General features: G+C 40.3%; 6 protein-coding genes across 11 annotated transcripts; 3 read left to right on the top strand and 3 right to left on the bottom strand.

Moving 5' to 3' along the window:
* Positions 1–226: 226 nt before the first annotated feature.
* On the bottom strand, positions 227–15,388 carry dusp22a (dual specificity phosphatase 22a). Its single transcript, XM_041985378.1, has 7 exons — positions 15,091–15,388; positions 10,455–10,488; positions 7,845–7,927; positions 7,358–7,407; positions 4,546–4,620; positions 4,113–4,284; positions 227–1,577 (listed from the first exon to the last, which is right to left on the bottom strand). Exons 1-7 carry the CDS (start codon positions 15,109–15,111, stop codon positions 1,389–1,391), a joined length of 624 nt encoding a protein of 207 aa, XP_041841312.1. The 5' UTR covers positions 15,112–15,388; the 3' UTR covers positions 227–1,388.
* A 2,053-nt stretch (positions 15,389–17,441) lies between these two features.
* On the bottom strand, positions 17,442–20,652 carry LOC121639790. 2 transcript variants are annotated; one of them, XM_041985294.1, is made up of 5 exons: positions 20,574–20,652; positions 19,738–19,814; positions 18,164–18,328; positions 17,889–18,020; positions 17,442–17,754 (listed from the first exon to the last, which is right to left on the bottom strand). In XM_041985294.1, exons 2-5 carry the CDS (start codon positions 19,811–19,813, stop codon positions 17,618–17,620), a joined length of 510 nt encoding a protein of 169 aa, XP_041841228.1. In that variant the 5' UTR covers position 19,814; positions 20,574–20,652; the 3' UTR covers positions 17,442–17,617. The 2 variants fall into 2 exon arrangements, with proteins under 2 accessions (XP_041841228.1, XP_041841236.1); XM_041985302.1 differs by having other exon boundaries at positions 20,578–20,635.
* Positions 20,653–20,713: 61 nt separating this feature from the next.
* emc8 (ER membrane protein complex subunit 8) lies at positions 20,714–24,380 on the top strand. The gene is made up of 5 exons (XM_041985280.1): positions 20,714–21,215; positions 22,217–22,293; positions 22,394–22,463; positions 22,777–22,871; positions 22,998–24,380. The coding sequence occupies exons 1-5, from the start codon at positions 21,003–21,005 to the stop codon at positions 23,155–23,157; spliced, it is 615 nt and encodes a 204-aa protein (XP_041841214.1). The 5' UTR covers positions 20,714–21,002; the 3' UTR covers positions 23,158–24,380.
* An 11,167-nt stretch (positions 24,381–35,547) lies between these two features.
* On the top strand, positions 35,548–39,503 carry LOC121639775 (G2/M phase-specific E3 ubiquitin-protein ligase-like). The gene is made up of 10 exons (XM_041985267.1): positions 35,548–35,595; positions 35,973–36,136; positions 36,258–36,455; positions 36,548–36,634; positions 36,740–36,838; positions 37,113–37,267; positions 37,980–38,108; positions 38,383–38,523; positions 38,690–38,804; positions 38,905–39,503. Exons 1-10 carry the CDS (start codon positions 35,567–35,569, stop codon positions 39,120–39,122), a joined length of 1,335 nt encoding a protein of 444 aa, XP_041841201.1. The 5' UTR covers positions 35,548–35,566; the 3' UTR covers positions 39,123–39,503.
* Positions 39,504–44,589: 5,086 nt separating this feature from the next.
* Positions 44,590–48,827, top strand: gins2 (GINS complex subunit 2). The gene is made up of 5 exons (XM_041985033.1): positions 44,590–44,749; positions 44,954–45,068; positions 46,649–46,748; positions 46,835–46,961; positions 47,168–48,827. Exons 1-5 carry the CDS (start codon positions 44,660–44,662, stop codon positions 47,294–47,296), a joined length of 561 nt encoding a protein of 186 aa, XP_041840967.1. The 5' UTR covers positions 44,590–44,659; the 3' UTR covers positions 47,297–48,827.
* Positions 48,373–214,499, bottom strand: gse1b (Gse1 coiled-coil protein b). 5 transcript variants are annotated; one of them, XM_041984980.1, is made up of 17 exons: positions 212,800–214,499; positions 168,089–168,227; positions 72,560–72,757; positions 65,953–66,161; positions 61,094–61,260; positions 60,598–60,798; positions 58,951–59,118; positions 58,483–58,847; positions 57,499–57,829; positions 55,460–56,103; positions 55,215–55,327; positions 54,839–55,103; positions 53,680–53,793; positions 53,148–53,522; positions 52,471–52,809; positions 51,970–52,073; positions 48,373–51,284 (listed from the first exon to the last, which is right to left on the bottom strand). In XM_041984980.1, the coding sequence occupies exons 1-17, from the start codon at positions 214,453–214,455 to the stop codon at positions 51,144–51,146; spliced, it is 5,529 nt and encodes a 1,842-aa protein (XP_041840914.1). In that variant the 5' UTR covers positions 214,456–214,499; the 3' UTR covers positions 48,373–51,143. The 5 variants fall into 5 exon arrangements, with proteins under 5 accessions (XP_041840914.1, XP_041840922.1, XP_041840942.1 ...); XM_041984988.1 differs by lacking the exons at positions 168,089–168,227; positions 212,800–214,499 and adding an exon at positions 112,486–113,110; XM_041985008.1 differs by lacking the exons at positions 168,089–168,227; positions 212,800–214,499 and adding an exon at positions 89,059–89,302.
* Between the last annotated feature and the right edge of the window lie 22,711 nt (positions 214,500–237,210).

A 237,210-nucleotide genomic window follows, 5' to 3' on the forward strand; every position in this document is an offset into this window, starting at 1 on the left:
ATGAGCCTGTCAAGAGTTGTAGGAGCTTAATAAAGATTTGAATATGTTTGAGGTTTCTAAAAAAAGTGTGCAATATCTGAGTTCAGCCTACAGCAGAATGTGTCTCATATTAATATAATGAATAACTATCCAAATACATTGTAGCAGTAATGACTCAGATAAATTTGGCATCCTTCTCCACCTTTAGCATGACACATCAGTTTCACATATAAGCAGAGACAATCCATAGTGTTGATAGTGCTGATTTATTTGTATTTACATTTTTTGTCAATAAATGCTTTGAATTATAAAACAAAGATAACAACCATAAATACTCAAAGCACAATCATATAACAAAACTTAAAACTATTTAATAAAAATCTGCTTTGTCATAATAAAAATGATAAATCAGAGCTTCAGTAAAATCAGGAAGACTTTAGCATTTGGATTTTAGAGTAATTACATCTAAAGCCCCAGTCATAGTTGATACAGCTTTCCATTTCAGTTGTTTCACTTAAAGGAACATTTTGCCAGTTTAGAGCTTACTTGTTACTCAGCTGTTCGTCTTGAATGTTCATTTCTCTATGAGCAACTCAGGCAGCCCAATTGCAAATGTCATCATTTGCCTTATCTAATGGCTGACAAATTACAAATAACTTTATTGCTGTGTTCTTTGTCATTGTAACAAGGCAACCAAACATTTTTTACCAGCCAGTTTATAATCAAGACATTAAGTTCTACAGTGGATTTCGGTTACCAGAATTTGGTACAGTAAAATGTGTACAAAGCTGGGAATCATATGGAAAGATCCATCAATGAGACAAAGACACTCCTGTACATAAAATTTCAGTAGTCTTTTATATATCTGACAAGTGAGCAGTAGCTCCTACAGTGAGATGTATACAATGCTGTCAAGCGAACAAACATAACCTGACGAGCTGCATGTTTCATTATAGTTTCATTTTAAGAGTTTAACAAGTGGCACATGGACAACAACTTCAAAATGTGGTTGAAGAGTTGTGGATTTCATCTACTACCAGTGAACATTAAGATTTTTTTTTCATTTAATTCACTGAAGGCAAAATGTTCAATTAAGATAGAAATAAATAGTCATATCTTTAAGGCTACACAGCTGAACAAGTCCACAAAAAACATGTTACACACGAGGTGTGGCTAAGGTGTGGGGCAGTTTATAGTAAGGCATATTTCAGCACCAAACCCCTGTTGTGACTGTAGTGTTAGTGGCAGGTACTGGTAATAAAAAATAAAGTATGTAGCACACACTTTATTAATTAATTTATTCTTTTTAGAGCCGTTCAAAGAGCTTAATGTTGGAAATGGCTTGGGGTTCATTTGGAAATGACAGCTCCAAATACCACTGTGGACAACCTTGGCCAGAAAGCCATGTTTTAACTGCTGCCTTCAGGATGATCAGTGCTGGACGGCAGACCAGAGACTCCCATTTCCTGATTTATCCAGCGCCTGTCGGGTCCTCTCTGACTTTCCTGTTGTTCTGTGTACTGTCTCAGCAGGGAACCCACCTGCTCTTGGTCATTGAATGGACTTGGACGGAAACTGGACTGTAACCATGATCGATACTGGGGACATAAAGTTAAACAAAAATCCTCTTTAACCATGTTAAACATTGTTTATGTAATAGACATAAAACTGTTAATACAATTTTATAATAATACAATTCTGACTACACATTTTTAGCAAACAGTGCAATATGTATTTGGACTTTGACCATTTTTAAACGATCTCACGACTGGCATTATTAAAAAACAAAACAGTCCATAGATCTCTTTTGTTACTTTATACCATATTTACTTTCAGTTAAAAAAATTTGTCACACCCAACTAGCAATTCGTGACAAAGCCAGACAGTAAGTGAGAGAAAATGTATTTTCTCCACTTCATTTTGAGATACAGGTGTTACAGGTCAATTTTCAGTCTGTTTTCTTGGTTTGAGTCCACATATGCAGCTTTAAAAACATGGCTCTTATTTATGACAGCATACTTGGCTCAAAATCGTGTGTTCAAAGCATTAAAGTTGGGATATTATTTAATTTAGTTAACTAATTTATTTAATCTACTTTAACATGTTGAAGTCTTTGGGGTTAGAGAATTTTTGCTTTCAATTTTAAAGTAAAGAGATCTAAGATTTCTACTACTGTAACTTAGCTGTGCCCTTTGAGACCAGAAGTGAGCTGACGGCAGAAAGTAATGGCCTTGTGCTACACTACTGTAGTTTGCCTGAATTCCTGAAAGTTACTGTAATTTGATATTTATTGGAATGTGGGATTTAGTGGAATGTTTGAGTGCATTTAGATCATGTGCAGCAGAATTTCTTTTACAAAAGGAGACATTTGTGAAAGTGAGGAGCTGCAATCTCTAAAATGATATCAAGGAATTATTCCCTTGTTTTGTGCAATATCCTATTCATTCTAGAATAAAATGAAGTGAAAGTCAATCTGAAAGTAATACATTCATCATACTAAAATTAGTATTTTCTTATTCATCCTAAAACTCAAACAGCACCGAACTGACTCATAACATGAACACACTGGTAAAAATATGAACTGAAAAACTTGAAATAAGTGTAGAGATAAGATCGATAAAACTGAGAGCAAAATCTTGAATGATGCCTGCTCTCGACTGTCACTGTGTCATCTAGAAAAAGATTGCATGTCCTGCTAGAAGCCACAAAGTATTGTAAGTAAGGTAGACTAGGTACACAGGCTTAAAATATAATAATAAAAAAAACTCTACAGGCTTTACAGTCAGATAAAGTTCTGTTAATGCTGGTTTACCTGAGGTAAGCAGGTTTGTGCATATATAACAGTTTTAAGAGTGAAAGCAGATGAACAGGAACAGTTTATCTCCATCAAAATCAGCAAAGAGACTCTTATAAAATCATAAAAATATACAACATTAAAAATAATGTTTATTATTATGATGATTTATTTATTTATTTAAACAAATTCTATCATACAAGGGCTGCAATCCTGCAGCTTTTTTATGTCTCCCTGCTCCAACATACCTGACTCAAATTAATGAGTCATTGTACAGAACTTGATAGGCTGTTGGATGCATTTAATTTGAGTCAGGTGTGTTGTAGAAGAGAGACAATGAAAACCTGCAGGACTGTGGCCCTCGTAGGACTGCACTGAGTACCCCTGGACAGGTCTTGGTTTCCACCTTTTGGTGGATATTTCCTTAATGTCCACCAACTATATTTTTCTTCTTTCCCCCTAAATTTGTTTAAAACAGGTTGCAATGATGCAGTGCAGTCTAAAAAAATGTTGTTTAAATGCTTTGAGAGTAAATGGTGATAAGAATTACTGTTGTCTTCTGATTCTTTACTTTCTGTATGAGACTCATATGGGAAAATCACAACTACAGAAAACACATTTCCCCTTATTTCCCTAAAATCAGTGCAAAGCCTACAAACAATGAGCATTTTTTTCAGTCATGTTGCAAGAAGCTGACAGTAATGATTAACACGTGATGAGCAGCACCCAAGCTAATGCAATCCAAGCAAACCCCCTGCAGTTCCCCTTCTCTACTTAACTATCGCTTGATTGGACCAGCATCAATATCATGGAATCGCACACCAAGTGCCTTCAAAAACCAAACTCATTCAAATTATGCAACACTTTAGAGGCTGTGAACAAACAGCTGTCATATACAGACATTAATAGGAGAATGTACTTTTATTTGCTTGAAATAAAGCACATCAATCAATCAGTAAAACGCAGCTCATCTTAAGGCCATAAAATGTGATAGACAATGTTTGCTGATTGGTCACAAAAACAACAACACAATTTTTGGAACACTGCAATATGCATGCATGAGATGGCAGATCAACAGTTGACAAGTTAACCACAGGCTGCATGTGCATGGTGATGGTCGTATGTGTCACATCCTGTAAGCGTCTGTGTATGGGGCTTCAACTTACTAGCAACACTCATATTTAAAGAATAAGAATACATCAAGCATGTTGCTAAAGGGAAAAAAACACGCAGTTAAAAAAAAAAAAAAACTTAAAACAGCTTTTAACTTTAGGGTACAAGATTCAGGCTGTAAAAGTGAACTGGAGTTCTGTTCTCCAGTCAACATTCACTTGTTTACCTCTGAGACTTGTGTAGTCTGATATTCCTGCAGCTGTTGCTGGAAGCCATAGTTTGGCCCAACGAAAGAGCGGACAGCCTTAACGGCAGATAGACACTCCTCCCAGCTGTAGTGTGTGACTGTCATTAGGTAGGCCACCACCATGGTAGTGCTGCGGGATACACCTGCAAGGCTGCAGCAAACCAAAAAGGGCATTTTGTCATTTTTGGCATTTGGTCACTTTGGTTATTGTTAATTGCCAACTCTGTTGTATTTCCTGCTGGTACAAGCTAAACAAAGGGAACAAAAACTGAAACTGCACTCTAAGGGATTGTCTACTGGTTTATTGACAAAGCTTCTTTTTTTTTTTTTTGTAATATATGTTCTGAAAAACTGATCCATCATCAGAGAAGAGAGAGATGCCAGGATACAGATGTTAAAGCATAAAACCTACCAGTGAACTAGACAAGCTCCACCATTCAGGCGACATTCATGGATGAAACCGATACACTCTTTGAAATGCTGTAATCTAAAAAGGAAAAATAAATACACAATTTCTAACATCTGAAATAAAGGAAACAAGTTTGTAACATGCAGTTAATGAAAAAAAATGTCTTGAATTAAGAGCAACATTTACACAGTTGTGCTGCTTTAAAGAAGGTAGATTTTTGGAAAATCTACCTTACTCTTACTGAGCGAGGAAGTAAAGCTAATAATGAGATACACATTATAGGATATGAGAAAGGACACCTTGAACTGAAACTCCTGTGTGGAGGCCCTGACACTGTTTCAGATATGTTTTGATGTTTTGATTTTAATTGCAGAAACTACACTGAGGTTATTCTAAAATACCCTGAGAGGTTTTAGAAAGGGGGTTTAGTTTTAATTAATTGTAGTAATTTCTTAGAAACCACTGAAGGAGTTGTAACTTTTCTTTTAACTATTTCAAGCTGTCATGTGAGGAAAATGTTGGGTCCGCTCAAACAGAGTCTGTGGTAGACCAGAGCACAGACAGTAGGGGCAGACAAGGGAAGTAACAGTCGTCGTTTTTGTCTATCTGCAAAATTACGACAGTTTCCAGCTTTTATCTGTTCTGTTTATAAATGATCATGTGAGTAATTTTATTTTAAAATACAACCAGAAGCATCTGTCCAATGGCAACAAGCAACATAATGCAGCTGCTTGTTGAGTAAGATCATAGAAATGCTCCTAATGGGACTTTTGCTTGGGTAAAAATCTTGGTAGAAAACAGCACAGTGAAGTGAAAAATGCTCCTCAGATATCCTACCTACTTGCAATCAGGAAACACTGATAGTGTTTTGCATAATCAACAAGTGCATGGCTGATAACACTGTCTTCTAAGGAACAGAGGCTGGTTTCTCAATAGCACACTGAGTAACAGACTGGAGGTTAAAATAAACCGACTGTCACTTTTCTTTTTTCCTCCTTCCTGAGATCCAAACTCCTCTTTAAAAGATGTCTCCTCAGCACTTTGTTTTGTCTTCCTAGCCGAGGTTTCCGTAAATCTTGTTTAATATGCAAAAAAAAAAAAAAAAAAAGAACTTGTGACAAAGATTTGAGGTTTCATCTGAATGAGAATGGAGACTAATGCTGAAAACAAACAAGCTGCGAAGCTATTGTAGATGTAGAGATTTTTCTACTGTGGGCCAAAAAAAAAAAAAAAAAAAAAAAGCATGAACGTTCTAACTTGCTGGACAAAGAGACAGCTTGTGTGAATGCATCTCATTTTGGAAATGCTGATGCAAATGAGTTCACACCTTCATGTTCAATGCATACAGTGGATTAAAATCAAAACATACTTTTCGTGAGAATGTTTACAAAAGACAAAAGAAAAAGCTGGGTTTTTAAAAATATCATCAGCATAAAGGATTACAACATTTAAGGCTATTAAAATGAAAGCTTCACCTGTGAGCTTGTGTATGTTTATGTGAGTTAGTGTTTTTTCCCCTTCATTCAGTCTTTAATGTGATACATTACAAAACCTACAAACTGTAACTTTCTTTTAGGCTTATAGAAATTAATCTGACCCCTTTATATTGACTGAATTCCTAAGTACAATTACAAATTTATATATTTATTTCTTTTTGGGTGGAAACTTAAACCAGTAGTGCTCTTCCAAAACACAAAACCGTGTGACAAAGAAAGTTCTCACCATGTACCATACACATGGGAGGCGCTATCAGGTCTCACAATAGGGGCCCCTAGATGATGGTGAGCGTGGTGGGGCGACAGTTGGCCTCACCGTACCGTAAGTCAGTCAGACTAGTGATTGTGACAGAGGGGGTTTATTAAATCCCTGGGTGGTCGAAGCACAGGCCAGATGTCACTGGGAGGTTTCCTTCCTGTGCTGCCTGAGGGAAGGACGCTTGATTGCGACAGTGGAGGTCAGACATCCCCAGCCCAACCCGATGAGCAACATCCAACTAACCACTACAGCTAAATTCTCCTTAAATTACATTTCAACCAGCTCCATTTTCTCTACAAACTAAAGCAAACAGAGTTCACTTTAAAACCATGGATAACTTAACAACCAAAATGATGAAAGATTTACAATTAACTCAGAGACCCCCAATTGAGATGTATAAATTATTTCTAGGAGTCAACAAAATGGCTTCATGTTAACTACCAGCAGGAAGCTTAACAGGAATGATACAGTGGATTGGAATTTTAAGCAGATTCTCCAGAAATCCCACCTCAAGTTTTGGGAAAGTAACCTGTCTCTCCAACACAAATATAGGTTTCATAGTGAAACAAACAAAACTTCCCACTGATGTTCAAATTGCAGCTTGAGACAGATGCTTCTGTGTATGTGTGTGAGTGTGTGTTTTTCCTCAGCTAACTCAGGGAATTCAGTTAAGACTTCAAGTGTATGGTGCTGAATGAGGTAACAGACAAAAATATAATGTGTTGTGTTAGTAGTTGTTGCCAGGGTGGAAAAATGGACTCTTTCAACTCTGTCTCCCTCCTGATGATCAATGACACTTTGGACACGTGATTTCCCTCTCAGAAAAATCCCACAAAATAAAACCCTACTGTCAAAGTTTAATTCTGCAGGATCTATGTAATTTTATTTGTCTGCATTATGAGACCAATTTAACCGATTAAATATTTAGATAAACTTGTCACTTTGATCTAAAAAATGAATGCTTCGATTATAGATGCTTGAAGTTTTTAATTAACCAAGGTACTGTTAGCAGTAAAGGACTCAAAAGAAATTATTTGTAAAATTATATTTGTATACTCACAGGTTCTCGCTGGAAGCATCATTTGCTTGAATACAAAGGTAAGTCATGTCCTGTAAAACATGGATAAAACACTGAACAGCTGAAGGAAAAAAAAGACTGAACCATGCATAGGTGAACAAATCTAGCAACATTATATCATGTTTAATGCTGTTTTACAACTCTGTGTACTGCAATCACTACATCTTGTAAATCACAACCCATTTTCCACCCAGATTTCTTGTAAGAAATGTGCAGTAACAGTCATTGTCAATGTCAGACATTATTTGTTCTAAACCCATGTCTAAAAGACTGTCTTCCATACATCCCAATCACAAAATCTCTTCTTGCTTCAACTATAACTTAGCAGCACCATCTCCTGGCTGACAGGACTAATTATATTATTAAACAGGCACAATGAAACAAAAATTTCCACAGGAAGCACTGGTTAGTCATGAAAAAACATCACAAAGCATCCAGAAACACCAACCATCCTGATTTCTCTACTCACCTCAAATACTGGCTTTGCATTGTTGTACACAGAGAGGATGTGGGTGATGCCATTTTTAGACAAACTGTCTCTGTTTTCTGAATCTGTGACAAGAGATTAAACATATCTCATATAAATGCTGAATGTGATTTTTACAAAAGCTTGATCAATATCATTTAGGAGTTTATTCACCCATATAAGCCGATCACATGTTTGAGAACATCTAGAAAATATTCTGTCAAGAAATGTAGAAACTTCACCGTAAGCTGAGTTTGTGAAATAAGCTGCTCAAAAAAAAATAAAAAAAATAAAGGGAACACTAAAATAACATCCTAGATCTGAATGAACGAAATATTCTTATTAAACCCACTGTGCTGACAACAAAATCACACAAAAATTATCAATGCAAATCAAATTTATTAACCCATGGAGGACTGGATTTGGAGTCACACTCAAAATTAAAGTGGAAAAACACACTACAAGCTGATCCAACTTTGATGTAATGTCCTTAAAACAAGTCAAAATGAGGCTCAGTAGTGTGTGTGGCCTCCACGTGCCTGTATGACCTCCCTACAACGCTTGGACATGCTCCTGATGAGGTGGCGGATGGTCTCATGAGGGCTCTCCTCCCAGACCTGGACTAAAGCATCTGCCAACTCCTGGACAGTCTGTGGTGCAACGTGGTGTTGGTGGATGGAGCGAGACATGATGTCCCAGATGTGCTCAATTGGATTCAGGTCTGGGGAACAGGCGGGCCAGTCCATAGCATCAATACCTTCGTCTTGCAAGAACTGCTGATAACACTCCAGCCACATGAGGTCTAAGACTGTCTTTCATTAGAAGGAACCCAGGGCCAACCGCACCAGCATATGGTCTCACAAGGAGTCTGAGGATCTTATCTTGGTACCTAATGGCAGTCAGGCTACTTCTGGCGAGCACATGGAGGGCTGTGCAGCCCCCCAAAGAAATGCCACCCCACACCATTACGGACCCACTGCCAAACCGGCCATGCTGTGGGATGTTGCAGGCAGCAGAGCGTTCTCCACGGCGTCTCCAGACTCTATCACGTCTGTCACATGTGCTTAGTGTGAACCTGCTTTCATCTGTGAAGAGCACAGGGCGCCAGTGGTAAAGTTACCAATCTTGGTGCTCTTTGGCAAATGCCAAATGTCATGCACAGTGTTGGGCTGTAAGCAGAACCCCTCCTGTGGACATCGGGCCCTCATGGAGTCTGTTTCTGACCGTTTGAGCAGACACTTGCACCTTTGTGGCCTGGCAGTGCTCCTTCTGTTCCTCCTTGCACAAAGGAGGAGGTAGTGGTCCTGCTGCTGGGTTGTTGCCCTCCTACGGCCTCCTCCACGTCCTCCAATGTACTGGCCTGTCTCCTGGTAGCGCCTCCATGCTCTGGACACTACGCTGACAGACACAGCAAACCTTCTTGCCACAGCTCGCATTGATGTGCCATCCTGGATGAGCTGCACTACCTGAGCCACTTGTGTGGGTTGTAGACTCCGTCTCATGCTACCACTAGAGTGAAAGCACCGCCAGCATTCAAAAGTGACCAAAACATCAGCCAGAAAGCATAGGAACTGAGAAGAGGTCTGTGGTCACCACCTGCAGAACCACTTCTTTATTGGGGGTGTCTTGCCAATTGCCTATCATTTCCACCTGTTGTTTATTCCACTTGCACAACAGCATGTGAAATTGATTGTCAATCAGCGTTGCTTCCTACGTGGACAGTTTGATCACAGAAGTGTGATTGACTTGGAGTTACATTGTGTTGTTTAAGTGTACATTGCTGTAAAGGTATTAAGAATTATATGATGGTTATTATGAATAAAAACTAACACAATGCATGCAAATTCTTAACATCAAAGGATGGATACTGTATTTGTGCTGGTTAGACTAAGTTGAACAAACTTTACAAGCCAACAATTTTGACCAGTTAATAACAAATGCTGTGGGTCTGAGAGCTGGCAACTATCCTACAACATAATTTGGCACATCCACATCCACTTGCTCCTGTCACTTGGACTAATTTTAGCTGTTGTACTTGTGCCATCATGTGGAACCATCATTAAGGCAGCTAAAGTTAGAACACTGCACATGCCGTGTTAACTGCGAGGAGGCTGCGTACCACTGAAGAAAGTGTCACCCTCATGACTACAAATTCTTGCTTCAAGTACACAAGCAACACTTTCTGGTTTTTAATGATTTGTTATTGAATAACTCACACTTTTTCAATCTAAGTTTGACAAACAATACATTCAGCTGCAGTATATGATGCTTCTACACACATGCTCTATGTGTGTGTTATATATAAAAAGACATCATACGGCCATTCAGAATGCAGTTTATTTATGCTTATATTTGAACAATAGTGTGTTTTGAATTATTGACCATGTAGAAGTTAAAACAAATGGACTAAATGGATGGATGTGCATTACATTGAAATGCATATAAAATTGAACATAAAACACCTAGTCCTAGAATATACATTGCACTTCTATACTAATTTTCTCATTCCTTCATGATGGCCTTATACTTTAGCGACTGAAAGTCTAACTTGTCCGGTCTATACTGTCAGTATTTCATCTAAAGCATTAAATCAAAACACCATGGTTGCCTTACCTCTTATGTTCCCAAGGTAGAGTCCATTAACAACCTGTGAAGCAACAGACATAGACATTTTGTGTTATACTTTCATTACAAATTAGCTACAAGAGCGCCACCTGAAAAGAGCAAATGTTCCAGGTCAAGCCAGGTTGGATTTAAGGCTTAAGGCTTAAGAACCATGTAAACACAAGAGACAGCCATACAAGGTCGGAAGCATCGATGCATGATTATCAAGACAAAGTGATGAGTGGCAAGTGGCTGCTGAGTGCTACTGAACAACTTTGGTACCATGAGCACAAATCATATTACCCCGTACATTTTATTGATATCTGATCACATATACTGTGTAACAGGGATGTATGTTCAAGGTGAAAAGGTAAAAAAGTACTAAATGAATGGTTGAAACAGAACGTTTTCACTGTAAGCCTTGGCAGTGTTGATCTTCTGTGAGTCAAGTCAAAGTTTATTTAAAGTTTATTTAATTTAAACATTTAAAAACAACAACTGTTGACCAAAGTGCTTCAAGCTCAATGAGTATATAAAAAAACTTTATCTCTTGACAGCAATAAATATTAGCATAAATATAATTTTTTAAAAAACAACATTCTTACATATCAAAAACCATGATATACTTCTCAACCAGGACCAAAATCCAGCAAGAACATTTTTTTTTTTCCAAAGTATTAAAATGATTAAGAGCCTGATGTAAAAAGACAGACCTTTCCAGAGAGTAGGAGCCACACATGAAAAGGCTCCAGCGACTCTAACGTTTAGCCTTTATCTAAAACATTCAAAAGTAACTGATTCAGACCTTATAAAAACAAGTCATAAAATGTTTTAACTTGATCCTGTAATGGACTGGAAGCCAGTGTAAAGAGGTCAGCACAGGTGATCATGTCTCTTCTTTTCTGTTAAAAGGTGGGCTGCTGCATTTTGTACAGCCTGCAGGCGACAAAGTGACGACAATTCAATACCAGCACATAAAATAATTAAAATAATCTAATAAGAAATCAAACTTAAGAGTTTTAAATCAAGTAGAACAATGAATAACTCTCTCAAAGTCATGGAAAGGGATTTAGCTCTTCATCTTACTGAAGCCTTGAATTAAATAAGCTTACTGAACTCATCAGAAAGTACTGAAATTAAGCAAATTAAATGAAGTTTGCATCCAACATGGAGAACAAAAAAGTACATATATGTAGACCACATGAAGGGCAAATAAAAATACTACAGCAGTGGCACTATAAAGTACAATATGTACACTAAAAAACATGGTTAGAATAAATATATTGCACTCTTAAGTCTATCTCTCTTTCTTAGCTAATTTCTTCCATTCATTTCCACATATATTTTTTCATTGGCTTACTTATTTCTTTACCTATTAATCTATTTTTTTCTAAATGGCATTCCATAGAATGGAGCGTCACAATATAATAATTTAATCATTTGGTCCATCATTATTGAGTAGAAATGGTACGATTATTTATTTTACAATTAGGCCTGTTGCAATAATAAATTTTGCTGTGCATAAATTTTCTCAGAAATTATTGCGATAAGCGAAAACATTGCGCAAAGCCGTCATGTGGTCATTTTGAGACCATTTTCAACTAATATAATCATAATGCCATAATAATGCAAATACACACTTTCAAAGATCAATAAACGTTAATTTCTAAAGAACATTGTACACTGCAACTGGAAGAAATTTTAAATAAAACAAAAACAATAAATAGAATGGACTCTCAGTCTCATTAACAATGAATGAAAACCACACACAACCAAAAACAATAAGTCTCTGTTCTGTAAACAAAACTGCCCTTCAGAAAGTATATAAAAAAATATTAAACATGGGCTCAGACAGGGAAAACCAGTAAAAATGCCAGTTAGTACCATTTCATAAAAAAAAACAAAAAAAAAAAAAACTAGGGAAAAAATATACTGCGCATCGGTGCTGTTTGTGAAGCTGAAATATCTCCCCTCATCGCTGCGTGTCAGTGAGTGAACCGTGCGCTGCTGCGACGCGACACTGCACTGCGCTTTTTTCACATATGCAGGGACACTGGCCCAAAAGTAATGCGGCCCACTGGGAATCCTCTCAAACCTCTCGATTAGCCAGCATTGTTCTTAATGTGTATAAGCGTAAGAAATCAAAGGTTTAGTAAAAGTGCGTGAGAAGCCACTCAAATGCGCAGTAGAGCTTGTTGCGAAAATAGTGGACTGGTCCAAACCACCGTAATGAGTGGTCCCTGCCACTAGGGGGCGGCTACATCAGTGGTCCGGACCGCCGTAATGAGTGGTCCCTGCCACGAGGAGACATTTAAATCAGTGATAGCTATAAAGTACACATTTCATATACCAATATAAGAAAGGCTAATTTTATTATTATTTTTCTTTTTTTAAAAAACATTTTTTAAGGAAGAACAAAATTCATCATACATAAAAAAGACATTTGGTAAAATAATATGAAAAATGAGTCATTGGTAGGTACCATTAAAATTAATTTGTTAAAAGCTCTTTTTTTGTTTGTTTTTTTGTGAGATGACAGTATAATAATAGTAAAAGTGACAGTATAATAATAACAGCGTATGACTGTAGCGGCAATGGTATATGCTAATAATAATAATAATAATAATAATATACACATATATTTTTTTCCTATATATTTAGCATGTTCAACGATTGCAAAGGTACATAACTGCAATGTGATGGGTAAGTGCAAAAAGTGACAGAAAGAATTAGACCAAGTCTGTAATAGTAAACAGTTGTGACAGAAGTAGAGGAGCTGCAAAGTCTGATTGCAGAAGGTAGGAATGAAGACTGAGCTTTATAACTGAGAAAAGTTTAGAATCTGCTGTTTGATGTGTCGATCATAATTATGGAATATCTTAGATTTAAACAATGTAGTAATGAATTTAAAAAAATAAAGTCCTCTGACTGCAATTTTTTTTAAACTTGGTTTCAGAAGAGAGTATTGCAAACCATTGTGTAAGACAATAAGCAGGGGTACAGGAATGGTTTGCAAACCTTAATGAATTCTATTTTAGGAAAATAAAAAATAAATTTAGTGGAAAAAGTTTGATAAAATATTTATGTCCAGAAAGTCCATTACAAAGACAATGCCTTTTTCATATCAATTCTGTTTAAATATTGACTTCCTATTAATGGTTATCACTCTATTATTCCGTAAAGTGGAAGCATGGGGAAAAGGTTGTGTGAAAATTTGTAAATATAAATAAATAAATAAATACCTTTAAACAAATTAATTTTAATGGTACCTGCAATGACTCAAAATCTAATTCTCTAATACTTCATTTTTCATATTTTACCAAATGTCTTTTTTATTTATGATGAATTTTCTTCTTCCATAAAAAAATGTAAAAATAAAATAACAATAATAATAATAATAATAAAATTTCCCTTTCTTATATTGGCATCTGAAACGTACAGTATGTAGCTACCGCTGATTTAAATGTCTCATAGTGGCAGGGACCACTCATGACAGTGGTCCGGACCATGGTCTGGACCAGACCACTATTTTGGCAACAACCCCCTCTCCAAATGCGCAAGTCTCACGGCCAATGTGTGAGATTTAGTAGCCCTGTAAAACAAATGCAGCATACCGGCTCGCACAGGTTAAGTGGTTCACCACTGGTGCTGCCTTAGCGGGACACTATGGCAGAGGGTTTTCCCTCCAGACTTACCAGCCTGTAAAGCTGGACATAAAAAGTTGCAGGGAAGGGAGGACATGCATCCAATAAGTTTCACCTGGATAACCAGCACTTGTTTATGCTACAGTAAAAATAAATGCACAATAGTTTGGACAAATGATACTAATTAATCTAACATGACAGTGAAGTGAAATGTTATTGTGTAATTTGTTATTTTGTAATTATGTACGACTCAGGTTGGTCTTACAGTGCAATGTGACCAGTTAACTGGACTTTACATTATACAAATGAAAAAATGAAACTTTTATCACAAGGGGAGAATATTCAGCTGTAGTATGACTACTTAGTTACCTTACTTTGTTTTTTTTAAGGGGGGGGGGGGGGGGGGGGGGTTCAAAGACAGAAATAAGTCAAACTAATAGACATATAGGAAGTGTTAAGGTGATTTTACACTGTGTTGATAAATTGATTTACGCACAATCATGATAATCGTAAAACCGTGATTATTTCTTTTAGAATAATCGTTCAAAGAAGATCTGTAATGGTGACATCCCTATCAGTGAGCATGGTCAAAGCACCAACCAGCACACACCATGTCTTGCTTTTGAGCCTTCCACCCAGGTTGCCAAAAGAAAATTCAAAGTATGCCTAATAACTTGCATTTCGGAGAGACGGATAACTTGGACACAAACGGGCATCATTTTTAGCAACTTCCAGACAATTCATATAATTCTGAAGTATCCCGAGTCCAAGTTATCCGCTGCAATAAATCTCATAAATAAATGGACAATCCAACCTGTAATTTATAGCCTGCTTCTGCCCACCATCTCTACAGTCTGGCGGAGGACAAAACATCTGACGTAACCGACAAACATTGAGTACTTGTAGCGAAGGCGTTTCCCAGACACACATTGTAAAGTTTGACCACAAAAAAACCCCAAACAGCAAAATGTCTTGGGGGGGAAGACAAGCGCTAAACCTACCTTATTCATTCCATTCCCCATGGTGACTGAACCAGTCTGCGGGCAGCTACCCTACTTTATTATAAGCAGCTACGATACGTAAACATGGATTTTGAGCCAAAAACACGAGCCTGGACTAAGTGAACTTCAGTTCTAACATAAAGCAGCTACTGGCCGTTTGTATATCTGCTTTCTGCTAAACAGCATTGTTAGATGCGGTTGTAGATGTGAAAAGAGTTGCATTTGTTTCAGCCTTGACCTCGTCTCTGTTCCAGCAATAGTCACGCTGTATCGTCTTCCGGATTGTTTTGACGTGAAACAACAGCAGCTGTGGGTTCATCCGGTAAGTGACGTCAAAGCGTGACGTAGTTAACTCTCTGCACTCTGCCCCACCTTCAGTGGTGGGTTTTCTATAATAACTGGGTCAACAATGATATTCTTTTAATTTCTGAGCTACTTAATAAAAATGGTAACATTTATACCTACCTACACAGAATTCCTTAAAAAATTTGGAATACCAATTCCAGTGCGAGAGTACTGTATAGTAATTGATGCTATACCAGATGCTTACTAATGTGAAGGACAAAAAACGTTATAATAACTACCTTAGACATATGATTTACTTGCCCCGTTGCATTTTTTCTGGAACGCTATCTTCAAAGACATTAATTGGAGACAAATGTGGTGTGATAATGATACATTTTTTGCACAAATAAAATCAAAGAAATACATTTTAAAATAATTCACCTAATTTATCCTACAAACCAAGTATTAAAAAGATAGAGAAATGAGATCCTGGTATTTTATACCTTTTGTAACTCATGCCCAGAAAATGTCATGTACTTGTTTTTTGATTGCGTCTATGTCAGGTTTTTCTGGATTAACATTGAACTTTTATGTTATGACTTATTTGGTACAACTATAATTATAACTGAGAAAGTCATTTTATTTTTCTATGATAAGACTGAGATTGGAAAGGACTATATATTTATTCTGAACTTTTTTATTTTCTATACTAAATATCATATACATAAATGTAAGTGGTCACGTACAATTCCCAATACTCAACACTTTAAGAATGATCTGAAATGATACTTTGAGCATTTAACAAATCCAAAGGCCATCCAGACTTTGGTCATTTATAATAAACTGAAAGCCTCTCTGTACTATGTTTAACTGTTGTACCAGCTATGTTTTGCAATGAGCAATGTTTGAATTTTCTTCTCTTTCATACAATTGACCTTATTGCAGTCTTTTGTATTTGATTTTTGTTATGTGTATCTATGTTCATTAAAAATTCAATAAAAATGTTAAAAAAGAAAAAACCTTCAGTGGTGGGTGTGGGACATTTTCGACCAGGAAAATGGTAGGAAATAAAAATTAAACCTTTTTTTCTTAAAAAAAAAAAAAATGAACTGATTATTGCAATTAAAGTGCTAGTGTAATGTAAAAATTAAACGATTTATCAAATAAAACAGCCAACAATACATCATGAACAATTGTTTACTTTGACGATCCTGCATCGTATGGCTTTAATCTCTGCTGCAGAAACACTTATAATTCATTGATAATAAGAACGAAAAAAAAAAGCCAAAACACCAGTTTTATGTTTCTTGGTGGTTCCGACAGTTCATAAAATTTCAACAGTTTAAATAAACAAATATTATTACCCATATATTACATTATGATCAAGTACTTAGTAGTGTTGATTTATATCATCAAATAAAAGTATATGTCATGCTATACGAAAATGGACATCTGAGGTTTACCCAGTTAAAGGGCAGTTTATACTAATTATCTGTTTAAATTTGATCGTCTATTCTTGAGTGGCACTAGGAGGCCAGTCAGACTTGGCTAATGCCTCCTCAGGCTATGCCCACGACCATACCAGGAAAGGGTCAAATACTCCTACTTTCTACGGGGATCCCATTAGCCATTAACAAAATGTCACAACTTGTCTACCAAGAACTACCATGTAGATTACTCAAGTTACACGTTATACTATTGACTAAGTTCCATTTAAGCAATTTTCAAATGTTAGCTCAGGTTTTTCTTAGCTCTCCCAAATTCCTGGTCACAGTGTTTTATCCCATGCACCCGTGACATTGGATGTGACCAGCCAAACTGACCTGTTTCAGTTCTTTGTTTTTCAATCTTGAGTTATTCTTAGAGGTGATCTAAATGAAAAAAATAGTACTTTCATTAAAACTAACAATTCTATACTATTGTTAGAGATTGTATATACATGTGCATTCACATAGAGGTTAGGCACCAGTTCACATCCAGAAAAACGGTACTATATTATCCATCTATCATGCATTCCGACTCCAACAAAAGAAGTTCATGTGAGAAAAACATTGAATGAGCTTTAATTGGTTTAACAATTTTTATTCGTCTTTTTATTTTACACAAGGGCCTTAGGAGGAAGTAGACTTCCAAAATGCAGACAGGTAATGTGGACATATGATAAATACAGTAATTTAATTTTATTGTATCTTTGAGATGGATGCGCCTTAATCAAGTAGGTGCTGTGGTTTTCTGGGTCGGTTTACTTTTTCCACTGCTTATTCTCGTAGTCCCAGTTGGATGAGAAGCCCTCAACTGGGTTGATTCTCATGTCCAGCATCCGCTGCAGCTCCTTCTGCTTGTACTCTTCATCAAATGTATGTGGGACAGGTCCATACACTGCAAAAGTATACAATGTGTTAGGACATTATCCTAAATAACTGCATGGAAAATTGCAGAACAATGCTTTCTTCTCTGAAACTGTATGTGGTAAACTGTGGCCGCTGCAGATCAAGTATTGTTTCCATATTTACCAAAATGCCTCTGCCAAAGGACAACAAGGCCAGTAAAACCAATGAAGAACAAAACCCCTCCAACCACAGACTTCCACTCTGCTGATCCTTGGCTCATTTCGGCAAAGCTCTGTTTGAAGCTGATGCGGTACACTGAACAAAGAAGATGCAGTTCTCATTAAAGGCTTTTAAGTTTAACAGAGGAGAATAGGGCAATGTAATGTGTATATTATTATATTTCAAAGTAGTAAAATTACTTTGACCAACAAACAACATGTAATGTCATTAAGTCTTACATGCAATCTTCTCATCATTAGAGAGTGCAGCCCAGGAGCCCTTCTCCTTCTCTTTCAGAGCTTTCTGCTCTGCAGTCAGGGTCTGTACAAAGGTCACATCTGGGAGAGGGTTTTCCCGCCTGTCAAAGTAGGCAGGGAGGGTGTAGTCCTCCACCTTAGCAACGCCTGCAGAAGAGGAAAAAGTCTTATTATGAGAATCTTGCATCTAATGCCTTGAATCCTGACAATCTTATCTTGAAATCTTATTTTCTATGACAAAAAATGATATATAAGTACTAAGACTGCAGCGTGAGAAAGCAATATACCAGCTATTGTGACAATCTGAATACGTAAAATGTGATTAAAGGATTGAAAGAAATAAGAACTGTGACAGATTCAAGAAATTAGTAAAGCATTTTGCCATGAAAAATACCAGAAAACCCCTCCCATTTCAACTGATTCATCCCCTCTCCATGATATGTACAACAATATACAAGATTCAGCATGCATATTGATATTTCCACAACCTAAAATACAAGTCATCACTGATCAACAGGTGCCTGGTACTTATTTTTACAAATAAAATGCAAATTCCAAACTGTAATTTTCAAAACGGTACAGATCCTCTTTCATGTACTGGCACAAGAAACTTTGCTCATGGAAATTACCAATTAGCACTCAGTTTCCTGATGGCAGGAGGTTTATGGTGTTACAGCTCTATTTACAGAGTCAGAGTAAATAAAAAGGGGTTATTTTTAAACTTTTTTGTGCTTCATAAGCTTTTCAACCAAGTGAAATAACCTTGAAGAAGTCAAAAACTAATGTAAGAGGGACAAATGAATGCTCATTTTTTTTTTATCTCTTTAAGCAGTAGATACACTGGTTCATCATTTATGAAAGGAGAAACCACCATGACATAACTCCTGACAGCAACATTTTAAGCAATGTACCATCTAACTCATCACATACGAACCACTTTGTATGAATAGAAACTTTAAATTATGCAATCACAATTGGGGTTGATGTTAATAATTAAATTAATATACTTTATTGATCCCCTGAGGAAAATTATAAGCAATAACTCTCAATGTTATAATTTCAAAAATAGCCTACATTTAACTTGTTGCTAGCTGAAACAGATAATACTTTCAACAGGTTATCCATAATTATTCAGACAGATAGTAAAAACTGTACTAGATCTGTTATCCAAAAACAGGTTTATGGTCCATGCTCTGAACTGCTCCCGTATAGTCGTTTTTGTCCCACTGACCTTTTCCTTTTTCTAATCAGGTCAAGGAAGGATAAGGAAAAGATGAACAAGTTTTTTTTTTTTGTAACTATTAAATCTCACCAAGAATGCAAATACAGGTAAAATGTTCTTTCCCATATTCTTATTACAGGGTGGAAATGTGTTATGGTAAAAATCTGTGTTTGCCACTGCAAGTCAACATAAGGAATGGTTAATTTTAATAGAAAAACTATAGCACAGAAAATCACTGACACATTCTGCAAAGATTTCAACTCTACAAGCCCCACTCGCCCAAGAAGGTCAAGTTAATTTTACTTCATGGCGCAACCTATATATTAATACTTACCATGCCCTCCACGTACACAGACAGATGTGGAAATGGCACGTTTGCCAATAAGGCTAAGGACTCTTGTGGCCAGCATTCTGTGGGGAACATCACCGGAGAAATTAATCATTAAACATCAACACAGATATTGACAGATTTACATGTCTATTTTAAGCCTTATTTTATCCTACAATTTATAGCATTTGTATAAACAAACAACTCGTTTTCATCAATGGACCATATATTTAGGGAAATCAGAATAAGCTAGAAATATTGTGTATAAGATTTAAAGTAAATAATAACAATGTATCAGTACAAGTGGGGGGAAAACATGGGTCTTTCGTTTTCTTAGAATATTCAGTCACTCGAGGACTTATTAAACTATCTGTATACATGAGGGTCGTCATTTTATTGAGACAGTGCGTCCAAACGCTCAGCGTTCACCATAAGCATAAGCTAATGTTAGCATTAGCTGCAAACACAAGGTCACAGCGCCCGGAGAAAAATAATCACAGTAATACTAGTTTCTCTGACACAATACTGTTTTGAACTGGATTTCCACAAAGTGTTACACTATTCATGCAAGATCTTGGTTATCAACACAAACAATTGGCACATGCTCATCATCCCCTTTGCAAATCTGATGCCCAGATGCTAACAAGAGCTACCCGGAAAATTAGCATGTCCTAGCTGCGCGCCGCTCTGACAAAGTGCCCGTCTCCATTCGTTATCATATTTTTTTGTTTGTATTATTTTGTAATAGGGATAATACACAGACTGTCCCAATGCACAAAAATGGTCAATAGTGGTACATCTATATAAGATATGAAAGATATAGTTGATTTAAGATATACGACCTACTGTTTCTTCCTTGCTCCCGTCTGCTGACGATCCGAAGGGAAGTGGATGTCTGAACGGAAAAACGTAAAGTCCGCACGGAAGATTATCTTGTTTTACGACATTTCTTTTCTAGTTTACGGCACCACCGGTGCTACAGAAACGAGTGCAAGGTGGAAGTAAGATTAGCCTTATTTGCTTGCCACCGAGCCATTCGTTTGACGAAAAGAAAAACTGCTGTGATTTCCAATAATTATATAGATTACATGTACTCGTCAGATGCCATAGCGGTGATCTCATATTCTGGTAGAAAGGTGATTGCTGAAGTAGATATATACTTTTCTTTGGGCATGATAGGTAACGATAGCTAACGGTAGAACTCTTCATTTTGTAACTAGCTACTCAGCTACTTTGGCAGGACTTGTCCTTCCAGCAGTTTTCTAATAAACATGCCCATTCAACTTACAAGTCAGGCTTATTGTAAAATGCTTTTACATGCTGCCAAATACCCCCACTATGCCGTGAACGGGTTGCTGGTAGCAGAAAAAACGAAGGAAAGGAAGAAAGACAGTCACAATGACCCTGTCTTGTGCGTGGACTGTGTGCCTCTTTTTCACGGTACGCTTGCTCTGGCACCAATGCTAGAAGTAGCTTTGACGCTGGTAAGTTCTCAAGTAAAATTTTAAGTATACCCGATTTAAACTGTTCTAACAACTCTGCATTGACTTAATATTAGGTGTTTAAAAATCTTGTATTACATTAACCGTTTTACCCTTTTCACTAATTGCCAACCACTTGCGTATTCTAGCTCATGACATGGATTTGCTTAAAATAAAACGGTTTTTTTTTCTCAGCCTCACTAGCTTCTCATATTTCATTGGAATATTTTGAGCATTATAGTTTTTTAAATGTGTAGAGCACTGCTGTTCACTGGATACAACGATAGGTGTGAAGATGTTCATAACTCATTCACTTAATGTTAATAGACCAATGAAACAGTCTATTATGACAGTTACATTGGACATACCTGACAAATCTAAGGTAATCCAGTACAGCAGCTGTGCCATAAATTCTACTCTATGAAGTTTATATTTCCAGATTTTGGTAACACACACACACACACACACAAAGTATTATGTGATTTTTAAAGTTTACACCCTAGTTACAACAACAAATTATTCAGGTTTGGGTATATGAAACTCATACTACTGCGAATCTAGTGACAAGAAAGAACGTATAAAGTAGTTAGCCAGTTACATTAGTAACATTAACGCTACTACCTAGAAGAACTGCAAACTTAATTCAGTTTAGTTTCACAAGCAAACCTAAATAAAAGTTATATTTATACATTTGAAACTATATGGACATTTTTCACATATATTGTGTGACTAGAAATTCTATGAAATGAACTCTCACATTTTAGCAGGTTAGCACAGAAAAACCTTATCAGGTATAAGACATAAAATTGACTTCATTGCAAAGAAATAGACTTTAATAGCAACCGTAATTACAGTTCCAAAGGTATGATCAAATTAAACCCATAGTTTGCTGATACAGTTTTTACTGTCTCTTTTTATGTCTCCAGTCTACAATGAAGTTGATCTGACTTGAACTGTCATTCTGTTCTTACATGTTGGCTTCCTGACACCTGCTGCCTTCTCAGATTGACACTTGGTGTAAAGAAAATAACTATATTATTGCTGGATATTATCAAGCTAATGAACGCACAAAGGATTCAAGGTATCTAAATGGACAGAGCCACCCTGTTGTTTCAGGATAAAGTATCCAATAATAAGCTATTTGGTTGCATCTCATTATTGGTCCTCTGTCTCCTTTGCAGACCCAACCAAGTAGCAGAAAAAGTGGCAGCCAGGATTTCAGAGAACTTCAGTGAAGCAGCAATTGTTATGGTAACACTAAGTGATTCAGACTGGTCTTATTGTTTAAAGTCAAATGGCAGTGTTTATATGTTTTTGTTGGATTTGTTGAAGATTAGAGATGGTGCTAAATCACATGTTCATACCCAGAGGAAATTAACCCATTATCTAAAAGATACAGCATGACATTAAATCTGCCAGGTCAGCAGTGCTGTAACTTTACAGAATGGTTGGTTTGACAGATGTAATATTTCATAAAACATGCAAAACAGTAGTAATGACTTCCACTAGTTTTTTTTTTTTTTTTTTAAAAACTCTTGTCATTTTCTGTGGTTTATTCCAACAGGTGGATAACAGTAGACTAACAATGAGCTGTTTTGAGCCTATTGTGCTCATCTATGATCATCACGAAAACAAGTGGAAAAACAGGGAAGTAACTACGTAAGTGTCTTGGAGTAAATGTGCAAAGCTTCGAGCATATAACTCTGTTTAATCATTACCTTAATATGTAACAAAAACAAAGAAAATCCTGCAGATAATGCACTGATGCAGAAGTTTGTCTTGCAGTGATTATTTTGAGGACTGGAGCGAAGCACAGAAGATCACGTCTGCTCTGCTGGAGGGAAGATCCTATGAGAACCTGTTTGACTTTGACAATCATTTGGATGATCTAAGGAACGACTGGACCAATCCAGTGATAAACAAGTCCGTCCTGGATCTGTGCTAAGACCTTTAGTCTTGGCCTTTAGACCCACACACACAATATTGCTGCCATTTCAGCATGCATGATGCTACTTAGCAAGTAGCACATAGTCTATGTTTCAGTAAAAAGCCTCCTGCACTAACGGGACCTGCAGGCACCAGATGTGCACTATGGCCCATGTCCGCCTTTACAAGGTGATATTGCCGTAGAGAAGGTGGTTATGTTTTTTAATCAAACTCCCCTCTTATGTACAAAAAGTTAAGTTCTGGAGTATTTGATCAATATATTTCTCTTAAATACAGCCATACAGAGATCAAGTACTAAATGATTTAAAAATGTAGGTGATATGTGTGATGCTGGAGTGTGATATAAATATATAGAAATCTGTTCCTTATTAAATTTCTAGTTTGTGTTAAGGCTTGAAACAAAATTCACGCGTAATTGTAATCTGACGTTGCAAAAACCGTCCTGCTCTTACTACATGAACATTCAAATAAAACAACAATAAACTGACGTTTTTACTGTTGGACTCAACTTGATCCTTTAGCTGCACCAGCAACTACAAAGGGATGACTGACTTGAGAACTTTGACCTTCCATGAGACGTTTCTCTTATTGTTACTAGTAAACCACCTAGTGTCATTCTTGATGATATGCATGGCTGCTAATTGGTTCTTGATGTATTTTGCGGATGATTTGTTCAAATGTCTAGACTAAATCAGATCACAGGAATGCGTGAATTTTGTTTTGAGTTGGAAATTTTCAAACTCGTAGCAAAGATGTAATTTTACTTATCAACCTTCTAAATAATAATTTTTTAAAGAGAAGGGTTAATGCAATTTAATAATTGTGAGCTTATGAGGTTAGAATTAATCTGTTAGAGCGAACTAAACGTGAACATTTTTTACACATTTTATCAACTGAATGTACAATGACAATGATTTCTTAAAGGATGGAAGTCCTCACCAGACCGATTTAGTCTTTTGCTAATTTATTTTGCTGTGTGTCTTATTCAGCTGCTGTGACTGAAAAGATTGAAGGCGGTCACTGAGCTGTTCCAGGGCTGTAGCGTACTGATTGAGTTTTGTATGTTTTAAGTTTCGTAAGGTTTGTGTTAACGTCTGTTACTGTATCAGGAGCACATGTGTCAGGGTCATGTGCTACGGCTAACAGGTAGAATAATGAATTTGACAGACGTTTTGTATGTCAGTTTGCAAGACAGAATTTCTAATAAAATGTTTAACATTGTGAAATGGAGTTGCAGAAAAAAATCTGTCAATAGGAAATTGCATTACTTTTCCCAAACTAAAGTAATTGTCAATATTATTGGACATTTAAACACTGAAATAATGAGTTTCTTTCCACTTTTTCCTCTTTTATATTAGTATGAAAGTTATATATGCACCAGAGAATTTATTAGGTACACCTTGCTAGTACTGGATTGGGCTTCCTTTTGCCCTCAGATGGTATTAAGTCTTAGTGGCATGAAATCAACAGTCCTGGAAACCTTGACATCTAAACCTCCCTGCAGATTTATCACCTGCACATCCACAATGAGAATTTCCCATTGCACAATGTCCCAAAGGTGCTCTGTTGCTCTAATGGAAGTACTTAGAGACACTCTAGATGGTGCATGAGAAAATAAAAAAAATTGTGTCAATTTAAGATTTAGAATAATCCTTTATATATGAAATGACAGTATATGTAAGTTTATAAACTAAAACGTATAGTTATATAAATAAAACTCAGGTCACTGCTGTACCAAGATTTTTTGAAACTCTGGCACATGCCAAATGACATCACCTGTCAATCATACATTAACTTTAAACAGTGGATTCATTGAAGGCAGCAGAGATGTTGTTGGAAAGTGATGTAACTTCCTGCCTGAAGCTGTTGTCCTGACAGATGGTGCTGGACAGAAACACAGCTGAAAAACTAAAATCTGTTTCTTTCATGGCACCGTTTGCTGCAGGATAGGTTGAATTTTTAACACATTGTTGAACAAGTTCAGGAAAACTTGGAGACTCATTTTCACTCTAGTTGGATGAATCCACAGATGTGAGCGGGAATACACAACTTGTTGCTTTTTTTGTTTATGTTGATATTTTTTTAACATGTCCTGTTTTGCAAAAATTTGAAGGGAAAAACAGCTGGAGAGCTCTTTAATGTCATTGACATTTTTTCATGAAAATGGTTTGAGCTTTTAGTGATGAGAAAAAGTTTACAGTGGATTTAGTGATGGATTATCCACATTCAACATGTTTGAAACAGATATTTTCTGTTTCTTCAGTTATAAATTTGAACAAAACAGGCACTGGTGGTACAGCATTGTGTTTACCTCTTTTTCCTAACAAAAAACAAAACAAAACCTTTGCACTGGTTAGGGAGCACTTGGCTGAAAAATAATTCCACAAGTCTGAGAACCATTTCACTATTGGATTGAGATCAGGTACAATGAACTCAGTGCCTTGGTAAAAAAAAAAAAAACAGTTTGAAGATGAATTGAGCTTTCAGACACAGTGCATTATCCAGCTGGAAGTAGCCAAGTAAGTAAGTAAATGTTTATTTATATAGCATCTTTCAAGATAAAAATCTCAAAGTGCTTAACAATAAAACAGAACAAAATAAGACAGAAAAACAGAAGATTGTACACTGATCACAGAGTGATGGACACGTTCAGCAACAGTTCTCCGGTAATATGTGGCATTTAAAACGATGCTCATGTGGTGCTAAGAGGCCCAAAGTGTGCCAAGAAAATATCTCCCCCACACTAATACACCACCACTGCCTGCCTGAGGCGTTGATGCAAGGCAGGATGGATCCATGCTTTCATATTGTTTATGCCAAATTCTGACGCTACCATTTGAATGTGGCAGCAGAAATGGCATTTAGTTGTAACAAGTAGTTATTTGAGTAACTGGTCTATTTATCAACTCATGCCAGTCTGCCCATTCTCATCGACCTCTCATTTTTGGTCCAGACTGCTGCCATTAACTGGATATTTTCTCTTTTTGAGACTATTCTCTGTAAACCCTAGAGCTGGTTATGTGTGAAAACCCCAGTAAATCCACTGTTTCTGAAATATTAGACTAGCCTGTCTGGTAACAACTATACCACATTCAAAGTCCCTGAAATCCAATTTCTTCCTCATTTTGATGCTGAGTTTGACCTTCAGCAAACATGTATCTACATGTATTGAGTTGCTGCCACGTCATTAGCTTATTAGTTATTTCTTATAAGCAGTAATTGAACAGGTGTACCTGATAAAGTATCCAGTGAGTACATATGTCTTAGTTTTATGAGGCATAAAAGAGAGTTTTAAAGAAATCCTTGGAAGTCAGGATTCTGTTAAATGTGTGAGAAAAACATGATGTTGAAAACTATATTCCCAATTTTGATATAGCAGTAGCTTCTAAAAAGTAGGACATACTTATGTCTTGCCTCTAAGAGTCTTGTTTTGGAGCAAAATGAAATTTTCTTGACATTTCCTCTGCCCGTCACCACAATGTAGTGGAACAGGGACGTGACTGAAGTGAAGACTCAGCTTTAACACAAAGGGACAAGCAAAAGCATCACTGCAGCATAACATTTGGGGGAGTCATCCCTTCCTGTACGCAGGCGAAGAAGTCAACGGACAAAAAAGAAAAACATGGACATCACCAAATGCTTTTTCATTCTGTGAGACGTGCCTTCAGTTGTTCCTTGTGGCCTGTCTGCCTTCACATTTGTCTTTAAAAATGTGCCCTTTTTTCTCTGTAATTTCTGTTCCCATATTGTAATAGTTTAAGTTGTTCACAATGTTGATATGTGACAAATGATACCATAAGTTTATCACCAACTTTTACATGCTATTGTAATTTTACTAATTATCCATCCATCCATCCATCCATTCTCTTCCGCTTATCCGGAGTCGGGTCGCGGGGGCAGCTGCCTAAGCAGGGAAACCCAGACTTCCCTCTCCCCGGCCACATTCACCAGCTCATCCGAAGGGATCCCGAGGCGTTCCCAGGCCAGCCGAGAGATGTAGTCTGTCCAGCGTGTCCTGGGTCTGCCCCGGGGCCTCCTTCCGGTGGGACGTGCCCGGAACACCTCACCAGGGAGGCGTCCAGGAGGCATCCTAACCAGATGCCCGAGCCACCTCATCTGGCTCCTCTCGATGTGGAGGAGAAGCGGCTCTACTCTGAGCCCCTCCCGGATCACCGAGCTTCTCACCCTATCTCTAAGGGAGAGCCCGGCCACCCTGCGGAGGAAACTCATTTCGGCCGCTTGTATTCGAGATCTCGTTCTTTCGGTCATTACCCACAGCTCATGACCATAGGTGAGGGTAGGAACGTAGATCGACCGGTAAATCGAGAGCTTTGCCTTTCGGCTCAGCTCTCTCTTCACCACGACAGACCGATGCAGAGCCCGCATCACTGCGGACGCCGCACCGATCCGCCTGTCGATCTCTCGCTCCATCCTTCCCTCACTCGTGAACAAGACCCCGAGATATGTAAACTCCTCCACTTGGGGCAGGACCCCATCGCAGACCCGGAGAGAGCACTCCACCCTTTTCCGGCTGAGGACCATGGTCTCGGATTTGGAGGTGCTGATTCTCATCCCAGCCGCTTCACACTCGGCTGCGAATCGCTCCAGTGCGAGCTGAAGATCACGTCCCGATGAAGCCAACAGAACCACGTCATCTGCAAAGAGCAGAGACCCAATCCTGAGGCCACCGAACCGGATCCCCTCGACACCTCGGCTGCGCCTAGAAATTCTATCCATAAAAGTTATGAACAGAATCGGTGACAAAGGACAGCCTTGGCGGAGTCCAACCCGCACTGGAAACGATTCTGATTTACTGCCGGCAATGCGGACCAAGCTCTGACACCGGTCGTACAGGGACCGGACAGCTCTTACAAGCGAGTCCGGCACTCCATACTCCCGGAGTACCCCCCACAGGAGTCCCCGGGGAACACGGTCAAATGCCTTCTCCAAATCCACAAAACACATGTAGATTGGTTGGGCAAACTCCCACGCCCCCTCGAGGACCCCAAAGAGGGTGTAGAGCTGGTCCACTGTTCCACGACCGGGACGAAAACCACACTGCTCCTCCTCAATTCGAGGTTCGACTATCCGACGGACCCTCCTCTGCAGCACCCCTGAATAGACCTTACCGGGGAGGCTGAGGAGTGTGATCCCCCTGTAGTTGGAGCACACCCTCCGGTCCCCCTTTTTGAAGAGGGGTACCACCACCCCAGTCTGCCAGTCCAGGGGGACTGCCCCCGATGTCCACGCGATGCCGCAGAGGCGTGTCAACCAAGACAGCCCTACGGAATCCAGAGCCTTAAGGAACTCTGGGCGGACCTCATCCACCCCCGGGGCCTTGCCACCAAGGAGATTTTTAACCACCTCAGCGACCTCAGCCCCAGAGATAGGCGAGCCAGCACCAGCTACCCCAGACTCTGCTTCCTCATCAGAAGACGTGTTGGTGGGATTGAGGAGGTCTTCGAAGTATTCCCTCCACCGCCTCACAACGTCTCGAGTCGAGGTCAGCAGCCCCCCATCCCCACTGTACACAGTGTTGACGGAGCACTGCTTTCCCCTCCTGAGCCGCCGGATGGTGGACCAGAATCTCCTCGAAGCCGTCCGGAAGTCATTCTCCATGGCCTCTCCAAACTCCTCCCACGCCCGAGCTTTTGCCTTAGCGACCGCCGAAGCTGCGCTCCGCTTAGCCCGCCGATACTCATCAGCTGCCTCTGGAGTCCCACAGGCCAAAAAGGCCCGATAGGACTCCTTCTTCAGCTTGAAGGCATCCCTTACTGTCGGTGTCCACCAACGAGTTCGGGGGTTACCGCCACGACAGGCACCGACGACCTTACGGCCACAGCTGCGGCTGGCCGCCTCGACAATAGAGGCACGGAACACAGTCCATTCAGACTCAATGTCCCCCGCCTCACCCGGGACTTGGTTGAAGCTCTGCCGGAGATGGGAGTTGAAACTCCTTCTGACAGGGGACTCTGCCAGACGTTCCCAGCAGACCCTCACAACACGCTTGGGCCTGCCAGGCCTGACCGGCATCCTCCCCCACCATCTGAGCCAACTCACCACCAGGTGGTGATCAGTTGACAGCTCCGCCCCTCTCTTCACCCGAGTGTCCAGGACATGCGGCCGCAAGTCCGACGACACGACTACAAAGTCGATCATCGAACTGCGGCCTAGAGTGTCCTGGTGCCAAGTGCACATGTGGACACTCTTATGTCTGAACAAGGTGTTCGTTATGGACAATCCATGACGAGCACAGAAGTCCAACAACAAAACACCACTCGGATTCAGATCAGGGGGGCCGTTCCTCCCAATCACGCCCCTCCAGGTCTCGCTGTCATTGCCCACGTGAGCATTGAAGTCCCCCAGCAGAACGAGGGAGTCCCCAGAAGGAGTGCTCTCCAACACCCCCCCCAAGGACTCCAAAAAGGGTGGGTACTCTGAACTGCTATTTGGTGCATAGGCACAAACAACAGTCAGGACCCGTCCCCCCACCCGAAGGCGGAGGGAGGCTACCCTTTCGTCCACCGGGGTAAACCCCAACGTACAGGCGCCAAGTTGGGGGGCAATGAGCAGGCCTACACCTGCTCGGCGCCTCTCACCGGGAGCAACTCCAGAATGGAAGAGGGTCCAGCCCCTCTCGAGGGCAGTTGTTCCAGAGCCCAAGCTATGCGTCGAGGTGAGTCCAACTATATCTAGCCGGAACCGCTCAACCTCGCGCACCAGCTCAGGCTCCTTACCCGCCAGAGAGGTGACATTCCACGTCCCTAGAGCTAGCTTTTGCAGCCGAGGATCAGACCGCCAGGGTCCCCTCCTCTGGCAGCCGCCCAGCTCACAATGCACCCGACCCCTATGGCCCCTCCCGTAGGTGGTGAGCCCACGGGAGGAGAGGCCCATGTCTCCCTTTCGGGCTGAGCCCGACCGGGCCCCATGGGCAAAGGCCCGGCCACCAGGCGCTCGCCTCCGTGCCCCACCTCCAGGCCTGGCTCCAGAGGGGGGGCCCCGGTGACCCACGTCCGGGCAAGGGAAACCTTGGTCCTTGTTTTTTCATCATCATAAGGGTTTTGTGAGCCACACTTAGTCTGGTCCCTCCCCTAGACACCTGTTTGCCATGGGTGACCCTACCAGGGGCATACGCCCCCGACAACATAGCTGCTAGGATCGTCAGGACACACAAACTCCTCCACCACGATAAGGTGGTGGCTCATGGAGTGTTATCAGTGTTTTGTTTTTTTGTCAACAGCAGGATATAAACTGCCTGATATATTTAGAGAGTGTCTTGTACTTTTAGGTAAAGCAATTTCTTTTATTTATTTTTTTATTTAATTAATTTTAGTGTAGCAACTTCAATAAAGGATATTCAATCACTGCACAATATATGGCCTGATATGGTAAACCTAGATAAATGGTGTCATTTCAAACAGGGGACCTGCACAGATCTAATTTGATGGTTTGATAATAAATTTTCTTTTGATTTGAAAAAGACCAAGTTCATAGTGTTTACTAACAGAAAACAGGAGGAAATTTTCCTTTCTATAGATGGAGTGAATATTGAAAGAGTGCATGTATTTAGGTTTCTGGGTGTACAACTAACATGGAAAATTATATAGCATACATAAAATCAAAGGTAGCCAAAATATTTGTATTTTGAATAAGTTTAAGTATGTTCTAGGACAAGGAGAATGTTGTGTAATGAACTGGTTTTACTGGCTTTTACTTATTGTTTTGTGGTGTGGGACAACACTTATAAGAGTAGTATCACCCCCTTTTTTCTGTGACAGAAAAAAAAAACCTGTGAATAATTTAGTAAGGTTATAGAAAACATACCAAAAGACTTATTTAGTCCAATTTATGGAAAATAAGGGACTTGGTTGAATTTCAGACTTTAATAAAAATGTATGAAGCAAAGAATAAATATTTACAAGAACATTTACTGAACTTGTTCGACTTAGAAGACGAGAAGGGGGCAAGTGTTTGACGTTTTCCTTTTCATTTGTGGTGTACAAAAGAAAAATAATCGAAAGACTTTAACAAATGTAATCATGTAAACCACGAAATAAATAAATAAATAGATAAATAAATATCTGTAGTGAAACAACGTGTTTCTAAATAAGCAGTTTTGGTTTTATGGATAATTTTATACCATAAATATACACGTAGATGTCGCCTCAGACGCTGCTGTCCATAGGAACGATGAGTCAACGCGGCCGCCATCTTGGGCCGGGATAAGCCGCGTCCACTTACTGCATTAGTCAACCGAGACAGATTTCTACAAACGATTAAAATCACCATAACTCGCTGAATTTTCAACCGTCGGTTTGGTTTATTAGAAAAGACACACATATTTATATTAGAACAGATCATTATTTATTATTAATATTATTTTTATTTTATATCATACACTTACACATACTCAGACACACCCACATGCAAACTGAATTTTTCTACAATCCTCAGAGAAATAATAATGGTGATACTGATATATGGAGTTATATTTATAAAATGAATAATATTAATTATATAAATAAATAAATAAATAAATAAAGAATTGAGTTTAAAAAAAAAAAACACTTAAAAACAAACACCCATTAAAAAAAAAAAAAAAAAAAAAGGCCTAAATTAAACATTTAAGCAAATAAGCCCAAAATGAAATACCTCAGTTAGTTACATCTGTTCCTCTTGTCATGTTGATACAAAATAAAGAACCCACATTTACCTCTGATGTGACAAGCCCAACAAGTAATGAACCTGATAAATGTACCAAAGAACACAACACTAATATAAACAGACGTTTTTTAACCAGTCAAATAGAAAATAAAATAAACATAGAATTCAAGACCAGAGAAATTTGTAAGAGTAAGTACTGATGGGTTCATTCAAAAGGAACCATTTCTAATAGAAATTTTATAATCATTTAGATGGGACTCCGCTGTGTTAGTGAAATATTAAGATTACATTAGAAATTGTCATGACACCACCTTTGCAAAGATGGTCAGGAAAATTAAAAATGGATGGTATCACTCCTTCATTTAAACCAGTTGACTGTCCAGTCCTGTCAAAGTCCTCTGGTTTAAAATGAGGTTTCTCAGTTCTTCTGTAGCTACAGGTCAGCAGTTAAAGTTCGTGTTAGCGCCATGAAACTGATTTAATAGATAACGTTGAAATGACCTACTTAGCACAATTATATGAAGTGGGTGATTGCCACTTAAATCATCTTACTGTAATTATGGTCTTACTAACAAAAACTTTTTTTTTTTATTTTCTTGTCCTGACATAAGCTGGTTTCATTTCTGTTAGCTCAAGAAATAGGCCTACGTCAAATTCAACAAGTTCATAACAGTTAAATAATATAAAAACTTCTTACTTGTGAAATATTATCCCTTGTTTCTTGGTTTTGGTGTTTCTTTCACAGGCGCATTCGTATGCCGCACAAAAATCTGGCATTTTGGTTTCTGATGCACAGTCTGACACAGTACGACTGATCTGACCGGGTCTGAAACCCCGGCCCAAGATGGCGGCTGTGTTGACGTGCCTGACAAGCCCGAATAGTATGGAAAGCCGTTTTATTCAAAATTAAATAAATAGAAAAATAACTAAATTATTGAATATATATATATATATATATATATATATATATATATATATATATATATATATATATATATAAATAAATAAATAAATAAATATATATAAATAAATATATATATATATATATATATATAAATAAATAAATATATAAAAATAAATATATATATATATATATATATATATATATATATATATATATATATATATATATATATATATATATATATATATATATATACATATATATATAGGACACTTTTATTTTGGAGTAATTTTTGGGAGCAACATATAGTGCAGCACCACATTGTGCTGCGCCTATTTCGTGCTTCTGTTTTATTTCGGATCCTTATATTCAAATGAAGGGGCGGGGCTTCTAGACGTGGGCTGAGTAGGGGCAGAGTAGGGGTGCTGAACTTCAGCCAATCCCCATGAGGGAAAGGTTAATCTAAAAAAATAAACGAATAAAAAAAAAAGAAAACTTCTGCAAAAGCACTGAAGAAGTAGAAATTGGCGCACTTTTTCGTCGGACAGACTGCTGTCCGAAGTCCACGTTTAGAATATGTCTGATTCTAAAAGTATATCAGACTTATTGAGAGAGGCTGCCAACCGCCTTGATGGAATGGCAGGCCGGCAGCCACTTCGTCCAGATGCCGAATCGACCACACAAATTCTGAGAAGCCCAGTCCAAGGTATGTATACATGGATGGTTTGAACAGTCCACTAGAGACAGAATCTAGCTAAACTTTTGATTGTTACACAGCCCGGTTGTTTTATACAATGTGAAATTCAATTAGTTTCACATTACGTTGTATGTATCCGAGGATGTTTACACTCTTCAAATGAACTTTCTGTTATCTGTCCCTACCTCCTTGTTACCTGTTTAGTTTCGGTTAAATTTAGTTTGGTCAGAATATTTCTATTTGGTAAAGAATCCTAAAGGTAGAGATAGGAAGACATAAACGGACCTCGGTGAAATTTTACTGAGTTTATGCACTTTGCAAATTTAATCCTACTTCATGCATGAGGTTGCCAAGTAGGGGACTTTTGTTGTTGTAGTTTTTGTTGTTGCTGCTGCTTTTTGTCTTATAACAGAAGCCTGTACTACGAAGTTTTTGTTTTATCGAGGTAACGAGGTAACTTCAGGGTTAACTCTGGGTTTTCTTGGTTAACTTCTTACCAAGTTGTATTACAGCGAATTATCTGGCTAGGGTGGATGGGTGGGTGGATGGATGGATGGATGGAAGGGTGGGTGGAATGATGAATGGATGGGTGGATGGATGGGTGATGGATCGATCACCTAAAATGAATAAAAGGAAGGAACTGAGGAAGTTTTGCCTGACAAATCTATGCTGTAACTCAGTGTTCAGATTACTGTTCATTTATGTTGTCCAATAAATTAATATTATATAAACTCCTGCAGTTAAGCATCAACATAGTCAGATATGTTCTGTCAGCATTCTTTCCTGGCTTTTGTTACAGCAACAGTGTTGCTTTTAGCCTGGATGATGTATTAAATTCTTCATTTTTTATGAAGAATAATTATCTGCTGCTCTGTGGTTAAGTATCTGCTCTGCAGGGTTTCTTCATGTTTGGGATTTGTCAGACGTGTGCACTGATCAAGTTGAGAAAACCCTAGGTTGGATTATTGAATTAATAACCAGCTTTGTAGTACCGCTTATTCAGAACCCAAATGTCTGAATAATTCAACCAGGTAACAGAGAGATATCTGGTGTATGTTAATAATGCTTTGTAGTACAGGCCTCTGATCAAATGAACATGATCTTGATAAATTATATGTGTGTGTAGCTGTGTGCTAATTTTGAACTTATAATGGGTGTTGTGAATCTTTGTTATTAAGGATTATAAATTTGTAACCTATTAAAAAATATATGAATGCAAATACAGAGGGTTTATTGATGTGGTTATCCTTCCTAACAGCTTTTATAATTGTGTTCTTTGTTTTCTATATTTAAAGCTGAAGTGGCAAGACTATTTGCACCATACAGGCCTAGACCTGCAAGGACTCCATTGAGATCACTTTCTTCAGGACCTACTGCAAAAAGGTTGTGTCGTACTATGTATACACACAGTTTTTTTTGCTTAAGTGACCACATCGGGGAAACAGTTCCAGCAAATAACGTTAAATTGGAACTAACAGCTGCTGGATTAGGAGAAAAACAGATCTCATTTCAAGGTAATAATATGCTAAACATGTTAATTATTATGTTGAACCATGATTATACAGAACTATTTTTTGTTTGATACATGTTAGCCTTTGTTTAGAATTCAGTCATAATAAATAATCGGTAACAATACTAGTTATTTTCTTCTATTTTTTTTGTCCCATTTCTATTTTATATGTAGAAATTGATGATGCATCCCCAAACTTCAGAGCCAGAATTGAAGATGCTTTTCCTCAGTTAAAAGAGACAGGAGGCTTTGAACTACTCAGGATCTCAGGAAACACCCGTAGCCGAAACCTAACCTTAATCCCATGCCCAGATGAGGGTTATACAGTGCGATATTTGGCCAGCCCTGGGACTGGCATTGGACGTGCAGTGATTTACATCAGGCCATTGCAGAAAAGCATTGTTATTCAAACTGTAAGTAATTCATTGGACAGTTGAAATGTTTCAAGAAAAAAATCATGAGCCATTAGTCATTTGTATTTGCTGCAAAGCATTTGTGTAATTCCACAGTTAAAGTTTAATTTTAGTGTTTGCTATTTATGTATCAATATTATGTAGACTCCAACATCACTGCAGCACCAGGGACCTCTGACAAGATGCTTAACCTGTGACAAGGATTTCCCCTTAAATCATATGCGAGATCACATGGGTAGTTGCCCAAGGTATGTCTATGCGCACAACCCTTATGCAATACATAATGTAGCATATTTATACGCTTCATAATTGCAACAATAATATGTAATGCCAGATTAGGTTCTCCCAGCTTGTGCTAGCCTGTTTTTAAACCGGTAATTATGTAATGTGGTAAGATTTCACAATAATATTTGTTCATTGTAAATTTAATCTTTTTAAAGACGCTAGACACAACAATTTCAGCTTGTGTTCTGCGCTTCAAAAAATCCCTGAGTTTATATGAAAGGAATGAGTGCTCTTACTACTTAGAGTTCACTTCGGTCATTTATAGTAGGTTAAATGTTATACAAACATCAAAGAGTTTGTTCTTTGAGATGATGTATCAAATTTGTGAACCCTCTTTCAGCTTACCCTCAGTTGCTGCATCACCCTGTGTTGACATGCAACGTAGGGGTGAACTAAATACCCCAAGCAGGTCTGAGGAGCCATCCTGTAGCTTCAGTGAAGTCAGGACAGAAGAAACACCTTTCACTAGTAGAGAAGAGGGGAATGGGACAGTATTTCACTCAGGTGAAGAATTTGACTACCTACCAGGGAAGATCATTAGCTGACATTAGCTAAGTTGTGAATGATTATGTGTGTTTTAGCATTTTCATCCAGGTCACTCATTTAATTTTTATATTTTTTATAGACTGGAGGTCTGAAGTAGATCCAGACAAAGCTGCACAGCTGTACAAGTCCAAATTACTCTCTGAACATGACAAGAAAAAGCCACTCTTGCTTAGAATGGACTTGCAAGATTCATTTGAAGACCAGGAAGGATCTTTAATATCCTTCTACAAGGCTTCAAAGATTGAGTGGGCTAGCCCTCTCAGCTGCAAATTAGAAGGTAATGCTATAATGTCAGAGTGATGGGTGTAGGGGGAAGAAAAGAAACATTTCACATACAGTTTAATCAAAACACATATGTTGTACCTATAGGGGATGTTGCTGTTGGAGAAGGAGTCAACAGGTTCTTCCTCTCAAAAGCAATGAGCCTTCTGCAGTTTGGATTGCACATGAATTTTGGTATGTTGCATTTGAGACTTATATTTGGGTGTGTGATTGACACCTGTTTAAAGAGGTTGCATTTGCCTTGTTTTTAACTGTGAAATCCTGGTTAAATGTGTGCAGGGGGCACCAAGATTACAAGACTTTTTGAGGGAGAAGCAGACCATTTAACTCCATCAACTGCACAGTTCCTTCTTGACAGTGACATGTTTCTTGTGGCAGGTATATAGGAGCGCTTGCTCTGCTCTTTTTAAGTGTTCTTGTTTTAAAATTGCATTAATCACTTTATTTTAGGGAATATTTTAAGTAGTCATGTTTTAAGCTTTGAATGCATCTGACTGGATTTAGTCAATTCATAATGGAATCAGCTACAGCATCTTACATACATACATACTTTCTTCCTTTTAACTTTTACATACATACTTTGTTCATGTCAGCATATTGGAACATATATAAAATAATTTATCCATTTTATTAATGCCCTTTTTTGTTTTAGGAAGAATGATTGGCCATTCATTCCTACATGGTGGCCCATCTTTTGCTGGTCTAAGTCCTGCAATAGTTCATGTCTTGTGTGGGGGATCACCAGAAACTTCAACAATCCACACTGAGGATTGCCCTGATATTGACATTCGTTCCATTATCCAGTCGGTAAGGAATTTAATTTGATTTACTTAATAAGAATGAATGTAAAAAATTAATGTACTCTGAAGTTGTAATACAGTAATTGGGGAATTTCTTCTAACTCTATATTTGAATCAGGAAATATATCTGATTAATCAGACTACAGGACAGGTTTCCAATTATTTTATACACATATATTTTATAAGTCACATTACTGACAAGTAACTTAAATTGAGCTGCAATTAAAAGACACTCTAACAAACCGCAAGGCAATTTGCATTGTTGCTTTTAAAAATGACATTAGTAAGTCTGTCCAAACATTTCCCATACTTATTTGAGTCAGTTCTGGATCGCAGGAGTATTGGAAATACTACAGCTGTATCCTTCATAAGAAATCATTATAAGCACTGATCTTGTATAACTATTGTTTTGAGCAGGAATAATCTCACATTATTTGTTAGTGAAAATGAATAAGCCTTGCAGTAAACACATTGGGGTTTTTCATTGTATTTTGTAGAGGGTTTTATTATTGTCCTTTATTTTGACAAATTTGTTTAAATTTCTTCTTTTGTACAACTCACTAGAGGAGGACTAGCAGTAATATTGCATTTTCTATCACAGACTATTATGAGATATAATATTACAGACTTAACGTCGTAAAACACACACAAAAAAACATTACTAAAGATCTCAACTGAGACCAAAGTGAGTCAGCTGTACTTAAACTCTGCTCTTCTAGCTGGAAGGAACTGCTGAGTTGACACCAGAGGAAAAGAAAGCTGTGCATGACCTCGCCCTGTCCTGGGACCTACCTGATGTCACTGAAGGCAACCGGAAGTGGTTGCATGAGCGGCTGTTATTCCATGCTGTGAGTAACAGTGTTTGCTGTATTTCTTTTTTTTCTTTTTAATAATATTGTTAATGTGTGTATGTTTTACAAAGTCCTATGCTTAAATGTTAGCAAGGTTTCCTTTGTTAGTCTGCACGTTATGTTTTGCAACACATATCTTCAGCACAATCTTACTTAATGTGATGGCTAAGGATTTATTTATTATATTGACACATGTGTACTCTTAATGTAGAGAAGTCTGAGGAGGCATATCTTCAACTGACAACCATTTTCTGTCTTTTATTGATTGAAGGTGATTTCAAGGACAGGCCGACAGGTGAAGCAGCTCAGGAAAGGTCTGAAAGACACCATGATTTGGGAACTTCTGAAGGAGAGAGCAGACATTGTTCCAAAGATTTTTCCAAGGAATTCAGAAGCTGCTCTCAATTCTCATGTAAATATGAAATTTTTTATGAACTGAAAAGAGCAATACTTAACTCATGGTGTTTTTTGTATATTGTTTTAATAGGTCTTGAAGACAAGAACATACCAACTTTGTGCCATGTTCTTTATATACACGAAGATGCACTAAAAGATAATGATAGCAACTTGTTTTGCAGTCAGTCATAGAAAGAATTTTGTGGCCTGTCATGGAGGATGATGAAGATGAGGAGGAATGCTCCTTAGATGATAAATGCAGAGTTGCTGGATATCTGAGGAACTTCATTGAAAATGGTACTTATGTACTGGCCAAACCATGGGTTTGTTTTCATTTGTTACCTGGAATGTAAAAGAAGACAGCTGCCTAAAACAGTTTCTATTCATCATTCCACAGCAACTTGCACACAGCTCAAAGCACTCCTCAAGTTTTGGACAGGATGGGAACTACTACCCAGTGAACTCACCCTGGAAATTGTCAACAGTGATTTACCAAAATCTTCAACATGCTTTGAAACACTTCGTCTTCCAGCACACTACCACGACTACCAAGTTTTTGTAACCGACTTGCAGGCTTGTCTCAACACTACTGATACAGGCTTCGGTCTTGTCTAGAATTTATTGGAGACACAGGGTTCCTGTTTTTTTTTTTTTTTTTTTTGCCAAAGATGGATTGTTCCTTATATCAGTTACACTACATTTGAAAGAGTTGCAGATTTTGTTGCACATGTTTTCTGAGAAGTAAAAGTCAGTTTTTACTGGAGTTTTGCAGCTCTTACTCTTGCCTGCAGGGCCCAAAGTTCTCACTGTTTTGTCCGACTGATAAAATTGAACCAAAGCTGTTATGTACATATCAGAGATGTAAATTAAAACTTTTGTTATGTACATCGATAAGATTTAACCACAGATGTTTGTATTAATAAAAACAAAGTACAACTTTAAAAGCAATTTCATTTAATTGAAATGATCTATAATGGGTGGGTACATGTTTTTAAATGAAGAGGTCATGAGATCAACCACGAGAAATGCAACACTGATAACTGATGATAATTTACAGGATTTTAGCCATATATCCAAATTTTCTAAAAGAAAAGTAATCTTCACAGTGACAATGGAAATAGCCCTCTTACTACCAATATGCCAGTATAAATAAAAAGAACTTAAAATTGACAGTGACAATTTTAAAAATGTGAATGAACTGTCAGGCACATGCCAAAAAAAAAAAGCTTCTGCAAAAGAACTAAAGTTGCTCTTCCTGTTTTGTCAGAATACATTATGCTTGACTCAAAGCTCTGAGGCTCTGAACCGTCTCCATATAAACTCCCAGCACTTGACTCAAAGGAACGCCAGGGTGGGGCAGGGCTGCAAGGTCTTGGGGACTCAATGGGCGCTGGAGTTGGACGTCAGGAACACTGACACTGGAAGTGCAGGGAATATGTGGTCCTTCCCAGTCAACACCATAATCCTCATCAACCTGAAATACAGAAAGAATAAAACTGGCAGGTATATAGAAATTCGCACAGGGCGACTAATTCAATAATATTATTTTACCTCTGAGGAATCTTGTCCCTCCTTGTCATTTAATAACCACAACTGCATAGGTGTGCGGTGGCTTGCTGTTCTTAGTCCATGATGGTTCCATGCCTACTTAAAACACTGAAGGCTGTGCTGAATATGTGACATGAAGCATCTGTGTAGGGCATACAGGTCAATCTCATCATCTGGATTTAGAACTCCATCAGCTTCCATCTGGATAAAGATGTTGTAGTAGAGATCAAGGACATTCTCATACACATCTCTCCAAAGGCGCTCGATTCTGTAAAGCTGCTTTAGACACTGTTCAGTCAATAGGATGGAAATGTTTTATGTCCTCACAAATTATGTCGAACAGACTGAAGAGGACAGACCTGAGACAGCACGATGAACACTGATACATGAAAACCAATCAGACATGAAAGATTGTTATTAAAGGCAACAGCAAATTCAAACTGTTGGAATGGTTAGTATCCCAAAGTAAAAATGGCCATGTGTTCAATTTTCAGCATTCTCAACTTTGCCTACCTCTGGTTATGAACACTCCTTCCAGTTATATGAGAATTCCTGTTCTCCCCACGAGTTTGGACCATGAATTGAGCTACCATCACATTTTCACCCCCCTTGTCAGATCTGTTTAATGAAAAACATGAATATTACTATAAAAAGCTGCATCTTTCTAGCATTAAATACACTAGTCACAAAGGTTAGGGGATATTCAGCTGAATGTCACAATCAAACTTAAAATCCACTTTATCCTTCAAAAGTTAACTTATTCTAAACCTTTAAAATCAACATGTTCAACCGCTCATTATTTAAGTATTTATTAGACATTCAACAGTTCTCTAAAAAGATAATTAGTCATAAAAATATAAGAAAGAAGGGTGTGAACCATGAATCGACCACTAAATGTTAATTTATAGTTTGAATTAAAATTTTCTCTTCATCACCCTGTTCCCATTAGACATCATCAGACCAAGACAACACCTAACACATGACAAGTTACGATGACTTGACATGACACATGATAAGTTACAGTTTAACCACAATTATTGTCAGCTTTATTTCAATAAACTGTTTGAAATGAAGGAATTACCATCAAATGATTGAACTTAAATCTCCTACATTCAAGATATAATATCAGTAGAGCCTTAACTTTTTTACATTTTCTAGAAATTTCACCTGAAAATTGATCATCCCTGACTTTTAGTAAGTGGTGCATGTAAGGATATATGAATTACAAACTACCCACAATTATAGATGTTATCATATTAGTTGTATACGTTATCTTAGAAAAATTGCAGAACAGCACATACCTAACTCGAGATGGAACACCATATTGGCTAACGGCAGATAAGAAGCTGTCAAGAACAGTCGAAGCTCTATTGTTTGTGGCACCACCAAGGTAAACTATTAGCCTGGAGAATACATCCACTCCACCATGGACAACTATCCTCCATCTGTTAAAAAAAGACATAATATATGAATAGGGCTAATATTTTGCACACAAAAATAGCCCCATGTCCAAAAACAACATGAAAAAGAGCCCATGATGCATATGTCCCCATGTCCACTTTGTGTAGACCTCACTCACAATAAAACTTCATAGAATTTATAGAATCCAACCCTCCATTTTCTGTACCGCTTAGTCCAATGCTGGACTTTTATCATATGAGACGTTAGGACAACTGGTCTGTAGTTCTCTGGTTCAGATGGTTGGGATTTTTCAGGTACTGGGACAAGGCAGGATATTTTCCACAGCACAGGAACTATTTACTGATTCAGGCTGGTGTTGAAAAGGTTCTTAAGAATCCACCATAGTAGTTCTAAGCAGGCTTTCTGAGCCCTCGGACTGACACCATCTCTGCCTGCATCCTGGAGACATCTCAGGAGACAGACCAGCTAGAGATGGAGGCGGTCTCAGTAGATGGTAGGGGGATGAGTTTGTGTTAAGGTCCATGACTGAGCTGCAGGGTGAGATAATGGTGTGACTGGAAAGTCTGTGATCTTCTTCATAACTTCTTCATGAGGAGTGGTTTTCAGTTGCCTGCAGATTTTTTCCATTTACCATTTAAAAGGATCCTCTGGTCATTCAACAGAGGCTTAGAGAGAACTGCAGTCCTAACAATTGAACATACAATTTTGTAGGCCACCATGTTACTACATTATAATACACCATTCAGTACCAAAATCAGAGGTAAAAATTTTTTACCTTATTAGCTTGTGATTCCCATCTATATGCCACAGACTGTTGGGAGCAGGAACATTGTACTGACGCCGCCTTGCAGTCTGGATGGTTAATCGTCGCATCAAGATCGCTTCTGGATCAACTCTCCGCATTGATGCCCTTAATCGATGCCCTGTTAGATTTTGCAATTGCAGACAATACTACTGAGGTAAGATGCAACATGTACTGTGTTATAAAAAAAAAGTGTAAAGGCTACTAGTGTATATAACTTCTTAAACTGACAGCAGCAACAGGTACAATTTGTAGAGATATATACATAAACTGACAAACTAATTTCCTATTTATTTTGGTTAGCTGAGATTTACTATATAAAATTCATTCTTACTTTGAATGTGTATGCCCCTGGATCGGACATGTCCTAGCATGATTTTGTAGCCAGCGTTTGGATGAGCACGCTGGATGCCCATCACCAAAGCATCCAAATCATCATTTGTAATTGGAGAGTATAAGTCTGACCTCCTGTTAGAAATAAATTACTATTAGAAATACATAAAATATATATCAACCATTACAAGCAACAACAAATGTTAGCTAAATTTTACTGGAACTTAAAACAAGCAAGTGTTCTGCTTTCTTTTTTACTTCCATTTCATTATGTTGTCAGACTCACTTCATCCCTAATTTTGATCTCACTTCTCTGATCAATAGTCTTATAAAAGTAAAAACAATTATCAATTTTCAATATATAGTTTTAGTAATAAATAATTTTAATTTATTATAGTAAATAAATAAATATTAGTTTAAGTTTTAGACAGAATAAATGGGAAATGCTGCAGGTGCTGAGAAAATTACAATGCCAACACTGCACTCAGCTTCCCATTCCTCACCTTCTTCTGTCATTCTCCCAGCAGGGTGAATTTACACACCACGCTTTCTCCCCATCTCCACCTAATCCTACTGCTGAAGAAGTCCTTACTAGATCTCCAGAAGTTATAATTGTAAAGCAAGACACTTTGTTCAGTATTTTAGACTGATCTCAATAGGCAGTTTCTGAAAGCAGCTGTAACAGTTGTTTTAGTATTACGAAGGAAAATATATTAGACTTTAAGTTTTCTTGTTTCTTACCGTAACCCCTCTTCAGACAGTCTCCTCTGTATTGTGCTGGATGACACACCAAACCGATGAGCAATTTCATGGGTTGACAAACCGGCCATCGCAAATGTAGTGAGCACAGAAATTGGTATATCCAAAGGCGGGCGCCCCGCTCCCGCGCTTGGTGTTTGGACTTCTTGTACACTTACTCGGTGCTCAATTTCTCTTAATCTATCTATTAGTTCTTCATCGATGTCAATGTCTTGAAGTGCACTTATACGGCCCAGTGTCTCGACAAAGTTCTCAATCGCGGCCAAAACACAATCTGATGACAAAGCACGCTCCTCAATATCGTCAGCAAAGGACAGCATATTGTCTCTCAGTTCTCTAAAGTAATCCATATTGTCCGCTTACACAGCCGTCCTGACCTCTGAACCCAGTTGATTCAGGACCTGACAGTTGATTGGACCAGATGGGGCTCTACTCTGATTGGTGAATACGGTTGGAGGACTCTGACTCCAGGTGGCGGATCAGAAATCACTTTCCACAAGTAGGCACTCTGACCACACCAGCGTCACTCAACAAACTCTGCCCATGTGCCCCGCCCCTTCATTTGAATATAAGGATCCGAAATAAAACAGAAGCACGAAATAGGCGCAGCACAATGTGGTGCTGCACTATATGTTGCTCCCAAAAATTACTCCAAAATAAAAGTGTCCTATATATATATATATATATATATATATATATATAAATAAATATATATATATAAATAAATATATATAAATAAATAAATATATATATATATATATTTATTTATTCATTTATATATATATATATATATATATATATATATATATTCAATAATTTAGTTATTTTTCTATTTATTTAATTTTGAATAAAACGGCTTTCCATAGAATGCGACATCTAGTGTATATGATTTTATACGACACATACCTTAACTCACAATCCCTCCTCTTTGTAGCTAAATGCTTCCATCTAGTGGCGCTTAGCTGCCATTGCCGCTACGGTCGCATGGCGCACAATTGGACAGGGAAAAAAATAACTTATGGTATCGTCAACTTCGTCATTATCAGCAGCCCACCGCCCGACAATTAAGGTTCAAACTGCAATTTCTGTCATGGTTGAGATGCACCATATCAGGAGATGAAAACGGTGATGGTCAAATAAGCGGGCACGAGGCGTTAGGCTACATGGCGCTGACGTTGGGGCATCATACTTCCTGTTGATGACGTTGCTGGCCGCTCCTTGGTTTATTGTAGGTTTATACAATCGGCAGCGCGGGAACAGTTCGCAGCGTGTTGGTTTAGTTAGAAACATGGATCCTTCAGAAGTCGAGTTCCTTGCCGAGAAAGAGTTAGTGAAGATAATACCAAATTTCAGCCTGGATAAAATCTATTTGATTGGGGTAAGTGTTTGTTAAACACTTGGATCTATACTCGGAAACAATAACGTAGACCTCACTAACAAAGAGGTTTGCATATCTCATATCGTACATTTATATGTGGATTAGTTGACTGAAGCCCGCATGCGATGCAGAAGCTTTCATACTAGATTAATAAATGTGTGTCTATGCTTGTGTTTGAGCTGAAATGTTTGTTTCTGTCCTCAGGGAGACTTGGGTCCCTTCAACCCTGGACTGCCTATTGACGTTCCGGTGTGGCTGGCTCTAAACTTAAAACAGAGACAGAAATGTAGAATAGTTCCCCCTGAGTGGATGGATATCGGTAATGTTTATTCGTGTTCTGACTGATTTTATTTAATGTGTCTGAAATAATCCAACTCTGTATTAAATTGTTAATTTATTTCAGTGGAGATTTAGGTCCTTTGCCGAAAGTGCTCTATTATTAGTTAAGGTCCTGTGTGGAAATTCCAGTTACATTGCCCACATATTTTTGCAGCAAATTATTTAGTGTTCAAGTAAAAGTGCTGCTTTGGTTCCTAAATATATCTCCAAAAAATCACTCAATGTTATGAATGCTGAAGAACATCTGTGTAAGCAGCTTTTAAATATTTTGTCATTTAGATTTAGTGCTGGTTTGAATTGTTTTATATAAATTTTACTGTACAAAAACAACCCAAATTAAAAAAATAAAAAAAAAATCAGACACTTAAATATAAATTTAAAACAGAATGCAATGATTGGCAAATCTCATAAACCCATATTTTATTTCCAATGAAACATAGACAACATACAAGAAGTTGAAACGCAGACATTTTACCATTTCATGGCAAATATTAGCTAATTTTTTTATTTGATGGCAGCCACACATCTTTAAAAACAAGCTGCAACAGGTGCAACAAAAAGCTGGAAAAGTAATGTTTACATATCAAAAACAACTGAAGGAACATTTGAAAACTAACTGGGCTGGTGCGACAGTGGCTCAGGTGCTCCCCCAGTCTTCTATCCTCATGTCCTTGGGCAAGACACTTCACCCTCCTTGCCTCCAGTGTTGGCATCGCAGGTGAATGAATGTGTATGGATGTTTCGCTGGTCGGAGAGGACGGTGGTGCGCATTGACTGCCACGTTTTTAGTCTGCCCCCAGCTTAACATCCCCCAAGTATGCATGAGGAGCGGATGAATAATGGAGCGGTTTGAATGCCGTCAACAATAAAGCGCAATATAAATCTCACCCACTATTATTATAACTGGCAACAGGTCAGTAACATGACTGGATATAAAAGGAGAATTTCAGAGAGGCAGAGCCTCTCTGATGTAAAGATGGTCACCAGTGATTCACCAATCTTCAAGTAAATTCATTTAAGAATTGAGTCATTTCAGAATAATGTTCCTCAGTGTAAAATTGTGAAGACTTTGAAGATCCCATCATCCATAGTGTATAATGTCAAAAGATTCAGCAAATCGGGAGGAATCTCTGTGTTTGTACTATAAATATACAGATAATATACCAGATAAGTCTGACTGCTTTACAGATTATCAGTCGAGAGGAAATAATCAAAAATAAACTTCTGGTTTTGATGACATTTTTGTTGATTAAATTGAATTTTGTTATATTTCTTCCTGCTTTTATTATCTGCTGAAATGGGAAAAAATGAGTAAGATTACTATCAAGTAAAGGAGATAGTAATTCACAATCATCTGAGTATGACCCTGACTACAAGATGCTTTTCAAGATGCTTACAGATGTCTTACTTTAAATAAGAGATGATTTATGGTAAAAATAGTATTAAAGATGGCTATTCATTTAAACTTATTTAAGCAATTCCTTAATATTAGCTGCTGAAACAGGTAACTTCTGTCAGAAAAGTTTTAATATTGCTATTGTTTTTATTCTCTTTATGCAGAGAAACTGGAGGAGATGAGAGAGCTTGAGAGACAAGAGGATACCTTTACATCTGTTCCCAGTCCTTATTACATGGAGCTGACCAAGCTGTTACTGAACCAGTGAGTCAGAAAAATAGAAATATGGCATTCTATTCTACACTTCGTGCTCGTGGTGCCCTACTTTATGTGACTATTTATGTTTGTAGTGCGTCTGACAACATTCCTAAAGCAGATGAGATCCGCACGCTGGTCAAGGACATCTGGGACACTCGGATCGCCAAACTCCGCCTGTCTGCTGACAGTTTCATCAGTCAGCAGGAGGCTCATGCCAAGGTAAGCTGGATCACAGAGAATCATAATCTGTCCTCATAGGTTAGGATAATTTGCTGACAATGTTAATAAACTTGGGTATTTTTATGCTCATGTATGGCCTTATGAATCCCGATGACCTGCTTACAGCCAAGCGTCACATTGTCAGATTGTTATGTCTTCTTGACTTGGTTTTGAAAGCTGAGCTTGGCCCCTGTCTCATTCTGCAGCTGGACAACCTTACTCTGATGGAGATCAACACCATACGAGCGTTCCTTCTCGATTCTCTCAACTGCATGTACAAACTGCGCTCCAATCTGCAGCCTGGCTCCAGTAAGGGGCAGTTCATGGATTACTGATCCCAAACATCATGGCCTGTTGAACTGATTGGGACCTAGCCTGAAGAAAGCCTTGGGTCAGTCATACTATGGTTTCTGCTTGCCAGTCAAGCCTTGTATTACTGGAAAGACTATGTATCTGCAATTTGTGATAAGTGCATATTTAATTGAATTGAAATGGTATTTTTTTAAGTACATGACTAAATAATTGTGTGCATGTGTATGTATTAATATATCTGGTGTGTATTTTCCTTACATTTTTAATGTCTAATTGTATGTATCTTTTTTTTGTTGTTTGTTCATGTATAAACTTAGCACAAAGAAATGAGGAAATGTGTGTTTGGTTGATTATTTGTCCCTTTTAATAACTGGTGTCGCATTATACATTAGAAATTGAGGGACCTTAACCCACTGTTAACTGTTCCTGAGTGTCATAATAAGGTGTGACACTACTCCTTGTGCAACTAGAATGGGTAAAATGCAGAGCAACAATTTCCCAGTGGGCATGAATACATAACACATTATTATAACTTGTAAAAATCAAGCTTCTGTGGAATGGGCAACACAGCTAAATGTGTGGGTAGTGCCCCAGAAAAATGTGCCAAAATCTCCTTCAATATTCTCCTGTTGGTATTCACTCGTGCTTTGATTAGATGCCAGTCACACATCTGCGGTAGCACATACCTGGCAGCACTTGAATCTCAAAACAGGAGTGAATACAGTACCAACAGGAAAGTGATTTGGGTCACTACCCAGACATTTAGCTGTTGCTCAATCTACAAATGCACAATTCTTACAAGTTATACCTCATTGTTAAGGTTACTAATTAAGCTTTCCAGCTATGTATTATACAGTACTGCTTGGTATTATTTATAGGAAGAAATAATCCAAACACAGTTCCTTAAATTTCTTTTGCTATGTTTATCACTGATCTTCACCGGAGGTGTTTTGCAGGTTAACTTTCTTAATACCTTAACTAGCAAAGAAAAGCCACATAACGGAAATATAAAATGGTATTTTCATCTTAATATAGATATGTTGGATACATTTCCACTTAAGACTTTTACAGATCTTAAGACAAAAAAGTAATCCTCAAGTTAAGATAAGACATACTTTATTTAAGTTGCCCATCATACCAGCACCCACAAACAAAGTTTGATATTTAACATTTTTGAAGTATTTTATTCTCTTTTTTATCTGAAATCACAGCCATATATTCATAAATACCTAATTACTACATTCAACAAAGAATATATTACATTACAATGAATTCAAACAAGTACATTTTAAAAACAGGATTTCACAGCATCTAGACATCCTCCACTGAGTAACGGGGCTATTGCATGGGCGTGCGTGGGTTGGAGACACAGGGAGGCTGAGTAAGAGGCTTCTCTTACTGCACCTTCCTCCCCAGCTAATTGGCAGCTTACCTAAGCATGCATGCTCCCTCATTTACTGACAGGCTGCACTGTTGGCTCTTGACTGCTGTGTAAAAAGAGAAGTACACTCTGTATTCCTCTGATCTGGCTTAGGCCTCATTGATAAAATAAAATAAAAAATAAAAAAAAAAGGCTTTATGATTAAACTGATTTTTTTTTAAAGATGTGTTTAAACAAATTTAGCGTCATCTTGACTTGCACATGTTTGAAAGGTGTGACACAGACAGCAGACACTTGAATGTAAAATGTAAAGTCCCTGATCACTGATGTTGGGTGTAAAATGCCCATCATGTGGACTGCAACTCCTTCACATGCTCCCAAATTCTTGAGGCACTTGTCAGTGAAATAGTGTATGCGTGGGGTAGTTGTGCTTCATTCTTTAATAGAAATGGACTTTTTAGTACAAGTTTTAGTTTCTTTTTTATATTTTGAGTTATTGAAATCTTCACTTGTAACCATCAAACATTGCCATAACTTTAAAACTTCAATGAGTCGCTTCAGGGGTCTCACAGTACACATCTAACACCTCAAGTTAAGACATCATAAGTTAGATGCAAGAAGTTTGGCATAATTCTTGCCAGATTTAAGGACAGCGCTGGAAAAAAGGGATGCAGGCAGATAGAGGAAACACTTTTGATTCTGTGTTGATCACAAGATGCCCAAATGAAATCTTTAGAAATTTCTAATATGTTGGCAATTTTGGAGTGTAGGGGCACATAAATGATCCCTTCCACTGTGGAAGATGGCCATTCTTGATTGAATGTTTGGCTACCCAATTCCAACTCTAATCAAAGTGAAGAGTCTAAAATGCTACTGCTGTTTTTTTCTTTTTTAAAGTTTTGGCACTATGTCCTTTAATGGCTGCTGATAAGGGCTTGATCTTGTAAGGTGTAACATTAGGCCAACCGTCATATTGTGACTATAACATTAGGTAATGAATTACAAAGTAAAAATGAAGGTCTAATGATAAGGTAAAGCATCGTGAACCAGTTTAATCTGCTTTAGGAGACTCTTCATGTCTTCATATAATAAGTCATGTGATCAACATAAAAATACATATATACTATATGTTGCTGTGGATCTGGTTTCAGCATGTGGGTATCAAGCTAACTAGTCATGCCAGCAGCAGTGAAGCAGAGCAGGAGAGTTATTAAAGAAAGACATGTTACTGTAAAGCAGTGGCCACTGCAACACACCTGACCCAAATCATTAACAGGCTGGTGCAGAAGTTGACAACAAGTTGTTGGAGAACCTTTTCATTTGAATCAGGTATGTTGTACCAGGAAAACCCTAAACCTGCAGGATGGTTGATGTAGAGGCCTGAAGTTGGTGACCACTGCTGTAAAGGAAGGAGGCTGAGAGGACAGGAGCCATGTCTCAGAGCCTCTGAGTCAGCTTTGCTGAACTCAGAGGCCAGGTGAGGTGACTGTGGCTGGGTCTCAGCTGCACAGTGCCAGGACAGAATAAGAGCAGGAGTTCATCCTGCTTTCTTTCATTCTGTTAAATGTCTCAAAATGAGCTGTTCTGGCCAGCAGCAGTACAAACACTAAAAGCAAGGCTTTCTTTTCCAACCCCAAAAACAAAAAAGCATAGAACATATAAAAATGGCAGGCTTTTTTTCTTTTAAAAGAACAATGATTAAAGTAATAAAAACATACAAAATTCTTTTAAGTCTTCATATTATATACAATACAAGGCTGAAGCACCCTTTAAAATTCTTATTTTCAAACTTTCTATTTAGAAATAAAACATTTCCTTAATTCTTTCCAAAAATGTGCATTTTCTAGGTTCTTCCCTAATTAGAACAGTTCTTTGCTGTAACACAGTACCACCAGGTAGTTCTTCAGCTTCAATTCTTAAGTGCATTTCCAGTTCAAAAGCTCACATGGCCGCTGTGATTTAAAAAGAAAAAAAGAAGAAAAAAAAAAACAACAACAACAACAAAAAAAAGAACTAAACAAAAAATAAATCAGTCCCAACTGACCAGAAGCCGTCGTTTGGAGCTTTGGAGCTTTCAAGTCTTCTGACAACACCCCTCCAGGGGTAGCTGCTCCCTCATTGGCAGGATTGTCCATGTAGCTGTGGCTGTGAGGGATGCAGGGACTGAACCGAGCAGCAGGAGCTGAAGAGTGTAAAAAGCGGGTGACTGAGTGTTGATCTTCTGGTTCTCCTGCTCCAGCTCTTGCTGATCTCATGATGGCTACATTGGCACGTGTTAGTGGCTTGTGGTGCAATCCCTGGCAAGCCACAACCTAAAGACTAAGTGTCCTTCACTGAATGGTTTCCAATCCATTCACTCTCATCTGATCTAGCCAGCCATGTTCACCTCTATGGAGCCATGAGAACTAGGCTGCGAAAAATAAACTCTGGTTCTCAGTCTGAAAGGAAGGCAGCTGGGGCCTGGGGGTCATCAGATCAGCATGTCTGGGTCACCTTGGAGGGTAGCCTTTGTAATGGCCACTTCTTGACCAGTGTGTCTGTGGCAGTGTCAAACACTTCCTGAAGTGCTCCAGCTCTGCTTGTAGCTTCTCCCTTTCCACAGCTAGCTTCTGTCTCTGGGACATCAGCTCCTATGAAAAAAAGAAAATAACAATAATAAGCATAAGAGAAAGAAAAAAAGAGGATGTTTCGAATCCAGTCATTAGCATCTTAAAATCTATGTAGCATTTCTGATGCAAGAAAGTTATTTGTTCAATGATAAGATCCCTTAGAACAAAGGGAGGCGGCATCCTTACCTTTCGAGATGTAAGGATGCAGCCTTACATCTCGCCTTTGTTCTGTTTGTGGAACCATCATGAGTTGGTGTAACATTTCGTATGTGCACATTATCATACTGGATAATGTTTGTATGCATCTTACATAAAGAATCTGACCTGCAAGGATGCAGCTGCCCTCATACATACACATAATCTTCATGCAGTATAGTGCCAACTAAACTCTAGAATGGATGTCAAACCGCTGTCCTAGTGGCCACTGTCCTGCATATTTAAGTTGTTTCCTGGCTCCAACTCACCAGATTCAAACCAAAAGGATCCGACAGCTTTTAGTCAACTTCTGCACAATGATCCATTAATTTCAGTCAGGTGCGTTGAAGCAGAGAAACATGTATAACCTGAAGTACAGCGGCTCTTGAGTACCGGAATTTGACACCCCTACTTGGAACTTTGTGGGTATGCCCTGAGTACTTGGCCTCAACTTCTACTCATCTTCTAACATGGCTTTCTGTTTGCTCGTGTGCATGTGTGTGTGTCTTACCCCCATGCTATGAGATAGTTGCTCAGCAGTCAGACTGAGGCTGTAGTTCTGAGCTTCTAGTCTTCGACACTGGCTCTGCAACACTTGTCTCTCCAAACTTTGCTCTGTGACAATACAGGAAAGGTGAAAGTAGAGAAGGGAAAATTAAAGGACAGATATTATTTTTTGCTAGAAATTGTTTTCTATCAAGTGGCAGTTCACAATGACCTTTGAGCAAAATCCAGACCATCACCTCAGATAACATCAACAAACATCTAAAATGCACAAATAAGTGTCATAAAATGTGTGCTGCCCTCTAGTGATGAGAAAATGCTATAACACCTCTCTTCTAAAAAGAATTAATGGAACCATTAATTTATGAAATGATATAATTATTTCAGGGTGATGAAACTGGAAAGAGCATACACTGTTAAACACTGTCTAAACATGTGCTATATAAAACATAAAAAATAGAGTTTTGACATTTTCTAGCAGCAGTATGCCTTTCATGTGCCTTCTTACCTTCAATATATTCCTGATAAGCTTCAAAGATAGATTCAATTCCCTGCCACTTGGAAACTGGAGCCTCCTCTTCCTCCTCATCATCTTCCTCCTCAGAGTCTTCTGGACCAGACAAGTCCTCCCTCATCCCTGAGGCCTCCTTGTGGAGGGGTGCTGAAAAGTGCTGCCCGTTGGGCTGAGGGTGAGAGTGTGAAAGTGGGCGGGAAAATGATGGTGCGTTCGAGTGAGACTGTGAATGCGGCCGTGGCGGTCGGCCGGGGGTGCTTTGAAGCTCGGGAATGTTATAGTGAACGGAGGACTCCTGGATGTGGGATGACTCCGACACCCCTGTGGCTCCTCCTAAAGAACATAGAAGTCACACACACGCAAAGAATAAATGCCAATTCATTCATTTTAGTCAACGTTTATATTTTAGTTCTATGTAAATTTCCAGTTTGACCATTTCCAGTTCAAAATTCCCACATTTTCTAGTTTCTGCAACAGTGAGAATTTGATGACTATTTTTCATGTGTGGTCCCTGTTCTATAAAACTGTAACTAGAATACATGGCTGCATCTGCAACTCAGATAATAAGTAATAAGTAATTTGAGACATTCTGTCTTCAAAATGGTCAATCAACTGATTACAAAGCATAATAAAAATTCTAAAAATATAATATTAATCCTCAGTGCCATTACCTTTATGTTTCTGCAAGGCCTTCTGAGTGGACTGAAGTACAGATTCATGGAACTGCTGAGCAAATTCCTCTGGTGTGAAGCTGTCCCAGGCTTTTGTGCGTCCATTGACACTGTGAAGCCCCTCTTTAGCCTGCAGGGGGAGCTGGGGCCGCAAGCTGTTGAGCAGGCTGGAGCTCCTCTTTGAGATCGGTCCCTCACTGGGCCCCCGGGCCTTGTCTGGGTAGACAGCTGGAGAAGGGGGTGCCTTTGGTCTTAATGTGTCTCCAAGGGGTTTTGGACAGCCATTGGGGGATGCTGGGCAATGTGAGGTGGGGCTATGTGGTCGAACATTGTGGTGGTCTTCTGATTCAGTGGAAGGCTGGGCAAATGTTGGATCTGCAATCATTTGAACATATGTCAGTCATGATGGGGTCGAGATCAACATTAGTACTGCTGTATCCCTGCAGTTGACAGTGATGTTACTTTCCTCCATCACTTCCCAGCTACTATTTAAATACATTATCTAACAACAATAAAAATGCACATGTCTTACCAGAGGCCTGTGCTGGGGGGCTCTTACACAGCGGATGAGGTGCATGTCTGATGGTATCCAAGGTTACACTCTTTTCTTTAATGGCTTGAAGCAGCTCGACCACCTTTTCATTGTCTAAAATAGAAAAACACAGTTAATTTAATCTCTAATTCCTAAGAACCCTAATTCTGTTAGTCTCTCATTAACTCCCTCATAAGTAGTTATTTTATGCTGTGTGTGCGAATAGAAGTCAAATATGGCCTGACAATGTAGGAGGTTGTATATCACCATCTGCTGGCTGTAAAATGTAAATCCAAATCCTAAACTCACAATCCAGACATTATGGGCATGTTTTTTTAAGGTCAGCTTAAGCTTGTCAAGATATTTTTGACACACCTTTATGGATTGTTTAAAGGTTAAGATCTGGTTAGAGTTAAATTTGGGGGAAAAAAACTGAGGACAGATGACTAGCAAGGGACTCATAAATATATGTCAAATGTGTACAAATGGCTCAGACATTCTAACTAGGTCTATGTAAGGCATAACACTGTGCATACATAATGTAATATGTTCTGCATTCAATATAGGGGGTATGAGGTTGACATGGTCATTTTCTAACCCCCTTATAATGTCCTTTGAGGCTCCAGTCAGCATGTTTATGAGATTTTAGTGCAAGTAAAGCTGGCAGAGCTCAACTGAAGTGAAGCATCAGCAAGCTTTAGAACCAAGAATGATGACTCTTTTTTTCAAGATCGAAATTAGATTGTGGTTTTTACTTTGCTAAAATAAGTAGTGAAAGAGGAAAGAAGATAGAAGTATTAGATGGAGATATTTGCATGCCATGTTAAGGGCATTGCGTCAGTTCTGTCATAAATTAGTTTTTTATTTGCTTATGCAGCACACAGATGGTAGCCCTGTTGCCTTAAGATAATGTTCAGATATTTATGCGTGCCATTATTGAAGAAAAAAATCTAATGTTCTCCCACGATACACCAGTTCTTAACTTGAACAATAAGGGGCCACAAATTCATCATAAAGTCTAGAAATCATTGCTGTACACTTTAGTCTTTCACTATTTAGTTTAGATTAATATTTTTGAAATACTTAACCATAAACATTTACCAGAGTGGTTTATATTAGTTATTCAGTGGAGTAACTGTTCCACAGATTGATCACATACCTCTTCTCTGCTGTATGGTGACATGGGACAGTCTAAACATGTTGAGGAATCGCTTCTTATCCTCCAGCTCTGGTGCTCGGTCCATCTCCTCCGGGGTGAAACGAGTGATGAGCTGAGAAGGCGGGGGAGTGCGTTTTGATTGTGAGGCAGGTGGGGAAGGACTACGCTCCCTGAGCAGCCTCCTCCTCTTCCTTCTCTTCTGCTGCACAATCTCATCACGCCGGCTCACCGTGGTCAGGGCAAATACCCTAAGGAAGTCCAATTTCTGTATAGAGATGGAAATTATCATCTTACTGTAGTGTGTTTATCTTGATTAATTATATTTTTTTCAATTATATGAAAGCCCAAAGAACGCATGTTCTGGCTGGTATTTTACCTCTGTGGAGTCATCCAGTTTGAGTGGGGGCTGCTCTGCCACTCTCCTGAGATGGGCCCTTACCTCTTCCTCATCACTCTCATCATATGAGTCATCCAGCTCATAATAGTAACCTGTAGAAATCACAGAAATTACTCCTGACACACTACCTTAAAACCCTTTGGTAAAGATGACAGTTATATTAAAAAGAAGTGGTTATTATTCTTTAAAGGAGGCAAGTGCAGCTTAACATATGCAGTGACTACCTTTCTCTCTGGCCTCCCTTCTCCTCTTTTCTTCCAGGTCCAGCTTACTGACAGGCCTTCGATGCTGCTGTAGAAACTCATCGTAAATCAGCATTGTGTCCGGAACCATCCCCAGTGTGGTTACCTGACCCATCACTGGCCCAGAAACCATTCCAAGCCCTTGTCCATGTCTACTCGACCCCGAGTGTCCCTGAAAGCTCTTGAGTCCAGAATTGCTTTTAATGGTTCCCTCCATTTCATACTGGCTTGACAGAGACAGTGATGCCCTCTGCTGGCTCAAGAAGGACTGGGTGGATTTCTCTAGATCAGCAAGAAAGGTGCTGGGCTCTGTCAGGCCTGGGGGGCCTCTCAGTGGGGGATATTTTTCCATTGCTCCCACATCTCTCCTGCGGGTTCCATCTTCATATTTAGAGGGTCCAGGGGACAGATGACTGAGCTCATAATGGCCCATCCCTGAGGGCTCATGGTTACGTCTGGACTCTGAGGCTGTTTCTATAAGAGATGCAGGATTCCACAAGGTTGTGGGAGGCGGAGGGGGATGTTCACGTGGTGGCTGTGGAGGTTTGGGTGAGATGAGAGGTGGAGGAGCGCCTAAGTGAGGGTGATGTTCCCGGCTTCCTGGTTCATGGTGATTTGGTATAGATCTGCAGAGATAGAATCAAACAGAAATTGTTAATCTGTTAGGTGCACAGTATAATACAAATATATTTTTCTAAATTTCAGAAAAAATGTTTCCTAATCACATATATTGTACAGACACGCAACAGTGTTCATATGCCACGCCTTATTTCTTTCACCCGTGTTTGTGTGCCTGTGCACAGCAGTGTTATCAAGCCCAGGCAGAGTAGCCCAGAGCAGTGAGGATGTGGCCAAGGCACACACTGTCCTCCAGATACACAGGCCTCTTTTTGATCTTTAAGGCCTTTGTAGTGTGGCATACACGAACACACAAACACACTCACACCCACATAGAAGACAGTTGTATACTGAGGAAGAGACCACAAGAAATGTTCTGATGACAGGCTGTCAGAGAATAAAAGACTGACACAAAGACGATAAGAAGAGCAGGGGATTTTAAAAAGGAAAGAAAGGGGAATGCTATTTAATAACCACAATAGACAAATGTATCTAAGGGCAGAAAGAGAGGAAAATGCCATGGTGTTTGATTAGAAATAGTAACGGTGAAGAGGATGGAAAGGCAGATGGCTGATGGACACTTTCTCAAGAGAATATCCAAATAAAACCTGGCAGTAGTGCACACTGCATGACCAGTCAAATTATCTCTGCCTCCTGTTTGCATTGCATTTGTGTATGTGTGTGAATGGCTAAATGTGTGTCTTATCTGCAATCTGCAGCCTGCGAGCTGTGATTATGCGATTATACTGTAGGGTTACTGATAGCACATGTTTGTGTATCACTCCTGTCCTACCAGCATTAACCACAACCTCACTTCTGAATCACAAACAACACAAACACAGGCACTGTAATGACAGAAGGTAGGTACGGAGGTTTATGCTGTGCATGGCTGAGAGGATTAGTGGAGAATTAGCCTTTGTGTATCTTAGTAGTCCCACTCGCTGCCTGTTTGAAACCCCTACCCATTTCCACTCATGAAACAGCAGTCATCAGGATCCAGCTTTGCAACCTCAATAAACATCTCAGCGTATCTGCCTGGTTCCCTACATGTCAGGACTGGAATGTGGCTTGGACAGAAATAGAGAAGATGAGATGCTTCTGACAGGGTTTATCGTTTTTTGCCAGTTCTGCCTGAAAACAAACTTCTAAAGCCTGCCAGCCTCTGAGGCTTCAAAACACAGCAACAACTGTCCCAAATCAGGCAAGCAGAGAGAATCCCATAACCCCCAGATAATGTATGTGCTGAAAGCATGCATGTATTCTGCTGTCACAAACCCTGTTATCTCCATCAGATAACAAAACTCTACAATTTCTAAATACGATCAAAATAAATACTGCCATGAAAGATGTGCATTTGAAATTTCTGGGCTGGATTGCATTTACTTTTAAAAGTGTTGTCTCACCTGTGTGACTCTGTCCTGTGATCTGGTGTTTCAGCTGGTCGGCCCAAGTCCAGATGCTGCTCCAGAACCTGCTGGCGGAATTCAGACACCTGGTACTGGCGATCCTCTTTCTCCTGCCGCAGCTTGCGTTGCCGCGCCAACCATCTCTCCTCCTCATTGGTCCTCTGAGCGATCAGAGAGGCTGGGAGCCCTGTGCCAACAGTGCTGGGCCCCATGTAGAGGCCATGGCCTGAGATTAGACCAGAAACCGGATGATGTGTTTGAACCATTGAAGAGTGGATTCCAGGTGGGACAGGTTTGGGAGCTGGAAGGGCGGGCTCTTTGGTTTTGTCTATAGAGAAAGAGAGAGAAGGCAGAGTAAATACTTGGTTTCAAGCTAAAGCTAGATATTGTTCTTTCACTTGTTTAATTAAGAAAAAAAAATAAATAACAGAACAAAAGTCTTCAAGTGACTGATTTTTTTATTTTTCTTTTGTTTTTACTTATTTATTTTATTATGGTTATACGGCCATTGTTGCCGCTGTTATACTTATTTATACCGCTTAACTGAATACAGTAACAAATGTTAGCCAAACTTGGTTCAAGGCTATGAAGTTCACACAAAGAACAAATAAATTCTGCAGTTATAAGTTTATGTTGTTGTAACAGCTTGTAATCAAACAGATGAGTATCCTTTGGCAGACTGCAAGCCAATATTTAACATAGTGCTGACTGGATCCTTTAGCCTCTTTGGGCTAATCATATAATATATCTCCTTGATTGGAAGAAAAATAAATGTCACTGCATCCTTCTAACTATGGTTCTGTCTGACCAACAGCCCAGAACTCATATTATTAGAGTTATTAAAAATGAAAATAATCTAAACCGAGTCACTGATTAAGGGGGAGATGGTTACAACTCTACTTAATGTATTTATAGGGGCAAGTGCTGATAAGCAATATGAATGTAGCTGTCGGAGGCTATATGGGATGCAGGGACACATACCAGCCCGATTAGGGGTTAGTCTTTCAGGCTTAGTTCGTTCCTCCTGTCCCCTCATGGCGTGGAGCTCAGCCAGATAGTGGTTTTCCATGGCCTTGGATGCCTGCAGCTCCTTCTCCCTCAGTGCCCTCTCCTTCTGCCTCTCCAGCTCCTTCTCTCTCTCTCTCTCCTTCTCTCGTTCTCTCTCGCGTTCCCGTTCCCGTTCCCTCTCACGCTCTCTCTCAAGCTCCTTCTCTCTTTCTCTTTCACGCTCCCGTTCTCTCTCCCGCTCCTTCTCCCTCTCTGCCTCACGCTCCCTCTCTTTTTCCCGCTCCCGTTCTCGCTCACGCTCCCTCTCACGCTGCCGCAGCTCATCCTCCAGATGGAGCCTGAAAAAAGCCAAGTGGGCAAAGAAATGAAAGGAGATATCAGTGACATTAGAAAGGACAACAGTGCACCATTGCACTAGCTATATGCTACAAGGCACTTTACCTCTCAGACTGCAGTGCTGATAGCGAAGCGTGTGTGAAGTCTCCAGGGTAGCGAACCCCTGGTAGGTGCATATGAACAGCAGGGGGATGGATGGGGGGTAAAGCTCCCCCTGTTGGCAGTGGATAGAAAGGTGACCTCAAAGCAGAGAGGCAGAACGGGTCATCCATCCTGAGATACAAGGATTACAAGAAAGAAAAAAAAGAAAAAGAGAAAGTCAGTCTCCCCATGTGACAGTGCAGCGCTTACTTTCATTAACCTGTGTGCCACCATTTCCTAAAGAAGCGACATCATGGGGTCCTCCATCTTTCAAGGATGCAGCAGTGTCTGTTAGCTAACCTCAATCACCATAAAGCAGTTGCAGGAGACGGTGTTGTATGCTGATGAAAAACTGGGCATTTCTGTGTTTGTGTGACATCCACTACCCAAATGCTCATTAAATCCATTACAGTGCAGTATGCATGATGGGTGCTGCAGTCCTAAGATCTTGCTTTGTTCACAGACCAGCGGCATACAGCCTCTGTGATAGCCCAAAGCAAGCAGGGGCTTTCTCAATACACACACAAAAACACACCACTGCTCATGCATAGCATAACTGAAATGTATTCATTCCCACGATTCCATGCAAATTTTCTAAGGGAAAGAATACTAAAGTCCATTTTTTTCTCTAAAGAAAATCTGCAAAACCCAGTAAGTTTTAAATCAGAATCTATATAAACAAGTCAGCAGGCCTTCAGATTTCCAAGAATCTCTCATGAACCAGGTTCAAACATACAGAGCTAAAAGCAAAAACAAGTGTGGTTCTCCTTTTCTTATTCCATCCTTGGCCATAACCAAATTTGGGTAAAAATATGAAGTACCGAGAGGAGGTTAGGCAAACAAAAGAGCATCATTACTGCACCTCTTACAGATATAAACGGCATTACAACAGCCTTTGGCAATAAACAGTGATGTGTTATCCATTTTTAATGGGACTCTTAAAAGTATTTTGACATTGCTGACCCATATATTTTCAAACACAGGATTCATAAAGCAATGATACTGCGTATGCCGATCACTTAGGACTCTGAACCTCTGAACTTGCTGCAAAAAGGTCCTGCACCAAAGTTCTTAATGCCATTTTTTTTTTTTTTTTTTTTTGTTTTCTTAATTTAAACCTTGTCACCTTATATTTTGGAGAACTTCCTGATTTATTGCTCTGCTTTTTGTTTAGTTAGGATCCAGCAGGGCCGGTGTGGTGGTTAGCACCGCAGCCTCACAGCAAGTTCGAGCCTTGGCTGTATGCATGAGTTTTCTCTGGGTACTCGGGCTTGTCACTCTAAATCCTCCCTAGGAATGAATGAGTGTGAGTTGTCTAGTGTTGGCCTTGCAATGGACTGGCAACCTGTCCAGGGTGTACCCTGCCTCTTGCTTGCTTGCTGGGATAGGCTTCAGCTTCCCTGCGACCCTTAATTGAATGAAAATTAAAGATATCCTTTGTCTACTCAACATAAACATCAGTGAAATGTTTTACTTCGGGGAGCTTCAATTCAAGGTCTCTTACACACAAATGCATTTACCAAGTATAAAACAAATAAATGCACTAATTTTGCACAATTTGCACTCTGAGGAAATCAGCGCAAAGTCAACAAAACAAAATGTGAGAACTACCTGTATGGTGTGAAGGAGGGGTGTGGCAGGTAGCTGGGGTGGTAGTATGCAGCTGCAGCTGCTGCTGTAGCAGGGTCCAGGCCCAAGGGCAAAGACGGCATCCTGAGGGCATCCTCAGTTGTGGGATAAGGCCGAAAACCCCGGAGGTACTCCTCTGGTACAGGACCAGGAGGCACTGTGTTGGGCAACTGTCTGGGCAGGCTGAAGTTAAAAGAAAAATAGAGGAAAAAAGAGAAATAATATGGTTAGTGTGACTTTTTTGTGTGTCAATTTTGTATATATTTCCTTTAAATATATTGAAATCATTTCTCAACACTAATAGCAGCAGAATGAATGGGTGCTGCTGTTGCTTATTTCAGTTTATTTAATATACACCTGAATTATTAATCATAACAACAATTCACATTTTTCAAATTTTTTATAAAGCAAAAAAAAAAAAAAAACCAAGCAAAAAAAAAAAAAAAAAAACAATATTTAAAATTTTCGTTTGACTCACTTAAGTGGCTGAAAACGTGAATCTTGCATGACAGCACCAGGGGTGAGACCAAAGGCATAGGGGTTTCCCAGGAGGTGAGCAGGAACTGAGGGGCCACCTTTCTCCTGGGAGAGGGTCCCCTCTGCACCCAGACGTTCCCTGCTGGCCCCACGAGGCCCCGAGTCAGCCTAAAGAGAGATACAGCGGGAGAGTCTTAGTCATTGTTTGTGAGAACCTGTGACCGTTATGGTTGTCACTGCTCATGGAGCAAATCCCTTGAGGAGGAGGAGATGAGGGGGAGGAAAAGAATAGGTCTGTTTGTGGTGGGGCAGTCTCCTCACCCTCTACATATCTTTGGCACATTTCTATAATTTCTCACACACACCATTTCTTTGTAGAAATGGAAAGCTTAAAATTTCTCTAGAGGAAATTATGTGGTTAAATGAAGTAGGGGGTAGACAGTGTTGAAAAACAGCCCTGCCGTTTTTTTCTCTAACTGTTAGTAAGAGGTGGCATCCGTATGATCGATGAGGACGTGGTAATGGCAGACAACAGCAGTGCTTCTTGAAATGATGACTTTGATCTTTGCAAAAGTGTGTGTGCACCGGTGATTGTGCGCACATGTCTTACATAAAGCAACATCTACAGGGAAGACAACAAAGTCCAAAAAGCAACATCCCTCTGTCTATGTTTCTGTTTCTTCCCTCTTTTCTTTCACCTCCCTCCCTTTGGCAGCAAGCCTGGTCTCACTTAGCCAATCCCACAACAAACACACACAGACACTCAGCAGGCACATACACGGTTTCAAAGCTAAAAAAGACATCCTGCTGTGGGAGTGGGAGCGCATTTTCTGAAGCTTTAGTTTTTCTCTGCAATTGCAGAGCTGAAAATTTTACAATCCTTGTAAGCTCTACAAAGAAATTGTTTTTAGAGGGATGCACAGTCAAGGAGGATTTTTCATGGGAAAGGTGGAACATTTATCTCATACCTTGCAAAACCAGACTTGATGTTGGCAAGAGAACAACTAGAAAGAGAAAAGGGGAAGATAGAAAAGAGATGAAGCCATAAAGACAGTGAGCAAGAGAAGAAGGCAGTTTTTGCCTCAGTAAATTAACCTCACAGCTCCCTGGGAATAAAAAGAGACCTTACAGCAATACTGCCCTCTCTCTCAGTGCCTCTGATAAAACAAATCCCATTTACTGAGCCATTACTTCTACGTCCTGTTCCACAACCACTGACCCAGGCTGACACTGATGCACCAACATCCAAACTTAAATGCCTCTAATGTTCAGACTCCTCATATCACCCTTTGTTTAAACCCCTCTCCACACTTTCCACTAGTCTAATGTTACAGTTTGCACCTTGTGGTTTGTTGCGCTTCACTAAACACTTTAGCACTTTATTCCCTCAAAGCACCAATCCTTACAGACACCCCCACCCCATCCCAATCCTTTCAAAGCTTTATGAGCACAGGGAGATGGTGGATGTTCCCCAGTGGCTCTGGTAGCCAATTGTAAAGGAGGTTCATATATATAGAAATAACTCAGTATCAAATGGCAGTTTTGAAATATTTAAAATGCATTTTTTCTTGCTCTTTACCTGTTTTTTTCACAAATGTCTACTTCCTCTGTGTGGCATAATTTCTTTACATGTATAGGATCATTTTGTCTTTATGATTGTTTTATAATTTCTGTCTCAGTCTCATATTTTCTAATGTTTCCTTCATAAGAGGAACAGTGAACCAGGTCAAACAACAGTGCTTTTAAAGGGTTTTGGGGGAACCTGATAATGAAAATGGTTGATATACCAAAGTCTCCTGTGTTATGTGGTTAAGTTTAACCATTTTAACAAGCTAGTTGATGATGTTGTAGCCTTTGCCCCATTTTAGTGTACTCCTGAAAAGTGTCTGAATTTTAAGAAGGATAAAAGAGAGCCAAACAACATTTTTAAACTATGTCATTACTTATCCATGTCAGTCCAAATGTATAAATGGCTTCACAGCTTCAGGCAGGAAGACAAACATATTCCATTTCTTTTCTTAATCCACAGTTTGCATATTATATTTAACACTTACTTCATAGTATTGTAAAGACAAATTGCTGCAGAACTAATAGTGAGCAATGCCACCAAATGTAAAGTAAAAACAGGAGTAGCTGCTTTTTTTTCAAACTGTGCATTTATCAATAGATCTAATCACCACAATGACTGGAAATATTCATTAGTTTTCATCATGTTGATGCAGCTATGCCTTTTGCAGTTATACTTATGCACTTTGCTTTAGTGTATTTCTTAAGATAAACTGAATAACATGAACTGAAGTAACAATTTCATCAAGTAACACCCCAATAAGCACCTTCTATGACATGCAAACATGAGAAGCTGCTTAGTAATTAAGATCTGCTATAACATTTTAGTAAGTTCTGAATGCAGGCAATTAGGTATTTATCTGACAATCAATGGTTTATTTAAAGAGGTTAAATCTGTATTTAATATCCTGTGCCATAAACAAATGTGTCCGTCACAGAGGTACAGTTTTACAGTGGCTGTGACGCAATTATTGTAAATTGGTGCAATTCCCAGACACAGATTACCACTGAAATTGAATCAACTGTTCCTTTCCTATGAAATTCACAGAAATTCTATCAAGTGGAGATGGAACAACAATAATAGTGTTGTTGATGCAAATTTACCACTGACAGTTTGACTTTTTTTTTGGCTTCAACAACTTACATGGTTCCTGAAAGCCAGCAAATTCATGTGAGATGATTCATAAAAAAAGGCTCTTAAAACTTTGTTCAAACCACATAGCTACATGACTATGTATATATTTTTTTTTTATTCCTGGATTTAGTCTTTAGTTAACACCTGTGCATAAACGTAAAAGTGCACACCTACAAAAGAATTTGCAAAGGTGCAGTTGCACACATTCAACCTGATATCCCATTTTGACTAGCCAAAAACACACTCTGTTTACCAGCAGCCTGCCAAACAGTACACATCACACAACACATATACAAGCACTCAAACTCAAAGACACATCCATTAACAGCCATCTTCTTCTGTGTGAGTCAGGCCCCTGTAACCCTCTGTGAGGGTGGGAGACCCCGTACATTGTAGAGTGCTCGTTTACGCCTCTCAGATGGAGCCATGAATCCAAATTGCCAATTATAAAGCAATTACATTCAGCAGCGGGAGCAGACTCCTGCAGTTATTAAAGCAAAATGCCAACAAACCAAGCCCTCCTCCCTTCACTGCTTGGCCTATCACCCCCACCTCTGAAAGCCAGACTCATATCTCAGCCAGGGGGACACTCGAATACCCCTCTAACACAGAGAAAGGAGTACATATGCTTTTGTACACACCGACTAGTTTTTCCTGCATACTTTACAGGAGTTCCAGGGAACTAACTGCTGCCTCTGTATGCAGCAACTTCCTCCTTAGCACCATAAATTCTTACTTTAAAAAGGAACATTTTAATTGTGCATTTGTATGTGTCCTTTATTCTCCTCAGATTCTCTCCAAGGCTGCAATACAAATGGGGGGAGGGGGTGCCATGATGCCAGCTTTCATGACACATCTCCCCTGCTGTCCCCCTCAACCTCTAACCCCTCATTCCAACCTCTTGTCACTATCACCTCCCTTAACCTTCTCATTCTTTGGCAGGGTGGCTCTGAACTGCTTGTGGGGGCACCATGAACCTAGTGACCTGACCTTTTTTTCAGTTTGAGCTTGACCTCTTAGATACACACACACGCACACACAGCCAACATGCAAAAGGCATTCAAACAAGTGTACATACAGAGAACTAGTAAGACTGCATGAAGGAAGAAGCAGCGGGAGCTTCTGCTGCGTTAATTTTCCTTCTCTCTAAAACTGCTCTGCTGAAGAAAAAAAGAAGAAAAAAAAGATGATGTCACTGTGAGAGATCCTCCATCTCTCCTACCCCTCCCAGCTCTTACTGACCCTTGAACTGCAGAGAGGTCATTTTGTAAAAGCAGTAGCAACAGAGGGTGAGGGTCAGGGGTGCTTCCAGGAGAGAAAACAATGGCCTGAATGCTACCACATATTGCCGTCTGACTGACCTCCTCACCCACCCTTCACTATCCCCCTTTTGTCCGTCTCCAGGGAACCGTCAAAGTGTCTTGGAGAGTTTCCGCATGTTGCCGAGTGCTGTTCATAACCATGCACTTGGCCTCAACCATTAGCCCTGAGCTGAGATAAGAAGGCTTAAAGCAAGGCCGTAATCCATAATCCACTCCTTATCAAAGCAAGCAGCTCTCCCTCTTTCTCTCTCACACACTACAAAACCAAGAGTAGGTGTCAGGTTGATGAGGTAGAGGATGCATTTGACTGCTTAGGTGAAAGGGTAGAGACTGGAGGTGAAGTTGGTGAAGATTTTAGGATATATAAGACCAGGACTTGGAACGGACTTATTCATAGGCCAAGTGGGAGAGGCCCTTGAGAGGGACAGATGTATGCTGCCGTTGAGACTGTCACCTCAATGTCCCAGTGGCAGCTGGTATTGTTTAACGCATGGAGTCACTGAGTGGGCAGGCGGGGGAAACATTCGTAGACCTTCCAGCTATGTCACATGTACATAAATGAAGAAAACAATGCCACACTATGTGTTGCAGGTCAGCAACAAAATCCATTAATCCCTAAAGAGTCCATATGGATCTACATTTGTGCAAGGAGGCAAGATGAGGGATGACAAGATCTGGGTGCTGCTTTAAGAGTCTGAATAATGACAGGAATGGAAAAACAGGAAGAATATTCAGCAGAAAAGCATGGGACTACAGAAATGTCAGCTCAAAGAAATAATAGGAAGGAAGAATGCAGAATAAAGGTCAGCGTGAGTGGGTGTTTAAATGCAATTTTACCTGGCGACCTTCGCTCCTCCACAGGCCGTTGCTAGTTTTTGTTGGAGCAATGGTGACTACAGGTGGAGTGTTTGGCACACTGTGGCCTCCTGGTGGAACCAAGACAGGTCCAGGACCAAGGGGACCCCTCTTGGGTGTACTGACTGGAGAGCTGTGGTTGGTGGCCGGGGAGGATACTGGAGATGACTCACTACTGATGGAGGATGCAGCTGGAGAAAGAGACAAATAGCACAAGTACACAGTCAAAAAAAGTCCATATAAGAGTAGATGACAATACTCTGTGTTTTTCTCTAATAACAGAAGGTAAATGTGACAGCATTAATAGTCTAGCTCCTTTACATGGGGGTTTAAGAACGATAATCCTAACAAATAATGTCCTCACATACACACCAAGCCAGATGGATGGCCTTAGGGTCCTATTATAAAGTGACAGTGATAAGGATGAGCAGCCCTGTGAAAGTCACACAGCCTTGACACGACAGACACACACACACCATAAGAATACACTGCTTGAATATGAACAGTATTACTGTATGTATATGAAGTGCTCACAACTACACACTGGACTCCCCCCTGCCTCCACTACTCATACACACTCACAGCAGGTGGTGAAAAGCTGGCCCAATGACATTCTCTGCTGGGCTGTAGCTGTGCCACATTAACAAAGCCCTCCAGGGAAACCCTGTAGCGCAGGGTCATGGTCTGGTCACATGCCTCACTTTCAACACATCCCGCTTTCTCTCTCTCTAGCTCCAAAGCTCTCATATGATCTGCTCACGTTCACATACTTATATCTGCAATTTTATCTTGCTAACTGTAACAACCTAAACCCGCCAACCATTCTCTCAACTATAGCCACTACTTCTTACTTAGCATTGTTTTCTTTCATTCAACCCCCCTCCCCCTTTTCCTGTGTTTTACATGTGTGCTGTCTGTTTCCTCTCAGACCCTTTCTTTTTCTGCAAACCTCCACCTTCTCTTGACAGTACAGTGTGCTGCATATAACCTGCTCTCAGAGCAAGCACAGCATTAAACTGGGTCACAACCCTCTCAATGGAGCAGACGCTCTGGTGCTGCAAAAAGACAGTGAGATATGTGTGGTTGTGTGCGAGTGTGGAGGTAGTTATGCATCAACATGCTTATAGAGAGGCATGTTAAAAAAAATATAAAGAAGTCAGCTGAAACCTCAGGCCACTTTCATGTCTGCTTCCTCTCCAATTATCACCATCAGAAAACAAAAACCACATATCTCTATTCAACTGCCATTTTTTCACCCTGCTGTGGTTTCCATGGAAACATGACCTAACAGAAAACATCAGCTTATAGTAGGTGTGGTCAGGACATTTAATGATTTTAAACTCTTCCTCCTGACTAATAACAGTAAATAATGGAAAGAATCAATAATGGCAGTGAGGTGATGTCTATATTAAAAATCTGTGTGAGTGGTGGTGGACCTGGCAGGAGGTAAAATGAAAAAGATGTGTGAAGAAGAGATGGTGAAGATACATGTAAGGTGAGACATTACAATGAAAAATTATGAGAAATGGGAAGTGATTAGTTTAAAAAAAATGCAGTCACTAAGTGCAAAAGAGGTGTGAGTGGAGCACCCAGAGAGGGAATAAAAAAGAAAGCAGAGATAAAGGGGTGCAGATGGGTGAGTGGTGGATGGGGGTGGGGAGGGGACAGTCATATCTTGTCTGCACAATGGCAATTAGTGGCCTAATCCCCCCTCCCTCACCTAGGAGAGCCATTACTCTCCCCTTCAAGACTAGGCCAATCAATAGCAGCCCACTCAGCCTGGGGAACAGAGCTACACTTAATACAGCTCTAGTGTCACAGCCTATTCACTCATCTCTCTCACACACAAACACACACACACCAACAACATGCATGCATACACAAGGGTGGGGGACCAAAGCAGGAGGGTGAGAGAAGGTGGTGGTGGTGTCTGTGTAGCAAGGGGGTAATCACACTGCTAAGCAACAGAACTGTACTCTATCCATTCCTCACCCCCATCTCCTCCTCCTCTTCCATGTAAAGGCAGAGCAGACCAGAGAAGAGGCAGGGCAGACTAAATAATTAAGAGAGCACGAAGAGAAGCAGGTGAGGGTCGGAAGGAAATAAAAGAGATAAAAGCCATCTACCAAAGGCTTTATTCTCTCCTTGCAGTTTGAAGAATCTGTGTAAGCTTATAAGAATCATTTATCAAAGGGCATATATAATACACACATAGAGTGAGAGGGGAAAAAACAAACATCTATTAGTTCTCCATCACTCTCTCCTCCTCCTTTCTAATAACACCCCATGTTCAAATACAGTGCCTACCAACCAGACGTAGATTTGTTAGACTTAGACACACTAAGAAATTAACTGAATAAAGCCAATAATGACTTCGTTTTGTTTGGTTTTAACCCCCCGCCACACAAACCTTTTCATCAAGCTGCCATGTGATAGGAGACAAATCATATATACAAGCCATGTGACTGTCACCAGGCTGGTGTCATCACTGCCATATGCTCCTCCTCTTCCATCTATACAGAGAGAAGATGGCCACACATGCTGGGCCTGCAGGGAGCTAGAAAGGCAGAGGAGGAGGAACGATGGTCCCCAGGGTCTAAAACAGGCTCATCAGCTCTCAACCTGCACTTCATTAGAACCACTGATGGTGACTTGCTTGGTATGTTGAGGTGCGTTGTGTGATGATGGGGTTGGGAGAGGATGCAGGGAGAGAAAAGAGGGACAGAGGAGGTAGAGACAGAAGGAAAAGAGCAACAAAGACAGAGAGAAAAAATAAGAATCCTGTCTCAGTCCCAAGCTGTGTGTGATTAATGTGAAGCTCCTTTCTCCATCGCCTCCTCTATTACCAGTCCCACTCTCCCAGACTGCCTCCACACTTGGTCGCTCAAGCTAAGCCACACACACACACACACACACACCCAACCAACAGCAGTAATATACAAACCAAACAAAGCTGTGGTCAGAGGCTGAGGCCAAGTGTCCTTGCACAGGCCATACCTTTTACTTCTGCCCCTGACCCAATGAAAAAGCAAAGGAGCTGCCACAGGTCTTTTCTGGATCCTTTAACCCCCCCAAATCTCAACGAAAAGTAGCACCACAAAAACATGTTGTAATGTTTCCATATGGCCCCTCCCACTCTTCTGCCATCACCATCACCTCCGTCGAAACAGCCAAGGATATGTCTTACCCTGCTAGGCAGAGGATGCTCTCCTCCTCCCCAGCAACATGCCCACCCCATCTCTCCTCCTCCTCCCTCCCAGCATGCATTACAACAACATCAGCACTTAATTAAACAGTCCATTTCACACCTGGTGTGCATAGCAGTGCCCAGCCAGCCCTGCATCCATATGCCACCCCACCAGCACAAGCCTCAACACGTGCACTCTAGTACACAAACACACTGATGCACACACCTGCTACTACAGTCTTGGCCATGCACTGACAACACAACACAAAGCTTGTAATCTGCATCACTGAGTTGGGGGAGGGGAGAGGCGCACGCACGCACACACAGTGTGTGATGCTGTGCCAGCGAGAAAAAGGAAGACGGTACAAGATGGCGGGTGGAAATGAGAGGAGTAATTCTGTATGCTTTCTGCTGACTGTACAAACAGTATATGAAACTTAAATACAGCATCACTTCTGATCAGAGTCAGGAGAGGTGTAAAGTTGGTGTGAACAAAAAGACAGAAGGAAAGGGAAGCAAATGAGCTTGTTTGTGAATGTTTCAGGGACAGTCACAGCCTGAAGGGTTTTGCCTTTGAGAAACACTCACAGAAACACACACACTCACACAAACACATACACCGTGCACAGCAAGACTGTGTGAGCTCCAGGCAGGCTCCAGATGGTGAGGTCAGAGACACACTGTCCTGCTGTCCCAGCATGCTCTGGGCTCCCAGAAACAAGGGAAGCCTCTGGCCACACACACTCACACATTCTTAGTTTTCACAAATCTACTAATTACTTCCTACTCTTATTTAATCCAGTCAGTTCATTTAATCTATCCCAAATACCTTTATTGTCCCTTCTTTCATTCTCTCACCAGGTAGTGTATTACAGTCAGTGGGAACAGACTAGGAGAGTGAGATGAAACAACTAAGATCATTAAACCCACATCTGCCTAATTAATCAGATATCAGCAGGTCTGCCTTTTTTGAGTCTGTGTGGGTTTGCTTGCACATGAGAGTGCACACTGGATGAGTGTGTGTCCTTTATGCTGCTCCGATGCTCATTATCCATCACCTCCCCTCTTCAGCGCAGCACTCAGTACACAGAGCTATTCATTATACTTGCCACAGACAAGTGACAATGTATGTGTCTGTGTGTATGTGTGTGGGTGTGTGGGTGTGTATATAAACAGCAGCCATGCTCAGGGTCTTATATCAGTTCAGCAGCTGGTGGCAGTGATACTAGTACTCAAAGCTAACTAATTCCTCAAGGCCTTAGGACATGAGTCATGGCATCTCGTATATACTCCCCTTTTCACCTAGAGGCATAACCCATAGGCTGAGAAAGAGGGGTTGAGTCAAAAGGTAATGAAAGGACAACAGGCTGCAGCATGCAAAGAAATCATAAGGCTTATAGTGTTGCAAAGACAACTGTTTGTATGTCTGGAGGAGTTTGGGTGTGAGTGTGTGTATTGCCTATAAATACAGGGTTTGCAGACTTGAGCTCCAGGGGCCTAATGAGTCTCTGCCCACCCTGAAGCCAGCGCTCCTTACACGGACAATTGCACCTTACTGCGCACCCAATGGCTGACTCACCAACATATTGCTACCTACTCCAACCAGACTAAGAGTCAGCATGCTTCAAAAATAACAAAGTGACTTGTCTTCGCTGTCAATGAAAAAAAGGAGGCAGTGCTTTATCAGGCAGGATTTGCTGTGTGTAAGACAAAGACTGATTGGGGCTCTGATTGGACAGACTGTGAATCATAAAAACCTTTTTTACAAACTTATAACAATCTAACTTTGTTAGAAAAAACTAAAACTCTAAAGCGATAAGGCAGGGAGAAGCAACAGAGATAAGATGGAAAAATGTAAATGAAAAAGGTGAGTTCATACCAAACTTAAAATGCAGGACTGAACTTCAGTGGTAAATTTTTGTGTTTGACAGAGCGAAAAGAAGAAGAAAAAAAAAACAGCCAGAAGGTGATAGGGCTGACATGCAGGGCTGAAGGAGTGGAGAAAGATAAAGGGGAGAAGGGGGCTGAGGAGATGTTGGGTCTGAGCCCTCCCTCAAAGACGATAATAAATCATCTGCAGGGTTCTGGGTCCCAGACTGCTGTGGGTTGGAGAGCAAGGTATCTAGGGACAGCAAGAAAGGAGGGGGACCATCTGATTTAAGAGCACGAACAAGGGTGGTGGTGATGTGGGGAGGGGTGGCTGGGCCTCTCTGGAGCCAAAATCATCTCACTGAGGCTCTCTATAAATCACTCTACAGATTTATAAACTTGGGCACGTAAGTTTAAAAAAAAAAGTAACCTGATCTACATGTATATTAGAGATTATTTTTACATGTGCTAAACATACAGGCAGCAATAAAGAAGCCAGAAACTCCCTGCTCCCTATAAACCTGGACCAAAACATTTACACTGAATACCCCATAAGGTCAAAATAAAAATGGCAGCCACTTGGCTCCTACGTTATATTTACACATCTACTGGACAGAGCTCTGAAAGTTGGAATTTACATTGAATGTTTCATGCATACAACCACTGACATGGAGGTATACTGTATATCAGGAAATTAAAGAGTCATGATCAGCACATCTATGGGCTCACATACAGTATGTCAAATGGGCCAACTAGTGTTGTTCTCTGTCGTGCCAGGATCTTCAGGGTCACAAACTAATTAAATCGTGCAGCAGTATCACTTAATTGCAATTTTAACTTTGCATAGCCATACATAATTGCTTTGAATTATATATGAGCGCACTGTATAATAATAATAATAATAATAATAATGGATTAGATTTATATAGCACTTTTCAAGGCGCCCAAAAAGCTTTACATTGTGTCCATTATTCATTCACTCCTCACTTATACCTGGTGATGGTAAGCTACTTGTGTGGCCACAGCTGCCCTGGGGTAGACTGATGAAAACGTGGGAGCCAATCCCCGCCTACGGCCTCTCCGACCATCACCAAACATTCATTCACATTCATACACCAGCGATGTCAACACTGGAGGCAAGGAGGGTTAAGTGTTATGCCCAAGGACATGAGAGATGACTGGGGGAGTGGGAATCAAACCGCCAACTTTCCAGTTATTGGACGACCTGCTCTACCGCCCAAGCCACTGCCGCTTTATATGTACATAAACCACCCAAACAGCCTCCAAGAGGAGCAAAATTAGGATAACTTGTAATTTTATGAAATTTGAAAAAACAAAAATCATTTTAAAAAATTTCATCAACAGCAAAACTACAACAGGAACCGACAAAGCAACCTCGACCAGACACCAGTTTGAAAAAGCCAAAACGTGCCACTCTTATTTCAATAATAAACACTTTCTTTTTAATGTACTTTAGAATACAGACCAGAAATCAACCCTGCAAAATATGTCGCGTTCAAATTTAAACTTTACCTCGAGGTTCTTCGGCCTGTTTTGCCAGTTTACGGAGGGCTGCAGCAAATCCAGAGTGAGCTGACTGGGCAGCTGGGCTTCCATTTGCTACGATGGAGCCGTTGAGAGGAGACGGATTGAGGGGGCTGACCGTCGCCGTGGTACGTGTCGCCGTGGAGATCATTCCTAACGATGGTGACTTTGGCTCATGGCTCATGCCTAGAAATAGACAAAAAGAGAGGAGACTGGATAAGTATGAATAATCAATACAACTACCATCAAAGAAAGAGCAAAGAAGAGCTTGAGTCACAAGGACTTCTCTCAATAAAAAAAATGCCTCCACTCCAAACACAAACGCCTATTCCTATATTTGGAATATAAATGAAAAGAAAACAAAACAACATGGACAAACATATGCGAATAGCATAAGGCACTTGGCTGTTTCCTTTGACATAGGGCAGAGGGCGATGGTAGTATCTGTTTGTGACAGCTCGGGAGGATGGGGATTGGTGGTCATATGGTTAAGGGTCAGAGGTGGGAGGTTAGAAGGGCAGGTCATTCTTCCTTTGCTCAAAGAACCTCAGTAGCATACATGTCTGGAAGAAGTCCATTGTCACAGATTACACAACAACTCTGGTTAGCATGCTCCAACACCACCATGGTAGCTTTATTGCTCTGTGGCAACATGTTATAGTGCCAAATATGTTGGCAAATTCACAACCAGTTATGTACTCCTTGTTAAAATGTTGCAAATTAGAAACTCAACAGATCCCTCACACAACCATCATTTAAGAAAAAGTGTTGTACTTTTATGTTGCCGAGGAGATGCTTTTAAGAGCATCCTCTAATAAACGACACAAAGACGGATGTTTCAACAACACAAGCAAAGTCACATTCCTGAATTTATATGATTTCCAAAAAAGATTGTTAAATGTAATTCTGAAACATACAGAAGCTATGTGGTGGGTGAAGGGGGAAGAAGGGGTGAGGAGGGCTGAGATGGCTGTCCCTTTCCCTCATGTGAATGTGTGTGTGTTGTAAAGTGAACCATGCTGACAGCTCCTCGTCAGTGGAATCCCTAAATGCCAGAGCGAAGTCTGATAGCCCTATGTGCTCAAGCAAAACGCACACACATGCAAACACACAGAAAATAGGGGTGGCTAGGAGGACAGGGTAACTTCAGACTATTACAGTTTGTGTGTGTGCAGAAATATTAACATTAAAACACACAGATACACAGAGTCATATTCAAAATCCTCATTAAATTATCATGCGCAGTGCACTTCAAGCTAATACCATGACACCCTGCAATGAGAGTGGCTTAGTACCAGTATATCTACACCACAATTGGATAAGTAAGAGTTATATCTGGGTTTACCCCAGAGGCAGAGGGGGCTATAAAAAGATCAAGTTCCCTCCTGAGAAGAAAGCAGAAGTGCAGCACCGTTGTGCGTGTGTGTGAGTGGACACACACCGTGGCAAGTCAGGCATGAGAGAGTGAATAGCATTCCCAACACCTCTCGAGTTGTCCTGCCTGTAACCTCCCAGTTACCCAGTGCACTTTGAATGAACCCAGCAAACAATTAATAATGAAGTCAACAATGACTACTGTCTGAACAGTTAACACAGCAGCATAGGCTGACGGGCAAGCAAACAAGAGGACAAGTCCCATCCAAGTCCAATAACGGGACTTTCTCAAGACAATAGAGTACTGCTCCTCTCTCTCTCTTTCGAGAGAAAGAGAAAAAAGTCAGACATGGAAGTTATAAACAGTTTTGTGAAAGTAACCCACCACAGAGAGAGAACAACCTATATATTTTAAGACTGATAGACCACACATATGAAGCCACAGTAACACATGCGAGTTTCACAGTGAAAGCAGACAGACATCATGACAATACACACATCCAAATACCTGGCAGTGGTTTATGAATCTCGTTGATTAAAATGATAACCAAAGCTCCTTACTGCACAAAGAAGTGAAGCTGCCTGGATCCCCCATGGCTGCATCTTCACACTGAGCCCATCCCAGCACACACTGGCAGCGACCAACAGGACACACACCATCTTCCTGCACTCCTTGCTCACGCTCTCCGACTATCTATCTGCTCTTGTCCATCCACCCGCTCCCTGCCTCCGTGCCTGCCTTCCTGCCTCTCACACAGCAGCTCACAAAGACCGTTTAGAGCTTATCTAACAAAGCAACACACCACACATGCTGCCTATCTCTCCCCTCCTTGCTCTAGCTCTCTCTCTAAGTGAGAAAACAGAAATTCTTAGGCTAGCAGCTGCTGCGATGTCACATGACCTCATCCCCGCTTTCCCTCCCTCCTCACGCTCTCCCTCACTCCTCCTCCTCCCCTCTCAACCTATAATTCCTCAGCCATTTGTAGATAACAGACACAGGCATGCATGCTCTGCCAAGGCGAACTGGAGGAGGGGGAGGGGAGAAGAGAGAAGAGGAGGAACAGGGGAGGGTGCTCAGTCGGTCACCACATCTGACCCCATTGCTGGGGAGCATTGCACAGCGTTTGTGTGCATGCGTATATGCATATGTATGGATGGGTGGATGCAGGTGGACAACATTGAGAAAAAACACCGAAAGTTAAGAGAGAAAAGGACATGTCTTGACTTGTGTCAAGCACAACAGCTTCAGATAAGAAACCTTCATGTCTGAATGTCTCTGTTTTACACACATAATTGTTTATACTCAACTTAAAATTCTCATTTAAATGAAAACACCACCACGCCCCCAGCAAAAGAGATCTATTCTTTCTAAGAAAACTTTTACCATTTCACACAAACAAGGAAGTCATAACAAAAACTTGGACATGCAAGCTAACTAACACACACACACACACACACACACCCACACACACACACACACACACTCACTGCATTTACAAGAAGCTATCAGGGTGGAGGAGATTTATGCGTAATAGTAGCTGAGGGTGGAGGGCTCAGGAAAAGGGTAAAAGCGTGGGTTAGACTTCCCCTCCGTCAGTCCTGCTGTCATTGCAGGGGTGTAAGTGAGTTGTTTCTTTAGTCATTTCCTTCTTCCGCCACTTGCTACTTTTCTCAGAACAGTGAAGGAGAGTATGTGTGAGAGCAATCACAGGGAGAGACAGTATTTCCAAGGTAAAGCCAGACAGCTATCAGCATTGTGCCACAACACACCTTTTCAAAAAGTTCCTCTGTTTTTGTAAAGCACACTCTTCAATGTTGTAGTTTTTTTTTCTTCCACCCTTTTTCTGTCTTACATCATGAAAAAAGGCTCCAATTTGGTTTTAGAGACAAAAATTGTACTAATGTCATCTATCTAAAGAAACTTGCAATAAGCAGCCAAATGACCACAAAATGGTAAGATAGACTCGGGGTCCTGTTGACTAACAAAGCTTCCTCCCTAAAATTTTGCTTGTTTAATCTCAGTCACCTAGTAGTTAGAAGGAACAGAGGGATAACCATGGGGTAAACAATTTTCCTGGTTCAGATCTAGTTTTATTATTCCCCCGCTCCCCATCTCTCTCTGTTTTCATTTCCTTACAACTCTCCATGGTCTTATGTCCAATGGAGGCCAAAAGAATTCCAAAAATGCAAACAGGGAAATGTAGCTTTATAAGAATCAATCGCAAATGGTTGACAGCACTTACAGAAGGAGGATGCACAGTAGCATTTTTCCAATTAGCCCCTTGAATAAGTGTGGCATGAATAAATAACTGGTATGTCAATGCACCTAAAATTACAAACCTTGCATTACAAGATTTAACAGAAAATCAAAGATAGTGTTAGAGGTTTGTAAGTGAACATGGTGTAAGAAATGAGAATAATCTCTCATCCCTGTTTTAAAATCTATTTCAAAAGTGGAAAAACAGAGTCTGAAAGTGTAGACAGTAAGTGATGACAAATAGTGCAATATAAGCAGCCCAAGCTGAGTAATCTCTTAAGAATTTCCAGATAAGTGAGGCCGACTTTACGTCTCAAGATCACTTGTTTCAACACACTTGCTTAGTATTTTAGGAAGGCTGTGCTCCTCAAACATCCAGCAGATGGCCCTGTCTCACAGTTAATCAGGGAGTCCACTATCAAGAAAACGGCATATGTCCCAGTGATACACAAAAGAGAAACAGATATAATGATACTTTTGTGGATTAAGAGAATGACAAAGGCCACATCCCCAAGCAGGGTTAAGAACCTTAATGCACAGCTGTTAGGAGATCTAAATGAATTAGATATTTTAGGATTGCAGCAAAATTGTTCCGTTTGGTTGACTACTCGATGGCTAATCACAAGCCTGTTACACACCAGGTTTCCTAATGCAAATAACTCTTTCAATTCTGCAACGCCCTAAGGAAAAACAAAACCAGGTCCTAAAAAAATAGATTACAAAAAACAACATGTAAATATGAGCCGCCCATACACACACAAGCTTGCTTGCACACACACATACACACACACACACACGCACACACAACAGATTGACTGCTAAATGGCATACAGTAAACATACAGTTTTAACACCCAGCTGGGAGAAAAGCCGATCACTAACTCGCATAGTCAAACACACACAGTTACACCCTTTGGCTGGTTGGAATGCAGATTACTCTCTCACACATAAACACACACACTTGCACACCAAGTAAATCCTCTTGGCTCCTGCATGCTCTGGCCAGTGGAGAGATAATGCAGTGGCAGCTCTAGTGAGTGGTTAATCTTTAACCAGGAAGGGATTTGCCTATCAGCTTGTTCAAACTAGTGGTGCAGTGCTGCTGGCCCATCTACCTGATCCAGTCACCAAGATGACTTGACCATGTCCAGAGCAGCCGGGGCTAAAACAGTATCACCTACAGCTGCTGTGTATCTGTGTCCACACATGAAAGATAGAGTCTTAAAACAGAACACTGTTGTTAAAAGATGGTAGTCCTACTTAGAAAAAGAGCCAAACCGGTAAGCGTCTGCCCTCGAATGAACAATAAAAATGTCTTGGCTATAAACTGGTTGGTTCTTTTGGCATTTCTGTAGGATTGTTGTTTTGTTCCACTCTTAAATTCTTGTAATTACTTACAATGTAAATTGTAATTACAGCATGATCACTACTTTCTGATCATATTCACTGTACTATAACAGATACATTTTCAAATACAAAAAACATGCTTTTTTTCACACTTTCAAAACTTATTTTTTCTGTTTGTAAGAGGGAGGGGTCAGTGGCTCATTTTCAAAACTGCAGTGATGGAAAGTAAACAAGAATAAATTTGTTTAGAACCTCGAGGTAGCATCCATTTACTACAGCCTCAACGTGTTAAGCAAGATTTCTTATCATGCCATTCTGGGAATTCTCATTCCTCAGATTATGAACTTTTATCACAAGTGCTATGCACATAATTAAAGGATATTGGCATCTCTCAGTGGACAATAATTTTTTTTAACCCGAAGCTAGACGTCTAACTATCCTCCCTGCTAAAATATTTTGGAGTAAGTGGCCCAGGCCTCGACAATGGAGGGGAGGTTTAGATTAAGCTTGATGAGTGAATGTACTCATGTTTGGTTGCAGACAGTGAGATAAATAGAATGGCAAAAGTGTATGTAAAACATTCAGCATAAAGGAATCTTGAGACTAAAGACACAGAAATAAACAAATAATGGTGCCTACAATATAATTGAAGCAGCAATGTGGATGAAACCATCCAAGCAAAACAGGACACAACATGGGCCACTTCACAGCCACGCCACAGCCTAATTTACCTAAAAATGACAACCAACTAACTGAATAACAGCAGAAAAACAGAACTTTGTGGTTGACAAAAATGGAAACCTTAAATTTTTAAATAAAACTTGTGTAATGTACACTTAAACAGCTTTAGATGTTTGGAGGGAAAAAAGCCAGCAGAAACCAAGTTATGGCCATTTTATTTCAACTACTGATGTCATATAAATGATTTAAATAAATGTTATTGTTTTTTTCTATTCAATCTCTACATGAATATTTGGAACAACATAACTATAGTAGTAGGCTGTGGCAAATGTCAATGAAATATAAACATTTTCATTTGTTCCGTGCAGCTCTTTTTAAATGAGTGAATGAAAGTGAAAATGATTATGCTAAATTAACGTCATCAGCTCTAATAATAGACATAAAACAATTATGTAATGATTCTGACAGGTTCTTGGGAGACAATCTGAAGAGTGGATTTGAATGCTCATACACATGAATACCAGGGTTTGGATGTCAACTGTTTGCAATGGTCTCATTCTTAAACACACATGATTATACACACACACACACAGTATACAGGGGCACAGCAGGATAAACCTGCTCTGGTAGTTCCAGCTTTGTTTGACTTCTGAGATGAGATGTCAAAGCAATCTACCCTCAGGCACTATACAACAGATGCATATTAGTACGTTGTGTGTTTGCACAGGCAGGAACACCTTTGATTACCATCTTCTTTCCTCCAAACCAAAGACAAAACCCTAATATCAGAGAAGTCCTGTAACAGCAGTGCCTTGGCTGCAGAGAAGCCATATCAAAAGGCGACAATTCCACAGGAGAATAAGAGAAGAAGAAAAGGTAGACGAAGGCACTTAGAGAAAGGTGGCAGTGCATGTGTGGGGGGTATGAGCAAGAGATCAATCGAGAGGAGAGAAAAAGAGTATTACCAGCTGTCATTATACAGCAGGCCAACAGCGAAGCACAGAGTATATCTCCCTCTGACCTGGCTTACACTGTCCTGAACACACAAACATGTCTTTGTGCAACCAGAGAGCAGTCTTCTTGTCTTCTGCCTTATGTGGCTTCAAATGATATGCATGAGTATGAGTGTGCATGTTTGTGCACATCTTATTATTCATCCCTCACCTCCTACTTCTCTTCCTCTCACCTCCACCCCCAACCTGCCTGACAGCAGTTTGCAACAAAAACAGAGAGATTTCAATAGACCAGCCAGGATCCATCTCGCTCTCCTCACCTTTTTTTTTCTTCCCCAATTCTCCAACGCTCACACAGACAGCTTCAGAGAAAAGTATGTCTTGAGGGCAGGCACGAGCTGAGATGACTTTCTCTCCTGTCTCCCTCCCTGTATCCAACTCACCCACCCCGACAGTGCCATTTCCTCTGTCTGTTAATTACATATCAGCTGTGGTACGGCTTGCTGAGGTTGTGGTTGTGTGGGTGCGTGTGTGTTTGCATGTCATCTGGGGAGTGTGTAGTTGTGTTCTCTGAGACACCAGCGTGGGCGTATGACAGAACAGTCTGGTTACGCTTCACAACGCTGCTTAGAGAATGTGAACACACATGAAGAGGCACACATTCAGCCACACAAACACACATAAGAGCCTCCTGTCTGTGTCTCTGGCTCTTTGTGGTCCATGCCCTCTGGTGTCAATCTGCTGCCTGTCCCCGCCACAGCCTCCTTTCTGAGTGGGATACAGTGTTGCCACTCCCCTGATGAGAGGCACAGCATCAACTCAGGTCCAGCTGTTTGACCGAAAACGCAGGCAGGGAGTCAGCTCTGACTCACTGCCAACATTGCCACCATCACCATGTCCTGTCAAGTCTCTCTTTTAATCACCCTCACCTGCTACAGACAGACAAAGAGGAGGTGGCAGTGTGGCTCTCTCCAGAAAAGGAGGGTAATGTCACAGATGTTTCCGATCATGCACACACAAACTCAACAAAGGAAGACCTGTCATGGATCTTATTGTGGTTATGCACCTGTGGTGTTCTTCAGTTCACGTTATGCCACATAAACAATACATGCACACGCAGAAATTCTCTCAAATACACAGAAAGCCCACATGCTACACAGACATGGATAAACTGTATTGTTCTGCACTTTAGTTCCCTTAATGCCTGGGGACCTCGCTACATATGACATATTTTGGTCTTTACCTTTCAACTTTATCACCCTTTCTTTCCTTTACCCCTCCCACAAAAAGAGATTCCTCAGGAGATGTTTTTGTTGGCTCCCCTATACACACTTCTCACTTTATCCCATCCCTTTACTCTCTTCTTTTTCTCTGTGATGTATTCTGCTAGGTTGTAGTTGCCTAATTAGCACTGCAAGTGCTCTGCATGGGCCCTAACTCCCAAGTGGACCCACCACACACACAAACAGGCATGTTCGCAGCCCCACTTGACTTTCCATTGCAGGGTCCAGTTATTGAGAGTTACCCTATTATAATCTTGTAATTGGTATAATTGGTGTGTGTTCCTATTTGCACACTTGTGTGTGTGTGTGTGTGTGTCCGAGAGAGTGCACATGATTTGATGAGTGAATCTTTTTTTTTCTGGGTGAGGAAACTCACTGTGACCACACACAGAGAAATAATGGTTTCAATTCTGTACCCAAAGGTACAGTACTCAGAAAAGTACACTGTAAGGTATGAAAATTAGCCTTCAGGTAATTATTATAAGCTTTCAAATAATTCTAAAGCTATAAAATCATCACTGGCATCTTAGGGGACACAACTGTGCCTTTAATAGGCTTAATGTGTAGGGAAATAAGCTACATTGTGAATATATTGATGTGGGTGAAACAGTGAAGTACTGGTATGTACTTCCACCTTGAATCTCTGCTGTTGTACTTTTGTCTGGGGTTTGCCTTCTCCCTTTGCCGACATTGATTTTCTCTGAAAACTCCAGCTTCCTCCTAAAGTCTAAACATGCATGTCAGAGTAACTAAAATGACTGTTGATGTGATGACTGTTTCCAGAGAATACATTTCTCTTAGAGAACATTGGTGTTGGCCAATATTAGCTTCAAAATTAAATATTGGATATCGGCCATTCCACTAATATAATTAAATGATAAAATAACAGACGCTGGAATTAGGTGTGTAAACATCTGTATTGGTTATTGGCTAAAGGAGTTGTAAAATATCTGCATATCAGACATTGGCCAAAAATTGAATATCCTGCATCCCCAGTTTTTCTACCAGAATATCGAGGTATTTTTGGCCATGAGGGGTGTATAATAGTTATTTAAAAGTTACAAACATGACAGGAAAAAAATGTACTAATTTATAAACTGCAATGTCTCCTGCAAGGTTCAGCTGGAGTGACATAGCTTATATACTGTTTTTTGGGACCATTCCTCAGCTTGATTTCTCAGTGTGAATAACCAAATATCTCATTGAGTAGACTTAAAAACAATAAATTAATTACTTAGTCATTACTTAATCTTTAGTGATGTGAGATCCTGTCTTTAATTTCTTGCAAATCATTTGCCAAGATGTAAATACAAACATCATATGATGCATTTTAAGAAATTTGGAAAAATTATAGGAGATGACTCTCCTATAACCTCACAGAACATTTAAAAGTTCGGCTCTCATCTAAAACACTATTACAATCTGAAGTCATAGAATAGCACCAATTACATTTTACAAAAGTGGTAGACCAGCAGCTCTTGAAGATCTTAAAATGAGTAACAGGTTCTGTATCTCTCTTCAAGTCTGCTTCTCCGAACTGGGAGTGGGCCACCTGCACACTCTTGTAGCAAGTAAAATCAGACTAGCCAAATCATATTTGTTTAATAAATTATTAAAGTTAGCAAAAATAAAATATAAACCACAGTGATATGCAAATGTGATATGGCAACACCTCAGAGTGATATACCATACTGTTTTTGCTTAATATGTGTGCAACTGTGTGTTAGCTGCATCTTGTAGTGTTTTCTTTAATTATTTATGTATCTCATAAGAAGAATATTTTCTATATTTTTGAGAGTGCATTGCTTAAATTCTTCTTAATAGCATATAATCACCCCTCTATTTCTTTCTTTTTTGCACTCAAATTGCATTATTATTGTCCAACCCAGTGAAACTTTTGATTCAAAACCAAAATTCTACAATTTACGTCATTACAAAGAACACATCAGACTGATCTATCTAGCCCTCACCATTTACAATACAAGATATCGCACAGTTTCACAAGCTCATAGTAGGGATGCTTTTTTTTGTCAACTTTATGATTAGTGTATCTACAAAGAAGTTTGAAGCTGAAAACCATTCTGATCACCATTTCAGTAAATTAATGAGGAAAACTGGTGGAAATATTATTCCGTTGGGCATATAAAATAAGATAGTGGAACTGGTGACTGCCATTTTTTGTTCAACTAAACAAAGAATTAATCAAAAGAAAGTGCTTATTAAAGAATAATGAAAAATACCTGTTAGATGCCATCAGGCGTACAAAATACAGCATCTCATTTAATTTCCACTTGCAGGTGTTCAAAAGCTTTATTCAGGCTTTTGTGGAAGCCATGTCAATTATTTATTTCAGAATATGACCATAGCGCATTCTTTTGTTTGTTTTTTTTTTAAACAAGTTCACTGAATTATTGCACCAATTACCAGCACTGACATTTCAGTCAGTGCCAGCGCAAAGGGGAAAACCATATAGCTGATGTGAAACTGAGATAAGAGGCAACACATAAGGATGATGTGAAACAAAGGTATAAACAGGAATTTCTTAAACAGTATGTTCTTTAGTTATGCAAACACCAGCCACTTAAAACAAGCTTAGCTAGCAACTAGCTCCTCTATGAAAGCACAATTAGCACAGCAACTGTTACCCCCACCGACACAGGCATGAAGCTCTGTCCATGTCCAATGTCTGTCATCCAATCATTTGGCCACAAAGCCTACCTCACTTCTTCAGACACATCTTAACTTCCTCTCATATACAAGGAGTTGTGCTAACAGACAGACACAATATGACAGTCAGCTGATGCAGCAGATACCCAAGGAAGAGAAAGAAAAACAGAGGAAACAAGAGAGGCAAACAGACATGTTGAAGAGAGATGGAAGCAGACACAGATAGAGGCAAAAAGAGAGATGATGATGTGATAGCAGAAGAAAAGGGCTTTGTTGATGAGTGGCCCCTAGTACAATGCTAGGTTATACTGCAAGAGTGTGACTGGAGGAAGCACAAAAGCAAGACAGATAGACACACTATAAAATTCATACACACACACAAACATACACACAAATAAAAGCTTAATAAAAGAAGCAGTATTTGGTGAGGGTAATAGTCAAGTATGGCCAGTACTGAGTGTGTGTATGATGCTCTTATCTGCTGCTCTCATATTGCCTGTGTTGTGTTTATTTGGCCAGTGCTTATCAGGCTGTGGGGTATCACAACGAAAGCAGCAAAAATGAGCTACACAAACATACACACAAAATCTAAAGTTATTTAAGAGGTGCTTTGGTCTGGTCAATGTAGAAGGACTGACTTGTGTCAGTGGAAATGTTTTCCTGCTTCAGCTCCCCTCAGGCAATTTAATCCAAGCTGTGGCCAGAGAACACAAAGTTAACATTGTGAAAAAGTTGCCGGTGATTACTTCACTGCTGAGCACTGTGCTCCACTGTCTAAATGAAATCACACTGGATACAAAGGCTGCATGACTCCACAGTTAAGGGAATGGCTCTTGAAACATGGGGCTCAAGCACAGCACAGGAGCAGTGTGACTGCCTAACTCAGCTGGCAACTATCATGACTCATGGCAATGGCACAGAGGGGCAATGTTCAGCAAATGGAATGCAGAAAATATGTGATAAGAACAAATGGTGGACACAACAATGCAAAGATATAATTGAGCCAAGTCAAAGTAAACAAAAAAAAGTCACATAAGCTAAAACATCCTGTTAACATCAGCTTGTAACAACCATACACGCCCAAGTCTAAAGTTACAAGATATGAGATTGGGCAAGAAGACGAAGAAGGTGTGCATCTACAGCAGATTCACTGAAACCTCCTGGTTAACCTTCTTGCAAGTTATCATCTCTTATTGTTTTTCTTTATCTTTAAGTGTGATATGATGAGCATGAGACAGTGTTAAAGCTGTGTTATGAGGTAGATTATGTAATGGTAACCTTCATTACAAGAATTTGAGTTTAGAGAAACTTATTCAAACTCTTTTTTTTCACAGCAGCAGCAGCAGGTGTAAAAACTAACTGACATATCTATACAGTTTTAATGCACTTTTATCAAAGATCTGCCCTTGTTTACATTCCCCGTGGCCTCCTTTATCTTAATCATCAAGCCACTGCTCAGTAAAATTTAGTGGGTTTTTTTTTGTTTGTTTTTTTTGTTTTTTTTTTTAGATGCAGGTTGATGAAGAGCAGGTATAGCTTGCTTGTGTGCACATTGAGTCAATACATCAAGTGATTAAGCAGCTTAATCAGTAAAATATGGGGCAAGAAGTGTTAAGCAGGGGAACAAAAGTCAGCAGTGAACGGATGTGCTAGGTTGTTTGACACATTACTTCTTTTTCTACCTGGGGGAACTGACTGTCTGCCTGGTTATCTTCTCCTCAGATAAATACTTTATGACCCATTTGTTCAGCTGTCTTCCCTGGTCATCACATTTACAACTCACATTTAGTACCACTTCTTTTTTTAAAAAACACTCAGTAGGGGATTCTTAGACATACAAAAAAAGTCAAACACACCACCTCACACCCTCCCACAGGGAGGAGCCATCAACCAGAACTTAACACCACAAAGTCAACGACATGCCCGGAGAGAGTCCTAGCTGGGGAGACAGAAGAACAGAGATCAAGAGGGAGAAAAATACAGAGGGAGACAGAGGAGAAGAAACATGGCAGAGAGGATGGACGCATGCTGGCCGAGGAAAACCCTCATTTCCTAAACATCCTGCAGTGGTTTCTCTTCCAACACAAAACCAGACCACACAGAAACCCTGGCCTGGCACACAAAGAGAGCGGTGTCTGCTCCCACATTTTCATACCACCTCAGGACATTGTTGTAATGCTAGTCAAAGTGGAGCCTCACCCAGTCAAACACATCCCATTCTCTCTAACTATGTAAACCCATGCAAAGGTCCCTCTACAGTCTGTGCTATTCAAAGCTATCAATGTGGGCTGTTGATAAGAAAATGCAAAGTGGGTCACCTTTAACTCCAGGCTCCTTGTGTAAACAGTTCAGGGAGCTGCTTGGGACTCTCCTAATCACTCTCTAAACAGAGCCAGGTGCTGTTGCCACAGACAAACTGTCACCAACACTCTGCTCAACACAGCTGCTGTCTAGCCCCCAGACACTTGCAGCACTGCAGGCTACCGCAGCATGACAAACAGCACAACGACACCTGAAAACATGCCAACCTAGTAAAAGTAGCATTGCATTATTAAGGTTCAAGAACCTTTAAACAGAAAAATTCTGCTTCTCAGAACAAGATTTGCTTAAGTATTCTCACACACTCTTCAGAAGCTGAACCGTCATACATAAGTAAGCTGTGACGAGTGACAATAATTCTAACTAAAGCCAGCTAACTTAATTCTGCTAAGGAGGTTCACGTTTTTCAGTTTAGCAGATAAAGGGAAGGCAATATGATGATCTTATCTTATGATCTGCTTTCCAAGGAATTACATTATAAAATAATAACAGTGCTGTCCGAACCTTACTACTTGCCCTGCACTAAGCAAAAGCATGATTGGCTGTGACTTAATAAGGATGATGATCACCGTATACATTATGCGTCTTGGATACTGCATTGTGGATGATGACCAGCTCTGTGCAGACCAACATCCAGAGCCTTTAAAGCAGCAGGGACATGAATCACTGCTGCTGGTCATCAGAATAAAATCAAAGGGAAAACAGCATCCAGAGATCGGTGAGTTAGTCTGTCAGCCCTGGGTTACAGTGATAGGTTTTATAGCCAAGTAGCCATATGCACAAATAAACACATTAAATCACACAGTTCAACTAGATCTGTCAGGAGGATTGCGATTCATGGATCATGGATATATCCCAAAACACCATCATACGATCTGTAGGCAAAATCATCCACCCCCCAATATGAGTTCAAACATTTTATCATGAAATGCAGAAGATGCCTTGTAAAATGTTTAAAGCGTAGAAAAGCTCTGTTTGTGCCAAGGCATGAAGAGAAAACGTTATCAACAAATGTTTGCTGTCTTAAGCTAGATCAATGGATGTCTTTAGGGAACTACTAAACCACACAGAGATGTTGTATTATGGTTCACAATAAGCTTAAAAATGACTTCTGCATGGAACTAATGCTATCGCATCAAACAATCCAGGACACAGTCAGAACAGTCTGCACCGTACAGCAAGAAAATGAGCTAAAACTGTAACATGTCAATCTCCCTAACTTTTTACAATTGCCATACTGTCAGTGTAGCTTTTTTAAAGCTACTCAACATTGACTCTGAAATGGCTCACAATTAATTGGCAGCAACTTTATAATAAACCTTGAAGAATATATAATCCAAACTGCATCACCCAGCTATCAGCTGGGATATGTTTGACAAAAAGACATTGCATTTTAAATGATCCTTTACCATCTCTGACAGCAGCTTACCAACATGATCAGTAGTCAACACAATTTATGCTACATTGAGAAATTTCGCTGATTTTCAAGGCTTTCAAGAGTTTGCATTTGATTTAAGCTAGCAGACTCAAAACTAAAACCTTTAGTTCAAAATCAAAGCTCACTATTTGCAATCATAAATAAAATACCATATGGACATAAATGAAAATAACAGACTAGATAAACAGGTATCTAAGCAATTGTCTCCAATTGACTGGCAGGTTATGTAAGAAGAAACTCCAAATTAAGGGTAGAAACTGATATTCTCACAGAACAACAGTGATAGCAGAACAACCTGTGATAGCAGTATAAATTTAAAAAAGAAAAAAAATGCCAAGTTGAGTGTGTTTTAATGTGGGGGATTTCCTGTGTGAAACAAAAATTTGTGCAATAGTGATGCTGACTACCATCAGGGGCAGAGGTGCTAACTGAAGCCTCACACAAACCTCATCTAAAGATATACCAACTAAACACTCAGACAGCTCACGTATCCACTGTGGTTTCATTTGGATCAAAGCCTTAACCAAATTCACACTATTACTGCTGGGTTCAACATGAGTTGATCAACAGAGCACAGTTGACCATGAGAAGTTCTAAAATACTGAAGTTCTGTATAATCCAGAAAAAGAAAAACCAGAAAAAACAAACAACAAAGATAAAATAACACAGTTGTCTCCAGCGATTTGACCTCACAATTTCCATGGTGAGATTATTAACTAATTGTTACAAACATGCTAAATAACTTAACTTTTATTTTATTTTTTTTAACCAAGTGGTAAAACCTCACCACTACATACTGTGTCTGTCACAACCAAAATTAACTGTTATTGTCCTCCACAAATGAAGGTGTCCCTTCATTATTCTTAATGGCCTTGTGTGTTTTATTGTGCCTGGCCCAGCCATGAGCCATTTTTTTGCTCATGTGTAAACAAAAACAAAAAACAAAACACAACAACAACAACATGTTATCAATTTAAGTTGTGATAAAAAAATAATGGATACATACACTACACACACACAAAACGACAGCACGTGAAATACAGATAGTACCATTACATACAGAATGAATGGATGAATAAATAACAGAAGGCTTTTGCAGTTATGGCTAACCTTATCAGCAATAGCTAAAACACACAACAAGGCTCCTTCTGGCTGCAGATAAACTCAACCCGCTCCACAGTGTGCTCGGTAAAGCCTGTTGCTTCAGGGCTGTGTTTTTAACCCGGGTGTGTGATAAACAGCGTGCATATTATATACATATATATATATATATATATATATATATATATATATATATGTGTGTGTGTGTGTGTGTGTGTGTGTGTGTGTGTGTGTGTGTGTGTGTTCACTACAGAAGCAGCTGTCGTACGCGCCTGCGGTTCAAAAGAAGTGAAGGAGCGCGTGGGAAGTGATTCAACACGTCCACCTGCCGCGCGCACGCGCGTGCACACACGTAGTTACAAGGGGTCAAATCCTGCACCCCAAGCACCAAATGGTCAAAATGTGTCACTCTAGCAGTCAGTCACAGTTATACAGAGGAAATGCCCCCTTTCGTCCTCTCAGGCAGCAAAGCAGACCAGACAATAATTTAAAGGAGCCAGTCTGACTGGAGACTACCAAGAAAGCCAACAATACAGTTTTTATAAAGCGAAAGGTCTACAGTGAGTGTAACAAGCTTAATGCTGAAGCCCTCGGGGCTGTGCTTGATATAATAATCACAACAGTGCCCTGGTAACAACATAACAAGAAGTTAATTAGAGGGGGTGGGGGTCGTCAGATATTACTATTTCTTCTTCTTTTTCTCTTGCAGACCTTAGGGCTGTTTTGTTTCTTAAATACGACTAGCCTATATAAAAAACCTTTAGCAATGCAATAGGTAAAATACTTTACAGAATGAACGCACAACAGGCCACCTGAACGTATCGGAGCGATTCTCTTTCTGTGGCACTGAATTCTCTTTCGCGTCTCTTTCACACATTAGCGCGCGCGCACACACGTGAAGAGACAAGGGCTCGGCACCGACCTTCAAAAAAAAACAAAAAAAAAAAACGTTTCCTCGACATAGTAATGACTTCCTCAACACAACCCCGCCGTATGCTCGCTCGTTTACACAAACAACCTCCGGGTTTGAAAACAAGCCTAACTACAGATTTACACAGAAGCACTCACCGCAAACAAGTATGGGTTATTCCGCCACTGTTCATAAATGAGTAAATTTCTCCCTCTGTTAGCAGCGAGAGCTCGGATCCATCCTTCCGTCGAGAACAGAGACTGCACTTTTGTTATCGCGCAGGAAGCTCCGACGCCTAGCGAGGCCACAGGGACGGAGAACAGCAGAGCGCCGTGGAGAGGAGGAGAGAGGCGGCCGGCTGCTGGAAGCCGGGAGGTGGAGCTTCCTTTCCGGCGGGGGCTGGACAGACACGCAGAAAAGACAGAGCAGTCGGTGGAGAGGCGGGGGGTTAAAGCACCTGCTCCCTCCCCGTCACGCCTCCAGTCCATAGGGCTCACCCCGCTTTGTCATCCATAGTGAAAAAAAGTCCCTCCATCCCCAACCAGGAAAGAAAAAGTCACTTCCTGTTCTTTGAAATACACCACAAACAAATCTGAGTGTTTATTCATCAAGTTAGTTAATTATGACAAATGACAGGATAAGGAAATAATTAATTCTTTGCAATCTGCAAACACCATGAATAATTTAAAAGAACATCTGTGATGTTTTATTGCTTTTTACTGACATTTGTTTTTGTTTCAGCATATTTGATATTTCCTTGTTTCAGGATGGAATGACAGTTAAAAGCAGATCTAAACTGAGAAGCAATAATGCAATCCCTGATCTGTGGTCAGTTTGAATGATTCGGTTTGAAGTGAATAGCCTAAATATTTTTTATTAAGTTTTTTTTTTCCTCAGTAGATTTTTTTTTCTTTTAAAGGCATCTAGTAAAATACAAATAAAATAACAAAAGACCAGGGTCACTTTTTCACAAAGAAAAAAAAATTCTGCTGGATTATTTCTGTAAACAAAAGTGTTGTTGTTCTCAGTGATTTCTTATATACAGCCTGTGGTTTAAATTTATCTTCCAGTATGTAATTGCATTTCCCCAATAATACACCCAAACAAACAGTATACCTATTATTCTTAGATCAATAGCACGTGATAGTACAGCTGACTACAATGGCCATGTGACCTAAGTTAATGGCTAAATAACAAATGCTTCATATTTGGATTGATGTTAAAGTTTGCTCATGTTTCGAAATAATCAAAAGATATTTTGGATTAAGTCTGCTTTGTGTTGCTTGTTCCCAACTGTTTGTGATCTTGCAGTATGTAGTGGGTTAAAAAAAAAAAAAAAGAGAAAGAGTAGTTCCAGCAAGTGTCCACTAGGGGACAGCCAACCATAAAAAGCACACAAGCCTCTACCTCTGTCTGGCCTATCAATGATTTTACTGTGCATTAGATACCAGCGACTGCACAGGCTGTAAAATCAAAGTCACACTTTTAAGCAGTAAAGACAGGATGTTCTTTAAATGCCAAGGATGAAAATAAGGATTAAGACGGTACTGACTGGGGAGGAAGTGGGAAGAGGTCCTTTGTAGCTCTAATTGTGCTGTAAATTGCTAATTGGATGCATTGGATCAAACACAAGCTTAATTGTGTATTGTGCATGTCTCCTTCTATATCCTACTGTTATGGAATGACAGCATCAGCAGAGCAGATAACAGCCTCCAGCTCCTAGAATGATCTCAGCTTAACTCTCTCTGTGTTTGTGTGTGCGTACATATTCGTAAACCATGTGTCCTGTCTTTCATTCAAGTGATAGTATATCCCTCACCTCTGCTTGACCTGTAAAAGAGAGCAGGTAGAAAAACTATCCTGAATAATAATGCAGCACTGAGACCTCAGTCTTTGATGTGCCTGCTGTCTGTACACATGGCAGCTCTGTAAAATCTAAAGGAAACCCTCCTTCTGTTTAATTACTCAGAGAATCAGCAATTTTATGGTCTTTTTATAAGTAATCACTAATGAGCTATTAGTCTTCAGTCTTTTCTGGTGATTAGCAATTTGAGTAAGGAATTAGTAGAAAACATAAATATGTTTTTTTCTGTATAATCAGCACTAGATCCCTTAGCGTGACTGCATTAATCATTTTAGGAGGATATAACCCTCTAATATATCAACTAATACGTTTTTAAGACATCCTCGGCCTATTAGTTGCTAATTCTTATTTTAGTCAGGAACAAATCTATTAGAGAGACTTAGATTTTCATTGGGATGTGCAGTGCAGTTTCATATTTTTCAAATAGCACAATTTTGCATCAGTACATGTTTGGATATTCTGTTTTAATTGTACCATTTTCCTACTCATTGCATATAACTACAGAGAACTAGCATTTAGCACGGACAGTAATTAACATTTTACCAAAATAGTTTGACAACAGCTTAAAAATGCTTGCTCCATTTAAACTCAGAGTGGATAAACATTTGTGTTGCCGTCGACAGTTTCCAGCACAGACACATACTTTCAAAAATACACATTTGAACTGTGAATCTCCCACAATGAGCTTTAATTACTATTCCTCCTCTCAGCTGCAGGTGTAGTGCTGTTTAACTGCAAGAGTCTGCAAGGTATTCCTCTTCGCCTCCTCCTGTTCTCTTTCACCAGCTTTTCTTCTCAACCTCCTCCACCCCCCTCCTTTGATATTAAACGTCCCCTGTTCCTACTATCCCTCATTGATTTGACTGCTTGCCATTTCACATACAGCACTCCTAACGCTGCTTCTACCTCCTCTTTTTCTCGGCAGTCTTTGCTTCTCTCTGCACTGCCTCCCCTATTCTTTTCTCCCAAGCTCTCTCGCTGTCTCTCAGCAGTGGACCTGGCCTTAGGCATCGTTAGCTTAATTTAATAAAGGGGCTTAAGCTTTTGAGAGGCTTTTGAAGGATCTGACTGCTGTTACATTCATTACAATCTATCAGCCACAAGAGACACAGTCTTGTTGCATGACTGAGAAAGGAAGCAAATGTGCATGTCTGTCTGTGAGTGCATATGTATGTGCATTGGGGAAATTGTATTACTAATGGTTTTAATTATTAGAGTGAAGATGGAATGACATACCTTGTGAACTCAGAACTCACACCTGCTTTACCTGGTTAAATGGAGTGTTTTGCAGGATTTGCTGCACAGTGTGCATATGTGTGTCCAGTTTGTGTAAGCCTGCGCGCAAGTTGGTTATAGGAAGTGATGTATGGTGGAAGAATTAGCCTACACTACAAATGTGTGAATGCTTTCTTCTCCTAAGTCATATAAAAAGAAATGGCTCCTCACCTTTTTTTTGAGCTTGCACAGTCCCTCCAAAAACAAACGGCGCAAGCTGCACCCACCTCCTTCCGTGCCTCCATTATGCTAACGACAAGTGACAGCTTTTACAGCCTTCCCCATAGAGGAGACACACTCACAGTGGACAGGCAAGAGAAGGCTTCAGCTACCCCTGTGGACATTTTGATTTTTACTCTGAGATTACTATCCAGGCTATCCTAGGTTTGCTTCCTACTGTCAATGCCCAAACAAAACCTAGGCAAACCAGAAATCTAAGCATGCTGAAAAATTGCACAAGAATTGAATAAGAATTGACTTTTGCGTATATCTGTGCATGTGTGTACTTATGTGCATGTGTGAAGGCTAGAGGGCATTTGTAATATCTCAGACTTTCATGTTCCATATTCTTCCCATACAGCAAGATATTAAATTAAGAGAGGTGAAAGAGGTAATTAACATGCAGATCAGGTGCCATGCAGAAGATAGAAGAGCCTCTGCTCAAAGTGACATCAAGAAAACCACAGAGATGGATAAAAAGAGAGTAAGAAAAAGGGAGAAATATGGCCTTCTCTGTAATTTACTTCACTAGATGACCGGTGTTAACCACACAACTGAGCACAGCTGTGATACACAGATGCATAATGAAGAAAAGAAGGATAGAACTGCAGCTGATTACTTAAATTATGATGTGACAATTATTTTTTGGATGAGTGATTGATTACCCGTATAACAGTTAAAAATTGGAAAATAGATATCAGTTATTCTGAGTGAAAATTAATTAATTGGGCAGTTGCTTTAGCTCTAATTAATTTCTCAATGAAAGAGCTATATAAAACAATCTCTACTTATTAAAATATATTTAGAGATAGAAACAACACATACTTATTCACCAGATTTAATATATATACATATATATATATTCCATGTAAACACTCTAAATCTAAAAATCCTTCTTTTGGACAATTTCCTAAGTAAACTTTATAAATAATCTCTCCAGTGCAACTGGTGATAGAATTAGCTGTTATTTTATTTTATTTTGTTTTTTGCTGTTGCTGCTGTTTTATTTTTGCTTACCTTACTTAACCTCTCACCCAGATAACCAAATACCACCAGACACATTCTGACCAACAGCCTTACATGAGCAACCCCAAGCCACTTTTAATTGCTACTGCAATTAGAAATGCAGTGCATGGCTTGTTTGTAGGCTGTCTGTATGTGCTTAGGATGACTTTGAGTAGATTAGATGAAGATTGCAAGTAATCTCTCTCATATTTACATTACATGGCAGTTAAAATGCTGCTTATCTGCCTCTCGGCACCTTAAAATGCAAACACATGCATTAACATATGCTGTGGTTCTGCAGGCTTACTGTTAAACCAGGTCAAGGGCCGCAGAAGAAAACAGGGGAATACAACCAAAGGATAAATTAAGACATATGGAAGCGACATGGATTACAACAGGAAAAGAGAGGAGGTGTGTGGGGTAAGGATGCATGGCTATATTCCTTCCTGCTACAGTCCTACCATGTGGATGTCTGTGTATGTGTGAGCAAGCAACAGGGGAGTGTGCTGAAGCCTATTAACAGACGTAGAGGTAATAGGCAGGGGGAGCCAGGATGTGTCTGAGCCACTGACCTGCCCATTAGCTCTCTCCAGTTCGCTAAGCCCTCACATCGATCACCCAGCCACACATCATTGATCTGGAAAACCAGGCACGAGCACACTACTCAGACATACCCTCTGTCTCTCACACCTCTGGGTTGTTGTGCATGTTTGTATTGTAGCTGCACAACTACTTGGTTGCTCTTGTGTGTTTAATCTTTAGGCCCCAGAATCTAAGTGGACACTTACATTCACAGACACCTTCCATGAGACATACAAAAAGGCACAGGAACGTGAAAGCCTGTTATATGATCCTTCCCATTATTCAAATGTATTCCACCTTTCCAACCCTCTGCTGTGACATAATTAACAATGTACACTGCTCTATTAGCCATGCTGGCATAAGCTAATTGTTAGCTGTCATTGTGAATGTTGCACACATTGGCCACACAAACATAGACAAGCCTGAAATGGATATATATTCTTGTGCAGACATATTCAGTTCTTATTGGATGATACCTGGATACAGATTCTACTCTAATTGCAATGGCCATTAGTTAAGAACAAAATCTTTATGGGCGATACGTCTGCTGCTAATTAGATCAAATTGCTCTCACTTCACTGTTATTGTAGAGATGAAGCCTCACTGCCTGTTTGCTTCAATAGAGCAGGACAGGGCACCAGAATATTTTATTTAATGTGCTGACAAAAAAGAGAGCAAAAGAAGAACAAGAGGAGTGAAGGCAAAATTAGAGGTTACAAAAATGACTGTTATACTGTGATGTTAAGAGCAGAGGGGAATAGGAGGTGTGAGTGCTCAGAGAGCGAGAGAGAGGGAGGATGGAAATTGGTGGGAGGATCTAGATAGTAACCAGAGAAAAGGAAAGCGGTGTGAACATTACAGACGGAGATGTGTCAGGCAGTAGCAGATATGCCAAGGATAAAAAAAACAAAAAAAAAAACACATACAGGATAAGTTTACATGAGTTTTAATTCCCATTTTAAAAAATAACTTAAATAAAAAATAAATTAACACCTCTTTTAAAAATATTAAAAATGACCTAATTCTGAATGAAAATGACCATTCCGAATTTACCTTAAATCCGAAATATGTTGATGGTTTGTTCTGATTTTAAATCCAAATTGAATAATTCCTCTATTGTTCATTCCAATTTAAATTAGTTTCAGTCGTTCTGCACATGCTCACTCCCTTCTCCTGTCGCCATGACGGTACGCTACCTCCCTTCTCCTCCATGAAGTGAAGTAGTATGCTAATGTTAAGATGCTGCTTCAAAACCATAACCAAAATCAGAGCGAAAATCATTCTTATTATGTGCACTTCCATGTTGTAGCTGAAAAGAAAAGAAGTAGGAACTGGAGTTTGTTCGCCCCCACCCACCCAGTTCAATCAGAACCCTTCCCAATTCCCAGATTTTAAGCAGAATTGAATAAAGGCAATTAAACGTTTTTTCCACGTTAACCCCAGTTCGGACTTATTATTTCCACATAAACACAAAGGAGAATACTTTAATTCTGAATTATTTCATTCTGGAAAAATTAATTCTGAATTAAAAACATTGTTTAACTGTGGCCACAGACAGCAAAGAAATTTGTGTCTGAGCAATTTTGTACACACAAAAATTCTGCATCTGTAAATTTAGCTGCAGCAATCACTGGTGCTACAATAGCAGACAAATTACGTAGATGAATGAACTCTGAGCTCAGAAACAGTTTTTGTAAACAAAAACTTTGAGGTGTAAAGTAAGCTATGACTACTTTTGTTTTACATTGGAAAGCAATTCAACATAACAACAACTAATGACCCGGTTGAATGAAACAGAGGAGGGGGATGCAATGAAAAACCACAAGGACAACCTTTGTTTAACTACTAAATCTGTTTCTTGAATGAAAACCTAATTAATAAAACCCCTAGATATTTTTCATTGTCCCCACACTCTTACATAGATTCACTCCCCTTTCCTTTCTCCCACTCCCACATATCCACAGATGGCGCAGGGATGATGATAGCCAAACCAATTATTTATCTAATTACGACTTATCATTTAAAAGCACCAGCAGTTGTTAGGTTTTCAAGTAGGTCTGATAAAGCCACGTTACATAAATTTAAACAATATCTTTGTGCATGAAGTGGAGCTAACAGAAACATGTCCACTAAAATATTCCTAATAAAAACAGTGTTAAGTACCGTTTCCCATCATTTATTGGCAGATATGTCCACAAATGTACAGTAGGCCATGATATACAGAGCAGTAATGTACAGGAAATGAAAGGGAGGTGGAGAGAGAGAGAGATGTAGCAGAAGCCATGGTGAGTTCAAGCCCATGCTAATAGGGTAATTGCATTGATTTCCATTTAGCTGCACTCTCTGATGTTATTTACAGCGTTTAGCCCTGCAAACAAGGCCCTACTCTCCTCTCCCAGTTTGCTTTTAACCAGCCGTGACACTCCGTCAGCCCCTTTTTCCTTTACCCTCTGCTGCTCTTCACCCCTTTCACAACTGCCAAAACAGCCAAATACATTATTAGGCCATTAATAGCAGTCATGCTTACACCACTCCTCCCTCTCCCCTCCTCATTCATTCCAGCGTTGCATTTCCTCCCTCCCTCTACTCTTTTCAGGCCTGCTGGCACAGGCACTGAGCTGCTTTTAAGTGGCTCTTCTATCCGTCCAGTCTGAGATGTGACTGTGAATGGTGGGGTGAGCGGTCAGAAAGGCCCCTTCCTGTAAAGTGTCACAAATGTCAAGGCTTTACAAGTGTCAACTTCAAATTGTGAATTTCAGTCAAGGTGTATTAGACATGTAAAGGAGTTTCCATTTCAGATCCAAAATTTTGTGGCAATGAGAAATATGTGGTAACTGCAGGAGATGTAGCTCACAGTTTGGGGTATTATACATTCCTGGTAAAAGTTAACTGGTAGTAAAGATACAGAACATATCAAAGAAGTCACTTTATAGTTTTAAAACAACATTCCTGTGAAAACTAGAGTTCTTGTCTTCATCGGCTTCTCTATGGCACAATACATATAAGATGTAAACATGATAAAGGTAGTGATGCTATAAACAGTTGGAAGGATTAAATTCAGTCAGCCTGAATTTAATCTGTCAGCTGTTTGTCTTCTGTTCCCTCTCTACCTCTCGTGTAGCAATAGCAATAGAAAAAATTAGAAAAAAGGAGAGTGAGTATGAGAATGAGTGTAAAAGTGATTAGCATGCAGCAGACGGTGTGTTGTATTAGTTCTATATTAATGTGGCGATCACGTCCGGGACACAGACAGAGAGCATTAAGCTCATCATCACTCTTCTGCACACATCAAGGACTCATCCAAGACCCACAACCTACCACACAAGCAACAGGAGATGTGGAAGGTATCGATGGATCACTTTTTTTAGCCACTGATTTGTGTGCAGTTATAGTGAGGCAGAACAGGAGGCTGATACATAATGAGGAGCACAATATCTGTCAGAGTATTTCACCAGGTGGAACTTACAGACAGGTGACAAATTATAGGAGAGACTTAAATAAATGAGGGGTGCAGATGCTTCCACATAGGTGAACTATATGGTAAAATTAAGCAATTAATTTCCCCATATGTTCTCTGATGGTGATTCTGATTTTTAATTGAACATGGCAAGAAAAAAAAACATGAGTGAAACTGTTAAAGCACAGATGACAGGAGCTTCAGACACTTTGGGTAGTACTTAAATAGGACTCCTGACTTCAGTGGCATCTGTATTTTGGTCTACAGGAAAGATTTCAGTAAAAATGGTTGCAGTTTTTTGTGTGATATTTACAGTAGAGAAATAATACAGGAGAAGCTTTTATTCAGATGACTGAAAAATGCTAATACAGGGTTTGATCAGACTGAGTCAATGCAAAAGTTAAAGAGCGACATTATAGTAGGCTTGAAGTGCATAAACCCTTCATTACAGAGATGAATGCACATTTGAGAGTCAAGTGGTGCAAACCCCATCTGCATTTGTCTATTGAGAGGTGGAAAAAAAGAGATAGGTCAGATGAGTCATCCCTCTGACATATCTCAGAGTACATGTACAATGCAGATGGAGAAAATGGTACAGAGCAGATTCTTGACCCCTACAGTAAGGGGATCTGGTAGCTCTGTTTAGCTCTCCAGGGCATTTTTCTGGGTCTATTTGCCCCATTAAAAGAAATGATTACTGAAAATCAAGTGAAAGTTGCTATGCAGTGATCACTTATATTTTTTCCATTTTGATGGTAGTTGTTGCCTCCAGGGTGACAATGACCCCCGTCCATAGGTCACAGTATGTCACTGAATGGTTTTGTGAAAATGAAAACTAAATTAAACACCCAACAAAGATTTTGGGTTGAGATTAAGAAACAACAAATGAGATATAAATTTTGAAGAATGGTGATCAATACCTCTCTGAGGGATCCATGGCCAAGAATCAGATTTAAGGTGCCTTAGAGCTATTCCAGTTACAGTTGTTGGATCAAAAGCTCCCTGAGACACTTTGTTTTTGTCACCCATCTGTATGTATTCTGTGTTGTATTTGTGAACAGTATCCTTACATGTGATTCACTTCCTTAACATCCGAGGACTGTGTGGGCAGCATAGCAGCTTGGCACTGGCACCACAGAGGCACTTGTATGAAAGTGTGTGTGTTACACATACATATAAATGTAACATATGTTATTTGAGTTTCTCCAAAAGGTGCTGCAGTACTGTGGCTTACTATGCCCACACACTTTGTCAGCACCCTTTTCTGTGGGATTCAAACCTTTAAATGTAGCAGTGCCAGCACAGTAAGGAAGCTCAAAAGTAAGGGATAATCCACTGAAGGTACAATTTGTAGGTTTTATCTAGTTTAAGTGGTTCTCACTATTAAATGCCCTTTCTCAGTCTTTTAAATAGGTGATGGTCAAAAACAGTTAGGAAAAACATGGCAAAGTTTTCTTTTAGGCTTGTTTCATTTATTTCCTATTTCTGTTCACAGTATTTATCTTATCCAACTCTCATTTTATTGGATATTGAATGCTAATATTCAGTGAACAGGACACCTTTTATATCTGCAGGCTCCTTTCCTTCCCCTTCCATCTTGCCTTTGAGACACTGAATTTACTTGGCTGATTAAGAAGACAACCACACAGTAGGCCACAATGATATCAGTCCCTTATTATAAACAGATACAAGGACTAAGTTGTATCCGCTATCATAATGTCCCACTGCAGTAAGACTTGCTTTGGAGGTGTCTTACAAGAAAACACAGGCGTGGTGTCTCTAAATCACTGCAAATACAAATAAAGATCATAATACTTTACTCTTGGTGTAGGTATGTATTTCCCACTGCCCCCCCCCCCATCACTTTCTTTCTCCCTGGGGGCTCAGACAGCAGTAGCTAGAATGGTACTGTAAGGCGATAAGGGAGGCTAAGGCGCTTCTATCCCTGCAGAACACACACACTCAGAAGGATAAGCTTTGGACTAGTCGGATCCTTGATGCACACAAACATGAAGAAGCAGACGTTACAAAGCAGAAGCTCATCTCACTGCTAAGCAAGCTGGGGGAAGGAGGGAGGGAGGATGAGGAGAGAATGAAAGGATTTAGTCTTCATCTGAGGATGAACATGCCATCTCCTCCTCCCTGTTAGAACAGATTCCCTTGCTTCGCTTTGCCTCTAATTGCCAATTCAGCCCACTTTTCAGCTCTGTCAGCCTGCCCTGAAAACACCCTCTTTCTTTGGACAACTGGTTTACTGATGACTGATACATGAAGTGTTCGGTAACACTTTACATTCCAAAGCTATACAAGCTATGACTATGGTCACTGGAAACCCATTCCTTAAGCCAAGCAAATGCTTCACACTCCTCTGACACACTCTCTACATGCAGATGGTGTGTGTTTAAGCATAGGGGGGGGGGGGGGGGGTTCCTTGCATGTGTGTCTGTGATATACATGTAAACTACGTGAGCACTCGGCATCTCACCTAGGGGACAAGAAATTAACAAGCAAATTTCTCTGCGTTCATTCTCGTTTTGCTGATAACAAGACCATCTGCTCCACACGGAAAAGAAAAAAAGAGAAGCAGGTTGTGCTGCAGTCACAGCCCCTCTCTCTTTCTTCTCTATACTCCCCATCCTCACTCTCTCCAACACTCTGAGGGGCAGTGATAACACCTCAAGGCCATAGTGTCGCTGCCAGCCTTTAAAACACTTCGTCTTCTTCTGTCTTGCTCGCTGTGGTGCTCTTGATGAAGGAGAAAAGGCTGATCACAGGGAGACATGGTAGCCTGAACGCTTGAATCACTGTCCTTCACCATTCACTTAGGCAAAGACTCTCAATTAATCTAATTACAAGCATTTAAAAACTGCCAAATAGATGAAAACTTTGGCATTCTGAAATGTTTATCCAACAGTCCAACATTTTATCTGAGCTCTAATGACTAAATACTGTTATATCCTCTTCCTATTTTCTGCCAGGAGAGCAACAAAAGGGGCTTTTGGCCCAGCAGAGAGTTTCTTCGGTTTCTTATCATGTATTTTGACCCCCCCAAAAAAGGTTGTTTCAAAATGCCATGTGCTAAAAAAAAAAAAAATAAATTATATATTTTCCCCCTTTGTTTCTGTGTCACATTCATCTTTGGTATAATTCACACTATTCACATTTTTACATAGCTGATGCATCCATCGTTATCTGATGTCTTTACATACATATATATATATATATATATATATATATATATAGTGTATCAGGATACAGATGGGCTCCACTGGGCTGTTACCAACCCTTTGTGACAGCAGCTTAACGAGAGCACTGCCTTGTGGCTCCTGCATCTGTGTCAGTGTTGAGACGCCAAAACAGAGACGCTGATTAGTAAAAGCTTGAATTTATTTTTCAAAAATAACTGACACATGGATGTTCACTTCAGCATTTTATTTCCCTTATTACTGTCTTCTGACATCTGTTTTGACAGAAAGTATCACCTTTCTACTATGCAGGAGTTTCTGCACTTTTTAGTGTTTGTTTGTAGCCAATAATGACAGATAGAAGAAGTGAAAGGAAAAGTCAGATCTAATTAGCAGCTAGTTAGCAGCAACACTGTTGAGTCCAATTAGGGGGTGTGTTGTAGTGTAAGAAGTGGGGAGTATAAATACTACAGTGTTTATCAAGACTGATTATTTGTTCTGCTACCAGGAGACACATTTAGTACATCGACTGCTAGGCTTCGATAAACAGGTAGGTTGAGAGGCAAGTGTTTATTTTTGACGGAGGGCTAGCTAAATGCAAGTGTGAATGAGTATCTGTGTATGTTAAGTCTCTTGCTAGTTTCAGTGATTGAAGACTAAGTTAGACTTTGTATTAACTTTTATACACCTGTGTGCTCAGATGCATCTCCGTTGTTAGAGGTTATGCAATTGATACACTTAGACTCCTCATTAACATCCTAAATCTTCAGAGACAATTTCCAGCAGCCCAAAGCTTGGCTCCACTGCACAAACCCACCACAATTCTCTCCCTCTTTCTCTGCTCCCTCCCTTTCTCCTGGCAGTGTCTCCCTCTGCCGGCAGGTGCACGCTCCGGTGGCAGCCAAAGTGCCAACCTGCCCTCCATATGCCCACCTCCGCAGTGCCAGCTTATTCTTGCCACTCCCCACCAAGATTCAGCTGGCCGGCCCTCCCGAAAGCTGTTCCCACTCCCCAACGCTCATCCACCCTCACACCCACCTCTAGCCTAACCTCATCCTTCTCATGCCAGCTCTCTTGCACAGTGTGGTGAAAGCGCTCTTGGCAGCCCGCCCACATACACTTGTTTTATCTCTCTGTACGCTCCATCCCGCCCCCTTTAGCCCTTTTCTCACCTTATACTCTTCGTTTCTATGACCTTCATCTGCTCTTCTCCTCATCACTAAGCATCCCTCAGTTGTCGAGCCCTTCTCTGAAACCTTCCTTGACATGATGCCGAGAGACTGGAGCGGGCACACTCAGAGCCAGGAGCCAGGCCACATCAATCAGCACAGGAGAGCAGGACGACTGCATGTCAGATCGATGCATCATCCTTCAACTGGTTGTACTCTGGGATTTATAGGGAAACCCGCTCCCGGACGAATGGTGGAGGCCGAGTTTTACTGCTAGCCAGTTTCTCTCTGCATAAATGCATGGTGTAGGAAGTGGGGAAGTGTGTTTATGTGTCTACTCACTTGGAACTGCCAATGCAACCTTGTCTAACCTCTTATCTCGTTCAGTATTCCCTAAGGATGTGAAACCACAAATACACTCTCTGACACTAAGCAACTAAATAAACACAAGCAAACACTACAAGCACAGGACCTGATATTTATCACCAAACCCTCTGCCCCCATTTTGTTGATATTTTAAAGAGGCAGGTGTAATTTCTTAAGCACATATTGTTCAAGAGCACGGACAAACAAAACTGCAGTGAATGAGATTTATGCCCAGCCGCCGTGCTATTTATTTTGCGGTCACTGTAAAGGCTTCCATAAACACAGAGTGATGGAGCCATAATCCTGAGCCCTCTACTCATTACTCCTCCTCCTCCTGAGGAAGTCATCTGACCAGCCCAGAGCCATCTATTCAGGTCACAAGCATCATATACCATCCATCACACAGTCTCTCCCCATCCCTCTGTTTTACACTCACTCACAAATTTAGAGTCCGACACTAATTCTAATAGGAAGTTAGACCCAGTCACTTGCCTTGTGCAAAGCTGCCGTCTAAGAATGACAGACACCAAAGAAAAGTGAGTAAGAGGAGATATGGATGGGGCATGGGGTGATGGAGAAAGGTAGAAAGAGAAAAGAGAGCGAGAAGGAGAAAAGAAGACCTTGCCTTGAGTCATCTCCTGTCGTTAACAGGATGTGATGAGCTCTCGCCATTCTCTTAATCTGTCTCCCATGATTCAATTCCATTTCCTGTGGGCCAGGAGCCTGGCAGCTCGGCACCAATCAAGCACACAAACAAGAACACTCACGCAACTCAAACGTCAGCATCTATAGCAAATAAAGTGGAAGACAGGGGTTATTCATTCATTACACCACCAAATTCCTCCTCCTGGTAACATAATGGGGTCATTGGCTGTTCTTTCTTAACCCTTCCAATACACACACATTGTGGCACAGCTTCATCTAAAAACACTGCAGCTCCTCCCTGCCTCCTCCTCTGGGCCCTGTAGACTGACTGAAGGAGCTGAGAGGGACTGCTGACATCCCACATGGATGATTATCATATGACACTAGCCAAGAGGCTGCAAACACAAAAAGCTGGTCGGAGATACTCATCAACGAGGGAGGTGAGCGCACACTATGTCATAAACTGCATAAAGAGATTGGAGCTTAATCTCTGAGGAAGAAGGAAAAACCCTTGCATATGGAACAAAGAGGATGGCAGGTTATTGAAAAAGAAAAATTGCATCTTTTTAATTTCTTGTTTAAAGTGAGGGCCTTCTTTGATTGCTGAGCTCTGAAATTTCATTGGTCAATGATTCAGAAGCTAAGAGTTTAAAAGGCCTGCCCTTTTGCACCCCAAGAAATGATAAACACAAATACACACTCTTTCGAGATTCAGAGCTGAAAAAAGCTAAAAGAAATAAAAACAAAAAACAAAAGAAACACTTGCTCCTATTACTCTCTCACTGGGAGAGAGGTACAGCGCTCAGTTTTCCCCACCTCTACATCATAAATCTTAGCCCTTAAACACTCCTAATTACTTTAGGAAGTTAGAGAGGATTACCAGTGCTTCTTATTCTAATCTCATTTATCTCCTTTTTGTACTTGTTTCACCACCGACCGTTCATTTATGGTACACTTAAAAAGGGAACAGAGCATTCAATATCATTGGCATTTGTCAGTTTTCAAGTGTACGCATATTTAAGAGGCTGCATGCTGAGGTGAGGGTGTTTATTAAAGCTGCTAGGTGTGACGACTCAACTGCTTGGCCTGCTCCAGCCAGCAGGTGCTCTGCCAGGAAGACAGTGAATAAAATGTAACTGAACATCTGATACCCAGCAGAAAAACGGTCATCTGGTAATAGTTAATACCATATCTGTGTGTGTGTGAGATGCAGGACAAAACACATCTTCTGCTCATTCTCATGTGGTTTTCTGATTTACTTTGTACAGATTAGAGGAAAAAAAAAACCTGCAATAAAAATGTGCCACACAAAATCACTTAAATTTTTAATTTAAATTTTATTTATTTACAAAAATATTTCTAGGGAAAGTGTTTGCTAGATGCACATGAAGTATAACCCACTCTATGGAGACGCATTAAACTCAAAAAGAATAAAGACAATTTTGTTTTGGCAAAATATTGGATTGGACCATTTTCTCCTCACTTGTGATTCATCTTTTTTTATGGGACAGTTAATATGATTATTTTGCCTGTTACAAGATACAATGATACTTTATCTTCAAGCAAAAAAAAATATCTTTGAACAAGGCACATGTGTTAAACTATTATTACAGCTTTGTATTTTAAATAAAATTTAGGTTTCAGGTTTTTTATGACATACATATTGAAATATCCACATGTCTTTGAGGTTTAGAGTAAATATAAGGGTGATAGTAATGCCTCTTGTTCCCCCCAGACAGTTTTTTTTTCTGCACATTTGTCCCATTAGGTAGGTCAATATATACTAACTAGTTTCATAGCATTTTAGGTTTTTTTAGTAACTGCATTTTACATATGGAATATATTAAATTGTGAAAAAAAGAGAGTGGTGTTTTTATCATTTTTGAATCGAAGCATCCCAAGAAATATATTTGAAATAAAAATTCTGACTCCTAATGTGAGTTTTGGTAACTAAATTATTGAAAAGATTGCAAAAAATCTGAATAATGTCTGTGGTTAAAGTGTATGCTGCAAATTATTACACTATTGACGTAATGCATACAATGTAGTCAGCTAATAATCCATTTTTAATGTTTTTTTTTATTAATTGTCCTAAATGCATGGATAAATGGCAGTGGATCAGACTACGGCCTCTGCCTATCTGGAGCAATAGCCTGTTCAGCCTGTATATATCATGCTGTGAACACAACTCTAATCTCCTGAAGTTAACCACTACCTCCTAATGCTTTTCTTTATGCTTCCCTCTAATAAATCTTTAAATTTGTTTTCTTTTTTCTATCACAAACAAAATAAATTCCCCAGCCATTGTTCTCCCTTAGCATCCCTTATTTCATGACCACATTATAACAAATCAATTAGACAAATGGCCTTCATGCTTTCAGTATCTATTCTCAATATACTGCAGTAATGTAGGTGGTCAAAGGGTAGGGAACTTACATGCCAGTGACTGCTTTCTAATGTCTGACCACAACTCATCTGAGAGCTCATAAGTGAAAACGAATACTACAAAATGTGCGAGTAAGTCTGGTCTGTAATGATGTGTATCCAGTGTCTAAGTATGTGTGTGAACCCAGTGCCATCAGATGCAGGAAGGGGTTTAATTAGAATTCTCTGTAGTCTAATTTGATTAGTGGAAGCAAAGGAAGATGAAGGCAATTACAGCTCTGCTATTTCTGTGACTGGAGTAGTGTTTCAGGAAAGAGGTGACAACATACACACACATACACATTCAGCCGTGAAATGCATTGCTTTCACATTCCACACTGGGGGTCATATCAGCTCACAGTGACTCAAACCCAAAGAGCAGAGGTGAGTGTCCGTCATAGTAGCTGAGTGTTTGACGAGCACTTGGAGTGTGACATACAAGACCTGCTAAGTGATATCCCTGCATACTGACAGCTGTAAAGAAACAATTTACCAGTCCACTGCTGCTTCTGTATGTCTGTGTTTGTGTGTGTGTGTGTGTGTGTGTGTGTGTGTGTGTGTGTGTGTGTGTGTGTGTGTTTGTGTGCTGTCCACAACCGCAGAGAAGCAGAACAAACAAACCCACATACAACACAATGCATTACGCAAACTGCATTGCGTCTCCCTGGTGCAAAACTGACAAGACTACAACAAGGAGCATAAAGACAGGAGGAGAAATGACTGCAGTCCATAAATCATAATCCCTTCTGTGATTTAGTGAAGCCCCCATTACTCCCCCCCCCCACACCTGTTATCACACTGGATGTCTACTAGAACAAAAAAGTGGACATGTGTCCAATGTTCAGTGTAGGATAAGGAAATGTCCTATCTATCTATCTATCTATCTATCTATCTATCTATCTATCTATCTATCTATCTATCTATCTATCTATCTATCTATCTATCTATCTATCTATCTATCTCTCTCTCTCTCTCTCTCTCTCTCTCTCTCTCTCTCTCTCTCTCTCTCTCTCTCTATATATATATATATATATATATATATATATATATATATTGAGGTATCTAAGCATAGCATTTGTATGGTACACACTTAAGTCTTTACCATATAAGGTTCTCTGTCCCACAGACTGGATTGACACAAGAACATGCATTCCATGCAAATGAGCATCCTATAGGCAAACTCTATGATTGGAGGACACAGGACTGAGGAATTTTCTTTGTTTAAACCCTATATAAGACAGAACGACACATCAGGTCTTTAGGTCTTCGTTCCGGCTTTGGGACCTCCAGATTTTGCTGCAGAAATCTGTTTTGATGTCTGAACTTTTGTAATAAACTTCTTTTTATTATTCAAGTCCGCGTCCAGAGACGTTTTTGCCTGAAAGCCAATTTTTCCACATCTCCTGATCAAGATACATCAATATATATATATATATATATATATATATATATATATTCTAGAATGAAGTTGGAAAACTTGTTTTCTGCAACTAATGTTGCCCATCTGGTGCTTCACAGCACCATAACCAAAGGACACCTTGTACACACATCTGAGACACCCCTAGTTATGACAAAATGGAAGTATTTGGTACCCTGGGCTAAAAAAATGCCTTAAATAAAGGTAAATGAGTGCATGTCAAACTATATCTTAAAGTATCACACATTTGGTTTGCCTTTCATAGAAGAAGAATTGGGAACTGCTAAACTTCCCATTTATTTGATAAATCATGAAAAATACTTTGTAAAGGCACTGTTTTGAAGATAAATATTCAATAAATGTTCCTTATTAAACTTATTTATACAAGTATGCGTGTATTAGTGGAGCTCCAACGACACAGTTCCAGGCGGTGACTCGTATCCACACTGAAGCAGAGGCCACAGGTGTGGAGGGTCAGGGTTTAACAGCCCTCGGTTTATGAGGAGACTAACAGGGCAGCCGGTGAGATGCGCCACCGGCGACCTTTACAGCCGTGACCAGGGCGGTGCCACCTGCGGACTGGCGTGGAACAGATGCCACACTGTGGATGGGTCATAGCTTTTATAGGAAGGGCAGAATGAGGGAGAGTAAGTGGAAGAGAGAAAGGCTGAGGGAGCCAGTAGTCTATCATTGTGACTGCTTTACTGCTGCTACTGCCATCTAATGACAGAGCTGTCAGAGCACATGGAGCGGGAGGGATAGAGGGATGGCAGGACTGTGAAGCAGAGGGGGAGTAAAACAGATAAATGGATACAATGATAGAGTGAAGTGAGGGATAAAAGCAGAGGAAAGGATGTAGAGAGATGGGTGACACTTGAGTAGATGCTAGCATAGAGAGAGTAAGATATAGAAGGGAGATTTGTAGGAATTGATCCGAGGAGATGGTCTCAGTTAGAAATAGAGAGAAGGAAGGATATCATACTTAATTGGATATAATGATTTCACTGCTGCACAGATAATCTTCTAACACGGTATGGATTCTTCTGCCGGTTTTATCAATGAGAATTCTCCTGTGGCTAATGTTACCAGCATGAGGTGGTTCTGCACTTACACACACCAAATGCACAATGCTCGGATTTACCCCCAAATCGTCTGAACAACTTTATGAGGACAAATGAGGACTCAGTAATCATGAGTGATTAGTCCACACTCTGATCCATGGTTTAACACCCAGCATGGCTCACACACATATTGATTATCCTGTGCGAGTGTGTCTGAGAGAGAGGAGAAAGGTGTTTTATCTTGTCAGTTCTCCAGGAATTGATTTTAAAACAGAATCAGGGAGGTACCACAATGATCACATTGGCTCAGGTGCAGATTTGAATGCGTCCATCTGGCCCTTTTTAAAGATTATGACACTTTTAAGGGGATATTATATAATCTTCCTTATTTTGTATCAGAAGCTCACATTAAAGTGGGCAAAATTAAAAAATAAAGTAATCCTATGTTAAAGTAATGTCTGTGTGCCAAATGCTCAAGCCATGGATTGTTCTGGAGACTTGGCTTCCAACTGCTAATCCTACTTTTTCACCAATTCGATGTCAACACCTTAGAGTTTCGTTTTACTATCTCAGGAAAAGCGTGTGCACAGAATCATACAATGGTCTTGATGATAAAACGCATAAAAAATACTTCTCATTGACAATCACTAAATGAAAGAATAAATCTAATGTTATGTATCAAAATGAGCAGACAAGGAGTCAATAAACAGAAATGTCCTGCTGCAGTGTTTAACGTTTATTTTAAGAAATAAAAAAAGAAAAAAATACACACACACACACACACACACACACACACACACACACACACACACACACACACACATATATATATATATATATATATATATATATATATATATAGAGTATATATATATATATAGAGAGAGAGAGAGAGTGCAAAATTCCTCTAAGTCTAAAACTGTGACACTACATGTAAGGCCAATGGAAGATAAATACATGCAAAGCTTAGCCAGTAGTGTCCCAGAATAGAAATATAAAGCTGGAAATGAGCATAAGTTTCCTCAAAGTAAATGCGAGTTCAGAAATTAGGTTATCCATACATCATACATTTCAATCTGTTTTATGTCCAGTTCTGATCTGACAAGTGGACTGGAATACAAAGTGGCTGTCTGAATGAATTTGTCAACTTCAACAGATTTTAAACAGAATCTGACAGGATTAGCTCTCAACACTAGAACCTTGTCAGTCTGTGGCTTGTCATAACACAACTCCAACAATTCTTGCTCTTTAACCTTGCTCCCCTCTTCTACTGTTTGCCTCTATGGAATGTAGTTTCAAGAGAAAAAAAGAAAAGACCCTTTTGTTCATCCCTTTTTCTCAGCCCCACCCCCTTTGTCTCTCTCACTACTCTACCAAGTTAAGATGCTGTTAGGGGAAAAGGACCTACAACTTAAACTGATCCAGGTTTATAGTGGATATGGGGAAGAATGAGTAGATTTTTTCATAATATAGGAAAGCAGAATAAATGTATAGGAAGAAGAATAGAAATATGAGCAGTACAAAAGTGAGGCGGAGGCATACTGAGAAAGAGTGACCATGACCCATCCTCCATTTTGAAGTGGTTGCTCTCTGGCTCTGCTTTACCTCAGCTGAGATGTAAATGCAACCCAAGTTCAAGTGCTTCTTCTCTAAACCTTTATCTCTATGCCTTTTGCTGTTATTCTGTCTTAATACAGTTCTTTCTCCACAATGTCTGCTTTCTTTCCATCAAAACCACCCCCAACCCTTTTCTCTTTATCTAACCCAACCTTTTTTGTTGTCAAATAATCATGGAGAACTAGCATGTGTCTGACATGGTCTCCAAGGCAACGGCGGTTAAGACGGGAAGGCAGGCAGGGGCTCATTCAGTGGCTGAATGAAAGGAGGGGGAAGAGAAGAAGCAACCCACGGTGCTGGGCACGCACACACACAGACACGCACAAACCCACACCAACAAAACTAGCTTTGGCCTCTGTCACAACGAAGACCCTCTCTCTGTGTCTCTAATCTGTGTGGCCCTCCTGCTGCAGGCTAGGTTGGTGTGGGAGGTTTAGTGATCACAAATGGCAGCTAGTACACACACACACACACACACACACACACACACACACACACACACACACACACACACACACACACACACACACACACACACACACACACATATATATATAAGTGAAGAGTGGGTAAAAGGTCACAGGTACCATAAGGCATATGAGGGTAAAGAAAGAAAAGGGAGGAGGAGGAAAATGACTGGATGGCGAATAAGTTGGTGAGAAGAAGTCCTGAGGAAACATAATGGGAAGCTGAGGAGATAAATAGGTAACAGCCATTATCTGAATTTTTTTTCTCTAAAATCTGTCTTGATTTAGTCTCACCATTCCTTCTTAGTGTCTCCCAAATTTAGTTATTATTTCACTTTCTCCAGTTTCTTGTTAAGTCCTACATTACTCCAAATAATTCAGAATGCATTGCCTCAAGTCTAAAGAGTGCACGGGTCAGAAGCTTTGACAAATGCAGAAAGAAAAACAAAACAAAACAAAAAAAACACACTATGTTGAATCCTTTGTCCCTCCCTGTAACCCCTGATGCAAGCACCTTTGTGTGCCTCTTTCGGTCTTTCTTTCTCACACAGCAGGCTCTCAGTGGCCTTTACCAGCAAATATCCATTTCAAAACCCTCCTGAAAAAGAAAGGTGGGCAAACAAGACTCAGTACATGCTAAAGAAAGAGTAAAGAATTTGAGATGGTAGCAGATTTAAAGAAAAGCTGTTATTGACAGAATATGACATAATCTTATTTGTAAATGCTTACATATGGAGGATTTTTTGTTGCTCTATTCATAGATGCGAAATGTGGCAAAACTACAATGTGAAGTCTCTCCACATAGAAAAGTAATCTTTTACCAGTTGCCAAATGCTGCAAAGAAGTTATTATAGGTATGGCAGATAAATCACGTGGTTTGGCTATTTGATTAGTTGTTGCATCACTTGCAGGTCAAACTTGTAACATATGTTAAACTTAAGACACAAAACAAATTTTTATAAAAAAGTAGACAGGCCAGTATAACACTGTTAATATTTGGCCAGAGCTGAGGTCCATGAGTAAAATTTACTTTATGCATTTGTTGTCAGCTCACATCTTTAATCTCATGAACAATTAGAAAGGCATTCTGACTACACAGTCATCCATCAAGGCTGATGTCCCATCTCACAGTCTTATAAGACTGCTGGGACTGGAGCGCTGTCTTGTAAGGACAACTCTTTCATTACCTCTATTTACAAACACTGATAGCTGGTGAACTTTAGTTTTATTTGGCTAAAAAAAAAAAAAAAAAAAAAAAAAAAGCACATGCACACACGTTTTGTGCTGACTTTATTAAAGTAAATAAATTATATTACTTTTCTTTATTTTGTCTTTTTGTTATGTAGTAATATATAATGGATTTTCTGAGTCACTATATTTATAATAAAGTTGTGTTTAAGTTTTTAAAAGTCTTTATTTTGTATACAGTGTTCCAATATGACTAACACTTGGTTGTGACGATTGGCAATAGACCAAGATATGATTATAGAGACTCATTCTACACTTTGAGTATAGAAACACTATGCTGAGGTTAGAATTCAGGGTCTATGCAAACAAAATACAGCTGCAGAGCAAGTAGAAATATAATATGGAGTCTAAACAAAGTGACATGTGACATCTACTTCACATTCTCTTTAAATAAGTAACCTAGATCAGAACCATGGGTTCCTACTGTGTTCATGAAAATCAGCACTTAGGTTTTTTTATTTGGATTTTGTTGGTAGGTTTTGCACAACAGAATGGTTTGAAAGAAAGAAAGAAAGAAAGAAAGAAAGAAAGAAAGAAAGAAAGAAGATGGAAAAGTAAAGCCTGCCTGTTAACAGGGTGGTTATCTGGCAGGGAGAGGGTCTATTAAAAGAGGCTCTGGGGGAATGACATAGCAATGAAAGCACACATTGGATGATCACCATAGTGCAGGTATAGGTAAAGGTAACACAATTAAACAGGAACTGAATTCCATTGAATTAAAATATTAATCTCTTGGGTCAAAAATTAAAAAAACAAACAAACAAAAAAAAACAGAGCTGTGTTGATAGTGGATATGTTAATTCAAGAATGTGCAAGACTTTATATGCATTTAAGGAGAAGGCTAGATACAAATGCACATATTAAATATTATAGTACCACGAGCCAAAGATCAAGGTGCAGAAAAATAAAATTCTTCTCATTCTTATGTTCATTTCTCTGTCATTATCCTATTCTTCCGTAGTCTGTCATTCTCCTTCCAACTCTCACCACCCTCTCTTGGCTGTCCTCTCCACATTCAGTGCCCAGTGAGCCGTGAAACGCACTTAAGCGCCGACCGGCGGTAACCTCATGCCGCCTCGGCGCTCACTCTTTTCTCACACACACACACACACAAAACCACAAACATGCACATGTGTGGATCTATTGACACAAAGACAAACAAATATGCACACAATGGAGATATACCACACATACAAATTCATACATTTGCCCTTCTCCTCTACTCGCTGTGCGGTTGTGTTGAATAAAACATACACAGCCACTTAGTGTCCTTTTTACCTGCTGACTTCCATGCTGGTAAAAGGCTGAGAGGTTGGATATACAGAGCGAGAGGTGCTGTCATACAGCATTACAAGTACCGGATCTCAGGTTAAAACCTCAGGACCATCAGCACAAAGAAGAGTGTCTCCTTAGATGCCCCCCACAACTATCCCTACACCTCTAAGTGCACTTTCTTATGACATGCCAACACACAGAAAGATACACAGGTGCACATACACCACTGCAAATTTACTAAATAACATATGGCATAAAAACACCCAAACAAGTACATTTTCACTTCACACACAATCAACATTAGCTTACCTGGCAAGTAGTAAAGTGGTGCTTTTAGTCCAAACATGGTTACCATTTAAGTGTCATGAAGGAAGAGAGACTTGTTTCAAATGTGCAGACAGCAATCCTGTCCTGGATGACTGAGACAGGGAGGGACTGCGCCCTCGCAACCACCCAGAAACGAAGCTCTGTGTGTGGTGAGGCTTGGTTGGGACTCAGCCTGTCATCTCTGCTCTCTGGTCCTCGCTAACCAAGCGTGAGGCTGGGACCGCCCAGCCAGCTAGGACACACACACATATACAGACCCTCAGACAGTCACACAGATACGCGCAGACAGAGTGGTGCAAGGGTCAACCCCTGAGCACGCCCCCTATCTTGACCCCCTCGCTTTTGGCTCAGATCCCCTGGGCAAAAGGTCACACACTTGCTGTCCGTTTCTAAGTGGCAGCAGGAAGCTTGCTTTCTGTACCTTTTTCTTCCAAGAACCCACACTAGCACACACCCAGAGAGTCGGGATAACCAGAGAAAAGATGTAAAAGCTAGCAGGTCCAGTGCCTGGAGGAGGTGAAAAAGGAAGGAGGGAGAATAAACCCGGACTGGGTAAATCCTGCAGACAAGAGCAGCAACTGATTCCTGGGACTGTCTTTTATCCCTCAGTCCAAGAAAGATGATCAGACGAGAGGCAGCTCTGCTTCCTCCTCTACCACTGCCACTATCTCTCTTTTGCTTTCTTGCTCTCTGATTTTCTCACCCTCCCATTTCTTTCTCTCTCTCTCTCTCTCTCTCTCTCTCTCTCTCTCTCTCGCTGCCGATAGAGAGAAGGAGTTGGAGGAATGGAGGAGAGGAGGAGGGCAGAATGAACTCCCTCCAGGCAACAGCACAGCCAGAAAGCGAGAAACGGTGTGTGTGTGTGTGCATGTTTGTGTGTGTGTGTGTGTGTGTGTGTGTGAGTGTGTGTGTGAGGGGGGTGGTGGTGTCTGAGCAAAAAGAGAGAGAATAGGCAGCGGTACAGATGAGAAGGAAATACCAGCCAGTGCTGATGCTTCACCCGAGGAGGAGAGTGGCCATAGTTCAATTTGGAGTCAGGGTGACAGCTGATTGCACAGCCCCAGTGACAGCGAGAGGCCAACGACTATCAAGGGAGCATCTGTTCACACAGAATCAGACAGTAGGAAAGCATCGACCAATCACGAGTGCAGAGAGAGTGCTGTGGGTCTTCAAGGGCAGCTCACAATAGAACAGCTACGTGTTTGGAGGAGGAAAATATAAAAGATCCCCCGCCTTCATTCTCCTCTCTGAAAATGAGAGTCCTCGTCTCTGTCTGCGAGTGTGTGGGTGCACTTGTGTGTCCGTCTAGGAAACTTGGCTTGTGCAGGCTAGTACACAGACTGCTCACCATGCTGCTCCGACAGCCGACGATCCCCCCTTTCTGTCTTTCTCTCTCTTGATACACACACGAATAAACACACAAGAATCCTGTGTTAAGCTGCCGCCTGCTCTGCACACAAACCTGACTGAGATGGTGGCAGCAAGGGTGAGAAGTTAACTATCTGCTGGGAAGCATCCATGCCCCACCACAAAAATAGCAGGAGTAGTCTAAAGAGAGAGAGAATGAAAGAAAGGGATAAATGATGGGGAAATAGTCTTGCAGGACAGAGCACCCTGTGGACTGACTTGCTCTCTAAGCCATTCTATGAAACTCCATGGGGGAGAAAGACTGGGGAGATTGGCAGGAGTTTAGTGAGGAAGTAGAGGGAGGTGCTCTGAGGGGGTCCTATGCCTCCAGGAAAACTCAGAGGACAAGAAAAAAAGATGCATCCACAAGCACAACAAGCACAGTGAGAGTGAGTGGGAGTATGGTAGGCACGCTCATGGGCAAATGGGGCAAATGATCACTAATAGGGACTGATGACTGAAGGAGCAGACAGAAGGAGAGAGCAAATGTGGAAGACAAAAGGGGGGGGGGGGGGGGGGGGGGGGGGTTCAGATATCGAGATATGGATGAAAACAGGGAAGAGGGGGGGTTCTTTTGGGAACAAAGCCCTTTTTACTAATACAAAGAAATCAGTAAATGTTTAATAAAGAGAAATTGCTAACAGTGTGTAGGTGTGCATGCTACATCATAAAGACAGATAAAGTGAAACAGCTCAGCATATTCACATTTATCTTCACACTATTGCGTACAGCTGAATGTGTGCAAACAGCCCACATTATCATTGCTGAAAGGCATGTGCGTGCTTCTGTGCTGTTTTGCACAGGTGTGTGCGTGAGGTGTTGAAGTGTCTTGCACCTTGGGAGACAGGTTGGGAGGTGACGTGTCTCCCTGAGGCGCAACACCAACAAGTCTGATGACACATTGACAGACACAGACAGGCAGACACCCAAAAATGCAACATCCAGCTTCTGCAAGGTGGACAAGATTCAGAAAGAAAACTGGAAAAGGACAAGAAGATTCTGTTGTTTTCAGCATATTAAAACTCCACTGCATGGTCTCATGAATTTAAATAAAATAAATAAAATATTGATAGCAGCCATCCCTCTGAAGAAAGCAAGTTACTCAAAAGAAAACTGAATACGATTATTGTTGCAATTATATATTTTTGTCAAATTTCTTTTTAGATGATTGTATTTGGAGGTAAGATCCTAAGTGTAGCAGCCTTTGCATCGCAGCAGCTATTAAAACTACTTCAAATACTACTCTTGCTTCATAATAGGTCCATGATTGCACATTGTAATAACTGATTTGTCTGCTTATTCCAAAGACGTGCCTGTAAAACACATGAATTTTTGTATTAGCTGAGTGCACAGAGATTTAAGTGTATTGTATATTTTAAAAAGCCACAGATTACTCCTTTAAACTGAAACCATGAGTGATACACAGCACATTTAAAAATTAAAAAGTAATGAAAAAGAATAATCTGTTTTTTTTTTATTCTGCTGCTCATTAAGGGACAGGAAATGCAGAAGAATAGCTATTGTCCTCTTTCTTAAGGTATGTAATGAGTCACATTTGACAAGTGCACTGCAGAAAAAAGGAACACACACTTGCGCTCATGTACGAACAGACACACTCTCTGAAAGGGTATAAAAGCTCCTTGGGGACCGAGGCAATGTGCGCAACTGAAAACACTGTGATCAAGAAGTAACAGGGGGAGAGGAAGAAGAGAAGAACAGAATAAGTAAAAAGGGGGCGTTAATACAAAGGAGGAAAACAGGGGGAGGGAGGTACGACACAGTCAGCTGACAGAGATGGGAGGTAATGACAGAAAGGGGAAAGAAAGCATGAAAGCACGCACAAACCTGTCATGCCAATTTCCTCCCAACCTGTACTACTGTCTTCTCTGCACACTCAAGAAAAAGAGCATCACTTTCAAGCATTTTGTGTGTGCATAACTGTGAAAGCAAGCTTGTGGAGGGGGTTTGAAATTATGCCTTTTTCCACAGCAGAGGAAGCAATAGTACGACATCACTATAGTCTTTCCCTACAACACACACAAAACCAGTACACTCTTTTAAGATGGCTTCAAAAGCGTGTGTGGGATTCTCAGAGGGTATAACCGAAAAAAAAAAATGTTATGTACAGACCACATTGCAAGGGTTCATTCCCAAAATCAAATATCTAAAAATACCTTCACTTCATGATTATGCAGACAGTTTATAAGTCATACTATTGTATCATGACCCAGAATAATACACACATATTGTTCAGAGAGATCATCCAACTTACTCAGACTCAGCAAGCAGAAGTCAAAAAGATAACCTTTAGCTTGTAACTGATGAGAGTATGAGAGCTTTTATTTAAAAAAAAAGAAAAAAAGGGGGCTGGACCTCCAAGCTTTTGCATGTATCAAATGAGATAAAAAAAAAATAAAATCTCGTCACCCTTCACTCACCCCTATTTGCTCAGGCCTGCACCCACACCCCCACTACACACTCCCATTTAGCCTGACCTCTCACTGGTGATTAGAGGCCTGTGAAGTGTGTGAGCATGTGCGCGCCTGTGTGTATCGGTTTTTGTGTGCGAGATGCTTCTCTCCGTATGCTAATCACAGCCTTGCACTGAGAATTAATTTGCAAATGTGTCATTACCCATCAGGCTCAGCAGCAATAACCCTGCAATTACACAACTCTCGCTTGGCCAGCTGAGCACCACACTCGCATGCAGGCGAATGGAGGAGCGCACAGCCGCTCACACACACACTATTTCTTCAAGACTCAACAACAACAAAAAAGCTCTGATATGAAGATGCTAGATTTTGAAAATATTACATGCTGCTGCTTTGCAGTCAAGAGAAAAAACACAACTCTTTTTATCCCAGTGATTGTCAGCGTGTTTACAGTCTAATCATATCTCCTCACCTTCATGTCAACAGGACAGCAACCAAGGTCAGCTGCGCACTTTCACTCACTTCTGTTTCTAAGCAACATTATCCGGGAGTGTGGCCTCGCTAAGAACTTCAACAGCATCTCACAGAGCCTTTAGATTACAGATAAAGCAACTGAGCAATGTGCATGTGTGTGCAAGAGTTTAAGCACTTACCTGTGAAGAGAGGTGTCAGGATAAGAAGTGTGTAGCAGCCATAAGGAGGCAAAGCGTTGACATGAAAAAAAAAACACAAACACACACACACACACACCCACCCACAAAGCCATGAGTGATTGTATACTATCTTTTTTTATTTTGTGCTTTGCTACATAGTCAGAACATATCTTGTAGATGTTTTCAGATGTGTGACAAATATTGTAAGTAATCAAAGATTCAGGAAAAATCACAAACCCATGTTTCTATTTAAGGTTGGGGAGGCTAGTTGAATAAATTGGTGACAGTGAAAGTAATCAGAGACAAGTAAATTGACCTTTGTGTTATTCCATCACTGTAGGACAAATGTAGTGTGCATGCCAGGCCTCTAGTGGGCTGTGAAACTTTGCAACAACATTCACAGATGTGCTCCACGTCCTCGTAAGACCAGAAAACACAGCAACTGAGTTGTTGCGTGCCAACCGCTTGTTATCTGGCACATGGAATCTCTGTATCTTTGCTGAAGGTATAAATACTCAAAAAACCAGAAACAGGTTTTTCTTCAACAGGTTGAATAAATTAAAAAGATGCAGCAGCACAAACATGACCCAGAAGCCCACCATTGTTGTTGTGCTTTTCATGGCGTCATCGTCTTAAAAGATTCTAGTTCCACTTTAAGAAAATTTCACTCTGGAGGCCATTGTGAAATCTTTGCGGTTTTATCCACCAAAACCCTGTTACAGTGTGAACAAGAAGCCAGAACGCAACAAAACCTTTGAGTTTTACTGTCTTAGTATTGGGATGTAAAGAGGGTCTAAATTCTTGATTTGCCAGCATTCTGTTTTGGCTTCCAACCCTTTATGACACGATACACTGCTGGTGCAGGACAGGACTCATCCTGTTTTTTTAACAGGAACTGTACTTTTCTACTTTCCTACCCTTTTGTGATTCCTCAATTTATGTTTTTCCCCTCTATTGTTTTATTTTCTTTCAATCCCAAATAATCAGGGTTAGATTTAGAGTCATTGTACATGGTTAGGATTTTTATATTACAAAACACATGGTTAGACTATTTTAAATCACTATGGCATGCACATTTTGATATATTTACGTTGTGATTATCATTCTATCACATGAATCATGCCCAAGAGAAAACAACATCTAAATGCCACCTTTCCATCTGACAAGTTACAACCACAAATTTTGGAGATGTGGACAGAATAATGGACACACATGGAATCACATGCAAGAAAAGCATCAGTAGTTGTTCCTTAAATATTCAAAGTACTGACCCTTACATCTTACCATTAGAAAATCAGAATTAGCTCAGAAGTCATGAACCAAAACAACATTTTCAGATCATCTCTGTTTCATAGCTGACACCAAAGGAGGGTGATGGTAAAGCTTAAAGCTTCCTTAGTCATTGGATATAAACAACTTGCTCTTAAAGTCAACTTCATACATCAGATGGCTTAATATGGTCACCGCTCAATCACACATCTCTGTATCTACTACCTGAAACTAACACACAGTGGCACACACTCATCTAAAGCATGTCACACACCTGTCACAAATACTCCTTAACACTTCACACACACATCTCCGATGTTGTCGCCCAGCGCAGTCACACCTAGTGTGACAAAGAAGGGGTGTAAATACACACATGTAATGTGTGTGGCTTTTGCTTCGCTGTGAGCTTAACAGGCTTGACCTTGAAATCAAAGTCCAACAACAGTTGAGATTTAATCTGAGTACAGTTTATTTAAGGAAAGAACATGAAAACATCTGAAGACAACCCAACATGACGAAGAAACCAGAAACCCAAAAGAGAAAGAGGAAAAAAGAATTATGGTTTAAAGAAGAAGGGACAAGAGGAAAATAGTGAGGAAAAACACTCAAGTCTCAAATTTCCAGTTAAATTTGCTGGAGATCTTGCTGGCAACACTGCAAAGCCAAGTCTATTTTAACGATTTATCTTGGCTAACGAGAGCAGATCATCCCTCGAGTAACTGCACATTCCCAGCAAAGACAACAGAGGTCTGAGAAGTTCTTGTCAAAGTATAGGATTATACAAGTGCCCCGAGCCAGCAATGTCTGACTGACTGACACACAGCACATCTGGTTTGATCTCTGCTCAGTGGAATTTGCATTAAGAGTGTAGCTAGACACAATGCTACTGATGTTGCTCCAGATAAATATAAATGACCACACTGATACAGATATTAAGTACATAAACGTTCACTCAATGTACAAACATGCACAGTTTGCAGTTAAGACTAGTGAAGCTTACACAATATATAGCTAATGTGTGTAAACCTAATCAGTTCTTGTTAACGTTTGGCTTTCTTGTTACATGTATGATGTTTGGTTAAATGGACATTAGTGTCATGCCCCACCAGAGAACTAATGTTTTGAACTACAACTTCAGTAGGGTTTTTTTTTTTCTTTGTTTATGTTTTGCTTATTTAGGTTTAAGACCTAAATGAGTACAAATAACCCATATCTGAGTAGAAGCCACGATAAAAGCTGGTAACATTCTTTAAAATACTAAGGACATGAGCTGCAGTGTTTTCTTATCTCCTTTAGCATAGAAAACAATGGAGCATCCTTGATGAAAGAATATCTGTTCCACAATTCCTTGTGCTTGCACTTTTTACAGCAACATTTTATTATTTTCATCCGATTGCACAAACTGCAATTTGTGGAAAAATGTGAGGACAGGAGGGTGAGTGTGAGCTGCCTTTGACAACAATATCTTTCGTGTTTCTACATTTTTTTCAATCTTTTTTAACCTGCCAACCTCAATAATGAAGTAATATGTTATACTTTGTTATACATTTTTTAATATGTTTTAGCCTCTGTGTAACAGCTCAATGAGTTTGGATTAGACAAAATATCTAAAGCCATTTTTGTAGAATAATTATTGAACATCTGCCGTTTCCATGCTGCAGACTCGCTTCACAGCTTAGTGTAAGTGGGGTTGGATTCTCATTGCAGTGTACTTGTGTTTTTTTTTTTAAGTCCTTCTAATTTCTCCAATCATCTTTCCTGAACCTCATGATGTCTTCAACATAGTCTGGTAAAAGAGCTTAAGAGAAGAGGAGGTCATCTTTTTTGCCTGTTCGACCAAAAGTGAGTATCTAAGGGATACTATAGGTAGTGGTAATATTGTTCCATGGCTAAAGACGACCTTCAGGAGCCTACTGCCATTTGTTTTTCTTTTAAACTCACATTTTAATATTCACAAATCCAGCCTGCATGTCTAATGCTGATCAAAATCCTGTCACTCTTGATTTAAAGTGGAGTCCACTGTGGCTGACACTCATACAAACTCACAAACACAAGAAGACGAAGAAGGCAGGTGGGGGATAGAGCTGGCCAGTTCTGACAAACTGATGTGCTGTCCTCCCACAATGCCTTGTGGCACACCTGCTTTCTAGTACAGACAACAGAAGCATTCCTGTTCTCAGCTGAGGGAATGCATCGCCCCGCACAGCTCTGCTCTGATTAAGCTCTTTGTTGTCACTCAACTCTCTTACCTGCATCCTCCAACTATTCATCTGTCTCCACATCAAACATGTCAGATCTACAGCCTCTCAGCAAGTCCCATTGTTTTTAGACAGCAGAGCAGGGAACCAGATACAAGGTAGCGAACCGAAGAGGAACGAAGTAGGGGATCTTAAACAGCTCATTTGATTAACAAATATGTGTACACAAGTAAGCCTCATGTTCTTCCATCTAATGTGTGCGTGCACATAGGGTGTATGTCACTGTGTCTGTTCAGCTGCCCAGGGGCAGGTGTAAGATATGCAAACACAGTTTAAAAAACAATGGGTGAAAAAGCAGCAGGAGAATCCTGCCTCATAACATGCTAAAGAGAAGCTAACAATGGGCTAGGCATGCAGGCACACACGTGTTCATGTGCATAAAGAAGAATGGCACACATGTTTCAATATACTTCATTTAATATTTAATCGTATGCATGCATGCACACGAAGCTGCACCCACACACACACACACAAACAAACACACACAGATAGCTGTTGGCAGTGTGTTTTTCGCCTGACTTGTGCTCTCCTGTGACATTTCTTCATTGGCTTGTTTGTCTCAATTATGCCAGTTTATTGGACAGAGATGGTTAACCCATTAACTTACACACAGGGAGGAGGAGAGGAGCGTGAAAGAGAGAAAGCTAGCAGGATTATAGTTTGACCTGCCTTAGGCGAGTTGTGAATCATACAACTGTATGAGGCCACTAACACGGGCCTGGCTGGATGCCAAGCAAACACACAAATTGTACATGTGTGCAGGAGGTTGAGAGCAGCTGAAGGGCCAGCGGAGCACCAGCACCTCGGGGCCTGTTGCAGGGCCTGAACTGACCTTCACCACTCACCAATGTGTGTGCAGATTTAACATACTATCCTGCTGCAAGGTTGCAGCTTTGTGTGTGTATTGTACAATTGGGAAGTGCATCATTAGATGTGCCAACATGTGTGCCTGTAATGTTTGTATGTTGGAAAACGGTGTGTGTGTATACAGAGGCTGCCTTGCCCTGTGTCAGACCTCTGCTGTGCTCGGTAAGTGAGGCGTGCTAATACTGCGTGTGCTCAGGTTTCACGCATCAGCACACAGTCGAAGAGACTTACCCGAGGTCACAGACTGTCGAACCCTCCTCCCCTTAACCCCCTTCCTCCTTTGACTCAATCCTTCCTTTTTTCTCTCTAAATACTTTACCTTTAGCCAAGCTTCAGCAGTCCTTTTTTTTACTTCCCCCTCCCTCTTTCCCACTTTGCTATTAGTCCTCCCTTCCTTCTGCCTCTCCTCCCTCCTCTTCCTCCCCAGAGGATTCCATCATGCTCAGTCTTTTAGTATCTTTCATGTCTTTTACCTGTCAACAGGGGAGAGAATGTGCGAGCAGCTCCCCAACAAAGAAAAAACACCCTTCTGTCATCTCAGAAAATGCTGCAGTGTGGAGGGGGCAGGGAGGGAGATCGACAGGGGGACAGAGGGAGGCAGATAACACAGGAAGCACAATAAAAAGGGAAATGTTGAGCGATGGGAATAGAAAACATGTGGCAAAGGGAATCAAGCTTTTTTAATATATGTGCATCTGTGTAGTTCCTGAGCGATTGAGTTGTTTCTTTATATGGCACAATGTCTTGAACACACGTTCTTCCAAAAATCTCATACAGCTGGAGACAACACACCCTACTTGTAGACCACCTCTGCTCAACGGGTCCTGTTTTAATGACAAAGAGCGACTCATGTATGAAGTACCAAACTTGCACACACATATGTCAAAGAACACAGAAAAATATTCACGCATGACCTCTTCAGCTTCACACAGCTGTAGTTTGTGAATCCGTTCAGCGCTATCACACTCCACAACAGCACCAGCAGCACACATTCGTGCGGGATAAAACTATAAGTCGTACAATCCAATAGGCCCCTCTCTCAATCTGTGACTGTCTCTCCATCCCATACCTTCTGTGTGTGTGTGTGTGTGTGTATAAGTGAGTGAATCCTTTTCTAGTATTAATCTGCTTGCACAGTCCCCGTCCTCAGTGTTGCCCCCATCTTCGTATTATTCTGGGATTAGCTTGGGTGTTAGCCTAGCTGCAGCCCACAGCCTGAGCTGGAGAGGCAGCCATCTTAGAACAATGCCTATTGATGAAACACTAAGAAGCTTGATTGGATTAATCATCTCTAGTTCTTCTTAGTTTTTTCTCTCTTCTCTAGCAGTCCCTCTTTGTTTTCATTTGTCCTCTGTTTCTTTTTTGTACTCTTGCCTTTCCCTTCTTCTCTTCAAAGCTCAATAACACAGATTTCACAGTTTCTCCCAAGCGATGAGTTGATGCCGTTAACGCCCCCTTGCTGGATAACGAGCGCAAATAACAGGCTGCCAGTTTACGAGGGCACTCCAAGGTAAAAAGTAAACATCTAATTAAGATGAGAATCAAACAGCTTCCAACCGTTTCTGTATGGTTGTACATTGTACATTACAGTTTTTAAGTGGCAGGCCTCTTATTGATGAGTGCAGAAACACTGCCTCCTGCCTGATTATAATTACAACAAAGAATATAATTAAAAGCAAAAGGTTGAGTGGAAAACTGTCTTATTTATGGAGGTTTTGTCTTCCTTTTCCGGCCTAAAACAAGTGAAGAAGAGCAGACTACATGTGCAGTATATGACAGCAGCACAGAAAGAGAGAAATTGGGATGAATCCCTGCAGATTTGGCCTTTGTTTAGCTGGGGCATTCTACCAAGTGGCAGTCGCTAGCCTGGGCGGCCTTTGGCCTGCTGTCCCCACCAATCACATTCCAGTCCCAACTACGCCAGCGTGGACCCACAGCAACCCTCCAGTCTGGTGCCAAACACCCGTGCTCGCACGTGCGCGCACACACACACACACACACACACACACACACACACACCACCACCAACCACAGCTCAAGCAAACACTGCAGCCAACTCCATTTTCAAACATGGATAACAACTGAATTAACACTCTGTGATCCTCTGCCAAAGCAGAAGGATGCTCCTTTATACATCCAAACACACACTTCCACGCACATTTACGCAAACAAGTGCACACATCCTCAAACACAAACACAAGGGGATGTTTGGGCGGAGTTATCCGTGTTTAGATTTTAAATGCCCCTTATGTGCATCTGTACCACTCTGTGGCATATCTCTGCTGCTGCGAAGATAAAAGCAAATTACTGTCTCATGTTGGTGTTGTTAGTGTTAAAGCTGTTTGGTTGGTGCATGGCACTGTCTTTTGATGCTCCAATGTTTGGGATGCAGAATCTGAAAATGAGGACAATTTAGGCTAGCATTGGCTAAGGTCGGGCGAATGAAGGAAGGCAAGGGAGAGCCTGCCTGTAAAAGCAGGTGGGACATCACCTGTTCTCTGACGTGAGACCCAAATTATTCAATCTAAATGCAGCTATTAAAATAACAAAGACATTCAGCCATTTTTGTGCTCTTCTACTCATCTTGACTCTCCAGATCTTACCCATCCCGTTATTTTGTTCAGAGGCAAAAAAAACAACGAAACAGAACAAACAAAAAAAAAAACAAACAAACAAAATAAAACAACAACAACAAAAAAAAACTGTCTACAAACCTCCAATCATAAATCACAGTTCCTATCTCACCATTACCACCTTAACTCCGCCTTTCTCCCTCTCCCTTCCTATTATCTTCTTAAAACTGGCCTTTACAGCAAATATTGCCCAAAATGTACAAAAACGACGAGAAAATGTGGACTTATTCTTATTTTTGGACATTCCAAAATGTCACAGTTACGGGTATTTAGGGATGTTTTATCTGCTGAAAATCACAGTAGGGAGAAAGATGGCAAGTGGCTAAAAAAGGGGAGAGAGGCAATCACTTGACATTTTAGCTATTCATTCTACAGAGTAAAGACCTCTACCAGGATGAGGGAAAAAGGCCTTCCAAGAATCCCTCCTCTCGTTTTCCTCTCCATCTTTTTCCACAGATTAATCTGTCCAGCAGCCTTATAAATCTCTGTGCTCGCTGTGTTGAAGTACTGTGCGCGGGTCATTTATGTACGACAGAAAAAGGAGATAAATCTTGCTAAACCTCTTGAGGAGTCTCAGTACAGAAAAAAGTCCAAATTGGGCTAAACACATTTCTTTGATCAGTGAAAGGCCAAACCTGAACTCCTGCAACATTACATTCAGCCACAGCATGAAGACTAACGTTTAAAAAATGAATTTGAACTGCAGGTTTACATTACACAGTGAACATGCTTTGGTGGTTGTGTTGCTTGTTAGCGTGTCATGGTCGTTTGCAACTAAGGTCAAAACTCTTCTGCTTTACTGAAAGACTGGAGGAGAGGGGGAGGAAGGGATCAAGGGACACTAAAATGGGGGCCGAGGTGGATTTGAAGGGTTCTGCTGTAACCATGGTGCTGCTGAGCTTGGTCACCGTGGGAACAGACCCTCTGCAAAGCATTTTTGTAATAGAGGGGAGGAGGGCTGCTCCCCTAGGTCCTCCTCTTCACAGTTCAGAGAAAAGAAATCTGTATTTTATCACTTCAAGAGCTAATACTCAAGTCATTTGCAATTAAAAGAATATAAGACCTTGTACAATGCTGCATGTTAAATCTTTGTAGATTATTTTACAGTATTACTGTTGTAATTTATTCTAGAATATTTAGATGATAACAAGAACCAAATTTCCTAAGTTTGTTTATTAATTTTATTTTGAATGTCAACCTTTTCACCATGTACAAAATGCTCTTTAGAGCAACATGCTCACACATCTTGGCATTCATTCAATAACTTATCCAACATTAACCAGTGTGTACAATACTCCCTTCCAGGAACTGATTAACACTACAACCCACGAGATGGAAACGCATCTATTTCACATTTTTCTGGCAGTGTCTCCAAAGTGTGTGCAAATCCTTCTTGACAGTTAGGTGGAAACAGCTTGTGTGTCATAGCAGGAACCTCTCCTGTTGGTTAAAGATGATGATCAGAGTCCTACAAAGATTTTTTTTTTCTTTTTGCTGAAAATGGAACTGATGAAGTAGAGCCTTTGCTGTTATAGGATTGTATTATTGCAAAATTTGCTTCATCAGTCTCGCTGAATATATTAACCATTCTCAGTGAGCACTAACTGGGATTTTAACGAAGATCCCTACTTGATAGATGGTTGATATTCAGTCTGAACATCTTAGGCTTTTCAGGCTTTTTCCAACCAGTTGACATAATGGTTACAACATCAAATTCTCGCCAAACAGTTATTTTATTATTTTGCAATATGTTCTTTTTGTGGGTTTGAAGAAAAATCACTTTGATTAGATAGACTGGGTGATGAGATGTGGTCTACATAAAGATGTAATGTCAGAGTGTTTGATGTTTCATGAGGAAAGTAGTTTAGTAGTAGTTTAAACCTAACCCAAAAATAAATAAATAATAAAAAAAATAAGTCAGCGTTAATCCAACAAGAAGCTTAGAGGACATAACAATCGGAGCATTTGCTTCCATCAATGTACCATCAAAAACTGTGGTCTCTGCTGTAAAATCACCAAAGTTTTTTGTCAAGTCCTGAGGTCACAAATCAAAGCAATACACCAGCTACATGTAGTAAAACTGCAATTCTGCATCATTATCCAAAGCACCTAATCACTGCTGTGAAGAGTCATAAATAAATTAATGATTAATTCTGTTGTCTAAACCTTAAGAAGAAGTTTTGGTGCCTAAATCAAACGAAAGTGTAAATCAAAACAAACGAAACAGTAAAGATTATTTCCACGTAGGTCTTAACATTGTGTTTCTCACTTCAAAATGCTGTGACCTGCCATCATCCCCATTTAACCTCCTCACAAGGACAACGATGTCTGTTCATACATAAACACATCATTGGAGTGACATTGGAGTCTTTGGTGCCGTTGGCATCTAACATTGCCACAGCCACTGTGTCACAACACAGATGCCAAAAGACACTTTGTGCATCTCTCAAATATGCCGAGGGGTCCTGAAACGATGACAGTTTTTGAAGCCGTGGGATGACACTAGCTTGATAATGTGCACATGCAAATGCTCAGAAGTTAGGTTCAGATAAAAACTGGCAGTTAAAAGGGCTCCAGTTTGCAAAGTCCTCTTTTTCCTTATCCAGTAAATTATGCTTTAAGGTTGAACATTTAATCCCCATTTTCAAACGATTGTTAGAAAAAGTCCACTTTTTTAACCAAACTGTCACTAGGATTTAAGTCCTGATCTGCACACATGTGCGTCCCTGTTGTCCCAACAGCATTACCATCCCAAACATGGCCCCACTGTGAATGGAAACGGCATGATTTAGAAGGTATTTGTTCCGTGTATACAGGATAAGCTGTACTTGAGTGTGCATGTGTATGTGTGTATGATTAATTTCTTCTCCTTGTCAGTAAACAAACCACCTGGATTTGTCAGAAGCAGGCAGCTGCACTTATAGCAGTGGCTGGTGCATCAGGATTTACAGGACTCTTCAACGATCACACTCTCAATTAGATCTACAGAATAGTTTTAGTGTGTGTGTGTGGTTGTGTCTGCAGTTTTAGTGTGGAGGGAGTGATAATACCCACAGTAAAGAAGGGTAAAATGTAGGGGCTATGAGTAAGTGCTGCAACATTTCGATTTCCCCTCTTGCCATGATGTCACTGAATTTATTACTGACTCTTGCTTGAGACTATACTAGCTGTAAATCAGACACACACACACACAAACACTGTGAGACACACACACTTTGCTGTCTGTTTGTGTCAGACTTGAGGAACAGAAAGAAAGAGGTACTGTGATGAAGGGGAAACAAACAGAGCATGGAGACGAATGACGAATGGCTCCACTCATTCAATGAGCTTGTCTGAGATGATGGTACACTTGGGCAATATGTCCCCTGGTCTCATACTCCAGCTTCACGTCTCCTGTGCAACGACAGATAACCACCACTATGGCACCTCGATGCACCGATAGTACCACTGCAGACCAGCGGCAGAAGGATGATGTGGACGCTGATAGGTGGACTGTTACACACCAGCAGTAGTAGAGATGTGAGTTGTGGGCTGACACAACTACTGGTGACTCCCACTGTGTGAGGAATGGAGATAATAGAGGAGGACCCTCTCAAAGCTGAGCAGGGAGTGGCGGCAGGGGGGCTGGAGATGACCAGAAGGGAGAGTAATTGCCTCACCACACTCAAGGTGCTTGAAATGATCTGTGACCTGTTCCAAGTGTGTGTGCTTGAAGGGAGGCATGAGAGACATATTGTGCAAAAAAAGATATGGAGCAAGAGAGAGAAATGAGTGTTGCAAATACCCATTTCCTGCCGCTGCGGGGTCATGCGTGAGCCAGGAAGTGTGGGATAGAGTAGAAGGTGGAAATAACAGAGGGATAATCTTGTCTGAGCTCCAGTGAAAAAGGCAGGGGGCTTGTTATGAGAAAATGAAAGGGGAAAGGTGGAGGAAAGGAGAGCCAAGGGCCATTAGAGACACCTCAGCCACACGTAACGGCAGGTAGTGCAGAGAAAGGTTCAAGTAGCTGCAGCTGAGGTGAAAGAGGAGGCAGAGGTTATATGTTGCCCTGGCTAAATAAATAAACAAAGAAATAAACAACAAAGTTACACATGCAATCTAAATGTCTTACATGACATTTGTCACACATGCATACCTGAACACCAATATATGTTCAATTCATGGTTCTGCTGTGAACCCTTTGCTGCAGCCAACACTGTAGTCTAACATGCACCTGCTCAAAAATGCCATTACAAGGCACAGCACTCAGAAATAAATGTTAACAGTAGCAGAGGCTGCTTGCGTAGGCTGCAGTGTAAGTTCGTGCATTGATCAGGGGCATGAATCCTAGTTTGCCATCACCACATGTTCTTAATGTCTGTCTATGGTTCTACAATTTCAGGCAGAGAATGAAACAATAAAAGGGTATACACACTATAAAAAGGGTATAAAGAGAGAGATGGCAAAGAAACTATATTATTTTCCCACTCTTATTATTAATTTTCTTTTGTCTCTTTTTGCCTCTCATCTCGTCCCTGCCCTCACTGCCACAAACAGACTAATCAGAAGTTATCTACTGGCCTACATGGTCTCAGACATTTTCTTTCTATTTCTTTCCTAATGCTTCCCCTGTTCAATCTCATTATACTTCAGTGACTTCATGCTTCACTTCTACTACTATTATCCAATGCATTTACTAAGCTAATTAGTGGGGCACGAGGTTGAGTACTACACATTACAAAAAGCTACTTCTTTGCCACTTGCACATGCAGTAACTGCATTGGGAAAATAAGATAGAGATATAACAAGAGGAAATAGAGTGACAGCAAGGATGTGTGCTGATTCAGTAGCTCCAAACAAGTTTGCACATTACAATTATTAGTAGTATTAATTGCATTGACCAGATTGCAATACTTCTTTTTGTTGGTAAAACCAATGCACGAGCTTTGACATGTCTTGAGCAAAAGAATCCAGTTGCCAACCCTTCACTTAACACAGATAAGCAAACCTGAAGTGAATAAATCAGTGATTAAGTGGAAACAGGCACCTTCAGACTTCAGCAAAGACAACGATCACATAATATTAGTGTATGTCATTATTGCACAAGCTGAATCTAATTGAAATGAAACTCTACCATTCAGATTCAAATCAGCCTTTGTTATCTACTCCTTGTATAAAAAATGTAGCAATCACTAAATCACCATAATGAATTTGCTAAAGAACATGAAAGTTTAGGTGCTCTGTTACATAAAATCTCATAGAAGGCTTTTCAGGACATAGTTTATGTACAGCAGTGTTTAACCAAAAGAGTAAGCTGCATCAGGCTCTTTTCCTACCTCCCTGCTGGCTCAAAAAGTGAAAGTTCCTAAGTTATATGTGCTTCACTGCTGGGTCCATCCAGAGTAAATGTAGAGGATATGAAGCTTTAAACGGAATATACCAGACATACAAAGAGAATCAGAGAAAGGCCAGCAGGAAAACAAATGTAGTGAAGCTGCAGGAAAGCAAAAACCAAGGCTCTTATTAAGAGGATGTGCTGAGTAAAATGTCACCTTATTATCAGAGCAGAGAGGCTAGCCACACTTTCTCCCTGCTATCACAGAAATATGATACACTGCACAAAATGCATGGATCAGTCAGCATGAGGGCATTTCTTTTGGCAAGAATCATTTCCACTGATGACGGGATATCTTTTCTACAACTTTATTTCCCATTTTATAAAGCAGATTTGCACTTTCTTTTAAACAACAAAGCATATCTATCAAAAAATCATTGTAAAGTCATTTGATTCAAGTAGTGTTTGTTCCAACTGTGATAAATGGGAAATTTATTGCGCAACTCTTAGAGCTTGACAGTTTTATGTCAAATGACTTGCTATAATAAAAAGATTTGCTGTTATTCCAGTCTCTATTCCACTCTCAGAATCTTCTTCCATTAAAGAAACAAGCATGTGATAGCACAATAGCCTAAACAAGTCAATGTATGAAGACCATCAAACATATGAAAAGTGTCGAGAAAGAAAAGGTTCAGACAGTCGTCTCACCCAATATCTAAAGCTTTTCTACAGAAACCCTCTGAAGATGGTGGCCTGGGTCTGCCAGTCTTCAGACACTACTATTGGCCAACTAATAACAGAGGTCTCACCATCTGGAAGTTCAAACATGCTGAGATGGAGGAGATGGTTGCAGTCGGAAGCTGCCACTGTGGAAAAGTCCTCACTTCCAGCCCTCTTGTTGTCAAGCTCTACTTCAATACCCAAAAGACATCAACATAGCTTTACCTTAAAGAACTATTTATAGACCCATAACCAAACAAAACAGCCTGTCAGACTCCTATTTGTCAAAACCCAAAACTATATATTCAACCTTGGCCAACAGGGTGCAGTATTTATTGTCTGGAAGGAGAAAGGGATCAGACCTCTTTTAGATCTGATCATTTTGCATAATTTACACTGCTCAGTTCCAGGCACAGCCTCCCTAATTCACATTTCTTTTAACTTCAAGTCAGACACTGTGTTAGGGAGTGGTGCCCACATCTTGACTCCTCCACCATATACAACCTTTTTGAGAACCTTTTGCTTTGCGCAGTTCCAGGTGGATCTCGTCTAAATTTGTTGAATGTTTTACTGCTTTGGTGTCTTCTGATTTCATCAGGGAAGCTTGGAGTGGAGATTAGAACTCTTAAGTGCCTGAGAACCTCTGGAAAAAGGCACTATCCCAAATTCACCATTCTGTCAGCTCTTGCCTCAGGTTAATTCAGCACAAGGTTCTACGCTGACTGCATTACGCTAAAAAAAGCTACACAAAATCTTTCCATCTGTGTCCACTAATTGAGATAGGTGCCACACTGCAGATAGCTCAGTAGCAGATCTATTTTGGTTCTGTCCCTCATTACACAGCTTCTGGTCCGCAATTTTTAAATGTTTTTCTTAATACATATAGTATAGATATGTAGCCCAACAGCAACCTGACCATCTTTGGATGCTCTCTACAGGCCCCCAAGCTGCCGCAGCACACATAAACAGTTCTATAGTTACGAATGGTGGTGGCTAAAAATCTTTTTCTTCTGAACTGGAGCGCTAAAACTCCACCTTCCTTTGGACATTGGCTCATGGAAATGCTATATACTATTCAGTTAGACTGGCTATGTCTCTGCACACCTGGCTTACAGAGAAGATTTGAGACTGTTCAGACATCCTTTCTAGCACATTACCACATTACCTGACCTGTGTTGTGGTCTGGATCAACCGGGCCCCTGGTGGAGGGGGTCTGGATCAAGCTTATTCACGAGTGTAATTCTGCCTTTTGCTCACCTGTAAATACTGTGTTAAATTATAACCGTCTTTATTTCTGTGGTAGTCTGGAAACCTGAGCAATTTTTTTTATCTTTATTTTCAAATTTTTTTATTTTAGTTTATTATTCTAGATATTTTTTACTTTTATTTATTGTCAATCTCTTTAATTTATTTAGCCATTTCTTCCTCTTTTATTTCCCTTCTGGTCACTCTTGTCTTTTTGTTTGTTCATTTAAAATAGAAAATTAGAATACTATGAAATAAGAAAAGGTTAAAAAATTAAAGTCTATCCATTAAAGTCTAGAAGTGAAATGACAGACTTGTTTGCAGAAATATTAACTCTAAGCAATTAACCCAGCAGACTTTCTATGATGAAGTGGCTTAGAAAATGACCATTAACCACATCAACATGCCACCTTTTGAAAAGTTACACAAACACTTTAATCCAAGCAGCTTTAATTTTTTTTTCAAATGTAAGAAAAACTAAGTATTTCAATTTTTGTGTCAGCTGAAAATAGTTATAGAAATAAACTGGTGCATGCTGCAAGCATCTGTGACTATATGATGCCTGTGTTTGTTACTTATACTCAGCACTAAACTTGCAGTGTCACTTTTTGCATTTCACATCTCTATTCTTAAATCTGTCCTTGCCGTATTTTCATCACCACATTTTTTTGCGGCCAGTTTTGACATTTGCAATTTCAAAGAAATGAAATTGCTATTAAATACTATATTACAGACAAAAGAGAGAACAATCTGAGAAACTAAGACAGCTCTTTATATACAACCATTAGCTATGGATCCCAGCTGTCAGTTGATCTCCACTTCTGCTTAATGCATCTCATTTTCTGCTTCCTAATTCCATCGCCTTCCTTCCTTTGTTATATTCCTTCTCAGTGTAAGCCAGACTAAAACACTAGCCTGATATTAACAATTTTGCTCTCTTTATTTATACTCAGTTTGGACATGCTCATGCACTAACTACATGGGATTCTTCATTTTGTTATGACTCTTGCTGTGGACACATTTGAATGGTCAAACCAGACACAGAAAATAATGAACAAGTGGCTGTGACAAATTCTGTTTGCAGGCTGCCGCCACACCGGCTGAGCCTTGATATTGCTCTGCCTTTGTGATTGTGTGTTTGTTTGTATGCAGTCAAAGTACATCCAAGTATACACAACAAGCAATATTAGCTGTGAGACCACTAAGCAATATGGATCAGGTATTACATACATAGTATATTAGTGCTTGAACGTATCTAACAATCCAAAGACAGAACTGTTGATGGGTTTCTTATTTATCTAACTCTAAATTAAATAAGTGCAATGACATGAAATAGCACATAAAAAATGAACCAATAATTTTGAGGACTTCGATGGACAGGTGACCTGTCCAGGATGTACCCTGCCTTTCACCTGCAACTTGTTGGGATTGGCTCCTGCTTCCTCACGACCCTGAATTGGACTAAGCGGTAAAGAAAATGAATGAATGAATAAAAATTTTGAGAAAACCATATGTAAACAATAGGCCACTTTGGGATTGTTTTTTTGTTTTTTGATTGTTTTGTTTTGTTTTCAGGAAGAACTAGCAGCAAGATTTGAACTTTAATTTGTCTAAGAGTCAAATTGTAATTATTTTATAACCATAAATGTTTCCACAAATGAACATAATTAAAATGGAAATTAAGATAATTCAACAGCATAGCAAAGAAGACAGATTTTTGTTTTCTTTCACTATCCCTTATTCATTGATTTTTCAGACATGATTTATCTTAGCCAAGTCTCTCTTCATTGTTTTGTATCTATATATTTTTTGTAACAGTATTAAAGATCCAGATTATATTAATTTAATGTCACATCAGTGTAAAGCTGATGAGTCACAGTAGGTCTCTGGTGTACCATTACTCTCAACCTCTTACTCCTTCCTACTGCATTACTGTCTGCTAACTCACTTGAGCAGTTGATCTTTGTCTCTTTCTCTCTCGTTCACACACAAACACAGATACTCAGAACACATCCAGGAGCCATATGGCTGCTGGTGGTGCTGCTGCGGGAGCTTCGCCAGGAAAGGTTATTGATGTTTGCTCTCACAAAGCCAAGGTCTAGGCCATGAATCGCAAACTCCAGCCTCCACTGGCCCCAGACATTACCAGCCTCAGATAAGACATGAAGGATTGCCTGCATTACAAGAAAACAGCCTTGCTGTATCACACTCTCAAAGCCATTCTCACTGCTACCCCCTATCAGCACACATATACATGTGCACAAAGTTTCGGACAGATTTTTTCATGCATCAAACATGTGTTTGTGTTGACTTCATGAGAAAGTTGTGTAATATAGGCAAGGAAGCAGAAAGCAGCTGAAGATCAGATGCAAGTAATAGGATCTTAGAGATAAAGAGAATAAAAACTGATGTTTGCATCTAATGTAAGCATCAATTAAAACTCAAAGATTTGAAAGTCATGGGGAGAAATGAGACCTAAAAGAATCTGTATGATTCAGGATTGGAGCTAAAAAAATTTGATCAGGTGTTAGTTGTAAATAGACCATTCCATTTTGTATAATTGTTTTCTAAACATATGAAACTACATTTTCCAGACTGTTTTCCGACGTTAAGTTGAGTGTTTGACTGTGATACGTGGCAACATACGTGGTAAATGACAGAGTTCCCTGCTGATGAAATATATGAGTAACAGTCCAATTCAAATTAAATCGTAGTGTGAGGTTATTCAAAAGGCCAGCACAACGCATGGCCACACATCACCATCAAGTAAGCCATTCTTTCAGCCTTTGCCCCATGTTGATCTAAGGGTCAGAGGTCCTGCTCCAGTGACAGTCTGTGGACTCCTGCACAGACCCTTTAGGTCAGTTCAAAGGTCAAGCTGCCACCTCTAAAGCCACTAGACATGTGGTCTAAAGCAATCCATTAATATCTACAACCCTGGATAACAACAGGCTTTAATGGCATCTGACCTTTCACCTGGCTGGCATGGAAACCCTGCCCTGTACCTGAACCATGAGCAACATGGTACTCCAAACAGAGATAGAGCAATAGGTCACTGCAGCCTGTGGATGGATCTCATTTCTATGCAGTTTCTAGGGATTTGATTTTTTGGAACGGCTACAGATGGAGCTAAGCAACCAATGCATCAGAGCTGTCAAGTTCCAAATCAGAAAGGAGGTGACAGGAAAACGCAAGGCCAGAGTGAGACGCAAACTTGCATTTTGCACTAGGTGCATCAATCTGGGCTGTCAGTCTGTTTTTTTTTTTTTTTTTTTTTAAACAGTAACAGACAATGAGGTGCCTCTCGCTCCCCCGATTGTTCATGTTGATTAAATTTTCATGCATTACCACACCTTTGACCCTGAGAAGATTGTTTGCACTTTTCTTGCCATGTGTTTGTGTGAGTTCAACTCTGATTTTAACCATAATGGGCAGAGGTGCCATCTAAGAGAAAGAAAGCACATGGATAAATAGACCCTGCCCCCTTTGCGCCTATAGACAAAGACATAGACACACACACAAACTCTCACTTGCTCACATGATCTTGATCATCAGTGCCAAGCTCCTTCATTATTTAGTCAGAGCCACTCTTTGCGGTTTCTAAATTATTGAACAAGTGTATGTTCAAACAATCCTTCGCTGAAAGATAGTACAAGGGTTTTTCGGAAAACCCACTACACCCTCGCAGAACAGCGGTGAAATTCTTGTCTTTAACTGTTCCATTTTTCTGCTATCTTTATATCTCCTCCTGATCTTTTAAGCAGGAGACAGCAAGAGAAATTAGGAAGCTCTGGGTTAGGCAACTAATGTGCCACATACAGTGTTTCAATAACAGATTTGCTAAAAAGAACAGAGATGAGCCATTTTTCTCCCCCCACTCTCTCCTCTTGGCATCCTTCAGGCTCAGAGAGGCAAACATACATTCAAAAGGACAGAGACACCAATTCAGGATGCAGATGGACAGGCAGACAGACAGATGGACGAAAGGGAAAGACAGACAGACTTCCACTGGCTCTTGGACATAGCAGCAACCAGACTAGGCCATGACTGTCCCACAGTCTGACTGCCTTTACAACACAAACCTCTTCCTGTAGAACTGGAGTCAGAGGGACCGAGTAGCTCCCTGCTCCTCCTGACCCCACCTCCTACCAGACTGCAATCCCCCAATAAACCTCACACCTCATATACAAGACTCACATGCACACACCACACCCCCGCGCCATGGAGAAGGCCCTCCCTGCAGGAGCGCGGTGATTCTTCCAGGGACCAGACAGGTGGTAGGAGCAGAGCGGGCACGCGAATGCCAGCCCACTGCCAAGGGCTCTGAGCCAGTTGGCTCATAGTTAACAGGCGCACTCCTTCAATGTAGAGCACAGTGCACACATGATGATAACAGGCCTGCACACATGCCTGGCTCCATGTACTTGTGAGGACCTTTCAACACAGCATGTTAAACCCTTGTCTAAACTTCACTTAAATATCTATGTGCGTAAAAAACAAACAAATATATATATATATATATATATATATATATATATGATTTAAAACAGTGAAGAAATTTGTTTTATGCACTTCAGGTCAAGTGTTATGTATTAATATTTTTTCTGCTTTAAATGTATCAGCAAAATCACCTTTTTTCTAATCCTGGCTGAATCAGCCGGGCTATCCCTCGATTCAAAGTTGCAGTGCAGAGCTGCACAAAACTACATTTTTTTAAAATTGCAATTTCAAAAGGATTGTGATAAGCTACTGCTAAGATAGGCTGTGAATATCTTTTTAAAGTTTAAGCTTATCAAGGTCATATAGTCTGAAGGAGAATAATCTGCACGAGTTGGAAAATGATTATGAGTATTTTTACTTTTTCTGAACACAATCTAGTGCTACCTTCATTGTCCTCTTGTGACTTGACATTCACATAGAACTATAAATTGCTACAGGAGAAAAGAACACAATGAATGCATTTATAATCAGCAGATTTGGTACTGTAGAACTACATGAACCATCTAAAAATATATATTTTTTCCTTTTAACTAAAATCCCTGTAATTCTTTTTTCAAAGTTAGATGTCATTTTCAATAGTTCATCGTGGATTGTTTTAACCTCAAATACTGCAGTCTCATCAATAAAACCATGCTTTTTTATTTATTGATTTATTTTTTCAACCATGACAACTATACATATGAACTGATTTTTAAAATGTCTGATCCAAAATCCTGTTTTCTTCAGGACTTAAATTTTACAAAGCACATTATTCCAAATCAGTTGTCTGGTGGCTCAAATCGCACCCCATACAGAGACGTGCATACCCTCTCACACATGTCACTGGCAGATTTTTCTGCATGTGCGCTCATCACCATATGCCAACTAAGAGTGGCCTGATGTCTCCCACAACAGACTATCTCTGTATTCCACACCCACACTGTGCCACCTCAGTGATTGGAGATATATGTTCTTATGCGTCACAAATCATTGTTGTATACACATATTTACAGATAGAGCCATTCTGCACCTCTGAAGCTCCTCTTAAGGTAGTAAAAATGTCTCCTTTACAGTCAGTGTTTTGCTAACTCTAACGTTGTGTCTTGTAAACTTCGTACTAGACATCTTAGATGAATTTGCATGTACGCATTTTTATGTATGAGTCTGAGTAGACTCTAGTCATGAAAAGTCTCATTCCAAAAGTGTTTAATTATAAACCAAATTGTCTATTCAACTCAAACTGACAAGAGCCATTTTCCTCTCCTCCCTCTGAATACATTATACTTTGATAAAGAGAATGTTCTTCCTGTTTGAAAGCAAGCGCATAAAGTGTCATAATACCATTCCTCACCAATGATAGATCTGACAGGACATCTACAGGTTTCTTGAGATGGAGGGAGCATGTTTTGTAGCTTTACTAATTCATACACCACTTCCATGTTGATACACAGAAGCAGAGTAGGGAATCCGGCATGGCATATTCAGTAAAACATGGCCGCAACAGACAGTGTTCTTACAGAGTGGAAATATGTGCTTCTATGGACAGCCAGGAATCCAAGCTTACAGAGAGACGGACATCCAAACAACCTGGAATATAGCTTGTATATTAGTGCTATTTAATAAACCATCACTGCTTGCTATTAAGTAACTTTACCCTCACAAGGTTTGCTTTTGTCCAGAGGTTAAAGAATAAAGGAGCACCTAAGTTAAACAAGAGAAACACATGTAGGTTTATAGTATGCAGGCAAAGCATCTAGGCTGCATTTCTTACATATATGCATGCACACACACACACACACACACACACACACATCCTTCAATATGTCGCCGTATGCCAGCAGGCGAGGGGCGGGGAGGATAACGGTTACAAAACTAACACTGCTAAAAGGCTTCTATTCTCTCCTGTTTCAGTCAGGAGTCTCTTTTTACTTCACACTAAGTCTTTGCTCTGTAAAACACACCCTTCCCCTCTCTCCTGGCCCCCACTCCCCTATCCTTTTCCCTATTCCACTTTTGAGAGATGTCCTGTCTCGGGCCAGCAGAATTGTGGCCGACCTTTAACCCTTGCTCGCTAATTACTGCACCATGGCGACACTTCAAGTACCTTGTCGCCCCTCAGTACCACAAAAAGTGAACACATTTGCACATACAAAGAAACACACACTTGTAAGACCTACATTCCAAAGTGCATCAGCAATGAGACAGCACACACACACACACACACACACACACACACACACACACACACACACACACACACACACACACATACAAAGATGCAAAGCATGCAGAAAGCACTCACATACACCTATAGCTACACACACACACATACTTTTCCATTTGCTTGCTCTACGAAGTCATTTAATTGAGGCCTCTTTTCAATCTTGAATGGCAGTGATCCCTTTGACCCTGCTATTACAATAGAGAGCCCACTTCCACCACCCTCCCCTCTTCCTCATCACTTCTACTTAACCACCAAGTCCCCCTCTTCTTCCTTCACTTTTCTCATTCCTTCTTCTCACATTTGTTTACAGAACACAGAAAGGATAATACAAACACAAATGTCTTTTTCCCTTTTCAATCTGCCAGCTAACAGTTCTTCCTCTCCTTCTTGGCCCAGCATAATTTCTTCCCCTCCTTGTGAGGAGCCAGACATCTTGACACCTCTGGTTTCAGCCTCCTGCCCTTGGCTGTGCTCTAAGCCCAGAATAAAAATAATATTTTGAATGTTGTTTTTGCTTATAATATAGTGTGCTTTTAAAGCCACTTCCATTGGAATTAGAAATATTGCAGGGTTGGATAAGTTATGTAAGGTCTTCAGTAAATTACCCCTGTCAAACCTACTTCTTCATTAAAGACTAGTGAGGGCAGCAGCAAAGGCAGTTAGATTTGTGGCAGCAGAGTAGAAAAGGGTATGAAAGGGTATGAAATGATTATGACAAATCTGGCAGGATGAGAGGGGTATTTTTTTCAGTTCTTGCTAGTTTTAATGAATATTATCAGTGCTTTCATACACTTCATGATATTATGGTCAGTCAATTTTCCTATAAAAGCCTGTGTGAGCTATCAAACTGTCTTAACAACAAAGAATCAACCAAGATTCCAGTAACAGATGCTAGAGTTTCAGGTTATTTAAGAAGGGTTTAGGCTTAGAAGAGCAGTTTCTGCAAGGTTACATAATAGTTTGACCTTTAAACTTTGAATCATGGCCAGAACCAATGGGTTTAAAATAGGAAACAGGAAAACAACAGGAAATGAGGACAGAAAACATGATGTCTAAACTTCATGTATATTTATTGGTCCAAGGGTAAGTAGGATGGCAAATGTTCATGGGCCCAAGAGAAACTGGACTGAGGTCACATGTGTTATTGTGTGCATGTGTGTGTGTGTGCGTGTGTGTGTGTGTATAAGTGCTATCAGTGTCTAACAGGTGGAAGATTCTGGCTGCTCTTCTCTAAAACAGTTTGGGAAAAAAATTAGATTTCCTCTCCGAAGAGAGGCAGAGAAATACTGCAGCCTGTTTGCAGAGCTGCAGACACAATTATACAGAAGAGAAGCGAAGCTGATGTGTGTGTGTGCAATGCAAGGGTGGAGGCGTTAATGGGGGATAAGTGCAGTGGCCCTGAGGTGCAAAATACAACAACAAAACAAATAAGAAAATAATTAAATACACAAAGAAAAATGCCAGAAGATTGCAACACAAAACCAGATTTAACAAAAGAAAAGCAAAATGTAAATCACAAAAACTTCAGAAAACAAACCAAAAAATTTAAACACTATAGGAAAAACAAATAGAAATGAACAAAACATATTTATCAAAGCAAAACATTAAAAAAACATGACATTTAGAGAAAAATATAAAGAGGAAAAGGGGATATCTTACAGAGAAGCAAAATTATGTTCAGAGTAATGCTGGTGGAGAGAGATGATGAGGCTGGGACTGAATTTGACTCAAAGCAACGTTCTTTCTGATCAGTTATGGATGTTACACACTCCCTTGCTCCTCCTCTCTTTCTGTCAGCCTCTCAGTCTCTCACACACACATCCAGGCAGGCATGTTAAGATGGGAATTCCTCTCGACACTCTGCACTCTTGTGTGCGGGAGACAGAGCATCCATTATGTATGCCTCACACACACCATCTCTTTACATGGGTCAGTGCCACATGCACACCTCCACACATACACTCTGGTGCACACACACAACACACAAAAGCAAACAGGAATTTAGGCATGCATACAGAAAGTGGCCCACACACCTAAGCCTTTTGTGGCTGCAAGGGATGCTGCATCGAGGGCTAAAACCACTTCTTTATCTACCTGCTTCTCAACATACAAACACACCTTGCTCTCAGACATTGTGTTTGTTTCATAACTGTGGTACCCAATGACTGTGCTAACATGTTGGCCCTTCTCCTTTTCATTTTCAGATAAAGAGACATGAGGGAGGGAGAGAGTGTGTGATCTAAAAGATAAGGAGGTTAACATGGAGGTAGGAAGGGTGAAGTCATGCTTCCACTGAAAAATAAATGATTGTTGAGTGATTCATCCTTAAAGATCTGGAGGAAATAAAAGACAGGGCAAAGCAAGAGGAAAAAAAGTCTCAGACCTCATTTCTCTTTTACTACATCTCCACCCATCCTCGCTTTTTATCCTTGTCTCCTTCTGCCTGTAATAACTGGGTATATTGCTCTCACCCTCCTCTCTTTCATCTTTGTTTGAGCATATCTGTCCTCTCCGAGCCTATATCCTGTGTTATCCATTCTTCTTTTTCTTATCTTTGCAAATTCGTGTAGTGCTGCTGCTCTCTTCATGTGTTTCACATCTCTCCACTGTCTCTCCTCCGCTCAGTTTGACCTCACCTCTATCTCAGTGTTATTCAATGTCCTCTTTCTCCTTTCTATTGTGCTGACGACAGAGCCAAGAGAGGCATGCTATGTGTATATGTGTAGGTTTTGAAGTGTGTGTGTATGTGTGTGTGTGTTGCAGCTCTGACCCTCTAATCAGTGTGAGGAGAAACAGAGGAGGACTTGTGCTGCCCAGCGGGGTCAGAGGGCGTGTAGAGTCAGCCATTACCCTGTTTCACTGAGACACACACACACACACAATTCCTGGGCGCCATGCCCAGTGAGGCATCTGCCTCTGAACAGACAATCTTGTGTAAAAAATCCCAACAAAAAAGACATACACGCACACACACACACACACACACACACACACACACACACACACACACACACACACACACACACACACACACACACACACACACACACACACGCACACACACACACACACACACACACAAACCTGCACATAGGAACAGATAGGACACACTGAGGCACTCTCTATCTGTGTGCTGTTTGACTGCTTCAACCCCAGGTCTCCTTATCAACTGTGTCTCATCTATCACAGCCGTACAGACACAACTCTCACTCTCTACACACTCACATGTACACACATCTCACAGGAGGCCATGTCAGTTTGTGTTGACATGGCTCCAGTGTCTTCAGCTGATTGCTTTGGTGTACAGGGTAAAGACGCTCTGTAAATAACATCCAGTGTGACCCATTCACTTGTGAAAGAATCATCTATCGTGCAGGTATATGTACAAACTCACACACCTCAACCCTGTAATGTAGATTGGATGTTTTTTTGTTTTTTCCTTAGAGGATTAGATTCGGTTGATGAGAAATTATTTCAATTTTTTTAAGTATGATCTTAAGTTTTGAAAGCATTTACTGAAGCTGAATTTCCTTTTCTTCAGAGGTTCATCCCGAAATCAGCATGCTGCTCTTATGAGACATGAGAGTAAAGCATATTGTGACATGCAATGAGCTAGCAGCAGGAGAATAATAACAGTTATGGAGTTATCGTTACTATCGTCATTGTGCAACCACATGCATTCTCATCACCCATATGTTCATGCTAGAAATATAGTCTATGCCTTTGTCTCCTGTTTTATCCTTTTATCACTTCCGTCCTCTGATCTGCATGGCTTTCCTTCTTCTCTACCTCTCCCCTCTTACCAACTCCCCCTCCCTCAAAATTATTCTCCTTTCCTGCTCCGTGTGGCAGTCCCACACTGTTCCCTACAGACTAAAAGAAAGGCCAGCTTAACATTGTAGCAGCTTGGCAACCATACACTAAAGGAGGGGGGTGGAAAAAAAGCCCTGTGTTTTCCCTTGAGCCTCTTCTTCCCTCCATCTCTGACCCCTCATTTCTCTACCCTCTCTCTATCTCTGTGATTCTCTCCTCTAAGCTGGTTGATGGCGGTGAGGTCGGGGACCCTGGCTGAGTGGGACTCATTACAGACTCCCTTCATTTCCATTCTGAGTGGGGCCTGCAGAGAGAGTGCACACGGGGGCATCGAGGTGCACTCGCACAGGGAACAGGGCGAACACATTGAGCAAGACACCACTTATGAAGAGTGACGGCTAACAGAAACAGCCTTTAATACCCCCACAGAGGAATAAGAAGACAAGGAAGAGGAGGGAAAAGGGAGGAGGAGACTAGCATGCTAACCACTGAGGAAAGGAATAAGACGTGGAGAGACGGCAGGGTGAGAAAGTGCAAAGCAAGAAAAGAGTAGGACAAGGCAGAGAGCAGGGCAAGCTGTGGGGCTGACACAACAAGAAGGCTTATTTAATAAACATGAGCTGGAGCCCAGTGCAATCGAGTGCTACAACGGAAAGCTTATGCAGATGAGAGCCGACCTAATGACTAAATGGAGTGGATGAAGAAAAGAAAAGAAAAGAAAAGAGAGGAGGGAGAGATTAAAAAGGAATGGAAGGCTGAGGCGAGGGAATAGTGTTTAAGTGTCTGTGATAGAGTGTAAACAGAGGAGTTTTTCTGCTGTGTGAAAAAAGACTTTGTTAAACACAGAGAAGGAGGAGAAATGAAGAGGAGAACAGCTTTGCCCATCATACAGCTGTGCAGGTTAACACCACAAAATCTAGAGTGTAATGAGGAAACAGCTTGTAAGGCTTTGTGTAACTTCATCAGTAGAATAGATGTTTACATCTAAAGCAAATCCAGGGGCCTGTTTCAGAAAGCAAGTTATGTTGAAACTCTGAGTATGTTAACCTTGAGTTGGGGGAAACTTTGGGTTAGATGACGTCACAGCAAGATTTGTACTTTGCATTGCAATATTTTCTTTTGTAAATGGGACTTTTCTTTATAACTTGGGGAACACACAACATTTTAGAAAGATAATGGTGTGTCTAGTCACGAGGAAAGTCCTCACGCATGTTTGAAATCATAATTCCATAAATGTGCGTTGGGGAAACTACTTTCGGGCTTTCTGGATTCCAGCAGACGGTGTCTTCTCACCATCCTCTTCATCCTCCTGTAATTAGGGAGATCAATGTGCTTCGGTATATTTATTTTGTTTTCATATGGTAGTATATAAACTACCATATGTAGCTAAATCTGAGTATTGTTGTTTTTTTTTAATTGGATTGAATGAGTTGAAACAGAATTTGTTGGGGTTTCAATGACTAAATATAGAAATAGCCACTGAATATTTAATTTGTATATCAACCAGTGTGAAATAAAAATAAATAAAAGTCCAATCCTGTTCTAGTACTATACATTATCTTTCTAAAACTAATCTTTCAGTGGCCTACGTGTATGTTTTTCTCCAGTGGGACTGAATCTAAATAAAATATTTGAGTTCATCCACCTATATTTTAACCCACATGCTACAGTTTTAATGAAGATACATATTCAGTCAGTAGACTAGTGGTCTCAAACTTCCACGCTGACTCAGGTAGACGTTTTTTCCATGCTGCTTCTCTCCTTAGAAGCAGCAGCAGTATTACCTTTTTTACGAAATAGTACCTCTTTGTATTGCACCTATGTTTGAATAAAGACTTCTCACTCCAGCCGGGTGAAATAACTAGCTTTTTGTCAGTGGTTGCCATGGTGAATTGGAGCTCCATTGATGACGGCTTTTGGTTGTGGTTCCCAACTCTGAGTTAAGATAGTTAAGATAGTTGAGAGTTGATTGAACAAACTTGCAGCTGTTTTACAACCAAAAACTTAAGAGTTGCTCAGCTCAGAGTTAGTTGAACCTTATTTCTGAAACAGCTCCCTGGTCATGTGTCTCCCATTTTAGTACATTTCTGCATTTTTGTTTACTGCTTTTCTATTGTTTTGGCAACTGTTGTAACACTTGCCTCAGTACCCTGTCCACACAGTGTGTTTTTAAATACAGACCTGAGCACATCAGTTAACCTTGGGCGTAAAATGCACTACAGCCACCAAAACACTTCAAAATTTGCCTGGAAATGACTCACGCTGCCATAGCAATGACAAATACTTTCACCCAGCAATACTACTGGGCAGCTGAATGTTCAGTGAGCCAAATAATACTAACATCTTTGAGCACTGCAAATTGTATATATAAGCTGTGTCTGCATCTTCCACTTTGGCTCAAATTTCCTTTTGTGCAAAAAGAAAAAGGACATTTGTTGCCAAATGAGAAAGAGATACTCACATGAAACATACTATTTCATACAACAGTGACATTAGAGTGAATAAATGAATGAACAGATACATTTTTAAAAAGCTAAAGGTCTCTTGGAGCCCTGAGCCCCTGGTTTATTCTGTTTGTATTTTGCTAATCATATATTGTATGTACCACAACTGAGAGTACATTCACTGTAATTCTGTTTAAATCTCTATTTTGCCTACTCATGTATTTGAAAGCAAAATATATAATCTAGAAAAATACAGTTTCTACTATAATTATAATTGGTCTGAGCTGAAAGGCAGCTGAACAGAGCATCTTACGGTCTCTAATGTTAGCTGTATTGAATTTAGCTGGTGATGCAGACTGACAGAGGCAGGGATTCATCGAGGCAGGGATTGTGTAAGAAAAACTGAATTAATTTTTGCCTCAAAGCAATGCAAAAGCACACACAGTGTTTGCTGTCAAATCAATGTTGTTTTTTTTCTGTTTATGATGATGATGATGATGGTGATTATTATTATTATTATTATTATTATATTATTTATATTTTAGTTTATTGTTGTTGTTGTGTTCCCTGCTTATTTTATTAAATTAATTTATATGGAATTTTTTTACAATGTATTAAAAAAATTTATATGTCTTATCCAAACCAGCTATATTTTATAAAATCTGATTTTGATTTTGTTTTTTTTAACAATTTTTTCTATTTTACTGTTTTGGACTCTGTTGCCATTCTTTATTCTTCATCTTTCCTCAGACTTTAACCAGACAAGACAAACAGTGATACTCTGTTGTTTGTTGAATCACCTCATCAGCCATAAATCAACAAGCATGAGGCTAATTCATGCCAATTTGTGCATCAATGACTTCTATTACAGATAAGAAGCTCCAAGCTTTAAGCAAGAAGGAGTCTTATAGGAACGCTCATGGAAGAGCTTTTTGATGGAGTGCGAGCAGGAGCTGGGTCTGGGCTTTTGGAGGAAGAAAGCTGTTTACCTGGAACAGAAGATTACGGGACAAGTCCCTTACCACTACTCTCTTCTTCCTCACACAAACACCTTTACTCTCTCTTCAACAACCCTACAATTTATTATTATTTTTTTTATCCCTTTTACCATTCCTTTTTGCCACAGTTTCATTTCCAAACTTAATCCTTCAGACAGTTTTTATATTCACTATGAAGAAGTCATCCTTTTTGCTCTTTTACAAATTGCAAAACAGATAATTTGAAATTGCAGTTTTTACTTTTGTAAAATGTAAATAAGGAGAAATAAAGTGTCAAAAAATGAGGATCTTCAAAGGGATTGATTGAATGCTTGTTTCTATTATTAACAGATTTGCTTTCTATCAGTCTAACCATAATATGGAGACAATAAAGAGATAAGGATAAGGAGAAAAGCTTTGTCCAGGCCAGGGAAGGCTTTGTCTTCATAACATTACTGACAGCCTTGTCCCTCCCAGTATATTGTGTGAAATAAATAAATGAATAAATAATTCCAGTGACATCAGAGAGAGAGAAGGAGAGCTGCAGGAGGACGCCAGATAGAACACTCCTACTCCTAAGTGGGACAGTCTGTTGGCAGCATGAAAACGGTGTGTGTCTGTGTGTTTGTATGTATCACAATTGTTTCTATTCCCATGTGATAGAATGTTTGCAATCCTCACTTCATCTGCTTGCCATCCAAAGGATGTGGGCTGATACTTCTTAGTGTGTGTGTGTCTATTTGTGTTGCTGAATTCACACCATTGATGCGCGCTGGCGTGTGTGTGTCTCTCAGTGGGAGTATGTGCCACACTGAGTTTAATTAGCCTGTGTGGTGCAAGTGGGGCTGTGGTCAGGCAGGGCTGTGGACCAGGGAATGAGAGCAGGTGTCCTCTGCCACTCGGGGGAGTCAAAGTCCAGCCTCCAGAGTGCATCACCTCTAATACCATCCCACCTGCAGGCAAAGCCCTGGCCTTGACTGACGAGGACAAAGGGCTCACCTGCATGAGCTCTAAGAAGGTTGGAGTATGGCACTGACTCCAATATCCTGCTGCCTTAAGGGCGTATAGACTTTAAAGTCGTTCAAACTGATATATATTGCTGTCCTATCAAAGCAAGAATTTTAGTGGAAGATTAGGTTGAGTGCTGACAGCATATTATTCCTCAGAGAAAGTAAAAAGGAGAAGGACATGTGGTGGTCAGTGCCAGGTGGCAGCAGTGGCATGTTCCTGCCACCTGTCCTGGGGAATAGGAACTCCACTCACCCCTCCTGTTCTCCCAGAGTGGGATGACACTGGCTCCATGTCTGCCTGGCTGGCTCACTGGCTGTCCGTCCATCCATCTGACCGTCTGTCGACCTCGCTTCGATTCAGTCACTCTCCTTATTCACCAGCCTGTCTGCTAACCCATTAGTATGCTGAAACAGCTTGTGGGTTCCACCTGTACTCCTCTTTCCTTTTTAGGATCAATTATTCTGATTGTCTATGCCACCATCCTCACCATCCTACAGATCCATCTCCTCTTCTCCCCTAGCCTCTCTTCCTTTAATTTCTCCCTTACCCTCTAGCCACAGTTCAGCCAAGCCAAGCACACTAACAAGCTTTAGTTATGCACAAGCTATCATGGCAACCAGTCATTTCAATTACAGCACTCACACATAAACAACCAGACAAGCAAATACACACATACACAGAGAAATATATGTGCGTACACAGTGCAACAGAAAACAATACCTCCAGCAAAACACAGAGAGACAAGAGTTTGTTTTATTTGCTGCCAGCCACATTAAACTTCAAACAGGTCCTCCTCATTGTTAATATGCACAGTCTTCACTCTGCAGTCTCTGAGAAAGGAAATGACTGTTACAACACAGTGTGATTGGATTGAAAATTGTCTATGAAGAGGTTATGCTGGGGGTAACATTTCCTGACACCTAACTTGGCAAGAGAAAGCAGTCAGAAGAGAGGCTCTGCTAATGTAGCCTAAAGCTTAGGCTCTGTTGGTGTGTGGAGTGCAAAGAGGTGTTTGAAAATGCACAAAGACACAGGAGAATGCATGCTTGCAAGCAGAAATGCTCATAAACAATCAGTCATACACACACATACACACACACACACTCCTGCACACACACACGCAGAAACTCCTCCTGCCAGCCCTACACCATCTGTCTGCCTGTCTGTGCTTCACAGCCATGCCCAAACAGGGCCCCAGCAGAGCCAGTGTGAAATTAGCTGCCTTTGTGGGGCTTTGTCTGCCTGTGCATGTCTGTTTGGGTCTACCAGCACGCTTGGTTTAGATGCGTATTTTAGAACATATTTGCAATCAGTCTGTCAAGAGGTAACCCATGTTGCAGTGCTAATATGTGCATGTTTGTGTATGTAAGAGAGGTGGAGGGACCAGGCAAATCCTTGGTCTGATCTAAGAGCTATTTCCCCTGACCTGTGACCTCTGGACAACCGCAGGCTTTATACACTCCACTTACAGCTGCCTGCAAGTGAGGTGAGTGTGTTTATTCGCTATTGTCTGAACAGTCAGTCCCTGCAAGCCTATCTAGCTCTGGTTGGACACATCCAGCTCCCAGGGTGCTCTTTGATATCCACTCAGCACTCTGACCTTTGGTGAACTTCGACCGGACCTTGTGACCCCTAGCCTTTGCAAGCTCTGTCCTCCTTGTCTCTGTCTACTAATGTGTAATAAATCATGCCTGCTCTGACACACACAAACACTCATACAGATGATCCAACTGGCACATCATCACCTCCCACCCCTCACATTAATGAGTCCAGAGGTTAAAGGTTGTTGACATTCCTCTCACGTTCCTGTCTGAACACTACTGCATGGCCCACACACACACACGCACACACACATACGCACACACAAACCACAACAAAAGAGAAACTTCCTCACACCTCTGATGATGTGGAAACTAGAGAGAAAATCTGTATCAAACCTATGATAAAACATGTAAAAGGAAATTTTACCACTCATGCAAAAAGACCATATCACAGATTAAAAATAGAAATATAGATTTTATTAAAGTCCTGTGGCTAATTCAGTGTGTGGTCTGAAACTTCCACAGGCCGATCTGAGCTGTTGCTATCCAGACTGATGAAGAACGCTGCTGCCTTGTGACAGATAATCATTGTGTTCTTCTCTACTGCAGGAGTCTTGGCCAGGAGACAAACCGTCTGGCAAACAGACAGCTTTACGACGCAGAGCTCAATCAAACTGTCTTCCTACCCAATGGTAAACACATACACAAGCACTCTTACACACACACACACACAAACAGATGAAACAACCTAGAGCTAGCAGAGCCTAACCCAGATTGATAACACTAAACAAATCAGTCTGTCAATTCCCCTGACTGCCTACAGGAACATAGCTTTATCAACAGTGACATTTTGATTGTTGCATTCTTTACTTACCTAATTAATTTAGAAGTGTTCTAATTCAAATGCCATTAACATTGTACACTGTTTGATTCCAGCCATTATTCCTACATAGATGAGCAGTGAAGTCAGCAGTCATGACAAAAGTAGGGAACCCTCTGCTCCACTGTGCCAAGAGCCCTCTGCTGGACACAAGAGGTGTGGCACAAGTCTCTGTAATCCACTGCTGTGTTTCAGCAGCAGGAAAATGGCAACAATCAAAGTTAAAGCTGAGAGGCTCTGCTCTGCTGACACCCAATCCCCTCCCTGAGGAGAGATTGGCTCCTCACTAACAACACAAAAGAAGAATAACACACAAAAAAATGGCTGAGCTAGTCCACTGTGGATTGTCTATGTAGGGGTGTGTGTATGTGCGTGTGCATTGATGTGAGGTCAGAACAGTTTCCTTGCTGCCTGGTTAGAAATTGGATGAAAAGATGAAATGGGATGAACAGACTTTGTTCAGAGAGAATTATTGTGTGTGTAACCATGTAAACGTGAATAATAGGAGAGAAAAGTCTTTTCCCTCATTGTTCAGAGTATTTTTAAAATTCTTTGTGTGCGTGCGTGTGTGTGTTTATGCTTACTGATGTGTGTGTCCTATCTCCCTTCTGATTGCTGACCCCTAACCCTCACCACCACCTTTGCACCATGCAACAATTGTCCCTTTGAGGCCCCAAGGCCCCTCAGACCCCTGAGGCTCTCTCTGTCTGTGTGTGTGTGTGTGTGTGTATCTGTGCGTGCTAGTTTAACGTCAGTCACGGCAGTCTGATCCTCTGCTGAGCTAACGGGATTAGAAGAGCTAGGGCTCAGAAAGGAAGAGTCCGTCGTTTCTGTCTCTTGGGGATCAAAAATGACACTCAGTCTCAGCAGATGCACTCAGAGCTGCAGTACAGATTTAAAGATGGGAGTGCAAGTGCAACAACAGAGCCGTGAAAACAGCTGCCACTGTGGATCTTTACTATTGCATTGAAAACCTTCAGTAAGGGAATGAAAAGCAAAAATTCTTTCTCTTTTCTTTTTAGTTTGGTCAAGACTCCCTATAGGAAGACATGTCTCAGCACTTTTCCCAGCAGCTGAAAGTGGAAGACTGTCATGGGAAGTTAAGTTTCAGTTTGTGAAAGCTTTCAGGTAGTGATGGGTTAAAAGAGTTGAAGACCTGCAGAGCTCATGGTGGATGTTTCTGACGCATTTGACAAGCTGAAACCAAATCAGACCACTTCAGACCAGTTTACATGTGGCTCTAATGACAGCTGGCTAAATCACATTGAGTTAATGAATTTAGGGAGTCTCTAATCAAATCTGTGTGATCTGGCAACACGACTGACATCTGTGTGTGTGTGTGTGTGTGTGTGCTGATAATATAAAGAAATAAAACCATATGGAGCCAGAAAAGGCAGATAAATTCTTTCTACTGATGATTAAGGGTGGCAGGGTTTTGCTGAGGTGAAAGAAACATGAAGACAACAAAGTGTGGCAAGAAAGAAAAGTAGTAAAGGTGAAACACAGAAAACAGAAGACATGCATACATGTGTCTGAGAGTGCATACATGCATTCATGATTTCACATCTGGGGGCTTAAACAGTGAGGTTCCTGCAGTGACCCTGTTTATCTCGACATAATATACTCACTCTCATTACCACCCAGTTTGTGTGCCACGTGTATGTTATTGTAGCTGCTTCTCCAATTTATGCTGTGTTTAAACATGAGAGAGCCCTTTCAGACAAGAGAGAGCTGCATAAGGGGACAATCAAGCACACACACAGCAGCAGCATGCTTATACATACACAATTTCAAATGCACACAGTCACCAAAATGCAATACACCCCTCTACTGACTGCTCTGATTAATAAAGGTCAATTAGCAATTATAATTTCCATATTTAATCAGTCCCCCGTGGTGCTGCTCTGTGGCCTGAGCTTTGAGAGCTGGCTCTCCCTTTCTCTCTTTCAGTGTCTGCTCCTCTCCCTCTCCCCCTTTTGCTTTATGTCACACTCCTCTTCCTGTCTACTACATCATTAACATCTTAGCATCCCCTATTCTCAAGTACCTCCCTTTTTACGATGTCATCTCTCCATCCACCCCTCCCCCTTCTCCCTCTATCCCATCTCCCTTCCCCTCTCTCTGTATCCCCTTTCTCGTGCTTTCTGATGAATGCATCCCCTCATTAATCTTGATGTTTTTCCTCTTGCTGTGTTCTTCCACAGGCTTTCAAACCTCTCACTAATTGCAATTAATCACTGAGGGAAACAGATGCTGGGAACAAAGGCAACCTGGGGGGGTGGGGGGGGGGGGGCATGAGTCTGTATATGTGTCTATATATGTGTGTGTGTATCTTTGAGCACATGCGTGTGTCCAAAAATATGTACAGCAGGGTGGAGATTTGATGAAGCTGTCAGTCAGCGTGCCACAACAACTCTGTATACCTGGTGACATCAAGAGAAGCATTTTTATGCTTGCTTAAAAGTGGCTGCCTGACCAGTGTGGGGCTGTAACAAGATACATGAATAAGTAACAAAATAAATTATAACAGTTGGAGAAGAAACATGTTTTTAAACTGCTACCCATCATGCAGTTAGTGACTGCAAATAGGTTGCATCCAATTATAGCCTTTTTGGTAGAAAATTTAAATGTGAAATAAAACATTCTGCTACATCTTTGCATCTATTTTCCAGACATGAATGGTATATTTTTGGATCATATGGGTCAGTTAATTTGGGATGAAATAAACAAAACAATACTGAGAGGAGAATGGCTTGTGAGGAGCTGCCTCCAGGTGTAGATTTTGATCTACACCTGATTTCTCATTTTGATTTTAGGTTTTGATTTTGTGTCTACTTTCTGCATTGCTTCTCTTCTGCCATTCAAATTTATTCACAACACTCTGAGAAACTTGAGTCTACCATTCCTGCAACCAGCCGTCCACAGAAAGGCAGATGGCCGTGCTGTCATGACATGTTTCAGTGGTGGAAATTCAACAAAATTCTTCTTCTCAAACCAGAAAAGAGCTCAAAGAGCTCTAATGTTAATGTACAATTTTAAGCATGTGTACCAGATGTGACAACATCAAAATGTGTAATGGTAAACCAATAAAAGATGATCTGATGATCTCAATAATGGATAATCTTAATTGGGTATAAAATTAGTTTGTAAGGGTAATCACTAAGATGATGTCACTCAACTGATGAGTCAACTTTTATACTCCACCAGAAAAGCACGATTAGTTGTAAAACAATTAACATATAGAACTCCCGTAATGTGGAAATGTACACAGTGCTGTTACCAGAGCTCCTCCAGGTGCACATACTTGTGCGATTTATTGTTCAAAAGTCTCAGTTCCTTATTCTTCTCTTCTTCTGTAGTTCAGGCAAGAGAATTAACACCAACCACTTCTTCACCTTGTGGAGGCAACCATTAATAAGTGCATAGCTACAGTGGATGGAAAGGTTGAGCTAAAATTTATTTTACATTTGAATGGAAACCCTATGACTGTTGCAGTGTATTATTTGCAGGGGCCCTAGCTGGTATTCAATACCCAGTTTTCCCCAAACCACACAACAGTGTGTTCTTGGGCAAAACACTAAACTCCACATTGTCTCTAATGCATTCACTGGTGTGTAAGTGTGTGTGATAGGGGGAAAGGGGGGAAATGGGACTGCAAAGCCTAAAACATTGTATAGACTAAGAGGTGCTGGATGACTGGTGTGAATTGATAAATGTTAGTATCAAAAAGCAAATCAAGTAAATAAAATCAAAGTTAACATCCTATTACTCATGAGTGGCATCAGTTAGAGACGTTGTGTGATCTGACAGCAGCTGTGTAGCAGTGAAGTATAAGAAACCATAAATACTATGGGTGGAACTCGATTAAAACAAAATAATCTAATCATTTAAAGGCTTTGTAAATAATTAATCTCGATTAATTGCATTTTAATCACATAACAATATTGGCCCTAAAAAGCAACATCTTTTAGTATAATTTAAATGTATTTTAGTGGATGACTGAATCAAGTAATAAACACAGATATTCTAGTAATGTCAGGCAAATGCACAGTAGAAAATAGTAAACAGTAGAAAAATAAATAGAAAATATCCCTAAACAAATTTTAACAGTGTCATTTTAGGTACTTTGACTAACAGATCCAGCAGCTATAATTAAGAGTGTACAACATGTTAAAGTACTTCATTTTTAAAATGTTTCGTCCACACTCTTCATTAATAGGCATTAATATCTGACTGCGAGCCAGGGCGGGATCAATCAGTGGCAACGTACTGTTTCCTGCTCTGACTGCAGCTGGACGCTGGATGCTGCTGCTGTGTGAGGATGAGTCTCTAGTAAGTGCTTTTGGATGCAGGAGGGGCCTGCGGCAGCACCCGCTGCTCAGTGAGAACAGTGAACTATACATGCTTTCACGCCAGTCTCCAAAAGTCTCCAATAACACCAGAAAAAATTGCTAGAGGGCGCTAAAATCTTGCTAAATGTAGCGCCAAAGTTGTTAAGTGGGCAACACTGCGTTACCTAAGGTCCGACATGTGTGTCAGTGTAATTAATTGGTATACCAGAAAATCATGCATGGACAAAAGTTACGTGTTGTTTGGAACGCAAACTGGGATTAAATTCATAATTTTTTTAATGTGTTAAATTTTTTTTTGTAATGAATTAGCCATAACTTGTTAAAGTCTCATCCCTAATTAATGCATTCAGCAACATAATCACTTAAATTAAACTGCATCTTATATAATCTACATACCTCAAACAACAGCTTCATGATTTTTTTTGGGCACACTGCCCACTTCCATTATACAGCTGGTAGCTTTTATGTGTCATCACTTTAATGAAACAGAGGATAGTTGAACTTACTCAGAGTAGATGTTGAGGTGTCTTTTAGCAACAAACTAAATCCAACATTATTCCCCAACATTTCTCACTTGTAAGTCACTTAAGACTAAACTGATTGAAATGTAATAATGACTTTTTAAGTAATGCAATAGTTGCATTGCTTACATAACAGGGTAACTAGTAATCTGCAGATTACTATATGCTGTATTATAAAAGTAATATATTACTATATTACCATTTATATCTACATTATTACTATATTACCAATAATATATAGGAATGCAGCTTTAGAAATTTAACAGGCTAGATTTAGGCTATTACATTTCAAAAGCTACATTCCCAACATTGTTTCTGACCCTGTCACAGGCCATCATAGCATTAATCTAACCCTCCTTTCCAGCACTGGCACTGAGAGCTCATAACAAAGATGGACTTGTATGTGTATAAAACTTGAAAGCAAAAAAAGGAAAAGGCTGCTCTTACCATGCAGCAGCTGTCCGTTTCTAAGTAAAGTCATTTTGTTAGAATTATGGTGAACATCATTACCAAATAATACATTTGTGAAAACCATAATTTTACATTTTCTATCTTTCTCTTTCTGGTGTATACTTCAGCATATTAGAGCTATTTTAAACCACCTGTAGAAAATAATCAGCCTTTGTTCTACTTTTTGTCCCTAATCTTCCTCCCTCCTTCTCCTTTCCTTCAACCTCCCTTCAGTTGTCTGTCATCTTCAGTAGGCCCTGCATGCTGAGAAACCAGACAACAGCTTGCTAAGAATTAACCGTATATTTCAGGAAAATAAGGCACACACAAAAACACAGGTGCTTTCATACACAAACAAAAACACTATCTGCAGCTGTTCAGCGGAATCAGATAGGAAAGAGAGGTTTAATGTGTGTGTAGAAGTTGGTATTATCCATCTCAGCTATCTGCATCACTTATCAGCCACAAGGATGCAAAGAAAAAAAGGCTCAGGGAAAATACAGGCACTCGAAACAAAATGGAGAAGAAATGAAAAGCAACCTGTAATCTAAACCACTCGGAACACACATGCTACGATGAACGCATACACACACACACACACTTCGAAGAAACGTCAACTAAAACAAGACGACTTGAAACGTGAAGACTGAAAAACCCATCAAATAATCAGTGGGAGGTGATGCAAGGCTCTGCTATGTTTTAACACAAGCCTATTATGCTCCAAATCCAGTCCAGGATGCAGCACCGTGTCCAACACAATAGACTTCAGCTCTGCAGCAGATAACAGACTACTGGTTCTTTTCACCCATTGCTTAGAGAGGATCATTCTAAGTAGCTTTGAGCCTCTGCATATAGGGCATGAGAGGAACAATAATGAAATCAAGCTGATCTGATATGTTCTCTAGGATTAACACAATACCATGACCCCTACGTAACCCTGGACATGCACATTATCCTCCAACAGCAAAATCTGACAGATAGCAGAGGGAGTCAGACTTTGTTGCAGAGTGTGATCAAGGGAAGTTAAAGGAGGAAGAATAAAAAGCACAGCACATCATAAACTGCTGAGAAGATGTGAAGCAGGTGTTGTGTTAATGCTCTCAGAGGTGTGGGCCATACCCCTGGGGTCTCTTTTATACTCTTTATTTAAGTCATATAATCACAATATAAAACAAATTGACAAGATTCAGGGGCTCTTTTAGTGGGATTAACAAAATGAAGAAAAGGTGGTGTCTGATAATGAAGAATCGTTATGCATACAAACACTGTCAGTAAGTTGCCGGTAATGACAGCACAGAATACATGACCAGGCCTTTGAAACGCTGTTCTGCAGCAGCTTCATCTGTCACTGGTGCTGTCACATTTCATAGCCCAAAGCCTACTGAGCTGTTCATTTCTAGTAAGAGTAGAGTGGGAGGAGATCTTTACAAAAAGCCTGGAGGAAGCACTATTAATTTACTATTGTACTTTACCTGACAATCCTATCCTTTCCTTTTCTACAAAGCTTTCTTCCCCAAACACAACAATGACCCCCTCCTACCCCACACAGCCACCAACACAGTCTCCTGACAATTCCTTCCCAGCAGGCTCCACTCAGTCTTTATTCATTATATATCACCTCCTGCATGTCTATTGCTCGGCATGCTGCAATCGCTGCACTTAACCCATTATGGTAGGTAACGCTCCCCAGAACGGTTGCTCCCTCCTTGGGATAAATTATTAACTTCCCCCACATCCCACTATTTATCACGAGCCCCATCGAGCAGAACAGAACTATTGCTCATATCCATGGCAACAAGGGCCCATTTGTGCAGCCGCTGGATGCTGCTGATGATGAGGGGAAAGATGAGAAAGAAAAGGAAGCACAAATAATACCTTTTATCTGGCTCTCTTTTGTTAGCATCAGAGCCCGCACTTCTTTTTGCACCTTCTTCACAGTTATCGCTCCTTGTGCTGTCTCGCTGAGCTGCCCCTTGCCTCTTCATCCGTGGCTCCTCATGCTTCATTCACACCACCCAGCCCGCTCCTCAAGTCAGAGATGGCAGCGTATTGGTAATTAGATCAGAGCTTTTCTTTTGTCTCCATAGAGATGAATCATACACTCAGGGTGACAGTCTGAGCTTTAGTGCTACGTGGTAACCTAATCAGAAGGTTTGAACCTCAGCCAGAGCAGCAACATAACCTAATAATACCAACGTGAACCTGCAGTGACCTGCATCCCTGTGCACAGCAGGGCACACAGATAGGGGTGATGAGCAGGTCTAGTTAAACACACCAGGTCACATCCCAGGATGTGCATGTGTGTCAGTGTGTGTATGAGTAAGTGGAGTAGGTCCTCACAGGTGTCCTAACTCATGAGCGATCGCAGCTCATGAATAATTAAACATAAAATGCAAATAGGCTCCTTTGATCATTTACATTCATGTCTAACAGAATTAATTAATCAAACAAACCTTTTCTTTATCCCCAGTGAAGTAAAAAGGGAGAAAAAAACACCAGCAGTTAGAGCACAGAAGTGCCCAAACACATACACCCACACATACACACATTTAGGCAAATAAAAAAAACCACAATAAACAAGTTAATTAATTACATAATTTAGCCTCATATTAAGAAACTTAATTTTCTGTATTGAGCATGTTAGCATGATTCAACTGTGGACCAACCACATAGTGAAGGTGACTTGGTGTTTCTTTATTTGAAATTACTTTAATCTCTTCTTATGTGTCCATCCACAATATGCTAATGCAGCTTAAGCTTAAACTCTATGGTCAATAATGGCCAAATATAATGCTGCAATTATTGGAACTCTGTGTTGTTAAATCTCACAGACACTGTATGTTGTTCTCCCTCTGTTGCAAAATACACACAATTATAAACACTAACATAGTCTCCAGAAAATCCATATAGTGTTTTCAAGCTAACTCATAAAGCATGTCACACAATGCAGAGTTAAGGACACAAGCCTGGTTCAGCTGTTAAGAGAGTGAGATGGATGGTTTATAATGGCTCTGATGTATCACATGAACACATGCACACACACACACACACACACCCACAGACATACAACCCACAGCATGCTGATCGCAATTTCATAGGCTTTTTGATATGCTCACTCTGAGAAATGGACCTTATAAACAGCCACTCTTCGACTGACCTCTGTTTATAGCAACTGTATCATACACAAATGGAAAGCTCATAAAGAAAGAAATGGATCTGCCTCCCTTCTCCTTCCTATCTGTCCACATCTCTGTCTCTCACTTTCCTCCTCCTCTGCTTTCCTTCACCTGTAGCCTGGCCAGCACCTCCTTTTTCCCTAATAAGTCTGCTTGCATCCAGTGCACACTTGTAAAGGGCCTCATCTCACACCATCCCAGACTCCAACACACACACACAGCCATGCTCTTATAACACTCTGCTGGCAGCATTCCTCCCACTGTCACTCTCTTCTGTCATCAGTTTCTCCTTAGTGACATAGAGTGGCATGCCTAACTTATAGAGGCTATCAATATCTCCGACATAAAGAGAAAGAGGGAGGGATACACACCTCGGGCTTCTTTTAAGGCACCTCGTAAAGCTAAATGATAGTTGAAGGGGATGTGAGACTAAAGCAAAGTTGTGAGGAGAGAGACAGAGGGAGGAAAAGCGGGTGGTGGCTGTTAACTATATGGCAGGGGGGCAGTAAATAACTGAGATACAGATCTGCAGTATGTGTGTGATGTTTGCATGCCTGGTGTTTCTGACTGTTGATGGTAAGGTTAGAAAAGAACAGAGTGGTTGACTGAGTGATCACTTGTTGTTTGTATGTGGTGATTTACATTTGAGTGTAGCTGACAATATGTATTATCCACTGGCTGATCTCACTGAGGGATTTATGCTAACAGCCAGTGTCCGAAGTGTCTAACACAGGTTGTAAATAGCTGTCTGGCTCCGCTGACATTGCCAAACTGTTCATAAACCTGTCACCTTGGACAGTTTCAGTCACATGGGACTGGAGAGGCCAGGCAGCCATTAAACTATCAGTTTACATAAGGAAGACAGGACTGTGTGTGTAAATGTGTTCACTGGAGTTGAAGGGCTGTGGAGTACACATTTGTGTGTCTACTAACGCATTTGAATGTTCAGGACTGTGATGCGAGGGCGGGGCATAGTGCTCTTTTAAATATTCATGATGCTGTTAAAATGGACAGTTTGACATCACTTGAGATTCTCTGTCGGTGTTGTAAACAGACACAGTATACTGAATAATGGGGTAGGCCTTTGACATACACACTTGCACAGATGCACATGAACATGCAGAGGTGATTCTGAATGAGGTCAAGGAGACAGTGTTGAACTGAGAAGACGATCAATAGAGATCCACATGTTTGCCCACCTCTTACTTCCCTCCCACATTTTCTTTGCCCTTTTGACATCTCTCCATCTATTTCATTCTCCCTCGTCTTCATTTTTTTTTTTTTTTTCATAAACCAACCACTGCTAACCGCTCACATGCAGAAGAGCAGCAGCCATTACGACACGGCACTTTTAAAAGCCCACAAGTGCGCTTCTTTGCTATATAGCATCTCTGTTGTGGAGCATTGCTGTGAGCATATGTCTGGATGTGTCCCAGAGGCTGTGTTCATACTACTGTGGGAGATCTATGCTTGGTGACTCTAACTCAGTGGCACCCTACAAGCAAAAGCCTGGATGTGATAGGCAGATGAAAAGAGAACAAGGCAGTGACAGAACGACAAGCTGAGGAAAGGCAGAGAGAACATGTAAAGGACAAAATGCTTTCTTCCCTGGTTGGGAGCATCTCATTTTTTCTCATTAGGGGAACTCATCTGAGCTCAGAGGATAAAAGGAGGACTGATAGTGGTATTTCTCTCTCTCTCCATTCCTCCTCTCCCTCCTTTTCTCCCACTGTGCACATGCCACCTAATTAATTACACCCTACCATTGCATTGCTACAACAACCACTGCCGGCTAATTAACAGAACGCCTCAATCATGACCCCACTTCAAGGGTTTTGGATGTGTATGTGTGTGCGAGATAGAGAGATGGAAGAGGAGTGTATATGTGATAGGCAGGGGAGAAAAAGAGAGAATTGGAGGTGGGGCAGAATTTCTGAAACAAATGGAAATGCAGCTCATAAGAAATGGAGAGGGGAGTGGTGTGAAGGAGGAATGCAGAAATGAGAAGACAACCATGTGACACACAGATGCTCAAAAGAAAGGCATAGAGGCGGTAGAAGTGGAGTTCCTTTTCTCTACACCCAGCTGGACTTTGTCAGCCAGGATGGAGCCAGAGAGCCTGTTTGGGAGTCCCAGCTATTGGGTATTTCGCCCCGGAAATGTCACTACCAATTCCCCTTGAGTCTGCCTGAGTTTGGCCAGGCTTTGCTGGGACTGCAGCCCGCCAGGCCAGGCTTCTTGGCTCCTATTGCCCTAAACACACTCATACTGATTGTATCAGAGAGAAAAATGGAGCAAAGCAGAGCTTACGAAAACACAGGCTGTACATACTGTAAACCACGCACACTGCATGCAGGATCGCTGTGGTTTGACTGAGTGCAAGACAGACAAAGAGGGAGGCAGAGATAATTTGTTTAGTGGATGTGATTGCATTAGTAGGGTCATAATATTCTTTGCCCACGTCACAAACCCAGAGAATTAAAGCCCAGTGGAGCAATTATAACATTAATAGTGCTTGACTGGGGTAGCATATGTACATACACGTACACATTTTCTATGTCTCTGCTGAAGAGTTTATGAAGCATATGAGGACAGAAATGTGAGAAATGAGAAGATGAGGAGAAAATGATGAAAATAGGCATCATGGAGGAAGTTAATTCTGTAAAAATAGCTAAATAAATAAAGTCTATGGGAAAATCAGGTTAATGAAAGCAGTGTCAAAAAGGTAAGCGTGTATCAAAAGAAAACCAAAGAACAGCAATGATTTAACTTGTATCTGAAAAGATGTTTTTGCTCTTCTCTTGACTGGCTTTGGCAAGAGTCTGCTGTACCGACAGGCTCCACTCTGTTTATCTGATTGGCTGAAGCCAGCCCATGACAGACGCAATAGACAGATGGTTTATCTAATCACATGCCAAGTATTTTTTGAAAGCACCTGCCCTTTTCAAACTAATTTCCTACAACTTTGCTGATTGGTTAAGTGTAATAAAACATCTGGTGCATCAGGTTAGTAAGTAACATGTAGAAGCATAGACTGTATGTAAAGCCACGGTTTTTGTTTAAAAAAGTATGGCATTGGTAAAAAAAAAAAAAAGAGAGACTTTTCTTTTGTTACAATTAAAATGTTTATTCTATTCAGGTACCATACTGAAATAAACCCACCAAAATTACAAACAATAATAACTTTTTAAGGCCAATACATGTTGTTGTGTATTTAACAAGTTCTGAATCTTTAATAACTCATGGTGACAGTTTTCTAATTTTTTTTAAGCAAAAGTTGTAATTCATTTTCACTGGATTAGGTGGTAATACAGTACCTTTAATCATTAGCTCTGTTTACATGGAGCACTTTTGATTAAATTAAATTTCCAATCCAAATAAAAATGCATCTTGTAAACACCTCGGCTTATCAGCCTAGAGCAGAAAGAATCGAGATCGAGAGGGGTGGTTCAAACCTCTTCACAACAGAATCAGCAGAAGAAGAAGAGAAAAAAATACCACATATGGGCTCATTCTGGTTGTTTCTGTGGTGGATGTTGTTTCTGTGCATGCTTGAACCACATTTGGCTTATGCAGGTGCTGATATTCAGGGAAGACTTGAAAAATGTACCAAGACTGCACTCTGGCAGATATAGCATTTTTGTTGAAAGCTGAAAGAGTTAAAGATTATGGAGCATTTCAACAAGTGAAAGGCTAAAAAAAAAACTAAAAAAAAAACACATTCTTCTTCATTTTCTTCTTTCTTTAGGCACGCTTTGCACATGTCAAAAGCATTATGAAAGTATTGAATCTGCTCAGATCACTTTATCTAGCGTCCATGAAAACATGTCCCCTGAAATCTCGAATCAGACTGATTTCAATAAAAAAAGATGACATATTTCTCCATGTAAACGTAGCTACTGGCCACTTCATCAGCTATACATTAAATTCCAATGTGATATCACAGCTTTGACATAATTACAAGGTTAATGTGCCAACATGCTTCTATGCAGCTTCTACATTTTCATTTTTTGTTAATGTTACCAAAAATGTGATCATTTTAATATATCGCCTACAGTGAGTTCATAGTGGTTGTGGGTAGTGAAATTTAAAGTGTTATAAACTGAAAAGGAAGATTCCTCATTTTGGATAGAAAATAGTTATTTTTAATGACGTTATCAGCAGACAGATTCTTTTTTTAGGACATTACGTAAAAATTTAGAAGGAACAGCATAATGATTTAATATAGTTCATAAGGCCAAACTAAATTCATATCATAAACTGGGAGGGGGAGGTGAGCTGCTCTGGAATATGAATGTAATTTCTAAGGCAATCACAAGGCAATGTTGAGTACAAAGTAAAGCAGAGGTAAGTGTGTTTTTAATCAGTGTGGGCACCATATGATACAAAGTTAGTGGAAAATGGTGGAAAGATGATAATAAAGTCGAACAAACCCTCAAAAGTCTGTTATATTTCCATTTATAATTTACAACTAAACACAAGCGCCTTAATTTTCCTGTAATAAAATAATAAAGAGCTATGAATAGATGGAAGTGACATCTATATATTGCAGATAAAAGAAGACACCAAGAGAGAGGAAAAGAAAGAGTGAGAGTGAAATAGAATGTACTAGTAATGGGCCAACGGCAAAGGAGAGAAGCCATGTACGCTGTCAGCCATTAACATGGCTGGGACTAAATTATTCACTGCGCTCTGTCACCTTACACAAGCCCGGGCTAACATAGACTAAAGAGAGCTGTGTGTCTGTGTGTGTGAGAGAGAGAATGTGCTTGTGAATGAGTACTGTAGTGGCTGGTGGGAAGCAGTAAGGAGTGGACTCAGTATTGCCATCCTGTGGCTAGGAAAAGAGAGACACTTTAAAAATAAAATATTAGAGGCTTTACACCACCTCTCAAGAATGTGGGTTTAAATCAGGCTGAAACAGATGTATGCAAATATAGTACAAGCTAACCTAAACTTTCAGTGCCTTTTGAGGGAATAACAAGCACTCACATTAAAACAAACATACACTGCATACAAAGCTTTAAAAAACTGTTTTGTGTAGGGGAAGTTGATTTCCATGTAACCTGCTGGTTTACTATAGAACAGGAGAGGGTGGTTAGGAAGAGCAGCTGGGTAAACAATGCAAACTCACCTGGAGTCATTTACATGGACTGCTTGTGTGTCTGTGGCTATGTGTTTGGATATGTAGTTGTTATGTTGAGAGGAGTGTCTCCCTTTGCTGCTACTCTTCATCATGTCCCTGAAAGTGCCATTGGCAAGGAAACCAGAGAGGGACAAGGGCATGAGAGGCAAGTCAAGGAGTACAATTTTGGGTAAAAGCAAGATAAAACGGGGAAGAAAGGGTGGAGAACTGATAGAATAAAAACAAAAGCACAGGATCTTAAACGAGAGAGGTGGTGGTTGGGGGGATTCAAGGATGGAAAGAGATGGAGGAGGGAGTTAAAGAGGGGAGGCAAAGAGCATGTGACAATGCAACCCATGCCTCCTACTGACAAGCTTTATCACAGTCCCACCTGCAGAGAGACAGCAAAAAGCACTTAGTCTCAGCCTTGTTGCTTGACAGTGGAGAACAGTTTAAGAGGAGGGGAAAAAGAGGGGCTGAATAGCAGGAAAAAGAGGGCGAAGGTGGAGAAAGTAAGTGGAAGGGAGGACTGAAGTTACAAGATTGTAGAAAGGAAAGAAGGAGAAAAAAGAGGCAAAGAAAGGGACAGGGAGGAAGAAAACATGAAAAGAGCACAACAGAATTAATCCATAGCTGTTAAACTATGAGAGCATAGAAAATAAAAATAAATCTGCATATTTATTAATCTAAAATATCAAAACATCTGAGGCTTTTTTCATTTCACTGTCATAAATAAAAAGACAAAACCACATTTACAGCAGAGCTTGCCAGAGTGTGCAGGCAGTCAGACTTAATCCTGCCTAAACACCTGTTTCCTGGTGAATGTGAGGTCAAAGGTCAGAGTCAAGAGGTTTTTCGCTTAGTGGACTTCTGTTTTAGAGGTGCTGCTGAGACATGCCTTAACCTGACCTCACTGCTCCACACTGAGCATTAACCTTACATCATTTGGCCCCAATGCCTAAATAAAAAAAAACATTCTGAATCCGAAAGAGGAGTTCTTTGGTGCACACTGAGCAAAGTTGCAATAATGTCAAAAAAAAGAAAGAAAGAAAGAAAGAAAGAAAGAAAGAAAGAAAGAAAGAAAGAAAGAAAGAAAGAAAGAAAGAAAACATGCTTTGTTTAAAAATGAATTCCAATAAATGGCTTTTGTTTTACCATGTGACTTAATACACCAGTGAACTGAGCAGGAAAAAACTATGCAAGATAAATATTTGATATGATCTTCTCTTGTAAAAACTGATATTTGGTGTAATTAATTATTGAGAAGCTCTATCTTTTCAGGCTTCGAGGTATGTCCTTTTGGCTGAGGTACATTGATTTACTAAATCAGCATCCTGTCAGTTGAACACATGCTTTAGGTGTAGATGTTATTTGGTTGGATTATGTCAGAACTGGATACTATACAGATGTATCTTTTGCATCTTTTTATTCTTCTGTATTGGTTTAGTGGGAAATTAATTTACCCGCTGTCTTTGCTGGAAGTGGATTGTTCAACTGTGGTTGGAGTTATCTTGCAAACATCTGTGATAGGCAGATGATTCATCCAATCACCTGCAAAGTATCTCCTGAAAGTGATTTTCCCAGACACTTTCCAATATGACTTTCTCAGATGGTTCTGTGTAACAAGCCATCTGGCACATCAGGTTAGGTGTGATCACCCGTGCTTTTAAAGCAGCACTAATTCCTCTAAGTACACTTGTGAACAGTTTTTCACGGTACTTGACGGGTAAGTTGTTCTAAAACTTGTAATTTTTCTGTGGATTTAGGCTGAATCAGTGTCTTCTGTCCCTGCTCTGCTTGCTGCTGAAAATGATGATTTTGATTGTATGTTTGAGAGCAATGTGATGCTGCAGAAGTATTGTGAGATTTTGGTAAGTAAGTGTGAACCTGATGGTACTGCAATTACCGTAAGATCCTAAACACTCTGCTGAAGTACAGTCCACGCGCCACACAAACGCTAAGTGTCAAATAATGACAATCTCCCAGATACTTTTTGCTGTCACCATTTAATGCAATTTATGCTATATGTGAGAAGGAAATAATTAAGCGGATAAAATGAAGAAAGGTTTATTACTTCCTGAACTGGGACAGCTCGCATTTATTAGCGCTCCAGTCTGCTGATGTATCTGCTGATGAGCTATGGCCAAGTAATGACGTGCTCCGCTGGCTGTGAATCTGTAGGTCTCCTGCTAAGTCTACCCTCTCTGGCTCCCAGGCTCTGGATGGAAAACCACAGTCATTAAATCAAACCCATCCATACATACGGTGAGAGAAAGTGAGAAAAGATTGGGGGAAAGAAAGAGACAGGGTTTGAGGGAAGGGAGAGGGGGTTAACAGCCTGTTTCTCAGCCTTTCAGAGAGAGGAATGTGTTGGAGAAGGGACAAAACAACCAGGAGTGACTGCACAATAAGGTCAGTATGGTCAGAGGAGAATCCCAACTCACATGGTAGACTTGCACTTACACATATGCACACAAACAAACACATTAAACACACAAATGCAAACAAAGTAAATGATTGAGTCGGGGCATAAGACCATGCCCACCCTGTGAGTGGCTAATAACCATGGCATAGCTCCAAACCCACTGTCTCCTGACTAATTCCCCCATGCCCGCCAGGACTGGCGCCTCTCAGCAGAACAGAGCTCTGCTTTTCAAAAATCCTGTGATCATTACATTACTGAATTACTCAAACAGATGAATGAAAACACATCCACACAGGCCATCCAGTGTTCTTGCCCCTGAAGAAAACATATAATGGTAAAGACAAAGACAATTAATATAATTTGTTGAAATTACTACCTCTCACTTAATGCATACACCTCAGTGCCCACACCACAAGGCTAGAAAAAGAGGGCAGCGAAGTGGTGCTCTGCCAATGGTGGTAATGCCAAAAGACTCAGTGCACCCTGGTCTCCAGTCGTATTTTAATCACTCACACACACAAAAACATGCTCTTCCATCTGCTGTGCTTCATTGCAGCTGAGGCAAGCTTGTCACTGTCATTTGAAGTCAACCCAACTCTCCCTTCCCCACTGATGGGGACAAAAGAAAAGAAGAAAAGGGGTGGAGTAGAGGAGGGGGAGCAAGCAGTGGCATTCCTTACTGCTGTTCCTCAGTCACTCTCTTATCTTTCTTTCTGAAAACATTCCCTGTCACCTCTGCCTACGGTGCCCATGTATCATAAGGTTATCATCATTTTCCAACACCTCTTAGTTTATCACTCCCATAATCTTGCAGCTCTCTTCCTTTGCACTGCTCCTCTCATTCACCTGCTTTTTTTGCTCTATCCCCAACAGAAAGGAGAAATAAAAGGCAACCCCCCCCCTTTTTTTCTCTCATTTAACATGAATATCAGTGATGCGTGTCTCTTTTATATGAGACATGGTTAAAACAACAGCTCAAACCCTGGCAAACACAGGTTGCCAGACTCTATGAATCACTCTCCTTTCTGTGCCCCAACCAACACCCACACCCCATCTTCAGTGTTGCTCCATGCTCCCACAGCGGGTAATTGCAATTGTATAGAACTGGCCAGGAGCCAAGTGTTCAAGATTGCCAAGTCTGCCACGTCTAGCTGTGCTGCTGCAATCCGAAGCTGCTCTCATGGCAATCACATCACCAGCATTTTTTATTTCTGTGCCAAGACACATATATTAACCCACAAACAGGAATACAGATATGACTAATTGTAATTGTTCAATATGACCAAGAAAACAGTGGAAGAGTGCAGAGTAAAGGCTGACAAAGACAAAGTACAAAACAAGAAGTAAGATGTAAAAGTGAAAACTCTCAAGTCTCCTCACTGTACCTGTATATCTTTGCCTTTGATGTTTAACTCCTTCCATTAAATATATGTAAAGTTAGTGCAGAAGAGGGTCAGTTTGGACCTTCACTGCTAATAATGATTTATTCAGTGGGTGGTTGTTTTGAGTCCGACTGACTCCTGATGTGAAGTGTTCACGGATCCATCACACTTGAAGCACATTGTGCCCAGCTCAGATGTCACACTCTCCTCTGGCCTGTTTCCTGTCTGATAGGGGCTCATGCTGGACAGCAACAAGTATAAATATTTCTGATACAATGTGGTTCAAAAGACACAAGACTACAATGATAAAATCAGCCTGTTTCTATAGCTTCCATGTGGCTGCTGCATAGGAACACATTTAATCATTTACACCCAACAGTCTTTGATTGTATACCCCTGCACAGCTCTGTGTGAACACCACAAGCATGTTGTGTGTCACGTTTCTAGCCTGAGCGGAGGAAATGGGCCGTGTCATGTCGGTGTGAGCTGCAGCACAACATGCATGATAGAGGGCACTTAAATAACTCATGAAACCCCCATTCTCAACCCGCACTAGACCACTGGGAGGATCATTCAGTGTTATGTGTGTGTCTGTGGATGTGTGGTGGCCCCTTTGTCATAACTGTTTAATCAAGTGTCTTTGTGGTTGGGAGAAAGTGTCTCAGTGTGTGTCTATATGTGTGTGGGTTCTGTTGAAAAGAGAACTTGAGATGAGTCTCTCTAAACGACAGGGGGCCCTCATGGCTAAATAGAAATAGCCTCAGAGAAAACAGAAAAAGAAGCCTGAGCAGAAGAGACAGTACAGTTAAGAGAAAAAGAGTTAAAAACAACCAGATGAGAGATCAAGATTTCTTTTTTTTCTTTTTTAAGAAAAAAAGCCAACAAGACTTATAAACAACTGAGTCACATTTGGGTTGTGCTTACATACTTACATACAATCACACAAAGTTTATTGTGTCCAAACATCAAACCATGTTATTAACCAACAGGTTAATAACAACTATACCCAGAAAGGAAGTGACAGATACCACTTTAGTGTGATACAGCACGATGGAGATATGAATGGCTGCAAGACTTCTAACTACCATCTGATACTTGAAAATAAACTGATCACAAACACAGCCAGATGTGGTGTGAAGGTTTTGTAATGGAATTTGCAGGTTTGCATTACTGATTATTAAAAGCAGTTGCTATTTAACAATGCAGTCAAAGAATGACAAAGACATTGGATCCCCTGGATATTTACAAAACAAACCATTGGCAAATCAGCAATACCTCATCCCCAAGTTACATAGCAGCATGGGAGGATTAATTTTATAATCCACCAAGACAGAAAATGTAGCATTAATGTAGCCTGTTTGAAAAGGTGATTGATACTGTGGGTATATATATAGATGAGTGATGTGTAGGGGTTAGAAGAGACCAAAATGTCACAAGACACGTACAAGCCCAAAAGATCAACTCAAAAGTAATATTTGTCACTTTTCGATTGGTGTGTTAGAGCTGCCTCAGATCTCGTCTCACACACTCCAGGGGTCTCAGTACTTCCTGTGCTACTACACAGCAGGGTCAGGAGGACTCCTCACACAGGAAAAAAAAGGAAACAGAGATAAGATGCATGCTAAATGAAGAGATACATATTCTGAGGGTTGTAGATGAAAGCTAAACCACAAAATCTACTTCTGTATGATTTCAGAGAAAGCTTCTCTTACGACAGAAAAGTGGTATTATACATGACTAGTGAGATAATCATGAAATTGTTGAAGAGAAGAAAAAAAACCAATTATAATTGCATTGGTCTGGACTTTCTTAAGATTACGGTGGTGTGAAATGAAATGTCATGAATCGCAGTTATGGTGCACAAGTATTAAAGAAAAGGCAGCATTACTTACAGAACAATACAAAAATAAAAAGATGGTGAGGAAAAAAAAGGAAAAAGGGTGAGAAAAAAAGGAAAATAGTTGCCATTTGAGAGATGAATACTTACTGGAAAGTAGACAGTCAGCTCTCTCTGCCTCTAAGTTCACTGGTTGAGAAGGAGTGTGATCTCCTGCAGGTTGTATGGGCCCCAAACCTGAGTCCGCCTCCTTAGTGGTTCCACTTGGACCCGTAATCACAGTACTGGACTGAAAGATATTAAGACATAATTAAGGTCTTTTTTTTTTTTACTAATATAATGGGCTTAATAGTTTGCAAGGGGCTTAAGCCCTCACAAAAATTATTCTTCAGTTGTCTTGTTGCAGTTAAGCCTTTCTACCATCCATGTTTTAATAACTAGTTTAACATTTCAATCAAATGATGACCAGTGCCTTACACTTCACCATTTTTAGTCATTAACTGATCAGTAACAATAAACTGGACCTTTCAGGAGGTTGGCTTAGGGAGACAAAAACTAAAGCTTGGCACTAAAGAGAGAAGGTGACAAAGGCTGCTATGTCAGTGTATGCTATTAACTTTTCTTCATTTCTTTAGATTAAAACATCCATATTGATTTTAGTGGTCCCCAAATACATTTAAGTTTGCATAATGAAGGGTCTTTAACACAATGAATTGATACTAAAAAAAAAGAAAGGAAGCAAGAATCTTTTAATTTTTGTTGTGTTCAGACTCATGTGCAATTCTTTAAGTAGGTGGATACAAAATTGCAAGCCTTGAGATGATTCTGGTGACCCATGTCCTACTGTTATAAGGACTAAGACAGCAATATTGGCATAATCAACTCTTAACAATAAAAAGAGACAGAAGTTGCAAATATAGCAGTTAATTGCAGATCGGTTTTGTCAGCCATTTTTAGCTGCTGTCACAGCTCTCAGATTTCTGCTATAAAAAGACAACAACTAAGGGGGATGCAGCTCCAAGTGAAGAAGTGTCCCTTTCCTGAAGTGACAGAGCTGCAAAACAGACAGACAGACAGACAGAGACACAGAGAGAAAGGCTTTGTCTGACAAACCAAGTCTGTTCGGATGTGCTCTACTCCGCTCCCTTTCAAAGCTGAAAAAGGAAAGAGGGATGAGACTTCAGGAGAGAGACAAGTTGACCATGAAAAGCAGAGTGAGAAACAGAGGGTGGCTGTCACTGAGGAGAGAGAGGCGTGGGGAAGATTAAAAAAAAAAAAAAAAAAGGCTGTGATGGCTTCCTCCACTGACGAGCAGTAAAGAGACAGGTAGAGGAGGTGCAGCGCATCTTAAGACAAAAAGGCACCCTGGGCTTATGAAATATACATAGCTCTCAGTAGGAGACAGAGACACAGTGCGACAGAGCAGAGGTGGGCCCGAAGACTGACAAGACTACTACCTCTCCAATGACATTGCTAAAAATAAAATACATTTCTAATGACTTTTTATGAGGAGTCAGTGGGATGGAGTAGTAAGTGCTTTATTTTGGATGTGTGTGTTTTAGTATGGATGTGTGTAATCACATTAACACATGCATGGAGGTGTTTGTGAGCATCAAGGTGTATCAAGCCTTCTTCCTACAGTTACAAACTGAGTGGTTAAAAACCACAATAGTAACTGACACAAAAACCCACAAGTGTTTTGGTTGTTGGCCTGTATGTAAATTTATCAATCAGTCAGGGATTTTTTTTTTTTTTTTAAGAGTAGGAATTTTCTTTTTGTAACCGCCTCTCTCAGGCTTGCCCACCTGCCCTCTCTTCAAGCCTAGGCAGCTGTCTCTGTCACACCAGTAGTTAAAAATTATTTATACAGACCTCACTTAACAATAAACCCCCTCTTTGTTCAAGATAACGATCCACCCCTCCTACGCAGTCTCAATAACGGCTGTGCCACTGAAATATTGAGATTCTCATGCGATTGTGTCTGTCTTAAAGGCAGAAAGTCAGTGGGTACATTCATATCTTTGCTTTATTGAATTTCATTATTTATCATCCTCAGATGAGCTGGGTGTGGCTCCTTAGTCTACATCCCGTGCCCGTCATGTGTGAACACAAAAACCATTCAGGCAAATAGTCATGTCTGAGCCTGGGGATTACCTCTGCTCCTGAAAAAAAAATCAAAACAAGCCTGTCTACAGGTTTCCCTACCTTTTCTCTCCTTTGCAATCTTTCAGCCACTTTGCTGTCTTCCTTCCCTCCCCCTCTACTTCTTTTTCTCTTTGTTAACAAAAGTGCCAGGTGAGGACTTAAATTCCCCACACTGGATATTATTAAGTACCTTGATGACTCTGCTGCATCAAGGTCATGAGCCTGTACAATTTAATTGCTTCTGTAATCCACCAAAACATTTGGTGGAGAGTTAACACTTAACACAAGTGGTGTTAGATGACTAGCAAAGATGCTGATGCACACTTAGCAATTGCTTGCAAATGACTCATTAAGATCCACATAATTTGGAGAGGTTTTAGAATGTCAAATTTGCATAATGTTATTAAAGGGGCAACTTTTAAGATACGTGTCGTTAACATGAGTGAACAGGGATTACAGTAAAGCTCTGTTAGAAACGCAGTAGTGCTTTGAGCTAATTGCTAATGTCAGCATGCTAAGATGCTAGGTGGGTACTTAGCATGATGAGTACAGCACTTCCTTTGCCAATCTTCTTACTCTGGTGTCAAATCCTTTGGCATTACAAAAAAAATTAATAAATTACTTCTATAAATAACATATGAATGTCTGTACAAAGTTGAAGGTCATTCTAAAGACAGTTTGTTAAAAAAAAAAAAAAAAACAGCAAATGCTAGGAAATAAAACCAGCAAGACCGAGAATCTTGGATCACTGTATATATAATTTCATGGCAAACTATTTGATTGATGTTTAGCCTTGATCAATGTCACTGACACAACAAGGACTATTTCTTTTCTTCCATTGTACAGCACTGATGTACACAAATTAAAGCTATTGCACATCATTAGACCTTTGCTTCAATTTATAATGCACACTCATGCTGATGAATGCCCCCTGAATAGACTAGGGACATTTTAAGATGCAGAACAGGAGTCATAGGGTGAAATGAGAAAGATCTACAGAGGTAGTACTAATTGAGGTTAATTCTACAGTTCAGCATTATCTCCTATAATCGGTAAGGAGGAAGCTGGTAATGGATGATGTTGCAGGACACAGATAGAGCCTGCCAGCAGAAATCACACAGCAGTGTGTAGTACTGTGTGTGTGTGTGTGTGTGTGTGTGTGTGTGTGTGTGTGTGTGTGTGTGTGTGTGTGTGTCCTCAGAGGATCACAAGACATTAGTAGCTGAGTGCAGATCTTGATTGGAACTTGCAGATAAACAAAAGGCCTGCCAGCTTACACAGGGAAAAGTGTGCTTACCTGAATGCCTGTTTGAGAGAGAGGAATGAGTTACTACAGTAACAGCCTCTCTCCTAACCCACATATCACCCATCACCCACTTAAAACAATGTCGACACCATCTTGCACACAGACTCTCCTCTGGACTCAGTTTCATCTCCAATTAGTGACACACAAGCAGTGATGGGGCAAAAACATTACTCAAAAAAGCATGAACTCTTTGACAATTACTTTTTCTTTCTCATACACATTCATTGTGACCTAAAGCATTCAGGGCAGTGCCTGTCAATATGTAAGCCCTCAACAGCATCTGGAGTTCAACGCGTGCCAGACAGGGTCAAGTAAAAGGATACATCGATAAGCAGAAGTGGTGGGCACACGTATGTGTATGTGTCACCAAGGGGCAGGGCCATCCATAAACACTGCTGACAGTCCAGACAGGAAATACACTTGAGGATGTCGATAAGTTAGTCAGCGGGAGTGAGGAGAGATCAATAGGAGCACAGCATGATGTCAGTAGCTGCAGATGAGATCACCTGAGGTGTCTGAGGATCTATATTTGAGGAGTTTTGACTCAGTGTATTTGACACAGTGTCCCATATTATTTGCTTTAAGAGAGCAACGTAGTAAGAACAAAATTGGTATAGTATTGTTTGTCTAATAGTTTCCTGGAGCAATCTCATTTTGTAAATAAATTTATTTGCTGTACCATTAAATACTCCTCTATATAATAACTAAAGAAACGCTGAGGGGAAAAAAAAAACAAAACAAAACAAAGCAAAACATATATATATATATTTATCTCCGAAATCTTTTGGCTGGTTGCTGTGATTTTTTTTTTAATAAGTTGTGTTTTTTGGTTTTGTGCTTTGTCCAATATTGCTATGTTATTTTTACACCTAATGGCCAGTGCTACACTGGCATCGCCACTTAAATCACTTGATGTTAGTGAGTAGCGAGGCAGATGTTTATTCATGAGGAAATGTTGGGGATTATAAGTTCAACATTAATGCGAATAAAGACCTACAGCAGCAAAAAAATATTCTCCCTTGAGCTTTGTAAAAAAAAAAAAAAAAAAAAAAAAAAAGAATATGAGGCTTTTTTGCACCCACAGGACATGACTGTCTTATATCCTGATGTCTTTTTTTTCATGGTGTTTGGCGTGACTGCCTGTGTGCATGCATGCTCTGGTCAATGTGAGTTTGTGTGTGTTCTCAGCTCTGCTGACATTTCTTCAAACGTGGCTGACATTTCCAGGGGATTTGAAGATTTGATCCCGTCTGTGTTTGAAGAGCTGTGTACTGGCCCCCTTATAACACTCAGGGAAATGCTGCAGCATAGCCAACAGTGTGCCCGTGCCTTCAGGTCCTTAGTCAACAGCATTCGGAGCAGCATGTCCTCATCCACCCATAGTATGATTAGGTGAATACCTGCATAAAAACCTGACTTTTAAAGATGACAGGTTCACTGTTTGGTCTCTAACTTAGTCTTGCTGTTTTCCCCTGAGCTGCAGAGTGTTTCTGCTCTTCTCAACTGAAGCAGAAAAGCTATCACCAAAAGATATGAGAGAAGAAAGTAGATATAGATAGTGTGGGAGGGAAATAAGCAAGAATGTGTGAGGAGGGGGAGAGATCTGTTTCTCCTGCTACAGGCTGGTTAGTGGAGCGAACTGACACAGACTGACATCTCTCTTCCACGGAGACTGAGTTAAAAAGAGGCTTGCTACTCTTTGTCCATTACTTTCTCTCTCCAACCTTTCCACTTTGTTTTTTTTTACTCTTTCAGCTGTCCTGCCGCCTCCCTCCTCCTCTCTCTGCCCAGCCTGAGGCTCCCATGTCTTGCTTTTTCTGCCTGGATGAACTGTGCAGCAGTCCTGTCCTAACCTGAGGCTCAAATTACACCACACACACAAGCACACACGCGTATACTGTATGCATGCACACAACTCACACACAATCCCATTCAGTAGCCATGAGGAGGCCCAGGGCCCAAACACAGGTCAGGATTAGGTCAGTCAAGGGCAGAAGCACAGGAAGCCCGACAGATGTAATCCTCACACCAAGGCTGATCTGAGGACTGCTGGATAGATACAATATGACACAAATAAGCTCACATGAACACAAAGCAGTCCACATGCTGCATCAACTATCCTATCAGCTATCTTTAAGCAGATGTCTTTTCATTATTAGCATTATTAATATTTTGAGAGTTTTCATAATTACTATGAAATAAAATGCGGCTTGCTTGCACAGTTGGAATGGTATCCTCACATATATATTCGGTAAAATCAAATCAAAAATCACTTTGTTATTTTGTTCATCTTAATACCCTTCAAAACTAAATAAATAAATTACAACATTCCCGATGATACAGTATATGCTGTTTAGCCAAACTAAAGACAATGTCAGAGCTGATGCTGGACATGACCTTGGAGCGAGCCAAAATTAGCCTCAGCTCTTTGTCCAAATATATACCTCAGCGAACATTATAGCTCTTAATAGGTTTCAGACTGAATCAGCAGTGTCTTTCTGGGCTCAGTGTACTGGTGTAGTGCACACACAAACTAAAACAAACTCCCAAGCATTACAGGATACTGGAGGTCAGTGGATCAGCCAACGTGAATGCTTATGCAACTTCAGCCTTCACTATCATCATTCGATTGCTTGTGATGTCATAGTTGTAAAACATGTGCATCCTGATGGTGACCAGAGCTCAAAAGAGGGAAGTGCTGCATTTTAAGTATCACAACACACATTTAAGCATTTCCTGGGTTCTGTTTGGCCCCAGAACAAGATGTAAGGGTCCTGCTGACTCAGTAAATATGTGATACTTTACTGACCCCTGCAGAGGTTTGCTTCTCTCTTGGCAGGTCATGGTATACAGACATGGAGCAGGCAGGCTTTCAGATACAAAACCACCGTAGTGTCACTGCCAATAGCTATGTGTCTTTCACCCCAATTTGATTTACCCTTTACAGTTTATTTGGAGAATTCAAGGTTATCAGATGACTACCTCAGATTTATTTGAGTGAAGGCTTAGATTGCCTTAACCTAAAGTTACGTCCAAGCAAGAAGAAATAAATCATAAAAAAATCTTACTCTGTGTCACTATAGTGTGTCCTTGAGCTAACATTCCAATTACACAAAATTGCCTAGTTTTGCTCAGCCTATAAACAAAAAATGTGGGTAATCACTTGTGCAAGCTAAGAATTGACATGGACACACACATGCACAGACACACACAGCTGGGAACAACTTCAGGGTTGCGTCTTCTTGCAAATCTATTGAGATCTCGAAGAGCAAGAGGGCGAGTGCTGATCGATTAGTCTCTTCCTGCTTGGCCCAGTTCTCAGAGAGAAAACAAGCTGACAGTTTGACTGTCTGCTATTCGGTGCATGATAAAACTACGTGCAGACACACACACTTACTCAACACAAACTATTGGTTTCCACTTCACCTAGGACTTGAGAATACACCTAAAGGAGTCAATATTTAAGTCCCCAGTTATTTGTTTGCAGTGGAAGAAGGTTTTAAAGAACAAAACTACTGAACATTATTCTTACACATAATCATTAACATTATTATGAATAGCATGAATTGACAACATAACATGTATTTATTAGGTTATTATTCATGACCATTAGCTATATTTATTTATCTGGTTCATGTTCTTTACTGTTACAGGAGAGTTCTTGAAAATCACTGTGTGTATGTTGTTCGAATTGTTTATGCCTGAGGCCTATATACATGTAGCTGGTAAACTAGTGTGGAGACAGGCATGTGGGTCAATATAAAAACACTCCTCTGGGCAACAGTGTGACATTATGAACTGAAATTTCTGCTGCACTTTGATGGCATTTTGATATCAGGGAAAACTGAGTTGGGGGAATAAAAATCAGGCAGGAGAATGAATTTATGATAAAAAATACTGTTAAGGGTGAAGAGCCTTCTTGTTAAGGGCACATCCCAGTGAAAGAAACATGGGTATGCATGAAGGTGTGCCATTTACACTAGTGGACTAATTTCCAGACATAAATATGCAGTTTATGTAAAAGTTATGATTTGGCACCTCATTATAATTACAATAACTAAAACAGTTTAAAACAATGACAAAAGGAATAAAATGATACTAAAACAATCCTAAAAGACAATTAATGCTTTCCATTTCCACGTGTAATCCAAACTACAAACAAAAACAAATGGAATTGTGTGGTAAACAAAATTTTCTAATATTTTTTATTGTTCAAAGAAGCCAACTTTTGCCTTGAAGGTAGATCTGCACTCTTAAAATCCTTTCAAGCAACTTAATGTGGTAAACACTTGACAAGCTTTACAACCAACAGGTTTGCCTTTTCAAAAGCTTATTTGCTTATTTTCATCCTGATGTATTTGAGACCAACTTGTATGGAGATAGTGTTCATTAAATATAGGCTTGTTCAATAATTGCAAACATTTATTTCATCCAGAGAGAGAGAGAGAGAAAAGATTCAGCTAAGGAGAAAAGCCAGTCATTTATACTTCCAAAACACTGAAGATCAGGCAGTCCAGAGATTTGAGAACTTTAAGTGTCTCTTCAATTAAAGATGTTAAAACCATTAAACACTAATTAATCTGGTTTGCATTAGGACTGTCCCAGGAGAGAAAGAAAGATTCACCTCTGCAGCTGAAGAGAAATTTCTCATTTACTAGCCTCAGAAATTACCAGTTAACAGCACCCCAGATAGAGACTATAACAATAAAATGATCATGGGTAATAATTTTTTTTAAAGTCTTATTGCAACAAAACAAAACAACAAACAAAGAAATTTAACTCTTTTAGCTTTCTTCCTGCTGAAATATACAGCAACTGTAAGTGGTTATGATGTACTAAATCATGTGAAATCAAAGCGAATTACAGCAGAGGTTCAATATTTACCAAGTTTATATCTGAATGTCTTCTTTTTAATGAACAGACTTTACTGCTCCATTTACTGGCAAATATGAATGGCTGGTGTCAGCCAAAAATCACTGCTGCACTCATTTATCTGTTGTCAGGTCTCATGGAAATATATACAGTAGGTAATATATACAGCAGAGCACAGCAAAACAACTCTACTCTCCAGAGAGAGAAGAAAGTAGGGAGACAGCGAGAACAAGACAGAGCAAGATATATAGATAGAAGGAGAGGGAGAGAGAGAGAGAAACACAAAGGGCTGTTTTCTGCTGGGTGGGTAAAGTGTGTCCAGGGGGCAGCTGAGTGAGCACACACAACACAAAGCCCGTCATTAGTTCCAGCTTTCTGCAGACACAACAAACTGTGTCTGTGTGTGCAAGAGAGGAAAAATCAGAGAGAGTGAGTGCACCACCGGACACGTGCAAAGGTTTTGTGTATATGTGTGGAGTTTTAGACATTGACAAAAGTCTGTGTTGTTGTGCTTGTCTTCTCTGATGTACAGCTCCTTCAGGATCACAGCCCTGTGCAGTCAATATTAGCTCTGGCTGCTTGTTTGATTGTGTGTGTGTGGGATTAGGTGCAGAGTATGGATCCCCCCTTTCTCCTTTTTCCAATCTCCCCTCCCCTCCTCTCCTCTCCTCTCCCCTCCCCTCCCTTCTTTCCATCCTCCTCCCTGTGTCTTCCTCTGACACCGCCACACACACTGCCTCCTGTCTACCAGATGCCACTTAGCAGCCGTTCATCAGAGCTATGATTGGCGACTAGAGGAATCTCATGTCGCTACAGCCTACTCCTCACCCCAGCCCTGACCTTTCACCTCTGGATAGCCCCTGGCTGCAGCAGCTGCTTTTACACTGGGTGATGCACTCCATTAAGCCTGACACCTGCTTCTACACACACTGAATCATTGAGATATATATATATATACACACACACACAAACACAAACATGTGCACACAAAGCTGCAAAAGATGGCAGCAGAGACAACATTCGGTATAGTATACTTATGCCCAGGCACACACACAAACACAATGGCCCTTGCTCATGCTAATGCAGAAAGGCGGCCCTTTTATGAGATTACACAGTCATTACAGAGAGAGGGTCACAAGGGGCACCTGTAGCCGAGCAGCTTCACAGTCTATCAGGAGCCTGAGTTTGTGAAAAACACTGACAGAATAGAAGATACAGAGTGAGCATTGCCGAAACTGAAGTACATGCAGACTTAGAGAAGTGTTAGAGAGCCAATGTTAGCACCATTCAGCAGGTACTGTGCAGATGTTCTATGTGCAATAAGACTTTTTGTATGTGTGTGTCTGTGTGTGGGCCCCAGGCCGTCTCTGACAGCTCAGTGGTAGCCATCTGCTGGCAGTCACACCAGGAGAAAGCAACTGCAGCCAAACAATGGAGAGCAATGACAGGCCAGGATTTGTGGGTAGTTTTGCATGTGCGCGTGTGTGCATGCATGTGTGTTTATTTCAGTGAGGTGCGCGTGTTTTCCCTTCAAAGATCCAAATGAGTCCTTCTACATGAGCATGTGCAGAGGGGCGTGGCTGTTGTTCATAGGCTGTCTCTGTTGCCAGGAGATAGAATAACAAGCCCAAATGGCCGTTTGTGGAGGATAGATAGCATGGACAAGCGTGGGCTCACTTTTTGTCCTTCTGTGCATCACTTGCATGTGCTTGCCCTGATGTTATATGTCTGTCCACCCTCTTTTTCTTTCAATTTCTCTATCCTGCTGATTTCCTGAAATTCATAAGCTAAATATTGCTATACAAAAACAGTTAAAGATATATTTCCATTCCTGCTAATATCAAAGACTCCTTTCTGGACCTATGAAGGATCTGACTTCCCAGCATTCCTATTTTTTCAACGCCTCCCTGTTTCTTTCTCCCGCTGTCTGCAGGTAGAGTGCCATCATGGATATAGACAGATGGTCGGGTGCTGGAAGAAAGCTCTCTGGATGTGATACACCAGTCTGAGAGGAAGCATCATCCAACTGGGTAGAGGCCTAGAATGCCTCCTAGAAAGAGCACGCCAGGTGGCTAAGAAACAGGCTGCTGGTCTCCTGCAGACCCTACAAGCAAAACCCTCTTGTTACTATTCTGCTGTTTTAACTCCAAACACAGCTGAGGGCTGCTTCTGACAAACAGATACAAATAAGTCAAGACCACATGTCAGAAACTGAGGCAAACTAGACGTGCAAATGGCTGATTATGAAAAGAACCTCTCTCTTTCTGCACTGCATTTGGGCAAGCACATTTCCTGTTTTGTGTGTGTTGCTTTGGCCATCCATGCCTTTGCATGGCAGCACTTCAAAGGCAGCCTTCAGTAAGTTTCCGCTCTTCCACCTCCTGCTGTTGCTCGTGTGTGCGTATGTTTGTGAATGTGTGCATGCAGAGCTGTGCCTCCTGGAGCTGGGGGCTATGGTTGATCACCGCTACCACAGCAAGGCTGGCATGGCATGCCTACTGGCACACTAACAGGGCACACCTATTTACAAAGACCCAGACTGAATGGCAGGCATTGTCTGGGTGAGAATGCAACACTTAAGCTCCTGATTAAGGCAGAACAAAGCCCTGAGGGGCAAGAATGATGCACACAGTGAGAGTGCCAGAGTGGGAGGGAGGAAGAGATGAAGGAAGGCAGGGAAGTGAGGCTCTGCAAAGGGGAATCTCATCTGCTGTTGCTGTGGCAAGGTGGAACAGAAGGGGAGAATTTGAGAGGAGATGAAGAGGAGAAAGCAAAAAAAAACAAAAAACAAAAAAGGCTAGAGGGCAAGAATTGGCAGCGATGCAAGCGTCTTGAGGAGAGGCAAGCCTAGAAAGCGAGAAGAGGAGGAGCTAGGTGGTGGTAAGGAGAGAGGCAGGTAAGGATGAAAAAAGGAAGGAAATTAACTGAGAGGGAGGCATTGAGGAAAAGGGGAGGTGGGGGATGAATAGGGAGGTGTGCTTAGGAGGAGATAAAAAGACAACAGAGAGAGAGCCAGCAGTGAGGTAAAGAGAAAAAAGACTGGAGGGAGCTGCTGTCGAGGTACCTTCACTGAGAAGGAAGAAGTGATGCCACCATAAAACAACAATTAGGTAAAGAGACAGATAGTGCCCTCTAATGGTACTTGTGTACTAGCTCTCCATCCTGCCCCCTTTTGTTCAGGGTGTCAACTGCAGTCAAGACTGAAATCAAACAATACAATAATAACATAATTAAAGTAATGTTCTATAGTCTTGTTTATGTCAAGGATGCTCACATGTAAAATTAAATCAGCCATGACACTGGATAACATGAGCAGACATTCACTGATCACAAGGCCACAAGAAGTCCATTGTTTATGTGTATGTTAATTGTATGTGTGCAATCTGTGGCATGTTGGCAACATATGGATGAAAACAGGACGTGTATGACAAGGGCTGAGCCCCTCTGTGAATGTGTGTGTATCCTAGCAACAGGACAGCCGTGGTTGTACAGCAGTGAGCAGCTGGCAGCACAGGACACAGGGGCCATGATGGATTTAACATGATGTGAGTGAGTGTGCATGGGTGGATGTGTGCTACATTTAACAGCTGTGAGAGATTTAAGTGTGTCTCTGCGCACTGACATGCTGCGCATCCACGCCTGTTAAACACTTAAACACTCATCACTGTGTCAAGCTAACGGTTGCAAATAATCAAGAGACAGCCGCAAACGTCAAGTGTTTCACGACTTTCGGATACTGTGCAGTTTTCCCGTTTCTATAACAACCAACATGATTTGTTTTATCATCAACAGCTAATATTTTGGTTGTTTGTGAAGAAAAATGTGTGACTTTATGTGCTGATTTTGAGGCTATTTGAAGATAAGGAAAACTTTTGTCCATCAGTTTAAAAGTTTAAAAAATCACTGGTTTATATTCATGCCATCACCTTATTCTTGAGCTAAAGAATTTAAAAGATTAGATATCTGACACCTATAGTGAAGACGGCACAAAAAGAAAGCCATACTTCTTAGACCCAATGCAGATAATTATACAACACACACACACATACACACACACACACACACACACATATATATATATATATATATATATATATATATATATATATATATATATATATATATATATATATATATATATATATATATATATATATATCTCACTTAGTGCCAGTGATCCACCAGTCCAGCTGTGCATCAGTGACAGCACAAGTTCTCCATGATAAGAAGGGGCTGTCTTCCAAATCCCAGGCCAGTCAGAGGGCTCTGGCCTGGGCAGAACTCTGTCTCCATGGGCCTCACTGCCTGCCAGCTTCTGCTCCAAGGACGAGCATTAGGCTACAGCTAATCAACAACTCTAAACCGCTTCTGAAGTGCAGAGCAAAACCACAATAAGGATATAACACATTTCACTAACACTGCTGCAGTCATCTGGTCTCATACCATATGTGCTTGTGTTCTTTTCCATCGCTGTCTTTGGATACACAGTGGGGTGAAAGAGTCAGCAAGGATGATTTAGTGAAACTTCCTGCATTATTCAGTTTTTCAATAACAGTTAAAGAGAATGTGGACATAATAGTTCCTTTCCATGTAAACGCTGAGATAAATGAAGATGCACAAAGTTTATAGATGAGCAGGTTGTATCTTAAAACTGTAATAAAGCATAACAGTTACGACATTCAGCAGATGGTTGTGTGTTTGCTTCATAAAGATGATGATAGAGGTATGACACAATGAAAAAAAAGAGTACGCACAAGGTGAGCTGCTTGTATTTGATTCTCTTTGAATCACAGTGAAAGCCCCTGCTAGCACTACACTCCTATTCCTCTTTTCTTTGTGTATCTCTGTAGGCTCTGGAAGTGTGATATCTTCATAGTGTCGGCTTCATGTGTTTTTATGTATGCTCATGCAAACGTAGCTTCCCTTAAAGTCTTTGCTTAGCAGCACTCACATGCTACATTTGTCAGTGGCATTGAACATCACAAAACCAAAAGAAAAAAAAAAGATAGGGAAAGAATGTGTATACTTATATTCACCCTGAATTGATCAGGACCATTTGGAGCAGGTCCATTTCAAACCTATGAACCTATAAAGCTGCTGCTAGCAGGGTTTTAGCTAGATGTAAATGGCACAGTGAGATTGTCATTCTAAACCTCTCATATTACATGAATTTTGGTTGCAGTACCATTACAACAATCATCTTTGAAACTTAGACTGTGGGATATGCAACCACAGTTTTGTCAAAGGATGTCACCATGATTCTTTCTCACTGGCCCTTTGACTGTAAATGTCTTAAAAATACAGAGAGCAGAACATTGTACTGACACCACTTTTCTACATCGATGATATTGTTTTCTTCCTGGCAGCATTTTGACCAAAAATGAGTAAGTGGAGAACCTGAAGAGCATCGGATGTTGTTTCATATGAATACAATGGTTCTTCTTTAAACTGATGGAAAAGCAGGCTGGCTTTGGATGAGACAAAGGTTCCAAGAATCATGAATGGACCCAGTTCTGGAAAAGGGCTTATGTGTTGAAAAAAGATTTGTGAGAGGCTCTACTAGAGCCACTGGGGGCTACAAGCCGAAGCATACATTGCTGGTAGATTACTTTGTAACATGAGATGTATATTACTTCTGCTTATCTTATCATGTGATTGTTGTGCTGCCCCCTGTGATAATGTTGTTAAAATTATATTTCTGAATAGTTTTTTAAGCCTTTAGATTCACTAATCTGTTCCTCTGACTGGAAAAGTTACATTTCAAGTCCCACTTCTAACTGAAGCTATACAACTGACAAGTAAACTGGATGAACACAAATGATACAAATAAATAGTTCCCTAAGTCAAACTTTGTTTAAGAAAATCTGTAAGGACATCTTATATTCCTGTTAGTGTTTTCAATTAAATGTTGCCACTTTAACATACAATACATTCACCTGAATCCTCCTACATGCACACAGCTGACTCACATGCACGCCCCAAAAGACAGACCTCACCCTCACAATAATATTCCCCACCACACACAAACTTCTCAAGACTTCATGCATCATTGCACAACCTCCATCTCAATCCCATCACCCCCCCTTTAACACTCCTCTTAAAACTCTCCCTTTCCCCTCATTCTCTGCTGCAGCCCACCTGATCAATGTCCTTCTCATCTGGATCTGCTGGAGTGTGTGATGTATGTTAAGGGCACATTAAGAGCTGCTCAGTGTAGGCCCTGTGACCACATTAAAAGATGGTATCTCCTGATAACACCCCCCAACCTAGCCCTCTCTATCTCTTTTTCTGTCTCCCCTGCTTCTATTCCACTTCCCCTCTCTCTTCTAGTCCTTGTGAGTGTGTCCACAGGCTTAACAAGATCGATCACCTCTAACTCCTTGTACTCCTTGCTAAATCAATGGCTCTTTGTCTCGTTAAGAACTGGAAGAAACTGCGCTTTGTGTGTGTGTGTGTGTGTGTGCTTGTTGAATTAAAGTGAAAAAGAAAGGCAGTGGGAAAGAACAGAGAGAAAGAGTTTGGTCCTGTAAGGTGTGCTGAAATGTAATGGAGAATCTCGCTGCAGGGTTACCTCTGATACAGTAAGATCATTAAAATGAGTGGTGACCTACTGTACTTCGTGGAGGGGGGCAAGAAGGCAAGAGAGAGGGAAGAGTCTCAGCTAAAAAAAGGTATAACAAAGAAAAGCAGTGTGTGTGTCTGTGTGTGCGCAAGACTGTGTGCAGTGTTGAGAGGAGAGAGCCAAACCTCACCGCTGACTTGGCCAGGGTCTCTGGAGCCAGGGAGAAAGCCCTGCTAACCACAAACTCTCTGTCACACACACACACACCCTCACTGTAAGAGTCTCAGTGTGTGAATACGTCATTTCAAAACATGTGTTACTGGTCAGGACAGCAGAGGAAGCAGCCTGTGAAAAAGAGAGGGTTATAAACAGAGAACAACTGCAGCTATTAAGACAAAGTGAGCAAAAAACAATGCAGAAATTCACTCTTGTCCTGAGCAAAGCAAATCGAAACATACTCTCAACTCCACTTTTGTTATCCTTGCTTATCTCATGCCCTCACTACTCCACCATATTTAAATTCCTGTCACTGTAGCTCATTATTTTACCCAAATGCACAAGAGTAGGTGGTGGCATCGCTGCACTTTAAGTCAATAGTGGGACTACAGAGCCATGAAAATTAATAAGGATAGAGCTCTTCACACAACATCACTGCGTAAAAAGGCCTGGGAGTGTTCATCCACAGCATGGCTGCTCTTGGCCCATTTATGTTTCACAGTGACACTGCATTAGCTGCCCCCGGATGAGCACACAGTCTACAAGCAGAGCTCTACCTTACTCTGTGCACAGATACATAGCAGAATGTGTGCTTTTTGCTGTTGCAGCATGCAATAACAAAAACAAAAATGCAACTTAAACAAGTATGCTCCAAATACAAATACAACATATTCCATAGGATGCTCACAATTAAACAAACGGGTTAGAAAAAAGGGCAAACAGCAGCTTATAGTTGAAGGATTGATTATGTAATTATGTGGAAAAATTAGATGTGAGTAATACCAGCCAGTACAAATGTATCTCACCTCAAATGCGTCAATCTGTCTCCTGAGAGCACTACAATCTGAATGCCCGGACAGCAGGCAACATACATGCACACACACACTAAGAAATAATCAGACATACACCTCTGTCTGTGTCAACACAAGCCTGTGGGAAGGTTAGGAAGAGCTGCTAAAGGGAGGCGGGTGCAGTCTGTCATTGGCATGTTTGTTTTTGTTTTCCTTTTTTTTCATAAGGTTGAGGCAAAGCCACACAGAACAGTGTGTGTATGTGGATGCGTTTGAGTGCTTGTGTCTCAGAGTGTGTTAGCAGGCAGGGACAAAAGGAGCATATGGCAGCAGCAGCCAAGGCTGTAAATTAAACATAGAGGAAGATTGGCTAATGAATGTGTGCTCTGAGACACAGAGACAGCATTGAGCCGAGGGCGGATCAGACCACTACAAGACCAGAAATGTGTGTGTCCATGTGTGCTTGCGTCTGTGGGTGTATCTGTAGTTTACCACATATTGAAGACATGGAATAAACCAGTGGGTTGACTAACAGAAATGAAATCATTATAGTAAATTACAGCGACATAGAAAAGGAGTAACAAAGTGAGGGGGGTCAGTATAAATCTTGACAGGTGGCGTGACGGGATGAAGACAATGGAAGCAACATAAACATGGTTTGCCTTGCCCAGATATCACCCTCTTGCATTCTTATGCATTTAACACATAACTTAAACATCTACACAACACACTTGAAAATTGAACATTACTGCAAGCCTCTCTCTCACTTTGAGTAATCTGTCACTGCCTCATTACTGGGCCACATGCAGTAAGGATGGAGGGTTAGATGGGGGGGGGATAATCCAATAATAAAAAAAAAGAGTGAGAGAACAAGAAGAGATGGAAGGGTGGGGAGAAGGAGGACCAGGTTATCCTAACTCAATAATGGGAATCAGTTGGATGCAGATGAAATTGGTGTGTGCTTCACTTTAGTTATTGAGTAATTATGTTGCTTCTGAGAGTAGCAGCAGCTTGAGGAAGGATTTATCAGTGACTTTTTGGAAAATATAAGTTGCCTCAGGGCTTTTATTTTCTACAAATAGGGCAATAGAAAAGTACTGACATGTTTAAATGCAAGATTCTCATTCAAATAGCCTAATCAAAATAATAATGAAAGCTTTAATAGGGAGCTAATAAACCTAAGTCATCAAATCTCACAATCCTGCATAATGAAACGAAGAACGTATTGACCATGAGGTTTGCACTTTGAAGGTCAGTATGGAGCCAAACTGTGATGAAGCTGTAAAAATGACAGTGGATGATTCTCTTAACATCATCAGAGAAAAGAGGACAAGAGTCAAACTGAAGTCAGAGCTGCGTGTTAGTATGAAATGACATAGAGGGTCTTTTTTTTTCTCTAATGTTACTATTTTAGAATGTACATGTATGTAAAAATGTGTGGTTGTTTGTCCTATGTTAGCAATGTGATAGAATGAAGAACTGTCCAGGGTGTATCCCCAGTCTCCCCTGATAGCAGCTGTGAAAGCTCAAGACCAACTATTATTCTACCAAAAAGATGGTTATTCCTGCTGTATGTTTGGCATCGTTTGTCAGCATCTGTGGTTGCTGCTGGACTCAAACTAAAATATTAGCATCAATGATTCTGTAGACTTTAAGGAGTGCATGAATCTTACAATCATGAGCTTTTGGCACATTTCGATGGCATTTTGGCATTCTTTAGGCAAATAAACTTCAGCAGAATAATAATGCTAAACTAAAAAAACAAACACCATGGCAGATGCACAGAGAAAAAGCAAGAGAACACTGTTAGAGAAAGCAAAGAAAAAGAGCGAATTAGCCTTATTCCTATAAAAGTAGTGTGCAATGACCAATGAGCTTGCTTGTTTTGCTGTGTTGTTTCAGTGGGGATTGGCTCTGTTCGTAAAGTTGTGAAAATGTGGGTTTTAATCATGAAAGGATCACAATAATTTCTTTCTTTGCTCTGCTCAAGTTGTGAATAAAGAAGAATGAATTTTACAATAAAACAATTTAAATAAATTTAACAATCAATCTCTCACATGGCATTGTTTAGGCATTAAATTAATTCTAAGCAAATGCAGCTTTGTAACATGTTTCTATATTCCAGACATTTACTTTAATCTTGCATATTACATATTTACCTTGTCATTATCATTACTGCCTCAGAGATTAAAATTTTAAGTATGTAACTAACACAAATACAGGTTTCAAAATAGCACTGGTGACATATCGTTGGAAAACCTTAACCGCTGTGTTTCTCATGACCCAATCATCAGTATCAGAAACACAATAAATACCATCAAGAAATTTCTATTTCTTATATGTGCATTGGTGTTTTCACTTAAATATTTCCAGGTAGCAATGTTATGCTAAATGGATAACATTTTTCATATAGCTGTATAAGATGGTGGAGTGTAAAAAAAACACACTTCGAGCACACATTCATTCGGGATGTTTTCATATTTTGATCTTCATTGGTTTTAGTGAAAGAAAATCAAGTAACATCTGAATGAATCAATCAAAATTTAATGATCAAGGCTCTTTAGAGTACACACACTATGTAAACATGTAGGCACACAAACATGGATCATTTTGCCTGCATTCACATGCTTCACCTCTGCCTGTAAGGCTACCGGGGAGGTGTGTGTGTGTGTGTGTGTTGGGGGGGGGGGGGGGCAGAATCACACACAGAGGAGGTAAAGGTGATCTACTGGAGCCATAGTGAGGGGGAACACTGTTGTTGTGAGCCACTCACTGCAGCTCTGATTACAACCCGGTGTACAGTTTCTGTGCTTGGAGTAAACACATGAGAGCACCGCTGTTGTACCGATTTGACAGTAAGCCTGCCAACACACAGGTGGGTACACTATTCAGAAGGACAAAGCAACACAGCCAGAATGTGAATGACGAAGTGCTCTCAAGTGTGTAAGTTTAGTAGGCTACAGCCCAACAGGCACTACTTTCCCCGCTTGCCTTCTGTCTTCTCATAAGACAAAGCATTGGCCCTACTGCCCTTCGCTTATTAGCAGTACCAGAGAAAGAAGCAAAAAACACATATGCAAACACATCTGAGTGTGGCCTTGTTGTTTCACTGAGATCTTTTAAAAACATTTTTGCAGTTTAATGGCATTCAGCAGTGGGCGACAGGGTGTTCTGCTTGCTGATATTGAAAACACTCATGGAATTGGTAATGCATATGTAACACTTAAGATTAGTTTCAAAACCATTGGAGGCTATATTCAAAACATCCTGTAGCAACTCAGTGTGGAAGTGTAAGGGAGCTACAATATGCCTTTTTTACTGCCAGCCAGTGGTTTTAGAGCAGCTTGGCTACCACCAGGGATTAATTCAATTCTCCACTCAATCTCGCCACTACACACGTTATACGAGGGGATCTACATTTGTGTGTGTATTCGTGGGTGTGTGTGTGTGTGTGTGTGAGACTGCACACGTACATGTTTACACTGCACATGTGTTAATGTGTGTGCACATATACACTTGGGTGATATTAGTTAATCATAGCCTTCACTCAGCATAAATAAAGACCAATTACTGTGTTTCTCTGTGGGCCCTTCAGTATTAGCACACTAAAGACCCCAAAGACTGTTGCCCCATTGCTAATACAGCCTTAGTATAATAGCCGGCCTGCTGAATCACAATGATAAGCACTACAGAGGGTACCAGAAGGACAGCACTCACACCATTATAAATTAGACTCTTTTGGTTATCAGTCAATTATTCTATATTTTGCAGCATACAGAGGAATTTGTATTGCTAGTACTAGTAAATATCAGATTTTTGGGTAAAAGGAAAGGATATAGTTTTTATATAGTTATTTGCAGTTTATCACAACCTGCATTTGCACTAATCTCTTACATAATGCAATAACCTTTATGGCAATCCTTGTCCACGAGGTCGACCGATCTTTTTCCCACTGGGTTTAGACATCACTAAACAAGTTTATAGTCTCATGCAATATTAATTTTGGCAGTAATCACAAACAGGTGATGTACTCTGGCAAATTCTGTAATAGAGTTACCATTAACAGAAGTTGTACAAAGCTAAATAAAGGAAAGGTATACATACACCACTGTTAGCCAAAACCTTTATAAAGATTTGTAGCTGCAGAGTGCAGGACTAATCATATTACACGCAAAAGCAACATGCTTACAGTGAAAAATGAAGCAAACAAGAATCAGAAAAATCTTTTTTACCATGGTAAAGGTGCAAATAGATATTTGCTGTTTCTATAGGATAAAACGTAAATAAGAGCTACCACAGCTTATTCTGTGTTTGTTTCACAGCATTTTCCATATATTTACATTTGAATAAACTGTGATGGACTTAACGAGAGGACATCGCATTATGACACAACTCAAGCAAACCTGGTAAAGCTTATGTTGTTTCTCGTTTGTACATTTAACTGCCAACTAATGAAAAGTTGTATTTAATTAGAAAAACATTAAATAACACTGTTGTATTTTCAACTTTCTCTGTCCTTTAAGCAAATATCTACTGCACACTTACACACAGCAGTGACAGTTACATGCTTCACAGCATACGCACAAATACCAAAATACATACACACATATATAGTGTACCCTAGCTGGCAGTAACTCATCATCAAAGAGGCCAACCTAATTTGGAGGACAGGCTCCTCTTTGCCTGCTGGGGAGGCAACAGGGATTATGAGCCTTTATACACTCTAATCTAGTTTAGCCACCCTGGGAGTGGGTGTGTGTTTGTGTGTGTGCTGTGTCTGTGTGTTTGAAAGGGTGAGAGAGAAATGTTAAAAAGGGAATACAGATATTTGGAGTGACTAAGCGTGTGTGTATGCACAATACGTGTGTTCTTTACTAAGAGAGTGTGAGTGATTTCCCAGCATCCTAGTCTGTGTGAGGAAGGATTTGGGAGGATTTGGGAGGTCAGAGATGTGACCTCATGCCCTATAATGACCAGTTACAGAAACAGCACAGGAATCCTTACAGAAATATCAAACAAGCAAAAAAAAATAAATAAAAAAACAAACAAAAAAAAAAACGATAATACAAAGAAGAATGTTCTGGATGGCATGATGCCAACGACGAGAGGAATGTCAGACTGGGTGCTAGCTCAAGTAGTGGGAAAGGAGATGTGACGGTAAGAGTCCTGTCGGTGTAAAAAATAAGCTTAGAAGGTCAAAAGTCAAACATGCTGCAGGGAAACATCTGCACTCCCAGATGTGGGAGAATTGGACCAACAGCTGGTTTAAACATACATAGATGGGATTTTAAATCCTGCTGTACATTTTCTTACTGCTAAAAATTGGAGCATCTATATACAGTCTTGTGTAATTGACTCATTGACTGGGTCAAGTCATCCTGAGAGGCAATTACAGTATGATGCTTGTGTGAATATATGTGTGTGTAGATGCTAGTGAAGCGTGAGTGTGAGACACATTCCAAAGTCCATAACACAGAAGACAGATCTCACGGTCAAACCAGAGCTGGAACAGCTCTGGGAATGACAGAAGAAGAGTTTAGAGGAAAGCAATATTGAAAGTTGGTAGACGTCGAGGACCACAAACTGTATAAGCTGTGTGCATGTGTGTGTGTGTGTGTGTGTGTGTGTATGCATGAGCACTGGCCTAAGTAATTACAGACTTGCATGGTGTGTGGAGCCGAGAGTCTACCACAACACAGCCCAAGTGATGACACCATACACCACATGCATTTACGCAACACACACATATGCACACACACAACATCAATTACTGTACAAAGCATTTAAACAGCTGCTCCATATGACCACTCTTCAAAACCACACACATTGTACTGCACGATTTCTAAGCAACCCAGCGGTACAGAACGACTTGAACTGTTGCACAAGGAGGCTCATTTTAAAAGACATAAATGAATGTGCAAATATAAACAGACACAAGCCTGGGCAATTACATTTAGTGTGCTTTAACAAATACCTGGGTCCACTCCCTTGCTACACACCCCCCCCAGTGTCTCCATCTTTTTTATTAATTGTAGATATCCACCTCTGTAATTTTCAAGACCTCATCTGAGTGGAGCACTGCCACCATCTGGTGGCTGCTGATATCATTACACAGTAAAAACATGACAGTGTCTGCCCAGGGCCACCTGCACTGGTTGATGAACACTATGTATGTGTTCTCACTGAGAATAAATCAGAAGGTCCACGTCATGAAGAAAAACAAGATACAAGAAACAGAAACAAAATCTGTCCAGACTGAAGTCATTTGGAGCAAATCAAATATGGACATCAGACGCTGGTGGTTTTGACGTCTGGAGTTTGCCACAAGGTCCCAAATCTACTCTTTAACTGGATATCTGTTCTTCAAGAAGCACTTCTTGACAGGACGCACTACAGACAGAGAAAAAGACACAGAGTGAGAGACTGATTGAAAAAATTAAAAAGATTTTTTAATAGTAATGAAGTTTCAATGCAGATTACCAAAAGCTCAGACACTGCAGAAAAACACTGATGATGAGTCACTGTGGGCTCACTCCCTTTTTTAGTCTCTCATACATGTGAACACATTTTCTTTTACACATTTTTTGTCATCCTCTTATCCTAGCTCCTTGTCTAGTTTTGCTTTTTGATTTTTTGCTTTTACCCTAACCACCCCATCCTCATTCACAAATATATCCCCACTAATTCTCACAGACTGGTGTTCCTCTGTGAGTTATTACGCCCTCAGCTCTCTTATCTGCTCCAAGAAGAATTTGCCACGGAATTTGCCATTTTGCCCTGGTAAGCAGAATGACTAAATGACAAACAGACAGACACACAGAAACACAACTCAAGCCATTAACAATCATTTAATTGCTCCATTCAGATAAACAGAGATAAATGGGTAGATCTGCCAGGTGCAGAAAAAAAAACAAACAAAAAAAAAAAACAAGGCATGAGCAATATATGGCTTTTTTCAAGGGGATTAGTGTACAGTAGTACAGGACATGAAGATCCCCACAAGTCAACTCTGAACTTGTTAAGGTAGAACATCTGTGGAGGAGAAAGGGGAGGAGGATGAGGGAAAGCAGAAGGTCAGGGTTAAACAGAGAGAGAAATAGAGAAGAGAGAGAGAGAGGAAAAAGGAAAGAGGAGATCAAGGCATGAGAGCTTTGTGCTCCCTCTCTTGGCAAGACTCCTCAGCTGTGTACTTCTGTGTGTGTGTTTGTCTGTGTGCGGGCGCGCACACACACATGCCTGTACTTCTGGCAGACTCAGACTAGGCATTAAAATTATTGGTGCCGCCAGCGTGCCGCGGCCCCTGCTGAAAAGGAGGGAGGTGAGCAGGGAGGGCAGGAGGGAGGAGGAGGGGGGCCAGTCACCAAGTGCTAATCAGAAACATGTGTGTGTGGCCAGCGCAGCTCCAAACAGCTGTTCTCATGCTGAGGACCTGGCCACGACACACACAGAACACACACATACACACACACATTTCCTTTAAAGCCATACAGGTATAATTAGCTTGCATTTAACATGAACTCCAGTTCTGCCTGCTTTAATTTGACATAAGACTAAGACAAAATCATGACTGAAATATAAACAAGAGGTATTTTGTAGTGATTAAAATGAGTCAATTATTTGTTTTTATTCTTTCTGATTTCACATTTCTGCATACTGCTTTGGCATCACAATTTTTTATTTTCAGTGAAAATATACAGAAATCCCCAGCAACCCCAAACAAGAGAAAATGAGAAAAGTACATGGATTCATGAAAAGATTAATAGAAAATGTAGAAAATTACAAAAAACAACAACAAAAAAAGATAAATAAGCAGAAACAGAGAGAGTATGAGGGCTGTGAAAGTGGCATGTTTCTTTCTTCACTACACAAGAAGGACAACAGGAAGAACCAGAGAGCAGAGGGAGGAAGTGCTTTTATTTATTCTATCAATGGTGGGAGGAAAAGACCTCCACTTTCCAACCCACCCTATGGTACACACACATACAGACAGACACACTACCATCTACAATGAGGACAACAATCTGTCTTACTTTGCTTGTTTAGATTAATTGTGCAGCTTCAGCAACTTGATCTTTAGGTTGCAACATGCTCTCTGAAACAGGGATGAGCATACTTTAGAGAGAGGCCTTCTTTGTGTGTGTGTGTGTGTGTAAGAAAGCAAAACTGTGATGTGCCTTGCAGAACGAGTCTCTCTGTAGTGGGCAGGGAAGTAAAGGAATGTCAGGAATCTCCCCAGAGGATGCAGAGTATGTCCGGTTAACTCTCTCTATCTCACTATCTAGATATATTTCTGTGTCCTTCACTCACTTTCTCTAATCCGCAGGGGTATGACTATGCATAGGTGTAGGTTTCCATGGTGTGTGCACAGCACAAACACAGCAGCTGAGATGAGCATAAAAAAGATTTGGAGGCAATAAAGTTCACTAACAGCCTGGGCGCAAATAAAATAAAGCTCTTACCAGAGGCCCCAGGGCGTGCGTGCACACGTGTTAAATGGGGGGATGAAAGAGGTGGTGGTCAACAGCGCTAATCGCTTTACCAGCTACACTGTATAGTGACATGACATAGTGCTGTTCACACTGTGTGTTTGTAACTACCCCCATCTCATTGTCAGAGGACATGCTCACCTGCATGTGTGCATGTGTGTGTGTATGTGGGTGTCTTCAGTCCTAGGCTATAGAGCTCTTTGTGCTGCAGTGCAGTTTTTAGCAATGATGTTTGTGGCACAAAATGTGCTGAAGCCAGTAAGTGCACTGAGCTCATTATGTCCACTGAAGTTATGAAGCAGAGAAGAATGTATATGTATGTCAACACATGTATATAAATTAAACACAGATGCAGTAAGTGCTGTGACCTGCATCAAAGATTGCAGAAAAAGACATATGCAAAAAGCTAAAAAATGAGCAACAGTGGTGCCTGGTTCATCAAAAACTCTAGCAGAATATGAAGATTAAGAATAAGACGTGGATCACCAGTCTGGAAATGACACATGAACAGATGTGTTACACTGGGACAGAGAGGGTCGGTCTAAGAAAAAGTCAGACAGATCAGATGGGTGTGGAGACTGAGCAAAACCACACATATGCTGTATCATGCACAAAAACAAAGCTTTGAAACAACACACAAACAGAAACAGATGAAAAATAAAGCAACATGTCCAGTGCAGCCAGAGAAATAGGAAGGGAATGACTTGTGTTTAAGAGATGAGTAGATCCAGACTCCACTAGCAAACAGATGTTAAATCACACGTGATTCTATAAATGTAAACACTTTTTTCTTTCCTTTTTTTTTTTTTTTTCGGCCAAAGGAAACTAATATCACTCATGTTCATCTGTTTAAAGGCTTCATAGTCTCTGAAATTTCCCCAGTTGTTTGGGCTGAACAATTTTTGAGTTCTGACTCCAAAAGATGTTTTATATCTGGTTCCAGTACAGTAGAAGTCGGAGTTTGCATACTTATACCTACAGCTCTCATCTAATAAGAAATTGTGTGTATCACCGCCCCTGGCTAGCAGCCCCAGGATGTAGCACCATCTATACTTTAAAATAACTAGCAAAGAGCTGTTTTAACAGGACCAGGTTACAGCTCCCCATAAAACAAATACGCACAGTAATAAGTGTATCAACACAGCAACCTGGCAGGTTTGAATAAAGAAAAAGAAGGAAAAAAAAGTCTCTCCATGGGGGGTACCAGGACGCTGCGCCAAAGAGTGGTGGTGGTGTTGAGGGGGGGTGTGTGGAAAAGGTGGGAGGGAAGAGGAAAAAGGAGGGTAGGAAGAAAAACAGGTCCCACAGAGCTACCGTGCAGGCGCCAGTAAAGACAGCAAGGGTGGAAGGGAGGGGAGAGGGGGGAGAAAGACCCCGGTGAAACTCTCAACAGATGCGTGAAGCCCTTGTCAGCATTCCTGCTAGGTAACGCAAGGTCAGGAGCAAGCAGGAAGACAATATGAGGACTATTTGGGCTCCCTGAGCGCCAGATGTGTTTTAATAAGACGGCTGCCCTCCCAGCTAATAAGGTCAGCCTCTGGCTCCAGCCAGACGAGCAAACAAGTAGACTCTTGGCAGGAATTCAGCTCCAGCTTGGCACAGCCTCTCTCCCTGCTTCCTGCCTCCCTCTCTCACTCATTCGCTGACGCTCTCTCACAAGCTCAGAGAGATCGATGGAAGCCGACTGTTTCTGTGCGGGTGTGTATGACTCATTCCGTCTCATACGGCCGCCTTTTATTAGACACTTCCCTTTTTTCTACGAGGGGAGAGGGAGAACTACTGCCTAAAACTGAAGCCTTTGAGAACATCTGTGCTTGGACTGTGCACTGACGTGCACACGCCCACTCACATGCAAGTGTGCACAAATACATACAAGTATAAACACATGATCTATACCAGTTTGCCTGTTGAGTCAGTTCATGCTGACCATCTTTTACACTGAACATGATACAAATGGACTTATACAGGCAAATGCTGAGAGATAAGTAATGAAAAAATAAAATTAGTTTTAAAAATAAACATTAAACCAATAAATCCGACTTCTCCAGTGGGGAAAATAAAGAAGCAGCTTTGGCGCCAGAAAGATTGGCTTGCTTCACACTGAAAGGCAGAAAGACAAGGCAAAGAATGAGGAGGTGGTGGAGGAGGAAGGGTTGGAGTTGAAAGTAAGAATGAAGTATAAAAAAAAAATAAAAATAAGACACAAAGATCAAAATAAGAAAGAAAAAGTCCTGGCTGCTCCAACCTCTTGTTAATGGGGTACAAAGTATATGATCAATATTGAGGAAAGCAAAATAACCAGAAAGTTCAAAACACACCTGTTCTGTAAATACAGCTGCTTCTTTTTAACATGTCTCTCTATCATTTTAAAGCAGCGGAGAAAATCTGATAGAGGGGATGCCACAAACAAAGTGATGGATAATTAAGCTTCACAGTAAACAAACACAAACAAACTCACATTCAGGATCAGCAGTTCAAATAACACTAGACTGAATGTCTGCATGAATACACTCACATAGACAGTAAACTCCTGGCTCTCAGTTCGTGATCCACTGAGGTAAAACTCACTGACGTCATCTTTGGCCTCACACAAAATCCCAAGACAGACCCTCTCCTAATGGTGCCTGTAGTTCTCAAATATTTACCTCAGGGCTGGGCCAAGCTATGCCACACACACAGGAAATCTGCTCCTCTAAACACACAGCCCTCCTGCTAAACTGTAACACCTACTGACACATACCAGGTGTTTACATGATCAGACACTGAAAAAAAGGTTTCTTTACTTCATTTAATCTTCAAAAGATACTGTTGTCTAAAGTGTCATATATCTGTGTTTTCTGAATCCTGCTCACTAACATTCTGACATCTTGATATCTAATCTACTCTTCAACTTGAGCTACCACAAAAAAATTGCTAATTTGGCGTGACTAAGTGATTTTAAGGTACTATATCAAATTATAAAACAAGTTAAATTACTCTCTCCATCTGGTGCAGTCTGCACAACACTTCTTTTACAAAAACTCTTCATAAATGTGTTACATGTGATTTCTGATTAGAAAAAAAATTTAGGCACTTTTTTGTTCTTCTGAGATCAAGCAGTACCGCTACTGTTATACTATTGATATAATGAGTATAACTGTATGGGTAATTTATAATGTGCCTATATTTCTAAGTCTAAAGTTTTTCTTTTGTGGTCAGTTTATCTGTGCTTATCGGATGTGACAAAAAACATCCATCATTGTGTTAGAAAAGCTTTCTGTTCCAGGGGTTAGACCTTCCTGTTTTAATGCTCGCAGACAGGGAACATTTGGTTGGGTGTAATTTGAGATGACCTCGTCACAGCGGGCTTGAGGTTACAAGGTCAGCAGGCCTTATCATTCAGCAGCAGGCCTTGTTTCTGCTCCACACTGATTCACGCAATGCCCCAACTTACACACACACACATGCACGTACACAGATGCTTGGACACAAATATGGCTGTTTTCCCATGATTGCAGCAGGTCTACTGGTTGATGTATAGCAGCTTGTAAAGCAGGGCTGTCAGTCAGTTTTAACAGCCTTTCACAAAGATCCAACAGCACCCCGGCCATGCATGCAGCCTCAGACCACTGACTGGGTTCAGCCACACTCCATAAAAGCAGCTAAGACTCCACAAAAGCTGACTCAGCCAAGAACAGGAGAAAAACAGGGAAAGATACCTTTGATCTTTGCTGACAGATCCTCAAGAAAGCATCAGCGCTTAAAACGCTCTAAAGTGTGGAAAGCTCATCCTGCCCTTCTCACACAATCACAAGCTCTGAACAATCACACGACTCTGAGCAACTCTGGCACCTGCAGAGCTGTACAGTGTGGGAGCTCATCCAAGCTTGCTATCAGTTCAGCACCGCAGACACATGTTCCACATTGAGTGGAAGTCAAACAGCATCTGATCACTGTTCAGCCAGCGTCAGTCTGTCTGAGGTTCTGGGCTGCAGAAAATGCTATGCCTGCTGCTCTCTTCAGGCAGACCAGCAGGTGGACAACAACTGACCCACAAAGACTCCACCTGGTCTGGAACAAACAAAAAGTGTTGTCACATATTTACAGAGAGGACCCCAATTAATGATGTTCCCATTAATGACCCTTATTTGATTTGTAGTCTGACAACTATGACAAGGGCTCCAGAGGGTAGGCCAGTCTTTAGTATCCCTAATAACTAGGCTTGATTTGAAGGTATATGCTACTGTGCAGCATATGAAGGTAATTAGTGGACAAGTACACTTAAAGTAATGAGTCTGGAAGAAGTGCACAAGTGTCATCTAACTGTAACTTTGACAAATAAATATTCATTAGCAAGCTGCTAAGCTACCTGACCTGTGACCTTCTCACTTCCTCTTTCCGAGGAAATCAAGGAGCAGAAAGGCAGGCGGATATAATTCTCTCTTCGTCACCTGTCTCCTCTCTTTATCTGTTCTGTTTGACGTGGAATGCATTTGAAGTGGTTTTCTAAAAAACACATGTTGCAGGGTTGGGAGGCCATACAGAAAAGTTCCCTAACAGAAGAAATAATTGCCATTAAACTGAGCTTGCTTTTGTTGCAATGAGACAATACAATGAACTGTCTATGGTTTCATTTCTTTTAAGTTACAGATGATTATCAATCATCAATTTACTAATTAATTAGTCAGATGACCAGTTACCAACCAACCAAACCAAATCAATAGACTGTCCCTGTTACTGATTATGTTTAAAAAGATGAGAACTTAACTCTCTTTTTTTTTTCAACCATATGTTCCTTGTGAGACCCCACATACTGTGTCACTTGAAGTCACATTCTTCCCCAATGTGAAACTCAAGAAATGGGTTAAAAAAGGCTTGCTATCACTGATGTTCTCAAACATCCTTTAATCTAACAACTTTCAAGAAAATGTTGGTTGCTTCAACAAGGCTTCTGTTCTCTCATCAAGTCTCCTGGCATTAGAATATCCCCTATAATGAAAATTTAAATTTTTGCTTTTGCTTTATTAGCTAAAGCAATTAATAGCCCTCCATTATCATTATAGGTAAAAGCTTAATACCTCTACATATCTACAGTGTGCATCCAAACAGTAGATATGTAAAAGAAATTACATAAAGCTTATAAATAGCTTGTATGCAGCCTCTACTAACTTAAACATGTCGCCAGAAGCCTTAACAAACTCTAAGGGGCTTACACAACACAGATGATAGTGAGTAGGGGTCCTCTGGCCTGAGGGAATAAGAGACTGAATGAATAACAAATGTTTAGAGGAAATAAGGATTTGTGCCAAAAGTGCACTGGCTCAGACAGCCTCCACAATCAATACCTACTTCTATATCATTACTCACTTGTACACATACAAAGACGTCACCTCTTTCCATAGTTTATGTGTATGTGACAGCTGCTCTTTTCATGCTCTCTCACCTGTCTTGCTGCTAATACTGGGAACAGGAAAAGCTGCTGGTGGCTCTGGTAAAAGTAAAAATGAAATATCACAGCAACATTACAGCAAGTGATCAGATGAAAACATAGCGAGAGAAAGAGAGCTGGTGAATTATTTGAGTTTATAAACAAAATCAATAGAATTAGCATAATAGTGGAGAATAAAGAAACCACCATGAATCACTTCCAAAGATCCTTCCAGGCCAAAGTTGGTAACACTATGACCTAGGATATGGGTAAAAGCTGACTAAAATTTCTTAAAGCTCATATGACCCCTGAGATGATCTTAGATTTCACCTTAATACACCGAAAAGGCACTCCACACACACTAAATAAAAATAAATAGTATAAACAGTCAACTAAAAATAAAAGCTTTTTAAAAAGCGTATTCGGCTTCTACTTGAGAAAACTGATATATTGGGCAACATTGCAAGCTAACTCAGTTAAAAACCATACATTCACTGTCTTGTCTTCATCTTTCTGCTTCATCTGATCGTTGTGACCTTTTGTTTTTGTTGCTGGACTTTGTGTCTAGAGGAGGAGTTGAAAGAAAAGAGGAGAAAGACAAGTAAAGGTTCTGAGAGAGATAAGAAGGGAAAAGTGCAGCTGATGTGTGGTGGGGGAGGTCAGAAGTTATCACTTGGGTGACCTGAAACGATGTGACAGGACCTGTCACCGCCTTTACAATCAGAGAGCGTCTAAATCAGAGTGAAGGATGAAAAGGCAGCATGTGGAAATCAAAACCCAACTGGACCATATTTCATAGATCAACGGCTACGTGTGTGCATGGTAAACTCGTGCATGAATGTGCCTGACAGACCCATCTCTTTTCTACAGACAGAGGCAAAGTGCCGGTCATTCAGTTGTGTTCAGAAGACCCCCACCAAAATGAGCACGTCCTCAGTCTTTAATGCCCCCTCCTGAGGTGTGAGATCATGTCTGTACCAGGGATGTTGCCAATAGAACGGCGAAGCATGCACCAACTTTTGTGTATGTGTACATGTGCGTGTGAATGTGCATATGTATGTAAGCATGTGTGTGAAGCAGATGGGAGGAAAGAGAGAAATTAGAGAGGGGTAAAAGAAGAGTAGCGACAGAAAGTCTGCGAGAGCATGTGTGTGTCTGTGTGTGTGTTGGACTAAAGGGGCTGTGAAGGGTTAGGGGGAGGCAGAGGGGAGAAGAGAGGGGGAGTGGTGTGGTTAGGCATCCAAAGTCAGTGAACATTTTTCTGGCAAGCCTCCTCTATGCTCCTGGCTGCTTGCCCGGCTCTGAAGCAAACTTAAACAAACTCCTGTTGCAGCCATCTGCTGGGCCCGCGGGATAAATCACAGCACTGCTCCACTCTGTACTGCTCAGCCGCACCACTATCAGGTTACTGTGTTAGCGGCCTCACACACACATACACACACGCATGCACACACACACTCACTGTTAGGCATGCAGGAACACATCACAGTCCTCCCTCTCATCTGCACACACAGCGAAACACACACACTGAGCTGCGCGTCAGCCTGGAGCCAGGGCCTGCCATGGGGCTCACACCACCAGGAGAGGCCAGCAACATGTGGCCCCGCTAATACCACAGGGAGAGATGAAGAGGAGAAGGAAGATGAGAATGGGGGAAAAGAAGGATAAAGGGGAAAAGAGGAAAAAGAGGAGTGTAGAAAGAAAGGCAACACTGAGGTGATAGGGGACAAGGGAGACGAGGAGAGAGATGACACAGCTGGGAGAAGAAAAAGAAACAAAATGGAGAGAAAGGGAAGAAGACCTCTGACACCTAACATGAGCCAAATGCTATTTTTATAGCCCCCTGAAGAAGAGGAACATAAAAACATCTAGAACCCCTTTGCGTCTGCGGGCTCTCATAACAACTTAAGCATTTTAAAATCCAGGATATCTTCAGGAGGAAACACTGAGTTTCAGCTTTTCTTTCTTTGATTCATAGCACTTACAGTACAGATCTTTCCAAAATTATCCTTCCAATTTTTATCTCACAGCCAGCTACAAATTTTCTGCTGTTATATTTTACTAATAAATCTCAACACAAGCCAGTAACAGTGCAAAGGGTTGGGCATCATTTGGACATGTTAGGATAAATCTACTCTGGTGGCTTGCCACTATGACGCCACTTCCCCGTAGCCTTAAAGCTATGCTCTGCACATTAACCATGACAAGGGCATTGGTCTTCACTGCACACAACTCTTGACCATGCAGGAAATACCACTGACCAAGCTGGCAAGTCATCCGTTAACATTGCTAGCATCACACCATCAGGTTCAGCAGTTAGCTCTGCTTTCAGTAAGTCAAGCAAAACCAGCCTCATAAAATCTATATTAATGAAATTTTAACAGTGCAGGTGGCATACTTTTGAGAGGTAGCAGTTAAAAAGCAGCAAATAAATAATAAGAGAATGCGTGGGATCTATTTATCACACTTGCTAAAACTGTATCAAGTTATTTATAACATGGTCATGTCAGTGTGGGGGATATTTACTCATGGAAACTATTTACAAAATCTCTATAACTCCTGACTATGTCTGTTCATGCATCTCCATGTGTTTGGGTTTGTGGCTGAGTTACTGAGAACATCCATCTTTGTTTGCATGATACAACAAAATCAAAAAGCCAAACTGAAAATACCAAACAATCCCTTTAAAAAGTTTCTAACAACTGTGTACCACTACTTTGAGGCTGCTTCAGTCTGAAGAATTCTGGTGTAAGTGAAGAGACAACATACAGCTAAATTTGTCAGAGTTACTGTATAGTATGCATTCTTCCAGATGCATCACAGTCTCTAGTGTCCTGTGAAGCTCAATCCAAAACTCCCTCTCTGTCTCTGTCTTCCCAGCTGTCCTGGAGCTGGCAGGACAAGCTGACTATGTGAGAGACCAGGTGGCTGGACGGCATGTGTGGGGGTGCAGATGAAGGGGGTCAGGGCCAGGACTTGGAGATGCTTACAGGAGGAGGGAGTAATCCAAGAAAGGAATGTCTTCCTTAGCCAAAATAAGCTCCCAGAAGATCACCAGTAATGCTCATCTTTATCTCCTCTTTGGTTGGCTGACAGAAAAAGGTGAAGCAATCTAGCAACTGGTTGGTCAGAGCCAGTGGTTGTGCATATATTTAGTCCACCACAGAGGGGTCTTTAGCCTTCGGCTGACATGTCCAGTTGTCCTGACAGCAGGGTTAGGGTGAGCCTTCTCTCATTAAAAATATGAGTAGGGCAAAAAAGAGAGCAGGACCATGCTACAAGCAAAGTAAGACAAAGTGGGAAATGAAGGGGAAGAAATAAAAAAAAAGAAAAATCACATTCGTGTAGACCTTCAGCAACACAATGGAAGTCTAAAAGAGTATGACTAACAAGAAGCACTTAAAAGCAATGAGAAATTAAGCTAAGCACATCAGTTACATGTTAAATATCTGGTAAGGAAATAAGTCTGCAATAGCTACTCTGCTGCCATACACTCCAGTTGTGTCCAGGTGCAAAACCACACACTCACACACAATATGCATAAACACACACACACACACACAGCTGTGGCACAATGCAGCTGCATTTGCCAGCAAAAGAGCGCAAACACCTGCCAGTGCTCTCAACCACCTGGCAGACACACATGTGCTCAAACACACATATTCACAGCTGTTCTTCGTGAAAACGATGACAAAGTTTACACAGTGTGTGTGTGTAAGTGCAAGCCTGTGAATGTATGCATTTATGTGACAGTGGGTAAATGTGTGTGTTATGGCCAGAGGGCAGCTGGTAGGGAGGGGGCGGAACTATAGTTGCATTACACTCGTCCTCTGTAATTAACACAATAAACCCAGATTTACTACTGTAAAAGCCCAGACCCCAGGACAGTACAGTAACAGTCTGTAAGCACAACCAGCCCTTCACATTGGCTTATTGCCATACATGCCACGCTTCAGTGTGACAATACAGGAGAACTTACTGCAAAGCAGACGAAAGATGAACAGAAAAAAGCACAAGGATATGTGCATCAGGCCTGACCTAAAACACACTCCCCCCTAAAAAAAAACACAATGCCTGTTTGTGAAAAGATTTGTTTGTTAAAAATAAACAATATGAATAAATGGTTAAAAAAAAAAAAAAAAAAACAATAATCATCTCATTTTTCAAAAATTGTGTCATAAGAAAATTCTCAGCTCTGAGGAGTCACTCCGGGATAAAGACATGTCACGACACACGCTGGATGACGTTTTCTGAAGAAGACTGAAGTTCCAGTCAAAACATGTCGAGGTAAAATTACAACTCCTTAAAAAACTCTTTGTCTGATCACAAGAATTGTTACAACTACATCTGGGGAGTCATGTGAACTCCACGAGGGATGTAGACGCTCCAATTGCCCCTTTAAAATTAAACACTATTTTCATACCTAACGTTATATATCCAGGGGCTTTATTACTGTTTCATCTCCACTATTACACAAGAGAATTTGTATGTTTGTTCTGACTATGTGGGGAGGGTGAAAAAAGAGGAAAACTATGTACATGAAGGGTACACAGTTAAATTTTATACAACCTTTCAATATAGAACTGATCAAGAAAAAAAAAAAAAAAAAATAGACCATCTCAGCTTCCAGCATACTTGACTCCTGGGAAAAGCCAGCAAGTGTTGAGCAACAGTCACTTTAAATGAATTACTGCAAAAACAGAGGATGTTTAAAAGTGAGATAACATCATATATTCAAGCTACATGAAAAGCATTAGTCTCTTACATTTTGTGTCCCACAGGGGTATTATATTTATAGTAGTCTGCTTCTGTGCAACTTATTTTTATTTCTGGGGAAGTGCACAGCAAGATAATAATAAAAACGGCATAGATTGTGGCACATTTACACTACCACGCTGTAGGCTGTGTCAACCAGACATTTAAACCCTCAATCCCTGCCATCTGTATGTATGTGTGCATGTATATATATATAATCTCACTGGTTGATTGTATTGTATGAATTTCTTCCTTGCTTCCTTTTTTTATTTTTGCTGTTGTAAAATTTCACTTACACTAGAATATAGGGAACACCCCTTAGATGCCCACAAATGTAAGATGACATTGCACTCGCACTCACATGACTTGGTTCTCACAGGATTCCAACATAATGGCCGACCAGTCGTTTACTGGCTCACTGCGTTCACATATTTTGGTGCCAAAAGGCCACTAACAAAAACACTATTGAAACAACAGCACACAACAAGTACACTGCCGTCTCTGTTTCTTTCACACTGCTCAGAAACTGGATTACGATAATATTTTTAATGTCCAACTAATGATGAATCCTTTAAACCCTTTTTCCCTGACATGGAACACCATTTTACTAAAAATAAATAATATATCAATCCAGAAATATAGTTACTGCCTGGTAATAACATTTAGCATTTCTATAGTGATTTAGCAGACACTTTTTTTCAAAGTGACTTATAGCAGTGAGGCATTAGTATGAAGGGTCTTGCCTAAGGTCCCAACTGGAAGGTGTTAGCATTTGTCCCCTGGCGGAATTGAGCTCTAGTACACGGATGCTCTGCCAGCTAAGCTATCCAGCCGCCAAACAAACACAGGCACCTGCCATTCACTGTCCTGTTACAACAGAAACTGATATCGTCACAGGACAGTGAAAAAAAAAGTTTTTAAATGATAGGACTAAGGATTTCTTTCCCTGTGCTTTCCAAAATGCTAGAGGAGGTATATTGATTGGTCCATTTTTCTCATGTCTGGTGGTCACATGATAATTAAAAAATGGTGGCAGATTTTTATGAAAAATTTTCCAAAAGCTGGTTATGACCCAAATCCATTCAGATCCAGATCTGGATCCAGAACATTTTACAGAGGATGTGGAGTCAGATAATCAATTATAAAGTCGACAAATAAACTTGTAATAATGTGATGTACTAACTAGCATTATGGCGTCTCAGTGGTGCCACGAGACAATAAGCTGTTTTGGTCAATGAAAGATGTTAGAGTCTGTATTTGTAGTGACCAATTAAATGTAGACTAATAATTCTCTGTAAATTCTTTTTAGAGGAACTCCTATTATTAATCTGTCAATGTTAAATCCATATGCATGTAATGACCTTATAGGCCTTAAAATAGAATATTCTTATGCAACTATAATCAGACAGCTCTCGTGACTGGCACTTGAAAGAGGTTTTTAACTTAATCATAAACATGATGATTATTTAAACAACACAACAGGTGTTTTACTGAAGCAACATATGATGCTTGGTGACCCTGTCACTGAGTGCTGTTCTACGTCGATATCCCCTCTCTGCTTGGCTTTGTAAGGTTAAAGGGTCAGTGTGTCTTCATCTGTCAGCTGCACCCAGACTTTCAAAAGTCTGACACTGTCAAACCCTGATATTCCACCTTCATTTTTAAATATCCTCAGTTTCTCTCAACAATATCAACAACTTTTTCTAAAATAAAATGAAAAACAACCTCAGAGCAGCAATGTCAGGTTCTTATTCCCTCATTGTACACTCACCATGATTCATTCTTTACAGTTCATTTGTTTGGTACAGGCACAGGATGATATGGAACTTTTAGTACCCTTCAATTAAATTACTCTCCTTATTATTATTATTACTCTCCTTCCTCTTTGGCTTTTTACCACATCTCTTCTAATGTCTGCCAGAGAATTTTTACTCAAGTGTCCTGTTAATGATCCTATTTGACATGGATTAGATTATTCAGGCTGTCAATGTACAGTATATGTAACCAGAAAGAGGAGAAGCTATGCATTTTCTGATAGAACTCAAGATATCTGAAGGCATGACAAATTAGATTAATTGAAACTTCCCTCTTTCATGATTAATCTTCCTTAAGTTGCTCAGTTCTACTGTGATTCTATTACATAAACTACTACCATGTGTCTGTCTGAATACTCTTTTTTTGCTGCACCTTGAAAGACTTTGTGTGTAAAATCTGTGTATCTGGAAGATCCAGAAAATCTGTCACTCCTGTGCAGTAACAACCCAGGTACCACACAAAACACCTTGGCCCATATTAGTTTTTTTTTGTTGTTTTTTTTTGTTTTACTTATTTGCTGGTTAATAAGGTACACACTATTACACATTTGAGAATGATTTCCAGACACTAAAATGGCAACATGAGTATGCTAAAATTATACATGTCATTTTAAGAAATTGTAAAATTATATTTTTGTTGGTTAACTAGATGGGAACAACAGAATTTTAAAGAAACGTAACTTTGATTTTAAACGGCTGATTGCATCTCTGCATTCAACACTGAGTTTACTTAATGCACATATGACACATTTGCATCATGAGCACATCTTTACCAAACCATAAGCAGGCAGTCAAAGGCGGCTAGGTGATCGAAAGGTTTCCTCCCTTCTTGTATGATAAAGGCTGTGTCATGGACAGCTCAAACATCCCCTTTGGCACAAAGGGTATGAAGGTCAGAACCTACATTGACACAGCTTGAGAAGTAGGTTTGAACACTAAGGCCATCTTCAGATTCAGAGATAAAAGGGGAACTCCTCTATCTCAACTATGCCATGCATGATCTGATCTCTTTATTCACATATGGACAAGAATGCAGCACCGAGTGAGGCTAGCGGGTGAAGAACGATAAAAGCTTTCAGGGCTAATCAAAACCCACCTCCAGCAGCTTTGAAATTAAGCCCCTCAAATACCAGATGATTCCCTCTGAAATGCCTCCACTCCTGGGAGAAGAGAGGAGCACAGCTGTAGATTCTTTATGCAGTGCATGCTATATAAATGGTTTTGACTAAACGAGTATGCCAAAGACAGTTCTTCCCATGTGTTCAGGTTACAGCAAACAATATGCTTTAAACTGATTTTTTAAAAATGATACTCTTTCTGGATATAAACACACTGACTGACAGTGTTTTATGATTAAACGAGGAATAGGAGTCTCTCCCTTGTTATCTTCTGGCTGCATCTTAAGCCCCATTAACCCCCTGCTGTCAGGGATCCCCGAGATATAGTGTGTTTTTCCCCTTGTGTTCCTCCACCCCCTTTTTCCTTGTGTGGGTTGTGCTGGCTTCCCCTGGTGTGTACAGGAGGCGTGTCCTGTGCTTACTCGGCACAGCTGAGAGGAATCATGCTCATTGCACCTTGCTTGCTTTTAAACCTCATTCAAGACTGGATTGTTACTACATCTATGTGGTACACCAGCTGCTAGTACATTCATTTTCTTGTTAAGTATTTTGTGTAACTAAACCAACTCTCCTGCTCTTCTTAAGATTCCCTGCCTGAGATCCAAAGTAAACTCTACTGGAACCTTTTATCCAGCTCACCACACCATCTGGATCCCTTAACCTCAACCAATCTACAGATACGGCCATCATCAGTAAATCTGTTAAACCTGCTTTGCTGCATAAATCATTTCCGGAGGTCCAACTCTCTTTGTGACACCTGCCTTATCTTCACTTCCCACTTTTCTTTTCTCTTCTTCCAATAATTCACCCTGTGTAATTTCTTCCTCTCCCTTTCCAACATAGTTTCATTGACCCGGAGTCCTGGAGTCAAGATGAATGTTGAGCTGTGTTTATTTCTATGAGCAGCAGAAACAACACAGAGAAACATCTTGGAATGACCTTAACATTAACTTGTAAGAGATATAAGGCAGGTATGGAAACACTCTATAGTAAAAAAAAAATGTTTCTGTGCCATGTGTTTTTTATATGAGATGGGCTTGGGTGCTCATTGTTGTTTTGATGCAGGTTGTAATGGATCTTTGTAGATGGAAAGACTTGGTTTACCTTTGCACAGGTGAACCCAGAATCTTGTCTTGGGGCAAGTTGTGGATGCTTAGTAGGTTCAAGAAGAAATCTGCTTCATCTTTCTTAGCTGTCTCCAGCAGTTTATCTGCAGCATTTCCAGGTATACACTTTGTAGGAATCTGGAAATGACTGCTCTGATTCCTGTCATGATGATGTCATCGACAAAGAATAATTCATCATGGAAACCAAAGAATGGTTTCACTTCAGTGGGCAAACCACACACCCGTTTTGGCCATCAGTTTTGGATGAAGTGGGTGAGTGTCTGGAGAGTGGTGTCTGCAGCTGCCTGTTTACAGAGTTGTGCGAGCTGCTCAGCAGATATCAGTTGAACTGCTATTACCTCAAATTCATGTTTTTTCTACTGCATGGGGGAGACATCACATCTAGGAGAAAAGTAGAGGTATTTCCTCTTTTTGTAGACAAGAGTCAAGTTGAACTTCTGCACCCAGGTGCATCCAGTTCCAAGCAACATCCTTACGCAGCAACTGATGCATAAGTGTTGACAGCTCACTCAGGTTTTGGCATTAATTTGCCAGAATAATTAATTGTTTCTAGAAAGCATGGTGGAGTTGCTTTGTCTTCTGGAAGAGGCATTTCTTTTTGGCCAGTGACCTTTGCTGGATTAGCTTTCAGCTCTGTGTTTGTACACAGATGTTCAATATTGTTCACCTCCTGAAGTCTTATTTTGGTCACCAGATGGTTCACCGTGTTTTGTATTAATACTTATTTCTTTTGTTTGAGTTACCTGGGGTTCAGCCTCTCATGCTGCAGCAAAGGTGTGGACAAGGGCTGAGGACTCTGATAGGCTGCTGCCAGCTTCATTGGACTTGACCACATGCTGCAGTGTCATAGGGGTGTTTGGAGGTTTATTTTGAGGTTTTGGTTAGTGCAAAATGTACTAGCCATTTTATTTCCCTTTTTGTGTTTACTCTTGGTTTAGCTAAACTGGTATTTCAGTTCACCTGTTTGATTGTTCAGGAGGTCAGTTTATGTTCTTTCATTCATTCATTCGTTTGCTTGCTTAAGTTCTACTTTGTTTTTAATTTTGAGTCAAGTTATATTTAGTTGGCCTCTTTTTCAGTTTGTTTAGTTGAACTTTTGGATTTTGTAAAGTTTAAATTATTGGGGTAAATCAAAAGACCCAGGTTTTGAACAAAAACCTCTTTGTCCTGCTGCATTACTACTTGGGCCTTGACATTGACCATAAGCTTAATATTGAACATGATTCAGGTTTTGCTGTGTGTATGTCCTCACAATTCTTGCAGCTTGAGATCATTGTTGATTTGTTTTTCTAACTTCAAAGAGTGCTTCACTTTACTCTTACTGCAGTATCCCTGCATAGTGTCCACACTGGCAACTGTTACATGTTTTGGCACAAAAAGAACTTTACTGCGTTCCTCATTGAGTACACTTATTTGGCAGATGAGCACAACTTTAGCCAAATGTTAGCTTAGTCTCTTTAAGCAAGGCACATCAAACACTATCACTGCAGATTCCACAAACCAGTCTGCCTTCTTATAAGTTTGTCTTGTAATGCACCAAATATAGATGTCTAAGCCTTTTTTCTGTATCTGCCTCCATAAGCTTCAATTGTTTCACCTGTTTTTTTATACATGGGGCTGACATTGTGCTGCCGCTCTTATTTAAGCAGGCTTTTTACTGTGTGCAGCAGAGATGAATACATCATATTCACTTTAAACTTATACCAGTTGCCAGCCACATTTCTGTCAACGAGAAGAGAGTCCGGTTGCTGGCATCCATCCACTTTTTGTTCTTTTTGTGTGAGCCTGGTACACAGCTGATTTACTTTAAATCATGTCTGCCTGTCACAGTGGTAAATTCCTAATTCCTGTTTTCAGTCCAAAAAAAAAAAAAAAAAATCATCCAACTTCTGACACCATGACGTGGAGTCAAGATGAACGTTGAGCTGTATGCCTCATTTCCACCAGCGGGTCAGGGCGGGTTGGGAAGATTTTTTTTTTGCATTTCCACAAAACTAGTAAGGGTACCCTAATATCTGACCCAACCCGTCCTACTTTGTTGTGACCATTCCGTTAGACCCTACCAATCTAACCAAGCCGACCCAAAAGGGTGGCACTTGACATGTTGCAATCCGTTGATTGGCCAAGGGAAAAAAAAAGTCCATGTGTGATCTGGCCTAAAAATAAAGCAGGAATGGCTCCTTGTTTATAGCAACTTATTTTTTTTGCTGATTAAATCTCTGTTTAAAATGGAGTTACAAAGCACCGCCAAGAAGAAAAAACACAAACTGATGATCACCATTCTCCTCTTTTGTTTCTGAGTCATGTTTTGGTTATACTTTAAGGAGGACATTGTGCTGTGATGGCATCATTCTTTTAAGTAGCTGAGGCATCTATCACAATTCAGCTAAAACTCTGCCTCTCAGGTAAGGTTACAGCTGTGGAAATGCAACAAGATTACAGTTTACAGACCATATCCGCACCCTAACCGTCCCAACCCGACCCGCAGTCGTAGGTGGAAACAGGACTTTTTTCTCTAATAGAACCAGCAACAACCCAAAGACATGTTGGAGCAACCACACTACGCTATGCACACACAGAACATGTAAATGTTGGCTTCTTTTACTTCTTTTCTGACTCCACTACTAGTCTTCTTTGGCAACACTGTCAAGAGGCTGACATGCTTTTCTTGTGACAACAAATACCTCCTTTAAAGGATACAGGCTGTATTGTGAGAACACACACAATTCCTTACATCAAGCACACATCAACACATAATATGCAATCATGCATGCACTGATAGGGGCAAAATTTGAATAGTGAATACATTAGCGTTGATAAGTCATGCTGTCGATGTACAAACAACATATAAAAGACTGAACTTGATCCACTTTTATGCCACTTAAAAAGTCACCAGCAAACCACAAAACAGACACACACATCTGGTACTCGTCATGCAGATTTTATCATTGCAATTAAGAGACAAGAATGTGATTGTTTTGTTAATAGGTTTATGCAAAAACCACAGGCCAAATTTCACAAAACTGGGTAAAGACTTGGAGCAGAGGCAGGAGAAAAGCACCTCAAATTCTGCTAAGGATCATGATCATTTTTGTAAAAAACTCCTAAATAAGCTATTGGGGCTGCCATGGTTGAGCAAGTAGACCTGTCATCCTCAGTAAAGTCAGTAGGCCTCCCTCAAGACAAGACAATAGACCCAACATTGCCCTAATATGATAAGTTTGTGTTGTTGGAGAAAAAAGTGCTGCAAATATAAAGTACAAATGTACGGCATATAGAGTGAGAAAAGCTGTGTGTGAATGGGTGAATATGAAACACACTTTACAGCACTTTGCAGAACCTAAGCTAGGCAGAAAAGCACTATTGTGCAAACCATTTTACTATTTATGATTCATTTACTGTTTATATCATCTATGCACTGGCACAAACAGATGACACACTATTGACTTCAGAAAGACTCTGACTTTAGCTGCAGCTGCAGATATGTGTCAAAAAAGTACATTAAAAAGACTCCATAAAACTGACAAAAAACACCACATGCTCAATGCCTCATGCTCTTCATGCCTGACAGATCCATGTACAACCCACTGCCTTCAACTATATTTCATGTCATGAAAAAAGACACCATGAAATAAAAAGCACCTTAGCTATGCCTTCAAAACTTTTACATTAGCAAAAAACAGCTACAAGAAACCCTGAGAAAACTCTTAATTTAGTTGAAATTACAATAAGTAAATGTAGTGCCTTCAGCGTACTTACATTTAAATGTGAAAGGTTCTTAAATTTTCCTGATATCACAGAAAAGTGGAAGGAAATTAAAAAGGTGAGACAACGGACAAAGCAAGATGTCCAAACAACAACTATACAAAGGAGCTGAAGGAAAGGTCAAGAGACCCAGAAGTTGCTGTGGACCATTCGCTATTTTTGCTCAGCAAACAGAATCTTGAATGGGGGGCATCTTTAGTTCTAACATCACTACATGCAGTAAATAGTTATCTAAAACTTTGTGTCAACATCTGGACACACCAGACAATATTTTGGAGATCGTGTTGTGAACTGGTACGATGAAATTGAGCTTTTAATCCAAAAATCAATCAAAGATATTATGGAGAAGAAAAGAAGCATTTTTGAATAGTTGTTATAGAGGGTATAATAATTGTGCCCTCTAATATATAGCAATATCTAGTAGCACAAATTTCAAATTGCCACCAACTCAACTCATAATTATGTTTCTGAATGCTCAAAATTAAACTTAAATAATTCTAAGAACTGTCCCTGCTGCAGTTTTATAGTAAGGGAAACATACGAGTGCACACACCACTGAAAGGAACTAGATGGGCGCTCTCTCCTGACATCTCAAATCCAGTGACAGACCCTCTCAAGTATAAAGCATAGCACTAAAGGACAAAGCACCTGTTCCCCTGCAGCTCTTTTTTTTTGCACCACTCCTTCCCCTCACCTCTGGCACTTTCTCAGCTACATGGTCACTGACTCGGGCCAAGACAGATTATGTATCACTACAGAAGCTGATGAACCCATCTAACAATTGCGTAAAAGGCTTAAGTCTGGAGATTGCGAATGTGATACTGGAACTCCAGTTTTTAAAGGACATAGAACAAATTAGGTGGACAGCTCCAGACAGCTGGTGTGAGTGTGCAAAAGACACTGACTCTGAGGTTGCAGAGTGTGAATGGCATCCACAGATGTTCTTCACATGTACTGTGTGGCCGGACAGTCAGTTTGTTTGCATGAGAGATCTGCTCATAGGGCCAGCTGGCTGTCTGAATACTCCTCAGCTCTTCATTTACAAATCACCATCCTCAATCACCCTGAACTGTTTCTCTGTTTTGCCTCACAGACTACAACTTTGTTAACGATCATCTGGAAAATCAGTGTTCGGCAATCAACTTCACTTTGTGTTTTGATGAAAGCAATGAAGAAGAAACAAAAGTCTGGAAACAAAAAACCGGGAAAAGGACATAAAATGAATGATGAGGGAATGATCTCTCCTTGCAGGAAGTGCATAGATGTACTCTTCACTGAGCCAACCCATCTGAACTACTTATGCAAACATCCTAACTCATCAAAATGACTTATTATTTTTGTTTGCTGTGAATATGAATAGAAACCAACATTATAGCAAAATGCACTAAACTGCCTTAATGTATGTTAATGTTGTTAAACACACAGCTGCCAAATTAGCTAAAAGAAAAAAAGCCAGATTTGTCATTGTCTGATTGAATGTGGAGCAGGTGGGAGTATCAGTGTCCCTTTGCTTACCCATTTTAGGAAAGATCAGCTTCTCATGGCACTAAATAGAATCAGATATCTATTACTAATATGGTTGAGAATATTACTGATTCAGTTTTAACACTGGGCTGAAACTAACAATGACTGTTGCAGTCATATTTCATGCAAACTACTGCTTAGACTTCTGTTCTATGTCGTCATTTATCACTTGATGTGAATTACTGCAACTCTGCTTTGGCGATCTTGAATTTCTTATGATGCACATGATCTTGTGGGCACCATGAGGTATTCAGGTTGTTAGTTTTATATGTATCAACTGTTCCAGGAAAGTCATATATGTTGTGACTTTTCAAAAAAGGACCGGTTCACCCCTCATTTTTCTAGTTTCATCCAAGTAAGCTTTCAGGTTAAATTAGATAATGACAGAACAAAGACATTTAACTAAAGACTTTTAACATTCACTGAACAGGTGAGAAATGTATTTTTGCATTAGGTGAATTGTGAGAAGAAATATAATATAGACTTACTTTTAAGTAACCTTAAAAAAACTTCTTGTGTCACTTAAAAATAAACAAACTGACACCTACTTATTCATGCTTGCTCAAATAAACACATGAACACAGCGATCTCTGGGCCGCCCTTGGCCATAGTTTTCTCCTTTGTTTATAGAAATGAATTCTGAAAAAAATATTTTACTCTTTTTAGTCTGCCTTCACACACGCACAAGAATGATAACTCACTTGTGTCCAAAGCAGAACAACATTTTGTACTATATAATAAACAAACAGATTATGCTAATTCAGTGAAATATGATTATTGCACTTCATTTTAATAGCACCTCTTGTTATTAGGTGTAAAGACTGCATCAGGGTAAACAGAGTCAGCACCGACCTGTGGAGTGGAGTGGGGTTAACAAATGAAGGGAAACTGTGATTCTAAACGAGCTTATGAATTCACTGAGTGGAATACAAAAAAATCATCAGGCTGTTCAGGATGCTTGTTTTATTCTTACCTTCTGTCTAGAGTGTGGCGAGGCTGCTTCTGAATCTTTCCTCTCCCCAATTGAGGCTCCATGTCCCATTCTTGCCCCGTCCTGCTGCATGCTCTGTCCCAGCTGCACCATTGCCTTGCACTCCATACAGGATCCAATCACCAGCCTCCTACCATCATCCACCAGGAGCGTGCGAGGGCTGCGAGGTGCATACAAAAACACAGGTAGCCGAGCCACAGTGACAGCACTGAGTCTACCTTGCCTGCGCTGTTGCTGCCTGCAGAAAAAACACACAAACGACTCACAGCTGTACTGGCGGGCCCAGGGGGAGCTGGGTGGCTGGGAGTTGGCATTGGATAAGTTAGAGGTAGCAGCAGTGGAGAGACCCTTGCTCTCATGCTGCGCCCACTGAGCATGCAGGTCATGATAGCAAAGATTACAAGCTGACACCAGGCCTGTGGCATCAACTGGCTTGGCCCTTGGTGCAGGAGGTTGGACTGTGAGAAATGGAAAGAAAGGCTCCCTTTCCCCACAACGACCAGGTGGGTTGACATGCAGCTGGTATTCTCCTCCTGCTCTCAACTCAGCTCCGCACAGGTAACACACTGAGATAGAGCTGTTGGGGCGTGAGGCCACCCTGGTCTGAGAGTGGGCTGTTCCAGGTCCATCAAGGGACATAGAAACATGGTACCTGATGAGGAAGGAGCTGACAGATGTGATGAGGTCTTCGCTGAGGCTGAGACGATATGCACTCCAGATATCCTCCAAAATAGAATGGCACTGTGGGCAGCAGTGCACACGGCCATTCCTCACCCCATGAGCCTTAGGTGGGCAGGGCAACATATTGATGAAAGGAAAATACATCACACTGCGGGATTTGCCAACACCAGCTTGTGCATACACTTCTCGTGTGTCTCCTCTGCACTCCAGACCGCAGAGGAAACAAGTCTCGTGAGAAGCTTTATGTTCACTAATGCATTCTGTGGACCCTGATGATTTACTATCTTTTAGAGTGGGCTTGGAAGGATGCATAGCACCAGAGGTCTGGTTGAGGGGGACTACATACAGGCGCTGGAGGACAGGTACATCAGCCAGCTGGAAGCTCTGCCATTGCTGCATAAGAGAGGTATGACAGCTGCCACACACAAGGGTTGTGCCCTCTGGGCTGATAGGGACTGCACCTCGCGGAGCAGAGTGAAGCCAAAGAAAGGGAAAGAAGGGCTCTCCCTGCGCCCTCTCTTGTTTCTGAACACTAACTTTAAAATGGCCATCACGTCTGAGCTCAGTGCCACAGATATAGCACACACACTCCTCTTGACTTGAATCTGCAGTGTGATGTGCTTGGGTACTCTTTCTGGCTGAGAGGTCTGTGACAGGTCTCAGCTGAGTTGCTGGGCCAGTTTTGCGGACATACATGTCCCTGTCATCATCACTTGTGATGTTAATCTCATCGTCATCGGAGATGTCAGAGTTTCTCTCCCTGGAAACAACCATGTTACATTTAGGGATGACAACAGCCGTGCCAACAGAGGACAGCGCAGGGTTGGAGTTATCCTCGGCTCGGAGCAGCAACGATGGATGTCTGGATGGAGCACAACTGCTGTCGGCAACACGCTGGACCTGACGCGGCTCTACATGTCTAACATTCTCCTCCTCCAGCCAGCGCCTGTTGCGCATAATAACACCGTTGTCTTGCACAGGTGTGTCAAAGAGAGGATTGTCATAGCATCGCTGAGGGAATCTCTCCTGGGACTTTGCCAGAGATTCTGATGATTGACAGACATTATTCATAATTTTAGCACCGCGCCTCGCCGACTGAACACTGTCTGCTTTGGGCGATCCCTGCGCCCCATAAACACCCACCGGGTACCGCACAGCCCGTTGTGAATCTGGGCTGTTTTTAATACTGATGACATTGTTTTTCCTGTTACTGTCTCTTGGAGATTTGCCAGGTACTCTTAGACACTTGTCTTTCCCCACACTGGCTCTGTCAACTAAATCCATCTCCTGATCTGATATGTTCTCGTTTTCAGAAAAAGATGAGAAATCAGACTCCGCGCCTCCGTCGTAGTTCTGGCTGCCGACACTGATTCTCCTCTCCAGGTCGTAAGAGATGTTCCACTCCTGTGGGACCCGCCGAGAGTCGCACTGGTAGGGTCGTTTCAGCCAGTACATGCGCTTCTCAATGGGCGTCCTGCTCCGCTCGAAGGAGTTCCACTGCTCCGTCAGAAAGCAGTGGCACACGGCGCACACCAGCGCATGTCCATCCGGGCTCAGCTCACATGCGCCCGGGGCTGGCTCCTGGTTTTGAAGAAATGGGAAAAAGGGAAACCTCTCTTTCTGAAATGTCACTTGTAACTTTATTTCTTTTCCCGGTGTCACTCCGCTTCCACATATAAAACAGTGAACGAGACCCCCCAATCCGTTCCGCTCAGTCCTGGAAGCGTTGCGGGGCAAAGGGCTGTCTTCACCGGTCATTGCTGCAGCCATGAGTCGGTGTTTCCGAGGTAAGGGTGCCAGCTCCTGGTCACGGGGGGTGTTCATTGTTTTACAACACCCAAGACTAGGCTACATGGCATAACGTCAGCAACTAGGTCATACTCGTGACAAAGATTTGTCTCCAACCATGCAATGAATTTTTGTCCAACTTACAGGAAGATCAGACAGGCGACAGTCCATTGAAACAGCGGCGTGCAGCGAAGACAGCAAACCGTTACGTGATACTTTGCAAAAACAGAGAGAATTTCAGTGATAACATCCACACAACAGAACGGAAATCCTTGTTACTTGAAGTTTCTAGTCCGTATGCTTGTACTTGAGATTACTGGTCGTTTATCCAGCGAACTTTCCTGCCTGCGCTGTGCAACTTTGGCTGCTAACTCGCTCACACTGTACACAGCGCCATCCCCAATTCATGGGACCCGCTTTGACACCCCAAAGACAACCTCCACCCCCTGCCAGCCCCCCAGTAATAGTATTGCACAGATTATGAGCACACACTTCTGCTGCAGCTGCCCGCGCTTCAAAGAAGTGCTGTGCACATGTCCACACTTTGGGCTCCTCTCGTGCCAATATCACCTGCAAGCAAAACTTCCACAAAGCAATCATAGTGATAACTTTGGATTATTATTATTTTTTGTTTGTTTGTTTGTTTGTTTTTTGTTTTTTTTTGTCTGATTACTGTCTCGAGGAAAATGTTTTTCAAGGAGACTCAAAATTTATTTAGAATTACAGATAATTTATTTTTGTTTGCATCACATTAACATAATCACTACAGCTGTTCCTGTATAAAGGAGGTCACCGAGTCGCTCAAAGACGAAGACACACACAGTAAAGGGGGAAAAAGCAACATAATTAAAAAACCAAAAATGACTGATGATATATCGAAAAGTTTACTGAAGGCTACGTCTGTCTCATTGAGAAACAATATGCTTAGCGAACAACCCCTTTGAAGGCACATTTTTTTTAGGAAAACATGCAAATGAGGTTTATGAGAAACATCATGTAAACCCTGACACTAAATATCATAAGTTAGTGAAATACCACATGTCAGCAGCAAAATCAGAGGATGCTTCTCTGTGTTGGCCCTGAAATATTCACCACATAAGCAAAACTTTGCATAAACTCCTATATGGCTTATTTGCAGTTTGGGGGAAACTGAAACTTGTTTGACTGATGTTTTAGCAAGACTACAAATCCAACAGCATCTATCTGTCTGTCTGTCCGTCTGTCTGTCTATCCCCATATTTAATGTTCTGTTTCCTTTGCAGACCTTCAACATCTCTAATTGTGAAGCACAAAGCAGAGTAATCTCATGTTAAAAAGTCACAATCTAACATTTTGTCCGCTGTCCAGTAAAACCACTGATGTCAGAGAGTCAGAGATGTCTCCTTCTCCACTATCTACTTCTTTTTATCATCCTTTTTTATCATCCTCCTTGGCTTTTAATGACCAACAAAACCACTTCAGCTGAGTTCAGCTGTTTTTTTATTTATTTATTTGTTTGTTTATTTGTTTTTGTTTGTTTTTCCAGGTTTTAAGAGAAATTGTTAACAGTGGACGTGGAATTCCTGAATGATGCTTACCAGTCATACAGACAATTCACACAGACAGGAGAAAGAAGAAAGCACAAGCACAAAGAAAATATGTTTTCCTATTGTTTGACATATAAATGTATAAGTCAGTTATAGTAAAATTACTTTGTTTTCAGATGAAGCGTACACAATGTGCCATCCATGGAGATTTACAATACTGCCTTGCACTGTTACATCTTGGTACTGCATCAACTGGGAAATCCCAGGTGTCAACAGGAAATCAGGGATAGAAATATTAATTAATCAAGTAAATAAGTAAATAAATATACAAAGAAAGAAAGAAAGAAAGAAAAAGCAAGAAAGAGGGAATGGGGAATGTTGGTCCATTTCATACCTTCAGGCCCTTAAAAATCCTTCAAACAAATATTTAGAAATCTCCTCATGACTCATATCATACTTATATCACAACTTCTCCTCCTTTTGTGGTAAATGAGGCAGGAGAAAAGCATGGATGAATTCAGAGGGGGAGTGTGTTTATGCCATGTGGTGTGGGGAGTTGAGAGGGTGGGTGTACTGACCTTAACTTAACAACTTGTTTTTTTTTTTTGTTTTATTTATTTATTTATCTTGTTGTTGTTGTTGTTTTTTGTTGTTTTTTATACAGTAAGTTTACATGCTGTATATCACAATACAGCATTCAAACAGAGAAAGCCTTAATGCATGCACAAGAAGTTTGTAGTTTTAAAATGGACTTTCCCTTAACATGCATACAGCTGATTTTCACATTAAATTATATATTATTAAATTCACAAATGTTTATGTCTGTGAACATGCAGTGCAGACATACATTATGTCTGTTTACAGCCATTTCTGCAGGGTACTCTATATGTGCCAGGGCTCTTGGCCATATGGGAGGCATTATTTTACATCCACACCACAGGACCACAGACTTCACCAGAGACCTTCTGGGAACTGGACATGACAGAGGAAAATATGAAGAACAGACAGTGAATATTTTACAAATTTAGAAAAAATATATGTATCAAGTTCTAAGACTTTACAGAAAAATTAAAATAAAGTCTACTTAAACTATAAAAGCATTTAGAGAGGAGGTAGAGCACAGACAATCTACCTATGGGCCATCTTTACTGTAGATGTTTTGACTTGTCACAGCAGAGCAGGACCTGTAACTTAAGTGTCTCAGCTGACCAATCCGGCCTTCATATGTGTTTATCGGGAGCATTAAAACTTAAACCAGTACAACTAAGATTAATCATGCTAAAATCCTGACGAGAAATAGAGAAACCTGTCCAAAAGCAGGTTGGTATTTCCAGAAACTTTCTTTATTGGCACAGTTGACAGGTTCTGATGTTTTAGGACTACAAGTCTCAAATATGCAACCGGTTTTCTATTACAACAATTACAAAATGTGTTTGTAGTGGCCTTAATTCCAATTACATCTACATGAGAATCTTTTTGCCTTACTTCAACCACCTGTAAAATTCTTTAACTCTTAACACATTATCCTACTTATGTTGGTGCTTCTGTCAAAGCTTATTCCCCCAACTTAAAATGATACAGGTGCACCTACTGCTTTATCTTCAATTTGACTGACTTGACTTTTCCCTCAAGACTGAGCAGACCTGACCAGGCCAAAGCTCACAGACAGCCCTGACTCTTCTGTAACATTTTGCTACACAACCCCTTCTTATTTCCTTCTTCTTTCTGTCACCTTATTTCCCAGCTTATGTTATTCATATAAATCTCAAGTTGTTTCAGATATTGTTTAAACGGTTATAACAGAGCTGGTGAATGTTGTCTCATGGCACAACGTTTTATAGTGATAAAAATGTGAAATACTCTGTGACCACTATGTGTCTGTTTTTTAATTCATTCTTGTTGCGTTCAAGTAATGTGAAAGAAATTTTGCTGCATATGGTAATCATTCATATATACTCAAATAATAATCACATGTATATTCAGTTTTCTTTATTTATTTATTATTGTTAATTCATTCACTATTACATTTTCATATTGTGTTCTCATTTTACAGAATACTGAAGTTACAGTTTTCATTGTGTATGCGTGTGTGAAGTCAGACTGACCACTTTCATCCCAGAGCTCTGATATGGCAGAGTTGAGACTGGTTTTCGCACCTGCTAGATAGCAATAGTTGTTTGGCACATCAGCTTGTTGTGGTGTGTGGGCTTTGTCTGAAAACTGGAAGAAAGTGGCGCCACTCAGTCTTCTATTCCTCATTTATTATTTTGCTGTTTGACCTTCAGCTGGGGACCAGCTGAATAAAACTGTTTTTCTCTGATGAATCATCAGAGTCTCTCTCGACTTCATGCGAGTCAGGACGACCACTCTCAAGTAATTCTTTATTCAATACTTCTCCTGTAAATAAACCTTACATACTTTTACTCATTCCAGACTCTTTGTAATTTTTCTACAACAGTAACTGTTGTTTTTGCATTCTCTTGCTGTTTCTTCATGTGTTTGCTTTTTCAAGTCAGTGTTTTGACACATACCAAACTGCTCATTTAGGGTTATTTATAAAAACCTAGATAGTCAAGGTAAGGCATTAAAAATGACATGGATATTATGGTTATGTGTTACAGTGTAATTGGTTGAAGTTTGGCATGAATAACAACATAGTTAAGATCAGGAAAACATGGCTGGTATTACAGCTACCGTTAACAACATATTGTAGTAAAATATCCTAGGATTACTGGAGCAGTGTTGTGTCCCCTTTACTAAAACACAAACATGCTGTACACATGAACCACATATTCAATTCGGTTATCTGACACTAAAGGTTATGTGGGATGGCGGGAAAAATATTAATATTCTTTGTCTATCTCTACATGACAGTTTTCTTAAATGTGATTCTATCATGATTTTTACTGAGAATAGGCTTGGGTTTTCTAAACAAGTCTTCCAAATGTAGCTACCATATAGGTAATCTGTTTATACCCTTAGTTACGACCCATAACGGCATCCTATAATGTGCCACCCTGACAACTGACAACAGGTAAATCCATCTTATATGATTTCTAAATTAGTGAGTTGTTTCCTAGGTGCTGGAACCAATCTCAGCTTCTACCAGGTGAGAAGTTCACCAGTATATTCCTGGGCCAACACAGAGACATGCGAGACAAACAACCATAAATGCTCACATTCATTCATAGGGTTTAGAATAACTGATTATCTAACTTGCATGCTTTTTGATAGTGGTAAAAAGTCATAGAATCTCGGCAGAACCTACAAATGCACAGTGAAAACATGCAGACTCCTCACAGAAAGGCAGCAGCCTTATTGAAAAATGATGTTACCTCTCCCTTCTCCATTCGAGACTGTAGTCAGAAACACTGCATGTCTCAGGCTAGGAAGATCTGTAGTGACTCCTCACACCCCCACTAAGAGCTGTTTTCTTTCTTACTTACTTGAGTATTTATCACTACTACTTAATTTTAATTTACTTTAGCAGTGTTGTATTCAAAATACAAATATTCAAATCTCTGCACCTTATCTTCACCTGCATTTTAATATATCCTTACTCCTTCACATCTGTATACTGTAAACTGAAGCCTATTAAAACTAGATTTTGTTTCGTATCCACCTGCAGTATACAAAATAACAATAAAGTAATTTTGTATACTGCAGGTATATATCTATATATATATATATATATATATAGAGAGAGAGAGAGAGAGAGAGAGAGATTGTACAAACTGTTGTGGGTTGCAGGAGTAAGTGAGATAGATGTTTTGAGCCTGCCAGGGCAGGTTAACTGTAAGAAAAAGTCCATGGATGAGTCCTCATTGTTTATACGTCATTTGTTTATTAACGTTTTAAAACAGCAGATATCTTTTGATGCCAGAAATAACAGTCGTGTTTAGCTGCCAGCTACAGCTCTGTATCCTGCCAGGCAGGAAGTCAGGGTGTACATGCCACTACGGGGAGGTAACACAGGACATAAATCAAGCCGCAGATTCGGCAGTTCGGTTCCTTGATGGAAAGTCGTCAGAGCAGGTTACAAATCTGTTAAATTTAGAAGTAAGCACAATACGCTTCCAGCTTGACAAAGCTGCAAGTTTGAGTTCTCTTTCTGTGTGTCACACATGCAGATTAAATCAGGATGCATACCAAAAGGTTGAAGAGAGAAGTTTCAGTTTCTAATTTTATCAGCAGTAAAGCATGTCAGACAGATAAAAAAGAAAGAGAGATCATGCAATGTCTAGAGAGAAACCTAGACGTTCTCCTTATAATTTATTTATTCGTTTATTTCTGTGGGATCTCTTCCCTTTCTCCAAGGTCAGAGGTGCAGATAAAGAAAAAATGCATACAGTGTAGGCCGAGTCACCGCTCCTGCAGCTTTCAATTCAAAGAATTCCTAAAGTTAAGGAAGATAAACTTGGACAGGTTGCAGCTTCTAGTTTGAAGGCAATTTTTTAAGTTTCCATTTATGCTTTTTTGCTCCTTTTCTTGCATTAAGCAAGAGCTCAGTCCACATGATATTGAATTCCATATGTGAGATGGAGAAAAGTGTAGATTTGAACATGAATTAAATATAGTTATGAGATGACACCATGTGTTTAGGTCAGGAAGCTTCTACTTTCCCTTGTAGTGAACCCCAGCACAGCTGTAATTGACCTTTCCCTTCCTTCCCACAGAGGCATAGCCTGGCTGGAGCCTGTGAATGTGTGTGTACATGTGTGCATGAGTGTGTGTGCCCTCATTGACATAAGGACGACCCAAACCACTTTCACCTGTACTTGTCAGTCAGTCATGAGATCTCTCCCAGACCTGAGGCTCCTGATCCCTCCCAGTGGAGACTTTGAAAAGTCATGACATACTTCTGATGAACATTCCTCCCCTCTCAGGTCACTGAGACTCACCAGAGGAAGACTACACAGAGGAAGGACAAAGAGAACATTTGGTTAGGGGATTGGAAGTCATGAGTAAAGCCAGAGAAGAGAGATGGAAAGAGTGGATGGGTTGAGAAGGAGAGGTGATAAGTGAAACCCAGTGTTTTGTGGTGGTGGAATAAAGATCCTTGGACACCTGCTCACTGTAGCTGATTTAAAAATGTTATTTTGCTGATACAAATTTGAATATCTTATTTGGCTTTGTATAACCTCGTAGCAACGGTAATTAAGGTGTGTTAAGATGTAGCTTAGAGTAGGAGGAAAAACATTCACACACATACACTCACATTCATGCAGAAGCCCTTTGCCACTGGCCCCCTCTGTTCTCATTCTCTCTAGCACATCGCCATCTTTTGCCTGAGCAGCAGCAGCTAATAACCAAAAAATAATGACAAGGATGAAAACACAGGACATCAGGGGCAAGAGGAAAGGCCAGCCAAATCCGGGGATGGTGCTGCTCGTAAAGAGACGCCTGGAATAATGGGAAAGGAATGCAATGTAACGACTCCCCTGGGACCGGTCCAGCTGAAGGCCCTCTGGCTCACGAACAACAAACGCGAACGCCTGAGGAGAGCAGGGTGCGCACATAAGGGCTTTAACAGCACCCCCCTTCACCACCGCACAAACATCCACACAGATCCACACACACACCCCTCCTCCCCCTTCCTGTGCCGACCTACTGGAGTCGGCTGTTGTTGTTGGCTGCCTGCCGCCTTCCTTTCCCTCTCTTCACCCCCTCTTTCTTTCTTTCTTTCTTTCTTTCTTTCTTTCTTTCTTTCTTTCTTTCTTTCTTTCTTTCTTTCTTTCTTTCTTTCTTTCTGCCAGAGAAATGCTGATGACATGACATCTTCAGAGAGAAAGTTATTACCGCCCACCCTGGTTCCTATCAAATAAGACTGTAACCTGCTTTTAAATTCATTCAGCGCTCAACATCCACCCCATCAACTTTCTTCACCTTTTTGTCAAAACACATGCATTAACACATGTGTGCAGAGTATAGTTGTGCGTGCACGTCTTTTTCTTGATACCAGCAGTCTGAATACTAATATTTTGCCCCAGAGAGGAACCTTTGCCCTCAACTTCTGGCAAACACATTTAAACGCATACAGTTTCTTTTGTCAAAAGTAAGTGTTTTCTTTTCAGGTTCTGCCCTTTAACCCATGTAATCGTGTATGTGTATGTGTGTGTATGTGGTGTGTGTGTGCTTCTGTGTGTCTCCATGCTATATGAGCCAGGTGGGAAAGCCTCTTGTCTCCTGTTAATTTCACTTCAGTGAGCAGAGGTGCTGTCTGATACATGAGGTGCCTGACATACACACAGCTTGTATAAGGAGTCTATAATTCCCTGCACACACACAAATGCTCGCACAGTCACCCACGTGTACTTACAGACACAGAATCTGCTCTCATGGCTTGTGCGGATTCCTGGGGTGTGTTGGTCACGCGAGGAGCTGTGTAAGTGCTGAGTGTGAGCCAGTAGTCAGAGGAGGGGGGAAAAGTTCAGAGGGGATGGAGGCAAGCTGGGCTGCTGTGCTTGGTTTAGAGTCATCTTTACATTCAGCTCTTGGACTCACGGCTTGCTATCCTTTGCCAAAGTGCTTCCACTGTGGATTTGAAACTTCCAGAGGTTTTTTAGAAAGCAATGAGGTGACAATTGGCCATCTCATGTTTCCATTTTTCTGGGGTGGGCTATTTAAACAGGGCAGCTTTGTTCAATATCAAACTCTAATTAGCTAAGTAATCTTAAGTGGCCCAGCAGCTCACACTGTATGAGCTGCCAACTGCCTTGAAAACAAGTAAAATTAACAAAAGACACCTCCTCTAATCCAATGAGTGGAGCTCCTGTCAGTTACAGAGCTTCCATGTAAGACACTTCACTCAGCAAATATAAAAAATTTAAGTAGTTATAGGTTTAATAGTGATTGTTAGTGTTTTTTTCTCTGCCCTTTTCTTTTTATTATCCTTTGGTTTAGTATGAAAGGTACTAAAGATGATATAGTTAACATCATACCTCCCAAGCATTAGCTAGCACTGTCATTGTGGTTACTGATGCTATTGGATCAAATTGGAGCTAATAATGCCTTTCTGTTCTGCATTGCTGTTGTTGCTGCGGTTGCTGAGTGCATTACCTAAACACACGGATATGCAACATATTTGTTATACTTTAAAATGTCTTGTCTGTCAAATTGTCCAGCTTTTTTATTTCCAGCAAAAACAAAACAAGAGAGCAAATCTCCTCATCTCCTTTCTCTTTTCTCCACCATGACAACTGCTTTCACAATCCCCTCTCTCTGGAGCCAAACTGGGCTGAGGGCCAGAGTCGTGGGCGCAAAAGACTCTATTTTCTGCCTTCTTTCTCCCAGACAAGACATTTACATCACATTGAAAATGTGATCTTCAGTATTTATAGATGTTCTCTTTGCTTAGGACTCTCTTTGTTGGTAAGTTCCCACCGTTTGCATTAAACAGTGCAGCGAACACTGGTTGTGAGAACAGAAAACTGGAAGGATAAAAATATGTCATTCTGTCGTTGATTCAATACCAAATGCAACAAGACAGATAATAATATAATATTATTATAATATGTAATACAATTTACATCAATTTTTACTCTAAATTTCTATTTTAATCTCTATCGTGTCGTTTCGTGTGTGTGTGTGTGTCTGATATGACATAACACCCTAATAACTTATTGTTGAATTAGCCCCAGCTATGCAAACATGTAGCATCAAAAAGCAGCTTTCAAACTTTATAAACATGTGTTAACAAGTAACATTAAATTACTCTGGGCAGGGCTACATTGGTTTTTTACAAAGGAGAAATTCTTAAAATTGCAGTCGGAATTTGGCAAAAAAAAAAAAGTTTGGTATAATGATTTGGTCTTAAATAGAATTCACTAGGCCTACACTGGCTTGATGGATAGCCTTATTATATATTCTTAAAAAATAACAAAAAAAAAAATCATTTATTTGCCTACCATAAGCACACAGTAGAACCCATAAAGTAAGTTGTGCACTCAGATGTGGTGCTGGTCAACTTAACCCAGTCTTAACTATCACTATACCCATGTTCCTTTATTACTACATACAGTCATCAGATAAGTAAACGCATTAAAAAGCTATACAATTATAGTGAATAACATTTTAAACAATTGCAAAATCTTGATCTATAATATTTAACAAATAACCACATTTAGGAAAAAAAAATTTGTTGAACGTTTTGTTTTGCAGGTAAACTCCACCACCTTGAGGTGGTGCTACAGGTTCCTAAGCGCTCCTACTTCTAGCATCCTTGTTGAGGAATGACAAAAAAAAAAATACAATAAACTTATCTTAGAGGAAATCTGAGTTGTGTCATAGTCCATGAATTTTCCAAGTTGGAGATTTTAAGTTTCCAATTGTCTTCAATGTGAGCATAACCCTGCTGGATATGTGACCTCAGAGTTGATATCACATAACTGTCTCATAATAACATGACTCAATAAAAGGGAATTGACTGTGATAATTTACCTTGATACGTGATGCTGTGACAGCTGGAGCTAACTCAAAAAAAGAAGATTCTTTGCTCATTTGCACCACTAGATGTCTCTTAATACTGCCAAACAATGTATTTCGTATTGGACAGTGTTGTTGAAAGAGGATATGATTAATCTTTTCACCAAACCTCAGCAGATGAATTTAATAGTCCATGATGAAAAAAGCCTGCTGTGCTGTAAATGATCCAGAGTTGTGTGTCATAGTGCATTGTACTCTGTCATCTAGGCTTTGCTTGTGTGAGCTAAATCGAGGAATTTTCTTTTGTGTTTGTCTGAGCCTCTGTTAGTATTTCTGTGGTGTGAATCATATCTTTGATTGTGAATAATGTCTGCCGCGTGCATCTATTTGAGTAAGCATAGTGTGTGTCTGTGTGTGCATTCATATGTGGGTGGCTCATCCCCAGATGTGCAGAGCAGGTGGTCACATTACTCTCCTGTGAGCTAAAGTGCAGGCAGGGGAGGTCACTCACAACAACTCACTCACATGTTCTCATGTATCACAATCTACACAAGGACAGAAAGAGAACTAATTTAAAACCTAGTCTCTATATGCTTAAGGTTCACTTTATATATGCATGTCTGTCTGCAGGCTCTCATAAGTGTGCGTGATTGAGCACATGTGTGTTTATCATGATGCCTCACCTCAGCTCTCCCACAGCTTCCCAGCAGCTTTCCGAGGATGAAAGCGAGTGAAACCCCAGACTAGTGGGGCTCCACAGCCAATTAGGATTGTTTATTTAGCCAGCCACGGCCGCCTAACAGAACAGCAGCACACAGCCAGCCACACAGGCCTGCAGGGGAAATCTCTCCTCTCTTGCTTTCCCTCTTTTTCCACTTCTTCAAACTCCACTGGCTCTGTCTCCTCTCTTGCCTCTCTTCACTCTTTCTCCATTTATCTGCAATTTAGATCCAGTTAGATGCAACATCTTATTCATCTTATTCATCATTATATGCTGATAATGATCAGATTTGATTGTTTTTGTTTGGGATGTAATTGTTGCTACTTGCTGGATTTCTCATGCATATTACTGCTAACCACATCTTTTTTTTTTGTTTAGAAAAAAACATGCACACACACATACATATCTTTACATCTTAGCCTCCACCGCTAATACCTCACTCTGAGTTTTGATGTCTCTGCACACTAGCTATCCGATATGCATAATTTCCCTTCTGAGAGGAACTCAAAGTGCAGGAGGCAGCTATCAACCAGTATTCTATCCCTCATCCATCACTATGATCAGGGTTCTACCTTTTTTCTTCCCTTCTTCTCCACCTCTTGCCCCACGTCTGTCCCTTTCTCCTCTTCCCATCAGTGCAAATGTGCTGTAATGGATTGGCTCACTGACTGATGCCAGGAGGTTTTGGTGTTTTGTGTGCGACAGGGTGTCTGTTGGGGGAATATGAACTATTCATCAAGCATAGAGATGGGTAATACTAGAAACATGATATTCCAATACAATACATTCATCATGTGTAGGCTAGCTTCAAGGGAAATATGTGTCTTTAATGAACTTACTACTGCAGTCACACCTCATGCATCATTAAACATGTTGTACACTCAAACAGTGATTGGATTTAATAGGTAGAGGTGTTTTACCTCCAGAAAATCCAGAGAGATTGTGAGTGGAGCATGTACACCAACTTCTCCCATACTGAAAACAAGTTTTGATCTAGATAAAAAAATGTAAAAAAAAAAAAAAAAAAAAAAAAGTTTGCACGGTAAGACACACACATATACCTGCATACATAGACACACACAAACCATGCCTGGGGCTTGTGCTTCTAGGGAAGTGGAAAATGTAAAAGGATCTCTGTGTACCTCTGCACACATTGGCTGTGCCAGAGCTCCCGAATGGCAGGGGAAGTACCTGTTTACTTCAACACACAGAGTCAGTAACCCAGTCGGTGTGTCACACAAGTACCAAAGGGCAAAATGGCCAGCATGTTCCTTCGCTGGCATGCAGCCATCTTGAGAGTTCCCTCTGGGGTCAGAGTGTAGACAAACAAAAACTCTCCAGGTAAGAAGGCTGCAATGCAAAAGCACTTTAATGAAGTACATGAAGTGAATCACTCAGCGATGGTAACAAGAATTGAAGTAAATGAATGAATTAAAAAAAAAGTGACACAAAGTTTGAGAGCATTTACTTATAGTAGTTATAGTAGTTACAGAGTAGCTCAGAGCTGGAATAAAGGTCTGTTCACTGACTCGTTCCACATGGGTGCCTGTGGTTTGTGCCTGTCGTGACCACAGTGTATGTGTGTGTGTGACTGTTTACCCTTCCTCAAACCTTCACTCAACAACGTGGACATTGCTGTGGAGAACCAAAGATCATGGAAACCGAAAGCTGCCTGATATCATTTTACAAGACCTGACAGTACTTTGATGAGTAAACCTGGGCAGCTGAGAATGAGTAAAAGACAGCGTTGACTAATTTCTATGCATTTTTAATGTGGGTGTTCTGTGACTACCTGAAGCCTGCACATGGTGGAGTTGAAAATAACCCTTTAAGTGTTTTACTGGTGCTTAACTATGCTATTTTTTACATTTTAGATTTAATGGAGTTGGTTTTGGCACAAATGCAATGTGTGTAAAGCAAGAAGAGGAAGCCTAATTACTGACTTTTGCCACTGTAATCACGTGTTGTGGAATAGCATCAAAACTGAAGAAGTGTAAGGCTATGTTGCAGGAAAAAAAATTGTCAGTTGAGCAGATTTATTTTTCTTTTTTTTTTTTTAGATGTTTAACGGTGGAGTAATTGTAAGATCTGAACTTGCATTTAACAGGTTCAGTTAACTTTTTTTATCTTCCTTCTTTTTTTTTTTTTACTCAATGCACTTTGTTTTTGTTGATTAGTAAAGAAACCTTTAAATGTTCAGGGAAGTTGTTCAAGTGGAATTTGCTGAATGACAGTTGAGATTAGTATTTATTTAAAGACAAATTGCAGCACCCTTGGTTTTGGTTGTTGTCTAAATTTAATTCACACACTGCCTCCAAATCTGAGTAAAACTTCAATTTAAGTGAACGTCTGAAATGATAAACTGAAATATCTTATACCAGCTTCTGTATTTAAAATGTACATGAAGTGTGGACATCCAGATCCTTCTCACTCCTATGTGAGGGGATTAGAGTATATCTCCTTCATGCTGAGCATTTTAGTTCTTCCTATCAATTCATTCTTTTCAACAGTAAATCAGCTCTTCCATTTTGGGAGACACTGACTCTAATGCTCCTGAAAAGGCTAAACCAACTTCTGGCTTCACGTTCCACATCTGCTCCAGTTGTTTTTTGAGCCCCTGGTATTTTTCAGACTTATGTGCTCCTCTGTCCAGATGCTACTTGTCCACTCGCAAGTTCTTAGCACTATCATGTGTACCAGTGGGACTTGGGGATGTCGAGCTAATTCTTAGCACAGATGTTTCTTAGAATTGGTCGTGCATATCAGCGTCTTTGCTAACATCTTAACGTTTCCATGCTGTGTCATAGTAGGGATTTTGTCATTGTACTGCTATGACCAGAGTCTTTTCCAGCCACCAGTAGGATTTCTTGACATCAGCCATTTCTTCAGCCTGTTCCATATCACATGGAGGGGCTTGGGCTTCCAAATGATTTCCTCTTCCTCTTTATCAGCCTCTCTCCTCTCCTGCCTGAGGCACTCTCTCGTCAGTTAACTCTAAGGAGGAATCTTCCTGATATATTTATGCTTCATTCTAAATATTGCTTGAGTGAAGCCCCCTTTCTTTTAGTAAATGGATCTGTCCATGCATTGTGTTATTATTCCACTGATGTCTCTTCCTGTAGCCAGGTTACTATTCAAGCCAGATAGATGCAGACATCTAAGGCTAAGATAGAAATAGAGAAAGAGATGGAAGTAAATACAGTGATGGAAAGAGAAAAAATAGAGAAAGAGACATAGATTAAATTTGATAGTTTCTCAGAAGTTTTGATTTTTTTTTAAGTAAATGGCTTCCAGTGACTTGATAAATCCTGTGCAAGATCTCACACAATCAATTTCCCTTATTCACCCCGATTGAAGACGTGTCTTAGTGAAAATATTGTCTGGCATGCATTTGGTACATCACAGTCTTTTTTTCACAGTCTGTCTGACTTACTGTCAGGCTGGCAGACCTGCTGCTGGTTTGCAGACTGGTAGGGCTATTGTTTCAATTTCCCTTCCATTAAACCTTTGGAGAAAAAAGAGAGAAAACAAAGACGAGCATGGAGAGGAGAGGTGGAGAATCATCTCGGGAGGGTCTGTTGCTACCAGACAGTGTGTTTATCATAACAGCTGCTGTCCACAGGGGAAACTTGGCTGGATAGATCAAAGGCTCATTCACAGCCCACCTCTACCATCTGACACACAACCATGAAAACAGGAAAACCCATATTCACATGCGATCCTCTCATCCTTGCATTTAATGTACAAAATACGCTGAAAGTAAAAGCCTATAAAAGATTTACTTCCAGGTTAAAGGAAGTTATGTTCCATCCTTGATTACCTAAGCTGTTAGCTCTCAACAGTGAGGTCTGTTTTTACGATTGTTCTGGTTTTTGTGTAAATGAATTAAAGTTCCATTTGAGTGGCGCCCCTTGTATATGCCAACACATTCTTCAGATTGAGAGCTGAGCTGGCCTCGCTTCAACACATCTCTCTCACAGACTCTTTAATAGGCAGCAGCCCTTACAATCCCTCCCCAAAAGACAGAGAAAGAGGGGGATGAGGGGAGCCAATAAGAGCATTTTTATGCAGCACTTTTACCAGACCCCTCAAAGGCTCAGAGGATGAGGTTACAATTTATTTTCCTGTTAAATCTACCAATGATCTAGATGAGCAAGCCAAACATGCTGCTTTGCTGCCATCGTGAGGCAAAGATCAAGATCTACCAACTTGTTATAAACAGAGAAACACATATGTGCTCATCTAGATACAGAACTAAGATTTTAAAGTATTATGGAAGACTTTATTTCTACACAAGAAACATAGATGTGCCTCTTCCATGCACTTATTTGTGTGCTAAATTAAAAAAAAGATAGCTTTAAATTTAGCTAGAATACAATATTTTCATGCAGACTTGCAGACTGAATGGGACAATCAATGCAATTTTTACTGAGTTTGCTCAAGAGTTCTATCTTAAGCAGCCATTTTTGATCTATATTCATGTATTTCCTATAAAGTTCTTTATGTAGTCATATGCAGTCACACATTTTAGATACAGTTAGGCCCAGAAATATGTAAGCAATAACACAATTTTCATGATTTGGACTCTGAATGCCACCACACTGGATTTTGAAATGAAACAGCTGAGATGTAATCAAAGTGCAGATTTTCAGGTTCAATTCAAGGGGTTGAACACAAATGTTCTATAAAGCTTTTAGGAATTGCAACCGTTTTAATGCAAAGTTTCCTTATTTCAGGGTCTCCAACATAATTGGACAAATAACATTATTTTAAATAAAACACTGAGTTTCCATCCTGTACGACTGTTACTGCAGCTGTCTTTAGTTGTTGACCCCCTCAGTGGGGTTGAGATCTGACGTCTGACTCCGCCATGGCAGAATATTTGACTTCTTTGTTAAAACAACTCCTTTGTTGCTTTCACAGTATCTTTAGGGTCATTGTTCATCTGTAAATATAGATTAGAATAGAATAGAAAATGTGGTGTACTTTGGATCACAAGCTGTTCTTTCTCCTTCCTATCATTCTGGTACTTGTTGATCTTTTCATCTGTCCAAAGAATGTTGTTCCAGAACTGAGCCGACTTCTTTAGATGGTTTTTGGTCTAATCTGGACTTTCTATTCCTAAAGCTGATTAATGGTTTACGCTCTGTATTTGTCCTCATGAAGTCTTGTCTTTATGGTAGATTTAAATGATGATTCATCTACTTTCTGAAGAGTGTTCTTCACTTGGGTGGATGTTGTGAAGGGGTTTTTCATCACTATGGAAAGGATCCTGCAAACATCCACCTCTGTTTTCTTCCATGGACATCCAGACCTTTTTGAGTTCCCAAGTTTACCAGTACGCTCTCTTCACTCAGAATGTACCAAACTGTTCATTTTGTCACTCTTGCTCTCTTTCTATATCTCTCTAATGGATTTCTTCTTCTTTTTTTAAGTTGAAACATGTCATCTAACTGGATAGGCTACAAATACAAAATCATATAAAAAATGTTACTGAATCTTCATCATCCTGCTTCCGCTAAATGAAGTCTGTAATAATTAAAGGCTGTGACAGCAGCTGAATACAAACAATAACAAGAGCTGATGGAAATCTGCTCTGACCTTAGGCTTTGTATTGATCTTAAGCTGAAGCTGCTGTGTTTGTGTGTTACAAGAACAAGAGGAAAACCAAATTTATGGTTCAACATCTTTACTTTTTATTTTCTTGCAGAAGTCTGTATCATTAAGGGTATAGGTTTGTTCATGTGCCTGTCTGCTGAGTGTGTGTTAAAATGTTCTCTGTCTCCTGTCCCTGAGGCGGCCCAGCTGAAACAACACAAAGTAGAGGACAGTTAAGAGCCCTGATCTACTTCCTCTGCCAAATATTTGAGCCTTCCATTTATCTCCTGCCAAAAACCTTCATCATGGCACGGAGGTGTCAGCTGTTTTTTGGCTGCTGCTGTGATGAATTAGCTGAGGACTTCACTGTGTCAGATAATAACTGTACTGTACAAGCAAAAGGGACACAGCAACACTGGTGATGGCAGATGTTAGTGGCTAATCACCCCACCGGATTGGGGTCTCACTTATGATGATGAAGCAGTAGATCACCATGGCAACGGTGAAGCCCTTGAAAAGGTGAATGCAAAAGAAGAGGAAGGGTTAGGAAGCATTATCACACTTGGGGAAGTGTTGTGCTGCGCATGTGTGATATTGTTCTGATACATGTGGAAGAAGAGGAGATTTAACTGCCAAGAGTAAAGTTCTGATAGTCATGCTAATATACAAAATGGTACAGATATGAAAATAGAAATGCAGGCGCCAGATGGGGTGTGAGAGGATGAGATAGGAGAGACCCTAGGCCTTGAGTGAGTCAGATTAAGGAGGTGCTCACTGTCAGGGACAGAGACATGGACGATGTCTCTCCTGCCATCAGCATCATATTCTGGGCTTTGTTCTCTTTGATAACCTGTGGCTCATCCAGACAAATAAGACATTTTTTAAGACTGTGAGCAAGAAGGCATAAAGCCTTAAAAGCAAAGCCTTATTCATTAACCTGCTTTGCACTGAGGATTTATAACATTTTAAAAGGATTAGGGTGTGTGTGCAACTGGCAGGCTGTGCTGAGCAGTAGATGTGGTTCATCAATCCAGGATTAAAGAGTTCCTCACTGACTTTGACTAAACAATACTCAAGTATTTATGTGGTAGCAGACTATGAATCATTTTCCCCCAAAATCACATTGAACTAGGACAAAAATTTGAGGAGAAACCAAGCAGATCAAATTTTCATATTAATTTTGTGGTGACATTGAACATATGGTACAACAATCAAAAGCTGTGTTTTTTTTTTTTTTTTTTTACAAGGATCCATTACTCACAATATATATTGTGAGTAATATATATATATATATATATATATATATATAAAATTATATTTCAGACATTTTTATTTGCTGATAATAACATCTAAGGTAGCTACTTCAATATATTAATACTATGATGCAGACCATAGATTGACCTTGGTAAAAGAAAAAAAGAATACAGCTTTTCTCTTTTCAAGTAGCTTTCTATTTCTCCTCAGTCCATCTTAAAGGAACTTGGATTCAAAAAGTCTGTCAGTTTTTTGGCCTCATGTTCCTAAGTTTATACATTTCCATTCCAGAAACACACCCTTAAAGATTAATAGTCATTCACTACTGCTTTCCAGTCCTGTCCCTCATAAACACAGATTTCTCCAGATTCTTAAAACCTTTTAATACTATTCTTTAATAAGATATAAAAATTGTTTGCAAATCTACTTTGAGCAATGTTGTTATAACATTGTTGAGCCATTTGCAGACAATATTTTTTTAACCTGTTTGCACAGGAGAGGGCAGCAGAGAGTATGTTTTAGTCCTCAAGAGTAAAAGACACCATATGGAGTCCTTGTGCACACATGCATGAAGAGAGCAGTTTGGCCCATCACACATAAATGGTTTGTTCTACACGTGTGCACATGCTAAAAATATTTTTTTGTAAAAAGAAAAAAAAATCTTCAACACATTACAACTATGGAGTTTGATGTAGCAGCAGAAGTAGATATGTTTATTTTAAACAGGTGGGTTATATGTGCACTGAAAGGTTTTCTGTCTTGCACTCTCTTCACTTTTGCACATTTTGGGACTGTCTGCACAGCCCTGTATTATATCAAATAAGAATATCCCAAAACTAACCTCCATGTGCAAATCATGCCCTGTTAAAAACTGCAGCACATCCAGTCACACATTCCCTCCATGTGACCTTCCCATGTCTCTAGGAGGGATTCAGAGAAATGCAAGAGAGTGCTTTGGGATTGAAACCGGACAAAAGGAGAAGAGTGTGAGTGCAACAACATAATTATTTTATGAGACCTGTTGTGAGTGCTGTGCACCCAAAGGCAACAGGGCCCACAGAGGTGCAGCATCTAGTGTGAAAATGATATGATTCAGGTTACCAAAGGCAGACACATGGAGAGAGGACAGCCTAAATATACGCATAGCACTCTCACACAGAGATATGCATGCATACATCAACTCCCTGTATTTTTAAATTCATGCATGGCTGCTGTTTCATGCTGGATACATCTCAAATCTCCTGCGTGCATCTGTGAGGAGATTTGCCTGCTAACAAATATCTGTAGAGACAGCAGTCACGTTTTGGTGAATCACACACGCGTCAAGTCCTGCTCCTGAACAGTAGATGGGTATTTATTTGGAAGTGAGGGTGGGAATAACAGCTAGTGACGTCATTTCCTGTGACAAAGTGCCCATGGTAGCCCCACAGGATTGACAATGGTATGGAGGCAGAGATGAGAGGCTAAAGTCACCCCACAGAGAAGATATACAGTGACACATAACTAAAGAGATGTCTTAGGCACACAACAGAGTCACAGTAATAATCCTTTTCCAGCTTTGTTGAGTATTGTTAGGAGAATCTTTTCCATATGCTGGTCAGCCTACTCTCTTTTTTATACATACATTAACTCCATCTTTATTCATAAAGACAAGAGAAATTGGTGTAGAGCATTTTAGTTTTTACTTGTTTTTTTTTTTTTTTTTGGTTTGTTTATTTTATTTATTTTTTTTTTAAATGTACTGTAGTTTCTTAATGTTAGGGGGAGATTAGGATTCTGCTAAATATGGCAATGTTTTAGACCCAATGTGGCCCATCAACAAATAAAAACTTTATTTTTAGGTTCATTTTAGTAGAATTTGATGGTCTGACCTCTAACCTATCCGACACCTTTGGGACAAACTGGAAAAGAGCTATGGCTAAAATAGGCCTTATCAGAATATCCTCCTGACTAATGATCTTTCCCACGTGGGGGGCCAACCCACAACAAATTGTCAAAGTGGTCATCTTGTAGGAAACTAAAAAACTCATCCATTTCACAATAATATCTAAAAAAATGTTAAAATAACTGTACTTTCTGGGCTACAAAATCTTATAAAAAATCTTTTTTTAATGGTATTGCACTAGTGGCAGTAACTCTAGTCATACTGTGTCTGTGTCTTTTTGGGATTTTCCACTGAACACTTTTCTGGGAGAACACAAAATATTCGAAAGAAAGATTTTCCCAAACTAGATTGAATACTATGCTGCTTGGGGATTTCTTGTCATACATCTGGCAGTTTTTAAAATATGTTATGATGCACCATGGAAATGGGAATGTTATTTTTTTCTTTGAGTGTTCCAAAGCTCAAGTAATGTCTGAAAAAAAAACATAAATCCAGATGAGTTGAAGGAAGGAAACATCAAGGGTAAAAACCAATTGTAAAACCCAAGAGAAAAGAGAAGGATGTTTAAATAATCTTAACCCTCGATTGTCATGGCTGAATATGAGATCACTGCCAAGTAATTGCCAGGAATACCAGAGATACACTACTGTGTGTTTCACTGAGAGATGGCTGCAGGAATGGAAACATTCCAGATTTCTACGCTTGTCAGAATTTGCAGAGTTTTAGGATTGATTGTGCCATTGTTGGCACATTTAACCCATCAAGACCCGGCCCATGAAAAAATGGTAAGAAAAGTCCATTTTTTAAAATATGAAGTCTTTATTTGGCCCTTTAACAAAATGTAACAAAATAATTAACATTTTTTGGGGGAGGGATATCTACTGTTTTTTACCATGTGATATATTAAAAATACTATAATATGGTTTTCTGCTTCTGGGTATCTATTAGGGGACAGAAGACAAGTATCAGATTGTGTTCAACAGGATTTTAAACAAAGTTTATACCATAAATTGAAGCAAACTGTCTCAGAAACTGTATTTGACAAATATGTCACCTCGGGCTCTTATGGGTTAACCCCAATCAAACCAATGACGGAACATGAGGGATTACCTCAATTTTAGCCAGAATAGAGCCTGGTCCAGTTTCAGCATCTAGTCTTGGGCTAGTGTGCACACTTGTTCCAAGTTATTTCTTCTGGAGAGTTGGACTTGGATTAATGGGGCAAAAGTCATTCTGTGAAGTTAACTATTGCTTGATTAGGAAAATGTTTAATTGACAAACGTCACAGTAGATACCTTGTGCCAACAAGGCACCTCTTACCAATCACTGATAAAAACTGACTCAAAAGAAAATCTTTGCTTTTTGTCAGTAGCTTATCTGTGAAGAAAGGGTATGTTTGCCACTGTGATCCTCTCAATTTGACTGTTTGCTTTTCTCAGTTTGGATGTGCAGTTAAGAGGTGAAAATAGTCTGGATAAGTCGAGTATTTATGTGTGTGTGCCTCAGAGTTCTTCACTAGTCCCAGTGTTTGAAATTTACTTTACCTGCAGTAGTCTGAACACTCATGTCCACATGGACAGTGGAGAAGGTGAGAACTAAAAAGGTAGAAGGGAGAAAAAGAAAAGAGTATAGAAAAATAGCTGATAAATTAGCATCTCAAATGTTGAGGATGAGAAGCAGCCACCGTAAGAATCTGAACAAAATATATCACGCACCACTAAAAATAAAAGTATGGAGAGCGAAGGGAAAAAATGAACCAAGATGTAAAATTGATGAAGGAAAAGTGATGTTGCACCTTTTGTTTTATTCAGAGTTATTGTCCCTGGTGCAATAACTCCTACAGTTCACGAGATGGAACTTAGGTGGTTTTATTATATAAGGTCGGGAGGCTCTCCAGGGTCTAGCAGGAGATCAGCAGCATACTAAAGAGCTGTTACACAGCTCTGTGGAGTCACATTGTTCACATAAATGACACAACACATACTTTGAAATTCATTTCAGTTATTGAGTCTTAGACATTTCCTTCACACACTGTAACCTAATATCCATTTCACATATCTATATTACAGTATAGTTTGCCCAGTGTATACCAGGAGCACTCCTGCAGTTTTAAGATCTGCATATATAATATTTAATAACAATGCTCTGATCCACAATAGCTGAGTTTTAGGGGCAAAAACAAATTGTATTCTAGTGTATCTCTTTGTTCTTGCAGCAGTTCCAATGGTCACTCACGCACATTAGCAAAAATTAAACAAGACAAACAGAAATAGTTTTCATCCGTCCTTAGGCAAGTAACATTTTCATTTATTAAGTAAAGTGTGAGGAAGAAGTAAAGCAGAAGTGGTATTGCAGCAGTCTGTGTAGTTCTCAGGTATTTCTACAACATCAAGAGCATTGTACAAATCATTTAAAATTTTTGTAAACAAACATGGGTCCATTCCTTTCTCTGAGGAGGAAACTGTTTTATCAAGCATGTAAGAATATCTGAAGTGTGGTATGCAGCTATGGCAGAA

This window comes from Melanotaenia boesemani, chromosome 1 (genome assembly GCF_017639745.1).
Source record: "Melanotaenia boesemani isolate fMelBoe1 chromosome 1, fMelBoe1.pri, whole genome shotgun sequence".
NCBI classification, from domain to species: domain Eukaryota; kingdom Metazoa; phylum Chordata; class Actinopteri; order Atheriniformes; family Melanotaeniidae; genus Melanotaenia; species Melanotaenia boesemani.

What these genes read in the sequence shown, in the direction of transcription:
- LOC121639775 (XM_041985267.1), top strand. Translation starts at nt 35,567, where the DNA reads ATGCGAGATCACATGGGTAGTTGCCCAAG. An exon ending in TGGATTGCACATGAATTTTG is followed by an intron (nt 36,635 to 36,739) that starts GTATGTTGCATT and finishes AAATGTGTGCAG; the next exon opens with GGGGCACCAAGATTACAAGA. An exon ending in AGCGGCTGTTATTCCATGCT is followed by an intron (nt 38,109 to 38,382) that starts GTGAGTAACAGT and finishes TATTGATTGAAG; the next exon opens with GTGATTTCAAGGACAGGCCG.
- LOC121639790 (XM_041985294.1), bottom strand. Translation starts at nt 19,813, where the DNA reads ATGCTGGCCACAAGAGTCCTTAGCCTTATTGGCAAACGTGCCATTTCC. An exon ending in TAATGATGAGAAGATTGCAT is followed by an intron (nt 18,021 to 18,163) that starts GTAAGACTTAAT and finishes TTCTTTGTTCAG; the next exon opens with TGTACCGCATCAGCTTCAAA. An exon ending in CCTTTGGCAGAGGCATTTTG is followed by an intron (nt 17,755 to 17,888) that starts GTAAATATGGAA and finishes ATACTTTTGCAG; the next exon opens with TGTATGGACCTGTCCCACAT.
- dusp22a (XM_041985378.1), bottom strand. Translation starts at nt 15,111, where the DNA reads ATGGGGAATGGAATGAATAAG. An exon ending in TGGGGAATGGAATGAATAAG is followed by an intron (nt 10,489 to 15,090) that starts GTAGGTTTAGCG and finishes GTTGCTTCACAG; the next exon opens with GTTGTTAATGGACTCTACCT. An exon ending in AGACTACACAAGTCTCAGAG is followed by an intron (nt 1,578 to 4,112) that starts GTAAACAAGTGA and finishes TTATGTCCCCAG; the next exon opens with TATCGATCATGGTTACAGTC.
- gse1b (XM_041984980.1), bottom strand. Translation starts at nt 214,455, where the DNA reads ATGCGCAACAGGCGCTGGCTGGAGGAGGAGAATGTTAGACATGTAGAG. An exon ending in AGCTGACTGTCTACTTTCCA is followed by an intron (nt 72,758 to 168,088) that starts GTAAGTATTCAT and finishes GTCTATTTCTAG; the next exon opens with GCATGAGCCATGAGCCAAAG. An exon ending in TCACGTTTTCAGCCACTTAA is followed by an intron (nt 60,799 to 61,093) that starts GTGAGTCAAACG and finishes TTTTAACTTCAG; the next exon opens with CCTGCCCAGACAGTTGCCCA.
- gins2 (XM_041985033.1), top strand. Translation starts at nt 44,660, where the DNA reads ATGGATCCTTCAGAAGTCGAGTTCCTTGCCGAGAAAGAGTTAGTGAAG. An exon ending in CCCTGAGTGGATGGATATCG is followed by an intron (nt 45,069 to 46,648) that starts GTAATGTTTATT and finishes CTCTTTATGCAG; the next exon opens with AGAAACTGGAGGAGATGAGA. An exon ending in ACCAAGCTGTTACTGAACCA is followed by an intron (nt 46,749 to 46,834) that starts GTGAGTCAGAAA and finishes TTATGTTTGTAG; the next exon opens with TGCGTCTGACAACATTCCTA.
- emc8 (XM_041985280.1), top strand. Translation starts at nt 21,003, where the DNA reads ATGCCCATTCAACTTACAAGTCAGGCTTATTGTAAAATGCTTTTACAT. An exon ending in GTGAAGCAGCAATTGTTATG is followed by an intron (nt 22,464 to 22,776) that starts GTAACACTAAGT and finishes TTATTCCAACAG; the next exon opens with GTGGATAACAGTAGACTAAC. An exon ending in AAAAACAGGGAAGTAACTAC is followed by an intron (nt 22,872 to 22,997) that starts GTAAGTGTCTTG and finishes TTTGTCTTGCAG; the next exon opens with TGATTATTTTGAGGACTGGA.